Source organism: Oenanthe melanoleuca, chromosome 6, assembly GCF_029582105.1.
Source record: "Oenanthe melanoleuca isolate GR-GAL-2019-014 chromosome 6, OMel1.0, whole genome shotgun sequence".
NCBI classification, from domain to species: Eukaryota; Metazoa; Chordata; class Aves; order Passeriformes; family Muscicapidae; genus Oenanthe; species Oenanthe melanoleuca.
The window spans coordinates 10,785,464-11,073,821 of NC_079340.1; the positions used below are offsets into that span (position 1 = coordinate 10,785,464).

At 39.1% G+C, this 288,358-nt stretch overlaps 3 protein-coding genes across 9 annotated transcripts in view; 1 reads left to right on the top strand and 2 right to left on the bottom strand.

The window, feature by feature from the left end:
- The first annotated feature begins 20,558 nt into the window (after positions 1-20,558).
- On the top strand, positions 20,559-170,779 carry RASGEF1A (RasGEF domain family member 1A). 5 transcript variants are annotated; one of them, XM_056494570.1, is made up of 14 exons: positions 20,559-21,358; positions 121,463-121,577; positions 149,161-149,340; positions 155,017-155,145; positions 160,427-160,564; positions 163,897-164,118; positions 164,387-164,461; positions 164,690-164,782; positions 166,375-166,477; positions 166,760-166,839; positions 167,456-167,647; positions 168,734-168,857; positions 169,084-169,156; positions 170,124-170,779. In XM_056494570.1, the coding sequence occupies exons 2-14, from the start codon at positions 121,536-121,538 to the stop codon at positions 170,146-170,148; spliced, it is 1,476 nt and encodes a 491-aa protein (XP_056350545.1). In that variant the 5' UTR covers positions 20,559-21,358; positions 121,463-121,535; the 3' UTR covers positions 170,149-170,779. The 5 variants fall into 5 exon arrangements, with proteins under 5 accessions (XP_056350545.1, XP_056350549.1, XP_056350547.1 ...); XM_056494574.1 differs by lacking the exon at positions 121,463-121,577 and having other exon boundaries at positions 21,212-21,358; XM_056494572.1 differs by lacking the exons at positions 20,559-21,358; positions 121,463-121,577 and adding an exon at positions 123,013-123,197.
- Positions 170,780-181,138: 10,359 nt separating this feature from the next.
- On the bottom strand, positions 181,139-209,424 carry CSGALNACT2 (chondroitin sulfate N-acetylgalactosaminyltransferase 2). Its single transcript, XM_056495047.1, has 8 exons — positions 209,298-209,424; positions 192,626-193,871; positions 187,961-188,177; positions 187,333-187,434; positions 185,557-185,735; positions 183,901-183,995; positions 182,750-182,831; positions 181,139-181,720 (listed from the first exon to the last, which is right to left on the bottom strand). Exons 2-8 carry the CDS (start codon positions 193,287-193,289, stop codon positions 181,428-181,430), a joined length of 1,632 nt encoding a protein of 543 aa, XP_056351022.1. The 5' UTR covers positions 193,290-193,871; positions 209,298-209,424; the 3' UTR covers positions 181,139-181,427.
- Positions 209,425-220,368: 10,944 nt separating this feature from the next.
- RET (ret proto-oncogene) overlaps positions 220,369-288,358 on the bottom strand; it is a 107,288-nt gene continuing 39,298 nt past the window's right edge. For 2 of the 3 annotated variants that reach the window (XM_056495056.1, XM_056495057.1), the window contains exons 5-22: positions 257,811-258,059; positions 255,948-256,229; positions 255,264-255,505; positions 253,489-253,690; positions 252,827-253,026; positions 248,448-248,706; positions 247,147-247,272; positions 246,256-246,366; positions 243,593-243,712; positions 242,704-242,960; positions 241,413-241,560; positions 238,105-238,212; positions 236,434-236,648; positions 236,216-236,338; positions 234,517-234,587; positions 230,514-230,651; positions 228,515-228,614; positions 220,369-227,571 (exon numbers count right to left, since the gene is read on the bottom strand). In XM_056495056.1, the coding sequence (XP_056351031.1) occupies positions 227,392-227,571; positions 228,515-228,614; positions 230,514-230,651; positions 234,517-234,587; positions 236,216-236,338; positions 236,434-236,648; positions 238,105-238,212; positions 241,413-241,560; positions 242,704-242,960; positions 243,593-243,712; positions 246,256-246,366; positions 247,147-247,272; positions 248,448-248,706; positions 252,827-253,026; positions 253,489-253,690; positions 255,264-255,505; positions 255,948-256,229; positions 257,811-258,059 (3,131 nt within the window). In that variant the 3' untranslated portion in view covers positions 220,369-227,391. The remainder of the gene's footprint in view (positions 227,572-228,514; positions 228,615-230,513; positions 230,652-234,516; positions 234,588-236,215; positions 236,339-236,433; positions 236,649-238,104; positions 238,213-241,412; positions 241,561-242,703; positions 242,961-243,592; positions 243,713-246,255; positions 246,367-247,146; positions 247,273-248,447; positions 248,707-252,826; positions 253,027-253,488; positions 253,691-255,263; positions 255,506-255,947; positions 256,230-257,810; positions 258,060-288,358) is intronic. The other variant, XM_056495059.1, reaches the window with a different exon arrangement.

Consider the following 288,358-nt stretch of genomic DNA (forward strand, 5'->3'; position numbering starts at 1 on the left):
TGGGAAAAAGATCTCAAGGCTACTGGGCACAAGACAAGGCTGTTTAGGTTTTATATCGTGATTTTTTGCATGGACTCTGTGAACAAACTACGGTAACAGTGAAAGTGATGGTAAAAAAAGACCCAGAAAGAGGTGACTGGCTAGTCTGACTTTTCTGCCAACTCCAGAGCACTGGAAACTTACTTATAATCTTCTACAGAGTAATTTTCTTTTCTTGCTAGCTCTCCTGCATAAATACCAACAGAGAGAACTCCTCCAGCAGAATGGGAGGGAAGCAGAATTGGTTCATGTCAATCAATTGATTATCTCATAGTAGGTCATCTCTTTTCTCTGAGTACTTACATTACATTTAATTGGACATCCAACTTAAAGCCAGTAACTGTGCTTTACAGTACAAGCTGATTGGTTTAATTCTAACCAAAGATCAGGTCCCTTCTCCTAGAAAGGTCTCCAGAGGATTAGACTAAAAAAAAAATCAGAGGGCTAAGTTTAGCTTTTTAAATCTACACAGAAGTATCCCTTGTTACCTGTACATTTCATCCAGCCTGCTGTAACATTGAAAACATGACAAATTCCAGGATTCTGAGCTAATCTTATTAAATTGTACATTTTATTCAAACTTTTCACTCTATGTTTTTATTTCAAAATATGAATGGAGAATTTCATATTATAGGTAGGTTATTTCTTTCAGATAGGCCATTGCAGCCTTCTTCCTATTGGGTACACTCTCAGGATGTTTAACAATAACTAACAAGTAATCCTATAAAAATCCACACCACTTCCAAAATTCAAAACACAAGAATTATTCCTGGTCCTAAGAATGTTTAAGGCTACAACAATTCTTTCTCAAATCAGTACATGAGTGGTCTAGCAAAGGCATCATCCTAATTTGACAAAAAGCTGAGACAGAAATCTGTGGCAGTGAAGAAACTCCAAAAAGTCAAGAAGCTGAGACCAATGAGAATATAACTAATCTTCTGTTTACAGCAAACGTTTCATCTTAATGAAAGGAGCACATTTATGAAAAGCAGTTCCAATATCTAAAACCACAGTGGACTGACTCCCACTGCAGGGACATTTCTGTGCATTTGCTTCCTTATTTAGCTACCTTAGTGGAATAAACTTAAACCATATTTAAACTGAAGAAATTAGACTTCATGAGCATTTCTACTTTTATTAACCTGCTCTGAGTTCTTGCACATACCAAAGCAAACTGCCAACAAAACTTCTGTATCCCAAGTTATCACTCTTCTAGACCATTGTCTTTTCCCTGGCCCTGAGGTTCAGAAGCAGAATGAAAACAATTAGCTTGCATTTCCTTGGAAAAGCATTTTGTGCACCTGGTGGGAGACCTGTCTCTTAAATGGCTGCCCCAGGAAAGGGACCAGTCCAAGAATTAAAGTGCCTCACTAGCAATAACTGCACAATCTGCTCCATTGGCTCTGTGCTTGCTCTTTGCTAGGTATGATCTTGCAAAAGAACAGGAGGCAGCAGAACCCTAAGAGATTAAAAATAGTAAAGAAATAAAGACCTAGATTGTGTTCTACAAGAGAGGATAGTGAAAGCTTCTAAGGGGCTTTTCTGTTGTTTTTTTTTTTTTTTTTTCAATGTCCCACTCTATCTCTTTCAATTTTTCCAATTCACTGTAGGATACAAATTCCACATTGGAACATCAGTTTCTTAATTTGAGAACTCTTATACCAGTGATGATACATTTATAGTTTTCTATGAGATGTACTGAACACTGAGACACTGAGATTTTGTGGATCCATATGCCTCTCTCTCTGGTTGATGCTAAAGCATATCTGTAAGCAGGAATCAGAGGACTTAGCCCACCTTTAGTAGGTGTAAGGAAATTTCCTCTAGAACTGACCCTTTTATTGTTGGACTCATATTGTGTCTTTATTGACGCACTAAAAATTTGAAGCTTTAGCTCTCAGCTGCCTCTGTCCCTGACACTGGATCTCTTCCACCATCTCAGATACCTTGCAGGGGGCTTTGGTAATTCTTCTGATCATGCCAGCTTCCTCACTGTGCTACCATGTGTCCATGGCAGAGCAGCCACTTTGCAGGCCTGGGGTTTCTCTCCCAGCTTTCTCAGTTATCCCTTGAGCCCGTGGCAAATTGGCAGAAAGGTGAGGCTTTGAGCCTTAGGAGAACCTCTCAGTGCCTGGTGCTTTGGCATCAGCCACCTTCCTAACAAAAGTGTGTGCAGCTGCCCTCAGGGAACTGACAGCCTCCCTAGAAACAGGCAGAGAAATTTTAATGGGGATAGCAAGGCTGCCCACTGCTCTTTTTGTCCCCTGCCATTATTCCTAGGCATGATTGCCATAATCCTCAGCAGACAGCAGCATTCAGTGCCCCATCTGAAGAGCCAGCTTCTATCTGTCACAGCTAGAGGGTCAGATCAGCAGGGGCACCTAATGCATCCAAACAGGATCTCTGCAGTGAGTTAGAGATCACCCCAGCAGACACAGCCATCCTGCCAGATTTGGGAACACAACTCCTGATCAAGTCAGCCGAGTTTCACCCACCATGTGCTGTACTCTCACTCAAAGCACCAAGCTGAGAAGTCTCACAATCTCTCATTTTCTGTTTTATTTTCCCATGACACCTGGGAGGACAGCCAGAGAAATGCAGCCAAATTACTAGAACTGTACAGGAATAGCACTGAGGAGTACTGCACTTCTCCAAAACATGTCTAAGGACAACATGTTACAGTTTTCTGAGCATGAAGAACTTTGAGCATGAAAAGCTTCCTCTTGAAGAATTTCCCCATTTCCTTTTAAATAAGATCACCCCTTTAAATAAGTTGTGACTTCTAGCCTTAGCCTTGTAATGAGATAAATCTCTTACCAGGTTTTCCTATGTGCACCACATATTTATTCAACTTTGTACTTTAGAGACCAAGGAAGAATATCATTAAAAAGAAAAAGAGTACCAATCTGAAAATGAGGGCTATTATCCTTTTTAAGCATGAGATTTGATTTCTGATATCACAAAGTATGATATCCTCTGGGGACAACAGACAAGGTGGTTGATGAGAACATAGTCAGTTTGGGAAAAAATGTCTTCTAGAATTTTTTTAATGAGCTCTGCCTTTTTAAAAATATCTTTATAATGCTCTGGTGCAATTTGCAGACAATACTAAATCAGAAGGAGTTGTGAATATCAGTCAGAGCTGAGAAATGTTAGTGACAGAGCCAGAGGCACTAGTGGGCAGAAAATGACAGCATGAGTTTCAATTTAGAAAAATGCACATAAAAAACACCTAGGGACATAGAAATGAACGTGTGGCTGGCTATTCACTGAGTGGAAGAAATCTAGAAAATACAACAAAAGAGAAGTGTGGGTGATAGTAACTCCCACGTTGCAGAAATACCAAAAAACAACACAGGGTTAGTGCAGTTGCAGACTGAAACCCATGAAGACAATGCATTGCAGAAGTGATAATAGCCTGACCTTTGGCCAGTTTTTGGCATGAACACACTACAAAGAATTAATTCAGTGCAGGAAATAATGTTAGCTGTAAGACTGACAAATTGCAGCTTGTTAAGAAAAGACCAGCAGAACAGATTAGAGCATGGACAAAATGATTTATGATTGAAAATTCATATAATTAAATATTTATCAACCTGGGTAGCTGAAAATGGAGACAGGATGGGAAGACATAACAGTCTGAAAGGGTATTAACAATGAAAAGAGAAGATGAATTGCACACTCCCATGTCTGCAGTATGCTGGCATGTGGGATTGGGTTCTAGTATAAGTTAAATACTGAGCCCTAGGCTGTTACTCAGTGAGGCAAAGAATCTCTCATTCCTTGAACTCCCACCTCATTTCCCAAACATCACCTAACACATTCAGCCCTGCCTTGAGCTATTTCACTCTCCCTCATCTCCTCTGCTCCCAAATTCTACAGCTTGACACCATCTCTATGGTCTGGGATGGGGTGGAGGGCTAGACCATTCCCACTCGAATTTGTTCTGTTGAAACTGCAGAACAAACTTCTGTCAGGGCACTCCAGTCCTGTGCAGATGGGCTAAGTCTCTCCATAACCAAATGCAAGGGCGTGAACATTTTCCTGTCTCCAAAAGATGTCCCATCAGAGGAGGGTGTCTGGTTAGCCCACCTGTAGATGGGAGCAGGCAGCTCCCATGTGGAACCCCTGTGACAGGTGACTTACAGCAGGTTACCCAGTGCTGTGCACACTGCCCAGAAGGCAGAGCAAATATAGCACAACTGCATTCTTCCACCTCCTCTGTGAGACCTTTGACCAACTCATGGAAAAACTAGGAAAGTTAGCCATGCCATGAAACCTTCATCAGGCATGTCATCAAGTGTACCTAGGCTGCTCAACTTGAGTGTTTCTGATATTACACTCCAATATTTCAAATTTTCAACCCTTCTCACACTTAATACTTTTCTGGGATAATTCAGATGTACATTCTCAAGGTATGAGATATATGACACTATCTAGGCTTCAGCTGAGAATCCCCTGCATTCACACATATATCTTGGAGATGTCCTAAAAGAATTAGGTTTATTGAAGAATCTATCCAGAGCTGATAATATTTTTTGCAAGATTTACAAAAATTTCTGGGAAACTCATATTCAATAGCTGAGAAAACTGATGAGTGGTGATGCTGTCTTCAGAAAGAAAAGAGATTTATTTTTCACATAAAAATTACAAAAATCCTTACACTACTCCATGAATTCTCATAATGTTCACAATTGCAAGTCCTCTAATGATATATAAAGTACTTTTGATTATCCTGCTCACCATATATGGGATAAATAATGCCCCAGATTGTCGTTTCCATTTTTTACAGGCTCCCCACAGACATATTCCTTGGCCATCTGGATCTGCTGTAAATGGATGTCTGCACCATGCCCAACCTGCTGAGACAGACAGCTACCCCTGGCTTCATGGCATGTACTTGCCTCCCAAGGAGGGCATTTTTCAAGGAATTAATGACTGGGAACTGTCACAGAAAGCTATAAAACTATGAACAGTACCAAGAAATCAAATGGGAAATAAATATTTACTAATTCCCATCATACAAGAGACATGGGCAAATCAATGTTATTGTGGGGCAGCTCACTAAAACAAGCTAAAGAATGTATAAAGCAAGAACATTTTGAAGCCCCTTATTCAGATAGCACCAAGACCCAAAATAGACATTGATCCAAAATGGAAGGAGAATAACTGATGGAAAACACATCCAACAACATCCATAAAAAATTATTCATGTGCAGCTTCTGATTTGAGATATCCCAAAAGTACTTACCAGAAGAAAGAAAAATATCCCAAAGACAGGTTTTTATATACATGTAATGTTTCTTACCTTCACAGGTTGCTGTCACAAGCAGGATGGTGAGCAAGAAGAACTTTTCATCAAATCCAGGATCCCAGCAATTATATTTCATTTGTCTGAAAAATTCTATACTTCAGAATGAAATACATTAACTATCCATCACCTCTCAAAAAAACCCTTCTCTCTCCCAAGAGTTAAAGTGCTTTACTGTACAATTACAAAAGTACCAATCACTAAACAGAACCACTGCATTTAGCCCATTTTGGAACAATTTTACTGCTAGTATTCCACTGATTTCCTCTCTTTTCAGGGATAACACCAAGGAGCTCTTCCCTACTCACACAGGCCACACTAACTACAATGTCCACATCTGAATTCACAGCTGAATCCAATTCACAATTACATTACTATTTCCAGACCTTCCCTACCCCTTGTTGCTTCTTGGATTTTGAAAGTATCCTAGTCCTCTTTTGATGCACCACTTCTCTCTCCTTCAGCATCTGAATCCTTTCTACATTAAGAATTTGTCTTTTGTTTAAGTTGAGTACCTTGAAATTACCCATTTCCAAGTTAAATCATCTCCTCTCTTATGCTTTCAGCCTACTGTTCCTATGCTTTAAAGAGATTTGGCCACCAGAAAAATCAGACTATTGAAGCTAAGAAGTGAAAAGAATATTAATTCAGCAGAAAATATCCTATAAATCTAGTTGTCACTTGATAAAAATCAGCCGGGGAAAAAAGAAAGCTGAAAGCATCTTACTTTTTTCTAGTAATACAAAGATTAATCCAAAGGACAATACCTACAGCAATTCATGAATTAGTATTATGTCAATCTACAGTCAGGAATTATTTTTGAAGAATACAGTTTTTGTTAATTATCTTTTAAAAGTTACTGTACGTGTACTAATTATTAATTACCATGCATTACTAAGTTATATTAAAATGACAACACAATCTCTTTAAAACAAGGTCAAATTCAGTTTCTTGCCTACTACTAAAATTATATTTTCTTCACATACAGAGCTGTAAAAAAAAATGCTAAATTATGTGTTCCCATTAGCTGCAGATGCTGACAGATTAGCACTATCAAAACAAGAAATAAAGATGTCAGTGTTGCTAGACAACCACTTCTCTTTTTAACCCTACCAATGACGCAAGCTGTAAGAGCAGGGAGAAAAATTTGCTGTCATGCTTTAGGAACCTCTGCAGTTCTATTTATGATGAGACTATTTTTTCTAGGTTTTTTTAAATATGAAAATAAATACTCATGGTCAGCTTAAGTGATACCTCAGATTTTGGCACTTACTGATAAAAATGTTATACATAAGGTTTCTGTGCTATAATAATTTTATTATGGTATCAAATTGGTGAAATACCAATTAAAAAGTATGAGGCTTAAAAGTTTATTTATATTAAAACACATGGGATTTGAAAATATGTATTCTGTATCTATCTGTATTATTTCTGATTATCTAGCTGATAATAAATCACTGATTTTGCTAGTAGCCTTTCTTAGTAGAGAAGGAAACATGATGGATTCATAAGTAAACAGAAATCCTGATGTTCTCCTAGGTCATCATATCTGTTTCTAGCTCCCCTAATAAAAAACCCAGTTAATGGAGAAACTGAATACTCAAGAGAGGAGGAATGTTAAAATTCCATTATAATAATTATTTTGACTCATCCCTGCTTGGGCAAAATTGCTACTGGTACGATATATTGTGTAATCATTTAAACATTGGTAAATATATTGAGTGAACAGAGGGTCAGCTCTGGAGAAAATGTAATATGTGATAAATTACCAAAAAATTTAGGTGCAGGTATTTTTTTTTCTGTAGTATAGCTTTTTATACATCACTAAAAATTGTCTAGAATTTTCCTTTTTGCTCCAGTCTCTATCAGCAGAGACATGTCCTAAAAAGGTGTCCGAGATCACTAAACTTGTTTCCCTTCCCCTCTTTCAGATTTACATTGATCAATATCTGTAGGTATTGAAGAAAATGCACTAACACTCCTTCTGTCTCACACAATAAAAATGATTATTTAGGTAACTCAAATGCTAATGTGGCCCAAAGAAACTTTTAAATACAGATTAAGCAAAGCGTTCAAAATCAAGTGATGTAGCAAATGTCTCACCAAGCTTGAGAAATTCTGTATTTCAGCCATTTATGATGGGAATAGAAAATGTTTGACACCTTTGAGTAAATGTGAGAGCAGAAAGTATAGCAAAAAATTGGTTGAAAGTCAGATGACCTTTACAGCCTTTGCAATACACCTTTAAGTGATAATAGGGAAATGCTACTCAAATCTCCCATTTTTGTAGATTCTCATGCTGGTTGGAACAATCTAGTCAGAAGGAGGCACAAAAGCAAAAGGAAGATTGTTGGAACCCTGAAGCCTGGCAGTTTTGAACTTTTTGTGCTTTTAACTTGAGGCCTTGAGAAGGTTTCCAAATTTGAGTGATGGGGCTAGAATCACTGGTGTGCAGTTTGGGTAGGAGTGTGTAATACCACATGGGAAAGGTTTGGAATTTGGGGTTTTGGAGTATAGTAATAGGTATGGGACAAGATGGAGGTTCTTGGGAGCTGTCTCTTCTTTCTTCTTGTTCCTTCTTCTTGGTTTTAGGTAGCAGTTTTTGGATTGGATAGTTAGTACCGTAGTGTGGGTCACAGGTGTTTGGTCATTGGGTCAAAAGTATAAATAATATAGGTCTTAGCTTTTAATTGGATAGTTAGCCTTTAAAAGACCTCTTAACTAGCTGGATACACCTCCATTCTCTCACTTTCAGCTTGTTATCTACAGGTGCTGAAGAACTCCCTCTACTTTAGATAAGAATTAATAAACAACCAAGTCCAAACGAGAAAATCCATCTCTCGAGATTCAATCCTGACTCTGAGTGAAGGCAGAAGAAAAAAGAACATAGCCACTAATACATGGTCTCACTACTAAGGTGGAACTGCTAACAGATGATGAGATCAATTTCAGAGGAGGTTCAGATGTCTCAGACAGCAGCTGAGGAGCCCAGCACCCAGCCATGCTCAGGTAAGTTGTACAGAATCAACAGTTTGGCTTTTTCAGCTGCATTAGGGCTCTGAGCAGCTAAAGGGCAAGTAGCAACACAGAGGGACTCAGAGCAGTACTAAAGAGATGGAAATGAAAACTCCAAAAGGGTTCTTAGTTTCCTCCACCCCAACACTCGGTGGCAGTGCAGTGCACGTTCCAGAATAATGTGCAAAAGGGAAGATGAAAGACAGTGTTACATGGAGCCTATGAAAAAATTTAGACTCTGTGCTTGTGTTTTGTCTTGCATGTATTTTTTTCCCAGTCTCATTTTTGCATTGAGATTGGATTAATTTGGTGCAGGCCAAGTCATTCAAACAAGATTTATCATTTTGCTGCTCATCTATCTCATGAAAATACTGAACCTTTACCTCTCCTGCTGCAGTATGTGAAATGACCTCAATAAACACTTTAGAAAAACAGATAAAAGTACATTTTTTTCTTGAAACCGGCCAAGCAAAATCAATTCTGCATAGATCATGTTTATTAGACTCAGGGAAACTGATAGCCTGTGGGTTTAATCTATGAAATTATACACACTCAAATATGCACCTCAGACAGTAAAACAACTTGGCCAGGGCTCACAGTGAGATTTGCAAGTGCAGATTTTAAAGTTCTGTGTTAGTATCTTCTTCCATAATATCAGTGCAAAAAAATGTTTTCAAATTATAATCCAAAAATCTATCAGTTTTATTGCAGTTTCCAGCCCATATTCCAGAGCTGTGGAAGCTTTTTCACAAGATCAGCTAGTTGGGTTTCAGCTTTCCTCTTGTGAAGAGCTACTTGCTCAGTACTAATGAGTATAAAAAATTCAAAAATTTCATCCAGCTGAGACAGGCATACTAAAAAGAGAGGTAAGCAGAATTTTGTAATAAAATAGTTCATCTATTAAATTTCCAGGGTTATTTTTCCTTGTGGAAATAGAAGTGAAGTTTTTATTTCTCAGCAGGTGATTGTGAGATGCTCATTCTCCACCTATATTCTGGTTCTGTGAGGTCACTGGAAGCAATGCCAACATTATTAATAAAAACAGGTTTTCACCTTTCATGTTTAAACTGATGTAATAGTGATAGCTAATAAGAATAATTTATTCAACTGCATGGCTGGAACACGAACATTATAGCCTGTAGAAGGCTTAATCTCCTAAACATTTGATACATTTTCTCACATAGAAATTGCCCTTTCAGTCTGAAAAAAGGATTTATATGTTGATTACTTACCTCAATATTTTTAATAAATCAAAAAGCAAAAATCAAACAAATTCCCAAGTAACAGGAAGATTTAGTGCAGTTTATACATATTTTTAAACATATTTTTTTCACATCATATGTGAAAAAAGCAAATTTCCTTTAAGACTCTTTGACAGTTTTTAAAAACCCATATTTAGAAGTTTTATGCTGTTTTGCTGATGAAATGGAAGATATACATTGCTGTGAAACAAAAAAACTGGTAGCTGACCCTTAGATCTTTCAGAATAATCTCTTTCGTTCATAAAACATATTTTGAAACAAAATTAAACTGATAAATAAGCAAACCAAAACTACTTTTATTTGCTGATATTATTAAAAATGAATTGAGCATTCAACTATTTGAAAAGAACCAGACACCAAAAGAGAAATAATGTGATGGAGATTCTTGAAACCACTGATTCAAACAGGGAAAGAATATTGCAGCAGAAAAAAAATGACAAAAACCTCCCAGCTAAACTTGCTAATCAGTTAATTGAGAAATACTCACAGAGGAAACAAATTATTCCTTCTAATCAAACATCATTTGCAGAAGAAATGAAATCACATTTAACTGAAAAATGGCACAAAACCAGGTGAACAAAAAGATAAATTTGAGATAATTGAAAAGATAACTGCAAAGTCAGGGAACAGAACACAGATTTGAGGTCTAATCAGTTTCTTGGACGTTTTGAAGCATGGAAGAGTTGGTTCAACTAATTAACAAGCTAAGGTGGGGTGCATGGAGAATAAGACTGGTAAATTTTATATCAATGTATTTTTAAGTTTCACATATTTTAAATTCATACAGGTCCTATTTGGAAAACTAGCAATATTTATTGCACAGGAAAATAAGACCATATTCCCTCCTTTTCTTTGTAAAAATCATCTCTTTGAAGTCTCAAATGCTGATATTGTAAAATAAATATTAATGACATGTTTTGGTTACAAAACAAATTTTCTTTTAAGTAAACAGATGAAAACTTTTGTTGTATGCTGGAGAAATATTAGCTGCTTGGGGATTAAAAAAATAATAATGATAAAAAACCCAAACCAACCAAGCAAACAAAACCACAAAAGAAAGAACCCAACCAACACCTCAAACCCAGTTTGTTTGGGCTTTTTGAGAAAGCCTTGAATCAAAGAACCTCTCCTGATTTACACTTTCTAACTTCAAAGCCTCTGCTAATATACACTTTCAGACCAGAAACTGTGAAATAATTTTTAATGCAGGTGGACTGAAGCTGGAATTCCATGAAACAAAGTATCAGTCAAAGAAAAGCAATGAAAAGGAAAAGCAATAAATTCTCCAAAAGCCTACACTGAAAAAGATTACCCATGCAAGATGTTTAATTAACTTCTTTTATTAAGTAAATTTACTCAATAAAGTAAACGTTTCTCAGCTACTGTGTGTGTCCTGTTCCCATGGGATGTTGATTCCTGTGCACAGAGCACAAACAGGACAGCAGCTTGGTGCTGGGGCTGCAGCCTGTCTGTCTGTCTGTCTGTCTGTCCCTGCAGAGCAGCACAGCCAAAATTCACCACGACTGCTACAGCCCAGGCTTACAAACTGGGACGTGCTCAGCTGCTCTAAGCACAGATATTTCTGGTGGCAAAATTAAAAGTAGTGCTAATAGTAGTGCTAATATAGTAATATAAATAGTAGTGCTAATAAAGGCTTCTTAGCTTTGTCTATGGCTGATAAACAGGGTTTGGTTCAAGTGGTTCCCAGGGTGTAGCTCTTCCTAAACATCTGCTCTCCTGAGCACCTGCTGTCCATTCCCTGCAAATAAAAGGTCTGCTGACAACTGATCTTACCATCTTGGACAGTGATATCTTTTCAACCATAAACCAGTCAGATTAGTACCTACTATTTCTGTGCAAAATTAAAAATATTACAAGTCTAGCACATGGACCTGTTGCATAGAGCCCAGAGGAGGCCACAGAGATGATCAGAGGCTGGAGCACCTCCCCTATGAAGAGAGGCTGAGAATTGGGTCAGCATGGAGAAAAGGAGATCCAAGAAGACCTTACTGCAGCCTTCCAGTACTTAAAAGCAGCTTACAATAAAAGAGGGAGAGGGACTTTTTACATGTGCAGATGGTGATAGGGCAAGGGGGAATGGTTTTAAACTAAACAATGAGGGATACAGATTGGAAGTAAGGAATAAAATCTTTATTCATATAGTAATGAGGCACTGATGAGGCTCCAACTCTGGAATGGTTCAACTCTAGGTTGGACCTGACCTAGTGGAAGCTGTCCCTGCCCATGGCTGGGGGACTGGAAGTAGATGATAACTTTAAGGTCCTTTCCAACCCAAAACATTCTATGATTCTATCGTTTTATGGTCTGGAAAGAGCTCCAGGCTGGCCAGACAGAAGGACTCCTCAAGTAGTTCCCAAAGCTGGATGGAAGTCCAAGGTTACTCAGTTTTGTTATTGCTTCTTCCTAACCAGAACAGTCAGAGGAAATGGGAAATACACGCCTCCACCTCAAGCCTTGGATGTAAGAATACCTCCAGATAACTTTAATATTATAAATATTTTTCCACTACTTGAACTATTTTGGAAAGAAAATACAATGCTGTTGCAGAAATAGCAGACAGATGTTTGGGTTAAACTTCTAAGACACCGAGGCTTATGTAAGTTATCAGCATTTACTTTTACAGTTTATTTTTCTGATTTTTATTTGCATGATCACCTCAGTGTATGAAGCACAAGAACAAGAGAGAATTCAAACTGCTGGATGCCACACCTGGGACAAGTTAATAATTGCTTTCTTCAGTTTTAACTGTTATATAATACCAATGAAAAGATGCATTTTAAAAATTTTATCAACAACGTCCTAAGCATGGATGTTCAGATTTCAAGTTCTGCTGATACCAAAATTAGCACATGATCTGAGAAAACTCTTTGATTTCTCCTTTTAGGGGAATTACCTAGATTATTTATTTTTAAACCTTAAAATTTTGCCATAGTTATTAAAACCTTACCATAGTTATTGAAACACTGATTGCAACTTTTGCATTGAGAAAAAAAAAACCAAAACCATAGATGCAAACTTGCTCAGCAGCCAAGGGAAAATATTTCTCTCCAGCACTCAAGTATGTATGACAGGAATACAGCTGCACTTAAGTATCTCTCACCATTCAATTAAGTAACTAAAAGAAACAGCCATGGTTTGTCTAACAGATGTACAGGTCTGGTCTTCATGAGGCTGGAAAGACTCACACTACCACGTCTTCTAGGTCAAATTTGTGAAAATTAAAAATGGCATCCAAATGTCATAATTGGGCAAGGCTGAGAAACAGCACACCCAGAACTGTCACCATTAATCCAGCTGTCGCCCTCTTTACACCTCTCTCTATTTCTGCCATTATATAGAATTATAGTCCTGATACTACAAACCATTTCTGACCAATGTATGTAACAGTCAAGCATGAAACCTTTCACCAAGACTTCTCAATTCACAGTAAAAATAGATGCATTGCACTTGATTTAGAGTTAATTGCATGAGCTATTATCAATTTTTGCTGTTACTCATATTTTTAATAGGGTCGTTGACTATTATAGCACATTTTAGTGGAAAAAATATTAGACAGAAAAAAGTTTTCCTCCAAATTCTTTGTTATGAGACTCTTTTTTGACTTTACCAAATTCTAATCCACTTGACCATGATTTTCTAGGTTGAGCACTTTTCTGGGACAGAATTAGACTTGTGTGTGTTCATGAATGTTCATATGCAAGAGGAAAAAAAGGGAAAATACAGTTTTCCCTTTAAAAAAGTAATATTATAACTTTGACACAAACCTAGTCTAGCAGACCCATGGTGCATTCCTGAGTGGTGGTTTTGCTTTGATTAATAACTCCACAAACATTAACATTTTATGAACCTTACAGCTTTTCAGTTAACACAGCTCAGTTTCAGTTTGCAAGTAAACTTTCCTGAGGAGTTTTCTTCCTATTTATTAGTGTCAGATAGGATTTACCACCATATAAATAAAACCTAGAAGAAAGAACTATTCTAACTAGATAATTCATTAATCCATTTAGATTGCTCTTGAAAGATATTTTAGGAACATGTACAAAGAAGTTTTCTCCTTACATACAAGTTTATTCAAGCTTAGAAACCAACTGGTGAATTTGCAATGAATACAATATGATATTATTTTGACATAAATATAAATATAGAAAAATAAATGTAAAATATTACAAATATAATTTCATTTCTAAAAATATTAAGAATGAGCAGCATTCCTGCTTGTAAAACCACAGTATGAATAAGCCAGAGTCAATTTATATAATAGGCCCTTAGGGAATGATTATATAGAGGGGCTTCTGGAGGAAAATTGAGACAGCTTTACATAGCATCAGGACAGAATACAAGCACCTAGATATCTCTGCATTGTGACTAGAGACACAAAAAGAACCAAGATTTGTGTTCTAGAAGAATATGGCTTCAATAATATGAAATTTTCAGGGGAAAGCAGATGGATTTAGGAGTAAATCTATAATTTAAAAGGGTGAATTATTTCAAAATACTATTTTACCCTAATACCAAAAAAACCTTGTATCACTGACTTCAGCACATATATTCAGTAAGCTTGGAAAAAATTCACTCCTTTAATGAATACATAAAACCAAATCTAAGATAACCCATACTCCAAGCAGATCTTTCTCAGTCCTGTGCTTCCTACCCAAAAATTGGATTTTAAGCAGGTAAAACCAGAATTATCTGGCACTAAAAATTTTCCCAAAAATTTTACTTGCATTGAAAAGGATAACCCTTGAGCCTGAAGCCAGGGTGACTGGGCTATGCTGTCACTATGATGTACCCAACAGGAAATCTTTAAAAGGCTGAGCCACTGGGAGGGATGGAGGAAGGGGCAGAAAGAGAGAGTCAACAGAAAATAAATGAAGGACAGACAAGAAAACTAACGTGAACTTTATTAAGATTTCAAAACTAAGTCACAGATCAGTTTATCATTACAAAGGATGGGTTTACTCAGAAATAACAGCAAGCTCTAAACCACTCCTAGGGTTGTAAAAATAGAACATCTCTTTCCGCTGGTTGCCCTATTTCTGGATTATTTTTTTTTAAAGCCAAACCCAATTGTTCTGTATTGCTGTGACCTGAGAGGCCAGACTTCACTCAAATCAGGCATCCCTGTGTGATTGCTCGAGCTCTCCTCAAGTCTCATGCAATTAAAAGCATCAATACTGGCACACATTAATGACAAAAAGTTAATGCAAGGGCTAATTGAGACCATCTCCCTCACAGGCCATTTCACAGCATTAATAGCATGGAAAGCAGCCATTAATATGTAATTAAATTTCCGGGATGCATGGGCTATCAAAACCAGGTAGCTGGAACCCCACTTCACACCTTTTAACCTCTCATTACCTCTGGAGTCCAAAATAGCCACTGTGCTTGGCAATTCTGTGTTAATACCTTCCCCTACAAAAGCAAACTGGCACCAAGGAGCAATTCTGCCAGCAACAAAAGCCAGCTCAGTGAAGCAAGCTATATTTTCCAGGCTTTACTCATCAGGGAGATACCAAACAACACATTACTAACTATCCTTTCAGGAGTAAAGGTACCCCTTAGGGGTAAACCACTCAGAATTTCTTATTCTGATATATAATTATATTATATAATTTAATTATTATTCTAATATATAATTATATTTCTCTGGCCAAAATTGACTGATTTCATTAACAAAACAAAACACTGAAATTTTAATTCCTTCTGAATCTTATACCACACTGCATGAATCAAAATTGATTCAAAGTGAAAATTGCTAGTGTGGGGTTGAGAGAGATGTTTCCACACTAAGATTTTGAGAGGCAGGTCCTTGTGTATATCACCATTACAAAAAAAGAAATTAGAGGTACATTTTCCCATTTTGGGCACAGGGTTTGAGCTATCTCAAGTTTCTGGAGCAGTTAGCACTACCCAAATATCAGTCTGAGTATTCATCAGGAGGAATGCCACAGGGCACTTTTAATGCTTTTGAATAAACAGAGACAATCACTCATGCCAGCCTCTGATAAGAGCAAAGCCGAAGTGTACTGCTGAGAAAAAGCATCCAACTTATCCCTGAACCCACATAAATACCCCTTATTGAACTATCTGTTCCCCTGACAGCAGACTCCTTGGGCTTTTGGGGTTATTTTAAACTTAAATTTATTTGGGTTCTCTGGCAACGTGAAACAAAACCTTTTAGTATTCTGGAATAACAATTGACATGGCAGACTTCCCAACTCCTCTGAGTCAGAGATGGACCCTTTGTCATTCAATTTAAGGTATAAATTTAAAACTGGTTTCCAGGAAGAGTCTTAACTCCAAATACTGGCTGCATCTGAATCCATCATTCAGCTGAGGCAAATTTTCATTCATCTGGATGAATTATTTCAACAGTTTCCAAACTGGACACGTTTCTGGTGAGAAATGAGGAGGAGGAAAGTGGTGCTAGCCTAGCATTTGAATGGACTGTGGATTTTTCTATGTAAAAAATATTTTTTAAAGAATTTTAAGCCTTAGAGATTTACATCTTTCTCAGTTCCAGGTAAATGTTGAGAGTTTTGGTTTTATAACTACATATTAATTGGTCTTCTAAAAACAGTAATGTCCAAAATATTTTTTGTTCCAATTTAATAGAGAAAGAAAAAGTAAAATTAAGGCTCAAGTCCTTAAAAATCCAAAGGGATCCTTCCAGGGATGCTTCAGACACCAAATGACTGTTTCACAATAGAAACTGCAACTGAACTAAACCACAGTATTAAAACACACTTTATAAAATCTGTTCTCAAGGGCTCAGCATCCTTGTAAAATCAGGTAGTGCACATTATATGTCAAGGCTATTGCTGTAGAAACCTGAGATCATCTCCTTGATGTGCAGGGATATTGAGTCACTGGTACAGCACTGAAGAGTGGTGTTCACTTGAGTACTCTGTAGGAAGGAGCATGCCTGTGTTTTCTGAAGTATCCTCTCATGTGAGAACAGAGTGAGAGGCAAATGTTTTGGAGATGGGTTGCCCACCTCACAAGCTGAGATGTGGGCAGACACAACAATTGCTCAACAAGCTGCTGCAGGAACAGAAAAGAATTAATCAGCTCCCCTTACCCATGATGAGGACAACAATCAATATATTCTGTCAGGACTATCAGGCAAAGAAAACAGCCAAACTTCCTATTCAGTAGTGAACTACTGCAATAGGATGACAACAGCAAATCAGAAATCTACAGCACTTACAGAGTGCAGGCAAAACCCAAAAAAACATAGGTTGCATTGTGGAATAGAAATGAAATCAGCCCAATTCTGGACCTTTTTTCTAAACAGTGATTTTATAAAATCTTCATCTTTTCACAAAATTGAATTGGAGAAAAAAGAACCATTTTCAGCTTTTCCACCAGCTTCAGCAGCGACAAAACATTCACCTCAGTTAACATTACAGCTTATTTATTTACAGACAAAAAGTCCTCTTTTTTTCTTTTTTTTTAACATGGTCTTGTGTTCTGTCTCCATGCAGTTCTTCACATTTCATAAGTAAACAGAAACACAAATATCTACACAGAGCCAATGGCAGCTGTGTGCAGCCATCTTTTCAGCCAAAGTAATCATTCATACCATTTATTTAATTGGTTTTGAAAGCATCATTTTTCATATTTACAGACATATAGACATAATAACTGCCATTCAAAAAAACCCATTTGTATCACAGTAAGTTCAGATTCTTGAATATAAATACATTTCTAACATCAAATGTAGTATTTTGGGCTGAAAACCAAAGAAAGGAAGGATACAACTTTTGTAGTGGTTTTGCATTTTGGAATTGTACTTTTTAAGTCAATGATTTCTGTACATAGCAGATCACCACTGGAGTGGGTTTGCTCTTAACAGTCAAGGTTAAAGCTTCTCTCAAGTCTATTTTACTTTCCAGAACTCAAATTTCATTACTTTAATCTCAAAATAATGTTTGATATAGAAGATAGAGCAGATCTAATGCTTGGAAATTGTTACTGGAGTTTAAAATAACAAAATTTTCAGCACCTAAATTGTAGTGCAAAATTTTGAGTTAAGTGTGGAGTCTTAACAGTAACTAAACAAAAAAGCATATGTCTGTAAAAGAAAAAGGCAAAATAAAGATGAAAAACGCTTTGTTCTCTATTTGTAACAAAATACAAGGAGGTGGGAGGGGATGAAATTTAGCAGGAGTAACAACTTGCATATGGGAGGGTAAGAAATAAGTACATGGGTTACATTGCTTCAGAAGAAACAGTAACATCACTGCTTTCCAGAGACCTTGCTGATTTCTTGGAAGGCACCCAGCCACTCAACAGATAAAGCTGACCAGTCTGAAGTATGATTCTGCGACGATGTGATTTTCACAGAATCACAATTTACTAGCTTGGTAAAATCCTTTGAGATCATCAAGTCCATTTTTTTGCATTTAACTGTAAGTCAAGAAAAAGGACCAGCCCTAGCCTCATACTATTTGTATATTCTGTGACTATTTAGAATGTGGGGAACAAATAAAATGACACTAACTGTATTTTAAATAAAAATACTTTTTTTTTTTTTTTCCCTAGATGCCCTCCTGTTTTCCTGTGTATGTCTGAGATGGTTTTGAATACTGCAATGGTAGAGATGTCACAGCTTCCTCAGGCAGCCTGGGCTTTATGTCAGCTAAGGGCAAGAGCAGTTGCACTCCCAGTTTTTGTATGCAACACTGCCAACCTCTGACTTACAATTCAATCTGATTCTTGACCTCCTCATTCTCTCTGCAGCAAAGACTCCCAATTATTTTGGCAGTAAGCAACCTAAGGACTACTCTGGCATATGCAAATCTTCACTATCTGATCTGAAGAAGGTTGTCAATCATCCTCCTCAGAAAATAACGTTCCTGTCATCAGCTAGAGCTTCTAAATAAATAGACATCTGAGAGAGTTTTACTCATGCAGCTTTTGTAATATGTAGCTTTACAAGTTTAATTGGAATTGGAATTTGCTCCATATTTACTCTGACAAAAACAGTCATTGACAAAACAATAGCAGCAATCCTCCCAGCCAAACTGGGTATATTCCTCCCTAACCTCTTGCATTTGGTCTAATTTCAAAGGAGAATGGAATTTGCAAAAAACTAAGAATCCCCTTAGGAATGTAAAGCACAAGGCTATAGAAAGATAGATTTCAAGGCAGTCCTTCCTATTTTTAAAATGTTCTCATGATCACTTTTATAATAATGTTAATGTCTTACAGATATGATCTCAAGTGGGTGATTTAGTGACATTTCTAACAATGTGAAAGGTAGAAAGAATGGTACTAAAGAAGGAGTTACCAAGTCTGTGATTCTCTAAATGTGCAAGAATTCAGTCAATCACAGTCACTTTAGTTGCTCTGCTCACTCCTATCCTGCCATGGAGGACACCCAGCTTCAGCCACTGCTGTCTGTCACCTCAGAGAAATGTGTTGAAGAATTTGGTTATATTCTCTGTCATTGGTACCTGTCTCTGCACTGTCTCTCTCCACTGAATATTCCCAGTGGTGCAGGATCTCAAGGGATAATTCCAGTACCAGAGGGGCTAAAGCACAGTGTTTTTTACAGCAGGTTCCTCCATGGCACAAAATCTTTTCCTTCTCCTACCCAACCATTTTCCACCTGGGGTCTGTTACACCTTGAATACACTTTATAATTCTGGTTGACTTCTAAGAGCCCTGAATGAACCCTGGACAGACACCTTAAACAAAGCTGATTGTCCATAATGATGCACTTCTCCATGGCCACTACCCAGCTGTACTAAAGATTATTTGAATTTAATTATTTAATTATTTGAATTTAAGTCCACAGAGAGTTCAGATTAAACACTTGTGGGTATAGTTCATGCTGTTCACTCACAGGCTCAAGGAGAAGTCTCTTTATACTCCACAGAGGCACATGGCTCACAGGTATTCACTATTCATGCCATCATGAAGAGTGAGATGTGGAAATAATTGGGGTTAAAAAAAGGTTGCCATGTTGTTCAAATTTTCAGGGGAAAAAAAAACCAAAGTATGATTTTGCCTGCAAAAATTTCCTAGGCTCTTAGAAATGGGCTGCTGTTCTGCTTCATTATGAATTAGAGTCCAGTAACTCCCTAGTACCTTTAGCACAGTCAGAATTATATATATATAATTAAATAAAATGAAAAAAATAAAATCTGGAGGACTCATATCTCATTCTCACAGGACCATCCTTATCCAATAAGACCAGAATAAATAACCCAAATCATTTTGTACTCTGCAGAGGGAAACACAGGCAGAACCTAATGGATATTTAACTGGTGCAATCATTTGGACTATCCTACATTCAGTTTTCTAATCAAGAATGTATACCTACCTTAGCTCTTTCACCTTCTGCTGTAATTATTTTCCTAGTTTTCCTGGGGAACTTTGTGCCAGTTAGTCAGGATTAAGATCATCCACACATGGTCACATTGCAGGAATATAAAATATGAAATCTGACAAATATTCAGAACATCTGAGCATAGCTTGGCACAGAGGTAGTAGTACAACTAATTTAATAAAGGCCATTCATAAGCCCATAAAAGCTTTCCAGATCTGGCAAACTAGTTAGCCAACAGTGAGAATCTAAACATTTCTTCCACTTCCCTAGTGACACTAAAGTATTCACAGCCCTCACCAACTTCTGTGCTGTCCCCTATTAGCTTCCTGAGAAAATATTTGTATAAACAAACTTGTGCATACCAGGGGTGTGAGCCTAATGAAATTATTAAACCACACTTTGGAGACTTATGGTGATTAGAAACTAGCAGTGTTTGACCAGAGAAATCTTTGTCATTTGGTGCAAGTAACCCACTATAACAGCTTCCTTCTTCCTCCTGAAAATTATTTTGGGAATCCCCAGGAGGGGCTCTGTTTCTAGCACCGATTTCTCATCTGCAGAGACGTGTGCTGAGATGATAAACCGGAGAATTATCCCAACCTTGCTCTCTTAGGAGCAACCAAGAAATACTTCTCTCCCCAACTTGTCTTATGTACAATTTTGTGGCTCTAAATTGCTTTTCCTATTTTTTTTCCCCCTTCTGATGCCAGAATTACCGCCCTTGCCCTTGGTTTCCCCCTCCCAGATGAGCAGCCTATAAAATTGCTGCAAGAAGCCAAGTGCTGCTTTTCACACAGCCACAGACAGAGCTCCTTTACTGAACCTAGTGTGCGCAGAGCATCCTGCAGGAGAGAGACGGTAATGTGACGGCCGAAATGCTCGCCAGCCCTCACAGGACAGAGATGACGGTGTGACCGCCGACATGCCGGGGAGTCCCTGCGAGCGCCGACTACCGCGGAGGCACGGGCGGGGGGGCTCGGGAATCGGGGAGCGCCTCACGTATTAGGAAGAAACTTTGGGGCAGCGCGCTGCGGGGCGGGCGGCAGGCGGGGCAGGGCAGCCCGCGGGCACATGGTATATTGCATATTGCGTATTGTGTATTGCACACCGCGCCCGTGCCGCTCCGCTCTCCCCTCCCGGCGCTCCCCGGCCGTGCCCCCGCTCCGCTCCCCCCCCGCAGGCTGCGCGATGGGACGCGCCCGGTGCCGCTGCCCGCCCGCCCGCGGCTGTCACTCGGCGCAGGCAGCCCGCGGCCCGTGCGAGGAGTGAGCCCCTCGGCCCTTAGGATGACTCACTGGCGGCTGCCATTCAGCTCTCTTTTCCTCGCCGTGGACGGAGAACAACCAAAAAGCTACACTGGACTAGACCAAGGTAAGAGATTTAAGTGTCTTTTTCCCCCGGCAGCCACGCAAGGCTTGCAGGGTGCCAGGCTGGGCACCGGCGCTGGCTCGGAGGGTGTCTGAGCACCTGGCATTACATGCCAGCAGTGTGTCCTGTGTGTGCCACCCAGCTACCCCCGGGGGACACGGCAGGTCATAATACAGCCTAGGCACTGCCTTTTCTGCCCTTAATGCAACTTTTGCGGCGGCACTGCCACCTGCTCCCGTGGATGCGAGCAGCTTCCCCGTGTTGCTGAAGCAGCTTTTGTGCCGCGCCGCTGGAATGGAGCGTACCGGGCTCTGCCTGTCATGGACTCCGGGTGCGTTCGTTCCCACGGCGGCTGTTCCATCACTTTAATGAGTTGGAATTCCACAGCCCGCAGAAACGCTTCTCTGCCGTTCCCCCTCTCTCCGAGGGGCTCTCCTATAGATGCGATGCATTTTCGGGCTTTTCAAAAGTACTGCTCGCTGGAAGCAGCAGAGCAAGTCTGCTGAGGCACAGGCAGTGCTGCGCTACATATTCTGTCTGCATTCCTCTCTGCTTTTTCTGCTGTGAATCAAAAATTCAGCGTTGCAGGAGGGTTTTTGCAAGGACAGTAAATGTCTCTAGCACAGCAATTTAAAGTAAAGGGAGAAGCTGCTTCTCCCCAGTCTGAAATCCTGGCAAAATATCCTTCCATTTTCCGAGGAGGTACAGCATTGCTAGCAGAGTTCTCTAAGCAGGTTTCTGCTGGGGCTGATTGACAGCTTTTAGTTGTGATTTTAATGGAAATCTTTCACTGAATGTCTACAGCTTCATTTCTGTCAATCCAATGCTTTTTAGCAAATGGCTTTCTTTGGAAGGTGACACCTTTTAAATTAACCCAGGATCATATTTTTCTAGACCTGTAAACAGAGTATCAGATCAGCTAGTGCACATTGCAGGATCCCACAATCTTACCTTTGGATTTTAATGGTGCAACTGCAGTGGAAGACATTTGATTTGATGTGGTTCTCTGGAAAGTGTCACAATTGCAACTATTTATCTGTGTTTCCTACATATTAGTATGGTGTTTCTCTGCAATATCCTACACATCCTATTTGTTTGGACCTTCTGTGTACTGGCAATATGTTTATTAAGAGATGACTTTTAAACCCTTTTTTTAAAACTGCCCTGGCATTACTGCCATGAAAAGGACTCTCTGCTCAAGGCAGATGACAGGTCCCACATTGATCACACCCATGGAGGTGACCAAACAGGTATCAGCAATTAACAAAAAAAACACCACTCAGCTGCCCAGTAGCCACCAAGACCCACAATTCATTGACTCATCATGAATGTTTTTGGAATGAAATCAAACATGGCACCAATAAACACTCCCCTTAGCTTCTACCCCGTCCATGCACTCTTTAAAATAGATTAGGGGTAAAAAGGTTCTTTCAGGGAATTTTCAGGGATTTAATACAGAGCTTCAGGAAGAGGTAGGACAACATCTTGATGTGTCAGCATGGATTCTGCATCATTTTCCATCAGAATATAGTGCAATTTTCCACTTGTAAAAGTGGAAAGCATTTACCAACATTATGTTTTAAGATTATTTCTAGTCATTTAGACAAGTGCAGAGACTTTGATACTTTTTTTTTATATTTACTTCTTTCTCTTAGCATTTAGGTATGGTGCCTGACTGCAAGGGTATCAGATTATTTCCAGGGAAAGTAATTTTAAAATACAGTTCAGACAACAGGTCATTGTGATTCTATTAACCGTTGATAATATTAATGTAACTTATTTTTAAATTAATACCTATTGATTGTACACCAGCTCTTAGTCACTTGCTAGTGAAGCACATGTCATGGTCTCTGGGGTCTGAGCAGCTATTTTTGAGCCTGTCTGGCTAATGTCTAGAATACAAAATTATCCTGTTCACAAGTTGGGCATTTCTGTGTTATTTTCCTTTCTTCAGAGACATTAGTACATTATCAGTTCTCATCTGGGTGGCTCCTTTCAGGTGGAATCTTAGTCCATTTAAATGCTGACAATTTACTGTGATAACAGTTTATTGTAACTTAGCAACAAGAGCTAAAAAAATCAAGCTGCAGCCATAACACATGCAAACCTTGTATTGTGCGGCCCTGTACTCAGCAAATTAAACCCTTGAGATAAATGACATTCTAGACCAGTCAGTTTAATATCATTAGCTAGGCTGGCCAGTTGCTCTAATTACAGAAGTCAAAGACTGCAGGAAGCAGCTGCAAAGTCAGCACATGTCCAAGGAGCTGTTTGTAAAGCAGAAACACATGCTTTAACTTGAGTCTTTTTTGTTGAAGATGAATTATTGAGGGAACGTATGGCATTTAGTATCACTGACAGAAAAATGGTCTGGCTGTGGTCCAGGTGGCAAGACTTGTGTGGGTGGCATGGTCTTTCTGTGAAGCTTCACTTCATAATATTTTCACCAAAATAAACAAACAAATACTTCCAATGTTATTTCTCTATGATCAGACCCTTGGGTCATTCATTGCTGCTGAGCTCAGTAGTGGAGGACAGCACAAGGAAAATCAGCACAAGGCTGCCTACTGTCCTACCTATTTTACTCAAAATAGAGAATCCACTGTCAATTAAACACATCCAGGGAGCAAAAAGATACAGAGCTGATGCCCTGGAACTGGGAGGAAGCATCTCTTGAGACATGCTCAACTCTGGAGCTCTGCTTGAGCCTAGAAGACTAAACCAGCCACAAACAGCTGAAGGTAGAGTCAGGCAGCTGCTCTGATGGGTGGCCAGGGATTCCCTCAGCTCTGAGTTTCTCATCCCTCTTGGAATTTCACCTCCAGAAACTGAATTCAGGACAGGCAGGAGTTATGTTACAGTTAGTTAAGTGATTCAGTCTTATAACTGATTTCATTTTAAAAGAAAAATGTTCAGCCAAGGTCTCTCCCTCAGAAAATCAGCTTGAATAGAAGGTTCTTCAGCTCTCTGGTATTTCTGTATATTTCATTTGAACATAAAGCTCCACTCAAAGATGAAGAGCTCTAAACAAATCAACAAGGTTTTCCACATCAGGAACAAACAAGCTCTTGATATCAACCTCTGGTAAGGTATCAAATCCATCCCAACTACTTGATAAACCATATTCTGCACAGAGGCCTGCAAAAATGGATTGAGTTTCATCTCCTTTGAAGCAAACACACTTAGGCACTTTTATAGCTCTCTAATAATGTCACTGTAGCTCCAGCAGCTGTAGATCTATTCCCTGCACCCTGAGCAGAGTTGTTACCTCCTCCCCACTGCACAGTACTTGGTTATAAGCTAAGCCAACTGCACCTACAAGTAACACTTTGAACAGTTCTATTAGTCATAATTAAGATGGTATTTTGAGTTGAATTTACACAAGCCCTGTTTTTAGAAAAGGGAACATTTTGCACACTTGTATGTTGCATTCCATGACCTTCTTGTAACACTGTCATCAATTAAGATCAAATCTAATCTTAGTCTAAGACTGAGGATGTTTATAGGGGTTAAAATAAGGCGTTTGTGATTCAAAACAGGCATCCAACCCTTGTGATTAGGCATTACCTTTTGAGGACAGCATTTTTCTTTAAGTAAAGAAGTCTTAGAATTCTAAGATCATGGAATATTCCGAATTGGAAGGAACCCATCAGGATCGTCCAGCACCTGGCCCTGCACAGCACCAGCCCCAAGAGCCACACCCTGTGCCTGAGAGGTGTCCAAACACTCCTGGACTCAGCCAGCCTTGGAGCTGTGACCACTGCCATGGGGAGCTGTTCAGTGCCCAAACACCCTCTGGGTGAAAAACTCTTTCCTGGCATCTTTCAAACACTCTAAGTTAGTGATGAATGTACTTGGTGGATAAGAACTATTGCTTTCTTGACCTTCAATTCTTGCATTTTTCAACAACCTTTACCACACTCTTTTAGCATTTTCAGCCCAGTAGAATTTGAACGTTTGACTGCATACACTAGTGAAGAGTACATCCAACTGAAAAATAAAGGAATAATGTAACAAATGTGTAGTGTATCTCTGTATATATATGTGGAAATAGTGTCAGAATATAATATAAATACAAGATAATATGTCCAATTTCAATCACTACTGAGTTTGAACAGACTATTCTTTGAAATAAAATCAGGAATTTTAGGTTTCTGTTTAATTATTTTGTTAGGACTAACTAATTTTCTGTTAAAATCTGTATTATTTCTGTATTTATTTAATACAGTGGTCTGTATTTTCTCTAAAATAAAACACACATGATGCAGATTCCAAGGCATCATTTTAGTTCTTTCTTCCTCAAACAAAGTAGAAACAATACTGTGTTCATCACAAAGTAGCTTTTGCCATACTCAAGCTTTGTCAAATAATCTGGATTTGTGAAAACTGATGTCTTTTAAAACTGAACCAACAGGAAAATACTTTTCTCCTTCATTTCATGAACATGTGAAAAGTCTTTTCACTCAATATCAGCTTGCTTGTTTGTGTTCCTTTGACTGTAATTCAAATATCAAAAATTATGAGGAAGCTAAGTATGCTAGACATGTATTCTCTTCAGGTTTTGAGGCAATTTCATTACTGAGTTGTTGGCTAGTTAAAGAATGCTGTGTTAAGGACAATCTGTGTGAATAAACTAACAACTGTCCAATGGGAAACACTTCTGAGAGCAAAGAGTACACTCTAGAGCAGTTCTGAATGACACTTCTGAAGTGCATGTTAGACAAAATCTCAATTTTCATTTATACTCAGCAAAGTCTGTATGGCTTTTCCTTTCTGTTTCTCCTCGTGTCTTTCCCAACCTTTTCATATTAATGGTGTGTATTTGAGAAAAATGTTCTTATTCCTCGGGGCACCAGCAATGCTGGGCAATGTTTAGCAAAATCTGCATCATCCAAGTGATCTGTAGGTTACACAGAGACTACCAGGATCCACAAGGTGAAGCAACCAGAGTAAAAGCTGAATAAATTGTTGATTTATAAGGAAGCTTTGAGCCTGGAGCCACACAGTGCTTAAAATCATGTAGAAAATGATTTTTTGTGTTGTAGAGATATTGGAGGTTTATGGGACAGGATCAATGCATCAAGATGTACAAGAGCACAAGGTGTGTGATGGCAACAGAAAATGAGATACATAACTCTCTGTTTCCAACTTTTGCAATGGAAAGACTCAAGTTTTTTTCCAAGTAGCAAACATTACAATTTCTGTCATGAAACTCAAAAATCCTATGAAACTGTGCTGTATACATGTGGATGTGTGACACCTAAAGAACCCAAAAACCACTCTCAAAACAGAAATACAACCACAGCTTTATGAATCACATTTGAGACAAGGTTCTAGGAAAATAATACATTTAAATGGGTATCCTCACATAAATAGAAAAGAACATGGTCTTTGAGCAGAGTAGCCTTTCTTCAGTTCCTAAACACCTGTAAACTCTGCCTTCCTCACAACCACATCCTCACAATTTTGCAATCACTACTGTGTCATGTCTAATACACTGAATATATAATAAACAAGAAATGATCCTATAAAACACCAGGACACCGTTCAGGCCATGAGACACAGGTCCCTGCCATGCCAGGACATGGTTCAGGCTTTCTTCCTGGGGACACCTGTTGGAACCCAGAAGCCTGTGAATTTTGGGCTTTCTGTGCTTTCTGACACTGACCCCCAGGGGAGCACTGCTTTTGACTTGAGGCCCTGGAGAAGGCTTCCAAATTTGAGTGATGGAATTGGAATCATGGGTGTGTAGTTGAATAGAAGTGTGTGATTTCACAAGGTGAAGGGTTTTGAATTTGAGAGGTTTTATATAGTAATATATAGAATATAGTAATAGGTATGGGACAAAATGGAGGTTCTTGAGTGTTGTCTTTTTCTGTCTTCTTCTTCTTCATTTTGTCAGGTAGTAGTTTTTGTCTGGATAGTTAGTGCTGCACTGCAGGTCACAGGAGTTTGGTTATTGGGTCAAAATATAAATAATATAGGTGTTAGGTCTTTATTGGACTGTTTAGCTTTAAAAGACCTTGTAAGTAGCTAGATTCACTCTCCATTTTGCTTGCTTTTAGCTGGTAGCTAGAAGTGTTGCAGAGCTCTCTGTACTTTAGATAAGATTTAATAAAAAAACAAGTCTGAACATGAGAAATTCGTCTCCTTTGTGTTTTAATCTGACTCTGAGTGAAGGCAGAAGAAAATGAAGACAAGCCACTAGTTAGGTGGTGCAGCCAACCCATTTACAGACACCACTGGGGTTTGTGCAGCAGGACAGTGCCCTGCCCTGCCAGGAGCCACCTAGCACTGTGCATGTCCCATCTACTGCTCTTGGAGAGCAAAACAGAGCAGAACTGGGCCAGGACAGAACGAAAATAGACAACCTCTATGTCACCAGGAACTCAGAAAGCACCTGCTCTCTTATAGTTGTTAACTTCTTTCTAGCTGGTGACTGATTTGAGAGGAAAGGAAGCAATACAGAAAGCCTTGCACTTCTAAGAAAGCCAAATATTGCTACAGCTACTTTCTTCAGGAGGGAAATGAAAGAAAGAGTTAATTAAACCTGCTGTCAGTGGTTTGAAATATTAACCTGACACTGGTGTTTATCTCATGTGAAACAGCTTTAATGATTCTATTTATGCCTTTACATTTCACTCCTTGTTTTGCTCACTGTCCTCTGTTGCCACCAGTATTATTACACTTTCAGCAGTAGTAATAAAACAATTACTGAGCCTCTCTGCTGTTTAATGGGTTTGAAACCTCAGGAGCTGAAAATAATTAAGTTGGATTTTTGTGCTTGCAATGAAGTTTGATATTTGATTAAAAAAAAAAAAAGAAAAAACAAAAAACAAAACTAGCAGAAAGATCCATAAATATTAAAGTCAAATGGGACCACTGAATGAGTTTGACTTCCAGCATCCCCCAGCAGCCCTGTCATTTCATCCAATTTTACCTGTGCCAAACCTAGTATCTTGTATAGGTAAGTCCATTATTATAAAAATAGTTTCAGATCTCAAAAATTATAATACAAGCTGCAAATGCAGGACTTTACAGCTGCTCATCACAACAGAGTGGGATCATTCCTGCCTCTTTACACCTCAGCTCAGCTAACCTAAAGCCCCCTACCTTGCAGCACATTCATCCTGTCTAAGCATGGCAGTTTAATCTCAAAATGCATTTCTCACAGAAAGCTGAGAGAAACTTCGAAAATAAAGGGAAACTGGTTAAAAGACCTGAGCTAGAATTCAACAGAGATGACAGGCACTTCCACCATTTGTTATTTAAAAAAAAAAAAAAAAAAAAAAAAAAGCCAAAACTTATAATTTCAGAGGTCACATGAAAATTGCAGCCATATCACACTACTAATTTTGGGGGTTTCCTGCCTGAATAATGTACTTTTTCCTCATCATTGTTGGGGGAAAGAGGCATGGTGTAAACTGCTAGGTTTAACATTAATCAAAAGATTATCAGTGCTGCACCTCAAAAGGTAAATGTACATGTTAACTCTGTGCAATTTCTTGCAAAGAGAATGTATAAAGTTGTCTGGAGCATATATAACAAAAAATATTTTAAAATGGAAGGATGGCTTTTATACAGTAGGAGAAAACAGGGCGAAGAGAGACAATGCTGTGCAGCATTATAGTGGGATTTACAGAGGAAAATTCCTCAGTTTCTTCAGCATTCCCTACAGCTGCCTGAAAAATCGGTTTGCAGCATTGCCTCTATTGATGAATAAAATTAACACAGCTTAGGTGAAAAGGGAGCAAGCACATGTGAAGATGAAGGAAAGAAATAAGGGAAGGGAAAGGGAAAAAGAAATAGGTATTTTCTCCATCAGTCTCTCCACATTTCTGACACTTGTAGTGGATTTAGAGATGAATCAATAAAGAAATAAGAGTAAGATACAAATGCATACAAAAGAAAACAAATACAAATTACAGAATCGTTAAGGTTGGAAAAGACCTCCAAGATCATCAAGTCCAACCTTTGGTCAAATAAAGCATGGCACTGAGTGCCACATCCAGTCATTTCTTGAGCACTTCCAGGGACAGTGACTCTGCCACCCCCTGGGCAGCCCATTCCAATGCCTCACCACCCTTTCAGTGAGTGAAGAAATTCCTCCTGATGTCCAGCTTGCCCTGGTGTAGCTTGAAAACATCTCTCTCATCCTGTCAGTGGCTGCCTGGGAGAAGAGACTGACCCCCTGGCTACACCTTCCTTCCAGGCTGTTCTACAGAGTGATAAGGTCTCCCCTGAGCCTCCTTTTCTCCAGGCTCAACACCCCCAGCTTCTTCAGCTGCTCCTCACAGGACTCTTCAGCATCTCCCTTCCCTTTCTCTGGACACACTCCAGCACCTCCATGTCCTTCTAGTAGTGAGAGGCCCAGAACTGGACACAGGTGGGATGAAACAAAGTTCCAAATGCAGCATTTAGGTGATGTAACAGATGTCCCCGAAATCCAGGGCTGTCCTGTGGTCCATTACTGTGGGCAGGAGCTGGAACAAATGTCTTTAGATCTAAACCTTCTGACCTGATCTCTCCCTTCAGCTCACAGTGCAGGGGGAGCAGGGATAGGGTCTGCTGCTCTTAGAATCCAGATACCATAGCAGAACATGGTTGTCACTCTGACATGACTTTATTGCACACTACAAAATCAATTCAACACCTTTCATCGTCCTGTCAATCACATTCTGAAGCACTGCAGGACAAATGGATTTTCTCTGTGACAGTGGGATAGGGATCATGAATTCTGATCCTTCCTTTGGACAGTTCAGTACCCATAAATTGTCAGGACAGCAGAAGCCACACTGCATTTTAGTCTCCCACTGCCAGTGCACAAGGTGTCCATCCAGAAGGAACAGATTATCATTGATGGTGGAGGTATGGGACAATGATTTTTGAGAGGCACAAAAGAAATAAAAGACCTAAAAACAACCACTGAAATACAAAGAACATGGTGCAAACATCTCCTTAAAAATACTGAAGTAGTACAGAGCTGTAGTCTGCTAAAGAAAGAAATACTGAAAAGAAATGTGGGTGCCAGTTTATCACTAGTATAAAAGTGGAAAGCTGTAGATCCAAGTGGGGATTTGATTTTCACCTGTTGTGACTTAGAGCCATGTTAAATCATTACAGCCTCTTTTCAGTGAACATCTTAGATTGCCAGAGCCAAGCTTTCTATGCCAGTTAACCTGCTGGGGATGAAAACTTCTGTGTTACTAGCTGAGCATTTCAAGTAATGAAAACCAGAAGCAAAATCAACAGAAAAACAACCTAATATGTATTATTTAATCTGTCATCACTGTATAGTCACTAAATAACAGCATTGTCTTATCTTCAGATTTGTACTGTTAATTCACAGTGACTAATATCCCATTCATATAATGCTTCTTGATATGTTTTGACAGCCAGAAAATTGCTCCTCTGCCTGAACTTAGGAAACAATTTATTTTCTGAGGTGAAAATGTAAATACAAGGCACAGCAGAAACAGCCCAGTCATCCTTTGGCAAATATGAAAATTAGTGTTACATACATATACCTCATTAAGAAACCTACAATCATACATGTCTGTGAGTACTAAACTACTTAGATAGTAGAGCCTAATATTGCTAAAATGTTATTACTGTTATGACAGCACAAGCAGGACAGGCACAGAAGAGAAGAATAAACTGAACTGGGAATTGTCCCAGAAATAGTGTGGAAGTAGTAAGAAAATTAAATTTAAGGTCCCCTATATTCCACTCTGGAATATAGACTGATGTCCTGTAAGTGGTATTTAGTAAACCCTGTGCTTTCATCACCCACCCCTTAGTTCTGATCACTGGCAGCTCTTACCTAGGTCTCTGTGAATATAAATAACCAAAAGTCTCCAATAGGCCAGGCAGCAGCTGACTCCAGGGTTTTAAAGGTCAATAATTTCTTTTTAAAAATCAATATATTTGTAACTGGTGTAAAAGCTTCCAGCCTAAAAATGTGCTTAAATGGACAATCCAACAGGGCTGTTTTCCAAGCCATGTGAATTTTAGCAATGCTCACACTTGTCAGTTTTCAGATTGCCAGAAGTCCTTTTATAAGGAATGGGGAATTTTGAAGATTAATTCTGTTCCTTTCCAGGAAACCACCACTTCATCATCCCCTATTCACAGTTTATTATCACAGATAATGGATACTATTCAGCTGTGATGACTCAGGTACATTGAAATGGGAAAAGTGTGCAAGCCACAACCAAACAATGGCATTTTGCTGTGTCATAGAGAAGTGGGCATGGTGTGCTCAGCTTCCCTGAAATGAGGATTTTCTTTTAGCTCACACTGTTCTCCAGCCATTTCTGTAAGAGTCATCACTGTTTCAAAAAAAGAAGGGAATGTCTGTAATCCAAGAGAAACAGTTCAAGCTAACACACTCCCCCCACGTGTATAAATGCTTGTGCAGTAAATAAGTATCTAAGTGAGTAGAATCACTTGTTCTTCTAGAAACTCTTTGTTTGGGAAGCTATGATACATTTAATTTATTATTTATAGACCTAAGATTTCACATCATAATGAGCCATATCAAGCAGACTCGAATGCTAGTGTTTGAAATAAGTGTGATTGAGAAACATATTGGGTTGAAAAGAATTCAGATAATTTGATTTCCCTTTGTGCTCCATCTTATACTGCATCCACAAAGCAGCAATAAATCAGAATAACTGCTACCTAAAGAAAGCCTTAAAAGAAAGGTTACAGCAGGGTACAGCTGATGCAAGCAACAAGTGCCTCCATGAAAACAGCTCTAAGTGTTGCCTTTGGTCAAGATTCTTAGACTCCAAGATCAGCCTCAAATTCCCTTGTAAGAGGGGCTCACAGAAAATAGGCTAGGGAGTAACACAGGACCCACAGGAACTCAGTTTGCTAAAATTAGGTCAGCACTGGTCTAAAATTAGATTCAATGTTCTGCTGACCGAACTGAAAAGAGGAGGAGTAATTTTTAATCACAAACTCTTGAGGATAATGATATATCTTGCTGCAAGTCACCAAGTACAAGCCATGGTCTTTCACAGTGCTAGATCCTTCCTCTTCCCAACAGTGCTAAGAGTCATTTGAAGCCTGAACACAACCAGAACTTATAAATTAACTACAAGGGACAAATTGTTTCAAGTCAAAATGTGCAGCACTATTTAGACAAATGATTACACTCTATACTTAGATGGCATTCAGTATAAGACTTACTTATCTACTATAATTGATTTCTCAATTAAATTGTCTGATGAGATTGCTTTTGTTGGGGACCATGGGGGTCTGTAAAACTAAATATAGAAAAAATAACAACACACAAAACCATAATATACTTCAGTTCAAATCACCCAAACATTACAAATAAGTTGGTGAAGGTTGTAATTATAAAAAAGCATGAAGTAGCAACCTTGGAACATACTGAACAATGATCTTGAACAATAACTTTCTAAAATCAATTTTAACCATCTCTTGTCTTGCAATGCTGCACTGAGGCTTAGAAATTAAGCTCTGGGGAGAAAGAAATACTGCTTTCTAGTAATGAATGGACTGCTCTTGTACTACAGAATCACCTGAGCAAAACATCTAGACCCAAGCAATCAGAAAGAAGGCAACACAAAAAACAATGTCCACTTCTACCTTACCAGTATTGCAGGGCTATTTCAAAATATTTTATTATAAACTTTTTTGACCTACAGTAATATCATTCTGATCTGCAGCAAACTGTATTCCTACCCATGCCCTGTTCAGTCCCACTGAGGTCACAGCTCCTGTTCACCCCTCTGCAGAGTGCTGGGTGCATGGACTGACTCAGACAGCAGACAGCAAGTGCAAAATCTAGAACAATGTCCAGAGGAGCACCTACTGCACTAAAAGTCCTGAAAAGCTATTTTATGGATTGCCATAATGTGTAAGGATATTGGATACTGCCAGGGTTGTAAAGCAGACCTTGACAATTCTGGGACACAATTTCCTTGTGTACCTGGGGAATAGGCTAACCTAGTATAAGGTAGGATTTTGTTGGTTTGCAGACATAGTGACTCCAGAAGCTCAGCATGAAATAATCTAACCTGGATCTATCAAAGATTTCGACAAAAAAAATCGTCCAATTCCTCCAGCATCTCAATAAAGCAAAAGAAAGGCCTATCTAGTAAAAAAGTCTAAAAATTACCTTCTCTCAGCCATCCAACATCAATACTAGCTCATGGTTAATAAATGGCAGGTTAGGAGATAAGATCCTGGGCTACTGGCCTGGATCAGCCTGAAATGGAGATTCTTAATACTATTGTAAAGGCTGTTTAGCTGGAATTGTAGATTGCAAGGAGTGTGACTCCCTCATTCTGCAGAGCTTGTGCAGCACATCAGAAGGTTAATGAATGCCAGGGTGAGAAGCACTAATGAGATAGCAAATAGTGCTTTGAAGAGATCTGGCTTTTGGCAGCTAGAGAAACACGTACCTTCCTTTCATATGATCAGTGACTAGGAGATGAATTCCCAGCCAGGTCTCTACTGAGATGCTGAGTTATGGAGGAGCTCCTCTAGCCTGTGCTGCTGTGGCTTTTGAGGCTTTACCATACAACTTCAGATCCAAATGAATAATCACGTTATTTCCCTTAGCATTCTCCAGGGGCAATATAATGGGTACTTGCAATGCTGATGCCTTTAAGCTTTCACAGCAAACTTCCCTGTGCAGTCTTATCCCCTGCTGTGTTCCAAATAGCTTATCTGAAACCAGGAACAAGCAACTACTTAAGGAAGGGACAGTCAGTGACAATGGATGCCATAACCAATTCATGCAATGAAGCAGCATGCCAGGAACAGCACTATATTTATTGCATTTATTGCAGGTGTGACAGCCTCCATGAGTAATGAAGTGCTAAAATGCATGCTGCTTTCTCACAGGCTGCTGGGAAGCATATTGTTCTCATACGTGCTGGGGATCTGAAGTGCCAGTTGTGCTTATTTTCTAAAACTTCTTGGGTGAAGAGCTTGACAATCTGCATGGGGTATTTTGTGGCTGATTAATTTTATAGGTAGTGCTAGGTAAGAACCCTCTAACTCAGAGAATCCAATAGCAATTTTAATCAAACTCTAGTTGCTTGCTAATTTGGAGACATAGGGTGCCACTTTATTGGCTTCTATAGACTGCTTGCTCTGCCTATTATAAGTAGTTTAGAGAAACCTTCTGGCATACCTGTTTCTTTCCAGAAGAATGGACCTACACAAGGGCTTAACTGCAAACCTCAAAGTTTCATGCAAAAAGCAATTTAAGAATAGTGCAGCTAATAGACTTATATTCCCTCTTCAGGTAACTTTCTAACATGACAGCAATTACAAAAACAAACTCCAGATTTGAAAACAACTTGCAAAATGAAACACAAAATCCAAGAATGACAAAAATACTACTTGTCATGTAGACTACTGGCCAGGTTGTGGAATGTTGCAAACAATCCTATCCCATAAGCAGCCAGCTAATATTGCAAAATATGCATGAACCTGTGCCTGATCCTTCACGGAAATGTGGAACCGAATGAGGATTTGTAGGAAATTCTGTTTCAGCATCAAGATCAACAAATATTATTGTGTAGATTTCTGGGTCTGCTCCCTTTCTATAATCTACACTTTTCTGTAATCTCATTGTGTAAATCAATAAAAGCTTCTGAGCTCCTGTTCAAAGTATGAGAACAGTAACTACATGAATCTAGTGAATCTCTGAAAGTCATTCTCCAGAGGAGGATTTCTTTTTGTCGTCTCATGCAGCATTTTTGTTCCCAGACTCCTTTGAAGGTGTCTATGCTTCAAATCTTACAAAGGCTTTACAATTAATAAGTTTTCTTAATTCCAGGTTTAGATTCAGTATAATTTCCCCAATATGGTCTGTACCTACCCATAGATTCTTTATAGATCAGGGTTTTATCCTTGAGTTTGCAAGAGTTTTGGGTGGGTATCTTTGTCTGGGCTTTAATGTTTGCTGCTTTTTCCAAATGGCATATTATATGTCAGAGACAAAGAATTAGGTTCTCTGAAGGGTTTTGTTTATTTTTTTTGTGGTTTCAAGTTACATTGTTCACTGAGGACACACACATTGTAGAGTCACTGAACTAGGAAAAAAACTGTTTCAAACCAGGACAATGGAGATTTTTGAGAACTCGACAACTACACAATATAAATGAATTTGAATACCTAGTGATAAGAGAAACAGTCACAGAAATAACTTTTCTATGACTGTTTCTCTTATCACTGGGTACTCAAATAGCAGCCTTGAAATAAAACTTAAAAACTCAGAAAACCCTACTAAATGCAGAGGACTTACTTTGTTGATCAGTCCAATAGAAAGAAATGGGAAAAAAACCTTGTGGTCATTAAAACTGATAGATATAGCTCATTAACTAAACTATACTACCTCTGACAAAAATCACAATTTTCTGAATTCCATGCCTTTCCCTAAACTAGAGCATATGATTCCATGGGTATTGTACAGATCAGGACATTGCTTTAGACACATTGGCTGATCTTCCCCTACAGCTCCTAGAGCAGAGGCAGTGTGGAGATTCCTTTGCAAACATAAAGGTTGTGCCAGTCTGCAACATCCATCACAGATGTTTTTAGTAATTTTTACTGCAACTCCAGCAAAGGACTGCAGGCTCCAAGAGGCTAGAATCCAGCTGTCTCAAATGGATTCACACTGTCTTAGTTATATTTTACTTTAAAAGCACAGGTACAAAATCAAGTCATCAAGTTGAAGGTGTATTTGCTGGCTTTATCTAAGCCCTTGTTACACGTGCATTGCCTATGATAAGCCAATTAGGCTCTTTTGAGACCTGATACCATCTGTTGGAATCACTGGCAGCCCAGCAGGCAGCAGTGTCTCAGTCCCTCAGTGGGTTTCACATTTTACCACTCAGAACTCCCAGTCGCCCTCTCCAGTGCCAGAATGAAATAGAAAAGAGAAAAGCTTTAGTCCTTTTCTATTGTGAAATGAGGAATAAGAGTCAAAGCACACATTTGTGCATGTGTAAAGTCAGTTCTTGCATTTCCACACTCACAGCACTCCTGATTTTACCTTGAAGAGATGAAGGTTTTCTGTTGCCACAGCAACCATGTTAACAAATAGTAGCATAGCTTTTACACAAATGATGTGATTGTCAGGAGTTGGAGATGGTCTAACAGGCTTTTTATTAGATCCCTCCAAAATACACACTTTTTAGCTAAAACAATACTTACTTTTTTCTCCATATTGTATATTTCTCATTTCACAACAGCAACACACAACAGGTTTATATAGGATACACCTTTACCAAGAGCTTATAAATTTAATATACCTTATCTTTTGTGCCTTAGGAGGGCATCACATGATTGCAGCGTTCTTTAAAAGGCATAAACTGATTTGCATTAATGCTTCTCTCAGTGAGCCAGCTGGGGGGCTATAAATACAGCTCCTGTCTTCAGGATTACTTAGCAATTTTGCTGCTCTGAAGGGGAAAAGTAGAAGCAGAGGAAGGAATAACCTTCACCATCAGATGGAAGAGGGGTGAGATTGTTCTGTACATCATCCAAAAATTAATGATGAATCTGTTGCTTCGTTTAAAAAGCAAAGAGTTATAAAAGCTAAATTCTGCAGTCTCCAACACTTGAACAGTTCCATTTCATGGGTTTAGACTAAATTACTGATAGTCCACTACAACAAATATTAACTTTGGCAGATTTTACTTCTAGAGAGAGAAAATTTTGTTTTTAGCTAAAGTATAATAGCAATAACAGTTAGCACTTCTTTGGTCCCTTCCATCTTCATACTTTCCTTCAAAGCACTTCAAGTATCAGATATCAAATATCAAGTATTAATTGGAAATACTGTTGCATTTTAAGGATGAATAAATTAAGATTCCACCTCAAGGGGATGGCAAAAGGCTGGGGCATAACAAATCACAGGCCATGGTAAGCCAGAAGAGGTCATTAGCTATTCTGAACACCTAAGCACTTGCTCAGCCTTTTATAAACCGAAGAAGACAGATAAAGTTCCCCAAACAATGTCATAGTTAAAAATTTATGGATCTGTTTAAATACAACCACAGTGTCTGTGTACAGACACTTGCTTAAAAAACAGCCACAAACTTTAGCTGGCTGAAGTATCTTTTTTGAATTCACATCTCATCTCCTCAGCCAAAGCAATGACTTAGCTCTTGCATTAAATTTACTTTCCACTTCACACAGCTATTATACGAGCTCAAAAAATGGCTTTCCTCCAAACTCTTAACTAACACCATGTCAAGAACTGTTCAATAGAATTACTCTTTCATGAAACCCAGCAGCCAGCATTTTAGAGTCTAGTTACACATTTCCACTCCACTGTCCATTCCTACCTGAGGAAAAGACTACAGTCCTGAGATCCAATTATACAGCAGGTAGAGTAGATAAATTCAATTAAGTCCTGCTTTTACTTATTTTGTATCAAACAAATACAGAGGGGAAGGGTCTACTCTTGTCACATACAATGAATCCTGTTTCATTGGGCACCTTTCATCCATATCTGGTTGGTTTGGTAAAACAAACAAGCTGTAGATAAACTTCTGGTCAGCTGTTTAAGGCCACTCCCTCTTTTTTACACACATGCTACAAATCCAAGATGAAATAGGTGCTCCTAGGAAGACTAATTTCTGAGAGTTTTCTTATTCCCTCCCCTGTTAGCTTCCCAAGTCTGTGTAAAGGCTTAGAAAGATCAGCTCCAACATTTTGATAATATTAGCAGCAAATATTCCTTGCCAACAAATAGCAAAGGAGCCACCAGGGCAAATTTCCATTTTCTATGTCTTTGCAAGCTGTATCACCTTGCTAGGGATAAGCAGATGCTTATTTCACCTACCTTTAAAGCTGACTGAGCTCTTTATGTGTTTTATGTGTCTCTGGTAGGCAGCACCTTGGAGAGCCTGCACGAGCCAATGACATTCTGTGCTTATTTCCATTGGGATTTCTCTCCCAATATATTCTAGTTATGCCTAAAACATTTATAGAACAGTTTCCATTTTAAAAGAAGAGCTCACAAGCCTAATATACCATAGAGCAGATTCACTTCACCTACACCAGGCACACAGAGCAGTTTGATAGCTTTCAATTCTACCACAATACATTTTTGAGGATTTCTGTGAACAAAAAAAATATGCCCACCTGACACTTCAGACAGAATTCAGATAGATATACATTAGGCTATAACTGTATAATATGGGGTGATATTCTGACTATTAGAACTAAAAGCTATCAACAGTGGAAAAACTGTCAAATGGATGTTAAATGTCCATCAGCTTAAACAGTATTGATTTCCCATCTTATTAACAGTAGCTTTCACAGAGTAGCTTTCTTCACCAGGGTTGCTATAAGGTTTGGATTTTTTTGGTGTTGTTGTTGTTTCAAGAAATTGGAACTCCTCATAAGACATTTAATTGAAAAAGACTGAACTTTTTCCAGTCAAGAATGAACATTTTGATTAATAATAAAAAGTGTGCCACAATAATTAGTAGGCAAGGGTACATAAATGGGACAGGCAAGCCTCTATTTCAAAACTCTTAAGAAATACCTCTTGAAACCATATTGCCTGTTTCCAGGAAAGTTCCTTTCCTAATATGAGAAGTGAGAGAAGTTTATTGCCAGTGTCTCTGTGCTGCAGAGTTCAGGTTTGACTGTGATGTGCACTAGATGCAGCATTTTCCCCAGGTCTCCTAGGAGTTCTAGATGGTTTGGAGGAGAGCTGGGATAAGTTTGGAGTGATATGGCACAAGGTTTTCACCTCTATTTATTTTACACATATTGGAATTGCAAGGCAAGTGTCTGAAATAAAAGCTTAAAAGAGCAGGGGGGTCAGACATATTCAACATAGGCAATTAAAAGGGTTTTCTGCAGCTGCTTTTTCTTCCATACATGACTGGTCACAGGCAGACAATCTCATGCCAGGGTTACAAGCAAGACCTAAATATTCAGGCTTTTGAAGTTCAAGCAGAATATCATACATTGAGTAACTCAGAGACCTTAGCAGTAGAACATCAAAGCTAAGCCACAGGAGGACTGAAAATGTGGCTTGACAAAAAGTTATTCTTTAGCTGTACCATGCTGTCTGTGCCACATTCTGCAATGCTGTGCAGAGACACCCAAAATAACCTAAGCATGCCAGCTAATAAATTAGCTGAAGTGCCTTAATTACTTCCTCATCCAAGTTCTTGAATTCTTTTGAGAAGTATCTTGCAGAAATGGTATGTATAGGCATCTCTACATGACACTAAATTATGTCCCAAAGATTTAGAGCAGTAGGCAGCTTTGGCAGATTTCAGATTTTAAGAAAAATGAAGGAAAAAAGAAGCCCTTTGACTTTTGTAACTAACTGCCTGCCCACTGCATCAATTCACACTCTATATGAGAAGTCAGTTAGTATTGGGTTTTTTATTTATTTGAGAAATGCTATTTTGGTAATTAAGTAAAAGTGCACATGTGGCATGTTCGAGGAATTTTTATTGTGCTTGAGAAAGAAGCCAGGCTAATCCAGCCATGGAAATTGAACCACTCCATTAAAGCAGAGACAAGTACAGCATGGATAGTAGAAGTGCAAGCTGCCTCCACAGCTCTGACAGCCAAATTACATCAATCACAGCCACGAGGGCATGGATTTAAGCATAAGAGTAGCACTGCACCTCTCCAGCCTTACAAAACTTGGCCTTACTGAGTCAGGGAGTGCCAGCTGCATGGTGAGGGCAGCTGCCCACAAGTCATCAGGCAGAAGTCATCAGTTTACTGAACATGAAGAGCCAAACAGATGACAGATAGTAACAAATTTTTGTCATAATAACCAGAGGAAAAAAAGATTCTTCATGCCATTACTAATCTTATGAGCCCTTTTTTTTTTTTTTTTGTTATTTTAGCAGACACCCATAAGAGAGATGCTGGCTCCCAGTTTTAGTTTGTTGATACAGGAAAGCAGAACTTTATTCAACCATGCACAGCCCAAACCTTTGCTGCTGTATTTTTCTGCTGAGAATCCTTAAAAGACATTACCCAAGTTCAATACTGCTGCTGCCCAATTTTTGTTCTCATTTGTGTGCCAAGGAAAAGGAAATCACCATCAATGTTGCATGTCTTCCTGCTATCTCAACATGCACAGAATGCAAGACCTTTTGCAGAGGACACAAATAATGTGACAACAGAGAGAAATTAGGAATACTAGATTCTTTGCCATTCTAGCTCATTTTTCATACAACAGATATTCCTGAGTTTTGTAAACAGTGATATTAAGGCCCTTCTTGGAAGCCATGAAATGGTGCAGTCATTTTGGTGAATTCAGAAATGGAAGTTGAAAGGAGAAGACATTACACCATGCCACCAGTCTCAATCTCTCATACAGGCAAAATTCTGCTGACAGGCACACTCTGAAACACATTCTGATGCTCACCAGCCTGGGTAGGGGGGCTGGAGGGGCTTGGTGGAGAAAGGCTACAGGAGCAACATGGAACAGCTGCAGTATTTGCATCACCCTCTCAAAACCTGGGTTCAAGTCCCACCCTTGTGATCTTGGGCAAAGTATGCCCAAGCTGGGCCTGACATGCACTGAAGTTCTGCTCTTTAAGCTAAAATCAGTCACTACTGTATAAGCATCAATGCAGCCAGATTGAGCCACTGGTCATAAAGATAGAAAGGCAGTCTAGAAATTATTGCAAGAGCTTTGTTCAGGCTACAATGTTTTGTTTTTGTATGTCAAAATACTAAGTGCCAAAAACTCCAGAGAAGTTTATGAAGAGTAAGCATTAGGCAGGAAAACTATTTAAAAATAGTTTTAATTTAAGAGTCCTGCTTACTGAAAGTGACAAACAGTAGAGAAATCTTTGCTTAACACAGGAGACAGGAGTAACACCTGTAACCTAGGGGTAGGTCAGAAAAGCCCTGGTTGCTGAGTTTTTTGTTTTATTCTGGAGGAGGAAAAAACAGTATTAAGGTAAAGAATAAGCCTTGAGAAGGCTATCAAGAAAGTGGAGCCAGGCTCTTTACTGTGGTCCTGGATGTGAAACAATGGATATAATTTGGAAAAAAAAAAGAGCTTCAGACTGGGTATAAAAGAACAGTTTTTCTCATGAAGGTGGCCAAGCAGTGAAATAGGCTGCCCAGAGAGGTTTTGCCATCTCCCTCCTTCCAGGTTTTCAAGACCAGATCAAACAAAGCTCTGAACAACCTGGTTTGCTCTCCCAGCTGACCCTGAGTTGAGCTGGAGCTTGAACTAGAGACCTTGTGAGGTTCCTTCCAATGTGATTTATCCTATGATCCTAGGATCTGCCAAAAATAACCCAGACATAATTATAGCAAAACAATCCATGCATAGGAAAGATCAATGAATAATTCAGTCAAAGGGGAGAAGGCATTTATAAAACAGACAGGAAAGCTTTACACCTAACTCTTTCAGATGCATATGGAGACATATTCATTTTGCTTTTACAATATATAAAAGCTTCTATTAAGAGAAGAAATGCTGCTATACTTGTGAAGAAAACAAAATGAAAGTACTTTCTCATCAAAATTGTCCCACTACAATAACCTTCTTCCAAAGTAGGGTGTTTATGATGAACTAAGATAATTTTTACTTCTTTCACAAGAGAGCAGCATTTATTTATTTTATTTCAGGGAAAATTGACTAAACCAAATGGACAAAGAAATCTTCACCCTATGCCAGCAAGGAGTAAAAATCTAGGAAAACTCATCCTTTTCATTCCTTAAAAGTTTAGTAGCTGTTCTCCCCCGTTTAAAATATTCACCAGGTTTCTTTTTCTCCCTTTCTCTCTCAGTCAGTGGGTAAAAGGCAAGTTGCACATTGTCCTGTGATTCATCCTAAATGCAAAACTACCCTTTTAGTATGACATGTGGTGTTAATCACCATCTTCCTGTCACTTGATGTCAGAGTTGGCAATTTTCTTGCATCTTCACTGAGTGTCCATGTGTACAGCATTTCCCATTTCTTTGCTGCATCCAAGTCTGGGTAGCAAGTGCAATTAAGCCCATCTATTTCAATAGGGTTGGGTTTTGTTTTTTTTGCATATTCAGAACCTGCCTCATGTTTAGACAGTGTTAGATTAAACTACTCTCAATCCCAGTGGATATAAATCAACATATCTTTTAGTACACAGGTTTTTTTGTTTGTTTTTCTTTATCCATGCCAGTGTACTCCTCTAAGCTATTTATTTGTATGAGAGGAAAGCCAAGTACATTTTTCCAGCCCTGCCAATAAACTGATTGTTCTTTGGCTCAAACTGCTCAATATATTCCAGACTAGAGAAGGGAAGTTGCTTGTCCTCAACAGCTTGGCAGTGTTCTGATATGTTAAACAGATGCTTGTGTTTTACACCCAATTCATAACTACTTATCACTGGTGGACTTAAAGATTTTATACATTAGCTCTTCTTGACTCCCAAGGGTCAAGAAGTGCAGTAAAACACCTCATTTGTTTCTCTTTTGTGTTTGTGCTATGTGTTAATTCTGTTGGAAAACTTTGTTTAACTCAAGTTGCAGCATTAGCATTTGCATGTGATTCTTGGGGCAGGTCCTTCTGAGTACCTAAGGCTTTACAGACAATTCCTCTGCTAAACTCCCTGTGTCTGTTCTCAGCAGGAAGCACACTCAAGGAGAGCTGTGAAAACTGCAAACAAGTAACAGCAATATATAATGAATTTATAAAGGAAGTGCTCAGTCTCACAAAAGTGTTCTTGGACAACTGTCTATGAAATGAACAGTTCAAAATTCCCTTTTGTAGCTAATACATATCAGTGTCCCTGTAGCACCAAGTGTAACTGGAAAATCTGTTTTGAGTTCATAAAACTTAAAATAAACCATAATTTCTAGAAGTGTGTGGTGTTAGGAATTATCTTTATGCCATCCATTCTCTCATTCCCCAATAACTCAACTTCTCAACCACCTCACTGCACCCTCCACACCCACACCATGAATTTTAACCAATTTGCACTCAAAATGAATAATAATTAAAATAGCTACCCCATACCAGAACATTTCAGCCTAGAAAGTGATAAATTTACACAAAACAGAACAATATGAACTTGGAAAATATTTGCATAAACTCTAATGCACAGCTACTGTACTCAAGCATCCATCATAACACACAATAGAAAGGATGTTTTCATTATCAGGGTTAGGTCACAATCCCAAGTATTACAAAGTTACCTTATATAGAGAAGTTAACATGAGAAATTTAGATTGTGGATATTGTTGATAATCAAGGATCAGAGCAAAAAATAATGTGAAGGAGACTGAAGAGTAAAAGGAAGGCACTAATAAAGGATAGTATATCATAGCCAGAACAAACAGAACATAAGGATTATTTGAAGAGCATGTAAATGTATACTTGGTAGTAAAAATTCACTAATTTCGAACAAAATAGCTCTTATTTTATTTATTGAAAAATAAATATGATTCCATAGAAAAATTATTTTTTATCTTAGTGATAATGCTGTATAGTATTATCCCTAATAATAAAGAATGTGATTTTAATAAGAGCAAAAATTAAAGAATAGTCTCAGATAAACGTGGATTTTTTTCCATGCTTTCAACCTATTCAGCAAAATTAATCATAGAAGGTCAATGTACAAAAGAAAGAATAACTTAGGTCAAAAATTTTATTTATAATATCCAATGAAGGTACATCATCACAAGTAACAAGAAAATATTCACTGTTCTGGAAATATAATTGCATTCAATAGCAACCAGACAAAACTTATAGTAGGAACCTAAATAATAATCAAGGACATAAAGCAGTGATGCATGAAACAAAATTTAGCAGACAAGTAGCTTGTCACTTCAGAATTGAACAACATAGGTTATGATGTGAAATGGTTGCCAGCAATGTTCTTGGTTTGAAACTGAAGCACAGTTTGTGCACTGAGGATGCTGCATCACAAGAGTCTGCCCAGTTTCTGTGTGGGTTTGGGTGTGAGTCTGTTTTGTAGGTGACATGGGGAACACACGTCACACGGATTTTGTCCACACCTCTGTGGAGGGTCAGTTGTTGGGAAGGAGGCCAAGACAGCAGGGCAGAAAGGCAGGAATTGATGTAACCCTGCATCACCTGCCCTCTGTGCCAACCAGCACCTCTGCTCTGAGCAGTTTTACAAGCACTCAATTATTACAGAAAAACAAAAAGTCTCCAAATACATTTTGGAACCATCAGAAAGTAGAGAGTATTTTTTATTTGGAAAACTAAGAAGATTAAGATTGCATCTGGCTTAGATGCACAGGGTATGATCAAGGGATGATTTTACATGGGTCTATAAAACTTTAAGCAACAGGAATAATAAGGACACCAGTGCTATTCTCTGTGTAAAAACGCAAGTAGAGTATTTTTACACTAAAATAAGAGGTTTTTCATTCAATCTGTCTAGACCCTAGAATTCACTAACACAGGATGGAGCAATCAGGAGGGAAAAGAATTTTAAACTGGCTGACCACACTTTGCACATTTGTTACCCCCTCCATCCTAGCCTTAGTGAACAAGTAAAAAAAAATTATTTATGAAGACAGATGCAAAAACCCTGCTACTGCTACATAAACAATCTGGGTTAGAGGTCCCATGTACCATTTTTATTATGTGCCACATAACAGCTTATTCTGCTCCTTATGTGCTTACATTTAATCCAGAAGCCTTAACACCCATGCACACAAGATGTTCTAACACAAAATTTTCTAAGTTTTGGTTTATTGAAGATGTATTAGCCTTGTGACTAATACTGGTTTTTTTGAACATCTAACTCTGCTGTTCAATAGACCTTTTGAGAAGCCACTGCCAGAAATTCTTTACTGCTATTTTAATGTCTTTTCATAGAAGCATGATGTCCTATTTTACAGCTCCCAAATGAGTTAAGAAAATAAGTAAAAATCTTGTTCATACACATTGATCTCTACATTTTAGTGTAGGCAGTGTGTTCCAACAAGATATGCTGGACAAGGAATTACAGTCATTATGTTTTTTAGGGGTTTCATTCATATGACACCTCTTTTAAAACATACCTGCATACTGTTAATTGTACATTGAAAAAAACACGTTGAAAATATATGTTTAAAAAAAGTAGCAAACAAAATATTAAGTCCAAAACCAAAGGGCCTACATCAGATTTTGTATGCCAATGGCTTCAAACCTTCATATTTGCTGTTCCAAAAATATTATTTAACATGGCAGAAAAGGATGTGTGAATCCAGGACTCTAAAACTTGCATTAGCACTTGAATTTAGTAACAATTAAATTCAGCAAGTGGATCATGCACCATGTTTCCAGAAATTCATGCTATTCCAAAAATCTAAACTACACAGGATTTATACTTTTATTCAGTTCTCTAATTTCCCTGCCTCTGCCTGCCACTAAACCATACCTCAGTTTCACTTATCTCACTTTCAACATAGCCAGAATAAAATTGCCTCAGCATTAAGTAGCAGAAAACCAATTCCCATCTTTAAGGAAATTGTGATTTGGAAAGATAATGAATCAGGGGTATCCTGATTATCAAAATCCCTGAATAATTTCTCAACTGCAGGTCACAGCTAGATCAGGTAGAGTCCTGGTTGGACTGCAGCCTCTGGCTGTCCCCTTTCACAGCTTTGTCTAAATTGAATACTTCCCCAGGTGAAGCCACACTTATTTTTTAAGCTGTCTTTGGTCCCCTCTGCTGCCAGTTGCTTCCTGACCTGTGTCAAGCCCTGTGATTTCCCTCCAATACTTACATCACCTGGTACCCCACCAGAAACAGCAATATTAGAATGCTGACCCATGAAGAATGCCATATGGCTGCAGATGTTCCTGGGTGCCATGGTGTCTAACCCACATTACAGTGAGCCAGATGCCATGGTAATTAAAAGCTGGACACCATCCAGAGGCTACTGTATAGAATTCTTCCAAAATTCTTTAATATGTAGAGATACAATAATTTTATCAACAATTAACTTCAGGAAAAAAAAAGATTTAATGAGAGTTACAGCAACAACAACAAATATAATCTAGGGTGCGCACTTACAGAGAGAACTGTGGGTCATCCCCACACACTCATTGTTGGTCTCATTGATGTTCAGATATTCTCTAACCAGCTACAGTGCAGTGAACAGTCATAAAGGTGCATTTATTTTCACTTATCTTTTACTCATTGAATTCCATCTTTTTTGCCAATAAGAAAGCTTAAAAATAATTATCACCACGAAACATTTATGCTTCATTGCTCAAACATTTGTGCTAAACAAACCTCAAAGGGGTATGTCCTTTACCAAAGCAATCTCATTAAAAATTTTAAATGCATATTCAAAGGAAAACCTTCCCTAGTATTTCTGCCTTAGCTCTGGGAGCACAGAAAAGACATTGTCCACAACTTTCAGTCAAGCATTTTTATGACCATCAAATTAAATGAAAAATACTGTGAAGTGGAAGATCCTGTACAGCAGCTCACAGACCTGAAAAAGTGCAATACACTAGTCAAACTTTTTTTTTTTTATCCCTACAAAAGTCAAGACATATCTTCTTTGCACGGTCTAGAGAAAATATCCTTATTGATTATCAGTACATCTCCTTGGAGATTAAAATTACTGAATGTTTCTTCATTACAGAACATTTTTATCTTCAACACCCTCAATAGTTATCATCAAAAAGGACGTGCCTACAAAGGGGGACAATATTTTTTCTCTCTGAGGACAGAAAACCTATAGCATATCTATAGAGGATATTTGCATTTAACATCATTAGCTAACTGTGCCCATCCTTGGTCACACATCAACATTAGAGCCAGGCTTTTAATGCCATTCTAGGTTATGTGTTTGGACACAGCCACAGCAAAAGAAACGTGACTGTGATCATTTGACTAGTTTTGGTTTTACTGCTTATTTCACCTCTATTCATTGCATAAATATAATAGCAAGAGGAACCTTCAGATGAAATCATCACCTAGATTATCTCAGTAAGTAATTGAACTTTGATCTCTTTTACTGATTTCTATACAAATACAAAGTGACTGTTCAAAACTAAAAGTTATTTTAAGGAAATTTAAGAGGAAAAGTTTCCTTAAGTTTAAGGAAACATAAGAGGAAAAGGGTAAGAAAGAAATGTGTAGGACCTACAGGCAAGTTGTTCTTGCAAGTTTTGGGAGGCCCACTTGTTCTAAGAACCTACCATAATTGGGAACAGATGAAATGGCTGTCCATAAGCCTTTGTCTTAACCTGATTTAATCAGTGTGCATTCCTCTGAGCTCACAGGCATTGTTTCATTCTTTGCAAAGTTTCTTTGTCTGGTCTGGGAATCTGGAGCCTGTCCAATCTGATTAGTTCATCAATAAAGGTATAGAGGACAAAAGTGCTCTTCTACTAAAGAGTTTGCTATTCATTCAGCAGCTTCATCTATGTTACTATCCTTGACACCTTCATGCAGGTCTCCCTTAGGACCGATTTACTGTTTTTACTTCTGAGAGTGTGAAAAAGAAATAAAATCAGGCAGGCATCAGTAATATCAATTAGAAATAAACATTAACATGTCCCACTATGGCCATAGGCTACTCAAAAGAGATACGGGCAAGGATAACTGGGTATTGTGCTGTCAGTTTGTAAAGAATGAAACATCCCATTTGAGTCACTCTGGCCTTCTGGCACTCTGGAGCCATCACCCTGCCACTGGCATTTCTCTGTGACTCAGGGCAGAGGCATAAGCACAGAGGAGGTAAGTGCAGCTATGATATGAGCTGCTCAGATACTGTGGGAACATAAATCAGGTAATTGTCCTAGGCAGAGACATTTGCCTGGACAGAAAATGGTATCTTCCCTAATACATAGTAGGATCTATTAAAGAGTATATTAACTAAATATAAAATAATTAATATCCCTTTGGACTAAAAGACAGACTTAATAATGTAGTAATGGGCATAAGTCTGCTTAGAAAGAGCAAAATGACAGAGCATCAACTTTCCAAAGTTAACACTAAAATTTGGCTATGCAAAATTCACACTGCAATCTAAAACTCAGTCATAAGAATAAAGAACAGCCTTACAGCACTTTTTGGATCACAATTCACATGTGCAGATGAGGTCATGCCAGCCCTATGGTTCGTGGCAAGAGCATGACAGTAACCAAGACAACAGCACAAATGCTTCCTGCAAATTCCTCTTGTCAGAGTTTAGAGAACATGGTGACCAGCGTATTCTTTCCTCCAGATAAAGCCCAGTCATTTATCTTAACACAAGTTCTCATTAAGACTGAAGCTTGTCTCAGCTAATCATCATTAATTCTTGCTTTATCATGCCCAGTTTTAATCAGCTGGTGCATAGTTAGGGGCTGAAATTGGGGAGCAAAGAATACACATTAGTTGTACCTCAACACTCAACAGAAGCAAATCTAAAATTCTTTGTGGGAAATTTTATAGGGTAGAAATATTTCTATGAAAATGGGCCCTACAAGTATATTTCCCTGCCAATGATACTCTTCTTACATTGTATTAACAGAGTACTTAAGCATACCTATTTATTCCTCTTTATTTCTCTTAGATCTGAATGCAGTTAAGTCCTCCAAGTTTGTGGATTAGCATTGCATTTGAAATTTGGTGCCTTCTTTAGGAAAGGATGAACAATTCTTGAACTCTAGCAACTCCAGCATAACCTGAATACATTTCTGAACTTTGAAATAGTTTTCATTAAATTTCAGTGCACCTCTGCTCTTATTGCTCTCTGGGCAGTTGAATGCTTATTTGTACAAAACCTTCTGAGTTACGTTAATCATTACTTTCAGGTTCATGGCTGCTTTAGTTTCCCTGACAACAACAGAATGAGTTTATTCTTCACATTCATTTGTTTTCCTACTAATAAATTTCTCAGGTCACATAAGTTCATTTCGAAGAGGTGTCTTGTTTTGCTAAGTGCCATAATATGTCAGTCATCCAGACATGTGATGTCTTCAGCTTCCTAATTCTCCTTGGGCTGTGTCAGGACACACCTTCCCTTGGCACTGACCCACAGACCCAACCCAAAGATTAATGATGCCTTCTTTCTTCACAGCATCCTTTAGATGAGCTGTATTTTCTAACCTGCAGTTCTTGGTACACAAAATTACATGCAAGAAAACAAGTTTCTGTCTATTCTGGTAACTAGTCATTATCAAATGCAAACTAATTCCTCCCTTTTGAAGACAGAGGTACCATCTGGAGTCACAATAAAAATAATTTTAATATTTTTAAAATATTCTTGATGTTTTCTCTTGCTGAATGAACTCCAAAGTCATAACAACTTCTTTTAAGCAGAAGGGCTGCAAAATCCACCCACCCAAAATTTGCCACAGGTATGTGCACTAAAAAGACACCATAAATTTAGAACTCAGTTCTTACTAGGATTTCTGTATTTTATCAAGTCACTGTGATAGTGCAGACAGCATGAACAAAATACCAAACGTCAATTTCCTCTATAAAATCAGTTTCCTTTGTATTGATTAAATTTCTCTATCAACAGCTAATTATTTCCTAGTACAAAATCTCACACCTGAACTTGAAATTTTTCTGAGAATCCACATTTTCTTGTGTGCTACGCAAGAATCTCAGCTACTTCAGTATTTTTTGGCGTATGTTTTTGAGAACTTTTTAAATTTCTCAAAAATGTCTATGTTCTCAGGGTAGGTTTTATGGAAGAAATGTTATTAACATTTTATAATATGATGAAGAGAAATAAATTTGAGGTTAGCTAAGAGACTTAGGGCATCCTCTGGGGAATCTTATTGTTGTCATTAAAACTGCAGAGCTGTACTTTCCTGTTTCTTTACTTAAAGATTGAATAAACTTTTAAATAAAAAGAAATTATGAGTATGGAGCATTGCAAGTTTGCCAGCTATTAAATAATTGTATCTTCACACTTCCCACCCTAATGGTGGATTTGGAGAGATGTTACTCAGTTATAAACAATCACAGAAGTTGATTGGATGTTAAAGCAGAAATATACAGTGGAGTTGTTCCTATTTAACCAAGCAAGCTGTTGCTCATTTTAATGTTGTACTTTTCCCTCATACTCTTCTGCTGTGTTGTGATTAAATTAAAGGCCCAGCAGGCAGAAAAAATGTGGGAAGTTATTGCACTGATATAACTTATTCTGGGAATTGAAAAAGACTGAGACTTTCTAAGCATGTTCCCAGCTTTCATAAGAAAATCATCTACAGGTCCTTCTGTAATGACAATTAGCAATTTAAATACTCAGTGGTGGGAAAGTATTTACAACTGGTCAAATACATATGCTCTTCCACAGTCATTAAATAAATAATTGTAACATACTAAGAAAGAATTTTAAAACATTTTAACAAAGTATATTTTATTGCTAGTTGTAACTATTGATCAGCTTTACCAAAGAATCCTGGGTGTAAATGTGTGATTTTCAGCTTTTCCATAGACTTCATGCAGATTAAGAATCACATATTTGTACATGTTCAAGACTACAAAAATAATCAAATGTCAGAAAGGATTTGAAGAACTTTATCTTTTAGAAGTTAAGTATGTTGGGAATTCTCAAAGAAAACAAAATTTTCTAATAGGCGTGGAGCATCTTAGAGAATCAACTCTCCCTTCCTTTCTTTCCAACACACTCTTCCATAATGTATCCAAATTGCAAAATTTCTAGCTCATATCAGCTTAATTATCTTATGCTGCTGATTAAGTCTGCGTGCACATTCTTTCTTTATGATCTTTTAAAAGTTCCAATGTTGTCAACCATTTGACTATGCTAAATTAAATTAAAGCACATGAAAAAAACCAGCCTGCCTCCACAAATGTTTTTTTAAGGATACTCAAACTATTAACAAATTTTCAAACATTTTAAACTAACAAGGGCACATGCTTTTTTTGTCATTAATAAAATCATCTTTCTTTTCTTGCATTAAAAATGAAATCATTAGGCACCTAACTGTCAGACTGAATTTCCTTCTGCTTATGGCTTAAACTGGCTCTCTAATTACTGCTGAAAGGCTCCACTAACAATCCTTAATACTATCAGCCTTATTTTAAATTTCATAATGGAAAGTTCTAAATTTTAGATTCTGAAATGTAAAGATGTTCCAAATATAACATCTTTTCTATGCACAGGTTCATAATGTGATTTATTAATACCTGTGTAAAAAGATTGAGTATATGGACAATTATAAATAAAAATATTTTATACTTAGGTATTTTACGTGCATCCAGTCTTCACTTGGCAGCTGGTGTACTAAAAAATGTCTGCATTAATATTTTACCTCCATAACACCCTGGCACAAGCTGGATGCAGGCCTTCTCCAGATCATGCATTGGCCATCACTGCCAGTAGTCATAACTACAGTTAACACAAATGGGTTTCCTGTCACTATAACTACTATAAATTCACTATTTATCCTTTACCTGAAGCACTGAACAAATTACAGGGAGAGGGCAATAAGCAATCTCTGAAGGCAGCCAACAGCCAGGGCTGTCATCCACGACAGTAAATCATCATTCCTTATCTTGTGTGTACACCCAACACAATTCCATCTGTAAAGTACAGCTGGGACCTTTAAAAAGTCCCACAGGTTAGCTGTACAATGTTTTCTGAAGAGGTCATTTGAGACAATCTGAGCTAGATTTGTCATAGTAGCATCACAGAATCTAAATGTGCCAGAGCCAAGCTCAGCACCCTTCATTCCTCCAGGCAGTGGATTCTGCAGTCTTTGTGCAAAAAGCTCACAAGACTTTAAAGACCCTCCCACATGCTCCTTGCTGTCCCCTACTTTAAAAAAAAAATAGAGAGAAAAAAAAATAGAGAAACAGACATTTCACCTAGTGAAATTCACCTAGTGAATTCCCTGCTAAAGCAGGGGTAAAGGGGAGATAAAGATGGTTTCTGGATTACTTCCTTAGTGTACAAAGACTGACTCAGAATATTCTCTACTTCTGAGACAACACATTCAGCAATACACCTCTTGGAATGGTTTCAAAAGCTTTTTGCTTCAGTTTTGTTTTCTCCCAGACAGCACAGACATGTCAGGTGTTTTGAAGTCTGGGACAGCTAGAGTTCACTTCAGTGATTCCCTACCAGTACACCATTACACAGATTAATTGCTGTGACAGATTTTGGCAATGGCAAGTAGAACTTCTAACAAGAATTTTCTAGATAATCTCATTTTACTTGGTTTAACCCCAGCTAGCAGCCAAGCCCCAAATTGTGACTCACTCACTCCCCCACCAGTGGGATCAGGGAGGGAATCTAAAGGGTAAAAGCCAGAGGACTGAGATAAAGACAGTTTAATAGAGAAAACAAGATCTGCACACACAAGCAAAGCAAAGCAAGGAATTAACACAGAACAGGTGCTTGGAAGGACAAACACCATCACTTCAAATGTTCCCTCCTTCCTCCCCTCAGCATCACCCTACAGAGCATGATGTCACATGGTCTGGAATATCCCTTTGGTCACTTTGGGTCACCTGTCCCAGCTGTGTCTCCTCTCAGCCTCCCAAGCACTCCCAACTTCATCACCAGAGTGTCAGTGTGAAAAGCAGAAAAAGCTTTGGCTCTGTGCAAGACCTGCTCAGCAATAACAAAAACATTCTATATTATCAACCCTGTGTTCTGCATAAAGCCAAAACACAGCCCCACACCAGACACTGTGCAGTAAATTAACTCCACCCCAGCCAGAACCAGAAGAACAGCATAGCTTGAAGTCCTCAAAAGCCTGTGAACCCATAATAATTATTTATTCAATAATTTAGCAACCATTTTGCAGTTTAATGCCATTTTTCCCCATATAACACTCTTCTGAATCAATATACCATTAGAGTGTCAAAAATAGTTTGAGGATCAATGAGCTATAAAACTCACATTGCTGCAAAATCTTTATTTTTTCAGTGAACTATAAGCTGGTCCTTTGCTTCATTTGTTTTATTTCTTTTCCTTCTATCTTAGGCCTTCCTCTGATATGCCAGTCACTCATGGTCCACCACAGACAGGAGTCTCTATGACAGGTATAATAGATGAACTTGATAATCATTTGCTCTTCTCTGCTTGCCAGTTATTTACATCCCCATCCTGATTCTTCCCCCAGCTTTTTAAAAAATGCCATTAGTTAATATTTGAAAAGTCACCTTGCTTCCAAGCCCAGGCCTTAATCAACACAAAAAAAGGGGTGAAAAGGGTTTTTAACCCCAAGTGCTTCTGTTATTTCAGATGTTTGTAGCAGGGCTGACAGAGGTACCTGTTCATTGCCACAGGCTCTGCCTTTCTGAGGAATGCTGTGCACTGCTGCAAGTCATGAATAAGAGTTTGGAGGAGAATACTGCCATGGAAATACTTACAAATGCCTTCATTTCTGAGTCACACTACCACAGGGAGTTTCTGCTTGCTGGGAATGACTCAAGTGTTTACTGCCCAGTTGCAAATTATATCCCAATTATGTCTGGATTCTGAAAGTATCCCCTTCTCTCATAATTTTCTCTCAGGCTGAGCCCTACAGCTCCTTCTCATAAAGCTACTGTGTTTGTTGGTTTTGCTTTTCTGTTCTCTTCTCTAAACACATCCAATGGATGTCATAGCTCCAAATACAGACTGTTAGACTAAAAGCCTTTGCCCAAGCACCTTTTAATGCTAAAAGGTATCTAAATAAAGATCAGTTTTTTTCAGAAATGCTCCCTGTTCCTCAGCTCCAACACAGTCATTTATAATCAGACCTTCATGAGAAACTATCATCTGTTTTCAATAAATATTCCAGCTGCAGGGTAAAGATGTACAGCTCCACTTACTTCCATCATCCTTCCAATGCAAGTTCATCCTTTGTTAGGGCACAAGGTGGTATTTGAGAGTTATTTGTGTTTCTGTGCAGAAAGACTCTCCAAAACTTATGCACACTTATTGTATTTCCTTATCTAATATGCTGTCAATTTCTTGGTCTTTCTGAATGGTCCAGGCTCAGTGGGCACTAAGTATTAAATTTTTGTCTTATCATATGGATCTTGGTATTCAAGTCTGTGAAATCTAGAGTTTCTAGTAGCTATTCCATGTTCAAAATGTAATATCCATCAGAACATCTTTGAATGCTTTAACCTATCTAGAAAGTGCTTTGACTAGCAAATGCAACAGAGGTCAGTGTCTTACTCTTAGCCTTTCTAAACATTTTGTCTTTATCTGCATAGTTCCATGGTTTGTTTTTTTGTAAGTGAGGTGTAGATTCTCTTCACTTTGCAAGAGAGATAATTGGCAAATGACCTCTTTTATAATGAAGCAAGAATGACAATATAAAGGCTAATCATTTGCAGACAGTCATGTGCTGCTGTACAAATTTGCAGCTTAACTGTGGCTGTCCAGGGATGATCAGAACTACATTATGAGTTGCCAAGCAGAGCCTGCTCAGTCTGTCCCTTGGTCAAGCTCTAATAAGTTACATAACTTACAATTAGTCCCCTAAGCAACAAAATAGTGTCAAGTCAAAGTACAGCCCTCACCTTTCCAAGATTATTGTGGAAACCCTGCATCTCAATTTGTCTCTGCACACTTCACTTCAACTTAGATTCCCTGGATGCTATCAGAGCAATTGTAATTGGAAGCACAACAGCTGTCATCAGGAAAGGCAGAACTGCATGTTATTGATCCACCCTTGCCTTTGTCCTCTCCCTTCACTGCCACCCTGTCCCCTTCTCTCAGGATACTGTTGGTGATAAAATACTTGTTCACTTAATTACTTTCATTAATGATGAACCTCAAGCTTCAAAACATGCAACAAAGACAAGACACTAATTAGGTATTGAATTGTCTTTATCAGATTAAGTTCAGTTAATCCATGATTGTTCTCATTTAATTATTTCAGAGAGTACATCTTTTCTTCTTAGAATTACCATCCACTGAAAACAGTAATTTTTTAGCCCTAGTATAGCCAGCCATTTTATGATGACATCGTTGGGACATGTATAGAAAACATTAAACTGAAATATTTTCAAGCCAATTCAGAAGGGCAACAAGGAATCTCAAGAAATCTGAATCATCATCTAATAAAAGGGAAAAATCAAAGGTACAAGGAAAAATGCTATTTCTTTTAAAATTTAGTAATGTATTATCTGTCTTATAAAATTATGTGGCACTTACTGATTTATTTTCTGACCTCTGTAGCATCACATCAAATCTTGTTGGTCTTAACCATGCTGCAAACTGTGAAACCCTGATGTGCAGATTTCTCTGCTGTGAAGCTGCTGTCTCCCTTCTTTCCCTTCTTGTGCAGTGTTGCAAAGGTATCTGTGTCACATGTCCTCTTCATAGGACTTTTAACACAACCAAAATGCTCATACTTGCAGGGCAAAGATACTCAGGTTTCAGTAAAACAAGTCATTCTAAATAGCAGCACAACCTTGTAACAATGGATAAAATGCCTTCCAAGAGGAGTAAAAATATTCTCACTTAGTCCCTAAGCTCAGAAATATATTTCCTCTAATACTTACCTGCTCACAGAATTCCCACTTCTTTACAGATAATGTTTTCCCTTGAAAGGTAATTTACTGCAGAACTGCTCCCAGTAGAAAGCACAGGCCAGAGCAGGCCAGCTTATCCATTTTTCAAACCTATATTGTCCTCCAGATGCATCCTTTCAGCTTTGCACAGTTTAGATAACCTTGTGTCCTGAGGCATAAAATATATACCCTTAAAAACAAGATCAGCACTCTAGCAAGCCTAGAGCTCTCCCATTTAAACCCTTGGAACTTAAATGAAATGGTGATGATGATGAAGCCAGAAGCACCACAGAGTACCCACAAGAAAGCTAAAGCTAGGCTTTAGGTCAATCTAAGGGAGCAGGATCTAAGCAGTGTGTGGAAGAGCCTCCTGTAGCACCTGGCTGCAGATCATTCCTTGGAGTGTCAGTAAGGATGTGGCTTTGTCCCTGCATCAGCTCTTCACTTGAGGGTTTTTGTCTAATATTTGCAGAGGAATTGAGACCTGACTATGAAGAAGGAGTTAGATTAAAGGTTCTTCAGCATACACAGATTTATGAATCTGCTGCAAACCTGTTGCCTGTTTTACCATTATTTACCACCATTTCCCATTCCCATACACAGCATCAGCCCTTAAAAACCACCAGTTTTATAGGACTCCACACAAGTGATATACAATTAATAATCTTGTGCTTATATTAAGGAATTGGAGTGATTCATAATACTACATATATATATATATATTACATATATAAAAATCTTGAAAGTGGTAAAAATTTAGCTATGAAAATTGTAAAAAAATACTGGAAAAAATGTAATCCCCTTTAAAACCAATAGATCTATGTTTCTGATATAATAGTCTCTACAAGAGTAGGAAAGAATTCTTGGAAATTCTTGAAAATCTTTTAAATCTTTAAAAATCACCATTGTCTTTTTTCTCTGGTAAAGAACAGCCCAAGTAACCAAGAGCCCTAACAGGAAGAAATTACCCCCAGTCACAGCACTTGTGAACAGCAGTGGACTCTGAGTGCTCTCAGTTCAACTAACACCACCCAGAGGAGATAAAGCACTAGTAAAAACAAAGTTTCACTTGAATTTCTTAATTTTCCTTGGATTAAGAACAAATACATGATCAACTATTAGGCATCACCTCACTTCAGACCTTTATTTGCATGTCTGCACTTTATCCCACTGAATTACATAGATGGAAAGCCCCCCAGTTAGTAAATGTGATAGAAGCAAAATGACTTCCCTAGAGAAAAAAAAAAGGTTAATCAGTTGAAAATGCAGCATGGTTCCTATCACAGACTCATTTAAATGTGTTATGTGCAGTGCAGTGAAATGAGGCAGATAGAACTTCAATTCCTTACATTGTAATTTTCTTCTTATTAAATGTTTTGGCTGTTCCTATCATGGAAATAGTTCTCTTTTCAGGGGCTGCCCTACTTTAGACATACTATGCATATGTGGTTCTCTTGAAAACCAATACCACTTCCTTTACCTAAATTTGTTGCTATTAACCAACACATCAAGCACTGGCTGAAATTTTTTATGGGTTAGAGTCTTTTAGGGTTTATTTGTAAAATATCCTTTCATATCTCCTGTTTTATAGTCATTTTGGCAACAATTAAGGCACCTTTTTGGCCTGACAATAGTGATTCATTAGCAAAAAAATCACCTCTCATCCACAAACATTTTAGAAAGCTTAATGGATATTTTAATGGCAGCAAAAAGATAAGGTTTGTCAGTGAGTAGCAGACATGTTAGAGGGTATGCCTTAAAAAGGCTGCCTTCCAACAGTCTGAGTAAATCTCCAGAGAGTTAAAAAACCAAACAAAACCAGCTCCATATGAAAAAAACCATCCCTCTAAGAATTTACTCATAATGAGTATAGGCAGCAAATCAAAAACTGGAAAAAGGATACAAATTAATTTTGTGTCTCACGACCAAAGCTGCAGGGAACAGTTTACCAGAAATTCAAAGTCTGGTGAATAAGCCCCTAAAGGCTCACTTGGAAAAGCTTGAAAACGGACTGGCATTTTCCCATCAGGCATGGGATGAAAAGCAAACCTGGGAGCTGCCAATATTTATCTCTCTGCATTTGGAGACTGTGTATTTTATCTGTGGAGGAAACCAGCTGGGGAGGGGAGAGGCAGAAAGGCTTTATGAAACCAGAACAAACACTTTACAGTTCCATTTTTTTCCCTCACAGCAATTTCCCTGCTGACATTAATTAAAATTTCTTTAAGGTTATGCACTTGGAGAGTTTGGGAATTTTTTTTTCCCTTAAATAGCTTATTAACCATATGACAGGTTTTGTTCTGCACAGTGCATTCAGTGCTACAGGACCCAGCACCAGCTCCATCACCTTCAGAGCTTGCTTCCACAAAAGAAAGGCTCCAACACACCAGCTGCACCACATCCTGTTGGGACCAGTTAAATCACCACTACCACAGATATTTTTCATGTTTCTTTGCCCCCTCACACAGCATTACAAGAGCAGTACTTGCATGAATAACCATGTATCCCTGATTCACACCAAGTCAGCCACTCCTCACAGGCAATCCTGCAGACCCTGCCCACAACTGGCAGCACTGGCAGGGCTTCCTTTTCTACATTCCATGCATGAAACATTTCTGTTTATACAACACAATTGATACTGATTTTGAAAATGTGACCTCTCACCATAGATGGCAAAGTTTACTGTCTGCCTACTTGCTGGGATTTCTGGTTAGGAGAGCTAGATGACTTTGGGTGAGTGCTGATAACCAGCATCTTAGACTTGAGCATCTTGAACAGATCGTGAGCCCAGGGAAGTCTGGAATCAATATTAAAAACAAACAAACAAAAAACACCAATGTGACATTAATCCAAGTTTGACAAGTCGGCAGAACTTGGCAGCAAGTCTTGTGAGAAAACATTAGTGTTGCTACTGTATATATTAATTTTTACTTAGTAAAAAGAGATCCATGAAATAAATCCTTGTTCTGCTGCAAAGTGGAAACAAACACAACTTGCTTAAAAGGTGTCACCATACACACCACCACCACATGTAATGAAATAATTAAGGTTCTTTGTATTGCTCTCTAAAATATGCTTTAATCAAACCAACACAGGTGACAGATGAGTGTTACTCTGTCCTAATTTACAACATGTCAGCTGAAAAGACAATTTTCTGGTTATTGTTAATTGTGTCTGAACAGAGCTCACCAGAAACTGTCTCAAGACACAGGCCTTGTTTGAAGGCAGAGATTTTAATTGCTAATTAATTAAATATCAGTACATGCACCTTGCAAGGGGTGTGACTGAACCCTCCAGCAGCTGATGATGAAGTTTTGACAGACCCAAACTGAGCTCTCATTGGAGCTCAAGGAGCTAAAATCTTGATTTCCCAGATATTTTGCTAAGCAAAACTCCATTTTTTATTGATGGTTTTATAAATAATTCTTAGATTTCTCAAATAAAAGCTATCACCTATAAACTCTGTGATATTAAATCACATTTAATCTGCAACTTTTCAGATATGCAAGATAGTATCACTGAAAGACAAAAAAATACTTTACAGTGCTAACTGAGAGTACAGCTCCAAGATTTAGCAGGAAGATTTTTTAGGCTGAATAATGGGTTAGAGGAACTTGGAGTTGAGAGAGGAGAAGGGAAAAAACACCCATAATTTGCTTGATTTCTAGTGTTGTGTCAGTGATCTCTGAATAGCTGCCTAACTACCTTTGTGATTTTTTTATTTTAACAAAAAAAAAAAAAAAGAAAACAAACAAAAAACTTAAAAAACCATTGTTATTTAACACAGTAATTATGTTACTTAAGAACAAATCATGTTACATTCTATCTTAGTGGAAACCATCTTAGCCTTGAGAGCTCAATTTTGGCTTTGAAAAATTTCACCACATACTTTTGTACATTACTTCACTCTTCACATTCCAGTGACATTGACATGCCCCAAAGTACTCAGGAATTAATTTCTGGGTATTAACCTCTTCTGTGGGGAAAGAATTAGTTGAAAGAAAAGGAAATAAATATCTTTTTTGGTGACATACATGCAACTTCAGTAGCAACAACTTGCTTCTATCTGCCAGCACAGAGTGCAGAACTTAGCTGAAGTAAAAAGCAAAAACCCACAAAGCTTCTCATTGAGATGAGTTCACTATTGTGATGATAACTCAAATGGACTAAAAGCTGTAAATATTGGGAATACAACTATTTTGTGATATTTGAATAAATTGTAAGGGTTTTTGGGTTTTCTTGTTTCTAGGCATTTAGTGGAGAAACTGCTTCAGCAATTTGATGCAGAAGGAATCCATTCTAGAGAGAAGTCAACTAGTACACACTTACAAAAAGAATAGAAGGAAAGATGAAAACAAACGAATTTGAAAAAGAGGCCTAAAACAAATTCTAATCTTCCAGTTTGTACAGATGAATACTGAGAAGATTAAATAAATATATATTTTTTAAAAGCTCTAAATTCAGAAATGTTCCCAAAGCACTTGTCTTTGACCAGCTGTTCTCCACGTTTCACAATAGCATGGTTTATAATTCATGTTGAAAGGGCATTTAATTATGAGAAGTGATCTGTGGGTTTGCTACACAGTTTTCAGTGAAAAGAGATGTTGAGTAAATTAAGCAATCTCCTGCTTGTAATCAATCATGAACATGGGTTACACAAACTGTCAGTCACAGAAAGCAATTATTGAGACCCCCACATGATTGAAGTTGATTAGACACAAATGTTTTTAGTCCTTTCAATGGAAGTTTTGAACACTCAGCAACTCAAAGGGTCAAGCCTCATCTTTATGTGGAACTGGCTTTTCCATGTACATCACACTACCAGAAGAACTGCTCTGCAATTAGTGCAATCACTGCAGACAAAAGGAAAAGGATATAACTAAGATGAAGCAACACACTGGTTTTGTATAATTTTTTTTTTGTTGGCAATCTGCACCTGTTTGTTTTATTCTTTTTTCTTAAGAACAGCTCAGTGGAAGTGGAGGAAAATATCTCTTCAGTGAAGGCCACAGTCAAACCTGACTCCATGTCTCCTTAGATAAGCTTATCTTCAGTACAGTCTGAAGGAAATGATGAGAAGGACCTTGCTCCTCTCTGTTCACATTCCTCCTATATCAATACTTGTTTGGTGGAAATTAGCCCCTGATTGGATGGCTGGAGAAACACTACCTAGCTATGGGAGGTAATTTGCATTCACATTGTCAGGATTTAACTGTTCTTCCAGGTCTTTACAGGTAAAAAATCTCAGCAGTATGATGGCCTAATAAAATTCAACAAACCAACCCAATCAAATATTTATAATCTGTTTTAAAAATTTTTCCTTTTTTTTCTGCAAAGCCTTTCCCTATTCCTTGCTGGAGTGAGTAGAATTTATATTAGAGCACAGATCACACTAGCATTTCTGGGGTATTTCTTCAAATAAGAGCATCATTCTTATAACTTAGGTAGGCCTGATTTTTTAAATGTTAACTGCAATGTAAGACTGTAGAACTGACCTGTAATGATAACATGGTTTTGAAGCATGAAGTTACATTCTCAGTCTCTAGCACATTTAACACAGCAACACATACTTGCAAGACTTCTTCATCTAACCATAGGTCTGGTTTCTCAGGGAAGACAAATATGGTGCTGTATAAATTGAATTAAGATGTGCATAAAACGCCCTTCTTTAAGTATTGCTTTGGCCAAGGGGATTTTTAATTTATTTTTTGATCAACTGCTAGTAGTGGCAGTAGAGGAAAATCTCATCATACTTGGTTCAAGAAATACAGCTTTCAAACCTGCTGGTTTCTTAAACTGCAAAAGCTTGTTGGAACAAAAAGAACATTCTGACATAAGTAAAATAGGAAACACTCCAATCCAATAATTCCCTGCTTTGAAATACTAAACCAAAAGAAAGAAAAACCTCAAACCCAACCCTCACACAAAGAATCTATAATGGTAACCACAACCCAGCACTGCTTTCACCAGTTCTGAGGTTTATATCATGTTTTTCTCCAGCAGCAAAAAGTAAAGTCTTGTTAATGCAGAAAAAATAACACTAATTGATCAAACTGAGGTCTGTTTCCTCCTGATCTGTGAAACTGATATTCTCACTACTTTTATTTTCAGTCTTAACCCTACACTTGCTTGAACCTTTGATAGCTGTTCTGGTTCCCTTATCCCAGACACCTTAGTGCACAGCATATAAAAAAATAAAAACTTTAGTGTGGTAGTGTTAGTTATTCATCAATATTTCATACCCATGGGTAATTAATTTCATGACTCTCTATAGTGGCAGCAAATTGCACCACTGTTTTGTATTAAATGTCAGTTTAACTTTGGAAATGGTTTTATTTACAGGTTACTGTAAAATGAGTTTGTTTGCTCCTTATGTTCCTACAGCACATGTGAAAGTTAATTACAAGAAGGAACTAAAGCAAGTGAAACAATAATTCAGTGCTGTTGAACAAGGACAGGCTATTTGAGAAAAGGCATTCTCCAGCAAACTGTGATCCATTAACATAATAGGAATCACAAAGCCAAGGCAGCATTTGTCACCACAGATAAATCAGATTTTTACATTGGGAGATAATTCAAGTATGATGAGGACAAATCACAGTGAGTTTCTCAGATATGTTTAGAAGAGGTGTGAGATTTGTGAAATAATACACATCCACCTAATATTAGCTTTTAACATAAATCACACTAACACCAGAGAACATTTCCTCCAATATCTCACCTACAAAACTGCATCCTTATGTCCAGATTGGAATGATGCAAAATAGGCTGCTTCAGGATTAATGTATAAAATATGAATGTGCTAAATGAAATATTCTAGAGACCTGACAGTCTTGAGATTGTAAGTATTTATCTGAGACATAAAAGACATGTACTAAATTCCAAGCTTTTCTCTGCCTCTTTTCCAATGCTACCTTTAGAAGGAATAGAAATCCATTTTCTGCTTGGATTAGTGAAATTTTCTCTTGAGTGATTGTCTTTTCCTACTGTATTAAATCTCCCAAGTATGTAAGATAAAAACTAAAATCAAGACAACTCAAGATAGCAATGTAATTAATGTACATCCTCAATGCCTACCAGTCTTGGAGTATTTGCAGAGTATCTCACTACTTAGACAAAAGCTGGAAAAAAAACTTTTCCAGTCAGCAGAGGAGACAGATCTGCCTTTAGGTGTTGAAGTGGCATGCACCAGGAGGTTTTATTCAGTTTTTTTTCTCCTGCATTACCAATGATATGCTGATAGGATGGTAATTCAAATGTTTTCCCACCTGGAATATACAGTGTCACCTGAAGACAGCAATGAGGACTCAGGTTTGTGGCAGTAGCCACAAGAGTCTTTGCAGACCCTGAACTGGAAAGAGCATGTCAAAGGCTGAGCAGACAAATCAGTCTCACTTCTTCCTTATTTAACTAAAATTTAACAAGCATTTACATTCATAAATATGCTTGCATGCACACTTACTTATGAAGGCATAGTTTAGAAGCTTGGTCACCAAAGTCAAATTAACATGGTAGAATATTATACTGGATAAACAGAACAAAACCATGTTAGACTATATTAAAAAAAACACGTTTAGCACACTACTGCAAAAACAAAATCAGGAAGGTACGTGAAGAAATTTGAAATCTGGTGTGTTTTGAGAAATGAAATTTCCAAAGGACATTTTCTGGTCTGCTGTAAAACTTTAATCTTGATTCAGGCTTCAAAACTAGAAAAAGTGTGGAGTGCAGTTCCTTTTTGGGTGCCTCTTACCTCAAGACTGATGGCAAGAAGTGGGCCAAAAAAAGCTACTGCCAGCACTTCTTTGGCATGATGTGTGCATAAACGTTCACAGTGTCTTCTTTGCAAGATTAATGTGTCAGGAAAGGGCAGAGGCACTTAATTTGCTAACCTCTTCATGACTGCAGTTCAAGAGACTCAGCAATCCAGGCCATTCACCCTGCACACTTGGCTTTCAACAAATGCTTGCTGGTTTTACATTGTTCAGGGATTAATATACTGTAACTGTGGCAATGACATGACACGAGTCACTTAGCTTTATTCTTATCAGCTGCATACAATGGTATACTCTTCACAGCTAGGTGATTTCTCCCTTCTGACACTTTATAGGGGTTTATTTCATGGGGTATCCTTTGTTGTTGTGCATCTATCACGGGAAATGAGGTTCACTAAACATAAATCTTTTCAGCCTTCTCTTTAATACTGCTGGAGAGGAGAAGAGAGGGGAAACAAACTCTAAGAACTGGCAGCTCAGAACTTTTAGCAAAATTAATTTATGGCAAGAAGTTATGATCTACACCAAAATCCACTTTTTAAAATCACCGCATACTACAGTGGTGCACGCTGATTATCTGTTTTGAAAGAGCAACATGTCTCAAACATCTTCTAGCCTTTATTCACTGCTCATTCTGACATGCAAGCACATGGTTTAGTAATGGGATTATATTTATATCAATCCTATTACATGATCGGATTACAGTTTCTGATCCCAGGAATGCTTTTCAGCCCTAACAGGAATTTTACATCATGCAGCTTTAAGGACCAGCAGTTTCTGTCTGTGAGCATCTTAGCTTTGAAATATTTGCAGATACAAGTAGGTACTAAATAAGGCAGTAGAGATGTTTATAGCTTGCACATACAATAATTGTTCTAATTTCATTAATTCTGCTAATGTAATTCATTTCTTTTATATTGTTGCTCTGTTCTAATTAGTCAATTCAGGAAATTAAAAGTGACATTTGGTGGGCTATGTTTCAAGAATAACAGGCAGGGCACTCAAGAGACAAAGCTTACAGTGTATTTTCCAAGACCCTTCAATTGCAATAAAGAAAAATTTACCCCTTCTTCCTATATTTCAGTCTCTGTCTTGCCAACTTGAAGTTTATATTGTCTCCACCTTAGAGGAGTTATATTTTATCGTGTCAAAATATGGTCTGAGTACTTTTATAGCATTTAAACAGATTTATTTCTCAGAGAAATGTGTCAATTCATGGAGTGAAGAGTGGTAAGAAAGGCCTTCACTATTTTAGACTGGACTTGAACAGATAATAAACATTCATGTTCATTAAATTTTAAAACCTCAGTGCTATCAGGACTGTGTTGTCAAGATAGAACAGGTATAAAGTTCTTAATGTCTTTATGCTGGTGTGTCTGGCCCATCTCAAAAGCACCATTTTACTATAAGCATCCTATTAATCTTGAAGGAGAATTAATTTTTACAGTGCTGTGGTAGCATTCAGTCATCTGTTTACCTTGCATTGACAAGGATTAAGGGTTAATTCAGCGTGATTGCCAGGCTGGCTCTGCTTTTACAAACTAGTATTTCATTGCATTTACTGTTAAGAAAATGTACTCTGGTGGTAAGAACAGGAAAGCATGTAGGCTGGTGATAAATCTCAGTGTTAGCCCATTCTGAGTCAGTATCAAAAATAACTCTGAATTGAGGACAAAACTCTCGTTATGTGTCATAAAAAGACTCACAATTAATTATGAGCACTCATACTGACATGCCCATCCTTCCCTCCATGGCTCAGACACAAAGGTGGTACAAATCTTTTTCTCTTTAACTCCAAGTTGATGTAGGCACTGGAAAAGATCTAATATACTCTGCCAGACTCAACCTTAGCATAAAGAGGCATCAAGCACAATCTTCTATCTCAAAACAACAGAACTCCCTTAGCAATCTGTGACATATTCAGTTACACTTTGCAAGAATTTCAATCTCCAGTAAGAAAAAAACCTGTAGTGTCTCAAAGTGACATCCATCAAGCAAGCTGAAAGATGTATGGGCAAGCATCTCTTTAAACACCAGAAATTAAGTCTTGTAGAGCATGTGATTAAAAGTTTGATGTATTTAGTCTTTGATTTGGAATTTTGTGAGATTCTTATTAATATCAGAGAAAATAATAATACAAATATAGGTGTTATGCAACTGGCTTTCAGGTATGTATTATGAAAATACTTTTAATGCTAGTCAATTGACATTCCTAGTTTTGCCTTAAGTAGGTGTGGAAAGGACACAAAAAGAAAAAAAAGAAGCAGTGGATATTTTTCTTCATTTAGGTGGATTTTTTTTTTTTAAAGATGAACAAGAGTTTTTTTCTTTATTTTATATGCAGAGATAAATGGTTGACACATCAAAAGTGTGGAAGATCCCCACAAGAAGAGCTTGATTGAAAGTCTAGTGAAATGAAAGGAAGATGAATTCAGAAAAGGATCATTTGCTTGCGAAAGCACCTAACCTCTCCCAGCCAAGAAAAAGATGGGACTGCATATTCCCTGAGAGCAGTGCTCTGGCACTTCAGCTCATTGAATTATTTTAGTTGACTTTTTCCTTAAATATTTAATCCCAAAGTTCAGAATCCAGACTCTTTTAAATTCAGAATAATTTGGTTAAAAATAAGCACACTGCTGATTAGATGTGGACAAAACTTGCAGTCACTGACAAATTTTAATATTTGATTCTTACAACATTTTGCTTAGGAAAAAAAAAATCAACAAGAAGTTGGTGAGTGAAGAGATCTAATTGCCTGCACAGCAGCCTCAGCTGGTGTCTGCATCCCAGAGTCACAAACTGAGACTTGGATGTACCACGTGCACTGCAAGGTAGCAACCATAACTTCAGAATTTAACAGCAGAGAATTGGGTCAACACATTTTGGGGGTAAAAACTGCTTGCAGTGCAGAGCAGTGAGCAGCCATGATGACTTGCCAGATGTGATCCTGCTTGCTGTAACCCATTCCCCATATCAGCACTTATTATTAATCAAACATTATAGGAAGCTGCCTGCAACAGCATTCTGCAACCATGATTAATTAACCAGTAGGGGAAAAAAAATCACTTTTTCAGAGCCAAGGGTCTCTAGATTAATAACTTGTAAGTACAAATGTAGGACTGCAGCATGTCAGCTTCTCAGCTGATTTTGTCCATCTTGAGTGGCAGAGGTGTGTGTCAGGCAAATTAAATATTCTCTTCCTTCACATCCAGAAGGATGGTACAGAAGCAGCACTACTGAATTACCTCTGAAGAGTCAAGCAATGATAATGCCTGGCTTTCTGCAAAGCACAGGCTCTCTAGTGAGAAGATAGAACCCAAACTTGATAGCTAGTAGCAAATGTCTGTAATTCAGAACAAGCTTTTAACTAAATTGCTTCTGAGAAAAAAAATAAATCTTAGGCTGACATAAATGACAACTCTCTCTCCCTGACGTCTGCATGAAAACCAAACAAGCATTTGACCTTAATATATTGCTGAATAGCCACACCCTACTAGAGAGAGAATTATTAACTGGGATATATACTTTATCATTTAAGCAACACACATACTTATTCTAAAAGCACTTCTTCTTGATGAAGAATAAAAAGTGTGCCACGTACTTTTAACAATTAGTCATTCTAGTTCCACAAGTCAATCATATAAAATTCACAAAAATATTATTCACAAAAAAATAATGGTTTTGCTACAGAATGACAGGGGTTTTTTTCAGTGAATGTTTTTGTTACATTCACAAATGGAGGTTTTGGTTTCTAGATTGGCAGGTTCACCAATGCAGGAGAAGACACAAGCACTGGGCTGCTAAATTTGGTACACGTGAAATTCCTATGTCTGTCAAATACCCTCCAAGAAGTGTCTCAGTTTCCCTGCTACAAATAATCCCTTCTTTCCCATCTTCTAATTTTTCTTACCCTACTTCATTCACTCTTGTAATATGTCATCCCTTAAAGATTTTAATATGTATACACCAACCTTTGGCCAAGCCCAGGGACCTAGAGTGTTCTTAGGGTTTCCAGGACTAGTTTGCCTGCATTTAATTCTAGTGTATTTCTCCAGAAGAAGGGGAAAAAACCCATCTACAGCAAAAACCCTCAGTAATCATATTCAGATACCTATTTGTGAAAGTAACATTCATTTTGGCAGCTAGCCTCTACTCCAGGGAATGGAAACTGTCACAATGGACAGTCTGAATGTTTGCAGCCTTTCTACCCCTGGTCAACACCTAACACCATAACCAGCCTCACTGACCTTGGTGACAGTGTCACACTGATCACTCACAGCCTTTGAAAAATCAAACCAATTAAAATTTGGAGCCAATAAGAACTCAGAATTTCCTCTTAAAAAAAAAAAAAAAAAAAATCTGACAATTTAGGAGTACTTCTTTGGTCACATGGAGGCACATCAAAAGTCTCAGAAACCTTTCCTTGCCACACAGTCAAAATCCCATTCTCCTTTTCTTTGTTTAGAAGAAAAACAGTTCCAAATGTTATTGTGACCCTATTACCTTGCACTATAGCAGTGCATTTTGTGACATGTCAGGAAGGACATCAGTTACCATGGTATGACACTGAAGATATTTAATCTTTCCTTAATTTTCTAATAAAAACTAATGACATGGATATGTACATATAGATAATATTTTCATTATTCAGGTGTTTTATTTTGCATCTGCATAAAAGAATTCAGCAATGAAAAACTGACAATAATGTTGGTGCTGACTAGCCCTAGATTAGAAAGTTCTATTAAAAGTTCATTTTCAGGGGCAGGAAAGAAACCAAAACCCCATCATAAGAGAAACACAGCATGCTAAAAGTTTTCCTTTATGTCTGTTAATTTTCCATGGGTGTGGTATTTTTGTACCCACACCAAAGGTCCCTTAGCTGCATGTTACCATCAGTGTGTGCTCGGGGGTCAGATAGAGCTGTTTAGGACAGGACAAAGCTGCAGGAGCAGAGCTTTTGGGGGATGGTTTTTACAGGGACTTCTATTATGGGCCCTTCCAAGCTCTGCCCAGCAGCCAAGGCAGTTAGTGTAGTTCCTTATAAATAATTAAAAGAGAGATGCAACAATACATGCAAACCTGAACTCAGTAACACATACTGTGACACTGCCTGAAAAAAACCCAAATCCACATACTCACATCCCACCTTCCATCCAGTATGGCCTCAGCTGGTTGCCAGGCAACCAAAAAAATATAATTGTGCCTGTAGATTAGGCATGGATGAAGAAAACACAAACATGCAAAATAAATGTTTCATTCCCTGAGTGGCTCCTAGGATTGAGGTGGCCCAAGCTCCACTTGCATCCAGGTGGCCCTGGGCAGGTGACAGCCCTGGCATGCAGCAGCCCTGGTCTGAGTGCCCACCAGTCCTGCTGCAAATGCTTTGCAAGGAGCTCATTAAAACACAATGTAGATCAGACAGCTCAGTTCAGCAGTGAGACCACACTACCCAAGTGATTAAGGGGGTGTGGCAGTGCTTTTCTGAGGAAAAGAGCAACCACAGAAGTCAGATACCATCTGGTTGCCTTCACTCCAGCAACCAGCACTTTCTTGCAATTTCTCTGCTCTGGAATGGAATAAACCTAGTGAGAATGAGTGCTGGTGAGCTTGGAACACTACATCTGTGTTATGCCCAACAGCTAATGTCACATGGGTACTACACACGTAAACGTGCACTTGTCTTTTTTTCACCAAAGGAAATTCTCCACTGTGGAAAAAACTCTGCCTGCCAATCTATTAAGTGATGACAGTTCAGACCTGAATTTCAGCATGCAGGTAGAAAGGATACCACAGAGTCAGCAAGCTGAAATTGTGGCTCCTGACAATCATACATAAGGGAGAGAAGAGCAGTGAGAGCAGGATTCTAATTTGTCATCACTGTTGTGGTGGGGGGGACAAGGAGGCAGAGAAAACTTCTTGTGTCTCTGGACAAGCTCTGCAGTCAACTTCTTCCAAGACATCCATCACGTAAATGTAACACCTTGGAATGGCAAAGTTTACCACAAAAGAGTAGAAACATTTTTTGGAAGAGACTGCTCATGCTCATCAAAGCCAACCAGATGACAGCCCTGAGGTCCTATTGCTTGTCTCCAGAGACACTTATTTGCCTTTATTTGATATTATTCTGTTATTAAATAATCTTTTATAGCTGGTGAATTAGAAAGGTTGACTTACAAAAAATATCTCACTTGACAGCAATACTTCTAGAAACTGACACTTTGTCATGATTGAGGTATTTAAGAACATCACTGAAATTGGCTTAATTTTCAGTTAGACTGAAGAAAGTTTTATTTTCATCTCTTAGTCACCTTTTCCTACAAATATGAGTCTGAAGATGAATTCTGATGATATAGAACTCAAATATGCATTTCTGTAAGTAAGGAGAAAATGGACCTGCATTTTGAAACAAGCCAGGCAAAATCAGTTCTTTATAAATCATGTTTTTAGGCATAGGAAAGTGAAAGCCTGTGGGTTTAATCTGTGAAATTCTTTCACACTTTGACATGCACCTCACATAGTAAAATAACCCTGGAGAGCAGCATTTTTGATTTGAAAACATCCATCCACTGTTCTTAACACATAGGTGCAGAAGGGACTGAGAGGAATGATGTAGTTACCACTCAATGGTCAGTGCTTCAAGGACAGCACTTCTTTCACTCGTGAGCATGAGAGAAACAGAATAAAGAAATAAAGTACATAGAATTCCCTGCATTGATCTTCATTGACCTTCACCTTCAGACTTGCTTTCTTTTTGTCTGTGACTCCATTCAGTGAGGCATCAGCTCGACATTTTCATGGACTCATTCTCAAAGAGCTGCAAAATTATAACAGTCCCTTGTAAATCATCCACATGCAGCACAGGGTTCACACAGTCTGTGAGGAATTGCATTCCTGTCTTTGAAACTCAAGAGTAGCAGACCTCTACAGATACCTTCAACTCCAAGTCAATTCCATGAAGCTCTAACCCATCATCCATGTTATACCCTTGTCCATCTAAAAAAAAAAAAAAAAAAAAAGGGAAAACTGTAGCAGTTTTTAAAATAATCACAATATTTAGGCTCTGTGTATGTTAAATACATGTAGATGTCAGCAAATCCATGGGGGCCAATTTTGGGCTTTTTTGGGGTTGAGGGTTTTTTTCCCCTTAAATCCTGGCTCCAGAGGAGAATCACCTGCAGATTTTCTTAGGAGGCTAGAATCACATCATGAGTACAGAAGATTATGTGCAAAGATAATTACTTCCCATAGCCTGATTTGCCCTTGCATGATTTCCTTAAAATGGTGTGGTAAGCACTTAACACCTATTAGATGCACATCAGTTCTACCAGAAACCTCATACCTACAACTGCTTTGCTTAACCACTAATTAGCCTGACAAAAGGAGCTGTTGCCCCAGCCATGCTACCCTATATTCCAGTGATTTGTCACACCAGATGCTAACATCCAACCTGTACTTCCCATATTAATGTCTCTGCCTGACACCTATGACAACTACATGGAAAATGTCCTTTTCCCCAGGCAGATTACAATACATACAATAGATCTCCTGACAGCATTACTCGCCAATTCCTCTCTTTTCAAAGACTTTCCACTGGGATTATTAAAAATGTGTGGCATTACCACCATGCTCAAATGCATTTCAAGGCATTTAACAAAGGCTGAACTGCATCCAGAGAACAGCAATGAAGTGTGAAGGGTCTAGAGAGCAAAACTGATGAGTAGCAGCTGAAGAAAGTGGGGTGGGGGGGTTTAGTCTGGGGGACAGGAGGCTCAGGAAGATCTAGCTCTCTACAACTACCTGAAAGGAGGTGGTGGCAAGGGCTGGTGAGGGCAGGGGGTCATTGGTCTCTTCCAAATAACAAGCAACAGGACAGGAGTTGCATCAGAGGAGGCTGAAGTTGTATATTAGGAAAAATTTCTTCTTGGAAAGATTTTGTCAAGCACTGGAATGGGCTGCCCAGGAAAGTGGTTGGGTCACCATGTGTGACACTCAGGGGCACCTTTTGTGGTGGACTTGGCTGTGCTGGGTTTGCAGCTGGCCTCCCTGATCTCAAAGGTCTTTTCCAAGCTGAAGGATTCTATGACACCAGCACCACATTCATCCTCAAGTCAGAGGACACAGTCCAACTGAGGACACTGTCACCCCAAACCCACCAGTATTCAGTCTAGTCAGCTTCCAGCACAAGCAGCAGCTGCTGCTTCCAGACCTGAATAAATGACTAAAATAAATGGGCCTGTGGCTGTTGTACACTCATGAGATATAAAGAATGCTTGTTAATTTCCTAATCATTTCCCAAATAATTTTCACCAAGAAATGCTTCCTCCCACAACTGCATCATGTCTCAGCATGCACCACAACTAGCCTGCAGTGGGTTTTGAGCCTCCCTCCTGGAGCAAGACTGCAGTCAGTTTTCACCCTCTTCTGCAAGAATCCCCTCCTCAACTCTGTTACCAGCCTATTCTACTGCCAACAGCACCTTCAGTGTTTTCAAGGTAATCCACACAAAAGAAAAGTAATTTTCAATGCACTCTGACTGACATTTAGCTCTCACCACACAGGCAAGAAAATCATCAAGGCAAAAAACATGTCTGATGTAGAACAGATAAAATAAAGCACGTCAAGGGAAGGATAAATTGTATGCCAAAATGTTGAGAGAGACACACATGTTTTTTCTTTTAAGACATCTGCAAAGAAAACCTGGTATCAGCTGAATCAAACTGCCTGGGTTAGGACATAATAAGGAAATGAACTTAAATATAGCACAGTGCTCTCCATGTACCAGAACTGTCCATGTGCTAAACAAGCCTAGAAAGCCTCATTTGCTTTTTTACTACCACACAGAACTAGAAGTCTGACAGGAATAATAAGAGAGCTTTCCTCCAGAGACTGCTTTGCAGATTAATTTGCATTTAGTATTTACCCAATAAAACAGGTGTGCCAGTTGGTAACATGACCAAGGGAAGGTTTATGTATAAGAAATAACTTCCAGAATGGCATCACGCATTTCAGGACTGTGTTGTTTGCTCTGACAGGAAAGATCTTGACTCAGAAGTACAGAGTACATCTTGACAACTTCTGCTTGTGTTCTCCCAGGAACTGGTTGACAAATTCATAATAAAAAAAGTTATATTTTACTTAGCGAGAAGAAACAAACTGTTTCCCCCCCATTACAGAAACAGCATGTGGGAAATAGGACAAGATTACTCTCTTCCAAAAGGAATTGCAAATCTGTATCTAGTAGTTACTGCATCATGCAGACAGATTGCCAAGAGTGTTTGGGGATTCACAAGAGCAGAGCCCACCAATCTGCAATGAATCACTTGAGAGCTAGTGAGAGTGGGAGCAAGGGCCACTTCTCCTTGGCAAGTGTGAGACAGCCCCTCTTTCAAAGAGCAAGCAGTGGGTAGGGAAATAGTTTAGGAGTCCAACAAAACCATTATGTGCTATAAATCTTCTTAAAAATTAAAGCACATATCTGTCTTCTTAAAAAAATCTACCTTGAAAAAGTGAAGCAAAACTAACCTAGAGTTTATAAGGTCTTTTAAAACCTACAGAGCAGTAACATTTTAAATCCCACTAATCTGGTATTTATACCAGTATAAATAGCTTCCTCATCCCTGTTCATGCACAGGCATGATTCATTTTACTTCTTGTACTCCCCCTTCCTTTTTCCTCTCCCTACAGGCATCTACTTTATTTCTAAGTGTAAGTGTAAAGGAATGAGAAAAAAGCCTGAGAAAATATAGAACTAAAATACTAGTTATGCAACAGAAAACAAACAAAAGGAGGAAAAATCCCAGGATAAGAATAAAAGTGTAGGCTTTGACCTATGTTAGAATTCAATCCTGCAACAGAATTGCAAAGGCTGAGGACTATATAAAACTGTAGTACATTATTTGCAGGATTGGTAAGAGCTGCTTCTAATACATGTGTTCTACTCAATTTCTTAAAGCATGAGTTCTGCAAAGCACTTGAACATGCAGTTATCTTCAAGTGTATGCTCAAGTCACACTGGTTTTAAAGCAGTTTAGATACAGAGTATTTGCAGAATCAGAATCAGAGGTGTCAGAGCCTGACTGTCAGCTGCCTGCAAGTGAGGCACTACATATTTCTGAATTTCACTCTTCAGTTTTGAACCACTGCATCAAGGAAAGCTTCCATTAACATTTTCTTGCACCAAAGGCAGCCCATGTGCTTAAAAAGATATGCCTCATGTATTCTTCTCTCATCATTCCATTAAGTTCAGGAAAACCTGTGTCCAAGTATAAATAAGCTTTCCTATAAATAAGGAAAGGAAGGAAGGAAAGGAAGGAAAGGAAGGAAGGAAGGAAGGAAGGAAGGAAGGAAGGAAGGAAGGAAGGAAGGAAGGAAGGAAGGAAGGAAGGAAGGAAGGAAGGAAATACAATTAACTGGATTTCTACTAGTGTTACAACTGAAGAGATTTATTATAGGAGATAGAAAATAAGGGACAAATAATACCCTTGCAAATTTGGTAGGGAAATCACTCCAGCCACAGAACTGAATGAAAGGTGAAAAAGAACCAGAATACACGGGGTCAATATTTTTCAAGTCTCTTACACCAGGACAAACTGTACCTGAAATGAACCTCTAAAAGTTGCCAGTCTTGCCAAACATTTGTTCCCAGGCATCTCATTAGCTTTCAAGGCATGCTGTCAGTACCCTTGCTGAGAGCACTATCAGTGGAGGCTGCAATGCCAAGCCAAGGTTCTGGGTTAAGTGGCTGTTAAAGGGAAGTTATTAATAGAGCACTCATTCTGTATATTATCACTGCCATATCAATTACATCACTTGGATGCCACAAAAAGGAGGGCAAGCTGAGATGTCCTAACCTGAGCCAAGCCCAGAATCTACCCCTACTTTTATCACTTCAGAGAGATGATGCTGAACACTGAGCTTCCCCAGCTGTGCCACACATTTGAAACATCTTTGCAGACAGGATCAATTTACATCCGAAAAGCAAAATGTGCTGCCTTTAATACTTGGGGTTTCTGCATGGCATTACAGTTGTCAGCATTGCTGCAGCACAAAAAAAAACAAGGACAGGCTTCCTTACTCCTGAAGAATTGCTGCAGGGTTAATCCATGATGAAGTGAGAGCCCCCAGCCAGCCAGGGGAATTGCTCTGACTGGGAAGAGCCTGGGGAACACGGACAATGTCCTCTTGCAAAGCCCAGGAAGAAGGGAGGGAGCTGTGAGGATTTGGACAGCTCTGGCTCCAGGCAGTCACAGGTGATGGAGATTTTCCAACAGAGGCCGCTGCAGCCTGTGGCACAGCCCTGGCCATGGGAAAGGACAGGAAAACCTGGGATGTGTGCATGGATCACTGCAGGTGTGTATAAATGTATAAAATAATGATACAGTTATATATATATTATTATATTAATTATGCCTCACCAGTCAGGGCCTCCAAGAGGAAATTCAAGCTTTCTTAGTCTCTGCAGAGTCAATGCAGCTATTCCCTGCCTGACAACCTTGCACTGTCCTCTGCCATCTACATTTGGCAGTATTGAATAAATATGCCCTGTGTGCTACGTTTACCCTGGTTTTTTCTTTTAGAAATATTTGCTCCTTAACTTTCCAGGCAATATGGGTTTTTACTGATGTGTAAAGCTCTTAGATGTTGATCATCATCCAGAAAGGTAATTTTAAATTCTACTATATTAGTAGTCATTTCCAGATGTGTAATCGTGACCAAATGTGAATATTCAGAAACATTTTTGATGACTGCTGCAAAATATAAATGCAGTACAAATGCAGCTAATATGTTCACAGTCAAATGCACATCACTAATAAAAAAAAGACAATTTTGTAAAATGCAGATGAGTGAACAGTACAGCCACATATATTCACTCTCTTCAGTCACATTGAAGCTCATTTTGTCACAGCAAGTGGCACATCCTTCTCATTTATTCAAAGCTGTAGCTGTATTTTCTGATGAATGCTTATGTAGAGCAGAGTTCTTCTCTTTTCAGCATAACAGAAACTTATATGGGGCTGATACTGACTTAACTGAGGTGGTCCCCAGTGGAAATGCAATAAAACTAGATTTTAACTGAAAATGCAGGAAAGGGCTTCTACTTAAGAGCCTTGGTAATCAGTGAAGACATTCCCTGAACACAATGGGTGGAAATCCTTGCTTCCCTTGCTCCCCAGTATGGGAGCACAGATGTGGTGGCTCGGGAGGGCGAGCACAGCCGAGGCCCCGTTTCCTCTCCACATGTTCCTTCCTCCAGAGGACAATGACAGGCATATCAGCAGCCAGGTTATACTGGCAGAGCAGGCAGAAAAGCCATTCCCTCCAGCAGGGATGGGAAGAACATCCCAGTCCAGGACTGCAGTGCTGCAGCAGCAGAGCCCAGCTGCAGCCAGGCTGCCACAGAGCTCGTCTGTGCCAGCACTGCCGCGGGGGCTTGGACAAAAACAGCTGCATGGAGCTCTCTGCGTGTGTCACACAAACAGCACTGACCTGAGAGACAGCCAGTGAGGATGTGCTCCTGCCTGGGCTCCCTCCTACTGTTTCCACCATGCAAAGGAATTATTTTGGTGCAGAATACTGCAGGTGTTCTTACTGCAGTGCTTTGGGGCTTGGGATGAGGGGGGGAGTATTTTTGATTAATATTAACTATCTCACCAAACACTCTAGTTTCAAGCAACATGTGAAATGAGATTAGGTGCACTCTACACAGAAATTTTCTCCAAGCTTTTTTTTGTTCAACAATTTAAATCAAATAAAACTACTTTGAATGGTAATGGTGATACTAAGCAACAGTGAGACTAAAGTGAATCGAAACAACAGTCAGCATTCTAAAACTATACCTTACATGCTCTTATAATCTCAAAACAGATCCAAGTGTATTAAAACATTGTTAAATCCATCTTTTGCATTTGAAAATATCACTTGGTAATAATATTTGATAAATAAGACATGGACTCTGTATTTTGAATCCTATTCATCAGCCAGTACTTGCAAACTCTAAGATATGAAACTGCAATCATCAGTGATGATTGAACATTTTTCCCTAACCTGATTGCAGAGAAATCATAGGGAGAAATATCCATAACTTTGATGCTCACACTCTTGCCTTGTAGAACAAAGCTAAAAATGAAATCAGGGAAATAAAGGAATCAAAGGGAAATAAGCAAACCTATTTGTCAAGTCTTTGATACACATGCAGAATGTGCAATAGAAATACTTGTACATATGTCTGTTTCATGAAAGCATGCATATCAAGATGTCTTTCTAAAGTTTCATTAATGGATCATTGATAGTTGGATTAATGGACAGCTAAATCATGGCCAGGAGGACTTCATCTGTTTGCCTGATCATGGCCTTTTTTTACTCACAGAAGGGTATATAATACCTAGGCCTGCAATCTCAAAAGATTGATGTTGGTCTACATCAACTATTCAACTAAAAAAAAATATTTTAGAGAACATTTGGAGTTGTTTAGACCTGGATTGGGTAGCAAATTCTAATATAGAATCTGAATAATAGCATAGAGAGGCCAGGATCTGAAGGAGAATGTCTGAAGCACACCAGCTACCCCTTGGATTTTGTTCTTCTAATTTTTTTTCTATTTTAATTATTTTGTTACTAAAGAACAAACTTTGAATTTCTGCATAAGAGAAACCCTATCTTTCAACAATTTATCAATACATACTGAAAGCTTAAGAGACTCTACTGTTATCTGGGTAATTTTAGAAATACTTGCAAACACACATTTCTTTTCCCTGATTAAGGTTAAAAAGGCAAGTTTTTCAGGAAATGAAGTTATATGCTGACTTCTTCTTGGCACCATAACTCTGCCAGTGTTTCCAAGGGGTTAAGTTTGAAAATGAGTGATTATGAAACTAAATGTATGTCTTGCACAAGAAAACATTAATTGTGATTTCTCAAATGAATACAGAAAAAGCCACACATCTTTTAAAGAACCATATGCTTCTGCTTTTAAAATGAAAACAAATTAAAATATCCACAGGAGCTTTTGTAGTGATTAAAATCTGCCAACCAGCTGAGCTAAGTAAGTTAATTAGCACCAAAGAAGCCTCAAGTGATCTGCAGTTTTAGTCACAATTCCTGTGTCTTAAATTTACATGACTAAGGTTACTTTGTACATGGAAAAGATTTAGGTAGCATGGCACAAAAGACAAAGAGCAATCTTGGAATAATTTCCACCTAATTTCTTTTCTACCATATTTCCTGTGCTTGTCTGGAACACAGAGCTGTCAGATAACAGCAGCCATTTTACAATCATCACTTTACCAAATACAAATGTGTTTAATCAAAGTCAGAAGGAAAGAGCTGATAGAGTTAAATTCCCAATCATAGACAAATTTTAAATGAACACAAAAAAGTGCCCTTCTTGGTACCTTTTGGGCCTCAAACTGTTGGAAGCTCTTCATACCACTTTAAAACTATCTTCTAAAGTAGTTAGTATTACAACTTTTCCCCAAAACTAGCAAGCTTTACTGAAAATAAATCCCTGACATTTTCTAGGTGCTCTCTGACAGCAACCAAGAGCATTTGTTCAACATCCATTGCACCCAGTCATAATATCACCAGCAAGGAAAATAATTTTTATTTTACTATTGCAAATAGGTCTGCAAAAATACTGAAAACAATTTTCATGAATACTAGTAGAAATTTTAAATTAATCTCCATTGTATGTATGAGCATCTGTGTTTATTTTCTCTGAATAGTCTATTTACTGGCAGCATTTCTAAATGAATAAAGTTACTGGCAGCACAATTCACGTAAACAGAATTCACTTCTTGCAAGCATTCCCACCAAACCAAATGGAGAAGGAGTTCTTCCAGTGAAATGACAAAAATAATAAATGCAAAGGAATAAACCTTACTGGAAGTTAGTGAAACACCTCCTGTGTCAAAACAGGATCAAGATCATGCATCTGGGGCAGAACATTCAGCCAGGTTTCCTATACCAAATATTCACAATTGCTTGTTAATGATCTGATGAAGTAATTTGATAAATTCTCTGTGAAATGCATCTGGGAAAAATTTCATCTCTCAGTGATAGTTTGCATGAAAAAAAGAGAAGAAACTAGTCAAACAATTAGTACCAAATTACAAAAAAAGAATGAGTTTAGACAAGCACTTCAAATGACCAGTGGGCACAAATAAAGAATATTAACAGTTGTAGAAAGAAAAATGCAGTTTTTGTGCATTCTGCAGGTGCAGAGAACCAAATGGTTAGTTTGTGCACAGATTATGATTTCTTTTTAGAAAAAAAGTGTTTTCAAGTACACCTTCCACCCACCAAAGAAACAGGGTGACAGTGCCACTGCAGCCCAGTGCCCTGAGAGCTGTCCCTGAGCTGAAGCAGGCGAGTGGAACCATCAGAGCTCCTGCCAGGCATGCTCAAGGTCTCTCACTTAATGCCAGGTTCTGCAGGCTGACATCCTCATCTCACACAAGAACCAGAATACTTTGGCCAGCTGTCATGTAAAATTTCAACAATTTTTGTAATTTTTCCTGCCTTCAAAATTCATCAACAACCTACTTTAACACCCTGACACAAGCCCTGTTTTGCTTAACAAAATTTTATTATAGCATCACACCCCAATGGGTAGAACAAGCTGTTTCTTCACTCACATTACTATAACACCACGAGGGAAGAACATATTTCTGATTTTACCAGTATCATTAAACTCCCTTTGCAGGGTTGCTTTTGCATTTGTACAAGATCACCTTGTCCTTCTCTGTGAGCCAAGTGTTATCTGAGCAGTTTAACACCTAGTTCAGATGAAAGGTCAGAGGTAAGAGCAAGATTCGTGGTTATCAAACCAATGCAGTCTCACAATTACAGCTTAATTAAATCTGTGGGGGAAGGTGACAAACTTACTACTTGACTAACTCCTAGGCATTACTGATGGCACTTTTGTTTCTTTGTGAGAAAGGCTTCATCTGCACTAAATGGGATCTAAATTCGGGGAGCTCTAAAACACTTCCACAATCCTTAGTGTGTTGCAAACTGGGTGAGTCTTGCAGTCTTTATGGGCTACTATGAATTTTATTTATTGAAAAAAACTGAGGCATATAGTTAAGGAAGCACAGGGCATGGAAAAAAAAATATAGTAAATTCAGAGTCTTCTTTTCCTGAGCTGAGCCTGAGTGTTGGCTCAGAGAGAGGCACCTCCCTGTGAGAATGTGCCAAGCCCTCTAACCCCTGAGAATTAGGGATTTTAGTGTGGTTATCCACGAAAGGAAATGATAATGCATTTGGAAAACCTGACTGTAATGGGAGTTTCCTTCATCTCAGTGAGATTAGAGAAAAGTAAACAGTCTGCTACTGTACTAGAAGTCATTAGTGTGTTTACAACTGACAGAATTCAAGTAGGTGCAATAAAGAAAAATCTCTCTTGATGGATGGTTGTCTCATTTAATTTTTTCCCCCCAGCATATAGTTTGTGCAAAGAAATTATTATTTTAAATTAGACCATCTGATATTGCTCAGAAAACCAGACAAGTTTGGTGAAGCTTTAACTTTATGTATCAGCTGCATTTAATTATACTTTTAGTTTTACTTCCTTTTGCTAAACCACTGATTTGATAAAGAGTAGGGAGAAGCACAGGGATATTATATTTAAAGCCTATTACATTTGATGCTTTTTTGAATAGGATACAGCAGGGCAGACAAAGCTTTCTCAAGCACAGTAAAACAGCAAAACCTTGTAAACACAAAGCTTCTAGTTTATGTATTACTAGTAAATTAAAAAAAAATATTAATGGGCATTAATTTGCATTACCACTCTAGAAAACTGCTGTACTTTCAGGTCTCAAAATAACCCTTTACAACCAGCTGTGAATCACACACATCTAAACTATTTTCCTGCATTGCCTCTAGCCATCAACATGAGCTAACCAGCAACAACATTCCTATTAGATACCAAATTAACAGGCATTGATGGAATTTCCCTGCTAATAACTAAGACTTTTGCTGACATTGGATACAGCAGATAAAAGAAAGGGGTCCTGATGCATCCTCTCCCATAATGAATGCTGATTTTTTTTAATTTTCCTTCATAAATATGCATCACTTTTCTGCTTAAGTAAAAGATCTTACCTTTGTGCTGCAATATGCCTGTGCTGCAAAGGTTTAAATCTTAAGCAGACACAACCCTGTGTACAAAACTCTAAATTTAACAGAAAATATAAAACAAGTTGCAGGTATATTTAGTTAACAATTACAGTAAGGTCCCCCTGCAAGAATATGTAGTAATGAGAGGATAGAAAACTAGAGTTGCTAGTAATCAACTATCAATCAAGAGGGTAACATCATTAAAGTTTATTGAAGTGAGTAACTTTTGTTCTGAAGTGTTACTGTAAATTATCAGAAATCACTCTTGTCTACAATATACATTTATGGATGCATAAACTTTAAATACTTTATTTGGAAAAGGGCAAAGTAATGTATTTGTACAATTCCTGCCTCTGTTCTGGTCCAAATACCAGAACTGACATCCAAAAAAATCTAAAACCATATATATATATATATATATATATATATACATACACATACACATACACACACATATACATATATATATATATATATATATATATATATATATAAACACACACACACATATTTGTATAATTTTATGACAAATTCAATCATCCATTCCCAAAGCAAATATTTTTTTCTTTATTTATTTTGTGCCATTGGGCATTGCATGCTCTTTTAGCAGATTTTTCAGATGCAAATACTTTTTCAGTAGAAGAAGTGAGGAGTAATTAATCTTGACTAACACTTTGAGTTTCTTCAGCATTCACAAAACTTTGGCAAGTAACTTGGCCCTTTACAAGATTGACTTCCCAAGGACTTTCTGCTATACTTTTGTTGCCAAAAAATAAAATCAAATGCTATGTGTCAAATAGAATAGCAATCCAAACTGCAATTTCAGGTACCTTCTTTTGGGCACCTGGAAGAGAGCCATTGCTATCAGAATAAATAATGCAGAGAATTTCTTCTAAAGATCACAGAAATGTAGCAAGGCACAGCTGGAAGGGAAAGGTGAAGAGAGGATCTAAGCTAACTGCTGCTTTGAATTAGAATCCTCGCAGATATCCATCTAATCCATTTTTAAACACTTCCAAGGAAACCTATTTTGCAGTCTCCTAAGGACACAGGAATACAGTTTACTTCTTGATCTACAAAACTTGCATTCTTAATTTGTTACTTAAATCTCCCTTGCTGCAATTAAGCAACTTAGCTTTTGTCCTGCCCTTGGTGAGAATACTTCTCTCCTTATGTCAATATTTTTCAGAGTTTTGAAACTCTGCTCTTCTCTAAATTCAACAAACAGCTCCTCAAACCCTCATAAATCACATTTTCTAAACATTTCTGTCATTCTCTTGCAGTTCCTTGGACTCTTTCCTCTTGCTCTGCATTCCCTTACGGGCAGTGTCCATAGCCAGGCCAGCCTGCCACCCTGGCAGGACCAGAGGGAGAAGATTGCTGCCCATGATTTACACACACTGACCTTGCTAATTCCATACTCTTTTCTTCTGCATTGCTGTCTAGCCAGGTTTTTTTTTTTTTTTTTTTTTTTGGTTTTTTTTTTTTTTTTGGATCTGTGGCTTTGAGCCTTAGTGCAGGACTTTGCTGGTATTTTCCTCAGTGTCATCTTGGCCTGAGGCCACCTCATCTGTTACCAAACTCTGGTCTCCACCCTGCCAGTTCCCCTCTCAGCTTGGTATCACCTGCAGAGGTTTTCTAATCCCTCTTATAATGTCTGAAATTTATGGGGAGTGCAAAAAGATCTGCAAACCTATTAATCCCTCCTGGGAAGACAGATATAATTATCTCCCCTTTGATGAATTTTGTTGGTAACTATTTTGAGTTACTTCATAACTATTTGTTAATTCCATGGCAAGTTTGCTGATCCTATTGCTCTTCAAACTACAGACTACTGATCCTGAACAACATAATAAACCCCTTTCTGCCCAGCCACAAATCATTCTATTTAAAGTACATACAGAAGTAGAGCTCTGGTTGACTTTTTCTTCCTGTTCACATGCCCGAGTGCTGCCTTTGCACTCTGGTTGGTTGGGATGCCATCCCCCATCTGCAATAGAAATGGTCACCAACATTCAGCAATACTGTCATAAATCTTTATATAACCTGGAATTAACTAACTCAGAAGGGTTTCATTGTGCAACACTAGTGATTGTTTTATTTATTGCTTTTTTTTTTAATGGGCTATTTGCAATGTGTTGTCTTCCCCACCACCCCCAGTGATTACATGCAGTACCTGATCATTTTGTAGTAGGATGAAGAAGCCATTATATGCTTCATCAAAAGGTTCTGTTTTCATAGAAAAAATAATAATATCCTTTCACAAGCACACCTCAAGCTGAGACTGAAAGTTTCCTACTAGAGAAACATATTTATACTTAACATTCATCAAAAAGTTCATTTCTTCAGAGAGAGATCCCAAGGAAACCACAGACGCTGTTATGCATTAATTTTAATCTGAGGTTATATAGGAGTACAATATTGAACAATTTTTGCAGAGTTGTGTCATGGCTGAGTTATTTACTGCAAACAATCCAGCAAATAGAGACATATTTCCCTCCATTCACACTGACATGGCAATATGTTATTTAACTGCTACCTTTGTGGTGGTCTAAGCCTTCCACACATAATAATTAATGAACAAGAAAATGTTAGAACATATATAACAGTAATTCTAATATTTAGCTATTTTAAGTGCTGGAATCAAAATTCATAAATCCTACTGAAGTGTTGTAGTGTATTCAGATAATTTTATTTGAATTGTGCTTCTTACTAGATCAGTCAGATTCTACTTTTGGTTCATAGAAAAGAGCATTGTGAGAAAGTTTGTGTTTTTTTGCTGTGCTCTTGTTTTGCTTTATGATTTCTTCTTCTTACTAATTCTAAAAGTTATGAAGGCACTGAGGATGGAGAGCAAGATACAAACACAGGAGATATTCTTTAGAATGTGTCTTTGCACATGCAGTCACTGCTATAAACACCAATTTGACAGGTATCATTAATGATGAGAAAGCTGAGTTATAAGAAACTTCTAGCAAATATTTTTTCCCAGATACCACTCTTTCCAAAAGACTATAGTTTTGGGTAAGCACTTAGCTAGAAACTAATTGGAATGTACTTGTGTTCAAAATAAATGCCATAAGCAAGTCTGTATCACCCCACTGAGTTGACTAAAAGCAGTAAGGTGGAAGGCATTGGAATGGATTTCTTTGCCCAGCCAGGCTGTAGATCACTGCAGTGAGTGGGAAATGATGGTGTCACTGTGGGGTACAACAGGAGGAGGCAGAAACCCCTGTGCTCTGCATATCTCATGGAAGAGATTGCTCTAAATCAGAAATGAGTTCTCTGCAATTCATCTGTTAAATTTGTAGCCAAGAAGCATTTTCCATGTGGAAAACCAAAAGCAATGAAAGCAGAAACATTACTGTGATAGAATATTTGCTCATGTAAGTAGCTGCTTTTGGTAGATATTTCTGGAATTTAGAATCAAGACAGATTCTGGGCAAATGCAGAAGGCAAATTCTGATAAGGCAAATGAATCTACATCTCTTCAATTTTGCACAATCATTACCATTCACATGGACTAATAAGGCTAAATCTCACCATTAACAGCCTATTGACTGATGTAAAGGTTCAGGTTTTGTTCAGTGGGTGTCATCTCTATTTAGAAGTTATTGCTTTGGATAGGAAGTCAGAAATGCAGCTGTGGAAATGGCACTTTGAGTGGCAGAGAAGAACACAAAACAAAACAGTAGAATCAATCATGAATAGGAGCAGGGAGAACTGCACTATCCAGCCTGGGGCTTTCCATCATTAGCTTCTCACACTGGAGGGTGGCACATTTCAAACACAGCATGCATACAGAATTAGAGAGACATCAGAAGACAGAGAGAGTCAGAAACTCTTGCATGAACCTTGGTCTATACCTTAAAAGAAAACACACATTAAAGGAAAGATAACATAATTTGATAAAACTCAGCATGCTCCAAAATAATTGTTTTCTTCAGTAATATATTTATGAAATAAAGATAACAGATTCTGAGGGAAAGAATGGAGTAACAATATCAAGTTCTAAAAAGAATGGACTGAAAATGTAGATGGAGAGCACTAGACTTGAAAATTAAGTTCCTTGCTTTTCCTCAGTAGCAAGGCACCTACCATGCTGCATTAACTGACACATCTAATGGTGTCACCCTGTCACCAAAAACACATCCCAAAGTTATCATCACTTTTGCAGATCTAAGAACTCTAAACCAAGAACTTCAAAGTACTTCCCGTGCTGCTTTGGATCTCACTATCATACAAAAACATTGAAGCATGTTTATATCTGGGAATTTGAGTTTGTCCCTCTTCCCACCAACCAGAACCTATTTGGAGAGGTTCTGACTGTGACTCATTTCTCAAATGTACATAATGGGTCAGTTTGAGCTAAGAGCTGGGGCATCCTGTTTCTGATTACAAAAATACAGGGGCCGATTTAAGTCCCCTTTTTTTTTTTTTTTTTTTTTTTTTTTTTTTTTTTTTTCCTTTCTTTAAAGGGATTGCTGTACAAGTGAAAGATGTCAAAATGACGGCTCTGTAAGATAAACTTCACCATTAATCACAGGGTGGAAACAGTTCAGCACAAAAGTCTCATTTCTTACTCTTCAGCCCCTGCATCTGAGCCAGCAGCAATTCCCCAAGCAATTGCTTTCCTTGCTTTGTCTCTCAGCTGATACCCCAACACATGCAAACTGTGGTTGGCTTTGGTTGTTTTGTTTTGTTTCCCAAAGGTGGAAAGACATTTCACTAATGCAAATATATGGTATAGGTAGCCCCAGAATGATAAGCCATTTAGTGTAGCTTAATCAGATAACAACCCATAATATTTGCTGGATTTTGCATTAAAATCCTTACTGCACACCTATTTTCAGCTCTTGAACTGATTTCTAGGCAGCATTTCTAGGGTAGTGTGCCAAACCAGCTTGCAATCAGATTCATAAACTAAACTTGAACAATGCTCATGTTATTAAAATGGGTTTGTGATGGAAAGAAGAGTTTCCTGATTTATTCACCTTTCATGGATTTCTCTGTAACAAATTAGCATTGAAATTTCAACCTGCTTTCTAGCATCCCAAATGACAGAAGCTTGGAGAGCTACTGAAGGACTCAGAGCTCAGAAACAAGTCTTATGATCTGGTAACAGGCAGGAAATCTGCAACTATGTGGAATGCAAAACAACATTAATTCCTCTGAAGAAAACATTTGAAGACAAAATGCTAAATCACAATCCATAGCAAATTTGTCTAAATGATGAGCAGTTCCAGACCAATAGCCTTAGGCTTCAAAATTCTTTCAGCTCAAAAAAAAATGAAAAGAGAGAAACCAAAAATGGAAAGAATGAAAAGCTGCAAAAATGGAAAGAAATGTACAATTAAAAGCATATAAATGTTCTTGTCTTTTAATGCCTCCTAAGAACAGGATGGTTGAAAACTAGGTAGATAATATTAATGAAGAATCACGATAGAGGAGCTGAAAAGCAATGGAATTTCTCTGTCTGAACCCAATAGTTGCCCTAAACAAAAATTCTACTATCCTTGAATTGGGAAATGTTTGAAAATCTTTGGCCAGATCCACAGGCAATAGAAAAAGTATAAATTTCTTAATATTGGAATACAGAAACCTAAAGCAGCTTGCCTGGTGAGATGCCCTAGGTACAAGATATTGGAGGATTTTAGATTTTGTGAAAGGCAGCACTTTGTATTTTAAACTGTGAGAGAGGGGAGCTCAGCAGCTCCTAACAGGGCATAGAGCTGGAGCCTTGGGCACACAGATGAGCACAGGCTGGAGGGGAGGGCATTCAGAACTGCAACACACTTTTCAGACTGCAGAAGGACTAGAGGTTTGCAATATTCCCCAAGAACACAGCAGTAATAACAGTAACTTGGCTGAGCTTCACTGATCTGCTCAAATGATGCCCTAACAACATTCTAAAAGAATATAGAAAGGGTGAGTTTTAGCCAGACTTTCCCTCTGTTACCTATAAAGGGATCCCTGCCAGTGTTTGCCCAAACTCCCATTTCATATTCTCTCAACCCTCTCACCAAATCATGCAATAGTGTTTTGTCTACTCACTTTTCATTTTTAACAAATGACAGCTGCATTTCAAGGATGCTTCACAAATACAGTCTTGGCCTGTAAAGCCCTTTGAACAAAATGCCCTGTATAAATGTAAAATATGCCACAAGTATTGTCAAGGCAACACAGGTTCAGAGAAACACAGCAGTTGCTAGGAAACACCACAGCAAAGAGAGATGGGGAGTTGTTTACTGACATATATTTGAAACACAATTATTTTTATTTGGGGTTTAGAATCTTAAACCATACCTATATATTTCTAGTTAATAATGATAATTTGAATTCTGTTGCTGAAAGAATCCACATGTATCCCAGCATCACTGAATTAAATTCCCCTAAGCTCTAAGACCATAAAGAAACTAAAAATCATGGACTTGTATAGAATCTGTTGATGGGTTTGGAACATTTGTTAGGAGACAGGACTTTACATTGCTTATCACATCACCTCCATCCCAGAAAACTGACTAAGCTGCAGGAATTTTATCCATTCTACATGGGATCCAGCAGAATTTTTATCAAGCCATTGAAGACAGATGTTTAAAAACAAAACAAAAAAACTTCTCATTTACTTTCAGGCAGGAGAATTATTTGCATAGTTGTTTGCACAAAGCACACAGAGGAAATCCACATTCCTGAAACTTTTGTAAGCAATAAGCAGCACAAAAAATAAGCCATACAGTATTATGTAAGCTTAACAAAGGTAAGGTTAACAAAAAATACCAGAGCAAACACTCTCATTCTCTGAATTTATTGCAAAATGGAAAGAATTTCCTCAATGTAGCTGAGACAAACATTAAAAGAGATCTAAGTGGCAACAACAGAAAACAAAAAGGAGGAAATAGAAATTTTTATAAGTGCAATCACTCAGCCATATATTATGGGCAACAGCAGGAAAAACCATGTTAGAAAAACTTTGCAAAGGTTGCCAAGTCAAACAGTATGAAGCCAGAAATTATGGAAAAAAAAGAAAAGAGCCTTTCCATAATTCTTTAATGCACATATACCATGATAGTATCTGTGTGGGATAAAGACTGAGGAAACCCATTTTTCCAAGAGAGTGTTCAATACCTTAAGATGTTGCATTCCTTCATTGATTTCTTTCTCCAAAAATGTAACAATCCAAAATTTCACAAAATAGTCATGCTCACAAAGGAGAGCTATCCTACACTTAAATGAATCAAAGAAACCAGAAGAAAAAAAGTGCTACAATAACTATTAAGTATTAATAATATACTTGTAAAAGAAACAGAAGCTGTAAAAGCTATTAAGCTATAAAAGTAACATTAAAATGGAAGGTCTCAATTTATCAACACTTGACACTGCAAATGTAATTTTATGTATAATGCAGCCTTCACACTTGGAACAAATATAAAAAGACCCAGAAATTTTAACATGTCACACTATACTGAAATCAGTGTCAACAGCAGTGAACTAGTTTGTTAAAAATTTTGATAACTTACTTGTATTACAAAACTCCATAGAAACAAACCAATTTCAACAACCTCTCATTCTATACAAAATACAAAAAAAGAAAATCCACAGGAGGCATTTCAGTAAGATGAAATTTCTTCCTCCAAAGTTCATTTTTAGATTGCAATTTATATCAAAGAAAGCAAAGCCAACACCCAGCTGTGAATAAACCTTTTTGATTTTGATGGAGAACAGAGCATTTTGTGTGACAAAGGCAGCTGTGGCTGCTGTCATTCTTTCTAGGGAATAAAAATATCACTTAGGTGGACTCATAGATGGCCCCAGCTAGGTTGGGATAGTGTAGGGCTCATTTGGAGTTTCACAACACACATTTATGTTCCCCTTTCCAGAGCCTCAGGGCTTCCTGGGCTCACCTAACACAAGGTGTGAAGCCCAGGCACCTGCACCTCCACCTGGAAAATCTGCCAGAAATAGAAAGTCAGCCCTTTTCTAACCACATCACAGAGGCCTGAACAGTGTATAAAGTGCACTGACAGCACTCTAGGAAACAGCCACTTGAATGCATTATCACAAGAAAGATCCTGTACTTCTGCTACTGAATTTATTATCAGAAATAGCTGACATTAAAACAGAACAATGTACAAATATATCCATAACAACCATCACAGGCTGAGAAATTGTCTGTCAGTGAGCACACAGAGAACCAATGTAAAAACCCCTTCTTACCAAGTTTTGAGGTTTTGATGTCATCATAAGTAGAATTACATTAAGAGAATTGTCATGAACCCAATTATTATTCCATTCCATTCCATTCCATTCCATTCCATTCCATTCCATTCCATTCCATTCCATTCCATTCCATTCCATGTGCGTTTTCAACAGCAAATTAAAATGAAAAAATACAAATTTTCCATCACCCATTTTTTTATAGGCTTGATTCTTCCTCTTTATTTGTGATTATCTGTGTATAGAAATTGGACACTGTAAATGTTGCTTTTAGGATGACTGGTCATAAAAAGTGGGTACAAATTATAGGATCCTAAGTAGCAGGAGAAAGATCCATTATATCTGCTGCATTAATGAACAGACTTGTAAAGTGCAGATGAGTTCCAAGGAGCATGATCTGTCAATCTCCCAAACCTTGGTGGCTTTGGGAGACAAGTCTGCTAAGTGGGCACCTTATCTTCCAAATAACTGATTGTAAAAAGAGGCCTTAATCCAATCATGCTCTATTGGTGTTCATAGGGCAAACCCAAGATAATTTTAATGCCCCACAAGGTTCTGTGAAGGAAAAAATTATAGAGATCTACAGTATAAAATTTACTTCTCCCACTTATAGTCATTACCCAGACAATAAACTGCCACCTCAGCTATAAACAAATGTGTCCTACTGTGAACCAATTCAAATTTCCACACCAGACCATAATCCAAACTTTGGGAAAGAAATGAGTGATTTTCGTCTGCTCTTGCATAGCAAAAGTTCTCTGCTCAAGGCAGGAACATGGAGAGGCTTCTAGTCAAGAATGCAAGTGAAAGTTTAGTGTAAAGCTTAGGAAAGTACCTGCATTTTAGAACTCTTCCCCAAATAAATGTGCATACTTATAAAGAAATTTGAACACCTGAAAATGTTCATCGTTACTTGCCAAGGAGGTAACAGTTTTTAGGGTTAAACTTTCTCCTTTTGCCTCAAAAGTGTTTGTAACAATTCTAGGAGCCTTGATTTGAATCTTAAAAAAAACTACATAGGAATATGATATGTTTTTATCAGAGACTGAAAATAGAACATTGACATAATTTATGAGTGTGTGATGGGCAGTAGATGGGAAGTAAAATACACAGATAGAAAACTAACAAAAACTAAAAACAGAAGTAACTGAACTCATGAGCTATGCATTAGAGAATGTTGTGCTCCAGAAATTAGGGTTACTTGCTATTCAAAGACCATTTACTGATACCTAACAATACACAGACAGAATTATTTTTTCCCTTTTGTGCATTTATCTTTGTATTACCCAGCAAAAGTGAATATACCAAGATAGATGGTACAGCAGCTGACAGTTTACTGACAATTGCTTCAAAAATATGAATCCTTCAGTGTCCAGTATTATCTCCCTAGCAACTTTCTTACAGCTATAATTTACTGATAGGAGCTATATAGAAGCAATATATTATCATGTCTCCAGCAGTGGTGTAGCTTTAAAAATATTTCCTTCCTGAGATCATCTAGAGGGTTTCAGCTTCCCCTAAACATTTCACAGCAGGCAGAGCTGTAAATTTGTACTATATATCACCTGCAATTTGATCATTTGATCATCTGTGTCAGCCAGCATCAACTCTACTCCAGTACTCAGTCCTGCAATGCAGCTCCTGCCTGTGCTGCAGCTGCCTGGGGTGGCCAGGATTGATGGAGATCCCCCAGGAATTCACTACATAATAACTGCCCTGCAAGTCAGAGAGCTGATAAACAAGTCAATGAAACCCATGGCTGCTCACAGATCACCTGTGGGTTCCTTGAAGTTCAACATTCATTGCAACCTTCCCAGAGCTCAGCACTTCTCAATTCAGATGAATATATCTTACCAAATGTAACAATGTCAATAGGAAGGCTAGCTCAGAAATGCAGTCTTCACAGACAGAAATATGTGCTTTGTATTTATGAATAATATGTTTGAGCTCTTAATTACTACAGTTCTTGATCTGGAGTCATCATTGGAATTGTGATGGACCACTTGAGTCAGAATTCTGATTTTGCCAGGAGCTGCAGTCATTGCCATGCAGGCTCACAGAGATTGTTTCCAACCACTCAGCTAATTTGGTGCCAAATATGATTTATACAGATTAACAATAGTGTGCAGATTTAAAGAAATATTGCTCATCTTGGCTCTCACTAGGATTTATATAGAGTTGCCCACCATTCAGATTATGTATTTGGTACTCTTAGTGCTCTGTTGAAATAGAAAGGCAAGCAGAGAAAACCTGAACTGGTTACCTGAAACCAGCCTAGGGAAGACTATGGTTCTCTGGGATTCCATTTATCATGAGTATCCTATAATCATTCATTACTTCTGCCCTCTGGTGCTCTGTATTGTCCTGTGCATAACACCATTATAGTAAATCTAACTGCAGATTTATGAAAAAATCCAGATAATGAGCCCTTCTTCTCAGTCACATACTGTATTGGGCTAATACTGAATTCAAATCTCAAAATTAGAACAGCATTTCAGAGATTAGCTTCAACACTCACACTTGCTGCTGTTATATTTCCTGGCAGTCACCTGTCCTGGAGTGTTTTCTTTCCATCTCACTGCAGCTCTAACTTAGGCTACTCAAGGGTGAAATTTGCTAAGTCACAAAGGTAAAAAAACCCAACAAACAAATGGTATCTGCAGAGGGATTTGCTGAACAGAAGATGCAGAAAAAGGTATTTGTTTTTTCTATTTTGCAAATGTGCTAATTCAGAGAGCAAGTGACATTGAAGCATCAACCTCTTCCAGTTCTGACAAACCCACACCAAAGAGCATCTACCATACTCTGTTCTACTAGCAAGTGATTCTCATTCTTTTCCTCATTAAGGCTCTTCAAATAAAATCATCTCTGGCTTCTTAAACTCACACTGGCCAGGATGAACATAATGTCTGTCACCAATCTTGGCTTTCAGGCTTTATTAGTCATACATTTAATCTGCTGTCCAAGGCTTCAGCTAGTGACTTTGTTCTATCATTTTTTGTGTCAGGCATGCTGTGTAGCTATAAAGAATGATTACTGTAGCTATTTTTCAGGAGGCTCTTTATTTAATATACAACTAAATTCTCAGTTCAGCATCTAAATGAGGTATATGTTTGCAGGAAGAACTAACAGCTCAGGAAGGAGCATTATGGACTGCTACACAAATAAATTCATGCTCCAAGTCATCTGTTTACCTATTCAAATTATTGAGGCATTTCAGGTCAATGCAGTATAACCATGCCCTAAAACATTTTGAGAAGACAAAGAGGCACTCATCCTAGCAAAATAATCAACTTCTTAGCAAAATCCTAGCAAAGACTAAATATAAAATCTTTCTTAAGTAGACCAAGCTGAAGCTTGCTACAATGTGCAAACACCACATACATTTTAAAGCTATATTTCACTTACACAGTGAGCAATTCCTTGTACATTCAGTATCTTGAGCTGCTGCTCGGGGGCAGGAAGGGCAGGAAATGTTTGCAGAACAGCTGTGGGGGAACAATCAGAGGAAGAAGTGGCGTGCGGGTGTCAGCCCTGCGGGACATCCCTATTGTGTCCCACCTTCCTTGGGGTCCAGAGGACATGGGAGGAGGCCAGGGAATGACTCTGAATGCAAGGACAAGTTGTGCATTCCTTCAGAGATCATTATGCCTTACAGACCTGGGCAAGTGAGCAGTGGGTCCCCACCCTGGCCTTTGCCTGAGCCCGTTCTGAGGCTGCGTGTGAAAGGTTCAGATGTGAGCAGAGCGGTTCTGTCTCCTAGGAGGGAGGAGGAAGCACAGCCAATAGGTTGAACCAGCTTGTTTGATGGCTTGTATTGGCCTAAGCCTTCTGCCAGATCAGGGAAAATGTTTTTTCCTGCAGTGTGTACTGCTGTAACCTCCGAGTCTGTTTGTCCTCATGTTCAGAAGCAGGCACTTCTCCATGCAGATGACCAGCATGGGACAGCAATGGAAGGTTTAGATGACAAGAAGCTTTGCTGGCACAACGAGCAGAGAAGGATCAGAACCTGCAGACCACTATTTTTTGCCAACAAGCAATATTATACAAACAGGTATTTTCATCTGTGGCCTTCAGAATGCTTTATAAATATTTTTAACCATCATGATTCCTAAGTGACAGATGTTTAAACAATCTTAGAAAAGTCACATGGCATTTTGCAGATAGTTGCCAAGTCTTTAGCATTGCTTTCATATACATTTTGGAGGCACCCATTAAATAAAAAAAAAAAAGGGGTAAGATGAAGCTAAGTAAGCTGTTTGATGACATCCTCACACATACTTTATGGTAGCAATATTCAAGCAAAAAGGCAGCTCTCCACTTATTTCAGCAGCTGATGACTTCTCAGACCCTAAAATTGTTGTTGATAGAAATACAAATGATAGTGCAAAAACAGGAAATGCTTTAGACATAAGTGCAGACACAGCCACAGAAATCACTGAAGAGTAAAAATTGATTCCATTTGCTAAGAAAAAGCAAACACTTGGAAAAGATTAGACTGGGTTATTCCATTAGAAAGCTGATGAAGTTTAAAGCTCTGTGGTGGCATTCAGATTAGGCCTATGAAGAGCTCCTTCTGACAGAAACATGCTGACTAAGAAAAATCCCCTTCTATATTTAAAAATTGTAGCAGATGGTGCTAGCAGTAGGATGCTGCATCAAGTTGCTGTGACTGTGGGCACTGTCATCTATCACTGAAAGTCTCAAAATGCCATCACTCTACTGCAGGTCTCAACCTGAACTGTGCAAAATGCTGCAAGCACTTACATGATTTATTTGGTACAGTGTCCCTGGGTCAGGCTTCTCTGGAAAAGCTTCAAAAATTACATTCCTGTGGCTTAGGAGGACTTGGGATGTTTTAAAGGAGTCAGGATATTGGAGATTTGTACTCTGTGTTCAAAGCAAGGTATTCAAATACCTTAAGTAAAAATGTTGCCTCAATTCCAACATAAAGCCCAGAGCTTTTGAAAATCTTGTGTATTTGTACACAGAATAACACAGGGATATTCAGGCCTGCTAGGATGTCAGAAGGGGTGTGAGCTGGAACCTGGCACAGAGGAGACATCTGTGAAAGATGAAAGGTGACTGAGAGGTGTCATCTTCAGCCTTGCTGGAAGCCACAAGAGCTCAGGGACCCTTTCCTGAATAGGAGGCAGCCAAAAAACTCAAGCTGACAAACGTGCTGCCCCCACCTCTCTGTGCAGAGGAGCACGGGGGGCTGGTGGGAGCAGCACTGCTCCAGCACACCTGCCTGCACAGCCAGGGCAGCAGCCTCTCTTCTCCTGGGGCTCTGAACACGCTCAGACCCATGGCACAGCCAAAAACCAGCCAGCACTGAGATCCCATCCCCTCCCATCCCTGCTGCCCCTCTGCAGCTGAGCAGGGCGGGACAGGGCAGGGGAGACATTCCCTCAGCCTTGGGGAAAATCCACACTGTTCCTGTATGGGTTATTAAGCACACAGCCCTACTGAGCCATGATTTTGGAATTATAAAGGTATTCACTACAGGAATTTTTTGCTCTTTTTCTCTCTCTCCATGGCAACCAGGGTATGGAAGCACTTGAGAGGAAGGCAGCGCCTCGCAGTACACAATGTGTTTGCAGCACATCTCTTTCATAACCAGTTAAGCATCTTTAAAGCTGCCTTGGAAAAATTGGTTGAATAAAACAAAACCTACACAGCTTGATTTTTTTTTTTTTTCCTGCCTGCTTTAATGAAAGGATGTGGATATAGTATGCACTCCATAGAATTAGGAGTCCAGAATTCTGACAAATGGCAAAGACTGCAAAATGGGACCTGGTTTGTTTTTTTACAGTTAGAAGGCACACCTAAAAGAACTGGCAAAAATACTGGAGGGAAAAAAAAAGGCATAAGAAATTTGCCTTTTAAAGACCAATCTATAAGGATTTGTGGAAATGCCTAAATTTAGATTTCTTTTTTTTTGTCAGTTCTCAAAATTCAGGATCCTGTTTCTGCATATCTTATCTGCATGTCAGTAGCTGATGTCTTTTGTCAGTTGTAAAAGATAGCAAAGAAATAGAGGGGGAAATTAACATAACTAAAATAATACATGTTTATAGAAGGAAGGAATTGATAGCTGAAGGACTCCTTTATCCCAAGACAGTAGCATTTATCCCAATCACAATGAAGCAGCATATTTTCTCATTCCTAAAATAGCTAGAATTATTACTGTGCCACTATGAATTTTACAATGCCTGTTAGGATTATGACACAATCAGTAGACATGCAATGGTAATGATGAACTTCTTCAATTAAGCAACAATTCTTTAAAAGAGTTGTCAAAAATCAGACTGATTTCCATATAAAAACAGCACTTCATTAGCAAGAACTGTCTTGCCTTTCTCTTGTTATCCTTGTTGAGGCAACCAGAATTATCTCCCTAATACTTATTCAAACACAGATAAATTCTTTGCCTTAGGTAATATCTGATGACAGCAATTTCAGCCAGTTATCTAGAGCAACAAAATTGTTTATTTATACTTGCTTTTTAATCCATTTATTCTCATACAGTAGAGCACAGAAAACAGGAAAAATCAAACATCTTTCCCCATTTTTGGAAGTCCAACACCCACTACAGTCAACCAACAGATCCAAAGTGTCTTCAGCAAAATGGAGAGTAAGATCAAGTGCATCTCTTCTCTCTTCCTTCTTTCAGTATCCTTAACTGAAAAAAAAGGACAGTGAAACAAATAAAACTCTGAAGAACTGCCTGAGAACAGCTTTTAAGCTTTCTAAGCAGTGTCACAGAAAATCAGGAAAATAATTTTATTCTTAGATATTAATAAATGGAATTTCCAAGGATGAAAAATAATGAATGCTTCCACTAATGAACACTTCCCCAACACTTGTATTGATGCTGGTATCCATTTGCTGAAGAACAACAGCCATCTACTCTTACCCAAGTTAAAAACCAGAAGGAAGAAAACAAATACCCAAACTATACAAATTATTACCAAATTTTTAACCACAATCAGTTACCTATTATTTAGTTGGTGTATCATATCCAAAAGTTATTATATTATTCTATTGGATAACATATACACAATTGAAATCTGGTGTCAGGGGGGAAGTCTCACTCTTTTTCAAGGTATTGAAGATTTCTTGGACATTGGCTATATGGAATGAATTATAATTGCAAACTCAGATTCTGCCCTTCTTTACCAAATGAGTTATGGAAAAGATTCAAAGACATCTCATAATTGTGTCATTGCCCACTGTAAAACAAATACAATTTTACAATCCAGCCCCACTATCTTATTTCAATATTCTAAAAATCATTTATTATTGCCTACTGCTCAAGTAAGTTCATTTACTCTTTTTTTTCCTTTTTCTTTTTTTATATGCTTTATTAGTAGCCCATAATGCACAATAGGGAGGAGGCTTATTTCTTCTGAAGAACAGTATTTCCATGGCAATACACGTCACACACAGCAACAATCTCTTATCTTTCCCCAACACCTACGACTGCTGGAGCTTAGCTTAATGTTGTATAATAAAACACAGTACAAAGAACACAATCTCAGTGGAAGCTTTAGTGCTTCCCTCATGTATCTTAGATGTTATTCTTGGTTTTATAAGAGCCTTTAGGTCATAATGTTTCTTAAGCAACTAGAAGCTCTTTAATTAGAAGCAGGTGCACACAATTTTGGCTCACATTTCCCAAGACAAACTCACCTGGATAGACTCTTAATGAAGTAACAGAGTGGATGACAACAGCTACAAGACCAGATGTTTGCTCTTGCTTTTTTTGCAAATATTCAGATGCAAAAGTTTTAATGTTGCAAAACCATTAAATTACTGGGTTTGATTTTTTGCTTTGTTTGAGGCAGTAGGGGGTTGTTGTTTGTTTTGGATTTTTTTTTTTTTTTTTTTTTTTCTAATTCGCAGTGGTTGCAAAGCAAAGGCACACAGTAGGACATACAGTAGACTATTTGCTGGTACCTTTATAAATGTCATTACATCAGTATGGATAATGTCAATAAACTCATCTTTAATCTGACATACCAAGCAGAATTGCTGATCTGTCTCCAAAACATGCAACTGTCCAAGTCAATTAAACCTATTGCATCTGAGCATTCAAAGTTAACACTGAAATAATAATCCTGGTCAAATTCTATACATGTAGATGAGATGATGGTGTAGATGGTTCACATGTGAATGTTACTCTGAAAAAATGAAGATTAAATAGGAATGGAATAGTTACATCCTGATTAGTCTCTGTTTTAGTGGGGAGTGCTTAGAATTTATACCAATGTAAACCTTTCAGCCTCAATACCAGCACAGCAGCCACAGTTGGCAATATGTGTCCTAATTCCCCTGTCCACAAGGCAAAATAACCAATTTCTAGGGAAGGGTTGAAGCCTGTTTATTGTGCTGTTGCTGTTAAACCCAGAGCCAGCTTTCACTGTACCAGAAAGACAGCATGACTGACATAGAAATGAAGATATTTTGACATGCAAACTGATTATTTTATTTCTAACCCTCACTGATAATTATCCAACTTTCAATCTGATCCAGCTAAGTGGGAACACAAAAGCCTATTATAAACTCAAGCATATGGCAGTGATCAAAGGAATTTAACTTTCTTTTCCAGGCTAAAATTGTTTTCTTTAGTAAAACCAGAAAACAGCATTGATCTGCTGCTTTCTTCTTCAGCAAGATAACAGGAACTCAACTGCATTGTCAACAATGGACATTTTCTTCAAGAGGAGTGACTTCAGTCCTGGTACTCATTTAATAACAATATGGTTTCTTTAGTAGGAAGAAGGCTGGATGATTACTTATGTGCAAGCAACAATTAGATCTGAGAAAAAGACTGCTTTTGTAATAATAATCTGGAAAGGCATTATATCATTCCCTGAAAAATGAGCAGTTAATGGATAGAGTGCCTCAAGAAAGGGTTGGCATGGACAAGACTAGAATTTAAATTGCATAAAGTGAAACTAAAACTCTGATTCACTCTAAATAACATCTCCTACAAAAGAAACATCTGGTCCAAAAGAAAATTCAATGATCTGGCATTGCAGTATTGCATTAAATATTGATACTGGTGTTGAAATGACCGTGCTGCCTAATGCAAGGATGTCACATTAGGGTCATTCTAAATGTACCACACTGAAAAGTGGCTTGGCCTTGCTGCTGAATTGTCATTTCCAGCTTTGCAGTGCCATTCAGGAGCAGTCATGGCTCTAAGGAAATACAGTAACTGTTTAGTGAGTGAGGAAGGGGAGGAGGGGATGTAGATCCAGTCTAAATCAGGCAGCAATAACCACTTTATGCAACCATTCTGCACATACTGATCAGCACTAGTGGAGACATTTCTCAACTTCCTTGCATAAATGCATCTCTATACATCAAATACTTCATGCTGCTGCCACATCAGTGCCAACTGTAGCTTTAATATATTCATAGATCTTCAGGCTTTTGATCTGGAAAATACTCTGACTGCAACACTATGTAGTAAGAACTAGAAACTTTTCTCATCCCTTTCTTCACTCTGGATTTTTAGTGTGTAACACACTGTTTCCCTGTCCTTTTTTAAAAGAAGCTTCTTTGCAGTGGTGTTTCTCAACAGCCCAACAGCAGTAGCCAGTGAAGAAAGATTCCAAGTGCTTTGTATTTACCTCCTCTCATATATTTGCTTGGTTCCTCACAGAATGCAGAGCTAAGAGGAGAAATATAAATTCATTGCAGCACATTGCAGCTCCAAAGAAAGACTTACCTATTACTTCTCCCCCCAAAAAATTGCCTTTTCAGAACATCACAAGGGCAAATGAGTCTCTTTAATCCTACACAACTGCATCAGAAATAATTTCCTGTTATTGGTCGATAAAAAAGCTTCAATCCAGATATCACAAACTAAAGGAAGTAGAAAGGCTAAGCTCACAATCTTACTTACAAATTACAATGCTTTAGCATAAGAGCAACCTAGCCTTCAAGCTGTTCAGAGAGCTGTTTCCATAGCAGATTTTGTGCAGTGTTTGGCTTGGTGCTAAATTGCTGGAAGAGGAACACTGCATCAGTAAGGATGGTTATCATGCATTTCTATTTTTTGTGGGCAATGCCAAAGAAAATAAACCATTTAACAAACTGCAGCATTAGGGAAGATAAAGACATCTCACCAACTGGTGGTGCATGCCAAAAAACTCTCCTCCCCTGAAAAATGTGAGGAATTTGCATTGATAGCTCCAAGAGTTTACATATGGTTCAGTGATATATTTAAGTCCGTAATGATCAAAAATTGTTGGGTGGAGGGGAAGAAGAGAGAAAAGACAAATAGCTAAATATAAAAACTGAAATAAATATTAAAGAGGTAATTTTTTTAATAACTTATGCATGCAAATACATACATGAATCAAAGAAAAAACAAAATATATATAAATAGTTTCAGTCTTCTGTTTGTTTACTGTGGGTCATGGTTTCCAGATTGCTTTTTTTTCCTCATTTAATTAGCCTGAGGAATCTGAACTAGCAGCTACGGAGAAAAAACCCATATCTTCCTGCATGAAGAGGGGATGAAATACAAAATCATAATTAAATGAGTATGCCAAAGAGAAGGCTATTAAGGCTGCAAAATGATTGTAGCAATAATTGCACATAGAGGTAAAGCATTCCAAAGCTAGGAAAGGTCTATATAATCTTGACTTGACCCTCTGCAGTGTTTTGATCCAGCCTTAAAGTGACATAAATCACACTGTGCTCACTACGTGTTCACAACAGGCACTGCTCAGAGAACCAGACAGCAGCAAAAAATTCAGTTTAGTCTCTCTGTTCAGGGTAAACAACCACGGGCTGGCTGAAGACACAATGACAAATTACATACTAAACAAAAACTGCTTTAGGACAGGTCTGTCTGCCAAAACTTTCCCTCAATGCCAAGTGCTTCACCAAGAGTCTTTACTACACCTCTCAGGGAGGAGGAACTCCTCTCTGCTCTTGGCAGCTCTCAAGTCTCTTACTCTGAACTTTTTTCTGCACTGAACTTTGCAGAAAATCTCTTAAGCCCATTTCCTTTAGACCAGTAGCAACCATCTAAAACACCTTCCAAAGAAAAAGCATGTTTCTAGTTGTTCTAAAGCCAAGCAGCTTCATCCCCAGCTTTCTACAGAGCCTTCAGAGAATCAGAGGCATTGAAACAAATCTGAACTTGCATGACACAAAAAAACCCCTCTGATTCTCTCAAAATCCACCTGTCTCAGTCATTTTCCTTAAAGCTGGGCTTTCTCTTACTAGGCTGGAGCAAAAAGGTTTCTCTTCATTTCCCCATAGGTTTTGACCAGCTTTTATTCTCTTCTATTCTAAAAGTTTTGGTGATATTAATGTATTTTCCACACTGTTTTAATACAGTGAGAAACAAGGGGAAAAGGGAAGACATTAGCCCATTCTATAAGTTTCTGAAGGCAATATTTTAAATTCCTTCTTTTGCCAAATACTTCCATCAAACAGTTTTGCCTTTTTTTAAAAAACAGAAATAATTTCTCCCGGTGACCAAAGGGGGGACAAAAATTTACAAGCATTCCCAGATTAAAGAAACTGAATTTGAATGGCAAAATAATTCTTTAAAGATTATTAAAGATTAAAGCCTTTTTATGAAATTAAACTGTGTGGTCCCAAACATTCTAAGGACTGCTGAGAGATTAAGAAGAATGCAACAGCTGACTCAGAAATTAGGGTCAGTTATAGGGAAGATACAGGGATTCTTACTCAGCACATTTTTTCCAGTGTTTTGTTACAGAAACTGTTGAACAATTTTTTAAAAAAGAACAAGAAAAATCTTTATAAACAAGAGAAAGGCAACATCCTTGAGAAACACAAAACCCCCTCTTTTGACATCTGTCCTTGCTTTTCAATAACAAAAAATGTGCCTTAACTTTCCTAAGAGATTAAAAGAACTGCAAAAAAAAAAAAGCTTGTTTCTGTATTCATGTATTTTTAAATTTAAAAAGGTCGTATTTTCAAGTGAATAGTACAAAAAATAACTTTAAATAGGCTTTTATCCAAATCTGTATTTCTCAGTGAGAAAATATTTGGGCAGCACTCCTCTAGAAACTTAGTCTGATGCTTTTTTAATAATGAGGTAGGGCTGCCACATTTTTAACCAGGTGACTAGTTGAAATAATTATGTTTTAGTACCAGATTGTAACCAGGCCATTTAGCTGCTTGAATTAAGTAGCACTGGCTTCTCTTTGTTTAGCACACATTATAGCAGTTTAATGTTGATGTATGTCTCTTGAACCCAGGACAACAACATCAGCAGGCTGTTTTCCTGAACCAGGTTTTCTCAGATCCTGGAGGAACTCCTGCAAATGTAGACTTCTCTCTTAGGGATGATTTGACACATTAAGAGGCATTTTTCTCTGGCATGCACTGACTATAAAGAGAATAAAACCAGACCAGCTAGCACAGCAAAAGTATCTGTAATGTGAGGGGGGAAACCAAGCATTTAAAATAAGCAGTTAAGACACACACTCAGAGTCTGAGCCCTGAAATAGAACAATTATTTGGAGGTCTCAGTCCAATGCTTCTGTTGGTCTTGAAGGCAGCACATTTTGCATCTTCCCTTGTTGCAATCACAGAACTTCTATAAAAAACTTAGACACTGGAAGCTGAGGAAAGATATGCTTACATAGCTGAAGCTCTGAAAGGATAGGGATTTCTCTGGTGTAAAGTGACCCAAGACATTTTATCTCTTAGGCAGGAAATAGCATTTATCTAAGACAAATTATGGTTTACTAATGGAGACAGACACTAAAGAGGACAAACCCAAGGACTATAACACAAAAGACACTGAGGCTGATATACTAGGCCATGTAACTTTTGGGCAACATGGTATTTTAAGGAAAAGAAAGCAATAAGATTACATCCATTTTAGGACCAATTTTCTTAGTGATTTAAGTAGCTAATTTAGTCTAGTGGTTGGTTGCTAATGGAATACACTCATCTCAGCAATAGCTTCAAAAATTTTGAAAACCTATTAGCCCTTTTTTTCCTTGCAATTCCAATGAAGCAGAAGTTGTATACATTAGAAATTAAGAAATGAAAGAAAATAAAGGACATCTGCTTGTACTTTTGCTACTAATAAGGCATTTTCCTAAAGAAAGCAAAAGGTCAGACATACTTGAGCAGCAACTGAGATACATACAAGGCACTTTGTTAAACAAATGTGGCTGAGCTCAAATGGATCAACTTTGCAAATAATGACAGAACTCAGTTTCAAGGTCAACATAATCCTTGCCTCCTCCACCTAATCCTATGATAAGGATGATGGATTTGACAACCTGAGGAACTCCCAGCCTTTCAAACTGAGCTGAAGCAACCAAAAACACACTTTACAACACTGAGACTTGGTAGTTTCTGTACTTGGCCTACAAGCAAGTGCTGTACACGTGGAAAAATGACATTCCTCAGCCATAACTGGCTCCTCACAGCAACTTGGCTGACCTCATATTCACTTATATCTTTGCCTTGAACACCAGCAGAGTGAGTTGCATTTGTTTTACCACACAGCTTAAAATTAATCACTTCAGCATGAGTAGTTTCCCATGGAAGACTAGCACGTACCACTAGATGCATCTTTAACATCTGACTTTTCCAAAGGGTAACTGGGATGTGGAGGGCATCACAAAAGTAAAGCCACTGAATTAAAGGAGAGAATACATTTTTTTTTAATTGTGGAGGAGGAGAACTTGTCAGCCTACACTGCAGCACTGCTGAAAACTACCAGAGTGCTGATATGAATCATAGTTGAGTCAATTATGTAACACTGCAGAAAAAATAAAAGCCATCCTGGTGGGTAATGACAGGAATACTACATGCAAGATTGGAGAGGCAATCAACCCTTTCCTGTCAATGCATTCAAAGGGAATACTGGGCTCAGGCTGTAGTTCCTCACAGCAGAAAGGACACAGACCACACACAGTGCCCAGGAGAGAGAAACAGAAATTAAAATCCTTTTCTGGGAAATGGGCATAGATGACTTAATTCAAAGAGCACCAAATTTTATTTTTCAGTAAGAAAAATATTTCTATAAAAAGGACAACATGAGTTGTTCTGAATGGCCACATGTACATTGAGGGTTAGGAGGGAAAGGGAAGGGAAATGGAGGCTGCAAAGAAAATATCTCCTTTTGCAGCAATAAGAATTAATATTATATATTGTTAAAGTGTTGACTTGTTCTTGAACAGGGCAGGTGTTGATATAGTCTTGGTCTGACAAACTTTGCAGAATACAGAGGTGAACCCACCGGAGGAGATGAAAAAGCAGAAAAGGGATGCAGAAGGGGAAGAGGCTTCTTACAGAAAATACACCCTAGTTACATGACAACACTAAACAAATTTCTTAGAAAGGTACTTTCTTGATACTTATTGATACAAAAAAAAAAAAGGAAAAAACAAAACAAAATAAAACAAACAAAAAAAGGCACCAGAAAACATTGCAGGCAAATTTGATCTTCTTCAGTGTAGGGTGCTAAACTAATTAATATGTTGAGAAGAAAGAAGCCTTCCTTCCTATTATTCTATTATTAGATGCAGTGAGAAAAATAATTTTTGAGAGTAAATTACAGGATCTACAGCACAGCTTTAACTGAGATTATTAGGAAGAGAGTAATGAGGCTCAATTTCTAATGAAACTTGCTGTAAGATAGACACCTTAATGGAGTTTTAGGTTGGTTTATTTTCTTCTGAAACATAATTTAAATGTATTTCAGTGTTAAGACATTAAAAAGCATTAAAGACATTAAAACAGCAACTATAGTCAACATATATTGAATATATGACTTAAATTATACTTATCTTGAACAAAAATAATCAGGTAGAGATTTTAAACCAAAAAGGAGTAAATTTATTAGCTTAGTGTGGGCTTGAAGGAAAATTTAGGGTGCATACAAATTCCCAATAATTTCTTAGTACAGAGATATTGAAAGAGGTCCAAGAGATGCCAATTAAGTTGTTTTCCAGCAGGTGTATTTCCTAAGGACTGCCCTATGCTGTGCAGCATTTCAGAGCCACCACAATCAAATCCCATTATAATTATTACAGTAATGCCTTGCCTGTTAGCCATGGCCTTGCCACCTCTCCAAAGTGCTGGACAGTATTTCAGTGCTCCTTGATGGCTGCCTGTCTAACAGCCTTAGGGGCTTGGAGAGCTGCAGCAGCAGAGCACTTGCTTGTGGCTACTAAAGCATGTTGCTTGTTTCACTTTCTAAATGAACTGCTTACACCTCTGCTACTTTAAAATGTCTCTGCAGTGTGAATCTGGATGTGGTGCATCTCTTCATTTCCTGTGCAGGAGCCCTAGGTGGTAAATTATCTGTCACTGTCTCTCATATCTTCATGAGATGGTTCTCTATCATTCCCATGAATGAATGGATGGCATTCCTTTTATTGATTTATTTACTTTTCTGAAAAACACTTTTGCAATGATTTGAGAGGAATAATCATGCCAGGAATTATTTACCTGAGAGTACCTATTATGTGCAGTCTTGTGTAACTTTCAGCAAGTCTTCACTGATGAGTTACTCAACATTCTTCTGTGGGTGTTTGAAATAGTTTTCTAATACACTCTGGCACTAGAAGTTATAACAACTGCACGTACCACTGTCAGTTCTCTCACCATATCTTTCAGAACATAAAGTTTCAAGCACTGTGTGTTATTGTACATATTCTACTCTGCAGCAGCTATTTTTAAACAGATCCCAGCTGAAAGTTTCTGTGAGCATGTTTTCAAGCTTTAATATGGTTACTTGGACAAAGACTATTAGATTTAGCATGTTTTGCACCTTTTCATTTTGGTTTTTTTTTCAAGAGTACTCCATGAGACACAGCAAGAAAAGCCTGAAATATAGACAGAGAGTTTTTTATGTAGATGTTTAGCTGCTGTTTATGCTTATGATTTCCACACTATCTCTGATTTCCAATAACAGCTGTGTGTGCAGCTTGCACAGTCCTTGCTATGCTTTATCAGTGCCACATGGTTCTGAGTTCAGTGAATTAATCTATAAGGTTTCCAGTCAAGCATTGGTGTTGGGGATAATAGGGAAGATCCAGTTATGGATTTTTAAGGATCTCCCACCTCGGACTAATTCATGCAACCTTTATTTACCACAGAGTGCCCTGCATGTAGATGTGAAATACTTTGTGGGGAAAAAGCATTTACTAGTCCACAGCAAATTCATGTCATTAGAGGGGCATTTGTAATGGGATTTGACTTAATGGAGATGGAAGCCTACAGACACTGTGTTAATGCTTTACAGCAGTAAGCTTGTAGCAAGCTTTTAGCACAACATAATGATTCACCAGGCTAAAATTATACACTGAGCAGTGCTTGGTTGAACCAGCACATTATGTTTTCAGTACATACTCACACAACTTGGCAAAACACAGCTCCTTCAAATTGCAAACATGATTTATAATAATTGGCACTATCTTCCATCTAGTGCTTACACTAGAAGTTCTGGAAGAGAAAAGGGTTAAACTTTCCATCACTGGCAACTAATTTTATGAATCCCTCCACAGACTTTAATATTAAAACTCTTGATACTGTTGTTTATGGGAAATTCATAATGAATAAAAGCTAAGTGTAATGTTTTCAGAAGAGATTGTTTACAGAATAGGCTCTTATCAGCCATCTATGGAACCCTTTTACATGACCTTGTAGAATGCCTTTGTGGAGCAATGAACACCAAAAATTAGCATAAGATTTTTGGCAGTTTACTCTGCATTAGCTAGAAATTTTCATTAAATGCAGAACATCCAATTATCAGAAGGGTAGTATGGCATATAAGATGTTCTTTCATTTCTCTTGCTCACCCTATGGGCTTTTCCAGAGCCAAAAAGAACAACTCTTTATTTGTCTTTCAAGGTGAATTTTAATATGTATGAGGGGCAAGAAAGTGATGGCTACTGTAAAAAAAAGCTGTCTGTTTATCTAAATGATAGACATGTCATGGGCATCCTGAGGACAAGCTTCCCTTGCCCTCCTGCTGATCTGAACACTTGAAAGGGTGTCCTCCTCTATATAAAATTACTCCTTCACCTCTCTACTAAGACTGTGAGCAAAAGTCTTCTTCTATTGCACCTGGGATGCCTCTCCAGCTGCAGATGTCTGACTCCAGTACTCTCTAACCCAGGCTGCTCAGATAGGAAAGGTGGATAGAAACATGTGTCAGATGACAAAGTCTGTTCAACACAGGATGTAAAACCACATCTCTGTGAGTTGTATGAGTGTAACTGGGAGTAGCTACTAAATGGAACATTAGGAATGAATCAGAAATACCAATATTCATTAACCACATTTCCATACTGCAGTCTTACTGCACCAGAAGTTACATCTAGATGAACATGTACAGGGACAGTACTGAAGGCAAGTTAGAGATTGGGATATGTCATTAAATCTCAGCACTATTTTAATCACAGGCAATGACAGATGATGACCAAACAAAGAAAATCTGAGAAAGACCCTCAAAGATGTTTGGTTATCAGACACATATCAAACTGACAAATTTTATTGAATACCAAACATTAACAGTATTAATTTTGTTTAAAAGCATTTTTATGTGAGATGCTCCATTGCTAGCATGTTCATTAACAAAACTTATGGAATACTTCTTTGCTAGCTGAGGACAAAAAAACCCCTCATCTAGAAACAAAAGAAAACTGGAAGAGATTGCTTCTAGACTTCTGGAAATTTGTAAATAGGAGCAAAACTAGCAATAAAACCATGGGAGCTGTCGTGCAGCCTGCAGATGGGCTTTGCTCACAATCACTGTGCAGCTTTCCAGCACTGAGCATCCTGTCCAAAACCAAGCAGAGGTCTCTGAATTTAAGTGACAAGAGCAAAAGGTGATTTTTCATTTTGGAAACCAAATCTCAGAAATGAATACCTGGGGCAGTTGCTGAGGCTGCAGTTTCACAGCAGACCAAGGCTGTCTGATTGCCATCCCCTGCAGACCAGCTTCTGCACCCACTTGCTCCTGGCCATGTATTTCAAGCTTCCTTTCACATTGATTCCCATCACTGATCATTTTTTACAAAGCTATTTCAACACACAAAGTCAGTGGGAAGCTCATCAAACTAACAAAAGCAAATAGTTTTCTCTCAACGTTCTGTGATGGCAACAAATACTGAGTAGATGGCAATAATGGCTGAAATTGCTCCTGCAGATTTCCTTCCCTGCCCTCCCCACAGCAGCAGCAACTAGAGGAAAGAGGCAGAAATTGTACTTACTCTCCAGATCTAACTGGAGGCTTCTTAGGTGTCTGAAGGCTGGTTAATTGTCAAGGTTTGTCCTTTGGCATTGTATGATCTGTTTTTTAGCAATTTTATCTCCTGAATCAGCAACTAAGAGCAAGTCAATGCAGATTTACCAACATCTACCATTTACTATTTACCACAAAATATCAAAACACACAGTGTAACAATACATTTTAAAGAACCAAAGTACTCTCACACCAGAAAAAACTTTTTCTTTATATGTTATAAGAAAAAAAGCATGTGTTTCTTAGCTTTACTACAGAAATATAGGGACTAACAGAGCAAACTGAGTCTCTTCTCTATATGCCTAATGCCAGGAGTATCAGTTTTGCTTTGGAAGACAGGGAAAGAACATTCAAGGACAACCACCATTCCAGAAACAAACCCCATATTTTTGGAAGAGGAGTTTACCAAGTCAGCCAGGAACAGTTTTTTTAAAAAAAAAAGAAGTAATTTTTGAATGCAAATATGATTAGCTATGTTCTTTATTACTGTAGCTCAAACTGTGGATGCAGATTTTTTCCCTGTACCATTTGAAGAATTCAGTGATTCCTTGTGTTGCTATTTTTGGCAGAGAAGAATTCATATATTCAGTTTCATATCTCTGTGACAGAAATCTTACAGAGACTGCTAACAGCACCACAGTATGGCAGTACTCAAAAGGCAAATAAAATCAGTTTCATTACCTTTCTTAGCTCTGTAACTTTTTATACTCCCTGGCCTGCAGCAGGGCTGCCCTTCTTCCCACAGATCATCTGTGACCAAATGATTGGGCTGCAGCCTGTGCTCCCTGACACCAGTGAGGGAAAAGCAAGCCCACAAAAAGTGGTGTTTACTTCAGTGCTCAAGAGTATAGAAAATTAGCTTATGGCTAAATATTTCTACAAATGTTATTATGTTTGTCTCAAGTTATATTTCTGAGTGACTATGGGAATAAGAACTTCTTTTTGGTAGCTATTGCTTCTCACTCTTTCTTTGCCTGTTGTGATCATCATCAGTGTTTCACATGTAAAAACACTCATGTACAACTAATTAATCCAAGCAGGATTCTAGCAATCACTGTGCAGTTTTTAAAGTTATGCATTAAATACATACACAAAAAAAAAAAAAAAAAAAATCAATATCCCTAGAGTCTTAAAAAAGCAGTTAAACTTTACCACCAGCCCATGCACACAATGCACTGACCCTATTCAATGGCCTGGGCAGCCTCTGGATAAATAGCAAGGCTGGGATCAAGACATTCCTTTTGTTTCCTTCTGTGGGTTATGAACAATGAAAAAGCAAAATTGCTGAGTGATTAAAGAAAATATTATGCTGCACACTCTGCACAAAATCAAAATAAACAAAAAAGCAAAACAAACACACTAAAAACCAAAAAGGCACAAAATCCAAACCCAACCCAAGAAACTCAAAGCCATCTTGATAAGCTAATCAATTTTACCTTTAAAGATCATTACTAAAGCACTGAGAAAGTTTTACAGCTGATTTAAAAACTGAAAACTCATAATTGTCAAATAAACTTTTCTGAAGAGGACTATAAAAGCAATTTCCAGCAAGAATAACATTTAAATGAATGGAGGCAAAAGAGGTGGCAAGCCTGTCCAAATGAAGAATGCTTCTTTTACAAGATGATTAAAAAAAGAGAAGAGACATTTAACTATATAATTGCAAAAAACTTTATCACACAATGAAATACTTCTTGGACTGAAGATATGAAAAGTTATGTTCAGATTTGATTAGGTCTGAATTAAAGCAATGTTCCAAAAGGTCACAGAATATGAATTTACACTCTAAAAGGCAAAGCTTGTTTTTAATAGCAAACAGAGAACTCCTGTCTTTACACACAATATTTTAAGCAGTAGCTCTGCAAGTTTAGCAAGTTCCTGTAGGTTATCCTACATTGAACATTTCACAAAGGACCTTCCCAGAACTGGGAATAACACACAGTGATATTTTTACTATTATTATTTCCAGATCAGAATGAATAACAATAAAAATTCTTCTCTTAACACTGCAGAATAAATTCATAGCCTAGGAAGCTTCCCTGTGACTCTCTGCTCTCCAGGAATTGGTGTAATGTTATAAAATCTCTGCTCACAAGTCCTCACACGTTATTGCTGGTTCTGTTCATTAGCCTTGCATAGGTAAATGCATTAAATCAGCCCCATTTATTCTAGGCTGAGAGCACTATACCCACAACATCTCTCAAAAGATCTGACTGAATTTCCTCTGATATCAACAGAAATCCCCCTGCTACCTTGAAAAGGAGATCAAATCCAGGGAAGCCAAATCCAAACCCAAGAGACAAAAGCTCAGAATAACTCCCTAATATTTCTGAATTGTGTGTTTCACTTTTGTGCTTTGTTGTATGCAGCTCTGGATACAAGAGGCCTTGACTCCTTGGCTGACAGAGGACACTCAAGTATACAAGTTCTGTATTGTAAATTTTACTTGTCTTCATCTGGAACAAGCTCTTTCATAGCAGGCTTGTGAGGGGGCAGGAAGAAAGCTGATAGCAACTGCCTAAAAAACTGATTCTAAAACAGAGTTGACATTAAATGACACAAATTCATTCTCTCCGCAAATGTAACCCAAATAATTTGCTTCAAGAGAATATCTTGATGTTTTTAGTAGAAGTAATGCAGTCAGAGGGTCAGTTACCCTAATTTGTAGTCCTTAAAAAAATGAACACTGGAATTTTTGAGGTTGAAAAGAGCAGGTGAGCATTACAAGGGGGAACAGAAGGACCCACCAGTTCATGAAACAGGATATCATGGATGGGTGTAAAAAGACTCATAGGATTTTACTCTTTTAAGTGCTGTCAGTTGAATTTGTGATAACAGTCACAAGAGATGGAGCAGATTTCCTGGAAGCACATTCCTGCAAATCCTTGTATGTTTATTGCCAAGCTTGGGAATAATCTCTTCAGTATGAATGAAACAACAACAGTTAAGTGGCTATATGTGTTCTTTATAAATAATGACTGGAGAAAGGAGACAGAACACAGAAATGTGAGCTTTGCACAGATGATACAAATATGAAAAAGGACTAGACCCCTGGATTATGACATTTTGAGTTACAACCCTATTTTACTCTACTTTTCAGGGATATTTAGGCCTCATAAACACAAATAGAGTAGCATCAGGGGGGTTTTATTAGCCATTTTTGCCATAGATACTTGGAGTTATTTGAGCAATGGCTGCTCAGGTGAGCAATTGCAGACATGCTTCTTCCAGCAGCAGGTGGGCTGAAGGGTGTATTTGGAACAGGGCAGCTCAACATGGGAGTCAATATGCTGGGGCAAAACCAGCAGAAGCTGTCCTGGACACCAACTGTTTTATATCCAGGATTTGTTGTTGTTGGAGTTTGTGGGCAAAAGTCACAGCAAATTTAGCATAATAGTATTGTCCATGATGCAAATCTGAAATTCAGATAGCTGTAAACATTTGATGTTTGTTCAGCTAATTAATCCTCTAATAGCTGCAGTACTCAGATGAGAAGCTCATGAGAATAGATATGCAATTAGTTTTCCAACATTCCATTTGTGCCAATTCCATAAGACTGTCTTGCAGCCAGCAAAGAGCTTAGAAGGGGAGATCCTTCTAAGAGGAAGATGAGCAGAGCATTTTCCTTGGTAGAAGCAGGAGGGATTCACTGTATTACATCCAGGGATGCACATGCAAGGTGAGCCCTGAGAGCTGCTAACAAATCCACTCACACAAAGAGAGGAACTCAGTGAGCAGGAGGTGCAGCAGATCACAGTGGAACTGTTAAAACAAGATTTTGAGATGAAAGGAATTCTGTATGCAAGCAGTAGTGGTAACTAATCCACTCTCTTTAATGCCAGTGTCTCTCAGCTGGAATACAGTACCCAAATTTGATCTTCAAACTATAAAAACCCATGCAGCATCCAGAGAAAAGCAAGAGACATGAAAAATAGCAGAAAATATCCCACAAAGAGACTGCACTGGCTTGCAGCACACACAAACAAATCTTTTATTGAAACTTTTCAAGGGCCACTTCAAATCCAGGTTCCATGAATACTGTGTACCTTATCTTTGGTGAATTTCAAGTGATACCTCAGGTCACTTCTAGGGCCCATTTCTATGATGCTTTTCCTGAAATATTTCCAACAAGCCAAACCAAACCAAACTCCAGCACTGCTTTCATTGTATAAAATAGTTTTAAAAGAAGAAAAGCTTAGACCTGCAAAATACAACAACTGAATTACATAATCTCTATAATTCAAAAGTTAAAAAATATGAAAAACCTACTTAATCTGTACCTAATCTAATTAAACTTTGTAACATTCTTTTCAAGAGGAGCATACCTAGTCAAAGAACTTAAGAAAGCAATCACTCCTAGTGTCCCTAAATGCTATAGCAATCAGAGACATTAATGAAGATGAAGAAGGAATGCTGCTTTTAATTCAGATTTAATATCCAGTAGTTGGGGGAAAACTCCTTTTACAGTTGCAGAGAAAATTGAAATTAATAATAATACCTGTCTTCCAAATCAATCAAGATGCACAGTATCACATAATGATAATGAAGGACTTAAGAAGACTCAGAAAAAAACCATTTTAAAATATTTGGACACTCTGGCACTGACCTCTGCAGAAGGAATTGCATTAGGCTTGTTAAACAGCAGCTAAATCAGGCTTTCCATAGGAGACCACATGCCTACATAGACTATCTGTAAGAAATTGAAATTCATTTTCATAGTGCTATGATTAATTATGAATAAGCTTTACAATATGATTTAAAATGAAATCTTTTTTCAGTTCAGTGAAAGCTAAGAGGTGCTTGAAATGACTTTGCTTGTAGAAACTATACATTATCTCTACTGTAAAGCTGTGTGAAAAGGAGTTTTTCCCCTTGTGTCTACAAATGAGTGATGAAAGGTCAAAGAGAGACTATTCTGCATGGGTTTCCTTGGAGGTTTTGTACCAGTAAATGAGTTGAGTGTGTCACAGCACTGGATGCCATGAGGGCTGGATGGTTTGCCTGGCTTTGCCATTAACTCAGAACAGCATCAGATGAAAATCACTGAACACAGTACCCATTCCTTTCTTTGAAAAACAAAGTTAGTGGCACTCCTTATGTTTTCTGAATCCCTCCTTATCTATGAAGGAAAAGTACTATTTTTAAGCACTTTATTCTAAGCAATTTAACATCCCCTAGCCAACAAACTTAGCTGCTCAAAAACAATCAAATAACGTCCAGTTCCCCCAGGAAAGATTAATTTATTACTGTTTGTATCACACTTAAGAGTCATGAGACAAAAGATGAGACAACAAATTTGTGAGACAAATGGCAAGAGTTGATTTCAGGAACAAAACATTTACACAAAGCCTTTGCTTCAGCACACAGGAGCAAAAGGGAATGCCTGCAAATGAAAGGATTGGTGAAGTCCCTGATGATCTGACCAAAGGCTGGGTAAAAGCAGCCTAAATCTGTGTGAGCAGGGCCAAGTGTCTCTCAGCCAGGTGGGAGCTGGCAGGTGCCACCCTCAATGTGCAAAGCAGAGGTGTTAGAATGAGGTGGCACTTGGCCTGCACCATCTGTGCCTCCACAGCAGAGCACAGCTCCTCTAGAGCTCCCAGACTGGACCTGGATCATCTTGTATGGCACTGAGCCTCCTTTTCAGCCAGTGGGATGATTTCAACAGAATTAAGAACTAATTCAGCTGGGAATCACATATATATTATCACTATCTTGAACCTCTAAGTTAAAATAAAATGTGACTAATGATGACTCTGAACTTTATTGTTAAAAGTTGGCATTTAGATATGCTTTAGGTCTGATACATTCCAGGAACTACAGCAGTAGTTATACTTGGTACACCAGCTCATGCATTAATAGATAATTGGATGATGCATTTTTGGTGGCCAGGTCACTGTGACCATCAAAATCAGCTGATTAGGTTTAATTTCAGCTAAAGACTGAAACTGGCTTTTTGAAGCAGTGTGAGCAGTTCCAACTCAGAACATTCTGTGATTCTGTAAAGAACACACACCCCTCTGTCATAAACCAACACATGGACTGATGAAAAGAAATGCCTTAAATAACCTAATGGGAGAGAAATGGTATTTCTCACCTTTACAGCTGGTCAGTTCAGCATGTATTTACTCCTGTCACTCTTGAAGCACAGATGAGTGTGTGACAGAGTGGATATTATGCTCTGCTAAACAAGCTCAGTGACACCTGCCAGGGTGCCTGGTCACCTCTGGGCTTTACCATGTCTGTCAGATTGAGGCTGATTCTCCTGAGATCAGCTACAAAACAGAAGGATGGAGGGGCAGAAGGGGCATATCTGCATGGAGGCACCACACAGGGCTGCAGAGAGCACACCAGCACCCCACCATGCCCTGGGGAGCCTTTTCCTTGTGTTGCTGCACTTGGGAAAACCATTCCTGGGTACCATGTGCACATCATGCTTTACTAGCACCTCCTGCATAATCAGCAACAGGGAAAAAATGTCCAACGGAAAAAAAAAAAAAAAATAAGAAGAAGGAAAAAAAAAAAAAGGGCAAAAATCCCATCCCAAAACCAAACTAAAAATCAACCCAACCAAAAAAGCCCCCAAGATGATATTCACCTTGCATAGTGGGAAAACCTAAATGCAAAGAACTACTAGGAGGTGCTGGTGACAGATGCATAAAGTAATTGGTAAAATAGAGGAGGAACTTGGAAGCACAAATCTTTATTTGCATGCAATAGTGATTTTCTTTTATTTTTTTCCTGTGTCTCTTTGTGATGATGACTGTCTCATTTCTGTAATTACCAAAGGTGTCTTTCTTGGTCATGTTTTTCTCATCACAGCAAGGGTGTAATGCTAATGAGTTTTTCTGAGAAATAGAAATATACACTGGCAGTTTTTCAAACTGTAAACTGGAATGAAGCATTTCTGTTGTGAGGAAATCTCAGCACTAAATCATAATCTATCCTGTCTCACTGGTTATGAGAAAAGGAGGGTAGAGAGATGCAGAGTTACTCAAAGGAGGGTTACTGTTGGTTTTAGTTTTTCTTTAGATAACTTTTCTAAATTATTTAATTCAATTTGTAAATAAAATCCTTTAGATGTTTATAGTAGTTTGTGACAGTATCTATTACATTGTGGACAAAATGTGGAAAAAAACCCAACAACTTTTTGTGAAACTAATTGAAAAGCAAGCTGTTGATTAAAAGAACAGAATGTAGGAATTGGTAACTTTTCAAAACCTTGAATTAGCAACACGTTATCAATGAGGCCACAGCATGTGACACAGTTCTCACACACTGCAGGCTAGGATCAGCACAGCATTAGTTTCCAGTACTTATCCCACTCTTTTATCCAGCCTAACCTGAGGTGGAAGATGGTGGAACATGGAATTTCTAATTCTCTCTAGTTTTTCACTGTGTGTGATATTTTGCTACTAAAATGGTAGAGCACAGCCTAATACTTTTATGGTTTGAAATAAATAAATAGATAAAAGCACCACAATGTAGTGTGGGAGACTAAAACAACCCAAAGAAGGAGACACTTAGCAAAGAAAACTTCATCCAGAAACAAACTTTAAGAGGCAGGGACTGCTTCTACCTGAATTATGTGACAAAGAAATGCCAAAGTATGCACATGTACAATATACTCAAACAAATTCTCAATAAAGAAAGGACACCACCAAGAAAATCACCCCAAGAAAATCACCCCAGTATTTTGATGCTAGATGCCTTGCATTTTCTTATGCCACCTTATCCTGATGTGTGAGAATTGTGCTCTCTCCTGTACATGGCACATAACAAGGTAAGAATCCACTGAGGTTTTCTTTAGAGTGTGTGGAATGGCAACCACATTGTGACACATTTTCCCCAATCTCATTTGTCACAGCAAGTTTTATTTATTCTAAGTCAATCTTCCATAGAGTAGCCCTTTGTATCTACCAGGAAAACAAGGTGTCACTGAGACAATAACATCGTGATTCATGCTAGAAGCAGAGTTCACTCTCTGCTGGCCCTCAGCCCAGATCCTGAAGTGCCCACTCTTCTTTTGTAGCCTACATTACCATGAAAGTAATATTTTATTAGCAGAGAATTTCCAACTCTTACTCTTACTGTATGCCCAGCTTTTTATGGCTTCATAATGCATGCAAAATTCAAGGTTTTCTTGGCTTCCTTTTCACTTCAAACCAATGAAGCACATCCTGGCTGCAACACCAGCCCCTCTTCTTTCCAGAAGTATTCTGGCACCCTCTTTGATATTGTCTTTTTTCTTGGAATAAGGCCTGCTTCTCAAACCTGTTCACATTCTTCCACACTATCACTTTCAAACACCTTTTATAACAATTTTCATATAGTGACTGTATAAACTGTTTGGGGATCAAAGAGTTTTGAGTTGTCTGTAAACAAGAAAAATGCTGAAGATTTATGTGGGAAATCTCTGGTGCTTTCCAACCTGGATTTTTTTATTTTTTTAATTGCTGGGTATTTCCTTTCAGAATTAGGGAGAGTTGCTTTTTCCACAGCTTCTGCTTTGGTCACATGAGGTGGTTGCATGAGGCATCACGCTCTTTGGAGGATCCTCATTCTATTCTGGGACACCAGAAAAGACAAGGCTGTGGCCCCAGAGAGTGGCTGAAAGCACCAACTCATACACTGAACTTTCACTGAACAGTGAAGTTCATATAGTGAAGCTATAGAGAATCACCTGAATATAAATAAAGCAAAACACAGCCCCCAAAACATGATAAACTACTGACTCTTGTCCATGACATACAAATTTCCTGTTTTTAGTAAGAAACAATGGTTTATCATTAATGCAAATATCAAGTGATTCGCCAAATGACATATTTTTTAGAAGAAATTAATTAATTAATGTGATGTGATCACATATATTTTTTGTTTAAAAAGATGATTAAAAGTGGATGTAGGGCCCAGGAATGGAGATAGGCCAAGGAAAACCTGGCTTAAAACTTGCAAACATTGAGCCCATGCCAAGTAATCTGCTTAACCAAGGAAAACCCCAGTAAATAGCCTGCTTCCTGAAAAGTGTACAGCAATTCTACAGCCAGAAGTTCCCCTTCTGACTTGCAAATTGAAACACTTTTCAACAAAAAAAAAAAAACAACAAAAAAAACAAAAACAACAAAAAAAAACAACAAAAAAAAAAACAAGAACAAAAAAGGAGCAGACTTAGTGCAAGTAATTTGAGCTCTTTATTCAGCATCACCAAGAGTTCTTTATAATGAAACAGTAAGTCATAGGCTAGCCCTGCCAAATAGTTGCCATTTTCCAGTTTTTAATACTGAAATAAAAGTGCTCATGGTTGGAGGTGATTAGTCATAGATAGAGATGGTTAAGAAATAGACAAATATATTTTCCATCTTCCACTTCCATGCTTCAGAAAAACAAGAAGAATCAAAGCCAGTATAGCCGTGTACCAAACCAGAAGCAAGGGAGATAAAATTCAGCTCACAAAGGAATCTGCAGCAGAACCAGCAAATGGACTTGCTCCCAGCTTGTATCTTCAGACACTCCCAAGATTACATTATTTTAATCAGATTTATAGTAATGTAACACACCTAAACTGTCAAGAGTGCATGCATGATATACTGATCCACAATTATTATGGGTAGCAAAACATTGCATTTCTTTGTAAAGGACCAGCATTCTGTGATCTGTTACACCTGAAGAACAGGGATTGTAGACATTGCAGCACTGCAAACATGGGCAAAATTTAGGTGACCAAAACACTTACTGCCACCCTGACAGATTCCACAAATGGCCATGCTTGCCTCTTACTTGATGAGTCCTGGCAGAGATGGGATCATGCAGGTCTAAAGTTTGCATCTTTATTTTACACATAGTACTTCTGAGGAGCATTAAAAAGTGTAATGTAATAGAGACATTTAATACCAACTAGGTCAGTGTGACAAGAACATCTTCAACAAATTGCAGAAAAAGCAAAGGAAATCACTTAATCTACAGTGCCTGCTTAACAAGAAAAGAAAAGAGGTCACAGGGAAACCACTGTGGAAGAAAACATTTTAGTTCTCTCTGTGTCTCTCCATGCTTTTTAAAAACTGAGTACATAATAGCACAGGTGCCACAGGGAGGAGCAAGTATTTGAAGTCTGAGAGCAGTGTTTTGTGTGAAACAAGCTATAGGTAAAGCCTGAGGTTAAACACAACATCCCAGGTGCTTTCCAAAGCACCATCCAAAAAAAGCAGGATCACTCCATCTTTTACATGCATATAAATTAACCATGGAAGGGAGTTTTGCCCAGTATGTTTCGTCCATTTTTAAAGGGCCTAAATGCTGCAATTAGCTCTACAACCCAAGTCCCACTGTGTGGTGTAAAGCCCTGGGCTGTTGCTCTGTTCCACTTCCTCAGCTCAGGGGTGCCTCTGAGAGCATGGACCTGCCCCACTCTCAGGCAGGACTCAGAGCAGCACACCCAGGGCACCTGCACACAGGGAGCATGGGCTCTTACACACTGCTGAGGAATTACCAATTTTCACTTCCTCTGCTAGACACTATGGTCATAGTACCAGGGATAGCCAAAGGGAAATTTATCATCATTTAAAGGAAAATATTAAGATTGTATAAGTCATAATCTACATGTGTTCCTGACACATTTCCACATTTGTCATATTTTCAAAGTTTAACTGACAAACATAATCAAATCTGGTTTCCATTCTGTTGTCATTGTCAGGGGAAAAAAAAAAAAAAAAAAAAAAGCCCTTTTTTTTAAATAGGAAGGATGATCTCAAGCAGTTTCTCTTTCTCACCAGCACTCTCTTAAACAAGTTGTATTGAGCAATCAAAGAATCTTCAGAAAGCCACAAATCAGACATCATGAAATTATGTTCTGGGTCTTTTTCTAGAGTGCTTCCTCTTTCCTACTTAAAATAAAACAGAAAGGGAGCACAGTTTTATTTGCCTGAGAACTATTTCCTCAAAATTTTCACTACTTGCTAAACGATTTTAAATTTTAAAAAAGTAAAAATTCCCATTTTTTCAAAAACCACAACTATTCTTTTTCACTTTTGTTTTAACTATTCCAAGTGTATATTAAAAATAAAAGTTTCAACATGAAATAACTCTTAGTTCCCACAACCCTTGCAAATCCCCTTCTACAGTAATAGTATTAATAACCACCTTTCCAAGGCCAGATTACTGCCCATCTTGTATCAGACCATGCCACTTGATACTTACTTTCTTGTGACAAGCTCCCTTTTGCTAAAAAAATAATTAAAATCCTGTAAGAGTTCCCTGTTGAAGGTCAGAATCAATGGCACTGACAAATGATAGTAACAAACTAATGCCAAGCAAGAGGAGACACCAAGATAATTTTTAGCATTATAATGAAGTGCAAGTCAAAATATAGCCACTCTGCAGATATAAAACAAAAAAAAAAGTAAATCCATATTCATATATTGCAGCAGCCTTGCCAGGGCTTAGAGATAATGCACAGCAAAACTAAACTGCAGTAGTAACATTCAAAAATTAACTCTTGCTAAATGTTTGGAGCCAGCCTTTACATATCAGAAATGGAGGCAAAATAAGTGACTCCTTCCAGAGTCAGTGACTTCCACAAGCAAAAGAAGTCTGTGTTCACAAAATTAGAAGTATGAATTACAATCTAACCACTTAAGGCCCATTGTTTGTTCAACAGCACTCTTACAACTTTCTAGGGAAATATAGTGCTTCTAATTTGAAGCCTGCATAGAAGGGTTTTTACATTAGGAAAAAAACAAAACCACTTGAGCTCGCCAATGAACAGCTCTCAAATAGTGAAAAAATATATTTGGGACATCATTAGTATTATCATAATATCTCTACAAGAAAGACACAGAAGAGACATAAGTGCTGTATCCTTTAATAGCCAGTTCTGCAAAAACATCCTCAAGTTCTGTGATTTCTAAGGGATTTTATTAGCTTTTTTCTCTTCTCCTCCACATCATTATATACAAGTAACTGGGTGAATGATGAAAAAACCCCATGAGAACTTTTTTACTCCCACAGTAGTTCCCCACTTCTCCAAAAATAAACATACCATTATGTTTTTACACTTGCTGTAAGTTCCACTACACAGCATTCTGAGGGGTGGGGGTTTCCACTCTACAGACACTCTGCAGTATCAGTGCTAGCAGGAAGCTGCTCTCTTTACAAAAAAAGAGAAGCTGCCTGTCTGCAATGCTCTGAAGTCACAGCCTGCTTTAACCCTATATGGGCACATCCACCTTCCCCCAAAGTCAAGTGTGATACACACAAGAAGCTGAGCCAGGAAAGAGAGCAAGTGGTGATTGCATCCCTACCTGTGCCTAACACAACTCAGCAACTGAGAGCACATCTTGCTAGTGTTGGAAGTCAAGACAAACCTTGCCTTAGAATGCTTTTGGCATTTGAAGCTCATTTAAAGCACATGCACTCCTTTACTGGAAAAAAGCCAGTTTTGACTTAGAAGCTACATAAACATGTGGCCTTCTGGTAACCACGTTTACTAACAGTCAAAACTAAGCACAAGTGTCTGCTCCTGCTGCTTTAGGTTCTGATGGCATCTGCAACAGAGCTTGGAAGGCCTGCCAAAAGATTTCTTAATATTTACAGAGAAGCCATGTTCATCCTCATGCCTGTTAGAGAAGCTCCCCTGAGTCAGGAACACATGTAGTGTTTAAAAAGAACCACAAACACAAAACTAGGAAAACCTCAACATCTTCCCTTCAGTTTCAGTAGGAAGTGGAGAAGCATTTCTTCAATTATATAGAATTATATATATATATATATATAATATATATAATTAACACAAAAATCTTGCATCACATGAAAGTAACAGAAAAATGTACATCCAACTCAAAAATCCATTTTTTATATTTTTGCTTACTTCCTATCTTTCCTTCTGTTTTGGTGATGAAAATCAATGAAATAAGATTTTGCTTTGAAAATTTTATTTTGAATTAAAATTAACTCAGAGTTTATTTAAGAATACAGGGATCCTAAAAATTATTTAAAAGTTGCTTTAATCTAAGAGTTTGATCAAGTACTAACTGAAAGTAAAATTCATTGATAACATTGAAATGCTCTGGATAATTCAGACTTAAAGGTACAAGTATACAAAGATTACTCCCTTAATTCCTTATGACCATAAAGTCATTATCACTCTCATAACTGACACCTACCCTACTTGGTGTAAATATTCATACATTCAACCATATACTATGCTTTTAGGCAAATAAATGGGTTTTTTAGTCTGATTTTCAAGGGAAATGAGTTTTGTGTGCTTATTCTGCTTGTCTGTCAAGTTACCTCTATATTTAATTGCAGCAAGTAATTCTAATTTGTAAAAGGTGCTAAAGAAATACCTGCTCAAAGAAGAGCAGCTCAGGTTATGCCATGGCTGAAGTCAAAGAGCTTTGGCTGTAATAGCTCCCTGTGGCTGGTACCACCCAGGATGCTCACAGCTCTGGTTTAATTTCATATTAAAAAAAAAAAAAAAGAAAAAAAGCCTTGAAATGACGAAGTGCATCCAAATCAGCAGTATTAATCACAACATAAAGTTCAGCTTATTAATGCAGCAACACTGAATTTCCTGTAGAAAGAAAATGAAAAAAAGGAGGGGAAAATGCTACTAAAAGGTCCTACTAAAAACATACAAGATGGTTTTCAAGTTGTTCTGTAGTGAGTAATCCCTGTGTTTACAGTAACTACAGCGTGTCTTTGAACAGCTCAAACCTGGATTCTCTTCTATCCATTTTACCTTAGGTGTCAACAGAATAGCTGCCAGTTTCTCCATATTCTTTATTTTTATGTCACATTTAAACATATATAGTTAAGGATGTATCCATCATCCTGATGAGACATGATTGTGCTGTCACTTTTCTTTATGCTGTGATAGTACTTTACAAGAAGGAAAAAAAAGATTTCCTAGTCTTCTATATCATAACTACACTAAGGAATAAAATTCTCAATTCCAAGTTTTTTGTGAAACAGTTTAATGATTAGCCAATTTAGCAATATAAATATTGGTATTTTACTAGAAATAACTTCTTAATGACTATTAGAAAACTGCTGTCACTGGTGGATTTGAGCTGGGGGGGTTAACCCTTCCAACTCTTCCTATTGCCTTCCTCTTGGCACTTTAAAATTCTGCCTTTTTCACTTTTTTGCATACCATAATTTGTCCTATTTCCTTCTTATGATACTCCGTTCTCTGAAAATATGTATGTCAAATTTTATTCTGATGTTACAATGCATTTTCAGTGCAAATTAGCAGTGTGTTCTGATAGTAATCCATTGCACCCCTCATTTTAAGGGGAAGGAGGCAAGACACATGACAAAAATCATAGAGTGAAATAGCTGGAAGTCCACCCACTGGGAAAGTCTGGATGGCAGAACCACATTGCAAAGCTGCTGTAAAGAAATGCAAAGTAAGTACTATTTTACTTTATATGAGTCCTACATGAAAGGGGTGATTTTTTAAAATTTTAAAGTACTGGTGTAGGATAATTTATAGTTAGAGATTTATATTGTTCAGAAATCACATTGGGCAGTCTTAGACTTGAATAAAATTTAGTTCAGATATTAGAGAGCAGAAGAACATCTCTTGGAACTATGTGGAGCCAAACTGTGCACTGGGAAATGCCAGTAAGCATGCTGCAATGACAGTTCATTGTAAAATTCCATATTGTTGGTATTTGCTTTCAAAACACACCCCTCTGTCCCCTCACCCTTCTTTTCTGTTCAGACAAATCTCTGATTATGGGACTCATTCTGTGCACTTCAGTAGTCCACTTCTCAAATCTCATCTAAACACACACCTCACTTGGTAAAGTCAAACCATTCAAACATCACTAGTATCCATTGCAGAAACTTCATCCTCTGCAAGCCTAAATTAAGTGTATTCCACTAACCTCTTCCAAAAGTATCCTACTAGCATATAATCACATCCCTGTCTTCTTACCTTCCCCTTTAAACTGTTTATTCACGTTTCCTGTATAGAAATGTCAGTTCCATTTCCATAAAGTTATGTCATTGTCTTTTGCCATCACCTCTGCTTTCTTCCTCATTCTTTAGCAACTGTTCTGTTTCCCCAGACTACTTATTTCTACATCCTTCTTAAAATTCCAAAACCCACCTCACCATTGACTTCAACATGAAGTCCTCAGTAACTACAAACTAGATTACTACACAGGTAATCCTTTCACTATTTACTGATTTGCCTCTGTTTGGAAGATTTTACAATGTAGACATATATGGAATGGAGAGAATTTCTCATTTCTTATTATTACTAATTCAGGTCTCCAAACAGAATACATGTATGATTTAAGTGAGCTTCTGAAGAATTTCTGGCATGCATTGGACATTACTATGCAAAAATCAAGTACAAAGAATGGTCAAACAAAAATTGATTTTAAAATAATAAAGTCAGCAAGTTTAATTCCAGAGTGTTAGTTCCCAGCTGTTAGATTTCCAAAAAATACATTGTAAACAGTTTCTAGGTAGCTTTGTAGGAATTTTGTATTAAAAACAAAAGCAAAACAAAACTGCCAAAAGCCCCAAACGAACAGAAACCCCCAGAAAACAATAAATTAAGTCATAGTACACCAAAACAGGAATTTTGGAGTAATTTTAGCAGCAATGATATAAGAAACCAGCCAGTTAGAAATGCCCAAAATCTGCTTCCTTTCCTTCCCAACATCTGTGCACAGGTTTAGCTAGCATGTGAATTGCTGTAAGCCCAAAGGCAGAGGAAGCAGCGGGACAGCGCTGGTTTCTCTGCGGCTTTAGGACGGCAGGGATGGAAGTTCCCAGCCGGTGCCCAGCACATGACACCTACGTAATGGAGGGCTGGGACTCCGAATTTCCTCCGGGGCAGCACCGCCCGCAGCGCGCTGGGTTTTGCTGGGTATAATGGTGCCGCGGAGCAGCGATGCTCTCACTCCCCGCACGCTTTGCCTGAGTGCGGCCGGAGGCTCCTGGGGCAGCGCAGAGCAGGGACAGGCTGCAGGGTGTTCCAGCTGGGACAGGACATGGTCCTGGAGAGCCAGGTAAGTCTGCACCGTGCCGTGGGCTCCTCTGTCTATGGCAGAGCTCAGCCACGCGGGACAAAGCGATTTAATGCTTAAAGTTGTGCTGCAGGTTATAAATTCATGATACTCTGTGCATCAGGGCATGATCAGGTCACTTGTAACAAATTGATAGCACCCAGAAGGAAGATTACGTGGTGGGAGCTTTATGCAATGGTGGTGTGGAGAAATGGAAAAAGAGGTTAAATATTTCCAGTAACTGTGGTACATGAACTTTGCTTTTGCTCTGGAGGGGAATAACAGAAGAGGCAGAAACATAGATTTGAATGAATAGTCACCTAGTGAAATGGTTTCAGTATTGTGTAGGCAGGTTTAAAGGGATGCAGGACACTGCATCATAAACACAGACTCGAAGTTCTCTTGAAGGGATGCTTGAATTTGTCTTTTAGAGTCAACCCATCCCAAACTCAGGTGATGCTTTCCAGAACACCAATAATCAAGTTTCACATTTGCAGCAAAGATAGACACTTTTTCCCAAAGTTTTCTCTCAGTCCCTCTTTTTCCAAGTTAAGCAGCCACACTGAAATTTCAAGAGTAACAGGGTATTTGAATTGCAACATGCACCTTCTGCCTTATGCAACAGAATAAAAAATGTTTTCCATAAGATTAAAAAAAAAAAGGTTTTATTTTTTTATTTTCAAAAAATTGCAAAAGATGTTTTCATTTTAACTTCTGCTACATCAAAAATACTATCATGGTACTTTACAGGGAAATAAAGGTTTCTGTTGCAAGAAATAAGATCCAATTCTGGGCTAAGTTTCTCTGTCTGGTGCATTTAAGCTTTAAGTGGATTGGTAGGGACCTGATACACATAAGTCATGCAATCCCTTGAGAAACTATTTTCAAATTAACTAATAAGATATTGCACTGTGTACAGCTTATTAGAAAGAAAAACTGAGCAGCAACAGCACATCTACTGTGCCTGGGATTTAAAAGCTGGATTTAGCTGTCATGTCTATAATTCTTAGTGCTTGGTTATGTAAAGGAGTAGGTGAGAGAAGGGTTTAGTTTCATATTAAGGAAAGTAAAAAGGCTCTACAGAATGTAATTGAAGGATTAGTAAAAAGTATAAGGCATCTTTGCTCCACTATTTACATATATAAGGCAATTCATGGAAATCCTCATATAGAAAACTTGAGTAATTGAAAATGAGGTTGAGAAACAACTTGGTCTAACATTAAATGACAAAACATATGTTTTCATTTTAAAAATTCATATGTGTAGAGAAGAACTTGGTAAATTTTCACAGGAAACTTTAAAGGTTAATTCCCCAATGAGACAGAATAACATTCAAGAATTTTGTCGAACACTGATAGTTACTTTGGTAATATCTCTGCAGCTTTTCAGATATTCAAGAGATCTACATGTCACAGAATTTCTACGCATGAGAACATTTTGACAGTAGTTGCCATTCATCTTGAGGGGGAAAGTAAAAGGTAAAGAGACAAAGCAAGTATTGAGAATGATTTTTAGAAAGAGTATCACAGTGTGGGGCCAATACTTAAGAACAGAAAACTATAAATGCAACAGATGAGTCAAGTAGTTGAATCTAGCTGGGCAGAGAAAGAAGACTCATAAGAGTTAAGGGTGGAAACTTGTCAGTTTTGGTAATATTCATATGAACAGCCCTGATCACAGAAAATTAAGTTATCATAAAAACAATTTTTAGCAAAGCTGCTGTTCCAAAACTAGGAGGACACAGAAATTTGAGATTGCACACCAGAACGCATTGGTGAAGTCTACAAAGGTAGCTCTACATTTAGGAGTAGTGCTAAGGGAGGAAATCCCAAGAAAAAACTAATCATTGACTTTAGCCTCATGCAAAAGTCACATATTGGGGGACAAATGATCTTATTGTATGTGACCGCAAAAAGAGGCAATGAAAAATAAAATTAGAAACCACTATAGAGAGCTGGAGTGAAAGTGCTTTGCTTGGAGTATTTACATAGACTGTGACTACTGCCTTCTAATTTGTGAAAACAACTTCAGAACGTTCCCATTGAAACAGAGCAGATTACTGTTTTTCAGCACAGGTGACATATGAGAGGAACTGAAAACGTAATTGCCAAATAAACAGTTCACTTGAAAATGCAGGTTATTAATATAACTATTTAGTGCTTTAACTTGTAAGGACCTCCAGTTTCAACCTTTAGGTGCAATTGTCATGGACTTAGATTACCCTTTGTCACGCAGCCATCCTCACACCAGCCCTTGCACGACTTCTGTCCTGTCCTAAGGAGACACAGATCAGCCTTGCTGTCACATCCCATTAGGAGCAAAGCTGATAAAACCTCCTGGGATTCCAAGGTGACATAGCTTCTTTCATTACGTTTGTCACAATATTGATTAGATTAGGTCTGAAGCCCATCTTTGGCCTGCTACTGACCCATCACATCTCCTGGGAAATTCTGCAGAGTAGGAAACAAAATTGAAAACGACTGGAACAATAGAGGTGTTCAAGATGGTTATAGCTCATGGGACTCACCCAGATGTGACAAGCACTGAATTTTACTAAGCATGCATCCTAATACATTAATCCCAAACTTGACAACTACATATTACATTATCTCCTTCCAGTAGTCAGCCTTCAGGAGCTTAATGGAATGAAAATAACCCACCAAAGATTGTAATTTCTTTCACTGGAGTAAATAACAACATGGTCAAAGTGCTGCCTAGCTAATTTTCCCTATCAAAATTTTAAAGAGTAAATGAAGAGCAGGTTGGCTTGCTGTCTGTGCAGCAAACCTTGTATCAATTCTCTCCCCTGGTATGTTTAGTTTTAGATGTTTCACTCATGCAGGACAACTGAAGATTCAGTTCAGAGAACTGCACAGCTGAGCCATATGGCATCCACATAATTGTAGCAGTTAATAGCTAAAGATCCCTGCACCTCTTCTTATGTTTTCAACAGGCTTTACTTATTGGCATTAAATGTTTCTAATGTAATACATGCTCTGTGTTGATACAGTCTTTATATGTGGCAGATTTGATAGTTCCCAAGGAAAAAAGGACTACTCAGGATTGCCAGTTTTCAGATTTAGACAGAATGAAAGTTTGAGATTTTTTTTTTTTTTTACTGTTTTCAGTACTAGGTCAGATTTTCCTCTTTCACATGTGGGCTGCTTTACAAATACCATCAGTAGGCACAGTTGAACTACAAGAAGCCTGAGCAATAAGCTCAGTAAATGTCACTGCTTTTACCTACACCTTTACCTCCTACATACAACACCCACCCCCTCTGACAGCACCAAACCTTTGAATTCGCCTTTTTTCTAAGAGTTCCCTCCTTCTCCTTATCTTGACTCAGCTTTACAAAACAGAACAGCTAAGCAATTAGTATCCCATAAGTAAAATAAACATTCCTATTTGCAGTAGGGAAGCTGTAGCACATCTGTCCCCATCAGTAACACCCCTGGCAGAAAATGACACACTGTGATAATCTGGAAATCTCAGGGTCTCATGAAACAAGAACTTCCAAATTTGATTCTTGTATGCTTTGAAGGATAAAGCAACATGGAGCAGAACAAGAACTGTCTATTTCATGCCAGTTTTGCATGCCAGGACACTGCACCTAGATGCTTGTTTTATTTCCATGGGAGTAGAAAAAAAAACATAGTAAGAGGGAAAAAAAAAAAAGACATACAAGATTTTCTTCAATATAAAATATTATTTCTTAAATATACATATGAAAATATATATTCCAGGTTGCTGCTTTGATCCTTTTCACAACTGCTAAGATTCCTTTAAGTCCTAGAAATCCTCTCACCCTGTTGTTAAACTAGTCATTCTTTTTTTCACTCAGAAAAAAAGGAGAAGAGTTTCTCGTAATGTAATCCCAGGTATTTTTATATTAGAAATCTTTTGTATATTACTGAAAGATTTGACAAGCAATTAACATTTCATTGAAAAATACTTTAAAAATTAAGAGTACACAGAGAAAGAACAATACTTGATTATGGATTTATTTTAAATAAACTTGCTTTAAATATACTCTAGGATATTTAAATTGGATGAGATTCATCTATCTATACCCGTAAATATTACTCCAAGCCCCAATAAATTCACACAGTATGTCTTCATCTCTTCAAAATCTTACCTGTAGGTTATTACTGTGCAGACATCAATTAAGATGTGATAATAGCTTTTACATCAAAAAACTATGGTCTGCACCTTGAGGATGTAAAAAAAGTAATATTCTGAGGATTGCCCAGGAATAGCAGATCAATTTTTTCATGCTTTAGGGGCTGAAAATTGTGGGGGGAAGTTTTAGCCAGAACTAGAAGGTTTTTCTCCTTTGGAAGGGTACAGTTCATGTCCTAAATAGAAATGTTCAGAAGATCCCTTCCAGCATTGTACCCCAAGTGGTACAACAGCTGTACTCTTCAGACATTATAAAATAATGAAGTCCTGAGCACAAACCAAAAGAAAAAAGTAATCATCCCTCAACACCATACTATACAACTAAAAAAAAAAAAAAATTAAAAAAAATAAAGCAGGTATTTTTGTTTACAAAACCCCAAAGCTATTTATTTTTTGCCCACAATATATATAACACAAATCTAAGAGGAAATTTGCAAATAAACTCTTCATTCATATTAACATGGGAAGAACCTTTCTTTCCTCAAAGAAAGTAATATGCAGCACATATGTGGAGAAAATAACTTTTCAGAAGTTTTAAATAGCTTTAGTGTCAAATAGACCTTGTCCCACTTCTGTGTTCCTACTTCTCCACCCTCCTTTCTGCATTCCCTCCTTACATGCACTACTTTCCCAGCTCATCCACCCCTCCTGCTGTTTCCCAGCAGGTACATGTGCCCTGCCTTGATCCCTTCTCCATGCTAATCCAGTGTGTGGCCCAGCTGCAGTAATTACATTCCTCTCCTGTCCTATCAGTTGCTGGCCTCTTCATTACCACTGCTGGCTTTGGTTACCAGGAAGAGGATTTATTTCCATTCCCCACTTCCCTTCACTCCCTGTCATCTGCTGGTCTAACCACGAGACGTGCTGGAGTCCTGCACATAAACCTAAGCAAATTTCCTGCTCTGCCACCTGCTACTTTGCAACCCAGAAAGAAGAAACTCTAGCTGAAGGCTCACAGTTCTTGCTCTGTGTAGATCACAGACTGAAAGAAATGGATTTGACACCACTGGTTTTGTTTGATGGTTTCTAATGTGCCTTCCCACTAGAGGAACAGAAAGCCAAGACATCCTAAAGATGGCTCTCAGCTGTATGAGTTTGATACTTGGCAAACTTCAGAAGGAAAAGGGTGAAGATGCAAAATTTTTCTCAATCATTTGGACTATGCACAGCTTGCTTATGTCAGGGTGCTTTCCTCTCCCTGGTGATTGTTTTAGCCAGAGCTTAAGGTATAAATGTGTCTCCTGCCCATCCTGCCTCTCACCTGCAGAGAAAGGGCTTCCAAGCCAAGACTGAAAAGTATTACAGTGCACGTCAAAAGAAGTGTGCAGGAACCCACTTCTTTGAAACTGCTGACATTTTGGAGGATGAAAGAAGCTTCAAATCTCCAGGGCTCCAGCCTTAAGGCACTGAGAAAAAATAAATCCCTTAAAAAGAAAAGAAACAGAAGGAGAGAAACTGCCTATCTCTGTATTTAGAAGTTCATATATTTAAATCCCTTGAGGAAGGAAGTAGTTTGGGAAAATGACAGTGAAAAATAGAAGACTGAAAATAAGTCTGATTTTCCTAAAATTTATTAATTTTATTTTTTTAATGAGAAAAAGGTTATGAAACAAATATAATCCGTGAAAGCAATACAATTTATCCACCAATAGGCAAGAAGTTAGGAAGATACCATCTAAAAATAATCTGGCCAAAATTTAATTTGTTTTCAGGGCCTGTACATGTTTATCATCAGCAATAGACATCCCATTACCACTTTTGCCGCCAACCAATAATAGAAATGCATGTTGCTTTTTTTTTTTTTAATTTTTTTATTCAAGTAATAGTCTTCCTTACAAGACAGAGTAAGTGAATCCTAAAACTGGTACTGTAAATGTCAGTAATCCATGCAACCCTTTCAGGCAAACTGGATGTTTGAAAGTAAACCACACTAGCCCTACCACACTGAGGGTAGCTTTATCTCACCAGCTGGTGTCTGCAAACACAGAGCTGGACAGCATCTACTGTGGCTTTGATAACCACTTGAAATGAGAAGAATAATGTTGCACTGCTTGGAGTAGATGGGAAAGTCAGGACAGCAAAGCTGCAGGAAGCACACCAAGCTGGTGGGGAATGACCACACCCAAGTTACCTCTGCTTTGTGCCCAGGTCTATGGGCAGGGACTGGGGACAAATTAAAGCAATTGCTAGGTTTCTCTGCCTTGTGCCATGGGGCATCCATATATATTTTAGGAATAAAACCAGACAGCAGTACTGAATGCTTGCAAATTATAACCAGAATCTAGTTTAGACACATTATTTTACATTATCTTCTGACCTTGCTTTTGCCACAGGAAAAAGAGCTCTGAAACCCATGTTTGCATACCTAAATGAGAAAAGGAACTGCTATCCCCTTATATTTTTCATTTCTGAAGGTCTTAAGGGAGGAGTGAGAACACACAGTAAATAAATAGCTTAACAGACTGTAAACAACTAAAGCTTCCCCTCTTGCAAAACTATAGTCCCTGTGATTAATGTTTCAGGAATTATATTAAAGTGCAGTAACTTCCCCTGTAGACTGGTGATACCCAGGAGAAAAGATTCTCTGCCTTGAATGAGACCATGAAATTTGATTTGTGTATTCTAAAGAAAGAAATAACAATCTGTTAATTTAGACAGATTTCTTAACAAAAGCAGCATCTTCCTGTTTTGATCACAAATTAAGCAATAAAAATGAAGAAGACAGGCTGTATGACTGTATGAAAGAAAGGGAGAGTCTGCATTAAATAGTCCTCTCTTGTAATTAATAATAACAAATTGACAGGCATTACATCTGCTCTGCACCTTCCATGTCATGACTCAGAACTGTACTGTAAAAGCTGTACACACTGCTAACAGCTCCTATCTTTAAGGGTTGTTTGTGCTAAAGAAAACTCGTGAACTGAGTAAGGAATTTAGGGCATCAGTCACCACTGGACTAAGATAACATCTCCGAAAATTCAGGGGTGGTGGAGTTTGCCCTTACTCTTTGGTACTTTCTCACCACTCAGACCAATAAGCAGGTATGTGATGACTGACATTAATTTTTAGGGAACAGACTCCATCAGACTTGTTAAAGGCTAGAGGAAAATGCATAAATTAAGATTAAATGCGGCATGTACAGATGCAATCAGCACTAAACCCGTGCTCCAGGCAGAGGTGCCCTTACCAGGCACTCCCCCTGGCCAGGGAAAGGCTGGCTCTGCCCAAGTCCTGCCTTCCCCACTCTGTTCCCAGGACAGCAAGCTCAAATTTCACCACAAGTTTAGCAGCTCTGTTCTGCACCATAGTCACTGATTAATGCCATGACCCTTGACTCGTTAACCTCAGCAGTAACAAAACAGAAGGCTCTGAGCTTACGGCCCCAAATTTTAAATTGGTTTAAGGATGGTCCTTCCTGTGGGGCAAGAGTGGGACCTGCAGAGATGTTTTGTATGAATAAACAGAGATAATTTTTACCCATTTTAGCCTTTTCTGAAATTTAATAGCAATAGAAAACTAAACAGGTAACTGTTCCACCACAGCCTTAAATAATTCAAAGGATCACACTCTTTGCCTATCTGAAAAATTCAGAGCAGGCCCTGCAACAGTAAAGAAGTTTTAATAAATCCTAAAATCACAAGGATATGGAAGATAGATGACACTAAAACTTTTTTTTTTTTCTATTCGGCAGAATTTAATAGAGCCTGAATGCTCCTCTCAGAAAACTGAAATAGGAACACAAGTTTTAAATAACCTTCTTCTGGGCACATCTGCAGGGATCAGTTCACGATCAAGCAGTCCTTGAAATTTCTCATGCCATTTGCTGTTACTGTAACACACAAGTTTTAATCAGTGCAAAGAGCTTCAGCTGTGCCTGGGAGTTTTGTTCTTCCTAGCCATCCTAACTGAAAAAATCCTGGAAGAAGGAGGTCATTGCACTATGGGGACTCAATCCCTGTGCTTCCAGAGGGGTGAGGCCAAGCAAAGCTGCAAAATGGAAGTCAAATGTTCAGATGGCACTTGGTGAGGAAGAAACCAGTGAAAAGTCTGGGTCAGCCAGGCTGTCCTTCCAGCCCACAACTCACTCACTCACTCCCAACCTCAATCCCAATCCCAACCCCAGTCCCTTGGCACAGGGAGCCCCAGGGCGCTCCTGGGGCACAGGGACACACCCCAATCCCAACCTCAATCCCAATCCCAACCCCAATCCCTCAGGCACAGGGGGCCCAAGGCACCCCTGGAACACAGGAACACCCCAATCCCAACCTCAATCCCAATCCCTCAGGCACAGGGGGCCAAAGGCACCCCTGGAGCACAGGAACACACCCCAAGTCCTCAGGCACACAGATCTTGGGAGAGCCAGCCCACAGCCACAGTGGCCTCTTGGCTACATTCCAAAGCAGTACTAGTACCAAGCAATGGGAGAGGAGGAGTCTTATACCATAAAACTTTGATTTCCTTATTTTTCAAAGGGCAGAGAGCACAAGCAGGACTGTGAGGTGGCAGAGCCATGAGGGCAGCATGGGGCCGGGCAGGGAGGCCGAGCTGCAGGCGGCTGAGGGGGCCAGGGCCGGGCACAGCCCGAGCACGGTGCAGCCTGGCAGGCCGAGCTGCAGGTGGCTGAGGGGGCCAGGGCCGGGCACAGCCCGAGCACGGAGGATCCTGGCAGGCCGAGCTGCAGGCGGCTGAGGGGGCCAGAGCCGGGCACAGCCCGAGCACGGTGCAGCCTGGCAGGCCGAGCTGCAGGCAGCTGAGGGGGCCAGGGCCGGGCACAGCCCGAGCACGGAGGATCCTGGCAGGCTGAGCTGCAGGCGGCTGAGGGGGGCCAGGGCCGGGCACAGCCCGAGCACGGTGCAGCCTGGCAGGCCGAGCTGCAGGTGGCTGAGGGGGCCAGGGCCGGGCACAGCCCGAGCACGGTGCAGCCTGGCAGGCCGAGCTGCAGGCGGCTGAGGGGGCCAGGGCCGGGCACAGCCCGAGCATGGAGCAGCCTGGCAGGCCGAGCTGCAGGCGGCTGAGGGGGCCAGGGCCGGGCACAGCCCGAGCACGGTGCAGCCCGAGCACGGAGGATCCTGGCAGGCCGAGCTGCAGGCGGCTGAGGGGGCCAGGGCCGCCATGGGGCTGGGCACAGCCCGAGCACGGAGCAGCCCAGCAGGCCTTCCCTGCCTGAGGTGATGGCAAGCAAAGAACAGCCTGCTAGTGTAAACCAAGCCCGGGGAGCAGAAGCAAACTCTTCCCCTCTCTACTGTGTGGGCTGCTGAGTGGCTGCCAGCAGGCACTGCCACCGAACAGCTGGGAGAGTGGGCACGGGCAGGAGCACCAACAGGGAGCCTTAAGGATATTCATTCACCACTGGCACCAGGAACTGCTGTCTGTTCACAGCAAGCTGACGCTGTTTGCAACATTTCACAGCTGCTTTGGACCCATCAGCAGCTTAACTCACTGCTACAGCACTGCTGCTGCTACCCTGTCCCTGTGTTCTGACCCTAGTATTTTCCATTTAGTTACTTAAGGCATAAAAATGCCCAACATCAAGTGGGAGTAGAGAGAAACATGGTTGTGCCCATAATCTTACAGCTACATCTCTAATTCCAATCAGAAAATATTCTTTTACATGATTGTCAGGCAGAGAAAGCTACTGCCAGCATTTCATACCCCGGTTCTGAGCACTCACAGTATCTGTTTAAATTAGCAAGCAATCAGCACCCATAGCAATTAACATCCCATAGACAGTATTCCAGTTGTACATTCTCTCCTCGTTCTTTTCTGCCATGGAAATCTTTATCACACAGGGCTTGTTTTGACAAGATATCTCCTTTTTATTCAAGAATTCTATGTACTTTACACTCAGATTTTCAGATTCAGTCAGTCAGTATATCCTCGAGCTGTGTGTAGCATCAACATAAAATAACAAACAGAACTCAACAATCAAAACTATTTTCTCTTTCTTTGTAGAAAACGTCATACTGCATGCTTCCACCAGGGAGATTAACAGAAAAATGTTCACTATCAGTTATGCATTAATAGAAAATTACAACTCTTGAAGTGGAATGGATCTAAAGACCAAAAGAAGTCTGAATTTGGCAATTTTGAGCATAACTATTTGCAAATAAGAATGAGAACTGAAACTACCTCATGTCAAAGGCACTATCAAAACCTACACCAATACTCACTGCATCTATAAAATACCAATTTCTCATTAACTCTCACTCCTTTTCAACTCACATTCCTACATATAATGCATCTTTCCCCACACCTGTTATAAAAAAAGTCATTTATATTTACCTATGTGACCATAGCAGGAGTGCTACCAATACATCTTTCCCCAGAGCAAAGTATTAAGCCCATCCACAGAATAATCACAGGATATTTGCTCTGTACCTCTCACAGAAATCATGTATGATGTCTTTCCCCACTGCTTTAGTCTCCTTTATTCCCTCATTGACAGTAACTATTCCTTTCACATTATAGACAGCATAGATATAGACATAGAAAAAAAAATAATTAAGTAATGACAAAGAATGCCTCTCTATTTCTGACAACATGTGAAATGAAATTATATAATTCCTGATGTGGTACATAATCATATTTATGATATAGAATTAGTTTTAAAATGAGCTAATAAATAAGTTAATAAAACATTGCCAAACCAAGCAATTACCATGCTAGGTTTATGAGGTTTTCACTAAACCTGAGGTAAGGATGATTTTAGCATCTTAGGTGGTAATGTAGTTTGGACCGAAAGAAAGGACAACAGCTGTTTCAGTTGAGCTCTGCATTTGAATTTCCAGGGTTTGTTGTAACCCCTATAAACTCAAGACAAAACTCAGCTGGTGTGAACTGAAACAAGATGGTTGAGTGAAAAAACTGCCAGTGGAAACCACTGAGCCTGAGAATCAAAACCTGCACTGCACAGATGTCTGGCAAGCCCGATGCAAATGTTATGTTTTCTTGCATATAATTCCAAGACCAACTAGTTTTTTTACCGAAACCAAGGCTTTAGGGGCCAGGGAAAGAAATTAATTCGAAATGGCATCTCCTAATAAGCAAAGAAAGATCATGGACCCAGCAAGAGCAGGGAAATTACCTTTGCATATTTAGTTTTCAAGAGATGGAGGAGAGAATGAGAGAAATGGAACTGTGATCACAGTGGGGAAGTTTATGAGAAACGCAGGTTGTGTGGTTCAGGCAGCTTGAGGGAGTGCTGAAAGATTTCAGAAGGTGAACAGATTCCTTTCTCATTAATGAAGGGGCCCTGACTCCAGATCCACTGAACTCTGAGTGGAAGGCTATTCAGCTCTCCCTTTGACTGAAAGCATGAGTCTGTTACTTATGAGCCCTCAGTCGCCTTCCTTTTAATAGGAAGTGGGGGAAGGGGCAAGAAGATGGCTGGAGGAGGGGAAGAAAAGATAAAAAACCAAAAAACGCTGGTAGCTGAACATGGGACTTCAAGGGATTTGCAGGACAGGCCTTTGGGGAAAGGTTAAAAGCTTACAAGGTGAATGATGCTTTTCCTGGGCTGATTTTTCTCTCCTTATTATTCACCAATATGTTCAGAAGTAAACTGCATCTTCAATCCACCCTTACCCTCTTATTTGCACATAATCTTACCAAATTATTTATTCTGCTAGCATGGAACTTAAAAAAAAATTGCTGGTTTTCTATTTTTTTTTTTTTTGGTAGATACCAGCTGTATTTTAATAATGCTAAAAAGAAACCCTAAATAAACCAAATCCTGACCATCTTCCCTGCTGCAACAGGGAACTTGCAGCCTGCTGTTCCAAATTGTAGACAGTCACGAGCTCTTGTCAGACTTTGTGTGGGCTTGAAATGTTCTTAGTCCTTTGCAGCTGAAAACAGAGCACAAATTATCACTAAAAGGATATGAAAAATTATGCTGGGACATTTGCTATAGCTATACAGGAATGCTCCTCAAAGCAATCAGAAAAGTGAGGAGATAACTTAGCTCAGGTTTGAGGACTGTATTGACAGCTAGCTGTTTCCAACAAAGGTTACTTTGTCATCTGGAGAAAAAGACAAAAACTCACTGATCAAACTGTATTTTGCTGTTTTTTATGTGTTGTCAATGAAGAGATATGAACTGCTCCTGGTCTGTAAAAACTTTGGTTATCCTCTAAACTGAGCAGAGATCTTGGCAGGAAACTGAATGGGCAACATCAAGATAAATCTGAGTACTTCCTATGTGTATCAACCTGGGATGTAATTTCAGTGCTGTAACATTTGGAGTGCTGTGCTTGATTCAGTGGAGCTCCTAGGTGTGTAGACTAATAGTAGTCACTTTTATAGAGATAGCATATCCAAAGTTTAAAAAAAATAGCTCTTAAAAATTTATTTGCTCTTGGTGAGGTAATTTTTAATTGCATTTAAAACATAAAATATATGCAGAATCAGACTTTGAACTAATTGTATCAATACAATTGAGAGGAAGAAAAAATAAGGAAAAATAAAAATATAAGATCATTTTGCTCAGTAATGAAAATAGGGACTTGTGATCACAGGCAGCACCAAAGGGAAAGGAGGGATTAAGTAACACTGAACATCAACCTTTACTTGGGGTTACTTAGATGAGTTCTGTTGCCTCTGACAAGTTTTGTACCAATACTCAGATCTGCAGCATTGGACGTGACAACCTATGGCACCACTTCCCTCATTTTTAATAAGATTACAAATTTATTATCATTTAATTTTGAAAGAGAAAAGTGGAATATCCCAATATCACTAACCAAACAACATTTCCTCACTCTTTAAAACATGCACATACATATACCACAAGAACAATGCTAACTTCTGAATTGATGCTCTTTGATGTATGAACATACAAGACAATTGGAGACATTCCAATTATCTCCAGTTCAAAGTTAGGCCAAAATTAGAAGCAGTTATGAATAATGGATTAGGTTTTAGTAGGAATGGCAATGCTGCACAGAATAAAGATGAGAGTTTAGCTTAGCTGTGAGTACGTGAAGCAGGTAAGCCACACAGCTTCCTTAAACAGACACATTGGAATTGCACATCCTCAGAAGTTCAATTAACAAAACTCATGTCAAAGCAGGGTTTTGTGACACATTATAAATTCTTTTCAGATGCAATTCTGATGTTTTTAGCATAAATCAGAAGCTAAAGTTCCTTATGAAAAGTATTGGTTTTAGGAGTGTTTTTTTAAGAAATAACCATGCCAAAAGTCTTGTCATTTACCATAGCAGCCTAGGAGTCAAAACCCAGGCAAAACACGTATCTTGAAAGTTTCATCTCCACCATGAACACCAGCTCAGATCAAAGGGTGCCCAAGCAGGCTATTTCCATTCATTGGGAGATTTTCCTGACAATCCAGCATTTTAATTAAAGAATAAAAATCTTCCAAGTAGTAATGCTGTAGTTGGATAAGCTGTTTTTGCTTGGATGTCTGTGCTACATTAAAGAAAAGGATATGGGTGAGCATACCACCATTGCCTTATATTTCTGTAATTATGCTTTATTTTTTGGATTCTGTGAAGATTGGAGCTCAGATGCTCATGGTAGTGCAGATTTGTAGGAATGAGGAGATATATATGGCTATTTCTTTGACTTTGCATTCTATCAGAGACCTGTTTTCCTTGACTTGCCTTGCTGTCTCCAGAGTTCTGTGTAAGTGTGGGCAGTGCCAAGTTAGACAGTGGTTGGCACTCAGGCTCAGTGCCTTGTTATTCACAGTTTTGACAAGGGTAGCAGACAACAGGGCAGAGATGATCTTTTATGGTTTGTGCCCCTGTTTCTGTATGGTTATTTACAGACACCCTTGTTGAAATCCTGTGTTGCCATCCTTCACCAACTTCAGTTTAAACCTGCCAGTATTTTGCAAACCATAAAAACAAAATTATGACATAAACTAACTGATGTTCTCTAGATTTTTAGTATCATTAAACAAGCTTTTGCAACAACAACAAAAAAATTATCTCACTCAATAGACTCACTGGGAATGGAAAAACATAAAGCAGACATTTCAACAAATTCATAGAATATACATTAAAAAAGTTAATTTACTAGCTAATTTGAAATATTATGTATCGTGCAATGCTAGAGCCTTTCAGGACTTTCATTTACTTTAGAAAATAACTACCAGTAAAAAATACTAGCAATGCTTTTCATCTTTTGCTTTAAAATTACAATTCCATTTCTAGAAGCAGCTGCTCCACTTGAACAAACCCTTCTTTACTTCAATAGATGTAGGTGTGAGAGGGGGTAGGTGTCTAACTTCATCTACCACAGGCATGCAGCAAGACTCTGCTCAACTTACAACACATAGGTTTAAAATGCCAACACTTGAGTGCCTCTCCAGTCTCAAATTTCTTCAGCATCACCGAATTTTCATACCAAAGAAACATCAGATCCAATAAGTAACATGGTAGTAGTTACAATGTGATACACCCCCTTTTCTGGAATGGTTTTGCACAAAGTATAATATGACAAGAAATTCCTCAGCCTCCTTATCAGAGGGATTTGATGTAGACGGTGGGTAATCATGGGAGAATTTTGTCTATATTTCTTTATATTATCGTCCTAATTATTCTTAGAACAACATAAAATTATAGAATACAGTATCTTAGGTAGAAAATGGTTGTGATATGGAAGTGTATGAAACATTTATGTTGAAAACACACAACAGAGCATTTTAGATCTCCCTAATTGAAATTAGGCTGGATTTTATTAAAGAATTTGCAAAGATAACTGTTTAAATAACTTAATGCGTTTGCAACACTTAACATGAAACAAGCTGTTTTTTTTACTTCAGCATTATTAAGTCTGAACTAACTCTCAGTGGGATATCTTGTAAGTTTAGGATTTCTAGCTAGTCTTTTCCATGCACATATTCTGTGGGATACACAAGTGAGAAAAGAGGAAATTATAAAATACTCATAGGGAACTACTCTTGTACACAAGAAAAACAGTCTGATTTTCAGTGAACATTCCCAAATTAACAATCAGTACTGCAACACTGTTAAGTCATTATGCTTAAGCAGCTTCATTTGGGGGCAAGGCAAAGGTTTGAAGGTTTTTTCATGTATATAGATTTTAAAAAAGTGTTTGGCAAAGTTTTACCTGGCAAAAAAATCTCATATAATTAGGAAAGTTAAAGGCATTATGAATAGACTGGCCAGGAAATCTGCCAAGACATGGAAAACTTTTACTTTTAAACCACCAGCTCAAATATCAGTCAAACAGTAGGTAACTATCAGTTCAGGATACACAGAAGCACCAGGGAGGGACAGGATGGCAGGGAAATTAAATAAATTTATAAAATTGCTTTCATTCCTGCCATCCAAAACAATTTAAATATTTGTTGCATATTTTAGTTTTTATGCAACGTGTATGTATATGAGCTTTACATAACATTTTACAGTTTGTATGTAGAGCGCTGTCTGTTTGTTTCAAGACTTTACAGAGAGAAAACTAAATTAACAGAATTGACTATATTTTTCTGGGCAAGTGGACACCGCACTTCTGAGCACCACTTAATGCTTTACTACATTTATTGCAGCCATGTCTTAGGGACAGCTATTCATTTCACAAACCCAGCATGTATTTCTACAGCTTCTCTCCTCAGCTATATCAATCATCTGGATCTGTTTCTACCTTGTCTAGCTCTGGAGGAAAAAGTTAGTTAGGAAAGTAGGAAACATAGAGAAAACAGCATCAACCACTACCACACTTTCTGATTTCTACAGAGATTACAGACTTCTGAGATCTATTCTAAAAAACCTTTTACTGACATGACCTTGGATTTTAGGGAGCTTTGGCATCCCTGCACAAATGAGAATAAAAAGTCAAAAACAAACCACCAAAACAATCAACTCAAAATAGAGAAATCCACCCCCAGACAACCTTAAAACAAGTCTCTAAACCTGAACTAAACCATGGTATTCACAGCTTCTGCAAACCTGAGAAGACAGCCTAATGGGGAACACAAGTGAGCAACAGAAGGAACAAGCTTCCCCTGGGGAAATAGGATCAGTTTTAAGTTTCCCACGTGCTCATGCCTAGGGAATCCCCTTTGAAGTTGCTGGCTGACACAACATCTGTTTCATGCCCCAGCAGCAGCTGTAGGGTTGAAATCCAGACTCATCAAAACATACATGGCTCTTGAATTCACTGCATTTGTTTTATACCATTTGAATCTTCTTCTGGTAATAAGGCAGAAGAATATAATTTTTTTAATTTAAGTAAAAAAAAATAAAACAACCTCCTTAAATAATTTTTAATTCTGGCACAATAAACTTGAAAAAGGCAGAGAAAAGGGTGAAAAATCCACTATCTTGCTGACAAAAATGTAAGTGCTCCCCCTGCCCCTAAAAAAATATACAACTATAAATTATTGAAACTTGTTATCCTGTGACTTAACTAACTTTCAGGTGAGTCTCATCCCTAAATGACAAAGCAAACAGGTTCAATGAGCACATTGTTTTTTCATCATCAGCTATTGAAATTGTGGCTTGACCAGTACAGACCACACGGAAAATAAAAGCTCCAGGAAGACAGTGAATCTTTTAGTTGTAGTACACTTACATTTATGTCCTTATAAAGATACTTTCCTAAGGGTTTGGGCCAAAGTAGCTCAGTCATGTGAATTCTGTGACTGATTCAAGTCAAGTCGCTTGAGCAAAACAGAAAATTAAGTAACTGTTCAGTTAATATCACTAAGACACCAGTAGATAATAGAATGGTTTTTATTTTTTACTTTCAAAATTTATGTATCTACAGCAGGGAGTTTGTTCACCTGAAGAACAGTCCTCAGATTAACCTAGTGCAACTTTGACCACAGAGTCATACTGCTTTAGAGCCTTATATTCAATAGTTCATGCTTGTCTGAGACTGTGTCCTAGGATATGTAAAAAAGGATAAACATGTATATATATATGAAACAATAGCCTCTGTTCTGTGCTACCCAGCACCAATTCAATACACAGTTTGTGATGTCATAGTGTCAGTCCTTCCCAAACTAAAAGTCACTGTAAGTGGTAGAAAAGTGATTATAGATAAAACTAAGTAGGGTTGGGAGCTCATCCATTTGCTCACTAGTTCTTGTTAGTCATCAAAATGCTTCCTTAAAAAATAATTTTGAATACTTAATTTGGTGGCAGCCTCTTGCTAAAATTATACCATAGTTAACTATTTTTGCAATACTTCTCCATATATTTTTCCCAAGACATTGTCAAGACTATCACACCAAATAAAGCCATTAGAATTAAACCAAAAGCAGTTAAGAGCCTTGCAAAATGAGTAGGCTTCAGACTCCCCAAAAATCTCCCCAAAAAACTGTTAATGAACTTCTTGGCAGTATCAGCCAAAGGAGTCCAAGCAATAGAGTTCAAGCCATAGATGTTCATAGGAACTGAATTGCAGTAATTCAGGTAAGACAAAACACATCACATGTTTAACAGAAATGCTTTTAAACTAATGTGGCTGCAGGTGAGTTACTGCAAATGAGCTCTTCAGCCAGAATTTCTCTCCATCAGCTGAAAAATAAAATCTGTAGAACCAGAGAATGAAAACTGGGGGGGGGGGAAAATGGAACCCATAATTGATTGTAATGAATCTTCTAAAATACCTGTGGGAATGCTAACAATGTCACTGTCATAGTTTCTGCTAAAGCAAACAGAAGGTTGACTAATCAAACTGGCAATTTTGATCTGTTAATTGTGATGCCCTGAAGCTTATAACACTAAAAATAAACTTATTTTTTGTTGAGCTCGTTAAAAGAAATAGCAACCCACGTGCATTTACAAAAATACCATATCAAGAAGATTGACATCAGCAGACATGCAGATTTTTCTTCCCCTGGGCACCAAATTGCTGATGTATGTACATGCTCCCTTCTTGGCATAATTGATTTTCACTTTCTGCTCAGTGGCACAGTTTTGGAATTGCTGGTGTCACTTTAAAAGGCCTGAGATTAAATTAATATAAAGAGTGCATATTACATTAGCATGCCTCTGTTATTCCTTGCTGGAGTCAAAATCAGACTAAATCACAAACATTGAAAGCAGCTAAATAGTTTTTTAAATGCCTTTTCTGCCCTTTCTTTAAAATGAAAAAAAAAAGTGAGAAGACTCCATCAGCCCCTGAAAACACACAAATTGCCATTTATGTATGACAAGTTTTAGCAGCTCCTTTAAGCAGAGAAGGCCCAACCTACATCTCCCTCTGAGATCCCCTTTAGCTCACTCTCTAATTCTCCTCTGCCTTTAAATGAGCTGAGGTCCTCAGACTCCTGTAAGGGATCTCTTGTTACATCCTTGAAACAAAGCAGAAGTATCAGCCCTTTATATTTGTATTTTATTTAATCAAAGCTGACTCCAGTTGTTTCCCAACTGAATGTACCTTAAATCTTAATCAGCAGGCAAGACAATTCCTAAAAACTACAGGTTTCTATGACTAGAGTATCTATGAAAACCTGAAATCAATCAGACTACCAGTGGCAGCAGTGCCAAAATAACCATTAGAATCTCAGTCTTTAATTAACAGCCACACACCAGTATCACAGGCAACTCGTGTCAGGCTATGTTAAATCTGTTATTTTGGCAGAGGCACAGAAATACCTGGGGATTAACACCATGTCCTCTCTAAATCCTGGGGAAGACCTTTCCTTTCAGTCCAAGGGGGAGCTACAGTACCAAGCATCAGGGAAAAATCTGTTTCACACTGTCCAGCAAAAAGTTATTGTCAGTGGTCACAGAGCTGACCTTATGCCAGTGAAAACACAGTTTGCTCCACAGATACAGAATAGAATTTTCACAGAGTTTTCCCTTTCAGGTAAAACTAAAAACAGACATAGCAACAAACCACATCTTAAGTTGCTCCCATATTTTCATCTTGGTTTGCTCTTAAAATTGCTGGATACCTAAGGGGTAGAGCTGATCAGGACCTCTTCAGCAAAACATTTTCATGAAGGAAAATGTTCAATTTTCAAACTACAATACCCATTGGCTCTGACAAAACTATTGTGTGGGAAGATTCTTCATGCCCCAGGCCAGAGAGAGGGAGACAAAGGCATGGTCAGTAATGACCACAGACTGCTGGCTAGCATGTTCAACCTTGCTTCAAGCTTACAAAGCTTTGCTCAGTTCAGAACCACTATTTGAAACTCTTTCCTCCCACTCCCATCTGCTGCCAAGTTATTAATGTGCCATCAAGTTATTCTGCAGCATGAATCTCTGAAATTTAGAAATTCAGCTAAAAGGGGTTTGAGAACAGCTTTTAAATCTTAAGATTTGTGTACAACAAGGAAATTTTGAATACTTGGGCAGCCCTACAAGTAAGGCCAGAACCCAAATGTTCCCTGAAGACAACCACCTGAGGCTTTGAACCTCTAACTACATTCTACTCCTTAGATTGTAAAGTCTTACAAATACTAACATGTGGCCATGTAAAAGCTCTAAGGCCTTGTTGTGGAGTTTAATGGCATTTCCTGGAAAAATTCCTTATCTCAAGTCCAGATAAAAGTGTTCAGTCTACAACCAAGGCCATCAATCCATAAAACCCATTGATATAATGCACATTTTTAATGCAGCATTCTTTTTTGAATTCCAAATTACAGTATCAGGCTGTATATGCCTTAAAGCCTTCCACAATGGCAAGAAGCAGAACACTCAGCTGTAGCTATGCCTGTAAAGGTGGTGGGCACACAGCAGGGCTTCTGAACTGCTCTGTGGTATAATGGACCTGTGGAGGGGAACATAACACGCAAACACAGTCACCCTCTATACCCTGGCCACTGGCAAGGCCTGAAGAGCCCTGGGTGAGAGTTCAGATTGCCCCTCCAAGAAACAAGGCTAGGCATAAACCCAGCAGAGCTTCAAAGACCTGAGCAATGAGCTGTATTCATCCTACTGTGTGCATAAAAGGGTGGGAATGGATGATGAAGACTTGATCCCACGTTGGTATTTAATGAACACCGTGAACAATGCCATACACAATTAGGTTCATTTTCAATGCCAGTTTCTGTGGCTTTGTCCCTCTTTGCTTCCTTCAGTGCAGATGCTGGGGCTTTAAAGCATGATGACATACTCTGTTAAACAAAACCAAATGTTTATTATTAACAGACTTGTGTGGAAGGTGACCAAGCGAGTGACTCGGGCAGCTTGACAATGAAAGCTCCAAGGACAGCATTTCTAGGAGAGTCCCCTTATAATTGACTTTATAGCCTCAGATCATCCTTAATGACATTTGTAATGACTGACTTTTCTTAAGTACAATTACATTTTAAATATACACACAGGCACATTTGAACAAGTTGTTTCCAAAATGCTGTTATCTAAAGATGAGTGGAAAAATTCAAGTTCCTTCTTCTCTGACTCTATAATCTTCACTCTCAAATTGATCTCTCTTTCATTTTCACCCATTTTTCTTTGCTAAAATTCCTTGTTTTTACCAAGCTATTGACCAGCAATTTTCCCCTGAAGATGAGATGTAACTGTACTAGGAAACTGTATTCCAACACGATAAAGTAAAAACTTACTACCCTAATATAAAAACATATAAAGTAAGTGCAGCAGCGTGAAAAATATCCTTATCAGCCTCTCACAGATGAATACTAATCATACTCACATACTTTGAGTACTGAGGGCACAGCGGGTTTAAAAATTTTGTCAGTGTCCACAGCAGGAGCAGGAATAGAACCCAAATACTGCAAGTGTCAATCCAGGTCGTTAATCATGAGACAGTGGAATGTGTTAGGGTGATGTTAGCCAGTGTGAGGAGCTGAAACAACCTTGAAGGTTGAAGCAGTCACGGCGTGGCTGCTGCTGACTCACTCTGCAGCAAGATGCTGCTCTGACCAGCTCAAGTGAACCACAGCAGTGCTGCCTCAAAAGCAAGCTACAGAACGAGTACAGGCTCTGCTCATTAAACCTGCTCTAGGGTCCACCCACCAGTAACATGAGGCAATGCCTGATGGAAACATCTTCAAAGTGCAAGCAATTTGCTGAGGAACAGGACTTACATAACTACAAAAACAATTAGACCTCAGAGAGTTTCTGTATCAACAGATTTCAACACTCAGAATATAGATAGCTAAAGGTCATCATCCACACTTTACAGAAGGGGAAATGAAATAAAAAGATAACATGATTCATCTGTTACATGCTGTACAAGCTGAATTTAGGCCTTCAGCTCCTCCGATTTGTAAAAACTACCTTTCCAACAAGAGTGCACAATACTGTATCCCCTAAACCAAGCATCATGTATCCCAGGAAAGGAAAGACATTTCACTGAACTTTTATCATATCACACCCCCCAACATTTGTATATACATACCTAGGTATGTATATAAACAAGAAATATACACGCTTATGCTCCTTTACATACACATACAAAAAAGTCTAAACAGACTCTACTGGACTGCTGAATGGAGAAATATGGAAAAACACCCTCTATAGATATATGTCTCCGAGAAGAGAGAGCATGCCTAGCTAGCATAGTGTTCCTTAATTCTATTGGAATGTTTCTTAATTCCTACATTTCTTAGTTCGAGTGACAGGTCAGATCTAAATTCTGATGTCAATAAAACCAACAAAACCCCAAACAAACAAAAAGATCAGGGGTTGTTTTTACAACAGATTGAATCTGTGACTAGAGCTCAATTAACTAGGTATGTTTTGGTAAGATTAACAGACATATTCTTCTACAAGTCTCAGCAAATGTTTGAGTAAGGTGGGAAAGCAGATTAGCACAGAAACAGAATGAAATCCAATACCTGTTTTTCATGCATACTTATTTGCAGGCTTGCTGCTGTTATTCTTAGCCATAAATACATGAGTTATTGAAAGATATTCATAGCATTCAGAAAGAAATATTGTGTTATACAGTGGTAGCCTACAAATTTTTACCTTCTGCTTTTGATAACTTTTTATGAAGAACTTCAAGATGTTTGAGCAAGACTTAACAAAACTCTTCCCTCACCCTCCTGTGGCATTACCTAGCAAGGTGCTAACGTGGCAATGCAGCAGGTCAGACACCACTCACTGGGTTCCAGCCTGGGACTGCTGCCTGGAACTTGCTCTGTGTCCAAGGCAGGCCAGGGGCTGTAATTGAGGAAAGCCTCAGCATAAACAGGCATCAGCTCTGCTACAGCACCTGCACATGCTAAAGGTTGTGGAGTACAGCTAAGAGACAGGATACTTGGCAGGGGAAAAAGAAACGTGACTTTTCTAGTAGTTGTTTAAAAGAAAAACCTCGTTTTAAATAAGGAAAATAATCTCTATAGCAGAACTGTTAGCATTTGGAAACCAAGAAGGAATTTAGTAAGCAAGCAGTAAAGATGATGAGTAGCTACACATCCTACTAAAATCAATGGGTGTTTAGGATAGATGACAGTGCTTGTCCTCAAATTGTGAGCAATCGTGAATCTATTCCTTACACTCATGAGTTCGTGCGTGTGCCCAAATTCGTTTGCCGTCCCCACCTACCTAGAGTGGCACACCTACTTCCAGAAAGGCTTTTCCTACATTAATCACCATGGAAACCAGTGAAGGCTTCTGCTGCATATTCAAACACAGCAATTAAATAAATAATTTTAATAACAAAAATAAATGCAATTAATGACTGGAGACCACGTAGCAACTGCTAAATCATCTCCAGTAAACAGGACGGGAAAGATTTGCTTATGCGGGAAAAAGCTGCAGAGACGGCAGCCCTCAGCTGCTCCTGGGTACAGGTGAGGGGCTCTGTGGGGCGGCTGGATGTGCCTGGGAGCCTTTCCATGGGGGATCGGGAGTTTTTCCATGGGATATCGGGAGTTTTTCCATGGGAGATCAGATTCTAGACAGGACCCGTGCCCGTATGTGACACAGCAGGGGCTGGTCCCGCGTCAGCCCTACGGCTTGGGACAAGCCCAGGGCTATCAGATGACTGAATCGGGCATCTAGAGCGGAGAAACAACTCCGACCGAGGGAAGGATGAAAACAATCATGAGCGGGCAGGGCTGGGGGCGCGGTCCGGAGCGGCGCGTCCGGCGGGACAGAGCGCACGGATCCGCGCAAACACGGGCGGGCCGGGGGCTGCAGAACGTGCGTCTGGGGGGAAAACACGGAAAAGGGGAAACAAACAAACCAATAAAAAAAGGAGGGGAGGGGAACAAACCAGCCGCCGCCGAGCGGGACGCTGCGGCGCTCCCGGAGGAAAGCTCCCCCGCGGAGCCCCCGTTTGAACGGGCCCCGCCGCCGCTCAGCCAACGGCGCGCCGCGGCCGCGCTGACGTCAGGCGCGGCGGGAGCGGCGGCCGGGCTGTCAGAGCCGCGGGCTGCCCAGGAAGATGAGGGTAAGGGCTGCACCGGGGCCGCCGCGCCCGCGGGATCGGGGCACGGAGCGCCGGGTGCCGCCGGGCGGGAACCCCCGAACGCGCGGAGAGCACGGGTGGGTTTGGCGGGGAGCTGCCCCTGCGGCGGAGCCAGCGCGCCGCGTAGAGCGGCGGCGAGCTGGTCCCGGGCACGGAGCGGGTCCCGGGCACGGAGCGGGTCCCGAGCACGGAGCGGGTCACGGGCACGGAGGGTCCCGGGCACGGAGCGGGTCCCCGGCACGGAGCGGGTCCGGGCACGGAGCGGGTCCCGGGCATGGAGGGTCCCCGGCACGGAGCGGGTCCCGGGCATGGAGGGTCCCCGGCACGGAGCGGGTCCGGGCACGGAGCGGGTCCCGGGCATGGAGGGTCCCCGGCACGGAGCGGGTCCCGTGGCGGTGCCGGGGCTGTGCCGCAGGTGCCACCGGGGCTGTGCCAGCCCCAGGACCGCGGTGTGGCAGCCCCGGCCGTGCCCTCCCGCCGGCAGCGGGGACACCGCGGGATGCGGCAGCGCGGAGAGCCGGGCATGGGGAGCGGTACAGAGGGTCTTGAAAACAAACTGATGCGACAGTGAACGCTGTTTAAAAGGATTGATGGCAAAAGGGGGGTACGTGTCCCGCTAAAGCATCGTTTCAGTGGGGATTTGTTTGATGTTAGCTTCGTTTAAAAGCCCTGTTCAACTCCAAGTTGTTAGGCAGAAGTGCTCATCACAGCCAGACCATCCTGAGAAGCAGCTTTGGGCTGTATTGCTATGGACCTTAAAAGGGAAAAAAGCAAATTACTGGCGAGTTACATAGTGCAGATAGCAAAGCCGTTAGCTTCAGCCTGTGCTTCAGCCGTTTCTCGTGTTATGGACTGCAAGGCTCAGGCCTCACAGATAAATCCCTAAAATACTGAGTAACTTCAATGCACTTCTATGCAGAACTGTCATTTTTCATCTCTTTTGATACGACATTAGATCCTGCATTTTCTATTTTATTGAACCGTGAGTCCTGAACTTCTGAAACTGTACTCCGTTCCTCATTGTGGTCTCCCTGGTTGCTGTTAAATGGCTACTTTATTTAACTTACAGGGAATTACACTTCCCTTGTATCTCTTATCACGTATGTACGCAATGGTCTTTTGGTGAAAGCCACAAAATAGTTCTACTTATCAGCTTCACACATAAGTAAATCTGTCACTTTGATAAACAAGTTCTGTTAATACTGGTATTTTTTTTCCTCACAATGCACCTAGCATTTATCAGCGACTAAGAAGAGCAAAATGTTCTGTATTCCCGTTGTAAAAATGAATGATTGACTTCAGAGAGTTTGAGAGGAAAAATGTGCCTTGTGTTAAAAAATTGCTCAGAAGACTGAAGTGCAAGAGATGAGCGCAGTTAGGAACAGCTGTCAGGTTAAAGGTACCAGTAATGGCCTAATCCTTTTCATCTACATAAGTGCTTTCCATCTACGTCAATATCTTGTCTCTTTCAGAGACAGTGAGACAGCAGCTCAAGAGTTAACGCTGCCTTCTTTGCACTTGATCTCCTAAACAGTCTTGACTATTTCAGCAGCCAGGGGGAACTGTTTTGATGCTGAGCAGCATTTTCAACCTTTACATACAGTAGCAGGATGTTTTGTTTCGCCTTCTGCAGAGATTTCAGCTGTAGCCAGTGTAAAACAAGCAAGAAACCCCCTGCAGTTAACTCAGAGGCTGCGGTACAGTGATACAACTGTGGCCAAGGGCAGGGAGGTTTCTGTGTGGTTTCTGTGTTGCGACAACAGGTTTGTATCCTAAGCAAAGATCTCCAAAGAGACTGTTTAAATTAGGCTTGTATATTACAGTGTATGTCACAGTTCCACCCAGTTCCTGGTTTCGTGTACATGTTAAAAAAAAAAAAAAAAAAAAAAAAAAAAGGCAGTTTTCATCAGACAGAATATCTCCTGCTATTTCCAGTGATAGCTACACACAGAAGATTGTGCTGAGACCTGGTTTATATATAGCTACAGAAGTGGTGAAGGATTTATCATCACAAGTGAAGTGTTTTGGCCAAAGATCTGACTTCAAAATGAGTAAAAATGGGAACATTAAGGCTTTGTGTTTGTTTGTTTGCTCAGTAAGGCACCACTTCAGTATCCAGGAAATTCAGAAAGCATTCTGTATTTTCATCTCTGTCTAGTTTTATGCATAAAGAACGGGGGGAAAAACTGGGGAGAAGGAAGAAATCAAGTGCAGTGAGGCAAATTCTTACAGCTCATGCCTCTACAGCCTTAGAGACGTAGTTTAAAGTGCATTTCAAACACCAAAGCCAGCTTGCAGATGTGTGACTGCTTGGATTCAGAACTCAGCTTGAATGCTGAGGCTGCCTTCAGTCAAATATGTAATTGTGTTTAATGTATGCCTCTGTAAAACCCACACATGAGAGAGACATCCTGGAAGAGAGCTTAACCCTCTCTCCCTTTCTTTGCCACTTCTGCAGGAAACTATGCCCCAGACTCCAATATTTTCCAGCATGCTTGGTTCCAGTTGTAGTGGGCAAGTGCAGCCAGACATGGGAGAGAGATGTGTGGACCCTGTTTATCAGGATGGGAACCTTGTTTCTGGATCTCTGGAGGCCTTGATAGAGCGCCTGGTGCCCACCATGGACTATTACCCAGATGTAAGTAGCCACCAAAAGGTGGTTTTTTTCTTTTACTTCCCATGGTTTTACTGCATTAGTATCTGGATTGGTACTCTCTCATGAAATTGTACCTCTGCCTGATTCAAGATTGATGTATAGGCTAAAGATGCATTTATTTTACTGGCACTATTCATTCTCTAAAGATGTTGCTCAATAGGGATAGTCTCTGTTTTTAAATGAGAGCACTTGTTAGAAAGATAAAGCCATCTTGAACTCAAATGGGTGCCTTAAGAACCAATTAAAAGCAGCATTAGCCACAGAATTTTCATACTTCTAAGCTGCTTTAGCTCTAATGCAGCCAAGATTAACTGCTAACCAGCTCCTACCTAGGGAAGCAGACCTGAAAACAGCTCTAGTATTTTTCCCCCTTAATATTCTATGCATATCCTAGTTAGGCCATCAGAAAAAAAAATCACAACCCAAAATAGATTTTAATTAAAAATACTCTCTTTCTAAAGACATTTTAATGGGCCAATGCTGTAATAATGTATGTTCTCGAGTCTGAAAATGATTTTGCAACTGGTTGAACATCCTCAGTACAGTCCTCAAAGTGAATGCTACCTAAATATAACTCTAGGGTATGCAGTAAGAATCTGAACCTAGCATATTAAGATATCACTTTATCACTTAAAATTACTCTTTGTGAGTAATGAATGATACTATTGAAACAAGTGGCAGAAGATCAGAGTCTATATAATAATTTATATTCTGTTCAAGCTCTGAAAAAGCAGCAGCTATGACAGAAGTAACCCAGCACTTTGAAAAACTGACAAGGGAGCAGGAAACTGCAATCACTAATAACTTGTATGTCAAACCTAATGTTTATTGTAGAGAGCCATACTATATCTTGTATGTCTCAGTCTAATTTGTGTGGAACATTTTATTGTGATCTCAGTTAAATCACAGATGAAGTCCCTCCAAGGTCCCACATGTAACACCACACATCCTCACAATCCTCATCCACAGAAAGGGGACTCTCCATGTGAGAGTTCAATGGGAATGTGCAGAATTGCCATCAATCATCAGTACAGGATTAAAAAAGCCAAACCAGCATGGTTTACTATTCCTGTTCCAAAGTAATCCTAAACCTTGTATTTAAATATGCCTAACATACAATTGTGCTGCCAGTACCAAATCCTTTCTAAGACTCGGAGGGATAACCATTGTTAGACATTAAATCTCCATTCCACACCCCCAAAAACATATTGTAGGACAGATTCACAGAAGAAAGCAGTGGGTAGAGCTGGTGTGGTGTAACAGTGGAATGAATAGCTTGAGGCTAATCCAAGGGGTCCCTTCCTTGTCTTTGGTATGACACTAGAATGTGGTTGTTTGGATTTTGGGAATGTAGCTAAGTTCTTTAAGTAGCTGCTAATGCACATCCCTTATTGTTACTTGTAACATAAAATCTATTTATAACACAGCTACTCTGAAAATGGTTCCATGAAGTGAGTATTACTTAAGGGGTCTACAACTCACTTGAAATGCTGCTAGTTTCCATGGTGCTATCCCTTCATTCCCACACAAGAGTGCATTACAAACCAAGCAGCCATGGACCCCACCCTGCAAGCTGCAGCTTAAATAGGCAGCAAGCTCACAGCTGACCATCCAGCAGAAGCAGTCAAGGGTAGCTCCAGGGAAGGAGAGATGGACAACAGCATTAAACCAGACCACATACCTTCAGTTAAATCAGATCACCCAATTTAGCTGAAAGGATTTATTATAAAATGAGCAGATAAATAAGCTCTGAACAACATAAAACAGAAGCTGTATTTGAGTCATCTTCAGACCCAAGTTTTCTATTTCCCTTCAGTTACATGTTTGTATTTCATTTCATGCTCATTTGTGGTTTTAAGGGAATTGCCACAGAGGGTTAGTGGTGCCATTTAGGCTGATGTCCTGTCAGAAGAGTAGCCAGTCCTGTATTTTCAAGACAGAAGTATCAAAACCTCTTAGACTTGTGTCTCTGGCTACTCATCCAAAGAAGGGCAGCAAAGTATCACCAATGAATTGCTGCCTGCGTGCACACTGAGCTTATGATCACAGTAACCTTCTGGACAGAGAGAAAGGGAGTGGGGGAGAGAGCAAACACACAGTCTCTTTCTGTGCTGGTTACAGAGGCAGAACAAAAATGTGTTTGCCATGTTGGCAGAGCACGAGACAGGCAAGGGAGGACAGGGAAGATAAGCACCTACATTGGTGTGCTGCTCTTTAGAGTCTTGTTTGTGTGCAGGACTTGCCCTGCACATAGGGAAATGTATACTCATGAGACAGAGGAGTTCAGGAGGTTAGGAATGGAATGTACCAGTCTGCAACCCTTGTGCCCAAGCAAGAAAATATTTGAAGAAAATATTTCACAAACACAAAGTTCCAGAATGAGCAGTGAGTGCACACAGAGAAATTTTATTTTTTTTTCCCTTCCTCGAGAAGTCATCAGTGCATTCTTGGGTCAGAGAGTAACAATTCCTTCTTTAGTCTTGTGCACTCATGCTCCTTTTTTTTTTTTTAATATAATTCAGCTCATCTCTTAGCAACAACTTTAGGCACTAAAGGAATCTGGCTTCTTATTCTCTTGCAAAGCACAAGCCCCTTTTGTGTCTCCTTACGTTCTTCCAAGTGCAGAAAAGATTTTTTTTTTCCCTCTCCTCCCAAATACCTGTCACTTTTAGGATAAATGGAGCTTAACTTTCACTCTTATAGCTTATGGAAGCATTTTTTAATCACTCTTTATCAAACCAGCTGGCTTCAGAGCTAAATTTACTTCTCCAAACCATCCTCTTCCTCATTAGAGGACTACCTGAGAGTGTGTAGGTTTTTAAATGTTACAGCATTTAGCTATGTACAGTAGTGCAGATGCAGCAAACCACATAAATGCTTGCTCTAGGTAAGGCATATGACATAAGTATGACACCTTTACTATCCAAAACAACTGTGTTCCTAGCCCCTGAGACCTACCACTAAGCTGAAATGCATGGCTTAGTTCAGTCTAAAATTTTTCATTGGATAAGGAGTGGCTACTAGCAGAGAGGCAAGGAAATAGGGGGTCAGTGCTGCTGTCATTTTTAATTTGGTTCTTAATTCTAGTCCTTGCCTGTGTCAGTAATAAAAGTATCCAAAAACCCCCTCAACTTGATACCAGGACAGTATAAACCAGCATATCTTGATTGATCACAGTGGAACAATTTTGTTTCCCAAAGTAATGAACCTCGTTCCAGTTAAATGACTTTAAAAAATAGGATAAAAAATATAGATTCCAGAAGGAATGATAATTTGTTTGTAAAACCTGAAAGTTTGATGTTGTGTGAAAAAGCATTGTGTGGGTCCAGTACAGCTATTACTGATTAGAGACACATCAGCAAGCCTAAAAGAAAAGTACACACAGTCATTGCCTGCATCTTCCTGCATCTTGCCAGTTCAAAACTTTTATGAACATCCCATAAAAGGTTATCAAAGAAACCAAATAAAAGCACAGGTCATCTGTGTCACACTTTTCATGCTGTGTGACAGCAGGGAAATGATGCTGTGAGTGGCCCTTTCTCAGAGTCACTCTGGATAAACACTGTGCCACATCACGCAGGCTTCTACCAAGGAGACCAACTCTAGAATTACTATGAGAAACAAAATCATATATTTGCTTTAAACAATGTGTTCCAGCTTATCAGAGCAAAGGTCACTGCCAGGGCAGAGTGGCTTAAGTGGTGGTTCCCTGCTACTGACACATACAGACATCTTTTAGACAGCCCTCTCAACTCCCAAACCAAGAATGTGGGGAACAGATCAAAGTGTCAAATCCTTTTTTTTTTTTTTTATCCTCAGTGAGGGCTGCTTCAAGTCATCAGTGCAAAAAATTTCACACAACCCAGAGACAGCTGACACACCCAACAGTTAAATTCCTGTCCCACATAGTCCAGACTCACAGTTTTAAGTTCAGGGACAGCAGTGATAGCAATGAACACATGAGACAGGTAGAAAGTGTAACAGAGGATAACTAGGCATAGTTAAAGACACAAACACACACCCCAGATCTCACAACCCAGCACAGTTCTTTCTGTTGCTTTCATTCTGAGTAGGGAACGTGTCAGTTCAGGAATCATTCTCATACACCCAGAAATAGAAGATTTGGTGTGTTGTTCCCTAACACAACCAAGTCCCCTTTTGTGGCTCAGCTTTTCAGCCTAATTTTGGTGCCCATTAACATCACATACACTACCAAAGATCTTTATAGAATTGACAATCATCAAGTTTTTGTCACTGTAAATGTAAAAATAAACTCTGAGGTTCTGGAGAGACATGAAATATTAAACAGAAGGCTAATTTCATAGCTTTCCAGACATGCACTTGTGGGGGATGATTGCAACTGTGTCATTAAGGAGGGAGGGTGTGCTGTCAGTGCCCTGCCCACCTGCTGAAAGCCACCAAGAGCTCCATTGTGAGATGGCCCCACAGGGCAGCTTCTGTAGACATCAGTGGAAGCACTCAGGAACCTGACCCAAGCTGCCTCTTCCTCCATCCATATACAGCAAACAAGGCAAAGACTACAACTGAGCTCTGGTTTTGATTGTGCAGAATTAATGCTGGGCCTAATGTAATACATGAACCCCAGAACTAATAAGATCTTCAAATCAGAATGAGCATTTTAAATCCCTCTGCTGTATCACACTCAATTCTGTACATTCATTAGCTTCCTTCAGAAGCTCAGGACAGAGTTGTATGTTTAGGTATATGTTTAATATATTACACTTATTGCCAGAATGCTGACTTTTGATTAGTGTTATTTATTTTGTTTTTAAAAAATTCCTTTTTCTTTGATATTTGCTGGCTAGTGCTAAATCTGCATTATAGGGTACACTGAGTACTAGAGAAATGAAAATATATTTCATTAATAGCACATTTTACTCTGATTAGAGTGAGAAACCACATAACTTCTTTGGGGTCATAAAGATACCATTCCTGTTTAATTATAAGCTTGTTTTAGAGACTGCAAGCAGGAGAATGTTGTAGCTGATAGTAGAGATACCATATTTTAGACAACTGGTCCTAAGGTTTTAGCTGTCTTAATTTACTTGCCCAGCCCAAGGTGGTACAAGCTCACATTGACTATTTAAACATGCTTGGCTGTGTCCTCCAAATAAATAAAGTCAAGCTTAAAACTAAATTATTGTGAAACTAAATGAAAACTTCTGTCAGTGATTGTGGGGAGAAAGGAATGAAAATCCCCATACACAAAGAAATTACAGCTGTGGTTTGGAATACACATGAAGCAGTTTCCTGCAGGACAGTGAAAAACAATCACTCTTAAAGAAACAAAGCAGCATTAAATAGTGGTGTTTAAGAGTCATAACACCCTGCATTAGACATATTTCATTTGTGGCTTTGGTAAGTGATGACTAATTAGGCACACTGAGCCTGACATTTTAAAAGGAAATAATTTGATAATTGGAAAACCCCACAGTTAACAGCCTTGAAGCCTATAGCATTTCCTTCCAACAGAGCTAGAAAATACCAGCATTTCTCTGGAGACAGGAAAAATAAAAGACATTTTAAATGAAGGAAAGTTACATTAATAGCTTACAGATTATTTTTACCAGGGAAGACACATTAGTTTTGCTGAAGCTTTTCAACTTGTTTTTGTTTCTTTTTTTTCTCCTTCCACAGAGAACTTACATCTTCACTTTCCTGCTGAGCTCACGAGTCTTCATTCACCCCCACGAGCTCCTGGCTAAAGTGGGGCAGATCTGCATTAAACAGAAGCAGCAGCTGGAAACGGGGACTGAGGCAGAAAAGGTAAATGGACCATTATGTCCCTCAGTCACTTGTGCTCCTGGCATTTATTTTCCACTCTCCCCTTCTCATTGTAAACCTAAATAGACTTGAAATTGTAATTGGCATTTGTTGCTGGATGCACTTGTGTTTGTGTCTTTTTCTTGGAAGTATCTTTATTTCATTTACTGGGGGTTATGTCCTGCCTTACCAGTCAGCTGCAGGTCAGTGGAACAGGGCACTGCCATGAAACCTGCCCAGCAAGCTGGTTTGCACTTCTGAGCTTTCACCAAGTTAGGAAAATGACATTCAAGAAAATCCCTTTCTCCAGTCAGCCTCACCATGCTATTAGAGTTAACAATAACCTCTGCTGAAGTTTATTGTTTATTTATATTCAAATCAAGAAAGTTACTTCTCACAAAAATTAAGAGATGCACTTATTTAAAATGGTAACCTGACATGCTTTATTACAATCAGTTAGACCAAACTTACATCCAAGTGTCACCATTTGTTAAGTGTGTATTGAAAGACTTTTGACTGAAATTGAAGTTCCAGAAAGGTCCAAGCTGGGCAGCAAATTAGAGTGACAGGAACAGGATGGTACCAACAAGTATTTAAAAACCTAAGTTGTTCAAATCCTGGGCACATTTTGGAACCTTTCTTTTCTGATGAGACATTACATGCTCATATTCCTCATTTTCAGCACATTAATAGTTCCATTTTGTTTTCTCCTTGGTGTATCAGCACTCTGAGTGAGGAGCACAAAAGGCAACTCTGGTTTGCCAATAAAGACTTTTGACAGCAATACTGACCTAAGGGCTTTTTCTCCCATACTATCCCTGATGTGCATCCTCTTATTAATGTCACAAAATTGCTCCACAGGACAAACTAACCATGGTGCAAATGACTTTCATCCAGGTCAGTCCCCTGATCTGCTCTCCAAATATCTGCACAGGGGGAAACCAAGGGTCAGGGACATCAGAACCACTGCATCCAGTTTTGTACTCAGAGGTGATAATTGTCCCTAGCACCTCTGCACAACTTAATTTGTGACTGAGCAAACTCTGCTCTGTAGCTTGTAATGGTTCCTTAGCAACATGTAACTAAACAACAGAGATGGGAACCTCTAAAATATGCCAGGACCACCAGAAATATGGAATGAGTCAATCTGAGCTGTAGACATACGTAGGGAAAGTCTGCAGTGAGTAGAAAATGTCCAAATAAATCTGGGAAATACTTGGATTTAAAATGAATGGGATATAAGATGAAACTTCTGTGAATAACAATGCACTTGAGAGATTTTTCAAATTAAAGCCATCTCTGGGGACTGAATCAGCTGGCTGTCTAGAGGTACAATGCTAATTGTAAAGTGGTGTTAGTGTGGTTTATCAGCAGATGTGTTAAAAAGTCATGGCTCCCTAATAGAAATGAAATAGCATTACATCCTAATGTCAAACAGAGCAGCTCATGTTCCAAACACCCACACTCTGCTGCTGGCACCTTGGACATGGGCCTGCAGGAAAACCAGCAAACAGCAGGGTGACAATGAAACTCTTTTGGGAGGTGGCTTTAATTTCCATAATTCACATGCTTTTCTGATTGCTCTATTATGCCCTTGATCCCTTCCTACCTCCTTCATATAAGCTGTGAATTTTTCCTGCCTTCTAAACACAAACTTCTTGGAAAACAACTACATGAACTTCTGACATTCCTCTCAAATTACTACTTTACTGCCCTCTACTGCAAGCACCTGTATGTTTTACAGAATAGTTTGGCCACTAGCATTTGCAAACATTTGTTTTTCTATGTGGCAACAAATGTAATCTCATTTCACATACAGCATACAAACTCTTCACTCAAGATACTCTCAAGTACTCACAGTCATAATCCATTAAGGTATCATCAGCTACCAGCACCTTCTAATTAAGTGGCTGCATAGCAGGAAACAGCTGACAAAAGCAGTTAAAGCTTCTCTGATCATCTCTGATAAAGTTTGCTTATGCAAATCTCTTAAGACAAGCTGGGCAGCTTGGTGCCTGGACAGCATGAGAGCTGAAAAAGTGTCAAGGAACCAGGTTTTGTGGTTACACACCACAATACTTATCATTCTGTAGGTTTGGACATTAGTGGCTAGCCAAAGAGTTCTGCAGAAACACAGCCCAGAAAAAAAGTGAATTACAAAGAAAAACACTCTGGGGTGTCTTGGAATCTGCTTAGAGTCCTTTTAACTACTCATAAAAAGCAAGAATTTCACAGTTTAAGACATCTATTATAACATACAAGTCAGTAGTTAAGATTGACTATAAGGAAAAAAATTATCTCTCTCTAAGTCTCAAACAAGATTATCAGGGAAGAATCACTTCTTTAGTGTTACTGAATGGGAAAAAAAACCTTTTTGTTACAACTGTGGTACATTTTTTTTCTGCAGCTTGGGTGTTTTATATATCTGAAATTAAAGAAGTAAAAAATGAAAAGAGAGCATAGAAGTTAATTTCTATTAAGTTTGTTTTGCCTGTCTTGGAATATATGCGTCCCTTCAAAAATTACTATTTCCCCCGGGGTTTTTTGCCAGTAAGTCCTCCTTTTTAAAACCAAAAAATGAAAAAATCCTCATAACCAGGTCATTGCCATGAAATCTTTCTACAAGCACAGTACTGCTATTTCCCTCCTTTCTAACTGGGAGTTGTTTTTCAGTCCTGTCTTGTCTCATGCAGAACAGGGTCAATCCACAGAACACTTAAATTAGCAGAGTTATTTTTCTTCTCAAAGAAATATTTGTGGGAGAAGTATTCCCATGGACTCCAGAGAGCTCTGTCAGGCCTCACAAGGGGAGGCTCATGTCTGGAGTAGGACTGGAGAGAAGTAGGTTGGTAGGTTTATTGCAGCCATGACAGAAAGGAAGCTGTGCTGCTGCCCACAGATCTGTGAGGTTTCCATCTGGGTTTCCACGAGCACCAAGCCTGTCACACTGCTCTGGGCTTCATCAGAGTGCACAGGAAACAGAAATCCCACGTTCTACTGCACTGAGGGCTTTTAGCATTGCTCTCAGAAAGTGTACACCTTCTTTTCATGGGTGTTAAAAAGCACCTGATGAAACATTAAGGTTTTTTAAACTTGCAGAGTGGTGCAGTTTGCAGTTTGTCCTGCAAGATGCCTGGCTTGCCATACCAAGAAGGCAAACCATGACTCAAAAATAGATACGAGAGATGGGAAGTCAGTGTTCATAAATCACTATGTTTTAAGCTGTACATGGGGTATAATTCGGGGTAATTTGTCTGAGTACTACAAGCACAAAGCTTCATTTTTGTCCTTCAAACCTTTTCCTTCTATATCATTGCCTAAAAATCCTGATGAAATATAGCCTGGTGTTAAGCTGTACCTACTTCAAATCATGACAGCTAATGCTGCCTCCTCAGTGGGCTCCTGGTCTTTAAGGAGCAATCTTACACACACCAGCATTAAAAAAGCATCAGCTATGACTGATTTAGACTCTTCAGCTGCTGGGGTCAGTCTAGACAAACCATAAATTCTTTAAGAACTGAGTGTTCATATAGAGATGCTTGCCATGGCCTTAGATGGGATTTTGAAACCTTTCTGCCCTCACCACTCCTTTTTCAGTTCCAGTAATTAAAAAGAAAGGATAGTCAGAATGATTAATACTGAAAAACAGTTTTGTAGCAGCTTTTGGTAAACAAAAGTGGAGAAGGCACACACCTATTAACTTTAATTGAATGGAAGTGCACTCCCTGGCTAATTAATTGTCCATCACCACCTACAGATTATTCTTTTAATAATGTCAGGCTCCATGCATTTCCTAGCAAATAAGTATAAATTGTCTTTTCCCCAAGGCAGATGACAGTGGGAGTTTGGAGGACAGGCAGCTATAATCTGGAACTCTGTCTCACACTGTTGAGAAATAGCTTGAAGCTCCACACAAGGGGCACTGACAGACACTGCTTTGCAGGAATACTCACTGCTGGCAAAAAGAATGGTGATATTTTATGTTTTCCCTCCTTATGTAGCTATTCTGAGCTCATTAGCAGCATCAATTAAATACTGTCAATAAAGACAGGTAGGAAATGCATGCTAGCAGATAGCAGTTTGCAGGTCTTAAAAAATCCAAAACAACCCAAGAAAATTCCCTCTAGACTTACAAGGAGGCACTGGCTAATTGTCAGATTGAGGATTCAAGGGTGCATGGTTTTACTTCAAAGTACTTGTCAATGATTATTGATATTCTCATTGACTATAAAATGGTGAGATACTTAAAAAAGGCAAAACAGAGCCAGCTTAATTTCATTGACCTTTGGTTTTGATTAAATAAAGCAGGATGGACCATGATGAGATGCTGTTTTGGCAGGAGCTACCAGTATTTGGAGACATTCTCCCTGTGTCTTGCACCAGTTTCCTGTGGTGACACTCACATGCTCAGGGACTTCTGCACTTCCACAAGTGGGCAGGGACCACAAACAAAGCTTCCTCTTTTTCCTCAGTGCATCACAAGTTGGGTAGGAGGATAAACATAACCTGAATTAAGGTTTGGTTCTTCTTGTTCATCACAAGTGCTCTTAGCACTCACACTCCCAATTTTACAAACTGCTCCCTTGGATGTACTGATGCTGCTTCCATTGGTGCAATGGAGAGGGGAGTAGTTGCACCCAATTCGGGTCTAACTGCTGAAAAGTCTTAAGAGATTCACAGGTAACAAAAAAAAAAAATATGGGAAAACACTCTCCCTGCCCTTTCTGTGGTTGATGGCTTTTTGAACAAAAGCCAATACCTTTTATTGTCAGTCTGTTTTGATTTAGACGTCATGGAGAGAACACACACGTCTTTCCTGTCATTCATTTACTTAATATACAGCTCAGGCTGGATGGTCTGATAAATTCTATAGAACAGAAATGTCTTTGTGAAGGTTTCCCATGGAGGACAGTTGGTAGAGTACTCAGGGTGTACACATTTGAATTCAAACACTGCAGTACTGATGGCATAAATCAGCTTAAATCCCACAGACTTCAGTTAAATAAGTCACTTAAACTGTTCTGTCATCTTGCTGGTTTGTACAACTAACCTTGACAATATCTTCAAAGTGTTTTGTGAGAGACATCAAACTATCATGAAAGGAGGCTAAATGATACTATTTAGGAATCTAGTTCACAGTTAAATATGTTATTTTTCTTGTCCCCATCATCTGCTATTAATGCAAAGTATTTTCAAGGGTGTCTAGATTTCTGTGAACCTTTATCAGCCAATTTAATCTGCAGACATGTCTACAGTCAGTAATCAACTCATTGTTTCTTTCTAGGCAAAACTAAAATCCTTCGCTGCCAAAATCATTCAGCTCCTGAAGGAATGGACTGAAACTTTCCCCTATGATTTCCAAGATGAAAAATCCATGAAAGAGTTGAAGGAGATTGCTCACAGGATCACACAATGTGATGAGGTAGGGGTGGGAGAGGAAGTGCTAAAGCAGTATTTGTCAAGTGTTACATGAGCTGTGCCATGTTCTGCACACCCCTGCAGGCAGTATTTCCTAAATGAACCTCAGCAGCAGTTGCTGAGTTGTCAGGGTAATCACAGGACATGGGCTGCCTGATGGACTTAATGGTCCATTAGCAGGAACTGTCTATGTCTAATCACTGCATGTAAGAAGAGAGAAAATAGTCATGGCAATATGAAAAATGACTGGTGCAGAAGGAGAAAGAACAGTAACTATAATGGCTCAAGAGGATTTAATAATTAATTACATACCATCCTTTGTACATTGTCACTACTCTGTATGTCTGAGTTCTGCAAGACTCACCAACTAGTTGTACCATGTACTCTTGGCCAAGGTGAAGGTGTTTATTGTTTAGCAGCTCATTCCCAGCTTCTAACAATAAAAAGCAGCTGGTTTATTGCAATTTTTCAGATGACAGGCACAGTATTTCCACAAAGCAAGTTATCTTTGAGCTTGCTAGTTGGTCCATCACCAGTCTTAACAGCTCTGGGTTTCTAGCCTGTGAAGAAAACTAAGCCTTGAAAAAACCTTCTAAAGCAAACAGATAAAGTGAATTGGAATAAAACAAGGGCTGTTAGGTTTTGGGTTTTTTTGGGGGTGGGGGAGAGCAAGGAGCCAGGGGAATGGGGGGTTGTTGGGGTTTTTTTTTTATAGTTTTGGTTCTTTCCCAACATTCACAAAGCCTATACTTTTTGTCCATTGAGAAAGTCACTGTTAACAGAAATAAGAAGGAAGAGTATAATCAAGAACTGCAAGAGAATTAGTTGTAAAGTGTTTCTCCAAATGTGAAGTCTCACTTATGTACAAGTAGAAGTTCCTTACTGTTTTTAAACCCACAACTTCAAGATATTTTTGAGAGCAATTAGGAGGGACCAGGAAGGCAGTTGTATTATGTGCTTTTGTTGATTCAAGTAGAGAGAAAATGAAGAACAACAGGTTTGACAGCACCATGAATCAGGGAGAGGACAATAGAGTGAGGTGTTAGCAAGTCCTCAGAAGGAAGTACCTCGACTTTGTTGCATCAGCAAAGATGTTTACGTGGGTGCCAGATGAGAGCAGTGCCTCAGGGGGAGGGGAGGAGCAAATAGGACCATAACCTTCTCTTCTCTTTGAGACAAGGGCAAAGGGGTGGGTGGTGGCAGATAGCTCTGTGAAAGGGGATTGGCAGAGGCTTTATTCAGCACCTCTATCTTAGTATTTAGTGTCTGTTATTTTGAACTAGGTAGAAGTTGTGCCCTTTCTTTCTTCCTCTTCCCCTTCCTTCCCACTCTTATGTATGAATAATTGTCATTTGAGGAAAATCCATCTTCATGGAATGGCTCCATGCTGTGGTGTCCAAGGCATCTGATGGATCCATTAATTACAGCACCACCTCATTTACCCCCTTAACAAGGCTGCCAATCAAGGTTCATCAATGAAGAGCTATGCCTTATCTGAAACACTAATTTGGCACAGACAAAAAGCAGCTCTCACTCTTAACTTTTTATTAGCACATCAGATTACCCCCCATATTATGCTTCTTAATGATGGAATTATGGTAAAGGTTGGGGGCTTATTTTGTATTTTAAAGCTTTTAAAATCTTCTTAGGACACTATTCTTCATTAAGGTAGAAAGTCAACTGAGAACTCACACAAAGCAGTCAGGTGTTCCTGATTATAGCAGCACACCAAATAGCTAAAGCTACAGCCAGGATTGCACCCCAAATTTAGTAAAAATGAACTCAGACAAGTACAAATCACTGTGCAGTCATTGATTTATGTTCCAAAGTTGTAGGGAAAATTAGGGTAAAATAGTAATGAAAGGAAGCTGCTGAAACTCTTAAGGACATTTGTCTAAGCATTAACATGCTAATAAATTCATAATAGCTTAAGTAACCTGTAGCTTTTCATGTCTGAGTTTCTTTCCTCACTTTCACATGATATCTGCAATACTCTCCCCTATCTTCAGGTGTCATTTTCTGCAATCCTGTCAGCCAGTCTGCTTCCTCCCAGACATGTGGGCAAGCCAGGCACAGAGGCTGAAGGCAAACCACTCCCAGTGAAAGCTTAGCATAACAGAGAGGAGAATTCTGCTTTGTTTTAGTCCCCTCCACCAGGCTCCCTTGGCATTTCTGAGCACTTGTAGCACAGTATCAGAAATGACTCCAGACAGCTGCTGTTCAGCAGTAATCCAGCCTCAAGATGAGCTACACTGCCTTCAGCTTTTCATTTGATTTCACTTGGGAGTCAGATTATTGCCTTGTAAAGCACCATTCTGACACCATTATTGCTTAATTGTAACAGCAATATACAAGTATTTGGTAGTCATCTCTCACATCTGCTGCATAATTTCAGTCATCACTGCACATTAGTGGCTCCTCTGAATGGTCACAGATTCATTGCAGTTCTGTCTAGCGTGTCCTGTTGACTGGCAGGAGTGAACCTTGTGGTGAACTTCAAGAAAAGTAATTTGCATGAAAGCAAGAGAATGATTCTGTGAGGAAAAGGACTGTCTGGGTGAATTAATTTTCCCAGCAGCAGGAGAAACCTGAGTCACCTAAAGCAGTAGCAGACAGTTTGGAGGAGTAGGAAAGCAATCAAATTAGCTCTTTGGGGGTGATCTCAGAGAAATGGCTATAGGTCACAATGGCAGAAAAAAAAAATCACCTTGATTGTCAAAACACTGAGCAGATGGTTTGTGTTCCTGTGGCTTTACCTTTCAATGAATCCTTACAAATCCTACATTTGAAATCTGCACATGATAAACAGGAAAGGCATTTTAGTTGTCCAAGAACATGACGTATATTGTGCTCTTATATAAATATTTGGGTGCTGTAGCTGTTCAAAGCTAAGTTAGGATATTTTAGTGGCATATTCCTGGACATAATGTGAATTTCCTGGACTCTTGGGCTAGACAGACTGGATTCATCAGTGGGCCTGATCAGAATGAGAGCTTTTGGTGCCCAGAGGTTCCAGAAAGCCTTGTGCAAGCAGCTCCAGCACCTTTCACGTGCCCACTGCAGCTGCTGACACAGATGCCTTTGAAATGGGGCACAACCCAAAGGAGCAGACCAGCCAGCCAAGCAAAGCAGGGCTGGGAAGGCAGGCAGAACAGTGTCATTATGGAGTAGTGTGAGTATTTAGGACAAGGTCATTTGTCACATAATGATCAGCTCAGAAAAGATGAAAGAAAATGGATAATAGGCATTTATTTTTCTCAAGCAGAAATTCTCTGGTGATCCATGTCTGCAATAGCTAAAGGTTTTCAGCAGTTGTTGTTTCTTGCCTCTGCTTAGGAAAATGGAACAGTGAAAAAGATCATTAGCCAGATGACACAGAATCTCCTGATGGCCCTCTCTGCACGGAGCCAGTACCAGGAAATCAGAGAGAAATTCCGTCAGCCTGTTACTGACAAGGGCACCATCCTCAAAACCAAGCCCCAGTCAACTCAAAAGGACATCCTGAGTGTGTGCTGTGACCCTCTGATCCTGGCCCAGCAGCTGACCTACATCGAGCTGGTGAGACTGGCTGGGGTGGAGGATTCTGTTTTCCATTTACTAAATATTAAAATACTCATCAATACAAATTTTGCTATGGCTTCACTGAAAGCCTCCAGTGTTTATATAAAAAAATACCAAGTCAAGTAATGAACAAGACCAGTTAGGTACACTGATAAAAACACTGTAGGAAGATGAAGTTACCAAAATGTTCTTCTAACTTTGATTTTCTTTTACAGAACTCTCTGTTTGTCTGTACAATGACAATCTCTCCTCTCTCCTAACACAGGAAAGGGTGAGCAACATTTACCCAGAGGATCTGATGCAGATTGTCAGCCACATGGACTCCCTGGATAATCACAAGGTACAGAAATGTGTACAGAGGGAAAATGAAGCATAGATGAGCCAGAGTAAAGAGTATTATTCTTTGAGTATACCCTCTGCAAGAAAGACTGACATTTTCTAAGCTTCTTTAAGCTCATGCCTTAAAACACTTGCAACAAGATTTTGTCAAGATATGAAAAGGAATTTAACCTTTGGTAAACTTTGGGTTTATCAGGAGAGGTTTAACTCATGACCTGTTCTCTTACAGTGCCGAAGTGATGTGACCAAAACCTACAATTTGGAGGCCTATGACAATTGGTTCAATTGTCTCAGCATGCTGGTGGCTACAGAGATCTGTCGGGTAGGTGCTCATAGAAAACAGGATACAGAGGGATCCTGGCCTCAAGGAACAGAGGCAGGCAGTGTCTAAATGAGATTTAAACATTAGCAGTGCAATTAAAGATAATAGCATTACTCAAGCATTAAATTATTTGCATGCTCATATGATTAAGAGTTCAAGGCTATGTTTGACTTTGCATATATTCTCTAATTTTGTGCAGTTGCATTAGTCATGCAGTGAAATGGAACTTGTGTGGACTTGTGAGGAGCTCTTTCAGATTTATCTTTTTGTAAATACATCAAAAGATTCTTAAAAATACTCATCTTTAAATGCAGATTTACCAATAAACAGCTGTCCCTCCACTACATTTAGATAACATTAGCACTGATATATTAATTTTAAAATTTATATTAAATAATTTTATTCATACAATATTCATTGTAGAAAAGTCAAGAATAAGCTTTCTTTAAAGTCTGGAAAGAAAGTGGACTACTGGAAAGTTAAAAAAAAATAGGGAGAATAACCTTACTAGAGGTTAAGGTAACTTCTGTCATATAATAGGTGTACTGCCCCAGAATTTTTTTTTTTTTATGCATGTTCTCTTTTTAGCTTCTTATTATTCTTTTTAGATTTCTATTAATTCCAGTTCTAGAAAATGAGATTTTTTTTCCCCTATTCCGCTTGGTCAGTAGCCCTTCAGTGGAAATCCCAATGCCTGCTGCATTTTCATGGAGTCCAGTGTACTGATCCTAATCTCTTAAGATTTCCTGCACTCAGAAATTGCAGAGGCACACCAAGACACTTCAGAGCTGGCTGGTGGGGCTCATACATTTAGTAAACCATCAAAGAAAGGTTTCAGCACACTGAGGGCTAAGCCAGGCCTTCAACTACTGAAGCATTTTCCTTTGCTATGACAGAAACTGAAGTACTTAGGTCAGAGAGTCTGCAGTCACTGCTTAGGAGCCATTTTTATATAAGCCAGACAGAAACTTTAGGTTTAAACAAGGAAAATATTTTCATGAATGAATGCAATCCAAGTAATAATTAATTTTGCTTTGCAGTTTATGAAAGAATTTGCAGATGAGGTGTTCAGCATCAGTTGCTTGATCCTGTGCACCTTTGATTTGCTCATCATCACTACCTGCTCTCAACAGGTCATTTAGGAGTACATGCAGCAGAACAAGAAAAGCAGGATGGCAGTTGCTTTCTCTCACATTTAGGTTCCATGCCCCTGATCTTCAGTCTGTCCAAGGCTTTCCCCCCTTCTTGAGAGGTTTAAGTGTTTTGCATATATTCTGACAGCAGCATCACATTATCTTCCTTTTCCAGTAACAGGAAATTGCTGAAAGCATCCAGCTTGTTCATGTAGAATTGCCTAAGACATGGACTTTTTTGTATAAACAAAGATGTGCACTCCCCCAGAACTACACAAGTAATTGGTAGTCACCCCAAATATTTCTGCTATTTTATTAAAATTGAATCTTAAAAATTCCTGGGGCCTATATTAAGATTTAGCTGGACAAAATCTGGAAACCTGAACCTGCTACAGTGCCTTTGGCTGGACATCCTATCCAAAATTCAGACCACCCCTTCCCTCTTGGGTTTTTCTCCAGGTTGTAAAGAAAAAGCAGCGTACAAGAATGGTGGAATTTTTCATTGATGTGGCAAGAGAATGCTTCAACATTGGAAACTTCAACTCAATGATGGCAATTATCTGTGAGTACCCTTAACACAGATGGCAAAAGGCACTCCATTTTACAGCCTGACTGGCAAGACTGTGCTCACACAGACCCTGAATTGTCCAACCACAGCTTCCACAGGGACAGTATCTGCCAGTGACAGATTAATGTGTGGGTGGGTGAGCTTTAGCTGCAGCTTCTGCCTGTCAAGCTGAAGCACCTTCCAGAATGTGTGCTGTTGATCCATAAGCCCAGCTGTATTATCCCCTTATTTTTTTCAACTCAGTTGTTTCTTTGTCTCCTCTCTCCCTGCATTCAGCTGGCATGAACCTGAGCCCTGTGGCACGGTTAAAGAAAACCTGGTCCAAGGTCAAAACAGCCAAATTTGATGTTTTAGAGGTATGTATAAAGTCTTTATATAGAAATCCACCAAGTAGTTTCATCCAGACCTCTGCTAATTGCTGTGTGGGGCAGCAGGCTCCTCTGTCAGTGGTCCCCAGCACATAAACATTATGAGAGCATTTCCTCCATTTCAAACTCTCTACTTGTCTGCAGAGAAGAGTGGATGCCAGCTCCCTTTAGATTATTTCTTCCCAGCATATTTTTGCCAATTAAACTCCAAGGTAGTTTCCACTCCACTTAAAAGTTATTAGAGCACTCCACCTAGTGGAGACCTGCATGGAAACAAAACCAAAACCCTCATTAGAAACAGAGGTGGCAGGAAAGAATTTTGTTTTTTCCCCCCCAGAGAGTCATTTATGATTTGAAATAAATATATAAATAAATCATAAATATGGAATAGATGCAAAGCCAATGCAGAACCCTCCTTTCAAGCAAGGTAGAAGTTAGAAAAACCTGCGCCCAGACTCGATCAGTATAAAGGTATCATAGCTTTAAAATTTAAAAAGGGACCAAACAAAGTTACAAAGAACAAGTGCTGATGGGTAGAGCAAAGTTTAAACTTTTGGGAAATGTGTGGTTTGACTGCCCCCTTTTCCCCCCTCTGTAAAAACAGCATCACATGGACCCGTCGAGCAACTTCTGCAACTACCGCACGGCGCTGCAGGGAGCGGCGCAGCGCTCGCAGAGCGCCAACAGCAGCCGCGAGAAGATCGTCATCCCCGTCTTCAACCTCTTCATCAAGGACATCTACTTCCTGCACAAGATCCACACCAACCGCCTGCCCAACGGCCAGATCAACTTCAAGGTGGGGCAGCTGCTGCTGCACACGCTGCTCTGCCACTCACACTGCAGCCACTGGGCTCCAGCCCCGGGTATTGCCCGTGAGATCCAGCCCGAGCGCTGCCGTACCCAGGGGAGCTGATTGAATCAAATCTCTGGCAGCAAGCCATCAGATCTGATCAAATTTAATAGGTAGCTTCAGCCTGAGTAATCAGCCTCAGCTGATTGCACCCACCGGTTTCTCTGGCTGTGAACACTACACACAGCCAGCAAGTGTTTGTCAGTCTGCAAGGGAGGGTCTACAGCCTCTGGCTTCTCTCTCCCCAGTTAAAAAACATGCACATCCAAGTGACCACAGTCTGTCAAAAGCACTTCTTGACGAATTTTTTTGTCACCATTAAGGCTGTGTAAGTGGAGAGGGGCTTGCAGAAGATACAGGGCAAACCCTAAGCAATTACAGATTTTTTAAAATCTTTGGAAGGAAAGGATATCTAAATCTAAAATATTTCTATATGTTACTGTGATTTCCTAAATTTAAAGGGTGCTTTTTGAAAAGATCAGATATGTGTCACATTTAATTGAAATTGAAGTTTGGAAATGTAGAAAGTAAAGCAAATAAAGTATTTACTGTCCATTTCCAGTCACAGGAATTTAGACACTCAACACAGAAAACAGGCCCTATTATACAGGAAAGAAAGGTTGATGCTGACAAAAAATTGGAGGCTGAGACACACTGTCCTCAACTTGAGGCTGGCAGCAGATGAGGAACAAGCAGCAAGAGAGGCAAATGAAGGGAGCCATAAGAAGATAGGATAACAAGGAATCACAGCATGCAGAGTTGGGAGGGACCCACAGGGATCACCAAGCCCAGCTCCCAGCCCTGCACAGCCCCACCCCAAGAGTCACAGCATGTGCCTGAGAGCATTGTCCAAATACTTCTTAAATTCTGTCAGGCTGATGCTGTGACCAATTCCATGTAAGGCTGAGTAAGGGGCAGTAAGAAAAGCAGCATTAATAGGAATAAGACTGAGAGGCTCTGAAATAGAAATGAACTGGTATTTCAAAGAGAAAAATACTATTTTAATAATACTTTTTTAATTACTTCTTGCAGAAGTTCTGGGAAATTTCAAGACAGATTCATGATTTCCTGACATGGAAGCAGGTTGAGTGTCCTTTTGAAAAAGACAAGAAAATCCAGACCTATCTACTCACAGCACCTATTTATAGTGAAGAAGGTAAAATCCTTTGTTGAACATTACAGTGAGTCTTTCTATGTGTTAAAATACAAAATATGCAGAGGAAAAATATATACATGCAAACCTGTCTTTTATTAGTAATTTTCTAAGATTGTGGAGACTGCCAGGTCTCTGCTGCATTGTAACCCTTATATTTTTTTTCTCAGGTAAAGAACTCGTGTATCTGATTGTTGCTAATTTTTTTTTTTTTTTTTTTTTTTACCAGCTCTGTTCATTGCATCCTTTGAAAGTGAAGGTCCAGAAAACCACATGGAAAAAGACAGCTGGAAAACACTCAGGTATGAAGCTTCCTCAGAACATGAGTCTTTCTGCAGACACACAGAGGCATGTAACCATCAGCTTCTTCCTATGTGCATCCCCAGCTTAAAGCCATAATGCAGTTCTTTTTCCTTCAAACTTTAAATCTGAAAAAAAAATTAAGTGGGGCTTGGATTTTGATAACAGCTTTTCCAGCCAGATCTGTTGAGGCTGCAGGATCACTGCTGTGACTGTGAAAGAGAATATCATTTGTTTAGGCTATCAAATAAAATAAAATAATCTGTAGTAATTTGTAGTAATGTTCAGACACTATTTTCTCACGGGAAAAAACCTATAGAGATACTAAGGAAGTGCTCTCATCACAGCTATGCTCCTAAATTAAATAAAAGGATGAAAATTTCTAGGAAAATTTCTAGGGATAAAGTCTCAAAGACTCCTCACCCTTCTGAGAATGGGAAGCACCACTCCCCTGTACATGATGAGATCAATCAATTAGAATTTTTCCCTCGCTGAGGCCAAGGCAGAGAGATTTGTGAATTTTTTGTGCTAGACAGGGGCTGAACAAAGCCTGCATGCCCTGAGCTCTGTTGAGGCACATGAGCACTGTATTGCCACTTTTTCCCACTGACCCAAATATTTCCTGGGATGTCCACATGAGCTTTTCATTTCTGACCCCCTGCAATGCACCCTGCATTAAATCCAGCACTGTTCAGCCTGCAGCAGTTTGGGATGACAGACATGTAACATATGTTCTGTGCCTGAGCTCATCCTAAGGGCCTGAGGTAATGTTATGCAAGTTAAATTCTCATTTAATGTCAGCATCTTTACTGAAATGCACAGATTTATTCCAGTTCCTAGCAGCTGAAAATCTATCCCTTGAAGAGAGGCTGTCAGCTAATGATGCCAGACAGATCTAGTGCCAAAAATGAAAATCTTTTTGTTGTGGCAGAAAAGATAATTTTATTTTTTTATTGCTTCATTTTTTAGGACAACTCTGCTTAATAGAGCCTGAGATTTTTGGATCAGATTTGCAGACTTTGAAGCACATCTAATGGACATGTTTTTACAACCTGAATGAAAGACTTGGACTGAGCTAAGAAAGACCTCACTGGATGAGGTCTGTTTTGTACATACAGTAACTTTTATGAAATAAAATGTGGTAAATATTTCACATGTCAACCTTAAGGCACTTACTGAAGGGTTTTGGTTTTTTATTTTAAATATAAGGGCAGGGCCCTGTTCTCAGAGATGAAATGTATCATGGGAGATGGTATCTTATTCTATCAGCATCCAAATTTTTATTTTTTATTACTTCCACCAAAAGAAATACAAATTAAAACACACATCCTAACTGAAGCCAGTGTTCAGGTTAAATACCCCATTGGACCAGTATCCTACAGAACACTCAGTTTGTCTCCCTAGCTTTGAGATGAAGGGTCTCCTTCCAATCAGCAGAATTGTTCACAGATTTGTTCTCAAGTGTTTGTTCCTCTCCTCCATCAGCAAATTGTGCCTTACAAGGTACTGAGCTTGTGTAGTTGTACCTTCTGACTGGGCTGGAAGTAAGGGAAATAAAAATGTGGATGTCTTGAAACCAGCTACAATGTACTTTTTAAATAAAGTGGAGAATTATGGCACATGAAGTAGAGTATACCTGCCTGTAACACTGATGGTGCAGCAAACCTATTTTTGTTACATGATTTAAAGAGATAAGAGGGGGTAACTGCTGGGGTCTGTGTGTTTGTGTGTGAGTTATGTGTGTGTGCACACATGTCTGAGTTTTAATACTTCTGGGAACTATCCTTTACATTCTGGCTGTCAGAATAGTTTGTGTTTTCCTTTTGAAAAATCAGGGATTTTTTTTTTTTTTGTTTGTTTGTTTCAAGAGAAGAATGTTGAACCTAGATTATAATCTCTGCAAAACAGGCCTAATATGCTTTTTTCAAAAAGAATTTTTGGAAAATAAAAAAAATCAGCATGGGAAAGGGAAGTAAACTCCAATTTAAAGTTAAGACTAAAGTTTCCTAAGAACCTTAAGAAGAGTTCATTGCTGTGAATTGGTCATTTAATTCCACTGGTTCCTTTGAAAATTCCAGTCTGCACTTACAATTAAAACAAAGACCAACTTAGAATGTAAATTTTTCTAGTCTTTTTGAAGCCATGATTAGCTGTCTGGGACAGCACCCATGGAAATCTAAGGGCAAACACTCTTAAGAAATTAGTCAAACCTTTGAACAGGTCAGTTCCAAAATTAGAGGTGATCTGCAAACCCACTGATGCTTGCCATTTTAATTTCTCCTTTTAGTATTGAGTTTACACCTAATTTGACTATCTAAGTACCTGAAGAGCTTAAGTTCAAAGTATTCATTTCCAGGGAGAAAAGAAATATATAGTTAGGACTTTTGTCAACTGATCTCTGAGTTAAGAAAGAAAAACAAACAGGCTCAGATTAAAAATGATTTTGTCTAATGAACAAATTATTACCCCCAAATACCTACTTTTCTTTTCCATTAATTTTTCCTCTGAAGGCTTGAGGGGTGAATATAAGGTAATAAATTGAGCCAGGTAATTAGACTGGGTTTTTCTTCTTTTTTGTCCTTAAAAAAAAAAAAAATCAAACTAAAACCAGTCCCTCTGAAGTGGTTACAGCCTCCCTGCAGAGACCTCTGCAAGGGCTCCTTTAAAAATGACCAGCTCTAGGTCAATGGTGTTTATCTTATTCTGCCTTCTGGTGAAGAAGGGGCAAGACTTGCAGGGCTGAGGCTCAGGTTTATCCCAGCCCAGCCTCTCTCCCTGCTCAGTGCCACTGCCTGCTGCAGCATCTGCAGGCACTTGGCAAAAATTTGCTCTGTTGGCCCTGGAGCACGGTGAAAAATTAAAAAGCTTTCCCTCTTTCACTTCCCCCTTGACAAATACTTAAAATTAGAGGAGTAAGTTGATGTAGGGAAGGGAGACAAATCAACATTTCACTATTCCCATTGCATTGGCATCAAAGAGAAACAAAAGCAAGTTACAGCACGAGGAAGGAAGAAGTGGAATACTAACTGTTAACAAGAACAGCCCAGGAAAGGGGGAGGGATAATTCTTATGACCTGCTGCTATTTTTCCTATGCTGAAGTACTGGCCTTCAGCCCTGGATTCCAGTAAGAATATTTATACTGTATTATTACAGTGTTTTGCACTTTCAGAGATGTTCTAGCTAGTAACATTGTCAGACACTATAGGAGGGATTGTATATCAGCTTTGTTTATGTAATTGAAGTTTAAAAGGGATGCTTAAAATTTAAGGAAAAAAAAAATATATATTTGAAATTCAATTTTAGCACACTTTCTGTAAATGTATAAAAGAGCTTTCACATGAATGTGCACTTCACCGGTCAATCAGTCCAAGTAAACTTGAAATCCATGCAGTATCTACATTGGTTCCCTTTTATTTTCCCTCCCTAAGTTTGATACATTCCTTAAATACCGTGTTTTTGCTATTCTGAGCTGAAATGCTAAATATAAAGCTGTACCATAAAGCAGGATATTCTGTGTTTGACTGGATGTGCTTGCATTAATAAAAAAAAAAAAAAAAAAAAAAAGAAATTGCTTCAACCATGATTAACTTTTTCCATAGTTATTTTTCCACTTGGAAATGTACAAACCACAGCCCAGAAGCTGAATGAGGTGTGGAAGGCAATATGGTCACAGTGAACCAACTGGTTATTTTCTGACTTGAAAAACCATAGTATGAAATATTTAAATTTCTTTCAACAAAGGCAAGAGCAACACTAAGCCAACAACATGCTGCCACTTCTAATGTTCTTTCTGTAGCAGTATTTTATGGATTTGACAGTCTGTGCTACAGAATATTTTTGTTCCCTCAATGGAAATGTTTAACAGTTCCACTGTGTAAAAACATTTAGTGTCCTAAGTGCTGAATTTCATTTATTTCTTCCCAGTATTTATCCTTTGAACAGCAGAGCACAGGAACATTTGCTGGCTGCAGCAGACTGCAGGGTTTCCTGTGGCAAGGGTTCTGTTGGCATTTCAACACCCCAGCACCTCTGCTTGCAACCACTGCCCTTTTTCATGCTGCACAGAAGCAAAGCCACTTCTCCAAGGTGACACAGAGAACAGACAAGCACAGAGCTGTGAGCAAAATCCAGCTTGTCTGCCCCAGTGCCATGTCTTTCTCAGGGACATGAGCCTTGAAAAAAAAAATAAAATTACATCTTGGAAGTGCAGGAGCTCTGGAAGTCCCCAGAAGTATTTTTGATCTGTTGGAAACTCCCTAGGGAAACGGTTTTGGTAACCAGACACCCACATCACACCTGCAGAGCTGAACAGTGCTATGCTCAGTCATCACAGCTCATTAGAAAAGATAATGATGTTTACCAGCATCCAGAGGATGGAGCAGATAAGAGTCTTCCTGATGGCCAGTTCACACTCATCATTAATATGAATATTGCATCCTTGGAAACTCACTTCCAATTATGTCCCATCCAGTCATTAGGACAAATTAGCTATTTACACAGGCATAAGAATAAACAATAAAATTGCTTTCCAGGCACTTCACTGCCATTAGAGCACAACACAGTGTGACAAGCAGTAGCTCAGTGCCAGTAAGGTATCCCTTGTTACATTAGCAGCCATTTGATTTATCAATTTATTCCCATATTTAATAATTCCCATGAAACAGCTTTCTTTTAGTAAATGACTCATGGGGCAAAATTCAGCTGAGCAGTTAGCTGCCAGCTGACACTAGCACATCTTTTGGGGAGAAATCAGTAATTATTCTGAGGATGTGCTGACAGATCTTCTCTCTTCAGCCTTCAATGTATGTAATTTTATCAGGGCAGCCCAGCCCCAGCTAACCAGAACAGCCTACAGCAGTGTGTGGAAGCAGTTCTGACCTTGTTCTCTGCAGCAATTTTATAGGGCTCTGTGAACAGCAAGATACTTAAATAATTTAAAAAATCAAATTGCAGAAAGAATTCATCTGCAGCTGTTAATGCATTTTATCAAGGAAGTTTCCAGACCAGTAAGCATGCAAATATTAGCAATAACTTCTTTCATGCTTGTCCCTGGCAAGGCAGGGATAACTGGGAATGTTTTGAGGTTCCAGCACATTCCTATGGGCTCTGACATGTTCCCTGACAATGCAGAGGTTTGCTGTCCTTCACTGCTTCCCAAGGTGGACCTTGGGCTTTGGAAGAGAGAGAAACCACATTTGGGGGTATAGTTCTGCATAAGGTGGAAGTACAACATAAATTATAACCATGGTAACAATAAATAATTGAAGCATTTCTAGTGTTTCCAATGTTATAAGCAATTTTTTGACATCAATGTTTTTATGGCTTCCTGATAGCACATTCAGCTTTTGCACAGAAAATGGATGCAATTGATTGCTGCAAGATTACAGAAACAAACCAGTATCCCTAAGTTAAGAAATACTAAAAAGCAATCCAGTTCTATGTCAAGCAGGCAGTGCTGGACAGTCTGAGGCACATAAGATGTGTGATGAGGAAGAAACTCAAACCACCAGGAAATGCAACAGCCAAAACCCACACTGTTCCTGGTCTGTTAGGATGAATACTTTACAGTTTTGGTTACTCAGGCTCCTGACAGCCAATAAGAAAAAGCACTTCCATAGAAAAGTCCTGTCAGAGAAAGTGTTTGGCAAAAACTGCACAGTTACTTGAAACTATTAGCACCTACCAGGAAACCCACCCTCCCAAACAAACCAAACAAAAAACTGAACACACAGAAAGAAAAAAGCCAAACCCCAGTCTGTGGCCACACAGAGGAGTCCTGTTTACAAACCCACTTCAGCACTAGGCCTGGAGACTATTTTACAGGATAGAAAAAAAGCTGAAAGTGAACACAAACCTAAGCACCAGCCTCAAACATCCTCCCCTAAACCAGAACAGAAAAGAAGAAACTTGAAATTTAGTGGAAATTTGCTTCTAATATTTCTAATCTTATCTAGCTGCTTAGGATTAAGAAGCAGTCTAAAAGTAATGTAATTCTGTTTGGGGGCAGAAGTCAAATGAGTTCTAACAGAATCTCATTACAGAGAAAACTACTTGACATCTTTTTAATCCCTGTCACATGAGCACACTGTGGCCTCTTCTGATTCTGAAGCACATTAAATTAAATAGAGCATCTTGCTATCCATCAGAGTCAACATTTAAAGCTCCCTTCAAAATATTTACACAACATCCATTTGTTTACATTCAGTTCAAAGAAGATACTGCTAACAACACTCCACCTCCACAAATATCTATTAAATCAAAGTGCAACATCTCCTCAGTAACAGCAACAGAGCACTGGGGGACTCAGCAAACACAGTTGTAAGTGATGGAGTTGGCTGAAGTCTTGGATGCCTATGGCAATACCAGAAATTAATAAAACAGTGAATTATTCTTCTCTGGGGACATAATGGCTCACTGTTGAAGGCCTGATCTCAGTTTGGAAAAAAAGAAACCCAAAACAAAATACTTTTAACACACGTCCAAAACATAAAATCCAAGCAAACAATGAATAATCTGATAGATGCAAACAAATCCATTTTGTTTTCCTACACACCTCTTACTTCACTTTACTACTTAAAAATTTCAGAGTATCCAAGTATTCCAAAAGGAATCTCACAATAATCCAGCAGCCAAAAAATCACTTTGACAAGACTTTTGAGAGCACACAAACACAACCCCTCCCCAGCATCTGCTCCATGGATGCCCTGACAGGGCAGAACACCATCCCAGCTGACCCCAGGACCTGCATGGCCCAGGAAAAGCTGACTTGCACCCTGACAGTAGCCAAAGCTGTCTCAGAGCTGCTCTCCTGAGCACCAAGCAATCCCAAAGGGTTTTATTTTTGCTTCACACAATCCCTTTAACACGATAATTTCCTCCATGGATTGTAATGAAGTCAGCAAGAAGCCACTCAGGATTGCAGGAAACCTGCAAAGTGCTGAGGCTCTCTCAGGGCCAGAGCCATGCTGTGCCTGCTAGCTCATGTTTCCACTCTCTGCTCAGCCTCCCCTCCTGTCTCCTCCACGTCCATCACACTGCAGAACATCATTTCTCACAGGAGAAGCTCCCTGGTTGTTCACAGCTGTGACTTTGCTGCCTGGGCACATTTGCTGCTGCTTTCTGCAGGAGCCAGGTCAGACACCACATCTGGGAAGGCTGTTCCAGAGCCTCTGTGTTAAATTCCATTTCACTCCACAGATATAGTCTTTCTTTAAAGAACAGCACTTCTACTCAAAGTCTGAGAATGCACCAGTGCTGGCAAGGAGCACATGCTCCCACCGTGGATATGCAAATGGCAAAGCAATTGACAAAGAAACCCCAAAACAAACAATGCCCACAAATGAATGAGAAATGAGTTAATATCCTCTTTCAACTGCAAGTACAAATGCAAAGTATTCCACCTATGAAAGAAAATTCTAAAGCCCTTTGCTAAGTTAGCTTACATCAGCAAAGACATTTTACACCATTTATAAAGATGAGAGAACACTTTAGTCATATGTTACATAGAAGCCCTGTAGCTAAAAGGCAGCCTTGAAACTGTAAGAACTAAAAATGCTCCTGAAAACTTCACCACATAACAAACACATTTACAGCAGCTCAAATAAACCAGTCAAATAATCACAAACTTCAACACAAAGTTCAGGGGGACTTCTTTACCTTACCCTGGAAGAGACTAAGCTAACCAAAACAGAGCTGTGCTTTAATAAAACCTTATGTAAACACTTAAATATAAAAGGGATTTATTTAACATTCTACCTGCAGGTCAGAAGTACTTTTGCTGCACAGCACTTTCATCCCAGCTGCTGTTTAGGCCCATCACATGCTCTACAGGAGCAAATAAGGTCTCCTAATGAAAAGGTGGAAGCCAATCCCTTTCTAGTGCAATCTCAGAAACAACAATGAAACACTTTACTTAAACCCAGAATAGAGACCACATTTCTTGGAAAAGAAGAAGAACCTTTCCCTGGCAGCTTCAGGTCCCAAGGGAGGGGAGGCAGTTCTTGCCCAGGGCTAAGGAACCCCAAGTGCCTTTTAATTGCCAGCCCCTGAGCACAGCTCCCAGGGGTGTCTCTGCACTGCCCAGTGCACTGCCAGGCTTCCAGAAAAATTATGCTATAGTACGTGCTATACCACAAAGGCTGCAGAGCCACTGCAACCACAGAAACCTAAAATAAACTATTTTATCAAAGTCTCCTTTCCTGTGAAGCTTTCCCAGTCAGAACAGGTGGAGTCCTTCAGTTTGCAATCAGGCCTAACAAGGGAAAGGTGAGCATCACTGGGGCATGAACTAAACACTGCTTAAACTCATTATCCTCGTTTTCCTTCACAGCTGAGTAAAATCTGAATGACTGATCTCCTTAAGGTGTATTTGGGAGTCACACACTGCAAGAACACCTCATGCAAATGAAAGCTATGCCCACCTTTGATACACAGAAAAGCACCACTGATGCATCAGTAAGTTACTAATTTATGATGAAACACCATCTTAAAGGTTATATGAAGTTTTATTCCTTTCATTCATGGATCTGAAAAAGCAGAAATTTTGTTCTAGTTTATATTTTGGCATGAACTAAAGCCATTTAAATGTCTGCATTCAGAGACAAGTGGTTAGGGCTCACCTACCACTCCTCTTTCCCTCCTGATGCAATTCTCCTCTTGAACACAGTTTACAAACAAGCTTGATTTTCATAGGTGCACGCATCTCAGAGTCCAAAGGCTTTTATGAAATAAAAAAAACCCGGTATTTTATCCTGGATTCAGGAGACCCAGAACAATTTCCCCAAGCTTTTTCCCACTTTTCCATCTGTATTTGCTGATTTTCCAAATCAGTATCTACTAGTCTCATTGAATAACATATTTTTAAACAAACTTAAAAGCACAACCCACATTCTTTCCTGCAAGAGTCTCAAGTAAAAGTGTACCCCTGAGATAATCTCACCTTGACTTCCCCTACTGAAGACTACTTCTCTCTAGGGAAGACTACAGATTGCAAATTCCTTGAAAAAGGTTACAATTTGTGAATAGCATGCAACAGAATCGAAAATTACTTCATGATTCAGTGGAGCATGTATTCAAGTAAGTGTTACTATATTTACTACTCTAGCATTAAAACACAGTGACTCCTCCAGGAAAAACACTTGGACCACAGCTCAAAAAAATGTGTTATGTAAACAGCATCTGTCAAAACAGGAGGACAAGGCCCAGCACTTGGCCATGTAACCCAAGCACTGACCCTGAGCACAGACTGAGACTGAACAGCCTGATGCTGTCACTCTTCCTTGCAGCACCCCAAGATAAATAAAACCCCCCAAGGTGGGGTTTATTCTTCCTCTGCAGGCAGAGCACACCTTGGGAAAGCCAAGAACAGGTCTTGCTGTCAAGCGAGAGATTTTTGTATTTGAAGCACAATTAACTGGCTCCCTTTCTTGGAAGAAGTTAGGAAACACATCCAAGGAAGAGATACCCATCTCACTGGGAAACAGCATCCCTGCCCTGCACTACAGCTCACAGCAGCACCCAGAAAACAGTGACACTGCTGCTCACAAACACGTGCTTGGAGCACAGTGTGGCTGTGCCCAAAGGCAGGCAGAAGCTGAACATGCTCAGGTAACAGAAATCACTTTGTTTTTAGTAAGGCATATCCCTCTATTTCTGTTCTAGTTCCAACACAGAGCAAAAGCAATGGTGTGCACTCAAGCACTGGGTGCACAGAGCTGCCGTGTGCCACAGCAACATCTCACTCAGGTGGGTATTGCAGGGAGCTGAACTAAGGCAAGGGAAACCCCAGGCCTGCCAGAGCTCCTGTAAGTTCAGAAATCCCCAAGCCATGAGCCATTCAGAACACTTTGTATATTGCCCAAGACACACATTAAATATTTCCAGGTGTTCTGACTTCCTTTTAATTCCAATGCGTTCGTTTCCACCTTTTGGGATAATGAATGGATGAAAATTTCCAAAGTGGTTCTGTGCCTACATTAATCTCCACACCTCCCCCACTGCCTTCCAGCATCACCACCACAGAGTGGTTTTGAGCCCCAGATGGGGAAGCTGACACTGATCTCTCTCAGTGCTGCTGATAAGCACAGCCACGCAGTGGAAAACAGCAGAACTAAGACACCTGGATATCAGCACTCTGCCATGTTTCCAAAACATGAGAACTGGGACACCTGGATGCTCCTGAGGCAGGTGTGAGTGCTGAGAGCTGAGGTGCAGCAATGCTGGACAGCTGTGCCCCACCTCCATGCCCATCCAGGGCGTGTCAAGCACTGGTGATGTCAGTGAGAGGCATTTTCAGATGTTTATTCTTGTGCAGCCAGGACAGCAGCAGCTGTCCTTAGGTTTTAAAGGCTGGAGTCTCAGGAGAGTGCCCCACTTGTCTCTTTACCCCAAGTCATAATACCAACATATTTAACCTTGTCCTTGCCAGTACCTTACAATTGTTGTTAGCAACCACCAAGATATCCAAGTAAAGTAACAAGGTCTAAGTTTAAGCTACTCTTGTATCTGGTCTGGGTAGATACAGAGATGCAAAATTAACTGGTTTAACTTCTACTGCAAATACTATTTCAACACCATGTGTTATGCTTTGTACAATATTATTGTAATTCAAAGAAAAAGCTTAAAACAATTTCTAAAATGCAGAAATTCCATTTATTATATTGAGAATATAAATTGCAAGAAGTCCTGCAATGCATTCTCTTCATTCTAAGTACAATACAGTACACTGCTCTCCACAATAAGTTACATAAAGGCAAATTTTATATACATATAAAAAAAGGATCAGTGCCCAGAACTATTTGCACAGCATATCTGCTATTCAGAAATCAAATCTTTAATTACCTTCAGAATTCTTGAGCAAAATAAATCCAAAAACAGATCTTAATTACCTGGTTTGAGAAAGGTTTTCAACTAATATCTAAATTCAGCAGAAACCATGCAGATGGTTTAACCACTGAATTAACATTCTCTGCACTCATTCTAAAAACAAATGTATTAAAAAATGAGGCATGCCATATGGTATCATATAAGACAACATGGAGAAAAATGACCTGCCTGCATTTGAACTGTTTATGCATCCCAAAATACCCAAAAGGGAAGTACCAAAGTAGTAGTGCCATTGTACAAGACACTAATGAGACCACAGCATAATTCTGCTTAAACATGCTCAAAAAAATCCAGTAAGAAAACAAAACAAAAAAAAAAAAAAAACCCAAAAAAAACCCAAGAGGAAAAAAGAACCAAAACCAATACCCTAAAACATTCTCAAACTGAAGAAGTGAAGAATAAGGCTACTAGGATGATCAGTGGAATGAACAGCATTGTATAAAGAAAGACTGTAATAGCACTTGCTTTTTCAGCCACTGAAACAACTAACAGTATATGACACCATACAAAAACATGTCAGGAAAATGCCCAAAAGAGAAAGAATGCACAAGGAAAATATTGGCATAATAGCAAACTGGCCTCTAATAAATTGATATGGGAATGAAACAATGGTTCCTCAACTTAAATGATAAAGGCAGGGCCTTGGAATAAGAAGGAAGGGCCAAAAATACTTAAGCAAACAAGTTTAATAGCACAGGTAAGTTTATAGAAGGGATGTGGCATCTACTGTGGGAAAAGAGCAGGCACAGAAACACCCAGCTGGAATGTTCCCAACTTGTCTGAAATAAGAAGGTGGTGTTTCCTTTGTAGTGTGAACTTCCATTATATGCTCTAAAATTCCACTTAAAAGGATTTTCATTCCCACACCTCCCAAATTATTCTCTATTCAACCATGACAATGTCTGTTAATACAGCAAATGCGGCACCAAGCTCTTGCTGTGGAATCAGCACCCTGCACAGCTGCTGTACTGGTCAGGATGCCCAAATCCCTCTCATGGTAAGATTATTTTTCCACACCTTCCTCTTGTTTCTACAATAGAGTCTAAGTATAGCATCCTTCTAAATTCACAGTGCAGTGAGCCATACAGACTGAAAATACTCAAGACACAAAAAATTATTTAATTCTCAAAAGAATGCAAATATAAGAACAGAAATGTACCACATGGAAAAGTGTTGAATTGTACATTCCACAGATCTTTCCAGTCAATACTGAAGACACTTTCCTTGAACGATATACGCTGTCCAATGGAGCTGAGGTGCTTGAATTCAGCTACGTAGGTAAGACCAGTCAAAGGATTACGGAGCCAGGAGAACCAAGCACCCTCAGAACTCTGCAAAAGGAGGCACTGTGTTTGTGGGTGAGTTAAGGCTGTGAGGTGCTGGCTGGCTCAGCCCAGCCCGTCGCTGTTAGTCCTGTAGGCCTGCTTGCGCAGGTGCGCCTCGATCTCGTCGCGGAACACCAGCATGCCCAGGTGCGAGTGCGACGCCTCGTTCATGGCCTTGGACTGGATGCACATGCGGTACTGCTCGGGGGCCAGCCCGTCCGCGCAGTGCTTCTCGTGCCACAGGTGGAACAGCCCCGGCACCGGCGTGCGCACCACCACCAGCTCCCCGTGCAGGTACTTCCTGTACAGGTGCACGTCCTCGCCGCCCCAGCCCTTCACCTCCAGGTCAAAGCCCCCTGCAAGACAGCAGCACAAACCCTTACTGGGTGAACGCAAACAGCAGCACTGCGTGCCTAATGCACTGCCAGATCTGGCATGACGCTCCAGAATAACTAAGTTTCCCATGCCATAGCATGCCAATTTGAGGGACAGAAGCTTCCAACTGCCCAGGACACAGATCTGCTGACTTCAAAAAGTCTCTTAGAGCAGCGCCTCCAAATTGCATTATGCACGACATCCCATGTGACAGCTGCAGAAAACTGTAGGCAAACCTCACTGGTTATGCTTTGGGATCGTTTTTAGGAAGCAGAATGGATTTTAGCAGCTGGAAAATGAAGCAGTCATGCACTTTATGAGAAATCCTCTCTAACAATGCCAGTAATTACTCCATAGGTCACAATTCAAAAGGCTGGATTAAGGAAAGGAACATTCTTTACCATTTTAAGGTCTCTTGTTTTTCCAGGACCACGGTGAAGAGCAACTCAGGCTCTTGTACAATTTCAAAACTCCAGAATTATGAAGTCCTCATTTAGCATGTACCATACAGATGGCAATTTGACTGCTATTAGCAATCAGCCTGCATTCAAGACACCAGACAGCACACAGGGCTGTGCTGTTGCATCTTCTGGCAGATTTACATCCTCTGGCAGACTATCCTCACCACCATCTTCCACATTTAAGCACACCAAGCTGTTCTCAGTTTTAAGAACATGCCACAAGGGGGGGCAAAGCACATTGCTAAAGACTCCAACAACTGTATTCAACTTCAAGGTTATTTAAAAGGAAGGATTTGAATGCTTCTTGTCTATGTGAGTGGCTTATTTGAGTGACATTTTTCTTAAATGTGATTCACTCAACAGACGGGACATCAAAATCCAGAAAAGCTAATTCATCTCATTGACAAGTTGGTCAAACTTGTCAAGCAAGTCTTACTGCTGAGATTGGGGAAATAATACAAGAAATAAATGTATTACTTTCCTGCCATTAGGTAAGACCAGAAAATCACTTTTTAAACACTTTTTTTTTTTTCTTTAGTCTCATCTTACCAACAGTCAGAAAGTCTGTCCGGTATTGACAAGTCATCCCAAAGCCAAAATCCCGCCAGAAACCAGAATCCTTCTTGTGTACCTGCAATTTTAAACCAGCATCATTTTTGAAATGTAAAATACAACCAAGGAGGTACACTGCAATTGGTTTTGCAGAAAGCTAAGCTCTTCCAATCATTTGTTCAGTGTAGGATAAAGCATAACAACACTTCTGGCATTTCTGTGTCATGCACTCATGTGGGGCTTCCCAGTGACCTGCTGCTCACTTCACCCTCTGCCTTCCAACTCCACTCACCCTCATTGCACTTTCCACAGCAGTTTCTGCTGCACCACCTCTATTTTCTATGTATCCGCCCAGACCAAGCAGTAAGTCCATTGCTAAATCATCTGTTCCTAACACTCCATTTCCTACCCATTTTCTAAGGCCACATTTGTCTCTTGAACTGATATGACAGGAAAAGTAAGCTTTGTGATTGAAGTCAGCAACCATACTACTGTTCAATTTAAGAGGGAACAAAAGAGCTATCAGGCAGGTGCTCATTGCTCTCTCAGGTGTGACTATCCAAGGCCATATCACAAAACCTTCCCTTCAGCTTCCAGTAGGATCCTTGCAAACACAAGGAATGAGGGCTATTATGTTTTTTCTTTTAATACAGCTCTTCTTCATATTACTCATCTTTTTCTCCTTCAAACCTGTCTATCCCAGAAGTCTCAGCTGCAAAACCCAATTTCATCTATGCAGTGTCTTGAAAGAGAGGCAAACTGGACACATCATTCAAATATTTTTGCCTTTCACCAATGCTTTGTTTGCTGGAACATAAGATGAAGGTTGCTGCCATGCAATGCCACCATTTTCCTAAAATACTGGCTTGTCAAGCCAGAATAAGCAGCACATCAGAACTACCAGATTCATCTGGTTAATAGCAATAACCTCTTTTAAACTAGGTGGAGCTTCAAGTTTATCTAACAATGAGCTTTGTACTGTTTGACAAGGTTTTTTTTCCCAAGTGCTCTGCCCATAATGGAGAAAACTGTTTAGCTATGCAGTGCCAAAGGTCGTAAGATATCCCAAACAGACTAGTAAGCTACACTTAATTTTGTTTTAATACAAAGCACACCTAACTCTATCCAGAATAAATCAAGCTGCTTACCAATTGCTGCTCCACAGGAGGTGGTATATCTTGGTTGGCATAGACAATAGCAGGATTGTAAAGGCTGAATACCACAGGATAGAAAACCTTTTTCCCTGGAAGTCAAAAGATAAACGTTACTCACTGTGGGCATGCTTTCTGAAGGCAAAAAGAAACCAGAAACACTCTTTATGTAGAATATTACCTATTAGGCATCTAGAAGAAATAAATAAAAACAAATTCTAGCTGCTAAGACTTCCCACCTAGGAAGCCCATACCATCTAGTGAGGCAGAGCCCATAGGATTAAAAAAAATACATATGTATGCTTGATTTCCATTTATATATAGTTACACAGGCTTATATAAAATATTCACTATCTCAGTATCATTCTAGGTGACTGAAAAATTCCTGCAATAATAATATGCAGTAAAACTAAAAATAATCAAATCCAAGTAACAACTTGCATTGTTGAGTTTTATGAACTTTTTCCACAAATATATAAAAGCAGGAACATCCAGGATATCCTGCAAGGGCATCATGAGAATCCTGACTATGCTGAAAACACCAGCTCTGTGTCTATTATAAAAGCCAGGTAAATATTTTTCCACAAATGTCTTGCATTGCCAATGCTGCAAAATATTGACAGCAGCCCACAAGAATATTCACTATCTCGACTTGGGAATGAACTCTGAAGAAGCAAGCAGCATTTGCCTATCTCATTTGAAGCAAAGGTGACAAACATGACAAACTGCCAGTATGAGTTTCAAGCAGTCACTTGAACTCTCTTTCTTGTTAAAGCTCACAAAATACTCCTCTCCAAAGTTTTTCCAATTATTTATACCATTTGTTTCATGAAGTACAGAGACAGACAGAAATGAAAGAAAAAGCAAGAAACAGAAACCAAATATCTGGCTTCTGAAGAATTTTTTTGCCTGTTTGTTAGGTGAAGGAAAAATACCTACTGATTCCAAATTGACATTTGGGGAAAATGATTTCTGATTGCAACAAATTTGAAACAAGAATAAGCATCAAAAAAGAACCCAAACAGTTTGACAGGAGGAGGTCTTCAGCAGCATGCCTGTTAACTCAGGAAAGCTTTGCCCTTGGCAGAAGCTTGTAGAACAAGCAAGCAGCATACAAACTTAAGAAAAGCAATCAGAATATTTCAGAGCTTGGGATGAACAGTGGAACATTAGCTCAGTCTCCATAAGAAGCACACTGTAGCTCTATGAAAACCATTCACATGTGACATGTCTTGGCCATACACATGTGAGAAGAGAGAAACCAAACTCATTAGAAATTTCAGCAAAACAAAAATCATCTTCCACTGCAGAGCATTACACTGAGTTTTGTTACACAGATTTACATGTAGTCTAATTGTTAAAGCAACTAAACTGACCAGCTTTCTTTCAGACAAGTATTAAGAAAAAATGAAAATTGTACATGTTGTACGAAAAAGGGTGTTCTTAAAACAAGCTACACTAAGGCAGAAGTTATTTCTCAGTTTAAATATTATTGCCTTTTGTGCAAAGTGTGATTCATTTCCAGGGTGTGTGTCACTGAATAAGCCCCACCACTCCAGCTGCACTTTCTTTGTTTTCTGTATGCTCAGCACAGGCCAGTTGAAGCCAAGGACGGTGACAAGGCTCCACTGCAGCAACAATAAGGGAACATACCGGGCTCAGCGTTTAAGCGACAGCTGTTGAGGAATTCGGCTGTGAAATAAACATCAACATCACAGAAGAACATCAGGACCTCGCCCTTTTCCCAGGCTCTGGCACCCATGTCAAGTCCTCGGCCTCGGTTAAATTCCTCATTCAGAGAGACAAGCGTGTAATTGTGGAAGTCAGTTTCTCTACAAGGAAAACAGAGCCAAACCCAAAATAAATCTGTGGGGAGGGGCAGAGGGACCATTTATACGGTTTTTTTTTAGCATTTTACAGGAATTTTATTCTAGAAATTTAAAAAGAGAAACAGCTATATGATCAGATGAGGAAGAAAAAAAAAAAAAAAGATCTGTTACACTTAGTTGTCTATTTTAAACCTCATAAAATGATAGAAATCAGTCTTACTTTATAACTTAACTTTGTTTTAATCATTCAGACAGATTAAAAGGCCTTTTGTTAACTGACATGAATTAAAATGCTCTCCTGAATTACAGTGGCATCTAAAATTTGCCCCCACAAACCAAGAAGTCCTGGCTAACAGAGAAATATCTGTCTCCACCAATTCATCCAAGAAGAGGGCAAACAGGAAGCCAGAGTCCTGGCATCACCAGACTCACAGGGCAAAGGCCACCTGTGTGGTGATGCCACCATAACCCAGGCACTTTGCTTCTTGCTGTTTAACAATAGCACACATGCCTGTACTCCCACAGAAGAGGGAAGGAGCAGCCAAAGGAGACTGGGAGCATACTCAGAGAATATCTTCAAGCAAAGTCAAGTGTCTACTTCAGAGACACTTCAGAGGACAATGCCTGAAGAGAACAGAGTGAAGATATTCAACAGTAGCACCACCAAAAAGATGCAGAACCAGGTAAACACCCTGTGAGCCTGCAGCACTGACTCAGTGCTCTGAGGGACATCTCACAGGGAGCAGGGCAGGCAGCAGAGGCCTCAAAAATGGAGGGGTACAGCACATGGCAGCTGCTAGGGAGGCTGCAGCAAAAAACGAAGAAATTGTCTCCTCCCTTCCTACAAGATGCCTGGACATGCCAGGCCAACTGTCCATCACATGCTCCAAGCTGGTGACAAAGTAGACTGTGTCTAGTCTGTGTCATGGAGAGGAGCTTGGCCATCATCCTGAGACAGGGGTCACACCAGAGCTCAAAGGGAACAGGCTCCCAGCCCAGGGATGAGTGCAAGAACTCAGGGAGTGAAGGAGCCCCTTGGCCATATGGTAAAGAACCTGTCCCATCCCTCTAGAGCAAAACACATGAAAGACACATTCAGGAATTTTACATCCATACTGATGGAATGCTACTGCTGAGACAGCCATGATGAACCGTGCTTAAAGTTATTTTACAGCTTAGAGTAAATACAGGCCTACTTTGATTATGACATTTCTCAACTTTATCATTAAATAAAATTGTTTCTCCAGTGAACTAACTATTAAAATGTACATCCCAGTTCCAAAGAATTTAAACGCTCAATCTGTTAGCATTACTGAATATCCACTGCAAAACTCACCCCTGTTGTTTTTTGGACTGTCAGATAGAAACCACAGTCTTTCCTGGCTATAAGTTGATTTTTAGTAGTCTTCAGGAAACTTTTGCAACCTAAGCTGTAAAATGGCAACCATAAATAGTGTAGAGTAAATAAATAATAAATTTCCTAGCAACCTGTAATGGAGTACAAACTTTATTTGGTTTATTTCTTCATTCTTTTTTAAAAACTGTTTAAAATGCCAATCAATATTGTTTGTACTGACTGATATTGGATTGATACACTTACCTAGCTACAGATTCTAGGATGCTTTTTACTTCTGATAGACCATCCTGTCCAAAGTACACCACTGTGAGATGAACACGCTTATCCTGATGGATACACACATCCCTATAAGCACAGATAAGCTGATATTAGTAATTACTTGCAGCACAACAAACAACCTTCAGGTACGTCAAAGCTACTGCATTAAAAAGTTATTAGCAGATTGAAGTATTCTGGTTAGGATCAAATGGCTTCAAAGAAGAACAAGATGTTTTCCCCTCTTCTTTCTCCATCCTGCCCATTTAAATCAGAATGTTCCAATACTGTGTGTCACATTCCAATTCCTTACTTTATAAACAGGCACTCTACAAGTGATGTAAATACAGAGATTATGTTCAAGATCATCTGTGTCCAGGTTCACAATGACCCTGCCATTTGGCCATTTTGCTGCAATTTGAGAATCTCTAAGCCCTTTTAAGAGGAATGTTTTCTCCACACAGTAGGTTCAATTATAAACATCCCAAGGCAGTTGCAAACAATGTTGGAATCATTAGCTCTGTTGCAAATCAACCAGAACAGGAATTCATTTTGAAAAGGAAACAAAATACTGAAAATCAGCATTATAGCTTACTATATAATCTCATGCACCTACCTAAAGTTTTGCATGAATTGTGCAAATGCCTCAGTTCTTCCAGCAAGAGGAACAATAACGTTAATGATCGACCTAGAAATATCGACTGTTTCACTCTTCACTTTCATGAGGGGTCCAAAAGGTCGGAACAAGGTGACATGCCTGTACTCCATGCCATCCATCTTCTTATAAAACAGCTCATACTGTGTCCCCTTATCTCTTTCTGTACGATAGTAACCTGAAGAACAAGTCACACAAGTAATATGTAAAGTCAAAGATCCCAGCAGTCGTATTTCAGAAACACTGATTTTCCTAAGAACTAAAGAAGCGGAGGCAAAGCTTCTGGGTTTCTCCTAAAAACACATGAAATTTCCACAAACTGTAATTAATCACAATCATACTTCTACCATTTTAGGTCAGACCTGAGAAACAATCTTAAATGAACTCCAGCTTCCCCCACTTCTTACAGACAACAGGTTTCATGGTTCTATGTCAACTTCTCAGACAGAATTAAGAGTTGGGTCTACCCAACAAAAAGGGAATTCAACAAACAGTCCACACTGTTCTATGGATGGCAAGCACTTGCAAGCTTGCAGCATAGGAATAAAGGATTTTTAATTCCAAGGATGGGTGGAGAGCTTTCCTTTTAGATGATGACCTAAAGAACATTTCTAGACTTCATCCACTTCCAATTGGAAACACAGAAGCAAGAGAAATGGACTCAAACTAGTCTCTGAATGTCTATGCACTGCTAGACATTCAATAACAAAATATTTATTAGCAATTACCTAATTGCTAATTAGCTTCTGAAAACATGCTAGTGGCTTATATTTTCCAAAGGTTAATTTTAAATGTTTGTGCAATAGAAAAGCTTTTAATCTCTTGATTTAAAAAGCCAATTACACTGATAAATGTAAACCCAAATAAGCCAGTTACACTGATAGTGAAGTGTGTCCATGAAGGCTCCTCAAGGCTCCTCTATCATCATTCAAGACTCGATGTCACAAGCTTCCAGAGAAAGGGACAGACAGAGATAATACCATTATCTCCTCTGAATTACTCTCCATTTCTCAACATTGTCAAATACTGATCTCAAAGAAATCTATTTTTAATGGAGGACTATCTTAGAACATGCAGTTCAGCAATTAGATTCATTGTTCATAATCCTAAATCCATTAATTTGTGAAAATATGTAAAATTGCATCTTTCATCCTCTCTAGGGATACTTTTCATCCATGGGGAATAGGATACTCTTGTTTCTCATACACTCAGATCTAATGTAAACACTAAGAAAAAAAAACAACTTCAAAGTGTTTCTCAAACAGCAACTGCAGAACAAGACTTTTTTCAGGTCAGATTTTTGTTCTGTTAGTATTAGAATTCTGCAAGTTTCATTATGGCTTGCTGCAAAGGAAAACAGGTACAGCAAACAGAGCTGAGAAATTTGCTGGTTTTCTCTTCATCAGCAGAACAAGTCAACTAAGCTTTGTGAAAAATAAGTTTTCAAAAAGTATCTTTATAGTTGTAAGCCAGCACATAACCATGTGCTGAGCCAGCTCTGCCTTATCACAATTCCAAAGCAGATTTGGATCATCACTTTGTCTTGCAACACTAAAAAAATAACACCAGTTCAGAAAACACTTGGCCAGAGTCCTTGCTGTTGTGGATACAGTTTCCTTGCACCACTGGCAGAAAACTGAACATCTTCCTGCAGAGCCGACACAGGCTGAGCATGCAGCAAGGCAGCTGCATGAACAGTTAAATCAAGGACACAGTAAAAATTTAGAGTGGCAACAAGAGAGTTGGCATGCATCAGCATGTATTTGGAAATTTTATGGCCTGCACAATATTAGAAGTAATAAAAAATCATTAGATTCACAAGTATTACTGGCTAATTAAGTATACCTTTTCAGAAAAAAGTTTATTTAGAAATTCCTATTTTTAAAATAGAAAGCAGATCAATTTTAAATTCAAGTTATTAGTATTTGTTGTCTCAAGTTACTCCAATGTAGATAAATCCTAAAACAGAGTAAGAAAAAGATATTCTTGATGATTTTTCAAATGAAGACAGTGGTACTTCACTGACTGAGCATCAGAGGCAACATAAATTCTAGGAAGGAACTTCAGACATTCAGCAGACATCAAAAGACACCATTAAGTGAACTCATCTATAAGAAAAGATATTCTAAACTTATTTAAACAGTCACCAAATTATCTAAGGAGAGAGTACCTAAAAGCACATATCACAAAAAATTACATGGTTCAAAGTTTAATCTACTACTTCATAGGCCTAGGAAAAGAGTAGACATAATTCCCAGAACCAAATATTGACCTATATAAAAATAGCCTGTTGAGGTAACAAGCTAGAAGACTTTAGAATAAAAATGCCTATTTCACATAGCACAGTTTTGTGGGTGAGTTTTTGTATATAGACATGCATTAGTTTTGAGGGAAAAAATCCTGCAAGTCAGAAGATGCAATCAACTTGTCTATACTGACTATAAAACATGATGGTTAAATATTAACTAATGCAGTACCTATTTTCTTTTTTTGTCCCAGAAGTAAAACAAAAAAATAATCCACACATCAAATTTCTCAGCCTCCAGTTCCAAATTGCACAACATTCTAGTCACAAACCACGTATTACAAAATAATTACCAACTGAAGAGGATGTAGAGCTTAAATAATTTGCTTCAACTGAAGCCAGCTTTAAGAAACTGTTTCTCTAAATGAGCAACACTAATCCACCAACAATTCTGCTCTTATGACAGTTACTGTTCTGACTTCAGCGGCACACCAAGTCTGCTATGCAATTTGATCCTACCAGTTTAGGACAGCTTAAGGGAGAAGTATTTTATAAATAGAATAGCATCAGCATTCCAGGTGAACTTCCATCAAAAGAGGATGCACAGGCAGTGGAGGCAGAGTGCTAAAGCCTGTGCTTGGGGCTGCAGGGCAAGGGACCTGCATGTACCAACACTGCTGGGTCTGCTTCTTACCTCTGTGCTCTGGAAAAACAGGGGTGGGGGAAAATGTGCTAACATTCAGAACATGCCTTTTTTTGCTGGCTAAATTAGCCAGCAGTATTTGCACATAAAAAACCCACAGAATATCCACACAATCCATAACTTTTGTCTGAACAAAGATACTAATAGGCATAGATAATGCTATGGCTGGTTGCTAACTCACTCAAATGCAGCATAAAATACTTGTCTTTCCCTGTAGTTCCTGTAACCCTGTGTTTGAAGTTACTGTCTTAACAGCAAAAGGAAATTAGCTTGATTTCCAAAAACAAATACTGGTGTGAACTGAGGCAGAGGCATGAAGTATAATTCTAAGGTCCTAGAACTATTTGCTTTCTTGAACAGCTGTCATTTAAGGCAGTACACTGAAAAATCAACAGCTAATTCAGTCATGGTAAAATAAAAATCCACTAGAGTACAAGCAAGATCTAAAACAGCAATGGAAAAGCAGTTGAATACTTAATGCAGAAATAAAGCACAAGAATGACTACCCCTGGAAAAATAATAGGGTTTTAAATGAGAACTGTACACAGGCTGTGTTGCATTGACCCAGCTGTGTGGATTCCATGCCCTGCACCACCTTCTGGAATGAAGAAGAGTACTTGCATTAAACTTTAAACACAGTAGCTGTTAAAAAACAGAGACTTTTTCCACTACAGACCAATTACATCATCTGAGACTGAAAGAAGACATTATTTCAAGGCCAATAGTGCCCTTCTCCAGCATGTTTGCTTAATAATACAGACATAAGTACTTACTCCAGAATTCCTTCTACAGTAATGGTCTTACAATATGGTCCACATTTTGGTTTTTAATGGTTTGGTTTTTAACTGTATTTAATGCTGTAACTATAAATAAGAGGTACTAGGGCAGTTTTTGATAATACTTCTCTCCATCACACAAGACCATACCTTGAAAACTACCTTTATAGGATTTGTCACTACTGCTTCTTTTAAGAGCCTTACTAAGTGTTGAAAGTTTAACTATTACCTATGTCTTTATAATAATGTGTGTTCTGCAATTAAACTTACAGGCACTGAGACAAAACTGAAGAGAGAACAAGAGAACAGCTCAAGGCTGCACAGCTTAGCAGACCCTGTAACTGTACACCATGAAAGGTCTATTCAGGACACCAGGTTTTCCAGCTAACAGGCCCAGAACATAGCCTACCTCTCCCTCCAGTATGACTGTGCCAACTCCAAGAGAGTCAAATACCTGAATATTAACTAGCAGTGGCATAGAGATGAGTGAAGAAAAAACCACGTAGCTTCATACTGGATTGCTTAACTAGTCTGCAACACGAGAGATGATTCAATTCCTCCCACTACCACCAGTTTCACTGAAAGTCTTTCAGTTATTTAGTACCATAAGCAGCTGTGTCACACTCACTGGCTACAGTCAGTTATGAATGCATCCATATTTTAAACGGACACAGCTTCCCCCGTACACCTCTTGTGGTGAGCCCTTCTGAAATGCTTTTGTTACTCCACTAAAAACACACGATAATGAAACAGTAATACTCTCATCATCAGAAATAAAGGCTCTTATTGTGCAATTACTCTTTAAGACTCTATTCATGTAGGCAAAACACCTATAAAGTACAAACACCATTAAATACCTTTTGTGACATTCTGCTCAGGGGCTGGGAAGCACATAAACATACCTTCTATAAAATCATTTTCACTATATAGCTGCCTGTCTCCTACTCCATCGTCTTCATCTTGTCCATCTTCTTCATCTGGATTATTGATAACTTCTAGGCCAGCCTCGATAACTTCCACCAATTCATCTCGTTTATCCTTTCTAACGGGTTTCTCTTCTGGATGCCGAGTGAGCCCCATCTCCAGCTGGAATACTTTCATGGATGTAAAGCTTTCAAAAGGAATGACTCCATACTCACTAGGCAGTTTGGCCCCCACGCTCACCTCAGCTTTGTCAATCTGGGAATGAAGAAACTCTAGGAGATCATTGGATGTTTGCTCTTTGGTGCCCTGGTAGTTCATACCACTGACTTTTGGGCTCTTTTTTTCCTGCAGGGACTTCAATTTGTCACTCATTTCCTGAAGCTCTTGCTTTAGCTGGGCAATCTGACGTTTCAGACTGGTAGCTCTGTTTTGATAATGCTCTTCTTGTTCCTGCAAGAGAGCCTGATAGTATTCTTTACCCATGCTTTCACCTACGACACCAGGCAGAGATCCATTGCCATCTGTCTGTGGAGCACACTCCAGCAAATACATGAGCAAGATTAAACTGAATAGTAAAGCAAGGCCCACCAATAGCCAACGAGTCCTGGCTTGAATTACTAAGCCTCTTCTGGGCATTCTCATATTATTTCTCTTTCCAATCCTAAATGATGACTTATCTGCTCTTGCTTTCCAGGGGACATCACCCCAGACTCCAAAACTTAGAAAAAGAGAGAAAACACAAGTGTAGCAGCTACTACAAGTTCTGGTAACATAGCTGATGAAGAGTTTTCAAGCTTTGCCTTAATCAAGTATCATTGCAGTGATGTAAATCTGAAGTTCCTATGTCATCCATAACCATCAACTGTAAGTCTGGTTGACGCCATACAATTTGTTCAGGACTTCCTACCCCAAAATAAAAAACCCTGCTAAGGGGGAGGAAGATGGAAGACACCAGCAAGGAATCATATTTCCATTTCCCAGTTCAGCCCTAGTTGAAGTGGCTTAGCTTATTTGAAGTTTTGTGAGGGAAATCTGCAAAAGTAATTTTGTAAGCTTTGAACAGACAGCAATTTCCCCCCCACTGTGTGTGATAGCAATCTACAGTTTAGTAATAGTCATTTTCATTGGCTAGTCTTGCTTTTCCTCTGGCACTTGAGTATTTTATTCCATTTCCACTCCTTTCCTTGGAATCTGTAGTTTGAGTCAGCAAAACGAAGACAGAACCTAAAATTAAAAGAAAGGTGCATATTAGAAGTACAAAGCAGACAGTCATTTGAGAAACACATGAACAAAGTTCTAACACATGCATGCAAAAGACTGCTGGTGGAAAGACTGAGAAAGGGAGAAAGAAAGCATTTCTTTCCTTTGCATTACCCATCAGCAACTCCCTTTGACACAGTGTCTGGAAACAGTAATATGGACAGTCCAATAAAATGCATCTGTCACACAGCTTGCTAAAGCAGTAAGAGTTCTTCTAGTCCCACCATGGTTTATTTCACATTTGTTTTAACTCCCCCATTCCTTCTTGGGTTTTTTGTTTTGTTTTACTCTGTGGGAGGGAAAAAAAAGATACCAACAAACCCCATGCTCTTCATACTCCTCTAAACTTTAAAAAAAAAATTAAATCCATGAACTATTTTGAAGGAGCAGAAGCTTGCAATTTCATTTGCTTTTACTTTAAGTAAATACCTTTCAGGGTATAACTGTTCAGTCATGAATAAAGTATTATAGATTTAAATATCAAAGTTTACAGAAACCGCATTTCAGATTAAAGTCAAATTCAACAGAAATTAAAATTCAAACACCAATCCCTGATTGATGAAAGGGATCCCGAGATAATCCATCTGCTAATATTTCCAACTTGCAATATGGTTAGGCTAGCATGAAGAGGCAGTGGTCACACTCTTACATGACAGACCAAACCAGCTGAGAGGGAAAGACCAGAGAAACAGACCACAGTTATGCAAGAGGGAGATACCTAAAATGCTATTCAGCACTGAGAGTCAGCTAAATGTTTTATGGACCTCTTCAATGACAGCATAAAAAACAAAGAAGTAAGCTTAATGCATGTTAGTCTACTTTCAACATTAATAAAATACTTTCATTTAAAATTTGCTTGTATAAAATAAATGAAGCTCATTAAAATTTATCCAGGGACCTATTAACTCTACATCCATTTTGACTGTGTTGTGCAATTATGGCTTAGGGGAAGTTCTGAGACTCCCAGTTTAGTTTCACTATCCTTATGAGACTAGAAAAAAAATGGCTCCCTCCCATACTCCTTCTATATGTGTTAGACAGCCTTATCTGGCACTGCCAGCTGCCAGGCAGCCCATCTTGTGCTGACCCAGTCAGTCAGGGTGCCACAATGCCATCCCCATGTGAGGGTGCCCCAATGCCACCTCAATGTGCTTACAGCAAACACCTGGCACCGTGTCTCCCCAGTTGTCTCTTGGTGACACTGCTCCCTTCCCATTCTGGGATACCAGGATACTGCTCCAGTGCAAATTAGGTACCCCTGATCAGCATCTTCACTTGCAAGAAGGCTCCAGTTACAAGGCCTGAAAGATTAAGTGACTTATTCATACCAGCAGCAGTGCCTGCCACAGCTGACCCAAAGTTTGTGGGCATATCATGCACACAAAGTTTGGCAAGAGCTGCACACTCTGGAGTTGTCCAGCTGAAGTCCATAGGACTGGTCAAAGCAGTTTTTAGTATCTGTAGTGCTAAAGTCCCAGTTAATAATTTACATAGATTATGTAGAAATTCTTAATTCAGCATATTAAAGGCAATTACTCATCAGAAACGGAAGCTCTGGAACTTATGGAAAGCTACTGGACACTTTGATACAAAACAAGTAACAGTTTTATCAACTGAATACTAGATAACATCCCTTCCAGTCCAGACAAGCCAGAAGTTAGTCACTCCTCACTGCACAAACACAACATTATATAAATGCAAGCTGAATTCCCATAAAGAGTGATCAAACCCAGATGTATCCCCAGACTACTGACCGGTGTCCAGGTGTGATGAATCAAGGGTGACAGAAGAAAAATATCCACAGGATAAAACCAGTACACAGAAATGATACAATATCATCCCAAGCTTTCTTTACTACAAAGATGACCATATGACAGCTTTTTACATTTCTTACTGAACTCTTGTTCTGTTAGACGCAAGAGGTAAAGCCACAATTAACAGCATAAAGAACCACAAATTTCAGTAAATGCTAAACTGTACTAAAGCTGCTCCATGCAGACACTGACACATCTTCAGCCAGTAAAGGCATATTGAAAAATTACCAAACTATCTAACTTGCATAAATTATCAGAAAATCAAGCCCCAACTATTCTAATTGTTGTTAACTCACAAATCAATACGCCTGAAGGTGGAGCATTAGTTCTAGTAGGCTTTTGTAGTCAATTCTTGCTCCACTAATAAATTGCTCTGTGTTCAACTTTGATGAACTTTGATTTCCTTAGGTCTCATTCACCTCTTAGAAGCAAGGGAGAACAAGACCTCCCGATGTGGTGTCAAGAGGACACAATGTACCAGGAGATTAGATCCCTTCAGAGAATAGCAGGGGGCAGTGAGGGAACTCCTGTTCTTCGTACCTTTGCTCACTGTGGCCAAACACACATCATTATGGTAAGCATGGATTAGGGAAGTCAACACGCCCCGCGGGGACCCCCTGCTGGATATCTGCACATTCCCGGCCCTTCCCACTGGCACTTCCCCTATTTACAGCAGAGGGCTGTTTGGGAGAGCACTGCCCCCAGGGTGCTCAGGGAAGACATACAATAAGCCATTTCTGAAGCAATGAACTACACGAGCTGGGCTCTAAAGAGCTCACTGCTACTTTTCCTTCTAGGCTCTAATTATTCCTTCATTAGCTGAAACCCTTTATCTATGGGCTAGTGACAATCCTATTAACAAGACAGCCTTTTTACAGAGACAGGCACTGCCTATTTACGTTTGACCATTTTTTTGCAACACCATAAAGAACAGGCGTTTTTCCCACTAGAGCTTATCGTGGCCTTTTTAAAGGCCAGGAATGTTTGTGCAACCAGTTATGTCGAACATTAAAATTTTAAATTGCACATGAAGAGCTGAATGGCTAAGTTAGTTTGCCAAAGCAGTGGGAACTGAGTGAATTGACATCTTTTTCCCTTCAGTATTACTTCTGCTGAGGGAAATCATCGTAAAGGAGTAAGATATATTTCATCTTGAATACTTCAAAGAGTTAGTGAAAGCAGTAAGAATCTTCCTTCCTTCTTGTCCCATTGGAAAAGGAGGGTTTACGAGTACTCTATTTCATTACACCCTCTTTTCAGAAAAAAAAACAAAAAACAAACAAAAAAAAAAGCCTTTTTTGCATATTTACAACCCAAATTTGATACAAGTTAGGTCTGGCACAGCCCTATTTTAGGAATTCCAGAAACTAGGCTGTAGAACATGATTACAAGAGAAAGCAGGCTGTGAAACCTCAGAACAAACAAAAGCACATGGGATGTTAAGGCATGGGTTAGACTCAATGATCCTGAAGGTCTCTTCCAACGTAGTGATTCTGTGAGATCCCAAAAATCACAATAGGGAAATTAACTGGGCTATATGGAACACTCTGAAGTTTATAAAAAAGGACCGTAAGACTACCTGGTAATAAGTAATCACACAGAAGTCCCTGGAATTTCAGTGCTTAAAGATTAAGTTCCAAAACTGTAAGTTGCACATGCTGATATTTAGCTTCATATCAGTTCTTCAGAACAAGTCTTTGCAGCAGCCTGTACGATCACCAAAGAATGAGACATCTGAGGTTTATATAATGCTTATAAAGATCTGCAGGTTTTCCAGAGGCACCTGATTGTTAATTCTTTCTGCATTTCCAGGGCCCTTCTGTATATTCAACAATGGAAATGTTTCTGTTCCTTACAAAAAAGTTCATTGATTCTCTAAGCACAAGGGAATAGGCCAGCATGCTAATTAAAAATGCTTTACATTTTTTTTTTATTACATTAGCATTCTGTTTTTGTTCCTTGCTGCAAAGGATGAGTACATCTTTCTGAAGTGGGGAAACATTCACACTTGAAGCAGTGACCTAATTCAGTATGCACTTGGCTTCATGCCAGACTGTGGGGACATTCCTTGTGTGAGCCTGTTTTACTTTAGACATGTCCTTTTCATTCAGCATACCCTAGACAGTCACTGTTTAGCTGCCCATGAAATTCCAGCTTATTTTATTGTTTATAATTTCACCCACAAGCCACAGATATTCATTGTCTTAAGCCTCCTCCACACACATATTTCTCTTCTTGGCAAGTTATACAATGAAAACATAAGGTCCAATCTCATCCCTTGCATATTCCCTTCTTATTCTGAAGAACAGTGCCACTGAGAACAGAATAGCTTGAGATATTAGAGCAGCGCTTGCTGAAACCAAACACAAAGTTGGGCATCTGCTGCTGCAGACAATCTTTGCATAAACCCCAGAGTGAAAAACCTCAAACCATACCTTTTGTATACATCACATCATCTCTGCTTAGACAGTCTGCTGAGGTATATCCTCAGAAAAGACAAAAGAATTTGCCCAGGGTTTTATTACACAGTTCTAGTTGAGCCAGCACCTAAGTCAGACTTGACAGCTATTAGGAAGAAAGGGAGAGGGAAAAAAAAAAACTCACAAGAATTAACTGCCAAAGTTCTCACTTTCCACAGAAAACTAGTCAAGAACATCACCCTCTTTACTGACCACAAAAAAAAAAAAAAAAAAGTATTACAATTCTGCCATCTGATATGCTTTCAGCTATGGATTTGCCTCCCAAGCACACACACATATGCCCTTGCTGGATGGGAGAGAAGTTAAAAGCCAATATTAACTTATGGAAAGACAATCTGCATTCAATAAAACCAATAGGGAAGTGAAAATAGTCACAAAATATTTCAGACCTTACCAGTTTCACACTGAATTCTGAAAAGCCTGAAAGCTTTGCTTGTACACATTGCAAGCACTGCCCATAGTAAATCAATCAGGTCAAGCACACATAGCAGCTTATTTTCAATTTTTGAAAGTTTAAAGTATGACACACTGTCCCAATTCATCCCAACACCCCCCTTTATTGGTAAGCACTGAACTTCAGCTTACTGCTCACCTTACCCGGTTGACACCAAAAGGAATTCTTCAAGCTACCTCTTGATTTTCATAAGTTTCCTTTCCTCTGCCAAAGCCAGAGTCTCATGGGGGAAACAAGGGGACAACAATGACAGTACACTGATCACTGAGCATCTCACTTCATTTTTAATAAAGAATATTGGAAAAAAAATGAACAGTGGTGAACAGCCTGTGATGAATTTTAAACTGCTTAAGCATATCTGCAGTAGGTAACTTCAGACATTTCTTTAGTTTCTAAATGGGAAGGAAAAAGAAACCATGCCTTTGGCAGAAGGACCATTCTAGAACTCACAGCACACCAGGAAAAAATAGTTCAGGCAGGGGAACCATAGGAAAAAGTTATTTCAGTGAAGGGTGCAACAATCACAGGACTTAGTACTCAAAAAATAATATTCTCTACGCAAATGGCTTCTCTTACAAAAAGCAACATTGTTGTTTTGCCAGCAGAAACGCTGTGCTCCAAAATAAAATTAATACCAAACCTCCACCAATTTCCACTGCCACATTAGAGACTGCAGTATCAGGGAAGATATATGGGGTTTCCTATCTCCCTTGTTTCATGAGATAGATCAACTCACTCTCAACACCAGGGAGAAATAAAATCAATAAAAAACCCTACCTTTTCCAAGGACCAGACCCTGCTTATTAATTACATCTTTTCAGGACATGCAACTGAAACAACACACTTTGTACTAACTTTTAAAACACAGAAACGAATAGGGTTTCATTTTAATAGTGGTGTTCAATCATCTTAGAAATCAAGAACAATCCAGCAGGTCATGCTCTTTACAGCTTACCCAATCCCTCTCTTGCAATTTCTGCCTCAGTTTCAAGTTCCCTGGAATATGTTTTTACAACAGCTACACAAGCCATGGGGGCTGCAGGAAGGACCCATCCTACTCATGCACCAAACAGGCCTTCCCTGCCCTAAGCACATGGCCAAAAAATAAATCAGTTTGCCAAACTGACAGTATAGGAAATACTGGGGGGTTTATTGCCTCTGTTCTCAGAGAAAGCAAGCAGAAGGAGATATCCAACCACCAAGAAATTGTGCTATTTTTGCCATGACAATACCTGGAAAAAGCAGTCATGCTGTCATCCTCAAAGGAAATATTAACTGTACTGCGGCAGTTTAAATGCAATTCTTTCATAATCTACTGTGAAATAACAAGGAAAAAGAGCAACCTTTTGCTGAAGCAGTTTTATCTCCTATAAGTGAGAGAAGCAAGCAAGTTATCACTTGTCCGGGCACTTGTTGTTCCTAAACAAAACTAAAACCATTACATAGTTAAGTGGACAAATGAAAGAACAGCATTATTCACATTATTTACTTTATAACAAATCCAAAGTAAGCAATGAGCTTATGAATAGAAGCCCTGCTTTGGCTTCAGTGAATCCAAAGCAAGTCCAGTTGTCTGGAAAATGCTGAATTAAAATTGAAACTTGAAACCCAACCAGCTACACCTTAACCACACTGGTCAGTATTATTCCATTGCAGATAAAGCCAGGAAACAAAAGTCAACTCACAGTCACTTTATTGTTTTTATGAAGAGAGACATCTGCTTGGCAAGAAAAATTAGGTAAAATGTCCTAGGTAGGACCAAGTGAAGGAGTTTCATTTGCTTGCTTGTTTTAAAACTATGATCAGCTATCATGAAAGGCTCTTCTACCTTCAGCTTTCACAAGACAATAGCTTTTCTATGACAACTTTTCCTATCGCTTATATTATTCAGCTTGTGGGTTTGTGCACTGCTATTCCTGTGAACACTGTTTCTGTTGGTGCTATTCCTCTTTTTAAATTTGGCAAGAAAACCACAAACTCCAAGTTTGGTGAAGCATGTCTTCTTCCCCTTATTGTCAGGGAATTAAAGGAACAGCAGTTTTATATGACTAACTTATTGTGCCTAATTTGTTGGTTGGTAGAGTTCAACCCAGAAATAAGAACAGAAGTACAAGAGCTACCTTAGCACAGTTACCAGGGAAGATCTTTCTCCTGGTATTCCAAACATCTTGTAAGTAATGTTTTTCACATGAGCATTAGGTAAGAACCCAGCCTACTTTTACAACAGCTTTGTTAAACCCTTATTAAGGACACAGTCCCCATAAAGCACTGCATTTGGACTCCTGGGCCAGGGCACAACACCTGAGCAACCACACCCAGCAGTCTGTCCACTGAAAGGTGGCAGAGCTTCCCAACATCTTATGTAATACTGCACACCCCATCAAGGGAAAAAAGACTGGAGGACAGCTTAAGCAAAACTAAATCACACTTCTTACAGCAACCACAGCTTATCTTCAAGGATGCACAGTAATCTCTATTAGACCACATGCTGGGAGATGTTTATATTTCCTTCTGTAGGATAAAGCAACAGCTGCAGCAAGAGGCAGAAATTAAACTTAAGATGCCCAGCAGTCTTCAAAAACGTAATGCTGTAGGTAGGGCTTTTATGCAGCCTGTTTTAAAAGGACAGAAAACCAGTTACACTTAGCAGCACAGCATCACCTTGAATCAAAGTGAATGAGAAAAGGTGACATTCTTTAGGCACCCAAAGTATCTAAACAACTTAAAAGGCCCCAGCTAAATATTTCCCCCACGCAAGATGAGCATCTGAGCTCCCTCAAATGCAACAGTGCAGTAAAAAGTAACTGGTGATCCCACCTCACGTGCACAGCATTTGCACAGCACACCTACATTTTCACTGATGCCATGTTCTATTTATTAAAACCCATCACTGAGAATGACTGCAGCCATCCACTGTAGAATGATAGCTGGCAAAACCAAAGAGATGAGAATAATGTTGTTTTCTTGCCATTGCTTCACCTGAGTTTCACATCTAACTACATTCTCAGAATCAAGTTGTCTTCTGTTTTCTTAGATCTCTGTCATCAACTTCTCTATATATAGAGATCAAGATAACATAGCTGCTGTAACCTAAGCATAGTGAAAATATAAATGCCAACCTATGTCAACACTTGAGCTGCTTTTAAAGGATAATTGCCATTCAAGTTCATACATGGAACCAGTGGAAATCTCATTGTGGGAGGTAAGAATAAAGGTCATACATGACGTTTCCTCATACTGTAAAACAAATCTGAAAATGCTGTAGAGTAAAACAGATTCTCTGAGGCCCTCACAGGTGGTTCTCACATGGAGATTTATTTTTCTTAAGTTATGAAGAGATGGAAAAGGACAGTCCATACCCAAAGTGTTCTTTGTAACAGTTGCACAGCAAATTGTCCAGCATTTAAAAAAAAGTTAGAGACTTCATAATGTGGAGGAGCTAATTTTTTTCTCTTTTTTAATTTTTTTTTTCCCTATGGCAAGAGAGACACTGTTTTCAAGGATGTAATATTCCAAACTATAATGCAGCTGTAGCAGTTGAAGTGAAAACAGAAATTAAATTCTCAAGTGCATCCAACTTTCTTTAAAATACTTTCAAACCTCTATTAATATCTTGAAAACAGAAATGTTTATAGGAAATTGATTTAAATTTAATAAAAAAGTTTTATTGGACAACTATGCACCACAGCAATGTTCTCACTGAAGTTCTGATTTATTGCAAAAATTTTTGAGGGGTACCTGGACCAGAGAATATGTGTACATAAGTCTACTCAGTGCAAGTTTGAAGACTCCTAAAGTGACCACTGGAAGACATTTCTCTGCACTTTGTCCAAGTGATAGTTTGGCCTGAGAGTTTTAAAATAGCAAAAACCAGTTTAAAATACTATTTCATACAGAAATCCTGACAAAATGCTGCTCAATCACCCTCAAGTTTTTCTTAATAAAACCAAATCAGCTAGCTAAAATTCACATGTGGTTTTCAAAACTGTGCTCACTTTGCTATTCTTCAGTCCACAATCAAAGATGGAAGGAGCAACATAAATTACAAATGTTTTTAGAAAGGCTAAAATTTAGTATAGTAGTTCAGGTTCTGCTTTCAGCACAACAAATCAGCCATGAATATGTCACCAGCCATGAAAGCTGGATGCCAAACAATTGAGAAACATCTGGTGCATTCCAGAAGCACAGCTTATGTCATCTGTAATTTTTCAGTCTGACATTATAACTAAGCATTAACTTACTCTTAAAGGACTAGCAACACCAAGCTCCATCGGAAGCAGAGAAGCCAGCAGCTTGTCAGAGCTATCTTGATATCTTCCTTGTATTGAAAAAGCTGCCAGCATGAGCAACTAGAAACATCCAACACTGAACACTTTGCATTATGCTGCTTCACCTCTCTTGTTTTGTTTTTCAAGTCCCTGAAGTCAGTCTTTGGACCACTTGAATCACCCTTCCTTCCCTTTCTTCAGGAAGAGATCATTGTGGTTTGAATGGGAAAGAAGCCAAGAGTTTCTGCAAACCTCTGCTAAGTTTTTGCAGGTTCCTTGCACTCTTCTTTTGTTGTGTTCATATTTCACTACTGGTTTTTTCTAACCTTTATATGCTTGTTTTGCTTCACAGGAGGGACATACAGGTTGTTACCAGGCATACTTGTCACAAGTGCCATATTTAACACATGGTTCTACTGGCAACAACTTCTGCTACACTGTTGGAACGCTGGTTTAAAGTTGGTTTTTTTCCTTCCCTTCTTATCCCCTCACACAGTTGATTTAAATCCCTACGACTTCCACCTGTCCATCTAATAGAAGCTCAGGACCTTAAACTAAGGAGGAATTCTGAGGAGTGATATGCAAAAGAATTCAAAAACACTGCATTAAGTCTAAAATCTAATTTTAAAAATCCAACATAAAGAAACATGCATAGCAGCACTACATAGCAGAAGCTAATACAATATTTTGGATGTTAACACCCAGTCCTTCGGCAAACACTGGGGCAAAGTTTGCCCTGCAGCAGCATCTTACTGGAGCAATGTTTTGACTGTGCTGGGAAGAAACCTGCCAGCCTCTGTCCAGTCACCACTGACTGCAACCAATACTCATTGTTTCACAAATTGTACTCCTGCTTCACAAATTGTACACCTCTTCTTCAGAAGACCCCTACATGCATCAGGAACTCACAGAGCCACGAAAGATGGACTAAACTATCACTCAGCAGTCTTAATTTTCACTCTACCAGAGCACAAGACATGCATCTGCTGCCCCTGGGGCTGTGAGCAGCAGCAACAGTGCTGACAAGTGCCATCCTCTGACACCACTGCTTGGGAAAGCCTTCGAGAGACAGAAGTGCTACCACAAGTCATCTGAAAGCTGTCACCTGAAACACTCTTACAGAACAGGTTTTATTTCACAGAAACTTATGACTTAAGCTTCAGAAATGTGGGTTCACTCTGAACAGGGCTCAAGACTAGCATTTTGTGTTTCCACAGTGTGCTTCAAAACACAAGCTCATTTACATCATTTCCTCTGCTTTAATTCAGCAGTGTTCCCAACAAGCTTCAATTGCTTCCTGTGCATTGCTGTTCAACACCTGCCCCTGCAGCACCAACACCAACTCCACCCAGAACTCTCTAAGTATTATTTCTTCTGTTTCTACAGAGAAGATGCTAACACCACACACCAGCACTGGGGTAGCAGAAAATCTGCCTAGTTACTGATCTGGTTGCAACTGACTATTACACACAACACACTACTAACACAACATCTACACACAGAATTAGCTCAGAATCTCTGTACAGCAGCACCTCAGCCATCAGCTTTAAACTTTCATGTCTTCCTGCAATTACACACCTGAAAGCCAGGAACTGTCCTTCCATGTCTCTGGTAACTGGCATCGGAAAAACTGTGAGGGCTCTTTTCTTTACACAATTAACTGGGACTAGTCAATACAAAACTGCTGTAGGCTCATATACACCTTTTTGGAGAACTCAGGTGTCCTATAATTTTGGTCTTCTATGAAAGCACTTATCTATTGTCTTGACAAAAAGCACAATTAACAGTGCAGACATAAGACATACTAACCTCATTTTGTGGTTGATGTTCATTTATCAAAGTTAAATACAAGAAGCAGGTGCCTGTATAAAAGAACCTCATTCATTCAGCAAATTTCCTTGCAAGTATTGCATTTCTAAGCTACTTTTAACTCCTACCTATCCTGCACTGTATTATTTAAACTCTGAACACATGAGAACCAGCCTGGAGCTACTTTCAGCAAAAGGAGGCAACTGCTGTCAGTGACAGCCATTAAAAGTATGTGGGTAGTCCCATGTCCTGAGGGTTTGTTAGCCACGAGAGAATTTTACTTTTGCTCTACAACTGGCATACTGGTTTCCTGGAACAGAAATTCCCTGCAGTATGCCAGAGAAGTGCCTACCAAACCCTCCCCCAGCATCTGCCCAGCCGTGCCTATGCTGCTGATACAGCTACAGCACTTCCATTCTGTGCACTTCTTTAGCTGTCAAGTGTGTACTTGTACTCAGGCTCCCACATTCTTACCCCTCCATCTATTGAAGCATTGCACTGATGGACATTTTAGGTCATTTCTGGCCATAGTAGAGGAGCTGATGGGAAGCCTCACTTTTGACAGCAGGATGCATATGGTGGCTGTCGGGTGCTGATCTGTGCTTTCCAGACAGCTGCCCTAAGTGACATGCCTACCAGAAAACCCAGTACCAAAGAGAAGGATTCTCTGCCAGGAGCTGCTTCACCAGTGAAACACCACCATTTAATACAGGGGAGGGGGAGAGGTAAGAACAAAAGCCAGACAGACCTGCCCTTACCACCCACTCACTCCACCAGTGAAAAAGAATCAAAGGGGGGAAAAGGCTGAAGTAAAACACAGGCAGCTCTGCCCCTGCTGTCACCTACCAACACAGCTGCCAACACCCCCCTCAAATGCACCTCCCTAAGGAGACATGGGCACCCTCCACTGCAGGCTGGGCAGGGAGATGGGCTCCAGACCAAAACCTTCCCAGGAACAAGAACAGCTAAGGGAAGCAATCAGACCCAAGGGCACCGTGCTGGAAAGCACCTACACTGCAGGGAGCCATAAATCAATAAACAGGCCAATCACTACAGTCACTTTTTATTACAGTTAGAGATGATTGCCAGGAAATAGATTTTAAAAGTACATACAAGATTTCCTCACAAGATAGTCTCCTCACGTCATCTGATTTGGATTCGCTGAACTGCACTCTGAAACACCAACTCCTGTTGTTCTTTCCAGAGCTCACATTTGCACTCACAGCTTGAAACAAGTTGCCAGTTTTATCAACTTGCTTCTAGAGGATTTGGTGTGAGTGGAAAGAGCCTTTAAAAACCAGTAAGGTAAAGCAGAGATTGTTCCAAGATATTATTCCACTACACCTCATTCAGAAATAAATGTGGAGCAAGTGGCTCCTGCCCAGCCTTACCATAAACCAGAGCTGCAGCACAGACAGCTCAGTGCCAGCACAGAAAGTGCAAGCTTCTCACAAGTATTTTAGTGTGCCATGTTTCCACATGCAGCACCTTCAAGAATTAGGGGGGAAAAAAAGCCATTTTCCTTTTCCCTTGAATTTTCCATCTTTACTGACTACATATAGCTTGCAATTACCTTGTTACTCTTGTTTTAAAACAAACTTTCTCCTAGCAGTGACCATCAGAATTACCAATTTAGACTACACACACCACAAAGCATTAGATACCCAAGAAATATTAAGCTGGATAACTTGCCAGTCTACATTTTTAGGTACACACAAAATACCTGCAGCCTTTACAATACAATTTTTTTAAAGGCCTGGATAAAAGCAGAAGCTAGCTGCACCCCAAATGGGCTCCAAAACCAGGGTCTAAAACGGGACCCTGTTCAACTACTTTTGAACCAAAAGGCACTCATGACTGGATGGCTGCAACTTGCAGAATCTTTCCTGCCATCAAAAAAAAAAATAAATTCAAAGAGCTTATTAAAAAAAAATGAAATATTTTAAGTAATTGCACACTTTCAGATTTATTTTTTTTTAATGAGCTATAATATTAATGGATGTGCTGGGCTTTTCTAATCATCATTAAGAATGAAACTGTTCTGACAGCAAGAAGTGCCCTTCCACAAATTATTCTTACAAGCGGTGGTTCCAACTCAGAAATAAAACTATATTCCCATTCCCTTCAAAAAGCATTGTATTTCTTTTATAAACATCTTGTGAGTTCTGGTCTCATTTCCCCATTTCCAGCACTAAGCTTATAAGAACATAATTAGATGCACAGATAAAGCACAGTTATTTGTGGTTTGGTCTTTTTTGTAAAAACAATATGCTCCTGAAAATATTTTCTTCCCATTGTGCCCCTTGAGAATAATCTTTTTTTTGAAGAAAATCTTATACTCTTGAAACCCCTGTTTTCTACACCATTTTTTCAGAAGCAAAATTATTATTGCTTTTTCCCATACTTTTATTCTGAAGGGCTGATCCTTTAGAGGGCAGATGAGCTAACAAAAAGCCAAGGACATTATCAGTTCCAGCACTTATCCAAAGCCTGACTTTCATCCTACCTCTGTGATCCTGTTTCAGCATTATTTAAGGAGAAAATACTGCAAGTCATGAAGCTTGCTTCATAATGACAGGCTGCTTCAGAGACAAGCAAAATATTGTGCAATTTGTTTTCTGCAGTGAGAAAAACTGACCTCATATTTCTCATACTCACCCTCCTGGGAGTTTAGTTTAGTCTCTCTTAAAAGTTCGGGTGATTCTGATAGATTTTTTCTATAAAGAGGTCCACAGAACACTTCTGGCAAGCATGAAGTACCAGACTGTGATGCAGGGATTTAAATTATTGTGCCAGATATACCTGGTGGGTTTTCTTGGTAACAGACCACAGCTACTTCTCATTTAACTATGCCTTCAGATGATGTTTCTGACTGACTTGGGAAGACCCATATCCCAGGGGTGGAACATAAAAGCAAAGAATTTAAATTCAAGAGTAACTTGGGGCAACTTCTACCACAACATAGTAGCTGTACAGACAGGTTTGGGGGTTTCTTTTTTCCTTTATTCCTTCCTTCCTTCAGCCTGAGAAAGATGCTAAAACGAAGTTGTGGGAGCAAGAAGGAAAAGAACCATTCAAGGTCAACTAATCTTAATCACACTTAAGTTTTCATATGTTTTCTCCAGCAACAGACAAGCTAAAGAATGTTTGGGCTGTACAGTCATGTACTTCAACAACCACTGCTCTTACTCCCATGCTCAGCTGCTGATGGTTTATGACAGTGATGCTGTAGCAATGCTCAGTGTGGGTCTCCTGATATTTCTGATAAGGACTTACCGGCAGAGCCTCCCATAAAAGCCTCAGGGTGTAACTGAGGCTCATAGCTAACACCCCCCAAAAAACACATCTACCTCTGCTGACAGCAACTGGGAATATTTCCAAACTGCTGTCTTTGGTGCTCCTTGGGGACCCACTATCTAGCTAATAAATAAAGGGAAGCCAGAAGCTTCCTTCAAACACACTAAAGCAAGATAAGAACTTGCAGCTAGTGCATGCTGGAAAGAAGAAACTGTCCTACGAGGCCTACCATTACAGCCTCCAAGGGAAAGAAAAAGAGGGGGGAAAATGTATTTTTACTGTATGACCTTAACCTTAATGAAAGATACTGACTCAGTGTTGAAACATCCTCTCTTTTCTGCATCTCTTCTGAGTTAACCACGAGAAGAGAATAAAGTTAGTCCTTATCCATCATCTACAAGTTTAGCAGAAGACATCAGTGTCTCAATTTTCATCTGACAGAGGGACTTGAAGAGAAAAAAACACAAACAAAAAAACCACAGAATAAAGTAAACACTGATTACACTTCACTGACAACATGTACTATCAAGTTTAAATTTCTACATGCTTCGGTTTAAAAACGGCCTCGCAAATTGCAACACCCCCCGTTTCTGCTTTAGCATTTCTGAATTAATTGACTGGTGACAATCACACAATTTATTTTTATGTTCAATACCAAAACGTTCCAACTCTCACAGTTTGCGAGAGCACGGAATTTACCGAGCAAGAACGCGTCTGACAAAAACGAAGAGATGTAAGCCGTAGTTTAAACAATGCTCAGTATTTCGCTGATGATAATTAAGCCCCCTCCCCATCATTTCCCCAGTTTTGGGGGCTGATGGAAGGAGCGGGGGTTTCTCGCGGCCCCAGCAAGCCCAAAGGGCCCGGTACAGCCCAGCTCAGCCTGCGCTGTGCCGGGGGGCCCCCGCTCCATCCCGCTGCCTGCGGCTGCACGAACGCGCTCCCAGCACGCCTACGGCAGCGAACACAATGGAAACGCAGCCGAGAGGGACAGATTCGCTTTATTGTTGAGACAGCGCTCCGGTACAGCCGAGCGGCGCGGGGTGCCAGGCCCCGCGCCAGGGCGGTGGGGCAGCCCCCGCGGAACCGCGGCCGCCCGGGGCGCTCGGAGAGGGCCGGCCGCAGCCCTCTGGGCCGGGACACGGGGCCGGGCCCCCGCGGGTGGGCTCCGGGCATTGCACGGCTCCTTCTGCCGGCAGCGGGGAGGTGAGCGTGAGGGGCCGGGGAGGAGCGGGGCGGCGGGAGGGGCGCGGTGCCGCCGTACTCACCGCGCGGGCCGGCGCGGAGCCCGGCTGCACTTCCTGCGCGCTCGGAAATGAGCGGGCGGGACCCTCCGCCGCGCCGCTTAAAGGGGACGGGCCGGCCGCCCCCGACCGCCCCCGGGGCGGGACCGGGTCCCCGCGCAGCGCCGCGGGGGAAGCGGGGCCGCCGCACGGAGCAGGGACGGGCCGCGGGACCTCCCTCAGCGCCTCCCTCACTCCGCCCCGCGGCGCCTTCGCTCCCCTCAGGCGGGGGCGCACCGCGCTCCGATGCGCCCCGGGAGCGGCGAGAAGTCCGCGTGTGAGGGGAAGAGTGTGTCCGTGCACCCTCCATGCACCCTCCGTGCACGCTCCGCTGCTGTGCCGGCACCGCCGCCGGGCCGCCCTCAGCGCCGCGGCCTCACCGAGCGCTCCGGCCCCGCGGCTGCTGCTGCCCGCTCGCCCCGCGACACCCGCACCGGGACCCTGCCCAGCACTGGGCACAGCTGCCCTGCCGGCCTGGAGCTCCACGGCCCGCACAGCAGCGGCACAGTGATGCTGAACTCTCTGACGTTAGCAGAACCGTGAAACTGGGCTGTAGCCTTTATGGTGGAAACAAGAAATAGAATTTACTAGTAATTGTTTTCTACTTATCCAAGTATTTATGTACAGTTCTATACTTCCGTTTCATTGCACTATTTTTTTTTATTTTTTGTTTTTAATTACTAGTTTTCTGCAGGGCTTGGCCCGTGAGGAAGCCAGGCTTGGGAACTCATGCAGCTTCCAGCCAGTGAATGAATGGTGGCCTGCAGCAGTGTAACAACAGGGAAAAGCTCAGGAAGCAGGTAAGGTAGGAATGTTCTTCCACGACTGTGTACCAAATGTTCTTGGTCCTGCTCATCAAAAACAGAGTCAGAGAAAGCCAATAAGTACAGGCCTGCACCCTTAACTTGATATCCCTCTGCTGGATTGGCTGTGCCTGCTCACCTGCTTCAAAGGCTCTCCAGAACAGAGCCCCAATGGTCTGAGCAGCAGAGGCTGCATCCTTTGTCACGTCACTGCTCTGTCGAGGTCTGTACCCCATTTAGCACAGAGCAGCCCTTTGTCTCAAGCAGGCAGAAACCCATTCATAAATAGCTACACCAACACAGCATGGGAGGGGGCTGGGTGTCCAAGGACCAGAGCTGTTCAGTCTAGATTTCAAGCCTTCAGACAGCAAAAGTCTTTCCAGGGAATACCTTAAATGAACAGGGAAAAGACACTTGGCTGGTGTTACCAGCTACCTATTCAGGGACTTTCCTATCCATTAAAACTTGTCACAGTGCTAGATCATCATTTTAGGTATCCCTCGAAAATATACTTTAAAAGTGTATTCATAGAAGAGGATTATCAGAAGGTTTTAAATATTCACACGTGCATTCCTCAAACTAGGTAAACGTGGCTTCATTACTCTTTTAGAACAGTATGTAAATATATTATTTTAAACCTAACCTCATGCAAAGTTTCAGTATTGCATGTTACAGATGACTGTTGAACATCCTGCTTGTTGTCTTTGTTGTGGATAATAAGTAGGTTTAGCAGACACCAACACACTGGAGACTGCAGTGTTCTGTAGACATAACATTTGTGAGTACAAGAGTATAATGGAATGGAAATAACTGAAATTACTGATTTTTTTTTAAACTAACCCTACATTGTAGATCTGAAACAAACTCTGACAATGCTACAGCACCCACTGGCTGGCCTACAGAGAGCAACCAGATCTGAATATTGTCCTTCCAATTTCCCAGGTACCACCTTTCTGCACATGAGCTTGCTGCTGCTGTGTGGGGAGAGCTATACAGGGCCTTCCAGCAGATTATACACACAACACTTTTTCTTCTTCTCTAAGCGCCAGTTTCTTCTGTCTACCAGAATTTCTTCTCTACCAGAATAGTTTGCTTTTTCCAGATTGAGAGGAGGAAAAAATAGATTTCTTAACCTCTTGTAGGAACAACATGGATATTCATAGTCATCTCTGTATGAAAGGTCTACCGTGTCAGGAAAAATGATGGGTATGCAGTGATGTACTCTATAGTTTCCTGATTCTTCTATCACAACAAGCTGTTCTAAGATTAGATATTCCTTCATAACTCAGACCTATATTTATGCTGACAGATGTTATAGTTCCTATTTGGTGTTAATCTTACAGGCCTACAGAGGAATTCCCACGTTGTCTGTGAATAAAGCAGGTGATAAAACATTTAGGAAATGTCTGTGTTTTAAGATACAATTCATTTCAGCTTAGGGATTTTTCTTACACAGGTAGTTGCAGACCTCCTAGCATCTGAGAGCAATAATATGTATATTTATCTATTTATAATATATGTGACTCAGCTTTGAATTTTCCTAAAATATTATGATAGGATGGTTATTTAGGAGACAGAATTAAAAAATGTTTCCCTAAACTTTGCTAAACACTGTTCTTAAATTGGTACAGCTGGGGGAAAGGAAGTGGCTGGCTCACAACAGCTTATTCAAAAAAGAAGCATTTTCCAGAACAGCATTAGCTCCAGCCTCTAGTGGTTTTGGTTTGCTTTTTTGTGCTTTTTTTTTTTTTTTTTTTTTTTTTAAGCATATGTGTGGGCTGGAGGGGAAGATACAAAAGAAAAAGAGAGAGAAGAGCTGATCAGAGAACATGATACCAAAGTGAAGGAATAATGTAAATGAGGCCAAAGGAGAGAAGAAAAAAAACAATTCTTCAACAAAGGATATTTTTGTTCTATTAACCTCTTGAGCCAAAATGAAACTTGTATGTAGAATAAGAAAAATGGTCCATTATTTTGCCTGAGAATTCTGAGCTTTAATTGTCAAACAATAGTCATTAGTTTGCCTTGACACAAGGCTTTTTGTCAAATACCACAGCTCAGCTTTACTGATGGCACAATTCCAACATGATCCCATGTGGAGCTGCTTTCTTTTTCCTTAAATGTTGCAAATTATTTATAACAGATACTGAACAATGCAACCAAAATCATGAAGAATTTTTAATAGCCTGAAATCAACCCTCCTACAAGCATTTTAGTCATGGTGATATATATCCCTTAGAATCCTCAATCTGAGCTTCTCACTAAGGGCCACTCTGTGACCCTTTGTCACTGCTCCTGTCCAAACACATCCTGTTGCTCTGGGCAGTGAAACGGGCTCTTGGGAGAGGTTTCAGCAGAGTTAACTCATGTCTGCCTTGGGCAATGCTGAGCTTGACCTCAGGCTCTGCTGGCAGTGCTGCAGTGGCAGCACCAGCTGGGGCACTGAAAGCCCAGGCCAGGGCTTGCTCTGTGTCTCTGAAAGGACAGTCTGATTGTGCTCGCGGGGCATCAAGCACATGGGTTAAAGGCGCTTGGAATGTCAGGATATTATACCTCGCTGCTTTCAGGGAGGGACTGGAATACTCTCTGGATTTACCACAGCTTGAGGAGAGACAACACATCTGTAAAATTATTTTGTACCAACATACCATGCAAAAATCTTCCTGTATTTATTGTTTTTGTCAATGCTTTGGCTTTTGGTCTCTACGTTGTTGAGTGCTGAGGGACTACATTTTTTCATGTAGTGTTTTGGGATCAAATAAATAGTAATTCTTTGGTATTATAATGTACTAAAGTTTGGACTCAGAAGCATATAATTTATATAATGTTTGGGAAATGAACTGCTGTGGATTGCTCTTTTCCTGTTCTTTTGGGTTCACAGTTGCTAAATTACTTCCTTTCAAAAATTCTTATTAGAAAACAGTATCAACCAACCTTAGATTTATATAGAGTCCTTTCATACATTAAAGCAGACTCAGTAATTATGGTGCTAATTCAAGAAAGTAGAAGACATTCCTTATCATAAAAAAAATCAATACAATCACAGCTGTAAGTGAATGTAAATAAGATTTAGCTTTATCTATTATCTGAAAATACTTTCTTCTGATAACAGTAGTGCTTACTGTAGTCCGCTTGCTTTTTTCTTTGAATAGTGTTAGTTTAGCATCTGGAAAAGTGTATGGAAGGATAAATCAGATTTTTTCTGGATACAATCTCTTCAAATAACTTTTTTCTCTTTGAAACCAACATATAGTTGCTGTTAGCAACAAATGTTTACCAAGCTGTGACAGTAGCAAATGGATTATGGAAACATTCCTGTACCACCAGTACAGTGTTGCTCTGGCTGGTGCCATGGGGAAAAGGAATACAGAAGGGGACAAGCAGGGATCTGCATTAAATGCCTGGGCTCTGCTGCTGCTCCAGCTGGGAGCAGCAGGCAGTATTCTGCAGTGGTGGCTGAGCATTTTTCCTGGCCACATGGCCTTATTTTTCCTGGCAGGAACAATGGGTTGCGTGCCCAGGCTTCCACTGCTCACTCACAGCTGCACCAGGGTATCACTCCAGAGTCAGCAGTAACAACATGTATGGAAAGTAATCCATGTAGGTAGTGCTGGAATTCTCTACTGCTTTATTTCTGACTATTCCAAAACACCTTTACTATGTAGCTTCTGTCAAACAGCACCAAGAAGTGCTGTAGATATTTTTCTAAAAAGAGAAGAAAATTTTGTCACAAATACATTGACTGCAAAGCAACTCTGAAACAAAGTCCAAGCAACCATATTCTGTCCCTAGAATGGAAAACAAATAGGAGGGTTTTCAGTGGAAGACTCAGCTTTATGCAAAACATACTAAAAAATACACATTCCTTTTTTTTCCATCCTTCAGTACTGCAGAACCGTAATCTACAAATACCATAAAGTAGCATATTTAAAAATAATTCTATTAAATTACTTTTTAAACTGTGGACTTGACTACTTAGGATGCAGCAAAATAAGTAAGTTAGAATGTTCTATATATGACATTTAAGCCAGAAAATCTTTTATGAACACTCCTTGTCTGATGAGATAACAATATAAATTATCGAGGTCTTTTGGTTGGTTATCTGGCTGGGGTTTTTTCTGTGCTTGAAAGCCTCATACACCAAAGCTCAGATTATTCAGATAAATATCTACAGTAAATGCAGCCTCTCTAGAGAGAAATATTTGGGCTTTCTTAATCTGATATGCTTCATATTTTATACAAAATACTCAGTATATCAGTATTTGTGTTACTGTATGATCAGCTGTACTCACTGAGCCTGCCCAATAGTCAATAAAACCACCACCACCTTCCACACAAAATAAAATCAAAACCATAGAAAAGCACAGTACAGAGATGATCATCCATGCTGATAGTTTAGCAAACTACAAAGCCAGTGTTCATTTCTTCGTTTACTAGACAGAACCAGAGACTAAGAAACTTCTATTGTTCACTGTACTGGTCCTTTGTTTGCAATATTTATCTACTCCAGTTTAGGGTTTTTTGCTAGTGTTAAGATGTGTCTGTCACTGCCCAAAAAAATCTCCCTCCATTTGAGTGAAACTCTAGCCAGTTCATAAACAAATTATTTGTTTCTTTTGTTTCTGGTACCATTCACTGTTGCATATTCATCATTAAAATGTTTTTAAGTGTATCATCTTTCATACTTTTAAACTCCTCCCATAAAATGGCATGGAAGTAATAATAAAATCACGTAACTACTTTGATTTTATTAGCAGTCCTTTTTCAATGACTGAAAAACTCTCACAGGGCTGTAACAGTGTTAAGACAGGGAAAAAGGAAGGTTCCCTTTCAAGAGAGAATCCTCCTGGGTACCACAGAATATCAACAGACAACCAGAAAAAAAATACCACACCTCAGTTGAGCAGTTGAAAATACTTTGTTTAGATTTTCATGAAAATTGGCATCTGTTCCTGTGGTGCACAAAAGCAGTGGCTGATTTTGGAGAAGTGTTAAAGTATGCTGTTGAGACTTCACTGTTATCATTATAAAACCAGTGGGTAAGGATGAACTGATTTGCAAAGTCAGGATCAAATGTCACTGCATTCCTACCAGTCTCACAAGCTTCTCTTTAATTGCTGACTTGTAACGATTGTTTTATCTTTGTTTGGAAAAAGTTTTGCTAATGAGCATCTTACAATGACTCACATCTGTTGATAAAATGGAACTCCAAATCAAATTAATTCAAAGCAAGATTGTACATTAGAAATGCAATTACAGGACAGCTGAACAGCAAGACACTTTAAAAATCACTTGAATTTGTTCCCACTCCTCAAGAGCAAGGAAAATTTGTTCTTTCTTCTCCTTTCCTGTCCCTATTTTTAGAATGAGAAAAACCTGATCTGGCAGCCTGCATCCCATATAAATTATGAAATATCAAGTTCATAAGTACTTACTAGATGGTATTGAATAGTTATACATGGAATTTCTATTTCAGCTTCATTCTCTTTTTAATTTAAATTTAAAGAATGTTCTGGCACTATGCTAGACAAGCAAGGATTTGCACTATTTAAAAAAAGAAATCATATTTATGACAGGATAAACACAGAGAAAAAGAGCTTTTTTTCAAACTGACTTTTTCTGCAACTCAAGCATGTTAGAAGCTGTGTGCTAGCTGTGTTTAAATTACTGATGTACACTCACAACACAAAGATGTTCATTATGAGTGCAGAAAAATGCAAATCGTAAAATTTGGCCACATGTAGGAGGTGAAAAAAAATAGCTTAACTTGTGAATGTTAAAATGCTGCTGATAATTTTATGTATGTTTTCTGCTCCCCATGAGCTATGCTTAAATCTTGTGTGACAAGGTCTGTAGTGTAGACTTGATGCCTTTCATAGCAATTCAGGTAATATATGCTATTCAACCACTGGGTTTCAAGGTTTAATACCCTTGGATAGTTTTCTGCTATGTATTGCCTAGTAAATATATTTACCACTTGAAATGGTAACAATTAGAAGGAATCTCTAGTTTAGGATCTAGCATTTCAAAGAATGCATTTCACATTTTCTAACATGAGGAAACCATTATGGAAACTCAGTAGCAAACAGAATTGATTCCATAAACATTATTTCTGTTGGTTACAAAATGGTCTCTGATGGTAACTTGTTGTAGCCTAATTTGATTGCTTTCTTTATCCTTGTGCATTTAAAAATGGGGAACAATATTTTGCAGTATAAATTAAAGTATTCTTTGTAGTATTTTTACAAAAACTCACATAATCTGTTTTTCCTTGGTATTTAACAAACTGCCACAGTTCACTTTAACAAATGATCCTGGAAGAACAACACTGAGTTAGACCTCCAACAGCAATGTTTTAAAATAAAAATCCTTATAGTCAGCATAAACTTTATGCCTTTCTGTTTGCTGGCTGGACCAGGCCACTGTTCAGAAAGCCTCTGCTCAGGAAAAACAGTGAAGTAAGCGTTTAAGTGATTTCCTGACTCGATGCTAAAATCTCCCTCAATTATTTATACCCTGTACCAGAAAGAATAATTTTTGTCTTCTGCTGACACTCTTGACCACACAAAAACTATCTTGGAGAACAGTTAATTCTGCTTGTTTCTTACTGGCTGTTTCTCAAAGCTCTGTACACATTTAAAAAAATATACTATAGCTCTGGTATTGATCTCCATATAATATGGTACTAATTGTATCTTATGGATATGATCTTTTAATACACTTTTTCCACATTTCAGTCTTTACAATGCTCTTCCAAGCTTCTTAAGCATCTGAAGAGGAATCCTTACCAGCTTTCTCAAGGAATGAGATCAGCCCTCCCTTTCAGCCTCCTCCTCTGTCCCTTGGGATTCTACTCTTTTGACATGCGCTTTTCCAAAAGAAGAGAATTTATTCTGAATCTCTTCCTTTATTGTGAAATACTCTTCAGTAAAGGGATACTATTCTTGTTATTGGCAGCAGTTTGGCAAAAAAAGTAGGATGAGTGTATCCTAATAGTTTACTGTTTTGCACTGGGCTATAGCTTACACCACATTACATTCTCTGAAAGAGTAAGTGGAGTTTTTGGGGTTCCACCTCCCCCCCCCCTCAATAACTTTCAAATATACCTAAATATAGGCAAGCAAGATTCTTTGCAAACCAAATGCTTAAAATACATATTAATTTGATTTAGTTTTATTAAAAATTTTAAAATACTTCCATCCTTAAGGACAGTAAATTCAGAAAGGAAATTGTATTGGCAGGAAGCTATGAAAATGGCACATGTTCCAAATGAAAATCAGTGTTCACATCAAACTCCTTCGATCGTGATCATGTCAGGAAGGAAAGCCCTGAACAGCTGAAAAATTATATAAGGGCTTTAACAATAATTTATGTGACCTGCTGAGTGCAGAAAAATCAGACCAGGAACTGCAATGACGGATTGATACCCAACTGAGGCTGAATTGTTCAGGATTTCAAATCTATGTCAAGTACAACTGCAGTGCTCTTAAACTGTAATCCATATGAAATATACTGATACTGCTTTCAGATGAGATAAAGTTGCATTTTTATGAATTGTACCTTTTTAACCCAAACAAGGAGATAATTATTTTTTATGAGCTTAAGAGAAGGTGTACTCATCTATCCTCAGGCAGGCAAAATGCTTTTACTTAACTTCAGAACATTATCAGCAAAATGAACTTTGACATAGGCTCAAAAAAAAGAGGTTTCAGCAAGAAATTTCTTGTTTTATGATACATGTAACCCTTTAAAAGACCAGGTAAAGCCAAAAACACTATAAAAAGAGAGGAACTATTAATTTTCTCAGAATGCATTAGGAGTATTTCTCTCTCCACTGTAACTAGAAGACACAGGATGCTGTCCCGAAGTTTAGAAATGAGAAATACAAAACACAGCTTAAACAAACAACTCAGCTTTACTAGAGAACTTGATAAATACAAAAAATTATTTCATTAATTGTGTCTTCTAGGTGTAAATTAGAAATTTATTTGTGCTTATCTTTTCTCTAGTGTTTAGTACTTGCTTCCCAACAGGCAAGTTAAAATGTTGTACCAGGGATGGGTACACAAAGGCTATTGCTACTTTGTCCACATTTTGATAATACCCTTTGTACTTTTGCTAGTTGACTCTTGGGATATTGGATTTTAGACCAGCAAATGTCTAGGAATAATGTATTTATAAATGATGCCTCTAACTTCAGAGGGACTACTTAAATTTTATGAAGTTAGATAGAGAGGACATGAAAAATTTTGGTTTTCTTATTAAGACTTTATGTACTTGCATACATTTTTAGGGAATTATTCAGTTCTTTTTCAGGAAGTTTGCTTGGGCTGGAAAGACCAAACCAGTCATCACACTGCAGCCCATCTGCACATGTTCATGGGGAACATTCCCTGGTGCTACTTAAGGGCTGGTGCTTTTGAATATTATCTCCAGTATTTTGTTACAAATTTACCACTGTAGCTACAGTGAGAAACAATGCTTTCATGCAAGCTGAGTTTTGAAACAAAGTATTTCAAAATTATAAGGAATTTTTTTTTGAACCTTCAAAAGTTAAGAGTAAAAATATTCTTTTTAGATGTATTTTGAGGCTTGTATTGTTCATATAAGAGTGACACTAAATCAGTAAGGAATATAAGCTGGCTTTTACTATATGTTTTTCAAAATTACTAAGGTCCAGAAGAGGTTCATGCCTATTTTACATGGTGAGTTGTAGCTAAAATCCCCATGCTTTAAATATTATGTACCTCATATCCATGGGATAATATTTTTAAGAGCTTTATTATATGGAACAGGCTAACATCTGCAAATTAAAACTTGCAGAGCTCACAGTAGATATTCTGAGTATCCTACATCTGGAAGTTTGTGGAAACCAATATTGCAATGATTTCCTTGTGCTGCTCTAAGGACTGTACTTTAAGATTCATGTTCTCCCCCATCTGTCACAACTCAAACCACAGATCAGGTAAACCATGTCATTTCTGCAGATATTTAGAAAAGGTTGGCAGAAAGTTTTAGAAAGTTATTCCCTCCAACCTGTATATTTAGGTGAGTCATTTGTTCCCTCTGAATTCACTTTCCTCAGGGCAGTCAAGTGCATAAGTATTTCTGGCACTGATGAAAATAACCATCTGCTGTATCACTTTTTTCCCATGTGGGAAGTACATTTACTCTCCAAAGAGGAACTGAAACAAAATTGTCACCATTTTGACTAGTGGTAACATAGAATAAATAGGAAACACTTCAAGGGAAATATTTACAAAAATAGCATACACAGAAGACGTAAGAAGCTTTCACATTATTAATAAATACTTAAAAGCAATAATCTATTTATTGCTATTTCATGAGCAGGAAGGGAGTAGAAATTAATTGGATTAGGAAACATGTAATTTTTCATTAAACTGCACTTGATGCAGGTAACTGTGCATGGAAACACTAATTATGAGCCATGTATGTATTTTATATGCAGGACCTATGTCCAGTAGGATAGGTAGCAATAACTATTAGTGAAATTTTCACACAGATGAATGGTTGAAACAAATTAATGGTTGAAACAATATTGACTTATGCTGAAAGTCTAAAGTACACACTGCATCCACTGGTTATTTCAGCATCATTTAAGTGTCCCACTCACCTACCGTACAGCAATGTTGTCACAGGGCTGTTGGATTAGAAACGGGGTGTTTCACATCTCTCAGCTGCATACTACTGCTGAAGATACTGGATGAAGTTACATTCTTCATTTAAGGAAGAAAAAAACCCAAACAAAACCAAAAATCTTGATGCCTTGGTTGCTTATATCAAGTGAGGAATCCCTATAATGTCCCACAGACATAAAATATAGGAAAGCAACTAGACAAAGCATAAAGTTACCACAAATGTAATTTTTCTTTCATTTTTTGTAGATCTCTCACCAGAAAAAACAGCCCATATAAAGGGTTTAATTTTCAGTGCCCTTTGTTTCCCAAGTATGCACTCTGACAGTTGTGTCATGCCAGTGAAGATCACCCTGGTGTCACAGCAGAGCCCCTCCTGCATACAGAGCTGTGTGTTTGCTGTGCATAAGCATTACACAGCATGGCAAATGTCTGTGCAAAGGAAAAGCTGTGCTTACTGATTGTCCAAAACTAGGACAGGATCAAGTATGCAATCCAACAGGGAAGCTCTTTCAATTCCAACACACCACTTCATATTCCACTTTTTGCAAAATGAAAATCTGTGTTCAGGTTTTGGCAGTCTGACTCGAGACCATGTTTCTGAAATCACAGACTTTAATGGAAACATAAAGTTGATACACAAAACAACATCTGAAAACAGATCTGAAACATCTAAATTGGACTGTTAGTGACAGGAGCAAGCTTTGGTAGAATTGGATTGTTTAGAATAACCATCACGACGCTAACAACGAGTCACTCAGGATTTACATCCCAACATTTGTAGCAAATGAAAGGTTACCCTTAACCATGGTAGATTACAAATAAAGACAAAAGTAGTGCTGATCATTTACTCTTCCACATAGAACATGACTCATAGGCTGATTGTTCTCCCAAATATTAAGTCACTTTTGTAAGGACAACATTCTTGTATTTCACCTTAACAAATTCCAGTGACATTTTCCTTGTGTAGTTTCAACAGCAGAGTTTTAGACCGATTTTGCTGTGCCACTGTTTTTTATTTGTTACTTTCAAGGTAACAGGTTTATTTGGAATTAGGTTGTGGCAGTGTCCTGTGCAAGGCAGTATATGCAATTTGGAGCTAAGAGGAGGTCTCCAACCCACTTAACAAGACTGCAAACAAAATCTCTGTACTTGAATATCTGCAAAAGGTGTGCTGAGGCAGAGGACATCCTGTGGCAGAGCTGCAGGAGGGGGTGAGAAGGCTACATAACTTCAGGCTGTGAAGGAGCTGGATGCCTGGTTCCAAGGGCAGCCTGCAGTAAACCCACAGCCAAAGAGGCAAAAATTCCCCCACCATGCACACACAGAAGGGAGGAGGGGTGTCAGTAAGGCAGAAGAATGGACACTTGAAATGACAAGGACCAAGAGGAAGGGACTTCCCTGAAGCCTAAGGTGCCCCTGCAGAACCAGTTCAGCACTCTGAAGAGTGGAGAGGGACGACCCATCACATCAGGAGCGAGGCTGGAGCTGAGCAAGGCAGTCCCATCTGCTCCCTGCATAACCACCAGCACAACTAGCAAAGGTGACACGTGAGAGAGGCAGGGAACTCTCCTCTGAGAGGCACAGAGGGACCCACCCATCAACCTGAATGATGATCAGAGAGCTGCAGCAGGGATGTCAGGCCAGAGCCTCTACCAAGCCTCACAGCCTCCTGACCATCATCTGCTGCTGTTTCACGTGTGCACCAGGGATACAGCCAGGAATGGTCTGAGGAGGACCACAGACATTACAGATCCCTAGGACTGGTGGTGAGGGACTCAAGTGTTGGCAGCTTTTTCTTCAGTCCACCCTGTCAAAGGGAAGGGCATTGAAAGGGCCAGGTGAATCTGGCAAATCAGCAAATGGTTAGGGGGTCTAGTGCCACAGCCAGGGGTCTGGCTGCTCCTGGGGACTCACGCTGAAAACCTGGGTGGATGGAGTCTGATGGGGACCCATGTGCCAGGGGATGGGCAGAGCATCTCTGGTCACAGGCCTGCCAAGCTGCTGAACAAGGCATTAAATTGAAGCTGCTGGGAGAGAGAATAATCCATTCCACTCCTACTTGTTTGATGCCAGCACCAGCAAGGGATGCCCAGAGCCCGGAGAGGGATTGCAAATCAGCAGGAGAGAACTTCAAATGCTGCTTAATGGAATTCCAGCCAATGCTGGCAGCAAGTCTGCTCCATCAGGGGCCCAACTTAAACGCCTTTATGCAAATGCACGTAGCATGAGGGATAAGCAAGAGCAGTAGGAGACTGTGCACACCTGCGGGGCTGTGATCTTACTGGCATCAGGTATGTGGTAGGATGGCTCCTATGACTGGAGTGTTGGAGTGGAAGGATACAGGCCCTTTGGGAAGGACAGGCAGGGAACAGGAGAAACAGGTGTTTCCCTCTATGTCCATGACCACATGGAGTGTTTGGAGCTGTACTGGGGCTGGATGAGGAGTTTATAGGCCAGGATTAATGGCAGGGCAAGGACAAGTGACAGTATAGTGGGGGTTTAAGGCTACCCAACCAGGAGATGAAACCCAAGCAGATGAGACCCTCTACAGACAGACAGGAGCTGCCTCACATTCACAAGCCCTGGTTCTCATGGGGGATTTCAACAACCCAATATCCATTGGAGGGACAACACAGCATGGCATGAGCAATCCAGGGGATTCTTGGAATACTTGGATAACTTGCTTCTCCAAGTGACAGAGAGGTAAACAAGGAGAGTTGCTATGCTGGACATTGTTCTTTCCAACAAGGAGAGGCTGGTGGGGAATGTGAATCTCAAGGGCAGCCTTGGCTGCAGTGACCATGAAAAGGTGGCCTTCAAGATCCTCAGCAAGGAGGCACACAACAAGCTCACTAACCTGGACATCAGGAGGGCACACCTTGGCCTCTTCAGGGATCTTCTGGGTAGAGTACCATGGGATAAAGTGACCCAAGGAAGCTGGTTAATGTTCAAGGATCACCTCTTGCAAGCTGAGGAGCATTGCAAAGAATGTCAGGAGACCTGCATGGATGAACAAGGAGCTCCTGTACAAACTCAAACACAAAAAGGAAGTCTATGCTTCCCCCAAAGAAAAAGGGTGAAAGGAAGGACAGATAGCCTGAGAGGAATACAGAGGAATTGTCTAAGCAAACAGGGATCAGATTAGGAAGGCTAAAGCCCTGATAGAATTCTATCTGGCCAGGGACATCAAGGGCAACAAAAAAAAAAAGATTCCACAGGTACATTGGTGAAAATGTGAGCCTTCTCTGGAAAAAAATGGGAGACCTGGGACATGGAGAAGGCTGAGGTACTCAATGACATTTTTGCCAGCAAATTCTTCAGCCACTGAGGCCCAAGTTTGCACGAGCCCCTTTGCTGAGGTGGCAACAATAAAGAACCACCCACCATAGGGGAAGAGCAGGTTCTGAACCAGCTAAGGAACCTGAGGATCCACAAGTCCATGGAACCTGATGAAAAAATATGGATAACAGGGTGATTGGTGGCAGCCCACATGGCATCACTAAGGGCAAATCCTAAAAATATCCTTCTATGACAGGATTACAGTGCTGGTGGATAAGAGCAATTGATGCCATGTACCTGGACTTGTGCAGAGCATTCAACAGTGTCTTACATGACATCCTTGTCTTGAAATGGGAGAGGCATGGATTTGATGGATGGAACATGCAGTGGATAATGAATTGGCTGGATGGTCACACTCAGTCGCTGTCAACAGCTCGATGTCCAAGTGGAGACCAGTGCTGCTCCTCAGGGGTCGGTACCGGGACTGGCACTGTTTGACACCTTTGTCGGCGCACTGAGAGCAGGATTGAGGCACCCTCGGCAAGTTTTCAATGGTACCAAGCTGTGTGGTGCTGCTGAGACACTGGAGAGAAGGGATGCCATCCACAGGAACCTTGAAAGGCTTGAGAGGTGGGCCCACACAAACCTCATGAACTTCAACAAGGCAGGACAAGGTCCTGCATCTGGGTCAGGGCAATCCCAGCACAAACACAGGCTGGGTGGGATTGCAAAAGGATTGAGAGCAGCCCTGGGGAAAAGGACTTGGGGGTTTTGATTGATGAGATGCTCAGTATGACCAGGCAATGTGTTTTTACAGCCCAGCAAGCCAAGGCTACATCAAAAGCAGCCTGGGCAGCAGGTCAAGGAGTGGTTTCTCCCCATCTACTCTATTCTTGTGAGACCCAACCCAGAGTGCTGCATCAGCACTGCAGCCCCCAGCATAAGGAATTCATGGACCAGTTGGAGAGAGTCCAGACAAGGGTCACAAAGACCATCAGAGGGCTGAACACCTCTCCTACAAAGACAAGCTGAGAGAATTTGAGATGTTCAGCCTGGAGAAGAGAAGGCTCTGGGGAGACCTTAGAGCAGCCTTTCAGTACCTAAAGGGAGCCTACAGGAATGCTGGGCAGGGAGTTTTTTACAGGGGCATGTAATGTTAGGATAAGGGGAATGGCTTTAAATTGAAAGAAGGCAGATTGAGGTTAGATACTAAGAAGAAATCCTTTACTGTGAAGGTGGTGAGGTACTGGAACATGTTGCCCAGGGAAGTTGTGGATACCTTATCCCTGGCAGTGTTCAAGTCCAGGCTGGATGAGAATTTGAGCAACCTGATTTAGTGGAAGGTGTCCTTCCCCACAATGGAGGAGCAGGCAGAGAGCAGGGAGTTGGAACTAGATGACCTCCAAGTTCCCTTCCAACACAAACCATTCTATGATGTATTGATGTATTCTATTCTATTCTATGAATTCAGTCTAAAAATCCTTTATAGCCTATTTTTAACTCATAAAAGAAACATGATAGTACAAGACTGTATGTTTTAACATTACTAGTATGTCGGTGATGAAAAGTAAAAGTGTCAGATGAACACTCTTGATTGCCATCAGTCTATACAGCTTATCTTGTATCAAATTTATCTCCATTGTGCTAAAGGTAAGAGAAGTTAAGACTAATAAAACAAATTCTCTTCTCATTAAGACAAGACAATACATTTTACAAGACTTCAAATGTTGAATCTCAAGTCCTCTATTGAGTTACTAAATGTTTGCTTCCAAACCAAGATATTGGCTTTGCCAACATCATTCTAACACTTGTCATTTGATAGCAAGCTCAGTAATCTGGGAGCCTGTTTCCCTCCTCCCTTCTCTTTATTGTTTGTGCTTCCTGCTTAGATCAAGTGGTTGTATGCTAACAGCCACTATAAAAGTAGCAGTTCAAGTACATTTTACCATCCCAGAATGTTGTAACATAGGATGGTTAGTCTTAAAAATCATCGAGGATGAAGTGCAAGGCCATTTGCACTAAGAAGTTGCCAAATGGAACCATATGCAAACTGGCAACTTAGAAAGAAGTACCAGAACTACAACTCTTATCCAGCTTGATATGTTTTCTGAGAGGGGAGAGTACCAATTGTCTTCAGCATCAATAACATACTTTAAAAACTACCAATAAAGGGATTTGCCAATTTAAAAGTTAGTTGTTGACTGAACAAAGAACGAGCCAATGGACTTCTCACTCTTTGCCTCCTTGTTTTCCTCAGGAGTCCATTACCTTTCACAAAGATAATTTTAGCTATCAAACTTGTCCATAAATTTTGCCGCTGAGTGTGAAACCATCCAGTTAGCATATACACTATCATTTGCATATCTTGAAAACACAGAGTTAGTGCCATCGAATCTTGTGAGTGGAACGGGGCTCTCCTCAGGCCAGTTCGGGTATGACATGCCTAAAAATGAAAACAGATAATTTTTTCTGCACTGAAGAACCATAACTTCATGTGCAGACAGTAAGGCCCTTGGCAAAACTCCCTTCAATACTTTAAGCCAGTCCACTGGATTTTGTCCCAAATCAATTCATATAAATGATGTTTTGAAATCCCTGAAGCAGAAATTGAGATGCAGACAAAAAACCCTGGATAAATTAAAGTGCTTACTCAATAAAAAATTGTGTGCATGCATGCACATGTGCATAGTAAAAAGCTAAGAATTGTTCTTCTCATAAGCCTCCAACTTTGCATACTTTTATATTTTAGCAATCATGTAGCAATATATTGCTTTGCAAGAGAAGTTCTTGCTGTACAGGAAATGCTCCAAGAATTAACAAATCCATCTGGGACAGGATCCAAAGTCCATTTCAATGATAGAAGTAAATAATTTCAATGATTTACTTAAATGGGCGCTTTTCCTTTGGCTTCAGTGAGGTTCTGGGGACACTTCCACACCCCTACCAGGGATCCCCTACTTAATTTCAGGAAATCCCAGGAGCACAACTGAGTAAAGTCCAACAAAGTGCTGAGCACTCCTGTCCTGATTCAGCATTTAAAATTGTATTTCAGGTCTGTAATTATTCACACTGAGTGCAGTAACTCTTTCTGTGTCTAGGCACAAGTGATCACCAAAATGGATGCAGAGTGCTTAGCACCATGTTGATTAAGCTGTGCAAGCACAGAACCAAAGCAGGGTCGAGATTTTCAAAAACAGAAATCTGATTCTGTTGCTTATTAAGCATTCAGCATCTGCCATCAACCTCGTGGCAACTTTTTTCTGCTACTTCATTCTTTTAACAATCTAACCACTAATTGCCCCAAAATCAACATGAGTTGAGAAAACCTAATGAATAAAATAATAACTAAGGTATAGATCAAAAATAGACCCAAAGCCATGTATTAATGGCAACTTTTAAACTAAAAGATCCAACTTTTCAAAAGTCATACTGCATGAAGAATGAAAAAAGTATCTGTGATGTTAGTAAGTATCTAAAACCATGTAGAATATTTAATCAGAAGACAAAATATAGGAGTTTTGGCAAGAACCATTTTTACTGTCCATCTCACCATCACAATATGAAAGCATATGTTCTTTTTAAAAACATTTGCTACATCATTCAATCAAGGTTTAGTACTAACATGTTCATAACAAATCAAAGGACGTGAAAACAGCTGATATTTTCAAAATGCCCACTGTTAATTAAGTTTTCAAAGGATTTTACATGTCAGTTTAGTCTGTATATAATATTTATATACAGTATTTCTACCTTCTGTATATAATAATCTGTTTTCATCCTATGATACATTAAATACATTTCAGCTTATAGATCCAAAATGTACTAATAGCAGCTGAAATTTAGACATCCTTCTTAATAAATGAAAAATGTTGCAGATGAGTCCTATCACTAAGTTATGGCAAAAAAACAGTATTTAAAAAAAAAAAAAAAGTCTATTGCTTAAATTAGAGGTGCAGAATCTAACATATTTTAAATGTTGTAGCCTCCCCCAACAGGATAGTTGAATTAGATACTCATTAGCATTTTATATTTCCCCTGAGAATACTTCCCTGATCTTTTTTTGCTTTTATTGTATGATATCTAGTCATTTTACTTATTTTCACATCCTTTTAAAATGTTTATTTTAGACACAGCTGCAAAATGACTAAAGGATGGTCCTGATGCAAACTTTGACATTTACCAAAAGAAAAAACAAACAAACAAACAAACAAACAAAAAAACCCAAAAGAAGCTTCCAAGCAAATTTTGATTGGCTTCATTCAGACAAGAAACACTGTAATGGGGTTACAGAGTCTGAGAACAGTGCAGAAGAAAAATCAACTTTTTTTGTGTGTGTTGCTAGAATCTAGTAAATGCATGTGAAATTCTACCATAGAGTTTGTTTTCAATCCATGTGGAAGGGAGGGTTCGAGGGAGGGGAGCATTATTACAGTCCACGAGAGGTGTCTCCTCTTCTGAGAGCCCATCATCGTACAGTAAGGAGTCAGAGGGTGTGGAAGCTGCAAGGTCTAAGTAGTCCTGAGAAATGAACACACAAAAAGCTCTGTTAATGCACATGGCAGTGCTGCTGTCTGGGTAAAAAGGATAAATGTGCACCTGCTTTCTTTACAGCAAGGAACTACAGACCCACTGCATTTATCTTTCTCTAGAACCTCTGGCACCTGAGGAGGCTCTGCTTTCCAGCAGCCACAGCAGCTCTGGAAGAATCTGATTTGCCTGAACTGCTGATTTCCCTGCTAGAGACTATGAATACCTCCCCTACTTAATTCTGCACATCAACCAAACACCCAACAAATTAAAAGCTGTCCTAAGTGCTTTGTTTGACCTTCAGCTTCTGGTACACCTGAAACATATATATGGAGATACATATGCATGCTTAAAGGACAAGGTGCTCAGATCTCATAATCATGTTACAAAAGCTATTACATAACAATGCATAAAATAACTATGCATATACTGCCAAATAAAGCTTTGGCTGCTCTTCTAAAACTAAATATTTAGGTCACCAATAAGAATTAATTGTTTTTTATTTATGTTGCTGAATTGCTTTGATGTAAAAAAAAAAAAAAAAAAAAAAAAAAAAAAGAATGTGAAGCATTTTTAACTATTTTAAATGCATGAAATACTAGATTCTTCTAGTTCTGGGTCTCTAACATTATTTATTCAGGATTGAAATTTAGAAGTAACTATTCACAACAGTTTTTAAATTATTACTATTATTTAAAGAAAATAGAAAGGTTAAGGAAAATCCATCCACATTTTGGGTTGAAGTCACCAAAGCTATTAAAGAGGTAGTACTGCTTTCAGAAAGTTGCATGCATGTGGAAGAACTAGATATGTAAATGCTTCAATATTTAATGAAAAATAAGTTACTATGCTCTAAAATAAAAAGTAATTATTTCTGAACATTCAAACTCAGAAGACCACAAAAACTTTCAAAATCCATGTTTTCCACACTTACCCTACTCTTCACCATCATCTTCTCTAGTTCCTTGCTGATCTCAGTAAATGTTGGTCTTTTATCAGGTTCTTGCTTCCAACAGCGCAACATGAGGTTGTACCTGGGACCCATCACAGGGTGAAAAAAACCCCAAACTGTTAGAAATGGGTCATGCTTCTGCTCTAAGGATTTATAGTACTGAACTCAACTGTGGCATGAAGGCCATCCACAAGTGCATCAATCTCTGTTTTGAGTTCTGTTAAATGTCCCCTGGAATTAACAACTGACACTCATAACAATGGGCTTTTATTTTCAGGAGTCTCCATTAATTTAAATGATGATGAACTTGGCTGTCCTTGAAGAACTGGAGCCTTAGGTTTCACTTTCTCAAGGGAGAACCTCAAGTGTAGAGCAGCATGCCAGATTTCTAATTCACTTTGTATATGACACTGAAGAAATTTGTATCAAGCCGAAAAACTCTGCTGTTATCCCAAAAAGCAGAATTTTGTTTCAAATTGTTCAAATTCTTAAGTTTCTGTAAATTTTTCTTCAAAGCAAACCCTAGTCTAAGACTATCTGCAGAAACTGATGTTGTTTTGATTACTTCTATTATTGTTCTTTTGATTAAACTTGTATTTATTCTTTCTTTTACAGCCTCTCATAGCATAGAGTGTGGAAAGGAAGGGGAACAGAAATAAAGTTTTATAGTTGAGTGACTATCAGACAAACATTGGCAAGTTCTGGAAGTGTAACTCTCCAACCTGTGCCATTCATGTTGTTTTTCTAGCTCAGCTGTTCTCAGGACTGAGAGATCTGGCCACATAAGTGCTCTAATGGTGGAAACAGTGGGCTGTGAGAACCATAGGGAGCTATTGAAACCACTGCATTTTATGCCTTCATCCATGATCCCTCTTGTACTTGACAGGGTACAGGAGAGAATGCAATTTGAGAAAAATGGCCCTTAAAGTGGGCTTTCACAACCTGTCAGAAAAAACTCTGAGTAAAACAGAAGAAAATCTGAAAAAAGTCAGAAAACCATGATTTAGCTTCAATAAAAAAATCCCAGAAACTCAGCTGTGGTCAGCTTGCCTGAACTAATAATTATCAATGACATAACATGTTTGCAAAATGAGTATTCCTCACTGAGATGAAACAAATAAAAATTACTATTATACATTTCTTAGATGATAATTGCCAATCATTCTTGTAATCTTCTGCTCTGGCCTAAATTTGGAAATACTTAGTATTTTACTCTGTATGTTAAAAAAAAATATTATTTATACTATTATTTATTTAAACCTTTTTTCTCAGCCCAGATGTGGTCAAAGCATCCTTACAACTGAAAATCAGTCAAAAGAGTGGTCACAATGATTAAAGCTGGGAACTTTCAAAAAACCACAACCACTATCAAATTTTCAGGCTGAACATAAAATGCCTCATCTCTAATGCCATGGAAGATTACAGATAAAAGATATTTCACATTGAATGTGTTTTAATAAAATAGCCAACAAATTATGAACGGCCTCCAAAGCCATGGGCTTATCAAGTCACAGAAAATTTTTGTCTTCAAGGGTGTAGATTTCTGGGTCAAGGTATCCTTTATCCTCTGGAATGCCCTGACAACTAATAGGCAATGACTGTGCATGGAATATCTGCTTCATCTGCAGAAAATATTGAATATTCAGTATTTTCAGTATTGAATATTTCAGCTGCTACTGTGTTTTATGGACATTTCCTCCTCTCCTCACCCCAGAAGTTTTGAATGCACAAACTCTTTAATTGTTTGGCAAGCATGTTGTTCAATACCCTACAAATGGTTTGGATATAGCTGTAGGCATACTCTGGGCAATTTTTCCCCTCACTTTACTGTTCACTAATTTAATGACATTCTTTAAAGCACAACATTTTGACTATATCTCTAAGAAATACAGAAGAGTATTTATGAGGTAATTATTTGAACCTTTTTTTCAAGAATATTTATAAATGTTTTCTGAATCTAATCAGACCAAGAGTTACTTACATTTCCTCACTGCAGTTTTCTGGTCTCTCCATTCTATAGCCTGTTTTTAGGAGGTTAAAGAGTCTTTCAGGAGCAATACCAGGGTAAGGATTGCCTCCTAAAGTAACAATCTCCCACAGCAGAACTCCAAATGACCATCTGAAAAAGACAGAATGAGCTTTTGTATGGAGTGGTAGGTTTCAGGTTAGTGTTGGCATTTAAACAACAAATCTCCTCCTAGTATTTTCAGAACCCAACAAAATTCAAGACACCTCAAGCCACAGGAGATGTACAGATGCAAGTAGGACCATCCTTCTTCCCAAATACTGTTCATTGAAAAGGTTAGATACTAAGACAGTAGAGAAAACAAATACTCCTCTCTTATATTCATTTACAAAAACTAATTATACCCTGGGAAGGTCCATCTTCTCTAGACAGCAGAAAGAGGAAGTCCTTCCTCTGGTGGCCCAGCCCAAAGACTTGTTCCTCTGCTGCACAGTGCTCCTGCAGCAGCCCAACCTCCCTAATTAGCCCTTGGATTCAGAAATAACTCTAAATTAAATTCATGGAGCTGCCAGAGGACTGGTTCACTGTCTGGACTATGAGACAACACAATGTATTTATATCAATCATAAGTAACACCTTTGATTTCAGCTAGTCTGTTAGGCCATTTCAGTGATTCAGGACTTAATTTTCTTTTTAGAATGGCTCAAAGAAGAGGAAAGAATTTCCTCTGGAAATACCAAATGCCTAAAATGAACTTTCACATAGAACAGAAGAAACAGTTTTCTGAAATGAACAGAAGAAATAGTGAAATTTTAAACCTACTTTACTGCTGAGCTCAAACAAAACGACCTTGCACAATGGGTGAGAAATATTTAGATAAATTAGTCCATTTCTTGAGAGCAAGCCAGGAGAAAAGAGGCAAAAATGTTTTTCTTTTCTTAGTGAAATTCTTTTTGAGAGACAGAGAAGCTACAAATCAGTCTGAATCTGCTCTACTGACAACTGACAAAATCTGGATATTCGGAAGGAAGGAAACCAGCCAACACTGGGGCTGCTCAATGGGATGCATCTGGAAGCAAAATTGCATACAATTTATGAAAAATGCTAGCTTTGGGCAATTTCTCTGTAAACTCCATTTTAAAGAAAATTTTAGGAAGTGTTAGACACCTACTGCCAGACCCAACAGCCGTGTCTAATTCCCTATGAAAATTCCATCTCAAAGTGTTAGCCAAACACCTCACCTCCTGTCTGACTCCCTTCCACCTGCACTTCACATGTCTTAAAGCACAACAGCAACCCCAAAGGCACAGCAATAAAACTTCCCAAATTGTCAGAGAAGTCAAAGTGACTCTCACATGGTCCCAAGTGGTATGCTGCCATTCTTCTCCCTAATGCCATTCACTGAATTAAATTTTAATCACTCAGCACATTCTTGAAAGCTTATGAATATTTATAGCATTTTCATATACTTTATTAATATTTCTCCTCATACCCTTTTTGAAGCCAATTATGCTCTGTCATCAGGTTACAATTCTGTCCATGATTAATTCAAATAAACTTTGGAGGATGGCAGGTTTTATTTTTAAAATCCACTTCTGCCTAAGAGGAGTTTTACAGAATATGGAGGGAGGGATCAGATGAACAATTTCTAACTGCAGTTGTTTAGTAGTGAACATATTAGACTAGAATGCTGTAAAATGCTGCAGTACTCTCAGGACTGTTATACAAATAAAGTACTGTGGGATGAGAAATGAGAGATGAAGAACTTCCCACTGTATTATGTTTAATGCTGAATAAAAACATGATCACAAAAAGCCAGGAAATAAAAGTATATGAAGAGGAAGATAGAAGGTTAGCTTTCCACTGATGTCATCGACCCCTGAAGCAAAAATGGGGTTTTTGTAAATGCTGGCAAGTGGTACTGTTATTAAGCTCTGCTAACCACTAACTATACAGAACAGCTTGAGAAGGAAGAGGGTGGAAAACAGAAACACCGAATACCAGAAAAAAGAGCATATTGGAATGGTTGTGAGTAATATGTTCACCTAAAATACAACTGCATCACCACAAACAACAAAGAACATCCATAAAATAGTATTTTCAGTGAGTGCAATGATCTAAAAATATCAATCAACACTGCAAAAGGAGTACCTCACTGATCAGTCTGCTGCTGCTGAAATGTCACAGTGGAACCTGGTGCTGCAGAGCATTTGCTCTGCAACTCTGTGTGTGTGTCAGTTCTGCTCTGCAGGACCCTGGCTAAATTAGGAGCTGCTATAGAGCACTCCTGGATTATTTCATGTACAATGACACAGCAAAGTGAGCCAGCAGTGAGACAAAGGCACAGTGTGAGCACAGCAGACCCCTGGACCCTTCTGGCACTGCATGGGAGCAGATGTGCCCAGCACAATTCCATGCTCCCTAGGAACAGGCATCTCCAGGAGAGCTGGGCCATCAGCACAGCTCTGCACAGGGATCCTGAGCCAGCCCTGGGAAGCAGGGAAGCAACACAGCACCAGCACACTGTGCTGCCCAGGGCTCTGAGCTGGCTGGCTTGGTACCAGCTGGGCAATCTCTGCGTGGTGCTGGATCCCATGGACAAGAAACATGCTCCTGGGCTTACTTAATAGCAGCCCATCAGGGAATGAAATGGGAGGAATGCTCTTGGATCCAGATGATCAATCAGCAATCAAAGAAGAAGCAGTTACACCACAACACAATCTGTTCTGGCCCCAAACCATAGTGACAAAACTGTTTTGAAGAAAATGAAGAAATTAAAAATATGCTGAGAAGTTTTTAAAGGAATTTTAATGATTCTTTGGGAAAAGCAATTTTAGAGAAGCAAGTCAGCACAACGGGTACTCTGAGGAGAATAAAAAGAGACCCAGAAAAACCTTTAAGCTGATCTAAGTAAAAGTGACATTCTAACCAGATTTATCCCTATTTTTTATTTTCTTACTCCAACAGAAACAAAGTAAAGGCAAATACTTTGGAAATTCATTTTTAAGGAATTTCCAAGGCACACAAAATATTTTATTTCACTAAAACTGCTCTGATCTGCAGAGAGAAGAGTAAAAAGTGAAGGTAATCATTTTAGAAGTACAAATCTAAAGGTGCATACTTTGACATCCTGCTATTATCAAAATGGTTTCCCCCTCAAAGTGCAATGCCACCCAAACTGGCATTTCACTCCATTTGAATGTAACAAAAGCATTACTTTAGTCAGATTCTCTCTTTCAAGACAAGCTTAGAAGGTATCAAAATGCTACCTAGCAGAAAATCAGGCCTAAGTACTGCTGCTTTCACAATCCTTTAGAGACTTTTCTCCTAAATAAATAATCTGTAGCTTTAGAGTCTGCCGGGTGACTAGTCACAAGCATCATTCACCCCAGAAAGAAATGAAAGTATCTGATCCTGAATTAAAAATGTCTACAAACACTCCTCTGCTGGCCCATGCTTATCATACATGGCCATAGCTTAGCTGTGGTGCTTTGCCTGCTTCTCATCACAGGTGGAAATCCCAGCATATCCATCTTCAGGGTCTCTATTTCCCTAATCATGAAAATAAGCTTGTATCTTGGCACAAACTGGACTGAGCTGACTGGAGTTCTGTCATTGATTTCAACAGGAGAGAGGTCAGGCATTAAATTCCCCTTCCTTTCCTCCAGTCCATCCCTCACTTGCTACTCAGTGTTACAGACAAGTGATGAACAGAACTGAGAAGTTCAGGTATGACCATTACAACTCATGTCTATACATTCAAAATCAATCAAGTCACATGAACAGATCCAATCCTTGCTGATTTCAACAGGAATCATGTACATAAATAAACTTTTATTCAAATTTGTCTCAACAGCAAAAATCTTGGGCATCATTGCCAGTGGATGGTGCCATCCATACTTCCTTCATGTGTCTCTGCAAGAGTAATGGCTTTGACTCTACACACCTTGCTGTGCATCCTCCCCCAGCTCCATAAACAAGCACACAAACCAGAAAGTATTTAAGAATTTACACTTACACATCACTTTGTGTTGTGTAGATATGGTCAAATAGTGACTCTATGGCCATCCACTTCACAGGGATTCGACCCTAGGAGGTAAAAAGCAGTAATGCTCAGAAAAGTAAGTTCCCAAGTGAATAAACAAGGTATTTATCTTCAGAATGGTAAAACAAAGTCAGTCCATATTACAGCATTTGCCAATGCACTTGTGATTTAGTATTTCCTAAGAAAAACAGTGAGGAGAATAACTGTAAGAGTTTTTAAAAAAAAATAGTTCATGTCTTTTCACACACGTCAGCAATTTAATTATGTGCAATAAGCTGGTGTGGCTTTTTGCAGGTGGTCACCAGTTTAAGTCAGATAAATTCAACTCTTCTCTTAAAGAACTTTGAAAATGTGCAGATGCAAAAATGATGAGGAATAGTGATTAAAGAGGAAGAGCCATTTGATTTATGCCAGGGATGAAGCATAAGTAGGAACACCTGGACAGTTTAAGAACTGAACCTGGACAGTCATATCTGGTTAATAGTTTGTAAGTGGAATCTACAAGTTGCTATTTTTCACTGGCAGAAATTCACTGAGAGAATCTGAGAAATCCACCCCAAATATTCATGAAAATCTAGGTTTGCAAAATTTCCAAGATGTTTCATAACCTCCACAGCATGATTAGCATTCACATGCCTTACTTCTCATTCTCATGACATCCATATATATCTATACAAAAAGTATTTCAGTAGGATTTGAAACTTCTTCCTTCTCAATTTTTTCTTTTTCCTGTCTCTCCATCCAAGCAGACAGATGCTTGTTAGGCTCTGAATAATACTAGTGACGAGCATCTCAGAAGTAAAGAGCAAATACCCACTCAGTATGTCATGCCCCACCAAATGAAACTAAACTGCCAAGCTGCCTTTATGTAAATGCATTACTCTCAAAATACAGAGCAATTGGTATAAATCAATGTAAAAAAACACCATCAGAAGACAGCTAAATGAACATGGCAATAGAAGACATAAGAGCATGTCTTCTAGAATTTTTTTCTTCACAACTCATTTTGACTTATGCAACATCCACACAAACTGGCCTTTAAAAACAGGGAAAGCTAAACTAAAAATTCACAGTATTTATGGAGATCTTCTCATAAAATTTTAAAATTTTCACAAGCAAAAAAATTCTGTTGGCAACTCTTTCATATTAAGCCATAGAGGGAACTGAACAGCACTGCTCATTTGACACAGTCAGTGGGAAGCTGTGTTCAGGAACATCACAGTCTATCCTAGGACTGATTTGCAGAAGCTGTGTGAAACTTGATATAAATTGTCCATATCTTTTTCAACTCTTTGGTAGATTTAGTTTATATTTTTAATTACAAATAGGAAGACAGAAAGAAAAAATATGGATTTTTTTTGTTTGTGTTTTCACGTAGTTTGATGAGGAACTGGATAAATAAGGAGTGGAACAAGAGGAATAGATAAAGGAGGAGTGGAAGAGGTAATAGTTACTTGAAGATGATACGTATTTTACATATATATATATGTATTTCTATCCCACTGGTTAAGCTCATGATGTTGCTTCATTGTCATTTTTATTTCCTTAAAATAATTATCTTAAGTTAATAAAATAGCCATTCTCCATTTAATCCATGCTTAACTCCCACAGCATAAATTCATTTTCTTGATCAGGCAATAATTTCCACGACTGCTTTTAATGCACACTGTACCTTGCTCCTCTTTACATACGAATCCTCTTCATATACATCACGTGAGAGGCCAAAGTCAGAAATCTTCATTTTGCGCCCTTCTGCCACCAGCACATTCCTGGCTGCTAGATCCCGATGCACAAGCTTTTGGAAGGAAACAACAGAGGGTTTATGCCTCTTGTGGAGGAGCCAGCTGCTCCCAGCCTATCACACCCTGAGATCACACTGCCCTGCCCTACCTTCATCTCGGCAAGGTACTGCATCCCTCGGGAGATCTGCCACGCAAACGAGATCAGATCTCCCATGGTCAGGGCTCTCTCATCGGGGTTATCCAGGTAACTGGAATTCCTGTTGCCATCACTGCCCATGTAGCTCGGGCCCACCTTCCGGCTTTCCCTGAGGAAACTGCGCAAGGAGCCGTACTTGGCGTATTCCACAATTAAATACAGTGGGCCTGAAAGGAGCAAACGCACCACTCGGTGAACAATTCATAGATAACCTTATAGATGGATAATAGATAATTTCAGGCTTTCTTTCAAACAAGTCTCTTCTAATCAGCACATCGTTTTGAACAGTCAGGGCTCCAGACACCTCTGCCCTTTATGTAAAAAGCACTGAGTCAGCCATGAAATAAGAGTATTTTTAGCTTAGATCCTCTATGCAAAGAGAATGAGTTTCAGGCTAAGTCAAAGCAGAATGCTGGCTCTTGCCTATAATCCCTCATCTAGATAATGTGAGACCAAAAAACCAGACAACCTTCATACAAATTGGATCTGTGAAACAGCCTAACTTAGAGAAACTTTAGAATAAAAATAATCTTCTTGTGACACTGAGCTCAAATTATCTGCTAATTCCAGCACAGTGTTTAAGGTGCCTTTAGAAAGCACTTAGAGACATTCTAGCACTACAATCCATTAATTTCTCCTCTCTATTACCCACATGAATAATACCTACTCTCAGTGCTGTAATGCTAAATACATTTGTCTGCTGTATCAAAGCCCTCCTACCTCATATGCCAATGAATTAACTTGATATTTATTAAAAGCTTGTGACTCAGAAACATTTCACTTCCTTTGGGATGAAAAACACATTGTACTGAAAAGAAAAAAAACTAACCCACCCCACTGGTTCATTACCTTACTAAGACTCAGAGATGACTCACTCCTGAATTACATTCTCTGTCTACAAGTAAAAGTGACAATTGCAACAGAACTGGGTGGGCAAATAAGGCAGAACAAGGTTTGCAAAGAGAATCCATGCTATGATTTTAGGCTGCACAATTGCAGATGCAAAAGGATGAGAATGTTGCCACTCCACTTTAAATGAGCAATTCCTATGCACAACAAAATTTGCTTCATTGGCAATTTATAATACATGTGTCTGCAGATTTTTCCCCTTGAAACATACTTGTTGATGACTATGGTTTTTAGAAACCATTTCATAACCAGAGGGAGACAACAGTTTTATGACAGTGGAGGAAAACTGAGTACCAGCCTAACTATCCAGCTATATTTGTCTTTATATGGCTGTAGTTGTCTATTTACATTGTTTTAGTATAAATAATAACAACAATAATGAATACTAAAACTTGAAATATAACTAGTTTTGAAAACACTGGCTATTAACCTAATATAAAAATATATATTGATTGAAGAGAATTTGTAGACTTGTTAATTTAAAATAGCTTCAGAGTCAAAATGTGCATTGAAGAAAACCACAGGAAGAATGCTTAGTTACACTGAATTAGTATTTTCCTTTCCTTTTCCTTTCCATTCCACCTTTTTTTTCAGCCAATAGCAAATTTAAAAGATGCTCAGGAATTATTAAGCAGTTGTTAAAATCCATCAACAAACTGCATTTTGTTTCCTTTCTGGATGGTTTCATCTTAGCAACAAGCTTTTAGTATTTACCATCTTGACTGCAGGCTCCATAAAGTTTGATGACATGAGGATGGTTGACTTGTTTCAGAAGGTTGAACTCTGACAGGAGATCTCGTAGCTCACTCTGGGAAGCATTTTCTGCAGAAAGTGACCAAACACACGGTTTTGGTTAGGAAAGCATCACTCAAGAGTTCTCCATGCACAGTCTGAAATCTGAGATGTACCATTTCTCCCAGAGTCAGCAATAAGTTGGAAAACTCCCTGTTTTCCCACAGGAGATAAACTGTCCCATATCCAGCGTCCTGCAGTCATTCACATCAGAACCAAGTGAATGTGACTGCTGCTGCTCTGGCTTGGTAGTAGCCTGCTTTAAGCATTGCCCTGCCCTGATACAAATGACTGCAGAACAAGGAGGTCAGGCAAGAATCAGCAGCAGAGTCTGTAATATCTTAAAGACACCATGAAATTATTACTGATCTTTTCTAATGTTCTAAAGCAACTTCTTAGGGTGGATCAGTGCAATAAAAGCTTCAGAAGCACATGAAAGCCAAGATCTCATGTTGATCAAACAAAAAACGACTAACTCACTCCTTCTCCAAAATACATTTTCCAGCAGAGTAAAAATCCACTAATCTACTGGCTTACACTTGTAGCACATACCCAGATTTAGAGTTCAGAAGCTAAATGTACAGTTCAGACTGATTTTACCAGGGGACATGTATGTAGACTTCACTGATGTCAGTGAGAACCATGTGGCCCCAACAGGCTTTCTTAGCCTTTCAAGTGTTTTGCCTTTTTGCAGAATTCTTCAGACTGACAAGCTTCCTCTTTGAGTGCACCGGGGCCTGAAGGAGATCCCTAGTCATAAAGACACCAAAGGTCAGAGACAACCCTTCTTCTTCCTCATCCTTAATCTCTCTGACACAGAAAACCAGTCTGGATAGTTCTTCCAGTGCCATTACTGGCCATCGACAAGGATGTGTTCACCCTGATTTAAGAATAACAAAAATAAGTTTGGCTTCTGCTCTTTGGTACTGTATACTGTACTGTGTGTTTTTTCCATAAAGGCTGTGAGCACCAAAGGATTTATTTGCCTATTCATGTGCAACCAGTCTGCTCTCCTTATAAAAACAGTTATTCTGTTCTACTGTTATGTTGGAACTGTAAGTTTGGATCTGCAAGTTTGGATCTGCCTTACATTATCTTGTAGTCTGAATCTGCATTCAGAATAGAGAATCTTCTACCACAGAGAGCACAGTATCAGCTGGCCTCTCCCTACTGATAAAGACTACAGAAAGTTACATAAAAGAAAAATTAAGAATGTCAACATAATGCCTGTAAGAAAAGTTCTGTTTTTCAGCTCTGGAGCTGTGTGATGTGAACAAACAGAACAAAGCAAAGTTCCCCATGTACCATGCTTGTTTGTCTGCTAACTACAAATGGAGACATTTAGCTTTAAAGCTATATGCCACTCATTTTAACAAACTGTGAATACTTTGTATTTATGTACTGGTTGGTGGTTTCCCCTTTTATATTATTGTAATGAGGGCATTCATATTAGGCAGGAGGTCAAATTTAATTTGTATGAGAAAAGTGGTAATAATGGGCTGAAAAAAATGTTATCTACCTGTTCCTTTAAATCTTCATCCATAGCTTCCAGACTATTTTGGCTCAACTCCCTGATCCCTCCACAGTACCTAATACTAAATTGTCACAGTAGGGAGAGCCCTGCTCTGGTCTGTTCTTAACCAGACTGTGCCCATCTACCCAGCTCAGGCAGGAGATCTCTTTTATGCAGCAAGAGGCAATACCATACAGTGTGCCTACCACTGCCTTTTAAAGATCAGCCAGTGTGTAACAGTCCCAAACACTTGGACAAATGACCTGCTCTGCATCTGGTACAGGGAAAGCATGGGTGGTATTGGCCTGATCCAAAATAACTGCTCTTTGTCCTTCCTGGCAGCATTGCAAAGGCCACTGAAGCTAATACACCAATCCTTATGCTTCAATTGCCATGTGTGAATAGTAAAGTTAAGCCAATAAAAGCACATAAATGTTTGCAGAATGAAAAATGCTCTCCACAGTCAAGCTGGAAAATGGAATTTCAGATGACTATCTGCAATTTAATTTACATTACAGAGAGATTCATTAGAGCCTGAAGAATTACTGTAAATGTCAGATCGATTTATTTCAATAAGGTGCTTAAAATAAAGGTTTACTCCTTCGCATTGTTAATTCTGTCAATTTTTTTTCCTTCATAATAGATAAGGAAAACTGAATGTCAAACCATCTGCAAGTAAAAGCAACATTTTTGAAACTATGAAACTATTTTTGAAATGTTCTTCACTATGTCTTGAAATTTGAACTCAGTCATAAGTTGATGAAAATGTGCTAGAAAAAGCAGTGTCACTAAGTGTACAAATAAATATGAGATGAAGTAGTGACTATTGTATTGACAATGTAATACAATACAGGTCATTACTTGAGTATTACAAGTAACAGTTAATTAATCTTCACTTCCAAAAAATTTTAGTTCCTAGACTTCCTCCATGTGACCTACTGTGCACTGAGCCTCCTGCAATGAAGGCATGCACTGCATAATGCATTTACTTCTTAGGCAAAGTGGTGGGATATACAGCATCTTTCCTCTCAAGGAGCAGCAAATGTGCTTTGAATATAACAAATGGTAATAAGAAGCATAACATTTTCCTGTAATGACATGCTTTTACTTATAAGCAGCAGTGAACAGTTCAGTGCAAGGTCTCATATTATCATCTTAGCATTATCTAGGCATACAGGCTTAAAGTCTTGGGGAAAACTGAAGACAGGAGGAGATAGCACTGGGATATTCAAGACATTTTGACAGAGTTTCAAGTGATTGAAAAGCAGATCAGAAAGTATAAAACCAGATAGAATTCTCAATCAGGAGAGTAAGTTCACAGGTCTGCTCTGTCTCTTCACATGATTATAACATGATTTATTTAAAAAGCTTTGTCCAAGAAAACTGGATAGATGAAAATAATCAAAAAGCTTTAACAAACCCTTGCAACATTTCCATCAATGCCAAAGAAAATTGAATACATTTGCTATGTTAAGACAGAGGCTCCTTGCACATCATGATTTAGAATTACTTAACTTGGATCAATGTGATGCTAACTGCTAAAGTCACAAATGTGCAGATTGTGACTGTCAGAATGTATCAGAATGCCGGAAGGAAGAAAGGCTGTGACATTGCTGGGTTTTTAGCTGGCCTGCTTTCACACTAGCTGCCCTTAAAATCCATTCAGAGGTTACCACAGATAGTCTGCAAATCACTCCAAGCCCTGCTGGGAAGGTACCTTTTAACATTTTCACTGCCACCGTGGTATAGCCAGCTCTCCCCTTGAGTCGGAACGCTGTCGCCTTGACAACCTTTCCGAACTCTCCTTCTCCAAGAGTCTTGCCCAGAACTAGGTTCTTCCGAGGGAATTCCCACTTTGGATCTTCCTGCAGGAGAGAAAAGAAACCCTGTATCATCAAGCAAGGAAAGGAGTGGCTATTCCTCCTATTCAGTGTGCAGTGTTTGGCTGCTCTTTTTATCAGCATCAGTGTGTTCTTATAAAACCCTCTGGATATCAAGGAATTTTGAAAATGCATTTCCCCTTACCTGAAAACAACTCCTTCAAAACAGGCTGTACATGTAGTCTATGGATAATGGATTATATTTACAGGTCTGGGAAACTGGATACAAATGAAAAATGAAGTGATACAGGATAAATTCTTGCTTTCAGAATAACTACGAATACGTGACTTTCATGGAGAAGTAAATCAGTTTTACTCGCAGAACAAGGCTTTCTCTTAAAGATTGATCAGAGACAGGAATCATCCTCTTATAAAATTACTGCTAATAAGCCTTAAGGTTGCAAAATGATGACATATGTACAAACCAGCCTACAAACTAAAGCAAACAGAGTACATGGTATATGAAGATGTCACTACCTAACGCTCAAACAGATTCAGTGTTGCCATATAAAGTGACAGTGTATCTCTACCATGTTGGTTCATGAAATGCCCCATCTGGCAGGAAATCTGAGCAGTGTGTCATTCAAAGCAGGAAAAAATAGAGTAAAGGTATGACAGCATGACTGGGCAAAAGTCCTTAAATGTGGGTAAAACCCTCACACCAATTGAGACCTATAATCTGTATATCAGAAATCAGGATGAGATCTCAGAAGGGATGTTTTTGTAATGTTCCAAATTTAGCCTTGTTGCACTACTTTGGTACATCACAGAGAGTACAAACCTGCTGGTCATTAGTACTTATCTGGACAGTGTTAAAAGCAAAACCACAGCACTGTCATATGCAGTTACATTAGTAAAAATCATCAGCTTAAATTAGACCTAAAATGTTACAGTGTATTAAAGCATAACAAAAAAGGAAGAACACAGGAAGAATATAATTTGCTCTGCCTTATAGAGAAATTAAAATGTTTATCTAATTACTCAAGAAGTATCTTCAGTGCACCTGACTGCCAGTGCTGTTATTTGAAGGTAATGGGTGTTTCCATGAGTGGACTGCATTCCTGTAATGCCTGCAGGTGTAAACAAGGCTGACACCAAACCAGAGGATGAAAAGGGCATCAGGCTTACAGGTATTTTGAAGGTGTCCACAGAGACCTGGTTCTCCATGGAGTCCAGGGAGGGGCGGCGGACGTTGCTGGAGGAGTAGCTGATGGGGTAGGACTGCGCCGGGCGCCGGAAGGTCATTTCCGCAGAGGCGATGGGCGCCTTCGGGGCGTTCTTGTGGTACCGGTGGATGCAGTAGTAGGAAACCAGCACCGACATGACAAAGCACAGCACCACTGCCCCCGTGATCACAGTCTTGCACAGGTCATCACACAGTTGCTCTGTGGACCAAGAAGAGCTTCTTAGAACTTTCCTTGTGGTCTCTTACTTCTGCATAATAATTCAGCTTTAAAGATGTGAACTACTTCATGCTCTGTTTATTTTTAGCCAAAATAAAAACAATTTAAAATAACCATTATCTGCTTCAAACAACTGCACAAAGCTTTTCTGTTTAAACAAAGGTCAAGAGAAAATGTAATGCACTCCTCCTGCTAACACCATGGGTGATGGTTATCTCTGACATTTTGAAGCTGAGATTTTTCAGAAATTATCAGGAAGTTGGAATTACTTGAAAGTAATATAAATCATTATTCTAATTCTCCAAGCTGCCTCTGCAAATATCAGGTAAGTCTCACTGAAATGCAAATGCTGCTGGATATCAAAGGATGACCGACTTGTTTGTCAAGTAGTAATGAATAAAAAAGAATCCTTAGCCAAAGCTATAAATAACCCACTCTGGAAATTTTCAGGCTCCATAGTGGATGCCACGGTGCCAGTTCCTCACTAGTTCTGCATTAGCAGTCTCTGACCAAAGATATGATTTATTAACCCAGCTGTAAGTGTAGACTGTTCTGTATGTACACATGATATGTATAGAGAAAAATATTACTATGAGAACAGCAGAGAGACTTACCTTTGATATCATCCTTCTCACAGTAACAGTTCTGTCTTGGGAAGCAGTAACAAATCCCATGTCCTGACTTAATTCCAAGATTTCCAATGCCCTTCCCATGGCCACCAATAATGTTTCCACCTAATCAAATACAGACAATAGGCTAAGATTCTTGCATGTAGATAAAGGGAAAAAAAAGGCTCAGTTTTCCATGGATTTACCCCAGTATGGATCTGAAATATGACCAGGCAACACAGTGCAGGGACAATTGCAGGGACTCCTGAGGGAGATGGAAGACTCTAAATTCTGAAATCTCTGAGGTCCTGAAATGGGGGAACCTTGCACTGTTTAAATATTAGTCCTCCTTAGCAGTTACCGAGTTCTGTTCCTGCTTCTGATGCCAATTTCCCCTTACCTTGGAAAAGTAAGCCTACTGTTCTGGTGTCATTTGTTCCACTGTCAAATGGAGGTAACAACACTCAACCACCTCTGCAAAATGCCACATGACAGGCTAGTCAAAGCACTAAGAGTAAATGCCAAGTGCAAGTGATAAAAAAATGAATCTCACTATCTAAAAATGCATTCTTTAATATTACAAAAAGAAGAGCAGAAACTGATATCCTTAATTTCAAGTAGTCCTTCAGGCAGAGTAACAGCAACTGCATTTCCACGTAAATATTTTTTCTGTATATTTTATAAAAATTACCAACAGTAGTCACATTTTTTTATCTTTAAACTGCCTTAATCACAAACAGCATTTTACAGACAGCTCAGGTGGTTAATTTTGGAAGAGACTGCTGAGTCACTGCCCTCTGAGCTGACACTTAAAAGCATAGGTGTTCCCAGAAATTCCTCATTATGCTCTCTGCCTCTCCCCAGCCAACTTCCTCCATCATGAAGAGGTGATGAAATAAAGTTTCCATTTGCCACAGAAAATCCTATGTATTTATCTATATCTGCCTATGTTTGAAGGCCTTGAAGAAGAGGAAAGCAGGGAATGAGCCAGCCCTACCTAACCTGCTCTTGAGCAGTTGCTTACTACATTAAAATCTCTTGCTCAGAATGCAATTAGATTGCCTCTATTTGATAGGCACAGCCACAGCAGCAGCTGCTTCAGCTGAGTGCCCTTGAATGTAATATTCATAGTGTTACTGTGAGAAGGCAATTTTGGGACTCAAGGACATAGCCATCATAATGACAAATGAATTGCAAAAGTAAGTATTTTCACAACTGTCTGTACTTAAAGAATATCCTTGATCTTAACATCTTGGCCTATTTATTGTTTGCCATTCCCAAAGAAATGTCCCCTGCCAGTGAGAGCTGATAAAATGGTACTCCTGCAGCTCTGAGCTCCCAGAACACATTCATTTTTTTTGTCTGCAAGTACACTGGTTTTGGGCACCAGCCCAGTTCCCAATTGTGTCAAGTCATGAACACAATTATTCAACTCAGGTGTTAAAAGGGCATGCATAACATCCTGAAAGCTTGTCTTACTTGCCTGCTTATTATCCAGTAAGACAACATTTCTGTTGAGCAAAGCATTTGATGTTGCACATGTTGTACATATTTTAGTGTTGCAGCCCCTGGCACAAATATTTCCACTTTCAAAATGACAAATTATTGCAATTATTACCAATAAAGAATTCTTTTCAGATAATTAGAGAAGTTACTTGCATTTCCTTCAAGCATTTCTGCCACTTAAGGGATTGTTTTTATGCACTCTGATGGAATAATTATCTGATAACACTAATTTACAATACACAATCCATTCTTGCACATAAGAAATACTAAGAAGCCTCTTTAGTAATTAATTTTATAGAAGAACATTAAGTCCCAACCTGTAAGAAAATGCTAGTTCCTCTAAGACTCCATTTCAATATCTGAACTTGTAGTACATGATGTCAGAGTCAGAAGAAGCATTCAAGAACCATGTATGTCTTTATTCCTGAATTAGACTGTCAGATAAAATCCACCTAAAAATTATCATTTCACAGAAGATGGAAATTGCTCAAGAGAACTACACTGTTTTTTCTACCCTGTATATCTTCAAGGTGAGTTGTGAACTTGCAGATATTCACAGGTATATGAGTGGAATGTAGAAATATATGCTCAAGTAAAAAGAACCAACACAAATGAATTTCAATTCTTCCTTCACAAATTCTGCTCATATGAGTCTCTGCCTGGATCTTCAAACAGGTAAGGCATAGGATCATCCTGGTGGCCACCTGTCAGAAAAGAGCAGGTCCATTTCTCCAGATGATCTTTTGTAAACACATTTATTTTAAATGGAAATTTTTTGCTTCTTGCTTATTTACCCAGGAGTTCAAATAGGCATGGTTCCTATCATACTGTACTTGAGTTAGGAAGTGGGGCATTAACGTGCCTAGAACCTATAGCTCTTCAGCAAGTACCTCCACTGAAAAACACCACCTGTGAATGAACAGGGAGCAGAATGGGAATTACTGAGAAAACCTTATCCCTCCATCAGTCAGCCAATGGGTGTCACCTGCCTGGCCCAAAAAAGGTCAAGATTAATCCCCACAACCTTAACTTGCTTCCATGATTCCAATGCAAGTGTGACAATGCAGATCTGTTGAGCTTGTAAAAGCATCTGCACTTGGGAAAGTGGCATTTGAGAAGTGGTGAGAGGTGAAACAGAGAAGCCCATCCTAAACCATTCCTACTTGTGCAGTCCTGGGGGCACACGGCCGGGTCTCTGCCCTCCACCGCATCGCAGACGCCGTCCGGACAAGTCTTGATGCTCGGGGTGCACGTGGAATAGTTTGTGGTGATCCCTGGTAACACAGAAACAGCTGCACTAATACCACGAGGAAGGAAAGTTCATTGCAGGGTCTCAGGGCACACTAACGCTCCAAAGCACACGTTATGGTGCCTTTTAAAATGAACATCTGTGACTACAAACACCTGCTAAAGTAACAGGCAAGACAACAGATAAAGGCAACTGGAAGAAACCATTTTTTGCTACCTTGTCTGCTTTTGACAGCTCACTGATCACGTCACTTGCAGTTACTGTGAACACTGCTGGAAAAAGAGCTGGCTGACCACTTTTGAGACTGAAGAGCAGCTTTCACAGGATTTCTCTACACAATTTCACCCACTTGAATACAGGGGTTCCAAGTGGTTGCAGAGAATGTACGACACTTATGCAGTTTGAATGGACACAGACACAGAATGTACAACACAGAATCATTGTTCTGAAGAGTCAAGTGCTGTCAGATCTGAGCTACAGATAACAGAAAAGTGCTTTGTGCTCACTATCTGCTGGGTGTACCTGCTCCAGTCACACTGCTGCAAGCCCAGCTCTCTACCTGCTGGTGTATGTATCATGTTCAGCATCACCAGGGACAAAATATAGAATGATTCTTCTAACTTCACCTCATTTTCCTTTTAAATGCATACTTCATATGGGTATTATCATTATTTTTTTTAGCTCCAGCTTCTGTGTAGTTTAACATACCATGTTTCCCAGACAGGATAAATCAGTTTGTATCTAGGGAAGTCAAATGCACAATTACAACTAAACAGAAGTTTGACTTCACACAACATAAATGTACCTTTCCCACTCCCCTGTCTCCACTGGCATCTTCCTGTTAACACTCCCAGGCCACCACACTCTTCACATTCACCACGGTGCTTACTTATAGCACAAGAGTCAGGGCAGTCCTCTTCTTTTTTTAAAACTGTTGGGAAAAATTCAGGACAAGGGAAATGAACACACAAGCAGGTCAGCTCAAAACAGGAAAACTCTGTTTTTAGGGATAGATAGGAAGGAAAGAAAGATGAAGAAAGCAATGAAAGACTGAAAACTGACTGACCCAATTATCAGTAAACTTAGAGAACAATTAAAAAAAAAGCCCACGTGGTCCTTTTCTGTGAAATAAAAGATAAACAGCAAGATCATGAAGGCATGGTTATGTCTGCTTGACAGCACTGTCATTGCCCAGAACTATAGATATGTGCAAACATATGATAACAGAAGAATGGAGAACACAAATACTTATAGCTTCATACAGAAAGTTTAATTAGGGGAAAATACTTAGTTCTTGGGTTAGCAGAGTAGTAACCCAAAGAGCACCAGCTAGAAATGTGTGTTTTCAGACAATATAAGACTTGGACAAAAAGAAAAGTCCACTGCATGTTTTTGTTTCTTTTTATTCAACCCTTTTGCTCTCAGCATAGGAGTTCTGATCTGATAAAATGTAACAGAGGTGTTTATCAGGTACAATTGTATGGTTTTGCATAAAATGCAATATAGTTTGCAAAGAAATGAGCATGTTTCCAGTGAAATCCTCTTCTGTGGGTGTAACAGAATATTTCTAGCTTCCTTCCCCATAAGGGTGGGTCATCACACTGCCCTTAAGTAATTGAATTCGGTGTGATTGCTACATGAATGCTAAGAAAATTATTTTAAAAAATAGTAAAAAATAGACAGAAGGGAGGAGAAAAATCAGTGACCAAATATACTCAGACCATACAGTTCTTTCTTCAAATAGATAGATACACACACACACATATACCTATAGACACTTTTTCTTCTTCCACAGGAATATGAGAAATACAAAATAAAGGTCACACACATACACTCTCAAGATTCTTCTAAATCAAAGGTCATCATGGACATTATGAATTGCATATAATATCCCACCTTTCTGTGCATTAGTTCTTCAAACAAATAGCTAACACAGGAAGACACAAATAAAAGAAAACCTCAAAATGCAAACTCTGCGATCCATATCTTGCAGCTCAGACTCATTTTCACTGTCAATGCCATCATTTTAGAGATCACCCTGCTAATGCATCGCCTCATAGTGGTGACACTTGTTACTAAATAAATGGTTCTGACTGGGGTACTTACGAGTCCCTTCCAGGACAACAGTGAGGAGGGTTTTGGTGTGTTTCCTGCTCTGCTTGTCGGTGGCTTGCACAGTGTACTGTATTTCCTTGCACTCCGGTCTGCGCAGCGCAGAGGAATCGTTCACATAGAGACTCCCATACTTGTCTTCTCGGCCCTGCTGGATGCTGACAGGGTAGCAGCTGGCATTGGGGGACAGTAGCTTGTAGGTGATGTTCACACCACGGAATTTCATGCAGTTTTCAATGCAGATCTTTCCTATCTAGGCTCAAACACCAAGAAGAAATCACAGACAGGAAAAAACTCTACACAAAAAATATTTAGTGCTTCTCAAAAAATACCTGAAATAAAATAAAGCATACTAAACCTTGCTAAATTCAGTGTTTATTTGGGGTTTAAAGATTTATTATCTTCCTATAAATGCAGTATGTAAATGCTTTAAATGCAATTTACTCTCAGTAAAAATGAGACATAAAACAGTACTTCAAACTAGCAGTGGAAATGGAAAAAAGCCTTGACACAGACTCAGTGGCATTTGGTGCCTACTGCTGATGGTCAGCAGTGCGCAGTGAGAACAAGACCCTGTGATTTGGGGAACTTTGAGTTCAATCTCTGCTCTATCCCAGGCTGACCATTGAAAAAAACTCTTGTTGTCTTTGAGAAATTGAAGAGCTCAGCATGAACAAAGCTGAGACTCTCTTCAAATAAAACAGAAATTGCTATGACATAATTTTTAAAATATTACAGTCAAAAAGTTTCTGGCCAGAAGACAGCCTTAAAAGGAATAAGAACCTCATTGTTTCCCATCTGCAATTTTAAAACATTTTAATCTAAAAATGAAAATATTTTGCCATATGGTTTGCCATATTTGAACTTCTGTGTGCCAGGGTATCTAGGCTAGAACACTCCTCAGTCTAAAACACATCATCTAAGAAGCACAGGAATGTAAAGCCCATCTCCTGTCCAGTTCTTACAGGAACTGATCCAAAGCTCACTTTGCTTTTTCCATTTACAAGAGTGGGATTTCCATCAGACCCAGAGGCATTGGCTTTCTTTGCAGGGAAAACCACAATGTGAAGGGTGGGGTGTTATTGAAAGGAACTTGGTGATGGATTATTTTCAAATGCTGCAGTTAAGAAATGTTTTCAAGAAACACCACTGCTGGTAAAAGCATATCTGTACATCTTGGTTTCAGCATTCTTACTAAGGAATGTCATAAAACAATGAAGTTTTTGTGTACTAAGACCTCTTCCCATGAACCTGGACTATTTAAAGTCAGAGAGGAAGCCCTTACAGTTCTAGAAGCATGCTTTGTTATAGGATAATCCCACTACATCTAACTTATTCCCATTCACATCACTGATGGCTCATTTGGCACTGCTCCTGTTGGGATTTTAGGTGGCAGGATAACACAGACTATTAAAGCCATCAGAAGCAAGGCCATTTCTTTCTGGCTGTCTCCTCTCCACAACATGCTGGGACTGGCAGGAAGAAGACAACATTTCCACTGTTCATAAACTCTGTCTAGACACAAGGTCTAGACGTGTCCCTTCCAGAAGCGCGTCACCACAGCGCTGGTGCCGACCACAGCTGGCAGCACCCTGCACTGCTGGGACACTGCTCCTTCCAGGCAGGAGCAGAGCACAGGGATAATCCACCCTTAACTACACTGCCCTTTCTGCCTGCTCTGTCATAACTGCTCCTTCCAGGCACTTTTTTCATCACAGCAATTTCCTTCAATGGGGTTGGAGAAGATCCCATAAATTCAGGGTCCCTGAAGGGCAGATTATCCTTAGAACATCCTGGCACGTCGGCCAGTTTTGCTTTCTCTGTATAAATTGAAAAGAAGCTATAAATTTCTATGAGAAAGACAGACTTTCTTTTTTTTTCTGATTCCACTAAAGAAAATCCAACCTTGTAACTTTGTTCTGCCTCACAAGTTCTGGAGCCAGCTCAGCTCTCAGGTGCAGCAGAGCACAACTCCAGGGGAAAAAGGTAAAAGCAACTACTTCTCCCTCCTCATGAGGGTAATACCAAGTAATCAGGGTAAAGGGGAGTCAGGTGTAACATCAGCTTACAGAGGAACCTACAAATTTGCAAGACTCTCAACAGTTAACATAGAAATACCATTATTAGAAATAAGAACAGAAAAATCCATCTTTCAAGTTCCAATGTTTAATAAAGTCTGGATAATGATACTGTTCCTCTTCATTGAATTCCAGGAACATTTGGACATATAACCTCTCTAAAAATCTCAGCCAATGTTATTCATCATTTGTCTCAGTAAATGTCAATAGAGCTTTAAGTCCTTTGATAAGTTAAATGCCACTGGGCAAGCCTGCACTGTCAGGCTGTGCTTCTGTTACTCAATTCATTTAGCTGCTCAAATAGACAAATGGCATCAGCCCAGCAGTTAATAATTTCTTCACGCTCCTGTGTTTTCCTTAGGGCAAGAGACAGTTCAGCCTTCATATTGATTTGGCCCAGTACTTTCCCTGACTGCTCTGGCACATCAGGGCTAATTATGCAGCCAGCTTTAATAATGTGAAGTGCTGGGGACTAAACTGCTTACACTGACTTGTGCTCCAAGCTGAGCACACTGTAAATTCAAACCCAGTTTCAGAAGTAAGTGGATGACACTTTAACTAACTGAGAACACCATCTCCAGAGCCAGGATGAGTTTTGCACTTCACTGCTCAAGAATCAGAACAAAATCTCTTTGTGAATCTGTGTTTAGGCAGCACAAAGAGAAGGATCTCTTCCCAGAGACCTGGAGCTCTTGCCAGGAACAGTTTTCCCTGCTACTACTGCCACCCAGTGACACTGCACAATTAGTGGGAAATGCCACTGTTTTCAAAGACCCTAAAATTTCTTTTCAGATGTTTGACTCCCATGACAATATTCAACACCAGTAGCTTTAAAAATCAACTGGCTTTTCTTGGTTCTGCATCCTGAAACTAAAAAAAGCCACATACTCCCAGATTTTAAAACTAGTGTTCAAGAAATCCAGGGTATGCACAGATGACCATGGTTGCTCAAATTTAATCTGGAACTCATTCATTCAAAATATTGTATGGATACACCTATGCATAAAAACATTCACACATTTGTTTCAATTACAGTCATGTTGTGACACAAATACAAGAGTTCTAGATGCAAGGGTTAGACTATGAGTACCTTACACACCTGTGATATTATTTCTTATAGGGGGAAACCCAGGTTTCCCCCTATCCCCAGGCAACAGGCAAAGATAAAGCTTTCACAGTCTGGTGCTAGAAAAGCCTCAAACCTAACATCAAAAATAATTTGATCTGCACAAAAAGAAAAGACTATCCTCTGAAGTTTCTAACAGACTGCAAACTGAAAAATTGCAGCCACAAGGCATCATTAAATGCCATAAAGGAGTAGCTTTTGTAGTGAGGCTGCTACATAAACACACTTGGTACCTTTTTCTTATTTAGGATATTCACTACAGACTGTGGACAAAATATCCCTTGTCAGAGCAGTAGAATTTTTATTGGTCACGTACAGCCTGTTCTGTACTCTGAAGAGCTATCAAGCTGCAATGTATTTCATCAGATTAGATGTAAAAACATGCAATATATCTAATTTCACTTTTTCTTTCTTTTTGAAATTAGCCAGAGGCTAAAAGATTAATAAAACTTAATTCTTCCTAAAAATTCTTCTAATGAATTGGTTTTCTCTGCAATTGGGATGAACGTATTTAATCTCAGTCCTCCTCTCTGCTACAATAGTTACAAGGCATATGCTTTCCAGCAGCTCTCCCAAAAGGGTTCACCACTGATGTTTTTAATATTCACTTTCATAATATTAATTATATTGAACTAGTTCTTTATTAATGTACATGTTCCATAGGAATTACATTTTCATTTTCATCTGATTAATGTCAACCTGTTAGAAAGTATCTCTGGAAGCATTATTAATGGCAATGGTGGTGATTAAGCTAAAACAAGAGTTAAATTAGGAAACACAATAATTACTAACTAGCCATTACCTAAAGAAAAGCCATTAATATAGTGAGACTGCAATAGCTGGACAAATTCCTTTTTTTTGCCCTTGACATTGTTGCAGTTATTCATGCCTAAGCCACTCATGGCTGCAAGTCCTCCTGCCCACAACATACTATTTCTCTCCACTGGTACTTCCATGTGTGGCCCCTCCTCTGTCATTAAGTGGTGAGAGAGGTAGTGCTTAGCCTACCTTCCACCTCCTACACCCAGCAAAAGCCACACTGATATGACACTTTTCAGTGATTCTGCTGAAAACAGTTAAAACCAACGAGGACTGTAATGCATCTGGCCCCAGTGAGCCAGATCTGAAGCTCCCCCAGAAAGGGGAGGTATAATTATCATGGCTCTTACCTGTGCAAAGCGTTCAGCATTTCTGTTCACTGTGAACTGGTAAGTTATGTTTGAAAACTGAATGCTGACAGGGAGGATGGAGACATTGAAATGAAGTATCACTGATCTTTCTGGGCCATGAAATTCTGTATCATTCACCAAAACATCCAGCTGGAAGGAACGATGCTCTGTGACTGAAATGCTTTTATTCAGTACCAGTTCTGTGAAGGAAAGGATTAGTCTATTAGCAACCCACATTATCTGCAAATGTATCTTTTAATGTTGCAAGCCCAACAAAAATAGATGCACCAAATTTAATTATACACATCCAAGTTTCCTAACAGGAAATAGAAGGCAAGTTAAATATGAAGTATGTTCTTATGGAGTTAAGCTCTCTGCCATTCAAGATGTTTGGGATGCCTTCTTCCCTTCTACCTACCAAGCTGAGAATCCTACAACCAAAACCTCTTGCCTATAGTTTATTCATTATCATTCCATACACTCCCTATTGCAGAGATGCACAAGCTCCTTTTTCAGTACATATTTAAAACTCAGTGTTTTCTTTACTTGAAATTTCTCAGCTCTTTTGGCTCAATACTTAGAAAATGATCAGAAAAATTCAAAAGCTTATCAGTCAACTACTAACAAGCAAGTTCTCCTTTATTTGAAGAAAGAGTCCTTACTGTACTCGTGCCGAGTTCCCCTCACTTGGCTGCCATTTGGGCTGAAGTGGATTTCATCAAAGATGTGCTCTACACGAAATGTTTCACTTATCCAGGGATCATCAGTGATGATGGTTCCTGTGTATTTCTTCCTGCTGCTTTCAAGGGGATAAATAGGTGTGGTGTCTGCATCGTACACAGTCAGCGTGGAAATAACAGTGCCCTGGAAACAACAAATAGCACTGCTGAAGGACCCAAAGCCTTCTTCTGATAACTGTTTTGGAGACTGAAACACAGGTCAAACAAGACCTTACAACTTCCACTGAAACCCAGGCAAATGTATTCATTGGTGTCTTGTCAAGACTTGTTCTAGTCAGGAGATGGCAGCAAACTCCTAAAATCAGTTTTTTCCCTTCCAGACACAAGTATGATCAAAATGTACTTTGAAGGGAAAACTGACTACCAAAAGATTTTGTTATTAGGAAATAGAAGCTCTCTCATGAAATACACATCATTTATGCCCCCTCCAAAAAGGAATTCTCTTCACTGACTTATAAAGGGTCATTGCTCCCACAGAAGAACCCACATGTGTACTTCTCTACTGAAGTAAGGGGGGGGTGTGTGCAGGGGCACCTAAGACACACAGGGATTCAGACCTCTTGAAAGATCAGCTTGGCATGTAAGGGAAAAATGGGAGGACACCATTAAAACAAGATCCTGGAGCTCACCATTAACATCCTAGAAACTTCACAGGTGCAGTGGATTGTCTGTAGAAGTCAACCACTATTTCTACTGCATCCTAATAAATGTTCTGAATATAGTCCTGATACATTACACAGATTTGCAGGTATGGGACAGATACACACACACCTGCTCTAACAACACAATTTTAATACCCTAGAAGAAGCAACCCTGTAACAAGCAGAACAAACTCATTACACAGAGATCCAGAGAATTCCTGACCATGGACTCAGCAATTGTCCATCCTGACCTGGGAAATTACTCAAATTTCTTCACACTCTTTAAACACTAACCCAAACCCCTCTTTCTTTGGGATCTGAGTAAGACATAACTTGGGGCAGAGGAATCCTACAAACAGCATTTTACAATCACAGATCTGCAGAGCATGGCGATGGGCTTGTTGCCAAGATCATTACCCCAGCAGAACACGGTGCTTCCCAGGAGTCCTGCCTCCCACTGCTGTGCTCACACTTCAGGGACAGGTAAACTGTGGGGGTTGTATTGTTGGCTGGACGGTCACTGGACAGACTTAGGAGGTTACTATTTTCTGTTCTTCAGGTTTGTAGTTTATTATAAAGGTGTGGGTGCAAGACAGAGTGTAGAGCATGGAGAGTAAGAGATAAGAGCAAGGGGGCTAGAGAGAGAGGTAAGAGAGCAATTTCCTGTTTACAATACAATAAGTATTCTTCTATGATGAATATTCTGATTTTCATTAACCAATCTAATACAATATACTAATTTCCTAATATTTGCATGCAACCTATAGAAACTACTAAATTACCATGTTTTATGGCTTTCTTATCTGTAACCCTTATCTTCAGACCTTTCCTGCCAGGCTTAGGACAGGATGTCTGTTGGTTCTTTGGTATTTGTGGCATTTGGTATCATCTAAACAAAGGAAGAGGCCTCAAGCCTTCCACATGTATGTTTTCAGCATTTGTATCAAAATATGCCAACATCTCTATTTCATCTATTGTTTCAGAACTACTTGCTAGGCACTTATAAGATTTTTCTATTCCCTCCCCAACAGTAAAGCAGAACATTACCAACTTTACCTCTTTCCTGTTGAACTCCACGACAGCCTCTGCAGTATCAGTGCCATTGGGAAGGAAGGGAGGAGAGTCATCTTCATCCAACACGTTGACCAGGAAAGGCACCTCCACCTGCATCTCCCGGAGCCCCTCCCTGACGGTGCACTTGGCAATGAGCTCGTAGCGCTCCCGCTCCTCGCGGTCCAGGCGCTGCGTCACCCACACGGCCGTGGAGTTCCCGTTGTAGCGGAAGGGAACGCCTTCAGCTGCAAGCACACCACACACAGCACAGTCACTAACCACTGCAGGGTCAGTGAATCCATTTGGACATCCTGACTGCACAACAAGGCAGACTCAGAAGTGAAACAGAAGGAACTTGTGTGGTTATACTGGGGTAGGGAGGAAGCATGGAATATATTGGAAGATTCTACAGTTCTCAAGCAGCACAATTTAAAGCTCAGGATATTCTTAGTCTACTTTTAGCAGATATAAAATTCTAAAACCGATCTTCTCTTTAGGGAAGGGGATAGTCCTCCTTCCCATTTGTTCTGCAAATCTCAAAAACAAAATATTCAAGCTCAGTTTAGATTTGCAAAGGAACTTCCTTTATAGAATAAAATCTAGAGGATCTACTACAAAAGAGATCTTTTAACAATGCAGCTGTTTGAATCTATCGCTAATACATGAGTGGCTCAGATCCAGTTTTACCTGCAATCAATTTGTAGGAAATGCTGAGATTCTGACACAGATGACGAACAGAGGGTAACTGGAGCTGATGAAATACACCAGGTGGTTTATTCTCCTTGATGTGAAAGGAGAGATCCATTTCTGTGAAGCAAAGCTGCCTTGCTGACAGGGAACTGCAAGCTGGTGCAGTACCATTGATCAAAGAGAGGAAAACCGTGGTGCGTGTAGTGGAGTCACATTCCTTCTCTTGGAAAGGGTGGACATACAGCATCACCTTGGGTAATGGCTTCCAATTTCCAACAGCTTCAGGAGGAAGAAATCACCATAAGAAATATTTTACAGAAGACAAACCAGCTTTTCCTTATATTTTTACCCTAGTCCATTATTCCATAAATGATCTTTTAATCATATTATATGGCAAAGCAACTCTTCAATATGCCAGGGGCACCTTAAACCTTAATAATCCAGACACTATATAACCTTAATAAGCCTGACACTATAGGGCTTGGCACCAACTTTGCATTATAGAATCTCAAAAGCAAAATCAGTGTCTGTAAGACACTGACATAAAAACACATCACTGGCAGTAATCAGCTCTTTGACAGGATTGCTTTTTGAAGAGACTAGAGCAGAGCAGGGTGGAAACAGGAAAAATAATGCATGAGATGGCAACAGATACTCATGACAAACCCATACCAGGACCAACATTTCAGTCACAGCATCCCACAGTATGGACCAAATTGTCTAGGTTCAGAGAACAGACTGCTTCATCATTTTGAAATATAAAGAGGGGGACAGAAGATAAAACAGAAGTTAAAATCAACCTGTGGCATCTACTAATACATCCTCAAGCCTTGTTTTGATTCCCTTGGCTTGACTACAGACAGCACAGTAATACCTCTGTAATAGATCTAACTCACTTGAAAAGAAGTTCCAGGTCACTTTGATCTGTATGAACAAAACAAGGCTCCCGAGTGTTAAGTAGCTATTCCTCCTTTGTTCAGCACAAATATTTGATATACATGAATGACAAGTACCAAAAATGGATGAACTATCAAACACTCAGCACTTCAAAAATAAAGCATTAAGTGTCTGAAGTTGAAAATTTCAACATCAAGGCATCTAAGTCCAAAGGTAGTGTTGATATATGGATCTTACAAACTAAAGACAGTAACTACAGACTCTCTTCAACAGTAAAATTTCTGCAACTGATCACAGTGGTATGCCATTAACTCCTCATCCATTTCCTCCTCCACCATCTAATGATACTTAATTTCCTCATAGATCAAAATCACCACAACCAATTTACTGCTAGAGAATAAAAGAAGAGGAAAAAACCTGAGAAAATGATTTTTTGTAGTTCAACGGTAAGCTCCTCTAACAAAGCCAAATCTCAAGAGAAGGAGAGAGGTACAATAAACCATTTCTTCTAAGAGCTCTTTGGTGTAAATGTGATTTGTGAATCCATGTCACCAGAATTCAAGGACCATTTACATAGGAATTTGAACCACTCTCACAGCATTTGTCTGGAAATCCCTAACACAATGGAACTGGTCTCACTTGCACCAGTAGATGAACAAACTGCAAATCTTAGTGTAAAGCTGTGACCTATACAGCTGTGAAATGCAGAAAAAATACTTCCAGTAATGCAACTGTCCCACCCTACTGGAGTTCCCAGTGTGACAAACAGGATCTATCCCAGGTCAACATCTGCTTTGGCATACTGCTATGGGTTTCATGGGGTCTGGTTCCTCATTTCCAAAGGGCAGATGTGTATTTTCCAGTTTTGATGCTCATCTTCCAATGGAGAAATCTCATTGTCTGAACATATTTAACTTTAGGAACAGATACCTCAAGAAGAAAAGCTGGTCTTCTCATACTTACACAGCATGTTAAAGTCCTCTCTATCCAGGCTTTTGCTGAGGTAGAGAACTCCTGATTTTTCTTTGATTTGGAACCAATTATTTTCATGTCTTCCTCGAGAAATGATGAGATTCTGGCACAGATGGAAGTGGGCCACTTCCTCAGGTGAATCCTTCAGGGCATGGATGCGCAGGAGGGGCATTCCTGCTGGCTCATCAATGTACACATTCTCCAAGTACTCCCTCCTGGGGAAGTACAGACCCAGGGCCACTGCAAAGGAAGGCACACAAGAGAACAAGCAGGCCCAGTCAAATGATTTTTGCACTGGTGTTTTCTTAATAGATGTGTTCTCTAAGTAAAGAAGCATTAGAAAAAGATGTGGAAAAAGGCAGATCCCCATCTAGTGTAAATAAACACTTTATTAAAACTTTATTTCATTGAAGCCAAGGACACAGCCACCAAAAATATGATATAAACATATTGCTTATGTTCAACTACAAAATTAACTGCTTTTTGAAAGCAAAACTGCTTTGCTGTAGACAAGGCCCAGTTTAAGATGAACACTTAAGGAAGCTCTGCTTGCCAAATTTTACTTAAGTTCCTATCTGCCACTAAGTTGCAATTCCATCACCTCACAGATGATATTCAAAGAATATCACACACTTTCAAAGCCTTTAAACATGCCCTCTGCTGAGAGAAAACACTCAAATTTATCTATGCCTGGCTCACTTTTCCTCAGGTTATGTAAAACCCCTCTCAGCCTTTTTGGCTCCCTCCATCTAAACATGCCAGCATGATACTTTTGGTACAGAAAATGGCAGTTGTTTAAAAAAATACTGAAAGTGATTTAAGTATTTTAAATGTGACAGATGGGAAAGCTGAGAAGTGACAGAGAAGGGAAATGTATATTTCTTTTTTAGTACAATGACTGTGACTGACCTGATCATTTCCCACCCTGGCACTGAAGGCATTTACATCTAGCAGGGCTCAACTGCCCCTTGGTGCCTGTTTCTTCAGCTGACCCCACCTCAGCAGGTCACTGTGCAATGGCCTCTCTACCTGTCTGCAGTGCTTCCCTTCCAATTTCACTTCTTGCAAATGTGATCCCAGTGGAATGCTTGATTTGCAAGGAGGTGACAAAGTGATGCTCACTGCTCAAACTGAAATACTGGAACTGTCACTCTTGGACTTTATGTGCACTGACAGTCAGTGCTTGTTCTCATCCAACAGAATACTTGAATACTGCAGAATTATGCATCATTTAATCCAACTGATAAGGAGTCAGGCATATAAAAAGCTCACACATCTGCTGAACAAATGTAAACAATAACAACTTCCATATGTCACTAACACAAAGCTCTCTCAGCTTAAATCAAGACAGATACAACTGGAAATGATGGTAATGTGGCAGTAAAATTAGGGATATAATGCCAAAACACCTTCAAAATGGCATCAGGCTATAGCACATATTTATGTGTTAGTATGGGATCCATACACTGTTCTACTGAATGGAGTGCACCACAAACAAACTGTAAACAAGAGACCTCTAATTTCATTTAGAAAAACCACAGAAACCATTGTACCTTGCAATGATTCATGACATCATCTGTGTCCCTGGATGCAATTACATCCATCAGCTTTACAGAGGACCACTATTTTTTTCCTACATATATTTTGCAATATCTGAATAAAGTGGTAAAGTAATATGGCAGGTGAATTTGTTCCAAAGGAATTAATCCAAAGAGAAGCCAACCAGAGTCTTTTTGAGAGTTTTAGAAAAGCATTAACTCTTGACATTCTCTGTCCAGGAAAAAATTATTACTTTTGATTCTGGCGCTCTCACCCTCTCTTCTTTGTAAATGCGATTCCTGAATATTTGTATTAAATTTCAAATATTTTTTTCAGTCTCTCTGTCTTTTTTGACAGAATATGTGCTGGGGAATATGTGCTGATAGAACTCCTAACAAATGGGTTCAGTAACAAGAGGAACAGGGTGATATCCAAACACAAAGCCCAGTCCCAGTAAAAGTAAATAGACTCCTTTGAGGTATTTTGTGTAAAAACTTGATTTTAAAACAATGAACATTTCTTCAGCCAAAAACTCAACATTGAAAATTCACTACTCAAGACTAAAACATTACTTTCAGCTCACAAATGCATTCCAGTGAGGCTTACACAACAGTAGCTGTTATCTCCTAATTTCCAAGACTGGGGTGAACAGTCCTGTGTGCTCAAATCATGCAGTACAACAACCAGCACCACTGCAGAGTTAAATCATCTCCAGAAGAAGGAGCACATATAGAGTATACATAAACATAGAAATGTGCAACACAGGAAGTTAGAAAGGGAAGAAAATGGAATATTTTGAGTAGCAATTATTTGCTTCTTTATCTTAAACAAGTGTGCTAATGTGGAAATGCTTTGCCCTACAAATGAGGGCTCACACTTCATGCAGGTACAGTTGTGTTTAACCCAGCACACAAATAATGACACAGACATGGCCACTTGAATGCCTGAAACCTGGCATGTAACTGCATCTCAGCAGAGTCAGCATCCCAACTGCTCTGCATCTGAAAGAAAAGGTTAATATTGATGCTGCAGACTCTCTGAAGTTCTTTGGCATCAGTTCCCAGGAGGAGTCTTCTCCATTGTCAGAAAGAAAGGGAAAAAATCCTACAACATAAAAAATCTGATTTCTATGTAAATAACAGAAATGCAAAGCAATGCTTTGTATTTTGAAGAGAAGAGGATTCCTTAATAAAATGACTTAGCATTTATTCACCAATTAGCTGGTAATGTATTTCAGATGTTTCAAAGTCACTTCAAGAAATTAGAAAAAGCTTCTGTAAGTGATTTTAATAGACACGTGGCAGTTTTCTACTCAATTCCAATCTAAAACTTACTAAACTAAATTCTGTCCATCAAAAGTGTTAGTTTTTAGTACAGAGCAGACTTTCATATTCAGGACAATACCCAAGGATAGTTTTAAGTGACACCAGTGAATATGTCAAATTTTCATTGTTAACTTAGAAAATAAGTATTTGAAGTTAAGAGACTTTACAACACTACATAATATATATATATATATATACATATATATATATATATATATATATAAATTTGATTTAGCCACATAGCAAGATTCACCCAATACTGTGAAATTACTTGGGATTTTTTAAAGTGGTTTGTGTCATTCTGACTCAAGCACTGAAAGAGATGAGAGATAGCAACAGACTGCCCAGGTCACAACCACACTCTGCATAGAAATCTTTGGGGGCTAATTTTAAAGGAGACCTTTGAAGCAGAAATGTAGCACCCACTTCTCAGAGCTGTGTTCATTCCCTTAAGTCCTAGTGAGTTTAAACCAGATTCAATAAACCTGCCATCTGGCAAGTATGCTGCAGGAGGAAGAGGTTCTAATCCTGGCCACAGTTCCTTGTGTCCTGAAAAAAAAAATAATCCATTTCCAAGGACTTGTGCAAGCTTCCTATGGAAGCCAGATGGAGTTTTTAATGAATCTGCCATTTAAATAAAGGGGAATTGAGATGGTTACATTCAAAACTGATGGTTAAAGTGCTTTTGCTTAAGAATTAAAAGCGGAGAAAAATTTTATGTTACCAGCTTGAATGAAATGCACCACAAGAAGGTTGTGCACTGTAACATCCCAGAATCATTAAAATATTCTGGCATCTGTGAACATTTTTTAGAGGATGCTTCAGCTCTCCATACTACAGCCAGCACAGGAAACATGGCAACCTGTGATGGATGAGCAATATTATGGGATAATAGCATATCAGTAACACACAGAAGAGAAAAGTGATCACGTTTAAGCGGATGTAATGCTACTAACTAATAACTCCTACAGGAAATAGATACAGTTATGACAGCAGTTTTCCAGTTCAGGGAGAGAAAGCAGGTAAAATGAGAGTACAGAAATGAGATTATATGTACTTTGAAGCCTTCATGATTGCCTTTTGAAATAAGGCAATTTTTCATGTGGCTTTTTTCAGTCATGAATGATTAGGTAAATAATGCCTTTTTTGATACAAATTGATTTTTTTCTGTACAGAATATGCTGTGGAAAACTTGAGATGTTTTTAGTGCTTTTTATGCTTGTCACTATCATCTTGAGTAGCATTTGGGGATGGCTCTTGATAAAAACTGTTAAATTGACTACAGCAACATTATATTCTTAATATCAACTCTGATGACAGAAAATACAGTTTAAGTTTTTAGTCACAAAATGAAGGAGCAGGAAATTTTTTATTAGATATAGAGGAAGACTTGACTGTAAGGCATTCTCTTAAACAATGTCTGTAACCATATTTCAAGATACAACTATTGACTTCAAACAGTTTTGAAGTAGCAGATGTCTTAGGGAGTTCACAGTCAAAATTAAAAGTTTGAATGACCACTGCTTGGTTTAAGTTACACTACACATTTGAACAAAAGGTTCACTCTTGATTTAAAAAATTCAAATGGCTGAAATATAACATTACTGGCTAAAGTCATTTTGGATTTCATTATTCATGTAATTGAAAACTGTCTCTAGAGCCTGAGTGTCTATTACCTTCAAACTTCTCACTAGTTCATGTTAGTACACTTTTGTTCAGTAAATGAAAATCTTCACAGATTTCAAGGTGCCTGCCAGATGAACATGCATTTAAAAACACTAGGACCAGTTCATTTTTTAAAAAAAGATAAAAGGGAAAAAAAATCAGCAAAATGGAAATGAGGGTTGTTTTTCATTCAGCAAGTAGTATACACCTATATAACCCACATCTGAAAAAATTTCCTTAAGAGCTTCTCAGCATTTTGGAGGACAACAAAACAATTTATTTAGAACAGAACAGCCCCAAGCAATGAAAATTTTTAATCCAGAATTGACATGCATCTCCAAGAAAAAGGAGATGCTTTTAATGCAATGATGGCCCTGTCAATGTAACATACAGGATTTAATGATATAACAGATGAACATGGGAGTCTGTTGTTAATAATCCTCCATTTGTTGCACAGCATCAGATTTCAACAGGCAATTATCTGTCAAGGTTAGTTTTGTGTTCCTGAAATAATCATCTTTACTTCTGACAAGTATCCATTATGTTCCATTACTAGTATTAATATACCTAATGTTCCATTCATCAGAGAACAAGGCCAGTAATACACTTTTGTATTTTAAATTAAAGGACTTGCCCACTTAATTCCCTTCTAGTCTCTACACAATTAGGAAATAAACTTGCCCTCATAAACCAAAAAGTCTGTAATTTAGGAAAAACACTGTTGCTTGACAGAAAAGTAGTATGGGCCAGCAAAGCTGGAAACATCACTTTGGATTCAGTCATGGGCTGAGCAGGTGGTCAGGCACGAGCCAGCCTGCACCAGCCATTAACACAGCTCAGCAGCATGATGCTATTTGCTTTTAGATGTGCCACCTTTAAGCTGATCACTACAGAAATTGTAAATCTAATTGTAGATGTGGTATGAATCCAAGAACACAAGAAATTTTACTAAAGTGAAAATGAAATTTTCTCTATTTTGCCACAAAGCTTCCCCTCTGGAGCCTAGGTTAGAGTGGACTGGAGAAAGATCACTGTAGGGATTCATACCAGAATTTTCTAACAGTGGCTGTAGTCAAACTTATGGAGCTGGATCATTGCAGAATGTCACCTGTGGTGTACATTTATATGTAGCACAATTATTGCAGAACAACAGAATAAATATCAGTACCAGCAGCCTCAGTGAAATACATGTGCTTCACAGAACATGATACCTCCAGGGAGAACAGGTCCTTACAAAGTGATGCTAAGCAGAAACAGTCCTTAACTGGAATATACTCCAGATCTGTTAAACTGCTCTTCTTTAACTTAATTGCCTCTCTTGTGATTTTCCTCACCAGATTCCCACGCTCATGTTGGAAATAACTCCAAATTTTAGACTGAAAATATAGAAATTAGGTACAAAACAAAAATTGTATCAGACATTATATTAAATATAGTATTATATAACATATAATTATAAAAGATACAAATATAGAATTAGATATATATAGTAAATATTCCACTAGTCAACCAAATGAGAAAGATTTTCTGGTACAGGAAACTATGAAAGACATAGTAAAGCAGAAGGATGGACCTAACAAAAAGAAAGTTTGTTTCTTATATCAGGCATATTGAACATAAATATAGAAAATGTCCAGATCAAAGACAGACCCTAAATTTATCAAAAATAAATGAATTTTGGTTTGTGAGAACCATTTTTGTCTCAATTCAAAACTGGAAAATCTGTGCAGTTCAGGACCTACCAGAGAACACAGGACAGCACCTCTGCTGAAGCTTCACTTGTGAGTTCAGACAAAGGTCAAACCTGTGCCTACACTTTCCTTCCAGAGCCTATACCTCTCGGTAAGTTTGAGAAAATACCTCTTTAATTGTCACAAAGGATAGAAGTTTCCTTCCTCTTGTATTCTTAGGATCTGTTGTTTGTTTTGGGCTTTTTATTACTTTAGCAAAAAGACTGATTTTTGATGTTTCACTGTTCTGAATATCAGTGTTAGCAGAACTTAAACTATCCCTTGTAGAAATTAATATGTATGGAAAGCTTCTGTGAGAGATTGCAGGGGTTTCTGAAAATTCTTCAGATCCTGATTCTGCCGCTTTTCCTTATTTATGTGATTAAATATTCTTCTTTAAAGTATGGCTTAATTGTTTGAGAATACCTGGATGTAATTTTGCTCTGTAGTAGTACAGAACTGAATGTAAGACAAGGAAACTCTCTACTGTATTCCAACACAAATTACATTAATAAATACTTAATAGAATTTATTTACTCTGCATATGATCTCATGTGCCTTCTAGAATGGGTTTATGTATTGTGTACAAAAGGATTGTGATAATGCGAGGCTAGAGAAGACCAGTGATGTGTCTTACTGTTCTGTGCTAAACACTGTGCTACACTACTTGTATCAAAACAATAAAATCCTCAATTAATAATGTAGAGACATACAAGTGCTCTACATCCTTGTTATACTTTAATTAGCTTTCACATATATTTACTCTAACAGTGCTGAGCTCATACAAAAGGTAAACATTATAGTACCACTTTGGAGAACAAAGTACTGACAACTAAATATATTTGTTTCATAAAAACATAAAAATAAATCACAGGACACTTATCTACAGAAAGTGTTCAGCATACTTGATAAGATAAAAAGATCCTTAAAGCCAAAGACAAATAAGTTTAAATTAATTCTCTTAGTTAAAAGGATATTGGCATCACAATACATTTTCTATAATAAGATACAGATTTAGATAACTGTGCTGATTCCTTAATAAATATAGATTACAACATTTTCACAATCTCAAGTCATGAAAATGAATGAAAACCAATTAACTGTTGATTTATGATAAAGATTTGTATATGCACAAACTCCTGCATTCCATTCCTACTTAAGCTCAAATTTCTTCATTTCTCTTCCTCCAGCTGCACTTGATTCTGCATCACTAAAATGAACACAAGTCTTCCTGTCAATTAGAAATAGATGAAGTCAGACATAAGGGATCACTTTGTGACAGCTCAGTGCAGTTCACAAACACCTCCATCCATTTCCTCTGCCTAAGCCACCTTCAGAGAGAAAACATGCTCAGGTGAAATAAGTACCAGTATTTCTCACAAATTGCTTCTTTTCCCCTCAGCATCACTGGACTGCAGCAATTAACAGAACTTTGACCAAATATAACAGTACCAATTTGGGATAATTGCACAATGTTTAATTATTGTCTTGATCAACACCAGTGTCCCTGCACCTGGGCTGTGGTAAGAGGAGTCTGATTTTCAGAGAAAAGTTGCCTGCAAAATCTTCTCATTTTCTAGGGAGTGGATGACTTTACAGCATCTGGATTGAATTTTTACTTTGGATTCTCCACTGTTGCACTGCAAAACCTATGTTCTGTATTTAGTGCAGATGTGTAAAAATTAGCCAGCTAGACATCTTGTAGTAACATAGGAAATACCTCAGCCTGAATTGTGTTTTATCCCTATCTAATATCTCTAGCTTCCCTTATTTTCTCTAATTCCTGCAGCTCATGGAAGAGAGAGACAGAGCAGTATAATTACTGCTGTACAGCAGGAGGCAATCAATGAAAACTTTTGCTGCTGGTGGTTGAAAAGTTGCCAGAAAAATGGTAATGACATGAACGTCCACCCCTCACAGCAAAGTGCTCTGCTATTAAGAGCTGCTATTCTCTTTCCAAACACTCAAGGGAGCTATGAGCCTGCAGTTCAATTTTTCAGTCCAGGAAGTGAAAACTCACTGCAACTGTGAGCTTATTTGTTTATTGATTTATTTAAAGTTTTGTCTTGAATTAACAGAGCATTTTGGTTTAATCATTATATTTTAGACGATCTGTGAAATCAAATGCAGAACACACGCTCTTATCCTATTGTTTTTATATTTTATTATCATTCTAATGCATATACAAAGAATTAAAATACTGGTGTATTTTTAGGTGTGTTAAGACACACCTTCACTTCTTGAATCTCTAATTCCTTAAGACACTCTGGCAGAGAATACATTTTCTTAAGTGCTCTTACAAGGCAGACTGCTTCCAAATAATTTCATAAAAATCTGTATCACACCTGCCATCATAAAAAAAAAAGGAAAAAAAAAGAAAAAAAAAAAAACAGATAAGAACCCTCAGTACCCAACTGTGAATATCCTTGTTTAATAAAACAGAACTTTTCCTTTGGGGACTTTCAGTCATTACCACACAGTAGCTACTCATTAAACTGTTGTCTTAAAGCATAGATGTTGTCAGCAGAAGGGCAGAATTGTATTGACAAGGCTTGGAAAGGGGCCGACAGACCACTACTGATATGTGCTGGGCACTGCTGCCTGCTCCAGACAGCTCTTCTGTACTGGCTGAGACAGACATGAACTACATCACATCACTGACAAGGACAGGAACGAACTAGAGAAAAGAAACAACAGTAAAAGCAGCAGTAAAATCTGGAATAGCAGGGGCTTTACAGGATTTTACTTTATTTTCCTTTAAGTGAACTTCTGGGTTCCAGCCCAGTCCCTTGCTAGAGGGCATGCCAAATCACCACAGACTGCCAAGCAAGCACATGCACAATTAATATTAAGGAATGAATTTGATTAATATATTTCATAACTATTTCAACGCCTTTTTTACTTTACAAACATTCTTACTGTAACAGCTAAAATTTTGCCCCACGTTTACACTCTCCACTGCCAACAGAAGAGAAGCAATTCTTTGTATCTCTGATAAACACAGTCACTTTTGATAAAGATTTTGCTAATGCTGCTATGCTTCAGTTTCTCTGTTGGGTAACTTCTTAGTGTCTTTAACTTTTAGCTATTTCTTCTACATCAAGGTCTGCACAGAGTCCTGGCTTTCACTGATGCACACAGATAGCCCTTGATGCTGACATTTATTTTGAACTCAGACTACCAGAGCAGTCATTCTGATCACACATTTTTGATGTATAAACAAACTGCAAGTGACAGACCCAGAGTCAAAGGAAGTGCTATCATCCTTCAGCGATTAGCTCCTGGGCAGCCCAACCCAAAAAGAATATTGAAACACAGAGCTGATACATTTACATTTTCCTCAGATGGTGAAACTGATGCTTTCTGCTCTGTCCATGAGCTGAAAACACCTCCAGTGACATCTCCTGTCACAAAGAAGTAATCAGGTTTTGCTATAGCACAGTATCTCCAGGCACATTTTATCAAGGCATTTTGCTTTTTCAACTCTTCTGCAAAGGTGCTTGTTGCACAATTTCAACAAGAGCTCATGTTTTAAATTTAAGTGTCAGTAAGAAACCTCATTTCCTCTGCTTCCCCTCTTTCCTGATCAAGGCAGCAATATTCACAGGCTAGTAGACTGTAACATATAATGAAAACACAAGTTCAGATTTCAACTGAATACCACAGAAATGCAAATTAAAAATTTGGATGACTCTGTTAAGAAGTGCCTTTCTTTACCTGTGCCTTAAACAATCCCCACACACACCAGAAACATTGTCATCAACAAACCAAGCTGGGTTTTAAAGTCATGGTACATAAACAGTTTTCCTGCATCAGGAATCAAAAGCCACCTGGTTGGATGGTTTTTATCATAAAAACTTAACAAAGCTTAAGTTTATAGCATACACTTATCTATTCCCATTTTATCATTAATGACACCTGTTATGTTTCATTCCAAAAGGAGATGACAACATACAAACCTTTACAAGTTCCAGATTTCTTTCTATGCCACAGCTACCATGAATATGCACACAGTAGGGTGGATTCTTCCTTCCATAAATCTCCTCTGCCAACAGGTTCAGCACTCCAGCCCAAAGCTAAATGTTCCTAGAATTTGTGAAGTCAGTGTGGCAAAAAGGGCAAGAAATGGAAAAAAGAACAATCTCCTGGACTAAACCCCTGGGATTCTCTGCTGCATGGGATTAAAAAAAAAAACTGGCTCAGGAAATTTCAAATCAAAGTTCCAACTTGCAGGTGCAATTAGAAAAGTTGAGGAAGAGAAGAAGGAAATGCAGCATGATCTCATAATACAATTAAATGTCCATAACAAAACATTATTTGTGTAAATCTTTATATTTAAAAACTCAGTTTCAGTTTTAACATGGATCTACATTGATTCTAGACTCTGCCACTACCTGTATGTGGAAAAATGCACACCACAACCAAGCCAGATACCTAGGAAATTTCTGGAATAGTTTCAGGCTATAGAATAAAAGCTCCAGGGTGTAACTCAATCTTCAGGCCACAGAGGTCCCTGATGAGCATTAAAGCCACTTCCCAGAGCACTACCCAACCACAGGTGTATGTTTTTACATTTTTGGCACACATTTCTTTTGCTGGTGTGCTAATATTTTTCTGAAGACAGTAAAATCCACTGGGCAACTGTTCACTGTGCTAACCACACTTCAGTGTGAGAAAAGTGAGGATAGAGCTGCTTAAAAGTATTTTGGGGCTTTCCAATTGCTCTGCCCTGCAATGAACATTGACAAGTTCTGCTGGCCCTCCCTGGGAGTTCCCACACACCAGCTGGCAGAGATGAAAGCAGCTGGGAGGAAAATAAATGTCATCCCTTTCCATATTTCTCCAATTTAAAGCAATTATCAATTTAATAAACACTGATTTCAAGGAAAGAGAAGAGTCTGGCTTTCAGCTTGCATGAATCATTTCAAAGGCAATGCTGTTCCCAGTGACTACTCCCTAGTTCTTGTATGTTATTACAAAGGGCTTAACCTCCCATATTTTTCCATGCACTGAAGAAGACTTTGCTCAGCTAGTTAACCCAGTTGATTGTGCATTTGGAGGAAAAGGAAAAGGAAAAGGAAAAGGAAAAGGAAAAGGAAAAGGAAAAGGAAAAGGAAAAGGAAAAGGAAAAGGAAAAGGAAAAGGAAAAGGAAAAGGAAAAGGAAAAGGAAAAGGAAAAGGAAAAGGAAAAGGAAAAGGAAAAGGAAAAGGAAAAGGAAAAGGAAAAGGAAAAGGAAAAGGAAAAGAAAAGGAAAAGGAAAAGAAAGGAAAAGGAAAAGGAAACCCAACTTTGTTTCTGGTTCAAAAGGACTTCCAGGGAAGCCTGGCCCACTCATGCCACTTGGAACATTCCTTGGGAGGTTCTCTGCACAGACCTGCCTCCAAGTACTTCAACATATCAGTTCCAGTAATGCTGCAAATCCAGCAGCCCACTGAGAGACAAGACAATTCCAGGAAGCAATTTAGACAAACCCTATTTTAGGATTGGCATCACACTTACATTTGAATGCTATACAAAAAATAAAGTGTCACGAGCATTGTAAGCACTGACCACAAGCTTCTGCATGAGTTTACATACTTGTATATAGAACTGTGCTTCAGAAAGATGGGAAACAATCAGCAGGCATCAGATGTTTGGTTACATGGATTGAAGTTACTGTTGAAGAGAAGATGGAAATCTGGGGAGCAACATAATAGGGCAAGATTCATGGAAACAGACCTACTATTAGCCAGTACTTCTGACTAAATTTCAAGCTCACCATCTGAGTGGTACTTCTGAAAAAGAAGACTCTTCATAGACTCACACTATGTCTCACTTAAGGAAGCACAGCAGGCTCAAAAGTTTCCTTACATGCTTCAAAGTTTTTAGGACCATGTTCTTAACAGCAGTTCATGCCTAAGCAGTGCTGAGCCTGCACCAGGCTACAGGCTCAGAAGAGCTGACAACTGCAGGCACATCTCATGAAAATACCTATTTTTAATACAATCACAGCCTCACCCAAACTTGCTGAGGTCAAGAACCCTGTAAGACTTCACCAGCTTTGAGTGTACAGGCAACATTTTGCAAATACTTGCTGACAGGATAAGAAGGCAAATTTTATCATAATCCACAGTGACATAAATGTGTGAGAGTATGGGTTACACCTAAGGAGAGAAAGATGTATGCTTGGGGACTATTGCATAAAAATGTTTAGTCAGAAAGAATGAGAAAGCACTATGTTTTAAGAACTTATACTAAGGAAAACATACTGAAAAGTCTCAGCTACAATTCCCAGGGTAATGGTGTATGTTGTCCTAAACTTCTTTGTCCAGAATTTAGGTTCAAAATATTAGTTGGACAATTAGCACTATTCTAAGAGTTTAATGTGGTTTTCTGTAGCTCTAATTCAGCAATGTTTTGTTTTTAAGGTTGGACAATATTTCCTTTTAAACCAAAATTAATGTAGCACATAAATTGTAATTTTTCAATGATCCCCATCCATTTGAATGAAAGCTATTTTACCAAAAAGCCCAGTGGAGTCAGTCAGTCTATATGTCATTAAAACCACTCTTTTTTATTGGATGCCATAAGGACTTTGTGGATCTACTCAAAGCTTTCTGGCTGACCCAATTTTTTCTGAAATACAACTTTTTACAAAGATCACATTGCTCTGACTCTGCAAATGGGAATGCCTAGCTGCAGATATTTTGTTTTGTCTTTGCACATTTGATTGGCAAACCTCAGAAAGGGTCTCACATGTTGCTGCAGTGAAGATCAACAATGTAATTTTAAAATTAGATTTATTCATTACGGGTATAATCCACTTTTCTCTGAAAAAAGGCAGAGCAAATCAACTTATACAGCTGTATGAGCAAAATATAACTCTCTTCTGGAGCAGGAGACAGAGAGTAGAGTTATACAACAGGCTCCTGTGGTTGTAAGGCTGAAGTCCAGAATAGACTGGGCATCCTCCATGGCCATACATCTTGGATCCACTGTAAATTGGACCCACCTGCTCACCTGCAGACAGCATTTCCATTTCCTCAGCACTACCCTAATCATGGAAGGCCAGTTCATCTCTGAGACACCTTGGCCATCTCTCAAGCATATATAGTCACCAGTAGCTGTTCCACTTCTAAAGGAAAATTGAGAAGGCACAACAGATGGTATTTGATCAGAAACAGAGATCTTGTGCTACAGATTTTTTTAAAAGCAGCGTATCACAGAATCACAGAATTCTTGAGGTTGGCAGGGACCTCTGGTGATCATCTGGTCCAAAGCTCTGCTCAAGCAACACCAGCTAAAGCCACTTGTCCTGTTCAAGACAACCTTTTTAATGCCAAGGCCAGAAGTAGGCCAGCCAAAAGACATTTTGATCACACAGAGACATTTACAGTCACAATGGTACTTCATACACTTCACCTTTGATTTAAGAAAACTAAGTTGCATGCAAATGAAAGATGATTTTCATAGAAATATTTCCTTTTACAAAATAAGAGCTGTCTGCCAAGGATTTAGCACAAAGATAAAAGATTAATAGCAACTACATTAAAAATTTGCTACGGATTTGATATTTATAAAAGCAAACAAAATCAATATACATAGAATCCACAGTTTATATATGCTAATAAAAACTGCACTGCCTAGACCTTAATTACAATCACAAAAAAATTCAAATTGCTTCTTTAACCAGTAATCATGTTTTTTTCTGGAGGAATTTGGATTAAATCTGTCTCTTCTTAAGTATGGAGAAACTCTGTTCTCCAAAACAATTAATTTACCCTAGAAAGCTCATAAATGAAGCTGTTAGCTAACATTCAGCATATCTTCATTATACAGTCCAATGTTTCAAATATAGAAACAAAGCAAGAACAAGATTAATACTGCTCATATTTCTCTTCTTATTTAAACGATTTATATATCAACACTTAAATTTCATATTGGTTATGCACAAACTACACTACACACTATAGTATATGCTCATTCACAAGCATGAATACACATCTGTGAAAATCTCATGAAAGCAGTAATACAGATATACACACACATATTTTGAACTCTAATCTTTTAGACAGTCAAAACTGTCTAAAAAAATAAATGAGCATAAATGCTCATATGCTCTTTTTCTAGATAGGATATTAAGTGTGTATGGATTTTATATCTGAACACATTACTACTTCCAGCAGACCTCACAGAATTGTAATTCATTTTTTCAGTGTTAACTTACAGAAGGCTGTTTGCTCTTACAATTCATACACCTCCTAACCTACTGCACAGCTTTATTTCCCAGGTTTTCCTTCAATCATCCATGACTGGCACACACAGACCTCCAGAGCTCCAACAAACCAAAAGCCTTATCAGCTTCTAGCTAAAGACAGAGAAAAGTGAGTGAAACTGGACTGTTTCCTCAAATAATGCACCACAGTGAAGTTTCCAGTCCTGGAAATACAGTTCATGTGGCTGTAAAAGCACACAAGTGGCTCCTGTGAAGCAAAGGTACTCATGCAGTCTGTGCTGAGCTTTTGTGCCACAACCTCTGCTGCTACAGGCAGTGCCAGCAGAAGCTGCTCTCACCCACATTTTGTCTCTTCCTCTCTGAGCCCATTGCCTCAGCTGTGGCACCCACTGTGGAGCTGTGTGTGACTGAAGGAGCAAGCTGGGCTCAAAGCAGCTGTGCCCAGAAGGAAGGATGTACAGACACAGCCCAGGGCATGGGGCTCTCCAGAGGAAACAAGAGCGGTTCCCATTGCTTCTCCCTTCCCCTCTCACAGAGGTCATCAGCCAAAGCAAGGAAGACTTAACTGCTCTTTAAAAGCTGCAGCTTACAATCCAGTCAATTACAATTATTCAGATTATCCTCACTTGATAATGCTTCAAAGGGATTTTCCAGAATTTTTTCACTTGCCCTCAAGGTGCCACATGTTGCCCAGCAGAGGAAGGGCTGGCAGCCAGGGGACACAGGGAGAACACTGCAAACTGAGTTAAAGCTTTAGGCTTTCACTGGATCAAGCTCTGAAGGTAGGACCTCACCAGGACTGCAACCAGGAGACTCCATTTCCCTGGCAGGATCTGTGAGATAGCAGCACCGAGTTATTTGTTTGGGAGACACCTGAGACTTGTCCATCTGCATGGAAAACGTATGCTAAGGTCTTTTAAGGAGGAATACATTCAATGTCTGCTAAGAGAACAGATTGCTGCATTACCTCTTCCACCATAATCCAGGCAGATTGTCAGGCAGACTGGGTTGGTCACCATGTGCTTTTATTTTCAATAAAAAAGTTTTTTTATTATCAATAAAAAAGTTGATGGCTTTTGTATTTTGGCATTACTTTACTCTGCCTTTGGGATGATGAACTTTCTCACACATTTGATTGATGTAACCAGCTTAACTGATTAATCACTTTGCCTCCTAGCAGTTCCTTCCTGCTTATAGCCAAGGAAACAGTCAATTAGGGCCATAATTAATTCTTCCTTTCATGATGGGGTAAATTTGGAAGGTTGTGACCACATGAATGCAGGCAGTGCAGCTGGTTAATCTGCAACCCTGAACCTCATGCTCCTAATGAACAAACTACAGCCCTTATACTTCAAACAACAGACAAAACACCCAAATCCTCTACAGTCCATTTGGACACCTACAAAATTGCACATGCAGGAAACACATTTAACCAGGCAGTTGCACTGAAAAAATCTGTGAATGTGCTTTTATGTCAAACACATGAAGAAAACCATCAAAAACTACAAGACAAAACAAAATATTTAAAACTAGCAAACCAAGGTTAAGCACATTCAGCAACTAGGCACAGTTAGTAAAACAGATTTTTAGGACAAACAATGAAAAACATCATCTGGATATAATGGAGAAAGTTTTCTCCATCATGTTTTAACAACTACACAAGCTGCTCTTCTAAAATGAACTCCACCCCAACAACAGACCTTGAGAGGCAGAAATTAAATCAGGGAAAGTGCACCTTGAACAGACTGCTCAAATGTCAGTCTACACAGTTACCTCACACCTTTCTCACCTTAAGGTAGCAGTTTTCAGCAAATATCTAAGGATGAATTCAGAGAGTATTTCAGTAGCTGCCTGCATTCTTTCAAGTTTCATCCCTTTATCTGCACTACATTTTAATAACATTGACTCCAGAAAATGCAGAAATCTTCTTGAAAGTACCATGAGTTTGGAGACTGTTAGATAATTTTTATGAAGTAGTTTTGGAAAACATGTTCTAAGTATCTAAAAAATATTCTAGCTGGTCAGACAATGTGAATTCTGTAACACTTTAAATTATTTAATGTATCTTTATACTGAGCATAATTGGCTACATAAATCTGGTAAAAGCAAGATAGAGAGGCAGATGAGCAAACTAGTGGGAATAAGCTTCTGAAATTACAAGTGAGCCAAAAAAGATGCCTTAATTAAAATTTTCTTGAATGAGTGAAGAGGTGATACTGAGTTCCACGTTCATAAATTTCTCTCAGTTACATATCTGGATCAGACTGCAGACTGAGAAGTTTGGTATCCTGCCCAGATCAGCTGCAGAGTAATTTCATGAAATTATCACAATTCAATAGAGAGACATGAAAAAAAATCTTAACTTCTGGTTTGCTTCAGCCTTGAAAGTTGCTGAATTCACATACAGTTTAACTTGGGTCTGTACTTTGCTCCTCTGAACATTCCAAATGGAAATATCATTATTAACTTAGTCCAAATCATCATTACCTTCAGACTCAGCTCCTACCTCTCCCTCCCTTCCTTTTTTTTAAGTCCCATCAAAAGGAAAAATTGCTAATGAAAATGCTAAGTAATGTAGCAATTCCCTACTGCTCATCATTATTTACATGGAAACAGAAAATGGGTACTTAAATAATAATAGCTGGTAATTTGATCACAGATTCCAGATGATTTCCAATTTTTAAGGCATTAACCACAATAAAGTTTATAATTACATTTTCTCTATTTATTCTTCCATGAATGGAATAAAACTGTGTCAGAAAGGAACAGCTGAATAAGACAATGATTTTTATTCCTCTGCATGTATATAAACATGTATACCCAAAAAAGCACTGGATACACCTTTAATTAAAATCCAAAATATTTATTTTCAACCAAATAATATTTGAAATAACCTCTCTGAAAAAGATCAAACTAACATCATGCCAATTTTTTTTCAAATAACCAAACAGATGTCCCAATGAAATTTGCCATTGCTCTTTCCAGGAGGAGAGCCTCCATGACTTTTCCAATAACTTTAACAGAATTCACACCAATTCTGTTTTCCTGGACAACATACTAGGGAAAAAATGGGAAACTGGTGTTCTGAACTCTCTTCTTATGAGGAAAATACCATTAAACCAATCCTCATTGATACTAAAACACCAGTTTGAGCAGGAAAGTGCTATATTCTGCACATTATTCTATTCAATTTGGGTTGTTTTCTTTCTTAAAAGTTGTAAGTAATTACAAGGAGTACAGTTTTAGCAGTGCCATCCAAAAGATACTAATGTATAGTTAGGTGGCTACATACACAAATGAGTATGCCTGCAGAGAAAAGTGCCTTTGTCTTATCAGTATATACTACTTGGGTACAACTTGTCCCTGATTCTTCTGTCTTATTTTTCTACATTCTTAAAACAGGGGAAGGACACTGCTGAACTTCTCCCTTTTATCAGGGTTTGCTCTCTAAACTATTTGTAATGACTACAAATTTGCCTGTTTTCCATGTAAAGACAATTACTGTAACTGTTCAAAGAAGCAGAGGGAAAAACTTCAAAGCAAAACAAAAGCAAGCGACCAACCATGAAACTGAAGTATTAAGACAATTTGTTTGTAGTGGCTTAGTTTTACTCACAAGAAAAAAAAAGAGGGTCAAAGTAAATGAGTAGTTCATTGTCAGCAAGATATGTGAGGTGCACTGGGGATGTCTGGTATCAATCTACACACCTTAGAAAACAAAGGTATCCTGCTAATACACAGCAGGACAGCTGACACGGATGTAGAGCCTTGCAATTGAGTCCTGATTTTATCAACTCTTAGAAATAAAAGAAGTCCACCTCCGGTCAGGAAACCAAGCAAATGAGGAACCTGCTGCACTGATCACTGTTCCAAGTCACTGATCTGACAGAGAAGGCTTCAGTGGCTCAGAAAGCAAAGCCCAGACTGGGAGTTCTAACAAGTGGTTGAAAAAAGCCACTTAGAGTGGCCTCCTGGATCACACCACTGTCAGCCACATCAGTTCTGTGTACACTGTCAAGAGGCTGGAAAAAAGGCAAACCTGATCTTAAATGTCATTCCATCCCCTGTAAGCACTCAGTGTGTTAGTTCTGCTCTCAAACTAATATCCACTGAAAGATGATTAAGGTTACTGAAAAACTAAGGCTGTTGAGAAGTGTCTGAAGGGGACTGCCACTTTGAGGAGCAAAATATCCACAAAGAAGCTCAATGTCCAAAGTCTCCCAGTCCACACCTCCTCCTGCCCAAACCACAAGCACAAATAATGGAATACTTTTTGTAATGATTGGGTAAATACTCATTTGGTTTAAAGTCACAATGAACAGGGAGAAAAAAAAAAAGAGTCATGTTTGTTTATATATTCCTGGTTGTTTGCTGGAAGAAACAAAGTTTTTGAATCACCAGCATATTTCTTTCATCCTTTTCACAGACCTTATGCTCTTTTCAAAGTACTTGACTTAGGACAAGAAAGAGAAGTTGCAACACTAGGGTGAGAAACATTTCCTGGCCCAAATAGAAAAGCACAGGACAGTTTGAATATGAAGGTCTACAACAGCACTAAGCTATTCTAAGATGCAAAAGATTCCTTCTTTGCAGCAGGTTTTCACAGTATAATGGACACAAATTTGTGGTGTAGTTTCTGTGTGGATAACTACTGCCAAGCCCTTAAAAACATAAATGGAAATTCTATCGCCTCATTAGAGAATTCTTCCCCATCACTGTAGTACTAAGTGGTCTCACCATGTTTAATGTATCTCCATTTCTCTGAGTTGTCAAGAATCTTATCCCTGTTTCACACCTGGGGAACTGGGGCACAGAAAGGTTAAGAATATATCTAAATGGCAAAACTATGTCCATCAGGTAAAATCTCTAACACAGATGTGCCCTCAGTACAGACCTAATCCACCCACATTCTGTTTTTAAGGATACAATTTCCTTTGCAAAGAGAAGCTGGAAGTAGTAAGGGAGTTATGTCCAAATAGAAAGCTCCTCTCTAAGAATGGTTTGCACTGACAGTTCTGACACACTGCATACCAGGGGACCCAAGGGACATAACTAAAACCATGCACCCTGCTTCATCACAGGCACCTCACTGAACTGAGGTCTAATAAATAACAGATTAAAGCCTTGGCCACGATATCATCTCTTTTCTTGCTGTGATTCTTGTAAAATTGTACAAAAAGGACTTTCAAAAACAACTTTAAAGGAGCCAGAAGGTCTCTTTATGAAGGCATCTACAAAGACTTAAAAATAACCAAAAAATCAAAGCATTAGAGTAGACTTTGCTCAGATGGTATCTGCTGATGGCCAAGGCATGCTCTGCATCCAGTGCCGCAGGCATGTCCTGAGCAGCTGGAGATGTGAGCAGCACACGGAGCCAAGCTGGGGTCTGCAGGGTGCCCAGGGACTCCAGAGCTCCTCTGGCCATAAGACCAGGGCTGCAGCAGGGGATTCTCAAGGACAGGGACTGCAGGGAATACTGCCACAAACTCCCTGAGAGAGTATCATTCAATGGCAGTTTAAATTTACTGGATTAAGGCAATGCAACAGTAGTGTGACTGAAACGGCTTTGATTTGGCTCTTAGGTGTTCTTGAGTTCCAAGATTTTAACTAATTACTTTGAGGTTTATCCACCAAAATAAGAAGGGCCTGATAGGAAATGATCACAAACACCAGCAGCTGCTATGCATAGATGCTACTGATACAGGGACAGCTGGGTACACATTTCTGCGGTCATTTCCTTGATGAATAGAGAGTGCACTGTTGCACATAAAAATGGCATTGTCAGCCCCTCTCAAAACACTATAGGTTCAGTCCTGATCTGAATGACTAAGACTTGTCTTTAAGCGACAGAAGGACTCCAAAATCTGTCAGTCCTTGTCCTGCTGGCATTCCACGCCTAGGAAGACAATAGCTTCCACCAGCAGCTCTCAAACCTGCAAGGCATGCATCAGATTCTGCAAAAGGCTACAACGGACATGTCCCTTAAGTGCACAGAGAACAGAGGTTTTAAAAAGGATACTCATCCAGCCAGCTAGGTTCATGCTCCAGCAGGAGCCAGGAAAACATGTCACAAGGTCTCTGGGGAAGAGGCGGGCAGCCCAGCACAGTTGGCAGAACAATGCAAGAGAAAAAGAGGAAATTTCCTCTCCAAAGGCTAACAGGGGAAGGGGCAAAACATGAAGCCTGCTCCTAAATGTCATTATTCAAGGGGAAGTTAATGACTCTTCCCTCATACACAGGATGTGCTCTTCCCCCATAAGCTATCATTTAAAGAATCAACTAGTACTAACTAAGCACGCTATTAGCTGTTGATATTTAATAATACAAGAACAGAAGCCACAGCTCTGGCCTTGCCAGACCTCTTGATTAAGGGCAGCATCCTAACAGTGCCTTCAGCACTTCAACAGGTTCAGGAGGTTAGTGCAAATTTCTGACAGGACTTGCACATCAGTGCTTTACTGAATCACTCACTGACCAACCTTTCTGGGCAAAAAAAAACCAAAACAAACAAACAAAAAGAAATCTTGTGGCGTTAGGAAAAAAAACCCAGCAAAATTATGACATTTGGATGTGGTAAAGAGCAGAGAAGTATCTATAAACCTCAGACTGAATTTCTCCATTGTATCAGCAAAATGATTATTCAGTAATTGATATACTGGTGCCCCAGTAAACAAAACTGCCCAAGAGTTACTGATATGCCAGTATCGTCAGTAATACAGACGATGATGAAGAAAAACTCCAAGGTGCTTCTATATTAAACCAAGCTAGATCCATAAACAGAAAAATCTCAGAGCAGGGACACAGCACTTTATTCCACAGAATCCACATTTGCACCCTGAATACTTGAATATGGAAGTCTTAGCCCCCAGAGAACAAATCAAAACACAAAAAGCCCAAACAGCCAACCAAAAAAATTGCACCAAAATGCCCCCAAAAAACAAACAAAAAAGACACAAAGAAATAAACAATAAAAGAGAAAATAAAAAAGGGGAAAAAATAAACATACCAAAAAACCCATGCAGAACCCTACTAAACCATTTCCACAAAAGCAACAATCCAAGCTAAACAAGATTTAGAAGAAGATATTATCTGCATTAACCAGCTACAAAGCTTTAAAAGGCTATAAAAATACAAGAGCCAATATACAAGGAAATGTATAAGCAAATGCAAAAACAAGATCAAAACCTAGGAAAATAATTTTCCAAGCTTCCTTCTCATGAAATGAATTAGGCCATGGAACAGTCCCATCGCTTGGGCAGGCTGAAGTTGGACAGAACACTGGAAATGCATACTGCAGGGAAACTTGGAAGCCAGACACTTCAAAAAGTCCTTTCCATCTTTAGCCTCTCTTACTCTACAACTAACAGGTCCAAACTGTCAGAGAGTTTCCAGGTTTTCACTAAAACAAGGATGAGATATTTGTCATTGCAAAGCTGCCTCTAACAGGCAGGCCAGTTTCTCAAAGGAACGAGATAAAACAGAGAAGTCAGAGCTCTCCTGCTGAGTGTTTTAGTCCGAGGGCTCAGTTTAGCAACATGAAGATGTTTATGCTGCCTGCAAGAGGACTTCAAATGGCTTGTCTACAGAAATTACTTTAGAGGAATATTTTACATGACATCATCCAACTACATTAAGTCAGTTCAATTACTGGTAATCAACTTAGAATATATCTGTGTAGTTATTTTTAGAGGTTTTACTGAGGTTTATTAGGAGAACATATTCTGGCACTCCCTTTATTAAGATGCCATAATGCTCAGCTATTTTGGAAAAGGACAATTTTATTTTTATGCCTTTTGTGTAACATTTGGGGTTTTGAACAGTTCTATCTTTTCTTACCCTCCCCAGAGTTAGTTACTTCTGAGGACAAATGTCCATTGATTAACAATGAAAACACACAGGTTGCAGAGAATTTAATTAAGGGATAGACTACAGAGTGCCGGGTCTAACTATCCAGGAATCTGCTTCTCCTTTCTCAATGAAGCTCAAGGAAAACACAAAGTCCTGACAGCCCCAGAGAAGTTATGTTTCTCGTTTTCAGAGTTCAAAATGACACACAGCATGCAAAGGACAGTAGAGCTCCCAATAAACACACTGGGATAGCCAGTTCCACATTTTGGATGCTGCTGGGATGTGCTAACTCAGTGCCAGGGGGCTCTGCAACCCTGCCCTTGCTGCAGGGGCAGCACTACAATTTCCTACAGAATAAAAAAGAGTTTCAGCAGCATGTGGGTAGGGCAGGCTCTTCTGTGGCACCACCACTACACAGGGAAACTTCACTCCTCTGGGAGCTGGAAAAGGGAGTAAATGTATTTTAAAATCTTCTGCTTACCTGTTTCACATGGATGTTGCCTTACCTCTCATGCTGTAATAGATCAGGATGTAATCCATAAAAATAATATTAAGCTAACATGAGTGGGGTGAGGATAAGACAATGCAAGTTGGAAAAATAAAAAAAAAGTCTCCCTCCCACTCTACACTTCCACCTTTTCTTTAGACTAGCTTTTATTACTTGACCAACATTTTTTAAGGGTCTGTTTTGTTTTCTATACACATGTAACTCCCATTACTGTCAGTGGAAATTATGTATGCACATCAGTAGCAAACCAGACTGCAGGATATTTAGCTCTCTAAGGTATCCATGTCCCTGTTACAGTCATGATTCAGGAGAAAAGCCAACAAATATATTTGGAATCCTGCCTTTAAACAAACGCCATATTACAACAGGCAAAAGTACTGCCTGATTCTTCCAAATGGAGGAAATACACAAGAGAGAATCCTACTTAAACCAACAAAAGCCTGGATTAACAGCATTTATCTTTTTCCACTATTCCCTCAATGTTGCAGTGTCTCACATGATGAAATTGATCAGAAATATCCCTTTGGAGAAACAAATATAGGATTTGTCACTAATCTTTATACTGAAATAGTTAAAAAATTAGCAATAGCAATACTTGAGAATAGCAAACAAGAAGACTGCAATATTTAGTTACTAGAACTAAGAGTACTTTTCCATTCACAGACCACAAAGAGCTTTCACAATATTGGATCTTCATCGCCATAAATCGGAGGGGGAAATAACGGGTAAAGTGGAAGAAATTTGGCCAAGAACTGAAATGAAAAGGAAACCATTTTTCCTAATTCCTCATCTGACATTTTGTCCTCTGCAGCTGTCAAGCTCTTGACAAGCCAGTGTGTTGCCCTCTCAGAAGCCAAAAATCCCATGAGATCATGGAGGTAATTCTTTCCCACATAAAGAATCCTGATATGCATAAGCTCTGTAATAACCTGTTCATTCAACTCGCCATTATTCTCCAAGTACAAGCCAACCTCCCTTCAGATACCCACACCAGTTTAGTTCCTCAGGCTTTTACAGTCACACCTCTTCAGTGTTCCTCCTCTTCTAAGGCTAAGAGTGAAAAACACACATTAGCAGCAGCATATTCATCACTGTGCCTTAAAATCAGAGGAAGGCACTTGAATTCCAGTAAGAGCACGTCTTTTCATTCCACCACTAATCATCTCACTGCAATGTTTTCCCTAAACCACAGTCAATGTTTTTATTAAGAAATTAAATCTAATCATCAGTGCAAGGATATGAACTACAGAGTCTCTGGCACAGACACTTGTCCTGCCAGGCTACACACCACGAGACTGTAAAAGCAATCATGCTTTTTAAAACTCTGTATTTCTTCAAGGAACTCACTGCTCTCTCTGTGCCAAATGCAATTCTGACAGGGTCTCAAAACCAACACAAAAGGTGAAATGAAACTTAATGAGAGTTTTGCAGCTAAAATCCACAAAGCTTGATCCTACCCAAAGTTATTTCACTTCTGTCACAGGAGGAAAACTCATAATAGACCTTAAGCTCCCTCTGAACACCTCTGTTTGAAAAAACAGACCCATATTAGCAGTGTATTAGCAGTCACAAATGCTAGTCTAGACATTACAGCTACAGCCTCCTCCTTTAATCCTCTCTGGCTCATATATACCTGCATGCACTAGGCTGTGCTCATCCACATGGTTTTCTTGGCAATTTGGATCTCTCCAGGAACTTGGCCTGAATATTGCTCTAGAAACACCCAGTGTAGTTTTACTTATAAAAGTGATTAATTGAAGACTCTAAGCTGTTACTACCTTGAATAGGAAATAAAATGTCACTCAGCAAGCCATAAATCATGGAAGCTGCCAATAAAAGCACCTGAACCGTACAAGTCAGAATCATGCAAGCCTACTATCTGGAGAAAAAGTGCATCCTTGCAACAAAATAATGCCAATTACTTGTTTTATTAAACAGCTATAAACTTTTCAGACAATAGCTGACTTTGTGCAAAATATCCTTCCCTGATTTATCATGGATAATAAGCTTGTGGATGTAAACATTCAGGCATTTTTAATTTTATTATTTTTTTCTTAAGGGTGTGAGCCATAAGGATTGATCCAAGTCCTCTGAAGGCAGCAGGGCCTGTCAATGTTTGGACAAAATTTAAACTCTTTGGTGGATGCCTATCTTATCTCCTACTAGTTCATTTATTTATCTACTTTCTCCCTTAATAATTTAACACACAGACAGCAAAGAACTGCTTAATTCTCGAGTAACATATTGACTTTGTAAGGAGTAAGTGAAACAAATTAATTCATTTAGTAAAACTTACTTGCAACGACAACAAATCTATCATAACAAGATTAATTTTATCAAGCACACTGTCTATTAGCTTGTAAAGAAACACTGTAAAATAAAAGCAGTCTTGCTGGCACATTGCATTGTCTTCCATAAGGTGTTTGCTAAACAGTGTAGCTATATTGTGATAGTGGCTTTCACTGTAAATCTGTTTCTCTCATCAGTGCTGTTTTCTCTGTGTTCCATAAATCTCTTTTGCATGTGGCAGGGTAGGAAGAAAAAGCGCTTCACTAAGGCAACTCCTCCTCTCCTTTACAATGATTGTGGAGGGATAGCTCTGAGTATCTGTTTTATTGTTGTCAGACAGACCTTATATATAAATATATTATGTATGTAGATATACATACATATATATTATAATATATATATTATATATAAGATATACTGTATGTAGCCTGTTAAAACATGCATTGACAATTTAAAACATGCAAGCTACCATGCTTCCACTTTTTCCCAGCAGAAATGGTACACAACAATCACTAACAGAGTCTGCACTACATGGATCTTGTAGTTTTCTAATAAATCAAATGGCCTGGTGAAGAAAGATATCTTAAGTTACATTGTTCTCAGGAAATTAAAAATGCTTCACAGTACATGACACCTATCAAGAGTTGTGAATAAGTATAATCATAGTCTAACAAAACCAATCTACTTCATAATTTTTTTACAGCACTTTTGACTGCCATACCTAAATGCTGCCTAAGTAAATTATTTCTATACTCAAAAGATTAAGAATTACTGTAACAGAAGAAACTGGTCTTTTTCTTCCATCTCCAGAGCTCCCCAGAGCACAGGGATGCCTTTAAATCTGTCTTGGACACAGTGTTTCCTAAGGTTTTTTCAGAACATTTAAAAAGTGGGCTGCTCCTGTTTCCACCCTGTCTTTTCACTGTCCAGGTTTCCTCATGAGCAAACAGTCTGATCCAGAATTTTTATGTGCTTTGCTCAAGGTCTGACAAGATGCCTTGCTCCAGAAGAACACAGTAAATGAAAATGTAATGCTCTTGACTTAGCATGAATGTTTTCTTGATGCCACCCCTCCATCTGCAGAAAATAATGTCACTTCTTTGAAGCAGCTAATGACAGGAGCTACAATCTGGCTGTCAACCACAACAGCAAGATTTTACTTAGCAGAAGCAACCCCAGGTGATGAACAGGAAGCATGGATGGAACTGCCATGTGAAGAGAGCCAGATACAGCTTGTTTCTGAAAAAAAGTAACTCTCTGAAATACCCTTCCATGGCTTGTTATTACATTAGACTTTTCTTGTTCCCTTGCTGCAGCTGTCTTTAACAAGAAAATTTTGAAAAAGCAAACAGAGGTGTTTACCCAAGGATCAATTCACCTGCTGTTGCTCTGCTCCACCTGGCCCTGTCGCTCACTACCTGGCCCAGCCGTGCAGCTGGGATGACTCATCTCTGCACGAGACATTTTTAAATGATCTATTTTCAGGGGTTTGGTGCTGCAAAAGCAGAAGGAAGGATAAAGGCCTTTCTTTAATACCACATCACTTATCTACTTTGCATCACGCTTTTACCTTCTCTGAAACAGCAAAAGCACAGTGGCTGAAACCTGCAGGCTTCTCAATGCCAGGCTAATGTGCAATTCACCCCCTTGTAATGAAAGGCATCATAATTCACGGGCATCTGCAGCATCCTCCCCCAGATAACAATTTACTGAAGCAGCAAAAAGGAAAGAGCTTTCCAAGTTTGTTGCAGAATTTCAGATCTGTGTTTGAATGGAGTTGATGGATTTCCAGAAGCAGAGTGGAGTGCTCTGCTTTGAATTAGCCATTATCTTTTACATCCCTCCATGTTTCCTGTCATCACAAAAGAAGATGAGTTACCCTTTAACTTACTGTGGAATAATCTCTGACTACCAGCAAAGGGGTAGTTAATGCTATTGGCAAGGATGATTTAGGAGACAATTTCAAAGTTCAGCTAACTATAAAAACAGAAGTCATACTAAAACAGCCTCATTCATTCTGCATACCGAGTGTGAGGGAAGCAGGGCTTAATACCACAAGTGCTGGGAGATGTGACAGTATGAAGCAGAATGGCAGTTTCTCACTTTCTGTCTTGACAAATGCATCCAGCTTTGCTGACAGGAATTGGTGCTCATCAACCACTGCTAAAATATAATATATTAAGTATGACATCAGTGCCCAGATCAGATCTGGCAGGCCTAAGTGTACAAAGGGGAAATCCTTACCTTACAGATCCAGCAGAATAGTCCTGACTTTATAGCTTTCATATTTAAACAAACCAAGTAACCTAACAGCTGTAGATAGGATATATTATGAAAAAGGGTTGATTCTAAATTTATTTTTAAGTATATTTTTAAGCCTCTTATAATGAAAATGCCCATTGTTTCCAAAAGTAAAAGTCCTTTTCTGTGCCTTAAGAATAGCAGGAAATGCCCTCAAGCTATTTAACAGTCAGAAGCTTTTCTGCATTGACTTTTTTCTTCAACTTGTTATTTTTAGACACGTGCATATACAAATAAATATATACATATAAATATATACATATAATTAAGTTTTTTCCACAAAAAACAAACCCTTCTTTAAAAAAAAAAGGAAAAAAAGAAGAAGAGGAAGGAGCACTTGTGTATTCAAAATTGTTTAACAAAAATTTAGTTATGGAAGATTGTCACAAGAGAGGTTCTCAGCATTTTCTCTATCACTGTATGTCTCTCAATCCTCATCCCCTTCTTATGACCAAATACATGTTTATCACCAAGGCTTTAATTGCAAGCACTACTAAACAGTTGTTTAATAAGGCATCTCTGATCTTCACCATGGCTGACAGTCCATCAGAAACCTACAGTACAAGAACCAGAGATCAAAAGGTAACACATTTTCCCATGGATATTGAGCTGCCAGAGGCACAATACTGAAACACTGACACTGAGACAAAGACCACCACCATCTGTCAATCATGCACTGAAGGAAACCATAGTTTGAGAAGTACCACTCCAGAAAGAGTAAACCCAAATAAACTTGTGTGTATTTATCTGTGTACATGACAGTAAGTAGACTCTTAATTTCATAACGAGAAACACAGACTCCTGAAAATGCAAAGTGCTTTAAATGCACCTGACTCTCCACCAGCACTTGCAAAATAACAGAAACATTATTTAGGGAGATAAAATCAGCAAAACAGTCCATGTGGCTTATTTACTTTCCAGGGTACTCATTTTATGTCACTCTGCAACTTCACACTTCATATATCACCATACAACATCTTGCTAGAAAAAAAACACCCGTGGATACTTAAACAAAGGGAGTCCATGAAAAATCTCTGTGCAATACTCTGTTGGTAGGATTGCTAGGTGACTTTTGACTAGGGCTTGAAGACTGTTAAATATTGACCTAACTCTGGCAGACATGACCATGCCCACCACTGGCCATTTGTTCCCACAACAATCCAAATTCGTTTACCCAGACAGCTCTACAAAAACATCAGCAGTGAGAAAACTGCCCATGACCACACTCTAATGACTTTAAGATTTCAGTGCTGAGATAAATGGAAAATCCCTCATTCTTACAGTTTTTCTTCCAAAGTGATTTGCAAACTCTGGAAGTTATCACCAAATGTGTTTTTCATAACTTAACTTTGGGAAAAGTCACCATGGCAAAAGGAATAGAAAGTAAGTCCCACTGTGCTTTCCAGAAGCAAGTATAACATCTTTAAAAGAAAAAAAACCCCACTATTAATAATAGTGACAACTGTGCTCTTGTTTTAATCATTTTACAGTCCACAGGTTACCTGAAATCTAGGTGAGAAATCCATCTTCATTAAGTAATGCTAAGAAAAACTATGACCCCATTGAACATGCAAGCAAACCATTATCTGAAAACCTAGCCCATTCTGCTTTTGACAGTCCTTTTGCATTGACAGTTTCCTGTTTTTTCTTAAGCTTCAGGTCTGTTTTCCCTCATCCAATAAAACTGGTATAAAGAACAGAAAAGAAACAAGCATTTTAACACCCACTTTGTGGAAATTTCCCTAGGTAAGTAAAACCTGTACAGAAAATGGAATGTAGCAGCTGAATTAATTTCATTGTGGGTTTTTTATTATTTTAATTTCTTATCTCATTGACAATTTTTTAAAGCTCATTCTTTATAAATAGGTTTATATTTTGGAACTCTGGTCAACCCTGAATCCATATGGACATTTAACAAAAAAGGTACAGGCAAGCCTTTGCACAAAAGGCTTGTGTTGTTACCATTTTGGCAATATACTCCCAGATCCAGCGGTATACCTACATCCATTATCTGGCAGAATCTACGGGCAGTTGTAATTAAAGCTGTCAGAAAGAGGTGTCTGGTGTGAAAAGGGAAAAATGAGGTTTTGCAGTTTCTCTGAATCACCTCTGCCATGATAATGTTCCTTCCTATCTTTTTAATGAATGCAGAAAGAGCTAAGGCTCAATGTTTTCATTCTATTGTGAGACAGATTGGACTCACAAGCTATTCAAAAGTTAAATGTGGAAAAAACCCAAATAAAACATTCCTCCCAGACAAAATCACATGTCTAAACAATCACAGATGCTGTGACAGTGTGCAGTCTCTATCAGGACATTTGGAAAGGTAATCACGCACCCAGTGCAATTTTATTTTCAATGGCAGTTCCACACATTTGTAGGTTTCTGTCCAAATGCCAGAAAAGGTGACAAGTAACAATTCTGCTTCAAATCAAGACTAGCTAGGATTAAGTTTAGTCCATGGAAAGGAAGAACAATAGTCTTTCTCTTCATAGTGATTTCCTCTGTCTTTCTTGCATTCAGAGTGGGATAACGTCACGCTGGCACGTACAGAGTAAACAAAAATCTTCTAAGAATGGGAAATAGGATAACACCACAGAATTGCACCATATTCCCCTAGAGTTTTGTAAAATCCCTGATCACTATCTCCTTCCATGAGACCAGTGCTGCCAACCAGTAGTTAAGTAGATCATGTCCCAAACCCCATTTTACATTAAGCACATTTAAACAAACATTTAAATTGAAAATGAGAAACTATAATGAATGGAAGATGCTAACTGTGAAACAGAACCAACAGTAGAAGAACACAAGCCACAGTTTTTCAAAGATCAAAATCTAAAAAGCATTGCATTGAAATAAGGGAGAGTTCTCAGCAGCTGATGTCAAAGACAGATAAATGGTCCTGGCAATTGCAATTTAGGATTCAGGGTGGAAAATATTGACAGTAGAGTTGCAATCCCAGTGCTAATTTTTTTATGGTCTCTCTGCTATCATTAAACTCTCATTTAACAAGAACTGCCTAGCAAATCATAAATCCAGTTCAACTCTTAAGAAAATGGATCCTCAAATCCTGTGTCTACTTCAACAAACATCAACACTCCAATGCATTTCATTTTTT

Bases quoted from the DNA above. Each gene is read 5' to 3' on its own strand.
- RASGEF1A (XM_056494570.1), top strand. From the start codon at position 121,536: ATGGCAGAACCACATTGCAAAGCTGCTGTAAAGAAATGCAAA. The intron at 121,578-149,160 runs GTAAGTACTATT...CCACTTCTGCAG, and splicing joins CTGCTGTAAAGAAATGCAAA to GAAACTATGCCCCAGACTCC. The intron at 168,858-169,083 runs GTAAAATCCTTT...TTTTTTTACCAG, and splicing joins ACCTATTTATAGTGAAGAAG to CTCTGTTCATTGCATCCTTT.
- CSGALNACT2 (XM_056495047.1), bottom strand. From the start codon at position 193,289: ATGAGAATGCCCAGAAGAGGCTTAGTAATTCAAGCCAGGACTCGTTGG. The intron at 185,736-187,332 runs GTAAGTGTATCA...TTTTCCTTGTAG, and splicing joins ATCCTAGAATCTGTAGCTAG to AGAAACTGACTTCCACAATT. The intron at 183,996-185,556 runs GTATGTTCCCTT...TTTGACTTCCAG, and splicing joins TCGCTTAAACGCTGAGCCCG to GGAAAAAGGTTTTCTATCCT.